The sequence below is a fragment of the Papio anubis genome, chromosome 6 (genome assembly GCF_008728515.1).
Source record: "Papio anubis isolate 15944 chromosome 6, Panubis1.0, whole genome shotgun sequence".
Taxonomy (NCBI): Eukaryota; Metazoa; Chordata; class Mammalia; order Primates; family Cercopithecidae; genus Papio; species Papio anubis.
The window spans coordinates 11,923,228-12,211,585 of NC_044981.1; the positions used below are offsets into that span (position 1 = coordinate 11,923,228).

Consider the following 288,358-nt stretch of genomic DNA (forward strand, 5'->3'; position numbering starts at 1 on the left):
ACTGAGGTTGTGATTTAAATAGTGCCACTGGCACCCAGCCTGGGCAACAGAATGAGACTGTCAAAAAGAAGAAAGAAAGAGAGAAAAGAGAAAGAAAAGAGAAAGAAAGAAAGAAAGAAAGAAAGAAAGAAAGAAAGAAAGAAAGAAAGAAAGAAAGAAAGAAAGAAAGAAAGAAAGAAGGAAGGAAAAAGAAAGAAAGAAATAAGGAAAGAAAGGAAGGAAAGAAGGACGGAAGGAAGGAAGGGAGGGAGAAAGAAAGAAAGAAGAAAAAGAAAGAAAGAACGAAGAAAAAGAAAAAGAAAGAAAGAAAGAAAGAAAGAAAGAAAGAAGGAAAGAAAGAAAGAAAAGAAGGACGGAAGGAAGGAAGGAAGGAAGGGAGGGAGGGAGAAAGAAAGAAGAAAAAGAAAGAGAAAGAAAGAAAGAAAAAGAAAGAAAGAAAGAAGCATAGTGGGTGCTCAATAAACTGAACTGGGAAATTATTGATAATCCAGACTCAGTGCAAACTGTTACATTGTTTTAAAATGTTGTGCTACTGGCAAAATCCTTAAGTGATCAAGATGCCCATCCTGGTTCTAACTACATCCTCATTTTCTGTTGTCATTTTGACTCCCCATCATCTTCTGAAATCCCCTTTTTTCTCTCTCTCTCGTCTACGGTCTACATTCATTTGAACTGAAATACTCATTTCCATGTATCTGGGCTGATAAAATAATTGCAGAGATTTTTCATGCAATTAACTCACAGAGTAGACTCTAAGTACTCTGTTGGATTTTCTATAGCACCACATACTGCTAAGTCTAATTTGCAACCATACGAATCCATGACATGCTGGAATTTAAGCAGGTTCATTAGCCTACAATGTTTACTCTGCAAAAATGTTTGCTGGAATTGAAAAAATAACCTCCCTCACTTCGCAGAAATCACTGACTCCCTTTCTGTTGCTTCAGGGCAGCCGCCAGATACACTCCCCAACTTGCAATGTAAAAATCTGGAATACGTATATTTTTTTAATGAAAGGACTTTTCTTCAAATTAGGCTTTAAAATAAAAATGGAGAAATATATACATTAACTGCAAAGATATGAAGAAGGACTAAAATTTCAAAATCTAAAAAAAAAACCTTAATTTCACTTAATATTCTAGAATACACACATTCTGATCAGTTTCTGTCTACAAGAAAGTGGATTAGTTTTTAAATGTTGACACAGGTATAATAAAAAGGTCAGCTTTTTATTACAGTTCTGTAACTGCAGAATGGTTGATGGAACCTGCATGTCTGGATATGTGTACATACACATTTACAATCAAGATGTGTTTGCTGCCAGCCCTGATTGGGGGACAGCTGTGTGCAAAGCAGAGGCCCAGGCCCTGTAGACATCCCAAGAGAAGACGCACTTCTGACATGCACTTAATACCACAATTCCCATTAAACCAGCGCACTGAACATAAAACAATCTGACCCAGAGTAACAATTTATTTTATTTTATTTTATTTTATTTTATTGAGACAGAGCCTCACTCTGCCACCCAGTTTGGAGTGCACTGGTACAATCATAGCTCACTGCAGCCTTGAACTCCTGGACTCAAGCGACCCTCCTGCCTCAGCCTCTCAAGAAGCTGGGAGTACAGGCGCCTGCTACCATGCCTGGTTAATTTTAAATTTTGTTTTATTTTATTTTGTAAAATGGGGACTCTGTTTTGTCAGGGCTGGTCTTGAACTCCTGGGTTTTCCTCTCACCTTAGCTTGCAAAGTGCTGGATTACAGGTGTGAGCCACCACGCCCAGTCGTTTTTTTTTTTTTAATTGGAAGGATGATTATACAACAAAGAACTATATACACGCGTATAGAGAGAAGAGGCAAGTTATCCATCAACAAAAGCAGAATAAATAGGCTTGCCATTGGCATGTTTCTAAGACACATTACTTTAATAGAGTAAGCTATATTTTCCCTAGAACCTTTGCACTTGTATCATAAACATGTAGGGGTCACAATACTGTGAACCACTGCATCACACCCTCCAACACACTCACAGACACACACACACACACACAGAGAGAGAGAAAGAGAGAGAGAGAGAGAGAGAGAGAAAGAGAGAGAGAGAATGAGTCTGTTCTCATATAGTCGTTATATTAGCCACAAGGTTAAAGATAGACTTCCATGATCGCATTATTCTTAATCTTCAGTGGACTGGGTAAGGGATATGCCTCCACTTCTGACATTTATTTGGCAAGCAAAATCCAGCTGCTGTTCCATGACGCACCATTCCAGCAACTCGTCCAAACTCATCTCCAGAGTGAATTATGCCCGCAGGGAGTCGAGTGAGTTACACCTTCCTCCATCATTTATTATCAACTCCTAGATTCCTTATTTAACTCCCCGAAAGTCCAGGCTTTTTGAAATAGAATGTTGCCTTGAAAGAATCAACATGAGATTAAATTCAACTCATGAAGATTGTTCAACACAGAGACATTTGCAAAAGAAGACGATTTTCACATGGCCGGGTGTGGTGGCTCATGCCTGTAATGCCAGCACTTTGGGAGGCTGAGGCAGTGGATCACTTAAGGTCAGGAGTTCCAGACCAGCCTGGCCAACATGGAGAAACCCCATTTCTACTAAGAATACAAATATTAGCCAGGCATGGTGGCGCATGCCTGTAATCCCAGCTACTCGGGAGGCTGAGGCAGGAGAATCGCTTAAACCCTGGAGTCAGAGGTTGCAGTGAGCCAGGATTGCGCCACTGCACTCCAGACTGGGTGACAGAGATAGACTCCATCTCAAAAAAAAAAAAAAAAAAAAAGTAAAAGAAAAAGAAAAAAGAAAATCATTTTCACACAGCTGGAACATGTTTCTTTTAGAACATTCATAAAAGTAGTATTAAGAACTACTATTAGTAAGCTGTGTTCACAAAGGAAAATATTCCACTATATCTGCACCTAAAGTCCTGTCTGTATGAGATGCAAAAAACAAGACAGGAAGGGGAGGATGAGCTATCCAGTGGTTCTCAAATTAGGAGTGCCAAGATGCCCATGACCTACTCAGAAACTCCTCAAGGTGAAAACTTTTTTATAAGAATGTCAACATGTTACTCTGCATTGTAAATATCATTATCCCACGAGTGTGTAGGGTTTAGTAAACATGAACTGTGACATCACAGCCAGCTCAACTGACTGAATACAGAAACAGATATGAGAATCAAGCTGTCTTCTCTTAAGCCAGATATTAAAGAGATTGGTAAAAATGTAAAACAATGCCATTCTTCTTCCTCATTATTGCTGTTTGGGAAAATAAAATTATTTTGCATAAAAATATGTTATCTACATTAAAATAATGATTTATTATTGTTATTTTAAATGAATTAAATAATGATTGAAATATTTCTCAGTTTTAGGCTGGGCACAGTGGCCTATGTCTATAATCCCAGCACTTCGGGAGGCCGAGGCAGGTGGATCACCTGAGGTCAGGAGTTCCCGACCAGCCTGGCCAACATGGTGAAACCCTGTCTCTGCTAAAAATACAAAAATTAGCTGGGCATTGTGGCGCATGCCTGTAATTCCAGCAACTTGGGAGGCTAAGGCAGGAGAATTCTTGAACCCGGGAGGTGGAGGTTGCAGTGAGTCAAGATCATACACTCCAGCCTGGGAGACAGAGTGAGACTGTCCCAAAAAAAAAAAAGGGGGAAGCAAGAAAGGAAGGGAGGGAGGAAGGGAGGGAGGGAGGGAGGGAAAGAGAGAGAGAAAGAGAAAGAAAAAGAAAGAGAGAGAGAGAAAGGAAGGAAGGAAGGAAGGAAGGAAGGAAGGAAGGAAGGAAGGAAATAATTCTGTTTTAACTTCTAATAAATAAATATTGATAGAAACAGCCTGCATGTAGCACAGCTCTCTGGGGTCATCAATTATTTTTAAGAACATAGGTTTCCTGAGACCAGAAAGTCTGAGGATGGCTGAACTCTACAAATGGTTGAGTACATTTACTGTCAACTTGGAAGCATTCTCTCCTAAAAAATAGTGTTTCAAAAAGAAAAAAATGCTTTCTGTGACTCAGAGGGGAGTTTTCCATAGAGAAGCCTTTTGCCTGGCTATCAGTTGGCTGCACCTGGGCTGGTTTCCATCTAACCTTATCTCTAACATCCTCTATAGCTCCCTTCAGGCAAACAAAGCAAAAGGACTAGGTGGGGGCTCAGACCTAACAGCATATTATTCTTGGAAAAGACTTGCCCTGGGTCCTGGGCCTCCTCAAAGCTTAATCAGTTTAAGCCAATGCTTCCCAAGAGGCCCACCTTCTCCACCTGCCTATCTAAAATTCATCATATTTGAGCTTTTCTAGGAGTACAAGCGGCCATTTGAAAATACATATCTTCTGATTGTGTCAGAATTACCTGGGACATTTTTTAAATTTGAAGGTTCCCAGGCCCCATACTAGACCTAAAGAATCAATAGCACAGAGTTGAAAGGAGCATGTCTGCTCTCTATGACAAGCCCTCTCCATGACTCCTGATGCACACTGTCCCCAGAAGGCACACTCTGTGACTGGAGATCAAAGGAAGCTCAAGACCGGGGCAGCCCCCAGCACCTACCAGTGAAGTCAGGCCTTGGAGGGGGCCCAAGCATACAGGAGCCCATGCGAGGAGAGGTGGGCCAGGTGCTCCAGGGCCTTGGAGAGTCTTTTCATTAGGAATAGTGACTAATAGAAGGTAAGAGGAAGAAAAGGGAGATCAAAATGGAAGAAATACCAGGTTAAGAGAAAGGTTCCAGACATGAGGGCCCAGGAGGGGTAAACTTTGAACATTCCACACCCCCAGTTTTGTTTAGAGGCAGCTCCAAGCCTTGATGTAGTGAAGACTCAGTTTAGACTCTGAATTCAGTCCAAAAGGCCAGCTCTGATGAAGACTCCCAGGAAACATAAGGAGAGAAAAAAAAATTTTTTTATTTTTTAATTTTTTTAAATTTTGTGGGTACATAGTAGGTGTATATATTTATGGGGTATATATTTATGAGATGTTTTGATGTAGGCATGCAATATGAAATAAGCATATCCAATTACATTCTTTAAGTTATTTTAAAATAAACAAGTAAGTTATTAGTGACTCTAGTCATCCTATTGTGCTATCAAATAGTAGGTCTTATTTGTTCTTTCTGGGTGTTTTTTTTTTTTTTTTTTTGTATGTACCCATTAACCATCCCCACCTCCCCGCAACAGAAAATTTTAAAACCAAAAAGAGTGATCCTATAAATATGATCTAGAATGTTACATAAATAAGAATGAAAGTGGCCATGGAAAAAGTCAGATAGAAGATCCAAAGTCAACCACATTTTCACTTACAAAATATGTTTGGAGGAAGAAACTCTGTGTCTGCATGTTCTCCTGGCCAGGTGGTACAGGAAGCAGGGAGACAGAGGGAGAAGGTTCTAGGCTGTAGGCCTGGCCATTCTGCCATTACCTATTGTGGGGTACCTTATAAAACAAACAAACAAACAAAAAACCTCAGCCAGAAATAGCCTAAGAGTATATATACTTTACTCACTTTCTTCGCTGTTGGTGTCATGGATTAGTCAATGATGCTTTAATGCAAAATAGTTTAAAGCAACCAGGTTCTATATGTAAACCTTTCCCAATCTTTTCAATTGTCCTTCAACTGCAAATTGTTTTCAAAGAAGGCTTTAACCCGGTAACTCTTTCCTTGGCTCCTTCTGTTCCTGAGCATCCTGTGAACATGTAGGCCATTCCCATATTGATGATTCTTAAGTTAAAAATATTGTCTTTCAGGAAAGGCCTAGTGAATTTGGGAAATATGGTAAACAAGGTAGAATCCAGTTTATTGGGATGATTTTTGGATGCCAGAATACTTTCGGCCTTCACTTATCATTGCTATTGCACAAACAAGATTGGGCTGGCCTAGCAAGTCTTACCCAGGTTTTGCAACACATTTACAAGTACAAATCTGTGTGGCAAAGAGTACTTTTTGTACTTTGGGCAGTTTTGATAACAAGCGGAGGTAGGAGGAACTCAATTTAGCCCAATCTGTAGCGCCTTCGCAAAGCTCTTGCTCTCTGCCTTAACCTTCCCCACATTCAAGATAAGATAGAAAAAGAAAAGAAAGAAATATGTACCTTCTACAGGGCTTTCAGAAGATAGACTGCAGAATTACAGAATGCCTGATGAGAAGCACAATTCTTTTCTCACTGGCTTGCTGCTAAGAATGATCCATTGTTCATTTTGTTGGAAGATATGAGATACTTTCGACTACATCAGATCTATTTAATAAATGACCTTTTCAGTGATTTCAGCAGTAGATACCCCTAAAGCATTACGAGACATCTTCGATAAACATTTTTTTCTCCCTAAATCAGTTTTTAGAGTACTTTATGTATCTGTTAGACATCACCAGTTTCATAAAAGTACGAAACATCAGTGATCCAGCTGGTTAGAACCATCATCAGTACTTCACTTTCGATGAATTATTTTTTAGTCCCTTTGTATTCTTTTTATTCCCCTCCTCAAAGGAACTTTTGCATGATAGGTACTCAGCAGATGAAGGAATGCCCTATATGGTAGCCTAGTTGAACATGGCGTGTCAATGAAGTATTTAAGATGATTCAGAGAGCTCTCTCCGGGTGGCATGCTCAAGGTAGGTGAGGTCCTTGGTATAACGGAGATCCTAACCTACATCTAATGTGGAGAGGGTAACATGGGACCATGGAGAGGGTAACATAGGACCCTGAGGCACCAAGACGTAGACCGCACTCCATGACCATGCTGCCTGTTGACACGCTGGGACAGGGAGAACCTAAAAACTCCATGTTCTCGACTGGGCACGGTGGCTCACAGCTGTAATCCCAGCACTTTGGGAGGCCGAGGCGGGCAGATCATCTGAGGTCAGGAGTTCGAGACCAGCCTGGACAACATCGTGAAATTCCTTCTGTACTAAAAATACAAAAATTAGCTAGGTGTGGTGGTGGGCGCCTGTAATCCCAGTTACTCAGGAGACTGAGGCATGAGAATGACTTGAACCTGGGAGGTGAACGTTGCAGTGAGCCACGATCATACCACTGCACTCTAACCTGAGTGACAGAGTGAGACTCTGTCTCAAAAGAAAAACAAAAACAAAAACAAAATATTCCATGTTCTTCTCTCTTGAGATCACTCTAGAATTAGTTCTATTTTTTCCTAGATTTTTAACATATAGCATTGTTTTCTCTGAAATTTTATTTATTTTATTATGTATTCATGTTTATATTTTATAGTTTTTTTCATTCAGGCATGAATGAACTCATTTATTCAACAGATAAATATATAATGTACCTACCATGCTATGAGATGGAAGATCTGTTCATAACAACTGAAGGTATATTTGATTCATGTGGTAGTCTAGACCCATGTTTTGTATCTATGCATGAGCTATTTGTTTGCATATTTATTTAGTTGCTTAGTTGTCTATATGGGAATTCATAGTTGGCTTGAGGGCAGAAGCTGTTGTTCTACTTATCTCTGTATCCTAAGATCGCGTAGATAGTAGGTGATTAATAAATGCTGAAATAATGTTGAACAAATTGCACCAACTTCCTTAATGCAATTGACACAAATTGTAATGAAAATGTATATCCCATCAGTATCGAATTCAAAGTATCAGGGAAAATCTTGCAGAAGAAATCGGGAAAGATATTAAGATGTAGTTAGTGCAAATTTAGGCTGTAAATCAGACTCTGAGCTTCCTGATAGCCAGGGTAGAAGGAAATTTTGCCAAGGTACACTGAAAACAGTGACTGTAAACTTAGAGATGTTAGGTCCTATATTTTTATTTTATTTTGTTTTATTTTATTTTGCTTCATTTTATTTTTTTTTATTTTGAGACAGAGTCTCCCTCTGTCACTTAGGCTAGAGTGCAATGGTGCAGTCTCGGCTCACTGCAGCCTCCACCTCCTGGGTTCAAGTGATTCTCCTGCCTCAGCCTCCCGATTAGCTGGGATTACAGGCACATACCACCACGCCTGGCGAATTTTTGTATTTTTAGTAGAGACAGGATTTCACCATGTTGCCCAGGCTGGTGTCGAACGCCTGACCTCATGATCAGCCCACCTCAGCCTCCCATATTAATAGATTTTTATTATTATTTTACTACATTAGAGGCCTTTTCCATTTATAATTACACATTTTTCTTGGGATAATAAATATTGATTCCACATACTACCTTTTTTTTTTTTAAACATACACTGGGTACTTGTAGTTTAAACATACACTGGGTACTTGTAGTAAAAAGGAAAGCATCGAATAATCTTATGAAAAAATAAAAGTTCATCTTTCTGAAAGTGAAACCTCCTTAGCCTTTTTTATTTAGAAATGATTAAATTCCTTCCCTGTTTGAGATTATAAACTGTACATTTAACCTGTGCCTAAAGCAAACTAAAAGCCTACCCCAAAGTCCTACCAATGAAAAATACCTAAGAACAAGATCAAAATACATGGAATGGTTGATTGACCCCTAGAGTAGATGTGGGTATTATAAGAAATTTTCCTCCAACAGTGATTGACGTACAGTAACTCCTGAGAAAATATACTTAGAACCATTTATGAATGCTCAAATGAGGAAAATATCTCAACATTTCAATGAACAAAGAGCTCTGGTTGCTAATTAAGAACTGACAGTAGAGGTTTTTGATTTTTCTTCTTTCTTTTTCTTTTTCCTTTTTTTTTTTTTTTTTGAGATGGAGTCTCGCTGTCCCCCAGGCTGGGGTGCAGTGGCGCGATCTCGGCTCACTGCAAGTTCCGCCTCCCGGGTTTACGCCATTCTCCTGCCTCAGCCTCCAGAGTAGCTGGGACTACAGGCGCCCGCCACCGCGCCCGGCTATTTTTTTTTTGCATTTTAGTAGAGACGGGGTTTCACTGTGTTAGCCAGGATGGTCTTGATCTCCTGACCTCGTGATCCGCCCGCCTCAGCCTCCCAAAGTGCTGGGATTACAGGCGTGAGCCACCGCGCCCGGCTGTGGTTTTTTATTTTTTTCTCCAAGATCATTTAATGTTCAGGTGATCCTAGGGAGGTCACAAACCCTGTGAAGCCTCAGGTTCTTAACCTGCAGAACGAGAATCATAATACCTGCCTCCTAAGAAATCAATGCAGATCAATGAGATTATGCACATGGACAAAGTTTACAAACTATAAAGTTATAATTTTGGTCCTATAGATTCTAGCATTGACAGCAGTTAAATTTGAGTTGGGAAGTAGTCGATTTTTTGCAACCATGCATACATGATTAGTCAAATTCATATAAGTGTAACTAATTTCATCTGCTGCTGAGATCCACTTAATTTTTTTGCTCCATAAATGTACACAATTTAAAAATGTATTGAGTTCAGTGGCTCAAATGAATCTGCCTTGCAATACTTACTACACAACTTGATTTTATATTTTAAAAGCTTGCCTTCTGTAAGAAGCATGAATTCACAGTGTCTCTCCGTAGATTTAATACCTATTTATGTGCAATCATCATGCGGGATAGATAGTCTTATGTGTCATGCAGTTCTACTTCTTTTTCCAGCATATTCTTTTCTTGGCTTTATTTACACTTGGTCTGAATAAGTACATTTAGATAGCTTAATGGTGCAAGTGATTACACCATGCTTTTGAGCTTTTATGAGGAAAATTGAAGTACATAATTATACTTTTGCACAAACTGGTTTGACTGTCCTCAAAACAAAACAAAAGAAAAACCCTGACTCTACTAATTTTTCAAATGGCTGCACCAGCATGTTTAGAAGCTATCAATCAGCAGCAATCACATTTCAGATAAACCTCAAGGCTAAGATGTCACCAAGGCGAATAGGAGAAAATGATCGGCTCCAGTGGACACGCAAAAACAAACTTTTTAAACGAAGACAAAGACCACAGAGTCCCCGATCCATTCCCTGGGGCTACACCGTGAAAGGATGGATGCTGGTGAGAGTTGGAGAGATACTACAAAAGGAACCAAACTGTCCCTTCCGGTCTGCCAGGCTGGCACACAGACAGGGAAAGGGAGCAGTTGCCAGCGGAGCAGAGGAACAAGCGGGGTCAGAGCATGAACGGCTTGAGAGCGTCCAGTGGCCGGAAGACAGGGAAATAAAGAACTTCCTTATCCTGACAACATCTGAACCGCCCCCACCGCTATAGGGGGAACAAGTCCAGCAGACATGGTATCTGAACACCGCGGGCTATGAACCTTGGCCAAGCCACTTTCCCTCCGGAGCACCTGCTGATCTCTTTTCTTGACAACTCCCTCTTAAAGCAGGGGGTAGATGGCCCAACACTCTCCTGAGTCCTTGTCTCATTCCTTCATTCTCTTCCAGCTAAGGAGCAACTGCTGGGATTGCAAAGGCTTATTTATTTATTTTTATTTCATTTTATTTAATTGCTTGTGTCCAGCAAAAAAAAAAAAAACCCTACTCTTCTATAAGAAAAAAAAAACCTAAATATGGCTGGGAGCAGTGGCTCACCCCTGTAATCCCAGCACCTTGGGAGGCCGAGGCGGGTAGATCATGGTGAAACCCCCTCTCTACTAAAAATACAAAAATTTCCCGGGTGTGGTGACACACGCCTGTAATCCCAGCTACTCAGGAGGCTGAGGCAGGATAATTGCTTGAACCCGGGAGGCGGAGGTTGCAGTGAACCAAGATTGCACCACTGCACTCCAGCCTGGGCAACAGAGTGAAACTCAGTCTCAAAAACAAACAAACAAACAAACAAACAAAAAAACTAAACTAAATATGGAATATCTCTTTCTGCATATACAAATAAAGTGTGTGACTTCTGGAGCCAGTTCCTTTCACGTGTATGAAGAGGGGCAGAGATTAGTAATAGTGCTTAAACATGCTTGCAGCCTAGTGCCAGGGTGTACATATTCACATTTTTTTATTTCTTAATTTGAGTAATGCCTTTTAAGCCACATGAGGTATTTCTTTGACAATAACAAAAGGGAAAAATATATGTCATTTATGATGTTTCACACAATCTCAGTCTCAGCATTTATAAAGATCAGAAGTTTACAAATGGCTAATAGAGATTCCCAAGACATTACCTGATAATAAGAGTACTTACCTGTGACTCTTCAACAATATTCACTGTTACAACAATATTCACTATTTTAAATTCCAGAAGTCATTGAAGTGCTAATTTTATAATAATACTACTCAGTTAAGGTATTAGCAGGGTAGCGATAACAGTACTCATGGATATTCTATTCGTCCTTCTATTTCTTCCAGCCTCCTTGCAGTTAGACAGGGTCGCATAACTGTTTCTGGCCAATGGATGTGAAAGGAAATGAAATGCGTCACTTCCAGGTCAAGGCATGGAAAAACCTTGAGCAATTCTCTAGTTCTTTACATCTGCGAGGTTGACAGGAGTGTATGAGATAATAGAGACTTTAGATTGAAGCAACCTCCATTGCAAATCACTGCATTGGGCAGTGTTTCTCAGACCCATAGTGGACATTACCTGAGTGAGAAATAAGCTTTTACTGTATTTAAAACACCCCTGACCATCCTGGCTAACCCGGTGAAACCCCGTCTGTACTAAAAAAATACAAAAAACTAGCCGGGCAAGATGGCGGGCGCCTGTAGTCCCAGCTACTCGGGAGGCTGAGGCAGGAGAATGGCGTGAACCCGGGAGGCGGAGCTTGCAGTGAGCTGAGATCCGGCCACTGCACTCCAGCCTGGGCGACAGAGCGAGACTCCGTCTCAAAAAATAAAAATAAAAATAAAGTAAAACACCCCTGAAATTTAGGAGCTGTTATTTACTGTAGCAAGCGTAGACTGTCCTAATACAGAGAAGAATGGGTTTCAGTTTTGAGAGCTAACCAAAAATCTAGTTAGACTCTTACACATTTCAACCTTTTAATGAAAGGCTTAGTAGCATATATCAAGAATTGGCAGACTTTTTCTACAAAGGACCAGAAAGTCAATATTTTAAGGTTTTGTAGGCCAGATAATCCCTCTCATAACTACTCCACTCTGCCATTACAGCATGCAAGCAGCCATGATAATTCATAAAGTAATGATCATGGGTGTGCTTCAATAATTTTGTATTTATGAAAACAGGTAACAAGCAGAATTAGATGCACAGGCCACAGCTCACTTTCCCCCTGTGATAGAGCATCACTGTTAAATGTAATCATCTTGGCCAGGCATGTTGGCTCAGGCTTGTAATCCCAGCACTTTGGGAGGCTGAGGCACGCAGATAAATTGAGGCCAGGAGTTCAAGACCAGTGTGGCCAACATGGTGAAACCCTGTCTCTATTAAAAATACAAAAAATTAGCTGGGCGGGGTGGCAGGTACCTGTAATCCCACTTATTAGGGAGGTTGAGGCAGGAGAATCGCTTGAAGCCGGGAGGTGGAAGTTGCAGTGAGATGAGATTGCGCCACTGCACTCCAGCCCAACAAGAGTGAAACCACGTCTCAAAAAAAAAAAAAGAAAACAGTAATCTTGAATACTTAGTGCTCTAGTTTCTCAGGGCTGCTGTAACAAAATGCCATTGGATTGCTTAAAACAACAAATATATATATAATTATACATTTATTATATTATTAATATATTATAATAATAAATTATAATGTATTCATTAAATATAATAAATGTATAATTATATAGTAAATATAATAAATTATACACAAATTATTATATTATCAATATATAACATATTAATAGCATAATAAAATATATAATACACACATATACATGTATAATATATAAATACATGTATTTACTTTTTCTCATACTTCTAGAGGCTGTAAGTTCAAAATCAAGGTGTTGGCAGAGTTGGTTCCTTCTGGGAGTTCAGGGAGGCTGTCTGTTCCATGCCGCCAGCCTCACTTCTGATTGTTGCCAGCCACCCTTGGCTTGTGGCATCATCACCCCAATCTCTGCCTTGTGTTTCCATGGCCGCCTTCTCCCTGTGTCTCTCCCTTCTTTACAAGGATACCACTCATGTTGCATTAAGGGTCCACCTTTTTCTCCAGGATGATTTCATCTTAACTCATTATATCTGCAACAACCCTATTTTGAAATAAGGTCATATTCTGAGGTACTGTGGGTTAGGAATACCCCCAGTACTCCTATCTGTTGAACAACAGATCATTTTGGGGTACACAATTCAATTCATAATGCTTGGCTTCTTAAAAAACATAAGCATATTTCATTTGGTAAATTGACAACAATGCAATTGAGTTTTATTTTTTTATTTCAATAGCTTTTGGGGTACATGTGGGTTTTTTGTTACATGGATGAATTACATAGTGGTGAATTCTGAGATTTTAATGCACCAGTCACCCAAATATTGCACATTGTATCTAATGTGCAGTTTTTATCCCTAACCCCCCTTCTAGTCTCCCCCTTCTGAATGCCTAAAGTTCATTATATCACTCTGTATGCCTTTGCGTACTCATAGCTAAGCTCCCACTTACAGGCGAGAACATACGGTTTTCGGTTTTCGACTCCTCTGTTATGCAAGTGAATTTTAAATAAGCTCATGGGCCTTGGCTTTGTTCAGAGAGGTCAATTCAATTACCTTGATGACGAGACTGAATTGTTCAGGTATCTAAGAGCAGTGAAAAGAAAAACTGAGTTCATAAATGAAATAACACATAGAACTTGGTAATGCACATTTACAATTCAGTATTATTGTTCAGTCTTCTACCTTTTCTAAATCATCGATTGCTGCTTTTGATGAGAAAATTAAATTTGATTTACATATTTTAAGTTATTTCTTAAGACTATTATTAAAGCATGGGACAGATGAAATGATTATTTCTTAGAATCTGAATGTGGGCATCTATAACAATTTTTTGAAAAAAAAAAACCCACAATTTCCTTGGCAGGTTTTGGAACCTTGAAATGTGAAAAAGCAGCACACAGGTGAGCAATCAAACAGGTGCTTTAGACAGTACACATGAGTAGTTCAGAGGAAGGAGAGAGCACTGGGCCAGCAGGGCTCCTTCCTGGAGGAGGAGGCACCTGAGCTGTCCTCAGAAGGTGGCCAGGATTTGGATAGTCTAGCCAGAGAGCTTCTGATGTGAGTAAAGGCAGGAAATGACGTATTTGTGGGGAGGATCAGAGATAGCAGGAACATGTAGGAGAAAACAGGAGTTATTATTGCAGAGTGATTGAAACTGATATGAAAGACCTTGAATGTCAGCCTAAGAAGAGTTCAGACATTACACAGGTGAACAAGAGGTTTCTGAGCAAATTGTATAATCAAAGCTGTGTGGCACCGTATTCAGGATAAAAGAGGCAATGGATTGATGAAGGCTTATTGCAATAATCTAGTCATTACAAAAAGAGGTGCTCAGCAACATGGCAGAGTGATGGGGTAGCATTAAATGAGTAGGACTGGATCAAAAGAAGTTTGATGATCTTGGTGACTGGAGTTATGAGACAGGGAAAATCATGAAGGAGAAAAAGATAACCCAGTGTAGCAACAAGAGTGAGGGAAAAGAGGAAGAAGGCAGACATAAATACAAGGAAGGATCACAGGTCAAATTCCAGCTAATTACAATTAGAGTGAAGACTAATTCATCCATTCTATTTGAATTAATCAAGATAGAATAAGGGGCCGGGCGCGGTGACTCACTCCTGAAATCCCAGCACTTTGGGAGACCAAAGCAGGCAGATCACCTAAGCTCATGAGTTCAAGACCAGGCTGGTCAACATGGTGAAACCCCATTTCTATTAAAAATACAAAACTTAGCTGAGCATGGTGTCGGGTGCTTATAATCCCAGCTACTTGGGAGGCTGGGGAGGGAGAATCTCTTGAACCCAGGAGGCGGAGTTTGCAGTGAGCTAAGATTGCGCCACTGCACTCCTGCCTAGACACGAGCAAAACTCTGTCTCGAAAGAAAAAAATAAAAGATAGAATAAGGTATCCATGTTTACAAATAAACACCCGTATTTCAATAGCTTAACACAACCAAGATTTATTATGTGTTCATGCTATGTATCCAGTGCTTATTAGACAGGAACTCTGTTCCACTGATTCATTCAGGTGGATCCAGGATAGTGAGTATTCCACCACGTTGTGATGCTGCCACCTCAACATGGAGCTGCATGAGGGCGTGTGCAACTCACATCACTCTTAACTGCATCTAGCCCATTTGCCAGAACTAGTCACATAGCCCCAGCCCAATTGCAAGAGAGGTAATTGGAAAATTGGTAATTTTAACAGGTAGGGGAAGCTCATGAACTATCTGGTCAATTAGACCTGACCTGGGGAAAGAAGAGAAATTAGAAATTGGTTGAGTAATCAGATATGAACTAAGGAAGGAGGAAAAGTTCCAAGTTGTTTGAAAGCTTGGCATTTTGACATCACATTGTCCTGGACTTTCTTCCATCTGGAAGAGACAAAGGACTCATTATTTGAGAGAGAAACCAATAGTTCTAGGGCGTGCTGATACTTTACCAAGGTGCAGGAAGACATGGACCCACATGGCAAGGTTTGCAGAAGGAGTAATGAAAAAAAAAAAAAAGTTTATTTTTCCTTGTACTCTATAAAGTCTATCTCATTCAATAAGTCTATACATGTAAATATCTCTGTGACACTAATAAATATGTCATAGGTTGGTAAATTTGATTTACATTCTAAATAAAAATTCTGATATAATATTGAATCCTTGCGAATTATTTTCATTGGTGATTGATTTGATGGGTGATTATGTTTTTAGGAATTTAAAGTGTGTGTAATCAGATATCCATTAATTAAAAACTATTTAATTGAGTGCCTATAGTTGAGTATCCACAGTACCTACAAAAAATCTTTATGCTACTTTTTCAAGGCTTTTACACATGAGAGAAAGAAGCAGACAAATAACTAATCTTAAGACAGTGTGACAAGTGCTATAAAAGGAATGTAAATGGTAATATTAGATCAGAGAGTAAGGTTACTTTACCTCCCTTCTGTGGAAAGATCCAGAAGGCCTCCCTAGAAGGTGAAACTTAATCTGATGTTTGATGTTTTTATTTAACCATTAACCAGAATGGGTTGAAAAAGGGTGAAGGTTATTCTTGGAAGCAAAGCAATTTAGCCCAAAGTCATGCAAGAGAAGAACCCAACTTCTCAGAGAGCTGTAAATATACTAGCTTGGTAAGAGTACTGGGTAATATTCAGTGGTGATGGGGAATGAGACTGGAGGTATTCAGAACATAGATTGGAAATAGACCTGTGTGTCATGTTAAGGAATCTGGAGAATCTTTTAAGCCATTGAGAGTAAAATAAAAGGATTATCGCTTTTGTGTTTATATATATATGTTTTAAAAATAGTATAGTATTTTTTAAAAGCTTTTATATTGTCACTATCTAGAGAGAATTACCAAATATATTCTGGAGTATTTTCTTCCATTATTTACATATTTATACATTTTTATCCTACTTCAATTTGCATATTCTACATTTTTTACTTACTATTATACTGTATCTTCCAGCATCATTGAATACTTTTTGCCAACATGATTTCTAATGCGTGACCAATATTACAACAAATGACTCTACTAATTTTGTTTAACCTTTCCTTTACTGCTAACAATTAGGTTGTTCCAAATGCTTTGCATAAGCATCCATGTATAAAAATCTTTTTAGCCAAAGTCCATTTTTATGCCTTTAAGACAGAGTTCAGCCTGGGTGCAGTGACTCATGTCTGTAATCATAGCACTTTGGGAGGCTAAGGTGGGAGGATCACTTGAGCCCAGAAGTTCGAGACCAGCCTGGGCAACATGGCAAACCCAATCTCTACAAAAAAAAAAAAAAAAAAAAAGGCAAAATTAGCCAGATGTGGTGGAGTTTACCTATAGTCCCAGCTACTTAGGAGGCTGAGGTGAGAGAATCACCTGAGCCCGGGGAATTTGAGGCTACAGTGAGCCGTGATCGCAGCACTGCACTCCAGCCTAAATGACAGAGTGAGACCCTGTCTAAGGAAGGAAGAAAGGAAGGGAAGGAAGGAAGGAAGGGAAGGAAGGAAGGAAGGAAGGAAGGAAGGGAATTGCTATGTCAAAATGAGTAAATTCTTTTAAAACTATGTTTTACTAATTTCTAAATGTAATTCCACAAAAATTTTGGTTATTTACACCTTTCTCTCTTGTCTCAGTAGCAGTGTAAATATTCTCTTTCTTTGTAGGCTTATCGGTGAGACAAACTATTTGCTTTTATTAAAAAAGCTTGTTAAGATTTTTTAATAAAGTAAGTTTTTAATGGACATTCTAAGAAATAATCTTTGTTAAATAAAATTTGATTTTTTAAATAAAAGTATTTTTAAATAAAAGTCCAATGAAAAATTGTTGAGGAATATATACAAATGCAAGGAAGAATTATTAAATAATTTTAATTATATTTCCTATATCTAAGGACTGGCAACATATTGGTATTTAGCCCTCCAGTCTTCAAACTCTCTCTCATTAAATACGTTTAACAAAATTGAGACCTTTATTTTGCCTTTTTCATATAATGTAGAGCAAGTGTTGTATGAGATCATTAATTAGTCTTCAAAATATCACTTGTAAGGGCTGCATAACATCTTATATGAATGGACCATTTTAAATAACCATTTCTGTATTATCGGCTAGTTGGTTTGGTTCTAATTTTTCATCTTCACATTAACATCTTTGTGCATACTTCTCATTAATTCCTTGAGATAAATTGCTAAAATGGAAATGTTGAGTAAAAAGATTTGAACATGTTTTATGACTTTTAATTCATTTTGTCAAATGGCTTTTCAAAAAAATACTCACAAGCAGAATGAGAGGTATTGTTTCACAACATTCAGATCTTATTCATATTTAAAATTTTCCTATTTGACAGGTAACAATTTTTAAATTCTAATTTTATTATATATAATATTAAATAGCATTTTAGGTCTCTCTGAGCAATGTTTATTTGGTCATATTTTGAGGATTTAGTGCCTTTTTTTTTTTTGCTGTTCAGTCTTTCTGAAAACCACTAAGATTATTAACCACTTATCTGTAATAGTTATTCACAGTGCTTGTTTACCCTGTATTTCAAACTGCTGAGTTATTGGATTTTACATGTGTCTTAGCTGGCTATCATATATCTTTGAGTAAATTTTTTAGGAAGCATTCAGGGGTACTTTCTGAGCCTTTACATATATACAATATCCCTTCTGTTGCTATCACATGTGAATAACACTTTGCAGGATACAGAATTCTTAGACTGCAATCTTTTCCCTCACAAATGTGTGACTATTGTTGTTTGATATACAGAATAATGGAGACAAAGTCTGACGCTAGCCTTTGTATGTGTGGTGGTTAATTTTATGTGTCAACTTGACTGGGCCACAGACTACCCATTTATTTGGTCAACTCTTATTCTGGGTGTTTCTGTGAGGGGGATTTTGGATGCAATTAACATTTAAATCACTAAACTGACTTGTTGCAAAATTTACACTTCCTTTTGTGGGTGAGCCTTATCCAAGCACTTGATGGCCTGATTGGAACCCCCAAAATTTCCCTGAGTGATGGAGAGAATTCCTCCTGTGTGGTGGCCTCTAAACTGAGACAGTGGTTTTTTCCTGCCTTTGTACTTGAACTAAAGTACGTCTCTTCCTGGGACTCACACCTGCCAGTCTTCAGTTCATACTGGAACTTAAACCATTGGCTCTCCTGATTCTCCAGTCCACTGACTCAATTTCTTATAATAAATCCCTTTACACCACATACACACGCACACACGCACATGCACACACACACATCCTATTGAGAAACCAAAGATAGTATGTTACCATTACCTAGGTTTTTTCTTCTGCTTTCATGCTTATAGAATTTATTTTCTCTATCTGTGAAATTTAAAAAAAAATGTGTACTATTACCTAGGAATGGATTGCTTATAATCATCATATTTGGAACTCAGAATGGTTCGAATGGGTGGGAAGTTGCAGGACCTCCTGCGTGAAAGCTATTCTGTCTGTGGAGTGCAGTGAGGGAAGTCATTCACTAGGAGAAAGGAGGTGGTAAATTTTGTGACTTGATGCTGCATCTTTAGAGTTCACATCCGTGTTCTCTGTTCCTGTTTACAATGCTACTTTTCTAGCTTAGTATTGGTCTTCCACTGCTTTGATTCAGATGTGATCTAGGTCCAGCTCTCTAATCTGAACCCCTCGCCCTTTGTGTTTAGCAATCATTTTTCGTATACATTCACGTGCTGCATAACAATGCTTTGATCAATGATGGACCACATATATGACTATTGTCTCATAAGATTACAATGGAACTAAGAAATTCCTATCACCCAGTGACATCATAGCCGTGATAATGTCATAACACAACACATGATTTCTATGTTTAGTATGTTTTGATGCACACATACTTAACACTGATTACAACTGCCTATCCTATTCAGTATAGCAACATATTGTACAACATCTTTGTAGCCCAGGAGAAATAAGCTGTACCATCTAGCCTAGGTGTGTAGTAGACTCTACCATCTAGACTTATGTAAGTACACTCTATGATGTTTGCACAATGACAGAATTGCCCAGTGGCATATTTCTTAGAACGTATTCCCTTCCGTTAAGTGACACATGACTGTTTTTATGTCTTTTGTACCCAGACTTGGATTTGAGCACAGAAATTATATTGTATGCACCTTTCACTTAGTCGGCTATTAGTTATATTTGTTCTCTGATTTAAATTAAAAATAAATTGTTATATACATATATGTATATATACATATAATACAGTATTATTCTGGCTTAAAGAAAAGATAGAAATCCTGCCATTTGGAACAACATGGATGGACATGAAGGACGTTATTACTTTAAGTGAAATAAGCCAGACACAGAAAGAAAAATACTGCACGGTTTCACTTATATATGGAATCTAAAAAAGTCAGATTCATAAAAGCAGAGTGAAATGTTGGTTACCAAGAACTGGGGGTTGGGACAAATGTGGCGATGTTGGTCAAAGGGTGTTAAGGTTTTGTTATGCACAATGAGTAAGTACTGGGAAATGTAATAATGTACAGCCTGGTGACTATAGTTAATAATAATGTATTGTATATCTGAAATTTCCTAAGAGAGTTCATCTTTAGTGTTCTCAACACACACACAAAAAAGCATAACTACGTGAGATGATGAATATGTTCATTAGTTTGATTGTCGTAATCATTTCACAATGTATGTGTACACCAAAACATCATGTTGTACATCTTAAATATACACAAATATTTTTTGTCAAGTATACTTTAATCAAGCTGGAAAAAAATAAATTTAAAAGGCTATCGAATTTTCTCTCACCGCAAAAATACACAGTACAGATTTTTAAATCTCCAACTCCTTTGGATCACTATTGATAATAATCAAATTCCTGTCTTAGGCTGGCCATCAGGCTTTGTCCTTTTAAAAAACTGTATATAAGCAAATAGGTATATAGAATTGTCATAGGCAAAGAGACAAAATTGCACAAAAATAAAAATCTTATTGAAAAATGTACCTATCTTAATGCAAATGTTTTCCAAGTGATTTTGTCAGAGATTAAGAGAGAATAATGGTGGCTCAATGCTACTAAAATTCCATAGTTGAAGATTTCTGCGTAATTGCCTACAACTTCATTCAACAATAAATATTTAGTAAGACCTATTATGTGTCAGGCATTGTGGCATAGGAGACTTGTCAGTGATCATATCCACATAGATTTTTGAATTTATGGCACCAAACCCTGCTACCTGCATAATACACAATAAAAAGCACGTATTGCTCAATGTAATTTAGTATTCTATCATTCACAATAGAATTACCGCTTTACATAGATGACATTATGCTTCATGATTACTAGAGAATTAAGTGGTTACAATCAATATAACTCTTACAGATTTAAAACACACTTTGTAGCCTATCTCTTCTCACGGTTGGGGTTGTTTTTGTAACTCATATCTCTTATGTTCTGCACAGTGTGATCCGTACATTGATATTTGCACACATCTATACATAGCCACATTCCCCAGAAAATAACCTGGAGTCCTAAATAATTCTATAGAGAATTCTGGGAGCTCCTGTTTACCCACAATGCCCTATGTTCCAGGAATGTTGGTTTTTATGGTTCTTCATATTTACTGAGCTTATTTTCTTCTGTCCAATTTCCACCTCACTGCTGAGGCTGTTAGGCAGCACCTAGCTGTTTCCCACCCATTTACTTTTATTCATGCATCAGTTACTTAACCAGTCAGTTAACAAATATTTCCCACAAGTCATGGACCACAAAACTGGATCTAGAGACACGTACAAGGCTTACTCTTCGCTCACGAGAACGTCATTGTTCAGTACCATCCAGGAAGATTATTCTCTTGTGTCCTGGACGCCATGCCTGAATGTTGGTGTCCCCCCCAAATTGCTATGCTGAAACCCAACTCCTAAGGTGATAGCATTAAGAGGTAGGGTCTTTGGGGGGGGGTGATTAGGTCATGAGGGCTCTGCCCTCATTCATGGCATCAATGCCCTTATAAAAGAGGCCTGAGAGAACCTATTTGTCTCTTCCACTATGTGAACACACATAGAGGGCACCGTCGACGAGGACTGGGCACTCGCCAGACACTGAATCTGCCAGCACCTTGATCTTGAACTTCTCAGCCTCCAGAACTGTGAGGACTACATTTCTGTTGTTTATAAATTGCTCAGCCTAAATAAAGTATTTTATTATAGCAGCCCAAACAGACCAAGAGACTGGATATCAATGGGCCTGAAGCAATGGATGATCCAATCACTGAAAAATTGCCTCTGACATCTATAGCAATAACTCCATGCTGTAAAGAGAGAGGAGACAGTAAATAATGAATTTTTAATTGCTGGAATCTGAGCCTTAGGAGGCAGAGGAAGAAAAGAGCGTAAAAGAAGACAGCTGGTCTTGGTGCTTGGGGAAAGAAAAGGAGAAAAAAAAGTCTGGCATTGCGGAAACACTTATACAAGGTAAAGCAGTCTCTTAATCCTGAGGCTGGAACTCAAAAATAAACAGACAAAACATTGAGCAATACCTCAACACTCTCGTCATTCCTGTTAATAGGCTTATAATAAATCCAGCTGGACCAGCCCAAAGATGATTATTCCAGAAAGAGCAGAGCAGAGCTGCACATGGAAATAAGCCCTCTATCTTCTGATACCTCAGTCTCCACATCACTCTAAAACAACTCATGAGAGTAGCCTTTAAGTCCTTCCTGAAAAAGTGGTATGATTTCCATGATAACAAATGGTAAAACAACCCACCTTTATAAAAACAACAACCAAAAACAATTACAACCACCATTTTGTTAGCCTTTCATTAAACATTTGAATTTAAGAGACTTAAAGCAAGAACAGTGCTGAGAGACTACTTGTCCTCAAGTGGAAACTTGTTGGTAACAGACCCTTATTTGATATTTCAGGTAAAATGTAGCTTGAAATCAAGCTGAGGTGAAACATCACGAAAGTAAAAGTCAGAAAGCTTGGAGCTTCATGGTTCCAAAAGCCAACTCAGCCTGCATCACAGTTTGGTCCTTACACTGTGAACTGTGAATTGCATATGGACATATAGAAGCTGGGTCAGAAATATTTTAAATCACAAGTTCTGGCTGCTTATTGGAAATATTGCTAAAGAAGTTACATTCATCTGCTCAAGTAGTCACACCAGAATACCGTAGACTGTGTGGCTTAAGAGAAACTTATTTCTCACTGTTCTGGAGCCTGAAAGTATAAGATTAAGGTTCTGGCTGATTCAGTTTCTAGTGAGGGCTCTCTTCCTGGCTTGCAAATGGCCACCTTCTTACTGAGCTCTCACATGGCAAAGAGAGAGAAATAACTCTTTCTATTCCTCTTCTTATAAGGCTACCAATCCTATCAGACTAGGACCCCACCCTTATAACCACATTTAACCTTCACTACATCCTAAAAGCCCTATCTCCAAATACAGTCACATTGGGGGCTAGGGCTTCAACCTATGAATTTGAGTTTGGGGGACATATATCAAGATCCACTACTCATAGATTATTTTAGCCCTGCATGTTTAATCATATTTGTAGGTAGCACTATTGTAAAATACAGAAAAATTATGATAATGAGTTACATTTTACTTGAAATATCTTAGAATCTTAGCAAGTCCTTTTTAATATAAATTGTGGAGGGGTCAGTCACTTAGGTCTGTTTCCGAGAGAAACTTTCTAAGAAATGCTCTATGTAAGATTCTTTGGTAACAAAGTAAAATGTTACCTGACTTCTCATTCCAGCATCTTGATTTTTTCCTAGGGCAAAATATTTTCCCCTTGAAGACTGGAAATATTATCCATGTTGTCTTCCTGAATATTTTCAATGACCTGTGCCCTGCCAGCTCTAGCTTTTCAAGGGTCTACACTCATCCTCAACAGGTAGACTGGTTTTTACAAATGTTTTTACCATAACTTCATTTCCTGTTTCAAATGTGAAATAGATAAAAAATGAGAAGAGTAGTGACATAGTAAAATTGATAGGACCAATTTCAGAATGTCATTTAGACACTCTAGGAACTATTCTTTTCTCACCATGAGGCCACTTGGTATTAATGTGAGTCATGGGAACAATTTAAGCATTCAAAATCCTCGTAAATTTAAAGAGAAACTTTCTCATCTTAACACATTTGAAAAGAGAAAACACATAAAATATAATCGATTTGGAGTATAATTTTTTGTTCAATTATTATTAAACATACAAGTATAAATCAGTTCTTCACAACCCTCCACAATTCCCCTTGGTGCATTCCTCAAAATAACAGCATCTGGGATTTTTGTTTTGTTTTGTTTTTGCTTTTGTTTTTGTCTCAAGCTCACTTGTTTGGTTATAAACATTTTTACTTTTTTGGACTGAAAGAAAGAAAACATCCTCTGAGAACTATTTTTGTCCTTGACAAATAAGAAAAGGGATTCAGTAAAATACCAACCATAAAAAATCAGTATATTTTCTAAAAAGGATTTATTATAATGTTTTCTGCAATATGAAGACCCCTTTTAAAGAGATTACTACTTGTTCCATGGTAAGAATTTTTATTTTGTAATTAAGCAGTAAACCCTTCAATGTTTTGTGAGGTGGCAATTTTATAGATCTCCTTTTCAATCAAACAACTCGGAAATAATTTCCAGTTCTTTAAAACACACAAAGCAAGATCATATTTTCCACATCTCTAATTTTGATGTTTATAAATATCTTGAATCAGGATAAAAATTCATGACTAACTCATATCCCCAGAGTGTAGTCTTGGTTACAATAATACCATATACTCATCTCCACTTAAATATTTCATTACAGATGACATGAAGTTAAAAATATATCAAATGCAAAATGACAGAGAAAAAATTCGGAAGGGTAACTATGCAAGTCTGAAACTGGGGAGAAGTAGTTGATTTGAAGAAGATGAGGATTATCAGTGAGACTACTGTAGACGCATGAAGTCTTTTTAACTTTCCTTGGAAATAGCTAGGCTCTTCTACCAGCTTTGCAGAGCTCCCAAAACTCAAGGCAGTGATCCAATTTACCAGTTCCTAGGTCTTGTTTTAGCCAAGACAAAAGAAAAAAAAATGTGTCTAGGATTTGAATTAAGATTTAGGAATTTGGCTGGGTGCGGTGGCTCACACCTGTAATCCCAGCACTTTGGGAGGCCAAGGTGGGTGTATCACTTGAGGTCTGAAGTTCAAGACCAGCTTGGCCAACATGGCAGAAACCCCATCTCTACTAAAAAATACAAAAATTAGCCAGGTGCAGTGTCTGGTGCCTGTAATCCCAGCTACTCAGGAGGCTGAGGCCAGAAGAATTGCTTGAACACAGGAGGTAGAAGTTGCAGTGAGCCAAGCTCATGCCACTGCACTCCATCCTGGGTGACAGTGAGATTCTATTTCCAAAAAAAAAAAAAAAAAAAAGATTTAGGAATAACAAATTATAAATATAGTAAAATAGAATTGCTGAAATTCTGTAGGGACATAAACTCAACAGGGTGTCACCAATTATGAGTTGAATTCCAAGTTGATTGTTTGGAAACATTTTCCCACAGCAATAACAATATATGTGGAATTTAAGTTTCAACCCACAAGATATATACGTTGTGTTATTAACAGTTAGTAGAGCCTGATCATCACATGTGCCATTGTTTTACGGGGAAACAAGTTTCACATTTTCAATTCCCAGATGCTTCATGAGCACCTCTTTCCATAGCCCACTTTTTAGTGAGCATACACTCTTCCTCTCCTCCAGCCTCAAAGAAAATCCGAATCCTAATGCATCATTAAAACAGGATCCCAAATCTCCATAGCAGAGGAGAGATGAGACACTGAAGGGATTTAAAGTTGAAACCCATGTTGAAGGGTTTTCAACATGACATATAACTGTCCATTTTAAGGTTGGAAAAATGGACAGTTGGAGGTTGTCCAAAAAGAGGTTGGAAAAAAGAGTATTCCAGGAGGCATACTCTTCATCTCACCTTTACAATTTTCAATTGCTGTGACTGAAATAGAGTCATGAAAGAGAAGATGTTGATAATAGTTATAAGAGAAAGAAGAAATAAAATCCCTGCTTTACATCTACTTCATGTAACCAGATCTGAAAACCTCAGTGACCTCTGTGGATTAAACTGTATTTATAATTGTGGAAATTAGACATGATAATGGAACACTGGTTCTTCCATTTTCCGGAGGCTGTTTTAACACCACGTGAGTAGGGTGTCTAATTTTTCTGACCTTTGGCTATTTTATTCATACAAGCCATGCTGACCAAATGCCTTACTGTGTTAACTAGAATGGCTTCAGTTAAATAGCAACGGTAGAGGAAAAAAATAAATTAATGCCTCTTCTCAGCAGTGACCTGACATTACACTTCCTGTCTTTTCTAAACTCTCCTGTAAAATATATACAATATTAAAATTTAAAATCCTGACATTTATAATTCTTCTGGTAATTTATTTCTTCCCTCTGGTGGCTTAATCACTGCAGGCCTGGATTTTCTCATTTGTAAAATAAAGGAATTATATCAAATAATACCCGAGGGTTTTTTAAAATAAAAAAGTCCATAATACTACTTAAGTTTATGCTGGGATTGAACAAATATGTAAATATAATGTGGACAATGATGGGTTTTTCACTTTTGGAGAAAAGAAGTTACAAATAAGGAAAGTGGGGAGAATAGAATGAACTGTGTGGTATCGTATTAAAACTAAAGGTATTAGTATGAATTCATGGTTCACGTATATATGCATATATACACATATATTTACATATGTATATATGTGTATATACCCATATATTTACATATGTGTATATGTGTATATACACATATATACACATGCGTGTATATATATATATATACACAGATAAACAAAGATATATAGATATGTGCCTATGCACAGATTAATATACAAACATATATTTCCTAGCTCTGTCTGCTGAAAAAAACCTAGAAACAATGACAACCCAGTAGCAATTAGCATACCTAGAGCCAAGATATTGGTTCTAAATATGATTCCCTGATAAAAAGAATAAAGACTTCTTGGAGAAATTATTGATTTCAGTGCTCTGGCAGGGAAGATATAAGATGAGCCCAGAACATCTTGTGGTGCCAAAAAATAAAGACACATTTGAAAAATGATAGAACCATGTCAAAAGAACAGAGGAGCCAATTTGTAAGAATTCCCAATGGCCAAAGCTGGAACAATTTGAGTGACAAAATAAACAATGATAACATCAGATTATAACCCATCAAATAAAGTAAATATCTAAAATCTATACTTATATCAATCAATCAATAGGGAAGAAAAAAATACTCTTCCTTACAATGGAACTTCATTTCACAAACATAGAAGAAATGAGGGACACACAAAATGACCATTAGGCAAACACAAGAACAACCCCAGAATGATAAAATTATTGGGCGAGACCATGAAAAGAAACTGAGATGCATATTTGCGTAGCATTAAAATATCTCCCCACAAGATATTTATTAATTAAAAAGAGAACATCCTAATTTTACTCTGGAGAAACACAGCAAACACCACCTTTATACAGTATTGAAAGTTAACATCATCAGTTATAAGACGGCAGCATCATGTATGTCTTGGTATGTTACACTGAGGACACAATATCACTCCTGCATTCATACCAGAAATGCATCATCTCAATCTAATGCTGAGAAAATAACAAACAACTGTAAAATAAGGGACAGTTTACAAAATGACCCACCAGCACTCTTCAAAAATATCAAGGCCGCGATGAAACAAGGAGAACTTGTCACAGATTAAAGGAGATTAGGAGATATGACAATTAAATACCATACAGTCCAAGATCCAAACAGACATTAGTGAAACAGACTGGTGAAGTGTGAAGGTTTGTGAAGCAATTAATTGTGTCACATCAGTGTTGATCTCCTCCTTTCCATAATTGTGTTGTGGTTATATAGGATGTCTACATAAGTGGAAGGTAGGTGAAGATAGGCAGGAACTCTCTGGAATATTTTTGCAACTGTTTTCTAAGCCTAAAATTATTTCAATTTTAAAAGCTGAAAAAAAGACTGAGTTGTAATAATTTGCAGATTTTAATCGATAATAACATTTATTTCACAAGTAATGATTGAATGACTTCTCTCTGCTAGGCACCATACTAAGAGACATCTAATGACGCACAAGACACACACACACACTTCCAGTTATTTTAAGCAATTCTTAAGCACTAATATTAAGACAAGCATTCTTATTTTTCCAGAAATGCTAATCAAACATCTCTAATTATAATGGTGGTCTTATGACCAACAAGAGTAATTAAGGTAAAACAGATGTCAAATTATCTATAAATTTGATGTAATTCCAACTTTAAAATCTTCACCAAATTATATAGGGCTTCATAAATGGATTCTGAAGTTCATATGGAAGATAAAATATGTAAGAATAGCTAAAGGAATTTTAATAACTGGCCCTAGCAAATATCAGAGCATACTTGAAATCTACAGCTATTAAAATGGTAACATAGGAGCACAAGCAGAGATCAATGGAACATGATGAAGGGCCAGAAACAGACTTATCTCTCTCTGGGAATTTAGTAGAGGATATTGAGGATAATTTTATCTAGTGAAGAAATGGTTTGCTATTCAATAAATGGTATTGGCATAATTTGAATCCTTTGGGAAAAAATTAAGTTCATTTATTTATTCAACAGATATTTAAATGCCCACATGTTTTGGAAACAGGAATCTGATCTCCAACCAACTCCATGTACAAAAATAAATATCCAATGTAATAAAGAGCTAAGGCGTTTCTTAATCTATAAAAAGTATTAAGATAAAACACGGAAGGACTTTCTTTGATAATTTCAACTTTTATTTCAGATTCTGGGGGTTCATGTGCAGATTTCTTACCTGGGTGTATTGTGTGATGCTGAGGTTTGGAGTTCAATTGATTTCATCACCCAGGTAATGAGCATAGTATCCAACAGCTAGTTTTTCACCTTTCCCCCCACCCTCCCTCCTCTATTAGTCCCCAGTGTCTCTTGTTGCCATCATTATGTCCCCAAGTACCCAATGTTTAGCTCCCTCTTATAAGTGAGAGCATGCAGTATTTTGTTTTCTTTTCCTGACTTAGCTTGCTTAGGATAATGGCCTCTAGCTGCATCCATGTGGCTACAAAGGACATTATTTCATACATTTTTCATGGCTGCATAGTATTCCATGATGTCTATTACCACATTTTCTTTATTCAGTCCACTACTGATGGGTACCTACATTGATTCCACGTCTTTGCTATTATGAATAGTGCTGTAATGAACATAAGAGTGCATATGTCTTTTTGGTAGAACAAGTTATTTTCTTTTGGATGTATACTCAGTCATGGGAATGCTGGATAGAATGAAAGTTCTGTTTCAAGTTCTTTGAGAAATCTCCAAACTGCTTTTCATGGTGGCTGAATTAATTTACATTCTCACCACCAGTGAATAAATGTCCCCTTTTCTCCGCAGCCTTTCCAGCATTGTTGTTTTCTGACTTTTTAATAATAGCTAGAGGATGGCTTTTATCATCTTAAGTTGGGAAAGAGTTTTCTACCTAGCATTAAAAAACCTGCAAGGTCTAAGGAGAAAAACTGAAAAAATGTAATTTCATAAAATTTTAAATGTTTACATGATAAAATATACAAATTAGAAGATGTGGAACAGACTGACAGCATTTTAATGTATATAAAGATCAATTAGAATATAAAATAAATAAAAAGTTTCTATAAATAAAAAGACAACTCAACAGAAAAATGGGGAAAAAATACAAATTGGCAATTTACCAAACAAAAAGGCAATGGTAAATATATATAATCAAATATATATATCCTTAATAAAGAAATAAATACAAATTAAAACAACACGGAGATGCTTTCACCAAATTGGCAAAAATGTTTCAAGATTATTCATATTCAGGGTTGACAGTTATATGAACGTGAAATCAAAAACTCACACAGATTGTTGGGGTAGATAAGATGCACATAACTTTTGATCAAAGAACTTAATTTCTATGAATCTATCAAAAATGCTCAAATGTGTACAAAAGGAGCATGTATGGGAAAGATCATTTGAGCTGTTTGTAACAGCAAGATACTGGAAACAGCATTAATATTCTTTAAAAGGAGAATGGTTACTAAAAAGCTATAGAACATCCAGACATTGAAATACTTTTCAGTTATTAAAAAAAGAATGAGATAGTATTACATGTATAGATATGGAAAGATCTTCAATATATTTTGCTGTGTGTGTAACAAACAAGTTGCATATCAGTTGATAGAGTATGATTACATGCATATATTTGCATGCATACATATATAGAGACAAAGGAGAATTTACATATTTTAATTTAGATTTGTTTCATATAATTCTTCATTTGAATTTTTACACTGGGTATATATTCATTTATGATATATGGAACTAAAAATGTAAAGTAAAAAATAAGCTTCTATATGATTTAGAGCAGCTTTATGTAAATATAGCTGTTCGGTTCAACTTTTAAGGTCAACCTTAAAAGGAGAAAAAATGGGCTAAAAGTAGAATATGCAACCAAAAATATGTATTCCTTGATTTAATCTAGGATTAAACTAATCTTAGATTTAATCTAAGATTAAATTAAGGAATAGGTTCTTCTGGTAAAGCTTTAAAATGTGAATGAACACAGTTCCTTCAGCTATAGGTCAGGTAAATTGATGGAAGGAATATCTATAAAATTTTATGTTGGAAGGCAAAGTAGGGAGGAAGAGGCCAGTGGTCCACACAGCTCCCTTTAATAGCCTAACTGTTCATATGGTGGTGTGGACTCACGCAACTACACTCCTAGAGTTCACTAAATTGCAATGGTAAAAGCAAAACAAATTTAATTATGTGAATGCATTTCTTGTACACTTGGAAGTAAATATTAGACTAGATTAAGAAGCAAGAGATCAGTTCTACAAAGCCAGGTGTAAATAAACTATTAAGTAACATGAAAATCACAGAGTAAGTCTACAGAACTAACACAAAACTAGAGGAAATACTTGAGAAGCAGAGGATGATGATGAAGCAGCGGATGATGATGAAGCTATGATCACACCATTTAAAAGCAAGTCTTTGAATTCCGTAAGAAAACCCATGTGGGAAGTCTAGAAACAGAATTCTCCAGCCATCCACCCATTGCTCAAACCAGAAACTGGGGATCATATTTTCTATTTCCCTTCCCTCTCCCTCACATCTCCATTAATTCAACTTCCAAAACATCTCTCAAATCCTTCTACAGAGTTCTACCTTCAATACCTGCTCCCACCACTGACACGTCTCACCGGGACAACCACAATGACTTCCCAACCTTCTCTCAGCCTTCACTTCTTTCCCTCCAGCCCATCCATATAACAACCACAGCGATCTTTTAAAAATTTAAATAGCCTTGTCCATTTCTGTTTCAGGGAATTGTGCTGCGCTGACCCTCAAGACAGCAGTTCTCACCCAGACACATTCATTCTCCACCTTCTTCGTAAGTTGCTCTCCTTACTTACCAAGCCAGCGCTGCTTCCTTTCTCTCTCCGCTTCCCTCCTCAGAGACTTCATGCTCACTTTCCCCAAATTTGTACTGCATTGATTCCTTCTCATCATTCATGCCTCAATTTAAATATTTACCAATGACTGCTTCCCTGATCATGCAATCTAAAAAGTAGCCCCACTTCCATCATTTTGATCTCTGATCTTTTCCTTTATAGCACTTACAGACATGTATAATCATATATTCACTTGAGTGTATGCTTGTTTAATGTAGACCCCTTCCGCAACCCCCACTTTCCCGTATAGACTGAAGGGAGGCAGGAACTGTGTCTGTCTTGTCTACTATTATATTCCCAGTGCTGAGCCTTGTACCTGGCATGTAGTAGGTGTTCAATGAATGAAAAAGTAAACAAGCCAGAATAATCGGACCCAGAAATATGCTGAAGGGATATAAATGCCTAGCAAGAAGAAGGTTAGTAGGAATAACTATTATTTGTGTGATTTCAAGATACAAATGATGATATAGGGATAGATACAGGGCCCTCTCGGGAAGCCAAATGGCTGCACAAACAGTGTGGTAGGAACACAATGTGGCCACTGTGTCTGTGCTGCTCTGATTGGATCTAATGATAATTTTGTAAATGCACCCATGGTGATTAGCAACTGGCTCATACTGAATAAACTCATGACAGATTTATGTGTGCACTGCAATGCCAACTTATTCATTCATAATACAAAATAGAACTATCAAGTCAACATGCAGCTCAATCACCCCCTATAGGAGAGAGACAGGTAGCTAAATTACATCCAAATGATTAACTGCTCAGAAAAGATTCCCGGTCACAAATCACCTGTGCAGCTGAGATACCATCACCTTAGTCTAAGCTACCGTTGTCTTATGTCTGCACTTTTGCAACAACCTCATGACTGTTCTCTGCCGTCTCTGCCTCTCAAATTCATAAGGCACCCAGCAGCAAAAGTGTTCCTTTTAAAACACAAATCCAGTTAGGTCCCTCCTCTATTCAAAACCCTTCAGTAGCTCTCCATTATATGAGAAGGAACTCCAGCCCTGACTTGTAACCAGTTTGTAAGGTTTGGTATGATGGGGCCCCTGCCTTCTCTCCAGCCTCATCAAGTGCCCCTCTCCCCAGACCTTCAGACTCCCCAACACAGAGGTGTGTGTTCAGATTTGAGAATCTGACTATACGAATGGACAATGGCCAGACCATAAATAAAAATAGAACTCTGGGCCAGGTGTGGTGGCTCACGCCTGTAATCTCAGCACTTTGGGAGGCCAAGGCGGGTGGATCACAAGGTCAGGAGATCAAAACTATCCTGGCAAACACGGTAAAACCCCGTCTCTACTAAAAATACAAAAAAAATAGCCAGGCATGGTGGCGGGCACCTGTGTCCCCGTGCCACTTGAGGCTGAGGCAGGAGAATGGTGCATGAACCCGAGGCAGAGAGCTTACAGTGAGCGGAGATCGCCACTGCACTCCAGCCTGGGTGACAGAGCGAGACTCCATCTCAAAAAAAAAAAAAAAAAACAGAACTCTGACCCACAGCCTGCAGCAAACAGGCCAGGAAGCCAGCCCACTATCCAGAGGAACCAGCCCAGGAAGCCAGTCCACTATCCAGAGGAACCATCACAGGAAGCCAGTCCACTATCCAGAGGAACCAGCCCAGGAAGCCAGTCCACTATCCAGAGGAACCAGCCCAGGAAGCCAGTCCACTATCCAGAGGAACCAGCCCAGGAAGCCAGTCCACCATCCAGAGGAACCAGCCCAGGAAGCCAGCCCATCGTCCGGAGGAAGCAGCCCAGGAAGCCAGTTCATCATCCAGAGGAACCGGCCCAGGAAACCAGCCTGCTCTCTAGAAGCTAGACTTGTAGGAAGCCAAACCACTGTCTCTAGAAACTGATACAGGAAGCCAAAAAGAACCCCTCAATAACAGGACCAAAGTGGCCAGGACTTGACTGATGAGTAACTGACAGCTTCCCTAATTGTTGTCCCTACTTCCAACAGAGGAACAACCGGAGAAAGCCAGGTGTGCAGCTGTAACCCATCCCATAGATGCCCCACTTCCAGTGAGCTGCCTCCAGCTTCCCACGCCAACAGCTTCCGATCAGCACACTTTCAGAGCCTTCCCTTTTCTCCACTATGAAAGCTTCCCCACTCCTCTGCCTGCCTTTGAGCCTCTGCCAAAACTCAAGTGATGGTAGCCGACTCCCTGCTATCGCAAGCTTGGAATAAACAGCCTTTGCTTTTCTCATTTGCTTGGTCTTCATTTATGTCCACAAGATCCTTCACAGTGAGAAGCTGCTTCTTCACTTGGAGCCTTTCTAACCCTGCACCCTCTGCCTGGAATGCTTCCTCCACCCTCCACGTGGTCAAACCTCTCCCTGTTTTCCAGATTTCAACTTGTGAATTGAAGACACCTTCTCTAACCACACTGTAACCACTCCCTTGTTGCCCTTTTTTTTTTGGTTTCCTTACAGTGCTTGCCACAACTTGCAATCATTTCGTTTGGTTTTTTGGTTTGCCTCTTTTCTACCTGTCACCCCCACTAGAATGAAAGCTTCAGAAGGGTAGGGCTTCGCTTCTGTTTACTCTGATCCTGAGGACCTAGAATAGAATCTTACAAACAGCAGGTACCGCAGAAATATGTGGAAAGATGGGCAGGGTGAATAAATGATTGCATGCCTAAGGCAAATGCAGCCTCAGTGGAAAAAATAACTGGGCCAGCAACCCATTGAAAGAACCGGATTTTGAATGAGTCCACGGTGCTGCAGATTTGCTGATCTCTTTTGTGGACCAGGCGTAGAGTTGGGAGTTGGCTCCCTCTTGATCCCTTGTGATATACAACGCTCCACATCAGAGCAGTGGATGACAAAGAGACATAGCCCCAGAATGCAGGGTTGAGTCTCAAAGTCTCACAAAGTCTCCGAACTCTGAGCATTTGGGTTACACAATTTCTCTAGCTGCCAAATATTAGCCCTCCAGGCCTTCCCAGGATCCAGGCCTCAATGTCAGCTTCATCTATCCAAGCTGCTAAGAGAAGAAGTGAAATTTCATGGCTTAATAAGCCACAGGCCTTGTCCTTGAAGGACTTATCAAATCTAATCATTGGCCACAATTTCTTTGCAGCGAAGTGCATCAGTCAGGGCTCACCAGAGAAACAGAACCAACAGGATATACCTTAAGAGATTTAATTTCAAGAATTGCCTCACACAATTGGGAGGGCTGGCAGGTTCAAAATATGCAGGGCAGGCCCAAATGTTGGAAACTCAGACAGAATTTCTATATTAGAGTCTTAGGCAGAATTCCTTCCTCTCGAGGAAGCCTCATTTTTCCTCTTCAGGCCTTCAACAAATTAGGTAAGGCCCACCCACGTTACTGAGAGCAATCTCCCTTACACAGAGTCACCTGATTGTAGATATTAACCACATCTACAAAATAATTTTCATAGGCCGGGTGCAGTGGTTCATGCCTATAATCCCAGCTCTTCGGGAGGCAGAGGAGGGCAGATCACCTGAGGTCAGTCGTTCGAGACCAGCCTGGCCAACATGGTGAAACCCTATCTCCACTAAAAGTACAAGAAAAAAAAAAAATTAGCCGGTGTAGTGGAGCACACCTGCAATCCCAGCTACTCGGGAGGGTGAGGCAGGAGAATCGCTTGAACCCAGGAGGCGAAGGTTGCAGTGAGCCGAGATTGCGCCATTGCACTCCAGCCTGGGCAACAAGAGTGAAACTCCATCTCAAAATAATAATAATTTTTGTAGAAGGATCTAGATTAGTGTTTGCCCCAAAAGCTAGGCACTACAGCCTAGCCAAGTAGACACATAAAATTGATCATCATGTCAAGGTTTCAATGTTAAATCCCTCATTTTTTTTAAGTGAGTAAGATTATGACATTCTTTATTTAACACCCTCTGGGGCTGGCCATCACTCTGTTTAAATTTCCAGTCCCCTATCATGCCTGGAAATGGCGCAGCCTGATGTGACTCAGAAGGCACCTCTCTGGCCTGATCTCCTGCTGCCCTACTTGTCACTATTCTACAGGGAGCACCTCAGCTGTCCCAGTCACCATCCTGCCTCAAAGCCTTGCAAGTTTCCTCCCTTTGCCTGGATGTCTTCTCTCTATCCCTATGGCTAACTCCTTCTAGAATTCAAGCCTCAGCTTAAATATTTCCTGCCTTGAATGAGGGTTAGCTACTATGCTGCATAAAGTGACTCTCTTAACTCTTGATCACATCACCTACTGTCTCCTTTATCACCGCGTCACTATTTATAACTGCTGTTTGTATAACTTGCCTAAAATTTATTCAGTGATTCTCAACCCGGGGCAAGTTTGGCCTCGGGTGACATTTGGCAATGTCTGGAGACTTTAAAAAAAACATACTATATTTATTCATTTATTTATTAAACATGAACTTTATTTTCTAGAGCAGTTTTAAGTTTTTAGCAAAATTGAGCAGAGGGCAAACAGAGTTCCTATAGACCCTCTGCCCCGACACATGCTCAGTGTCCACCATTTTCAGCATCCGCCACCTGAGTGGTACATTTTTTACAGTCAATGAGCCTGTGATGACACACCATTATCACCCAGAGTCAACAGTTTTCATCAAGGTTCCCTCCTGGTTTTGTACATTCTGTGTTTTTTGACAAGTTTAATGACATGTATCTAGCATTGTAGTATCATATGGAATAGTTTCACCACCCTAAGAAGAATCCTATGTGGTCCACCTATTCATCCTTTTCTCCCCCACCAACCTTTGGTAACCACAGAAGTTTTTACTGTCTCCATAGTTTTACTTTTTCAGAATGCCATGGAGTTGGAATCATACAGTATGCAGCCATTTCCAACTGGTTTCTGTGATGGTTAATTTTAGCTATCAACTCAACTGGATTAAGGGATACTCAGATAGCTGATAAAGCATTATTTCTGGGTGTGTCTGTGAAGATGTTTCCAGAAGAGGTTGGCATTTGAATCAGTAGACTAAGGAAGATCTGCCCTCACCAATGAGGGCAGTGCTTAGATAGGACAAGCAGGCAGAGGAAAGGTTAATTCTCTCTCTGTCTCTCTCTGTCTCTCCTGGAGCTGGGGCACCCTCCTCCTCCTGCCCTTGGACATCAGAACTCCAGGTTCTATAACCTTTAGACTTAGGGACTTGTACCAGCAACAAGTTTCTCAGGCCTTTGTGCTCTAACAGAGTTATGCATCAAATTCCTTGGTTCTGAGGCCTTTGGACCTGGACTGAGCCATGCTATCAGCTTCCCTGGTTCTCCAACTTATAAATGGCCTGTTGTGGGATTTCTCAGTCACCATAATTATGCAAGTCAATTTTCATAGTAAATCCCCTATTATCTATCTAGCTGTCTGTCTGTCTGTCTATCTGTCTGTCCCATTCATATAATCCATTATCTATATATTCATCCATCTATCCATCCCATCCATCGAATCTGTCTCTCTATCTCTCTCTCTAATCCATCTAATCTATTTATCTATCTATGTATCTAATCAATCTAATCTATCCATCTAATCTATCTATTCCATTCATCGAATCTATTACCTATCTATCTATCCCATCCATCAAATCTATTATCAATCTATCACCTGTCTGTGGTCTCTCTGGAGAACCCTAATACAGTTTCTTTCACTTAGTAATATGCATTTAAGTTTCTTTCATGTCTTTTACTGACTTGATGGCTTATTTCTTTTTAGCTGTGAAAATACTCCATTGTCTGGTTGTTCCACAGTTCATTTATCCTGAACCAAAGACCGTCTAAGTTGCTTCCAAGTTTTAACAATTATGAATAAAGCTGCTAGAAGCATCCTATGTAGGTTTTTGTGTTGACATGTTTTCAACTGACTTGGGTAAATATCAAGGAGTGTGATATAGTTTGGATGTTAGTCTCTCTGAATCTCATGTTGAAATGTGATCTTGAGATCAGATCTAGTGGGAGGTGTTTGGGTCATGGGGGTGGATCCCTCATGAATGGCTTGGTGCCCTCCCCAGGGTAATGAGTGTGGAGTCCTGAACAGCAGGTGAGGAATGTGTAAGAACATGGAGTGATTCGCAGAGTCAAATGAAGCCTGGGAGCCAACCAATGTATTTCACAATGTAGAGGTCACTGATGACCTCAGTAAGAGGGGACTGGGAATGAAATCCTATTTGGATGGTATCTTAGTCTGATTTGTGTTGTTACAAGAGAATACCACAGATTGACGGATTTATAAAGAAAAGAATGTATTTCTCACAGTTCTGGAGGCTGGAAAGTTCAATATCAATGTACTGGCATTTGGTGAGGGCCTTCTTGCCGCATCATCCTATGGTGGAAGGCAAGAGGGTGAGAGCAGGCGAGAGAGAGAGATTGAACTTGCAACCTCAAGCCCTTTTTATGATTGGCATTAATCCATTCATAAGAATGGAGTCCTCACAACTTACACTCTTCCCTTTAAGCCTCACCTCTCAATACAGTTGCATTGAGATTGAGTTTCCTGCACATGCTTGTTGAGAGACACATTTAAATGACAACAGATGGGCTAAAGAGGGAACTAGGGGGAGGAATGAAAGACAGAGAGTAACAATAACTCAAAGAGTTTTGCTGCCAACGGGAGCAAACAAATGGGGCAGTGATGTGAAGGGAGGTCAAGAGAAGGCTTTTGTTAGGCAACAGAAATAATGCAAAATAACCCAGAAGAAGGGGGAAATGATGGAGGAGAGAGAAGGGAGAGAACTGCAGGAGTAGATCAGAGCAGATGGGATTTAGTGTAGGAGAAGAAAGGAGCTTGGCTAGCTCAGCCATGGTAAAGGGCAGTCACAATATGAGGCAATGTGCTGTCTATGAATTCTGCATGCTCACATGACAGACTGCAAAAGAGCTGACTGCCTGCATGGGACCAGAACAGTCAGAAGCAAATATTACTGTGGACCTTGTCCCTTGATGACATCAAATGCTCCTTTGTCAATATGGTCAGTGATCCGTTCTGTAGGTGCCCTTTTCTTTCACAAGGAGGCAGAGACCACATCTCTTTCTACCTTGACTCTCTCAGACAGAGAGTGGCATTTGAAGCAATCACCTTGTCCCTGTCTGTGTTTGGCTTCTAGCTGCTCTATTCCATTTCTATGCTTCCAAGCTCCTGCCCTTTGCCTTCATCTCATATTTTGGTCCCTTTTCTAGCCTCTTAGATTCTGGATCTGGTACTTGGATTCTGGTTTCTGACTGGATTTCAGTATTCATGCTCACTTGGTTAGGACTTTCCCCCAGAGCTCCTGGCTGTCTTGAGCTGCATGCCCTGCTCTATTTCCAGCTCTTTGAGGCCCAGTCCCTGACCCTGGCTTGCCTGGCTAATGCCCTAGTCTGGATCTTCTATCAGCCATCAAAAGGAAATTGATATGTCCAGAGACAGCTCAAGTTTTGTGGTGAGACACAAATTCAAAATAGCAAAGTGAATTACCATTGACACATATTTATATATGAATTTTTGCATAATGTAGCCCAGATTCATATTTCAATAATAGCTGGAAGTATCCTGTTGATGAAACAAATCTTATGAGATGCTTTAATAGGTAGAAGTCTAAGATAGTCCCCCAAATTTCCTTTCCCTCCATCCTCCATATATACCTCTTATGTAATCCCTGGGGCTGTGAATGTGATGGAATTTACTTCTGTGATAAGGTTGGGATATATGATGCAGTTGTCTTTAAGAAGGGAAATTGTCCAAGTGGCATTGACCTAGTTACATAAGTCCTTTAGAAAAGAATGTTCTCCAGTGTCCTCTCAGAAGAAGCCAGAGATTCAAAACACAGGAAGGACTCCATGGATACGTTGCTGGTTTAGAGACGGAGGGGGTCACATTCAGGACAGCCTGTGTGTGACCACCAGCTGACAACAGCAAGGAAATGAGAACCTCAGTCCAACAACTACAAGGAACTGAATTCTGTCAACAAGAACAAGCTTGGAAGGGGATTTTCACCCAAAACCTACAGATGAGAAGACAATGTGCCTGACATCTTGATTTCAGCCTTGGGAAACCCTGAGTAAAGAATTTCATTATGCTGTGCTATACTTTCCACCTGAAGAACTGTGAGCTAATAAATGGGTGTTGTTTCATATTAGTCAGGGTTCTCCAGAGGGACAGAACTAATAGGATATATATATATATGAGAGATATAAAAGGGAGTTTATTAAGTATTAACTTACACAATCACAAGGTCCCACAATAGGCTGTCTGCAAGCTTGAGGACCAAGGAGAGCCAGTCCGAGTCTCAAAACTGAAGAACTTGGAGTCAGACGTTTGAGGGCAGGAAGTGTCTAGCGCCAGAGAAAGATGTAGGCTGGGAGGCTAGGCCAGTCTCTCTTTTTCATGTTTTTCTGCCTGCTTTATATTAGCTGGCAGCTGATTAGATGGTGCTCACCAGATTGAGGGTGGGTCTTCCTTCCCCAGCCTGCTGACTCAAATGTTAATGTCCTTTGGCAGCAGCCTCACAGACACACCCAGGATCAATACTTTGCATCCTTCAATCCAATCAAGTTGACACTCAGTATTAACCATCACATGTTTTAAGCCTCCATATTTGTGATCATATGTTACACAGCAAGAGAAAATTAATACAGATGCTCTTGGCTGATAACAATCGGTGCTTCACAATTGAGCTCTGGAACTCCCTTTCAGGCAAGGTAGATGGCCTGTAGAAGGTAGCTACAAAGTGTTCCTGCAGCCTCTTGGAAGGACAGGCTCCATCTTTTTTCCTTTACTCCAAATCTTCTGTCTTGTGGTCTTTTTTCCCTAGTTCATCTTCTACCTTCCACCTTAGCTCCTCTGACTATCAACTGGGCTGGGCGTTTTCTGTGTTTGGGCTTTGGCTCCTTACACGCACACTGCTACTCTTTAGGTCATCATCCATGACTCCTCACTTGCCACACAAAGAGCAGACTATCCCCTCACTGGAAACCACCCTCTCCCCACTTTCCTGACCCCAGGGCCAGGATGATATTTCCTGAACTCTGAATCCCAGTCCGGATCCAACACACTAGGTTCCCATTTGTCTGGACTCTGGAGAGGAGGTTGGGACTGGTCGAGGCTTACTTTTATGGAAAGAAAGAATTAAACATATGCAGTAGCCCGGCAAGGCTAGGAACTCCTGCTTCGATCTTTCAATCCTCTTCCTTTTTTTTTTTTTCAGACAGAGTCCCACTTTGTCACCTAGGCTGGAGTGAGTGTCGTGATTTCAGCTCACTGCAAACTTCACCTCCTGGGTTCAAGTGACTCTCCTGCCTCAGCCTCCCGAGTAGCTGGAATTACAGGCACCCGCCACCATGCCCAACTAATTTTTAGTATTTTCAATTGAGATGGGATTTCACCATATTAGCCAGGCTGGTCTTGAACTCCTGACCTCAGGTGATCCACCCACCTCAGCTTCCCAAAATGCTGGAATTACAGGCATGAGCCACCATGCCCGGCCACCTTTCTTTCTTTCTTTAGAGGAATTAATACTAATAACATTGGTGTGACAGCCTAAAATGGTGATGCTGAATGTTTCAAATTCATATTTTTTTCTCTTCATCTCGGGTATCTATAAAATAACATAGAAATCCTTAGAGTTCCAGATCTAAATCCAGATCTAGATCCTTGGATATTTGGAAAACCCTAAAACTACAGGGTCTTTTTCAATCTTTTGAGCTGTGGTAGAAGTTAGTTGGGGTAGAATTGGATCTACAGGCTCTAAGCTCAGCACTGGTAGTGCTGCTCTGTGACTATGGTACCCCATGATATTTGCTTCACCCAGACCCAGCAAGGTACTGAGAGGAGCAAGCAGAGGAAGAGGAAACACCCCACAGTCCCTAAGGGGTCAGGGTTCTATGACTTCAGACTTTCTTCCAGATCTGACATTCAGTGGGTAAGAGAGGTCAGGACTGGGAAGGCCAGGCAGGAGAAATGAGACTAGAAGTAACATGCCCAACTGAGATCCAATGCTAAGAGCTACTGAGTTGGCTTATTGGGATCCAACAACAAGTGGACAGGATAGCTGGGAAGATCGAGGACCACAGAACAGCTGAGGAAAACCACAGAAAGTTACAATGGGGAACTTGCATTTACTGAGTTCCTGTATCTTACCAGGTATCACCACAGGGTTCTTTGCCATGCATTTTCTTCTCAACTCCCTTGCAAAATTAGGTACTATCATCTCCATTTTACAAATGCAGAAATTGAGAAGACTCTGAATGGATAAATGACTCATCTTTTCATACCTACTGAAGTGACAGAGTTAGAATTAGAATTCAAGTGACTTCAATTGACATCACCCGCCGTGCTATTTCCTGATGGCTCCTTGCTTATTTAACAGAGGCACTGATGACTCCATGATGAGTAAACCAAGTCTATTGAATGAAAATGTCCTGAGCTCCTACTGCATACCAGGTACTATTCAGAAGTTATCTGCTTCATTTTGCCTTGTAATCCATGATCCAAGGGAACGCATTGTAGAGTAATAGTAAGGGGAAGCAGGGATTTCTATGAACTCAACTTTCTATGGTAGCAGCAATCACAACATACATATGAGGCTTACTGAATGCCTACTACGCTTCAGGCACTGTGCTAGATATCAGAAATGCCATAGGTAGCAAAACAGTCCTATTTCATGCCTATGCTAATTCCTTTGCTGTTGCTGCACAGCAGAAGCCTTTGCAAACTTCAAGAATGGTCGTAAATAGTTTGATCCTCTTAAGTGAGACATCCTAAGGAATTGTTCTCATCCAAAGTGAAAGTAGACCAGTTGACCCAAATGGAATCAGCAGAAAGAAGCCAAGAGATTTCCAGTAAATACATGGGAGAGTTTGGGCAAGATCCAAGCCCAAAAAGTCCGTCTCATTGTTATCTAAAGAAAGCAGGGAAAGAATGTGATCGTAACTAAGAAAGCTGGAGCCTAATGAGGTTATCCTGTCTGGGCAAATGTATTAAGAGAAGATGGTCTGACTGGAGCTTCAAAAGGGGATATTATAGTAGAGATTGAGAATTTATTAGTGTTAATCTAATACTGCCAACTGAAGCCATATATTAAAATCACTAGAGAGGTATAGGCTGTTGGAAGATAAGGGTGATTTTTTTTTTTTTCTGATTCATATGGGTCTTAAGATTATCCCACCCTCTTTATTTCTAATTCCACGTACATAAGCAGTCTTCCAATTAATATCTTGACATTGGGTATAAGAAATTGGGGTCTGTGACTGGCATGGTGGCTCACGCCCAGCTCTTTGGGAGGCCGAGGCAGGTGGATCACCTGAGACCGGGAGTTTGAGACAATCCTGACCAACATGTAGAAACCTCATCTCTACTAAAAATACAAAAAATCAGCCGGGTGTGGTGGCACATGCCTGTAATCCGAGCTACTCAGCAGGCTGAGGCAGGATAATCCCTTGAACCCAGGAGGCGGAGGTTGTGGTGAGCCAAGATCGTGCCACTGTACTCCAGCTAGGCAACAAGAGCAAAACTCTGAAGAAAGGACAGCAAACGGCAACACGGCAGAAACGCGGCAAACTTAAACGGCAAACCGGCAAACCGGCTTGCAGGCGGCTTGGCGCCACCACCACCCACCCACCCACCACCACCGCCACCACCACCACCCACCACCCGCAGCATCGACATCAGGCGGCGGCGGCAAGATCAGATCGGATCGGCTCGAAAATCAAATCGTCAAATTTGATTAACCTAAGTCAGTTTCAGAAAATATGTATAATCACCTAGGAAAAATCCTACAATCCTACAGTCCAATATTACTGACAACCTAGAGGATTGCATGTCATTTCTCAGAGTCTGGTCCTTAGATTTGAAAGAACTGGAAAGTAAAAAAATTGGATTTTGAAACCAAGAACCAGGCCTGGGAAATGGGGGCCACGCCCAGGCATTACCATCTCAAGGGACACTTTTGAGAGATTGTTCTGTACTTCTCTGATATCATCGTGATCTTGCTAATTGCAAAAATCCCTTGGAGAAAATTCTTTGAAAGTGAGAATACTAGTAAATAATGGGTCATGCCTACAATTTACTTCCTTCTTAGTCACTTAAGTGTTCTACAGGATTGCAGGTCTTCTCATCCTGGGACCTACAGCTAGAATACAACTCCTGGTGCTTCACTGCCCCCGGACTGCTTCGGTAGTTCTGGACTTTATTCCGATTGAATTTATATGACATCTTTTTTGGGGAGGAGGCTGAGGACAGAGTCTCTGTCACTCAGCTGGAGTGCAGTGGTGCAATCTTGGCTCACTTCAACTTCTGCCTCCCAGTTCAAGTGATTCTCAGCCTCAGCCTCCAGAGTAGCTGGGATTGCAGGCGTTCACCGTGTCCTGCTAATTTTTGTATTTTTAGTAGAGATGGGCTTTTACCATGTTGGCCAGGCTGGACTTGAACTCCTGGCCTCAAGTGATCCACCTGCCTCGGCCTCCCAAAGTGCTGGGAGTATAGGCATGAGCCACCACGCCTGGCCTGACATCATCTTTTGTACATTGATCTTTCTTTTTAAAGAATTGGCTTTCCACATTCCTGAATTTGCAGTCAGAAAATTGAATTTATCCTGAATGTGAATGCTGACTAAACGGAGAGTTAGCTGTCTCAATCTGCAAACCCTCTGAATTATGTTTGTTCGTTTGTTTTACTTTTACTGGTTTGTTATAAAGGAATTACAAAGGATGCAGAGGAAGAGATGCACAGGGTAAGGAATGCAGGAAGGGGCGCAGGGTCTCCATGCCTTCCCTGGACTTGCCATCCTCCAGGAACCTCCACACGTTCAGTTATCCAGAAGCTCCTGAATTTTGTTTTTCTTGTATCCTCCTGACTTTATTGGAACCTTACTGTTTAAGAGGCAGCATTTATATTAAAAACAACTGCTTTGACTTTCTGTGGCAGGCAGTGAAGATCTTCACTGGTTGGAGTCTTTAATTGCGTGCCCCACATGAATCATTTTAATGGCATTTTGGGGAACATGGATTCTACACACAGGGTGATCTGAAATGTCTTCCAGATTCCAGTGTCGAAGTGGATGACCACGAAATGAGAGCAATGCTCACAATAGACTACAGATTCCTTTTGATAAATATCATGTCCAAATGATGGCTGATGAAGCTTATCAACGATATGGCTTTTCTGTTTTGTTTTGTTTTGGTTTGGTTTTGAGACAGAGTCTGGCTCTGTCACCCAGGCTAGAGTGCAGTGGTACGATCTCAGCTCTCTGCAACCTGTGCCTCCTGGGCTCAAGTGATCCTTCCACCTCAGCCTCCTGAGTAGCTGGGATTACAGGCGTGCACCACCATGACCTGCTAATTTTTGTATTTTTAGTAGAGACGGGGTTTCTCCATGTTGCCCAGACTGGTCTCAAACTCCTGAGCTCAAGTCATCCATGCACCTCGACCACCCAAAGTATTAGGATTACAGGCGTGAGCCACCACACCCAGCCCCTCTACAAAATGTTATTTGAAATATTTAACCTTTTATTGTGGTTTAAAAAAATGCATAAAATCTACCTTCTTGTCTATTTTTAAATGTACAGTTTAGTAGTGTTAAGTATATTCACAAAGTTGTGAAACCAATCTCCACTACTTTTTCACCTTGCAAAATGGAAACTCTATACCTGTTAACCAATAACTATTCTCCTCTCCTCCCAGCCCCTGGTAACCACTTTCTGTTTCAATGAATGTAACTACCCTAAGTACCTCACATAAGTGGAATCATGCAGTATTTGTCTTTTGGGGGCTTATTAGCAATATGCTTTTAACAATAAAATCAGTTTCTCAACTGTACATCCCTTCAGCTGAGAAGTAGCAGCAGACGTTACTACCTCATCATGATAACAGCTCATCTTTGCTTCAGTGTGCCAGTGAGCGTGCTAAGAGCTTTATATTTAGGATCTCCATTGGTCCTCCCAACAGCTCTGAGAGACAGACACTCTAATTCTCTCTGCTTTACAGATGTGGACCTGGGACTAAGATATTCAGTAACTGACTCAATATCACACAGGTAGTAAGTGTTAAAGTCAGCATTCACACTCAGGCAGTTAGGCCCCTGAGCCTGTGTTCTTCCCTGCAAGACCATACTGCTACTCATCACTGTCGGTAATTTGCCTGGGATGCAATGCCATTCTCTTCCAGACAGGACAGACATTTCTCAGATGAGAACGCCAGTAAAGCTAACATCCAATTTGCAGTATCTTCAAAGCAGTTGCCCTAAGAACAAGGCTTACCCAGGTTTCTGCAAGGAAGCTTCATGCATTAGCATAGCAGATGCTCTATGTCCGTTGCACCTGAGCTCACTTCTACGTTGGCGGAGGTCAATTTCTGAGCACCTGGCAACTTCTCTCTCAGCGGCCCTGCCTGGGTTTTTCTCAGGTGCCCAAGATATGCCAGCTTGCCCAGCCAGCATGCTAGGCAGCTGGGACTGTTGGGGACATATAAGACCCTCAGGGTGTGGGTAGGGGGACAAATGCCCTAGCTACCCAGGGCATGACTCCTCTCTTTCCTCCTTCCCCACTGCCATCCGTCCCTTTCCCGTTGCCCTCATGTGTATTTCCTGGGTTGACTCAGCAAACTGTCTTCTATGTCTTCGTCTCAGGTGCACTAGAGAACGCCACCTGAGACAGTCAGCAAACATGAAAGTGGAACTGCAATACCGGCTACTCCTCAGATTGTTGTTGTTGTTGCTATTTTTAATAGAACTGCATCCTCAGACCAGATGTTTGTTGGAGTGTCCAGGGATGTCCAGTCTTGACAGCGGGGCATTGGGCAAACACGAATCTGAGCTAAACACCTAATTCCCCATAGCATGAAAATACTGGAATTCAAAGAAAACTGGCCAGCCTTGTTCAACAGCCCCCTGGTAAATAGAACAGATACTGTGTCATTTTTAACAACAAACGGCATAAATTAAATTTGAACCAAAGTGTATGTGTAATTGTTGGCTCTTTACAGAATAAATGAAATGCAAGCTGAGCAAATCTAAAAGGCAAATCATTTTCTCTCTTTCTGAAGAAGCCACCTGTGGGTCTCTGTTCATTGGTACTAAGCCTCACCCTCAGAGCACCATAAGTGGTTAGACAATGGGTCTCCATGTATTTCCCATTTATACTACCACTGAGATAAATGAGGCATTGAAGAGAAAACAAAGCAATAAATGCATGTTACAAATCAATTTCATCAGAGACATTTTACTTCATCAAAAAAAGAAATAACTACATTGGACTCATTAGAAAATGAGTAAAACACCATTTTGTCACAGTTTTAAGCAGCTGGTTCTGGTTTCAATGATTAAGTGGAAATTAATCAATCATAAACAATCAAGCAAATACACTGTTGGACATTTACCTTTAAATAAGCAGTTGTCTACAGCTAACCTTACAGAAAGATGGCAGCCAAAACTTGGCATAGTGTGAGAGGGAAGGTGTTTTCATGTTTCAGGAGCCCAGTGCATAAACTACACTCAACACATGAAGCCTGGCTCAAGAAACTCACAAGCAAAGATCAACCACTCAAACCAAATGCAATAAAGTGATTCTGTAATGAAAAGTAGTGGTTCCAAAAAATTTCTCAAAAAAGTTTGATTCAAGGGGACATGTGAATAGGAATGAAGACAAAGAAAATTAAAATGCAGGATGGTTCTAAGTGATAAAGAACCTTTTTATTTAAAAAAAAAAAAAGTGTCAAAATTAGATGGAAAATTACCACACCATCATTTGCATTGAGAAATTTCCCTTAATCTCCTACTGCCATGACAGTAATGAAGGAAAAAGAATGACGGAAGAATAGGATTAATCAAAAGATAAGATCAAAATAAATAATTATTTCTTTCCTTAAAAAAAAAAAGAGGGAGGAAGCTTTAAGAAAGAAGAGAGTAGAGAGCTAGAAATTTCTTAATTTAGTTTGGAATGTTTCCACTGGAATGAAGTCAGAAATACTCATTGTGTTTGTCTACATTCTTATCTATCTCTAGGTGTGTCAGTCTTTTCTATTTTTAGAATAGGAGACTCTTAAGGATGAAAATCGTGATTTATTTATGTGTAATGGAATAACATTTGGTGGATAAATCTAGAAACAATTCTCTTTGCACTAATTAGAAGAGTTATTAATTTTTTTGCCTTCAGATACATAGTGCTGTGTAATTATTGAGTGAGCCTGTTTAAGAATATGGATGGTCCGAACACCTCCCAACTAGAAAGGGCACCATCTTCAGGCCTGAATGACACTTTGAGGTGTTACTGCCAGTGAGTGAAAATATCTGACCTGTTAGTGTTGCAGGAGAGTCCAATAGAACTTTTTACACTGCATAGCCATTAGGGAACAAACCATCCTATAAAGGACAGGAGTGTTGATCTTTGACTATGAACATTTAAAATCTTTGACCTTTATAAAAGAAAAAACAACGTGAAAATGCTTGAATGCTTACATACATTATGTGGTATATAATTAAACCTTTTTGGGTGTAAAAGTATTATTTCAGCTCACAAACATGTTTTGTGTTCAAGATGGTGCATGAAGTCTTAGACATACAGAAATGGGATTAAGGGTTTTTCTCAATGAGCTTACGCTCTGATGATGGAGTAGCTATATCAATTTTTTACAGAAAAAGGTAAACAAAGACATAGATGTAAACTGTAATCTGTATGTTAAAGTAAAGACACAAAGAGATGTCTAGAATGACTTCTGGGTTTCTGGTCCAACTTACTGTGTAGACCGTGGAGCTGTTTGCTGTGATGGGAATGACAATGTACCCCCAAGAATGAGCACTAAGGGGGTGATGACGAGCTCACTTGTGAGTTCTAGAGATGATGATGAAGATGATGTGGGATGTATGGCCCCAAGAATGGCCTTAACATTGACTTATCAAGAAAGTCATTGACATGAGCATGCATTTTTGGCATCTAGCTTATTGTTATGAAAATGAAACAAGGCTGGGCATGGTGGCTTACACCTGTAATCCCAACAGTTTGGGAGGCCGAGGCTGGTGGGTTGCCTGAGGTCAGGAGTTTGAGACCAACCTGGCCAACATGGTGAAACCCTGTCTCTACTTTAAAAAAATTAAAAAATTAGCTGGTTGTGGTGGCGCAAGCTTGTAATCCCAGCTACTTGGGAGGCTGAGGCAGAAGAATTGCTTGAACCCGGGAGGCGGAGGTTGCAGTGAGCTGGGATCGCGCCATTGCACTCCAGCCTGGGTGACAGAGCAAGACTCCGTCTCAGAAAAAAAAAAAAAACAGAAAAAAGAAAAGAAACAAAATCTTTCATATGCCACACACACACGTTCACACATTACTCATGTCTCAGGGGACTTTGTATGTGTCCTTCAGTGCATGTGGCTGTTTGTCCCCTCAGAGTAGGAAGCAGCTGTTCTAACTTCCGTCTTCACCGAGGGTTGTCATCCTCTCTGTGGTGAGAGCTCTGCAGAGTCACTGCTTCTTTGACCACATTCAGATTGCTGCCAGGGCTAAAGTCACAGCTTCTTTCTTCAGCTCTCTACCGAATTGTATTTTCCTTGACCTGTTTCTTGCAAATCTTTTAACGTTTCTTGTCCTCCAAGCTAACAACGCAATAAAAATTAGTCTTTTGTTAACATGCACCACAATGCTTCTCTTCTCAGAAGCCAAAGGACCTGCCTCAGCAACAGGGCTCTCACCTGCACTTGGTATGTTTAGAGTTAGGAGTTCCCAGTCCACTGCCTTCTTGCCTCTGGAGAGGGCGAAATGGGGGGTGTTGTCCTGGCACTTCCCAATTTCAGTCATTTCACAAGTCTGAAGTGTTCAAGAGCCTCAACTTGCAAAAACTGTGGTTTTATAACATGTTAATCTTCAATTTGGTGTTTTTACTAAAGGCAAGCATCTTCAACTCTAAAAGTTTTATTTTATTTATTTATTTATTTATTTATTACCTCAGCTTCTGCCAAGAAGTTCTTGAAACGATGACTCTTGTGCCATAATAAACCTGGAAACATAGCAAATAGATACTATGCTAGTTTCATATTATGAAGAGGTTTGTATGCGCTGTTCAGGAGGCTGAACTATATTTAGAAGGCAAAGAAAAGCCCTAGCAGGTTTCAGATAGAGAACAACAGAGATCTTCCTCTTTCCCTTGCTCGCCTCTTCCCAGGAGAAAAGAAGTGAGTGTAACACATTTCCCTCTGAGAACGAAGCACTGTTTTCTGGCCTCCACTGTTTCTCTGAAAGTAGCTTCTCTGTGCCTTTAGTTTTTCTAGGAGTTGAGAGAAAGACCTCTGCAGAGGACAGTGAGATTAGCCCCGAATGGGGGCCCTTTTGCTTTGTCTACACCAAATCCATCCCTGAGTGCACTGTGATCAGCCACTTCTCTATGTTTTTCTGATATTTTCACTTCCTGCTTGCCCCCCTTCTCCTCCACAGTGGACATATGATGTCTTATTTTTTCCACTCAGCTCAAGTATGTCCCTTTGGGGAGAATCAACACTTTTCTCATCTGATTTGTCATATAATTGATTAGATATCTCCATTATAGTTCCTATCATACAGTGTTGTGATTAGTGTACGTAACTGTCACATGGCCAGGGAGACCTACTCTAGGTATCCCCAGAAACCAGCAAAGAACATGACACTTCTTGGCCTCAGCATGTACCTGTAGAATAGAAGGAACTAATTGAATTAAATAAGGATAACTTGGCTGGCATTTTTCTTCCTTTGAACATTAAAACTACTTGTGAGAAAAAGTAATATTATCAGCATCCTCAAACCAGAAGAGATGATAGACAATGAAACATGACAAAAGCATATTCCAAATACTACAATTGCAGCATTTGTTCTCCCTACAATACCAAATGATATGTAGTAAAAAGACTTAATCCAGGGAGGAATCAGGATTTACACGAAGCAAATATTTGGAAAAGGAGTGGCTTAAACAACAATGGAGAAAAAGAAAAGAATTGTCTGAATGCTACCATTCACCCCAGTTCAGGGCCTATCTTTTCCCAAAATTTGTTTTTTAGTTTTTGTATGGGGTTCTTTACCACACAGATCGCCACACTTGGTTAGGCCTGGCCCTCACTCTGATCTCAGACATGACACCTCTTGGCCACGCTGGGACCAGAGGAGTGATTAGTTTGGTTGGTGTACATCTGTTCCACTTCCTTCAATTCCCTGTGTCTGATGATTTTTTTCTGCATCTTCCTAAACTGCCTGTTTTCTTTTTTTCCGAGACAGAATCTTGCTCTTATTGCCCAGATGGGAGTGCAGTGGCGGATGTTGGCTCACTGCAACCTCCTCGTCCTGGGTTCAAGTGATTCTCCTGCCTCAGCCTCCTGAGTAGTTGGGATTACAGGTGTGCACTACGGGCTCAGCTAATTTTTGTATTTTTAGTAGAGAAGGGGTTTCACTATATTGGCCAGGCTGGTCTCAAACTCCTGACCTCAAGTGATCGTCTGCCTCAGCCTCCCAAAATACTAGAATTAGAGGTATGAGCCACTATGTCCAACCCTAAAATGCATTTCCTATCATTTATTCTCTGTGACTTTGTTTATTTCCCCTTCTCTTTTGATATGTTATTGTCTATATGACACTGGCTTAATTTCGAGATGATAATTTGGAAATGTCAGCATTATCGATACATCATTTTTGGACAATATGTTCAAACACAATTATAGTAAGGTTTATCTATTACTTTATACATGTTGCTTAGAAAAAATGCACATTGGTAATTTCTCAAGTAATTTAAAATTTTAAAGGCAACCATATCTTACCACTTCCATCTTAAAATAAATAATAGTAAATAATTGCATTTCATTGTGATACCAGATCTTCTAAAATGTTTATATATTTGCTATATATACATAGCATATATATGTCATGTATATTGATTTGCCATATATATACTAAAAAGTCATATATATTTATGTATTTGCCACAAACACGTATGTGTATGTATGTGTGTGTGTGTGTGTGTGTATTTGTCACTTCCCTCATTTGTCATTTGCCTCTTAACTATAAATGGCATACTTGGGTTACTGTTGTTTATAGTGCTTATTTAACTGATCAATATTATCTTTACCAGCTTGCCTTTATGTGTCAGAGAAAGAGTTACCACAAACTTTAGGTTCTAGGGATCCTCAGTTATATGGGCCATTTTCAAGGCTCTGAGTCATGTGTTATCCTGGTCATAAATCTTCCAAAAGTCAGATACTTTAACAACATTCAGTTTCTTTTCACTTTTACTTCCCGTCCATTACACTAAACTTCATGTTAAATGACATCAGAGATTAAAGGCAGTTAGAGGTCTAACTAAGGGAAATTGAACTTAAGATACATTTAGTTTAGTAGGATGCATGTATGTGGTTTGCTGTCATTTCTGAGTACAATTTAGTTCTTTCTAGCTATGTCTCTGTAGCAATAACTTGCAGGAATAGGTACAATATGCTGGAAATGTACAGACCTGGGAGCTAGTCTGCAAAATTGTAAGTACAGGGTTTGGTTTTCATCAATGCCTAGTCATAACAGAAATTTTCTTCCATTAATGCACAAAAATAATTCCAACTTGATAATGCAGTATGTATAATTTTGTATATGTCCATACAATAAAAGTATGTGCTATGAATTTCAATATAATAGTAGAAACAATTCTGGTATTTAGAAGCAAAATATAGCCAAAAAACCCTTACCCAATACTGAAAACAGAATTCATTAAAATAAAGAGATAAATTTCAAATATAAGTGGTGAATACACCATAGAATTCTTTGATTTTCCAGTTAATAAACAGGAGTGCAACAAACTGAAAACAAAATACATTTTTCACTAATTTGTCAGGAGATACAAACATCAAGAAAGATAAAATAGTACAAATAGCATAAAAAATACAACATTACAATACCCCCAGGACAGTTTGTTAAATTAGTGTCACCAATTCAAAGAATGCCTTAAGGTTAGACTTTATAGAGGAGAACTTGAAATGCTCCAAGGTCTTCCACTTCATATATGAAGAAACTTGCTAGAGGTTTTCCCAGTTCAGCCACAACACTAAAAATTTACCTGACATTATCTATTATGAGTTGTGAAGCTGTAAGAAAGGTTTCCAGTCTATCAGTTTAAAGAAAGTGCTTTGATTAACCACGACAAAAAGGACTGGTGGATCTTTTAATTTTTCTCTTTAGAAAATATTACAAAATCATTGCCATAGGAGGAAGCAATCAAACAGACAGCCAAAAAAACTAGAAAAAAATATTGTAGAGTATGCTAATAAAAATGCTATGTTATTTTTCTGGAATTTTGTGATGTCTGTGGTATTTATCAGCTTTTGTTTTCTCATTCTAAGCAGATATCCAGTTTTGTTTCTAATTTTGCATTTATGTTTTTACATTACTTCGTTTAATGAAAGTTCTAAAATTGATTAAGCTTGCTTCCCACAAAATCTGTATCCAACCCTTGTTTGCAGCTTAGAGAATTCTTGATTATAAACATAATTCATTTTCTGTGTTCAAAAAATTTAATCTCGAGGCCAGGTGCAGTGTCTCATGCCTGTAATCCCAGTATTTTGGGAGGTCAAGGTAGGAGGATTGCTTGAGGCTAGGAGTTCAAGACCAGCCTGGGCAGCACAGGAAGAATCGGTCTCTAAGAAAAATTTTAAAAATTAGCCAAGCATGGTGGCATTTGCCTGCAGTTCCACCTACTCAGGAGGCTGAGGAGAGACGATCGTCTGAGCCCAGGAGGTTGAGGCTGTGGCGAGCTGTGATTGTGCCACTGCACTCCAACCTGGGTGTAAAAAAAAAAAGAAAAAGAAAGAAAGAAAGAAAAAGAAATATTTAATCTATCTGGAATTTATTTTAGATTATGGTATAGGGTGGGAAATTCGTCCTATGTTTTCAAAGCAGACCAACTGTTCCAGCACCATTGTTAAGTAACATACATATTTTCTCATTGTTAATAAAGATCACTTTAGCATATATTAAAGTCTTAAGTATACTTGAAATCCTCCTAGGATTTCATTGTTGTTTCATTGTTCTATCTATTCCAGTACCGTTGTTTTAATTGGTTATATTTTGATAATATATTTTGAAAACCATTAGTGCAAATCTCTTCTCATTCTTAGTTTTCAAAAATTTAATTATTGCAATATGTTTATTTTTCTAGTCGAAATTTGGAATCACTGTTACAAGTTATTTTTTAAGAAAACTCACTAAAATTCTGACAACTTGTAATTAATTTAGCAGAACTGATATCTTAACAATACTGAGTCTTATCTGCAGCACCATTTTTTCGTAGTTGTCTATGTCCCTTGGAAAATGTTAATGCTTTCTAATGGATTTTAGGCATTCCTAATTAAGTGTATGTCTAGGCAGTTGATATTAATTGTTAGAAAACTGTTTTAAAATTAATGTCTGTATGATTTGTAAATGGTCATTTTATTGAACTTTCCTATTTAAAGAAATCAACTGCAAACATTGATACTTCTTTGTGTTTTTTGAAACTAATTTAGCTTTTCCCATTATATTGGTCAAGATTCACAAAATAGTAGTAACTGTTTACACCAAGTGTTTGTGATTTCCAATGGCATACATCTGAGAGAGAGGCAGAGATCCATTTTGATATGTATGTATTTATCTATGTATATACGAAATGTTGAAGGAATAGTCTTTCTAGTTTCCTTAAATACTCTGTCAAACTTGGTTGTTAAACTAAATTAGATACCTTTGGAGGATATCTATTGATACTATCTTTTAAAAATCATTTGTATCTATTACATTAATAGATTTCTTTATACTCCTTGATTCCAATAATAAACTCTAGTATGGGGGAAATTTGTTGCTCTTTTAATACATCTGGGTTGATGATTTTATTTAGGATTTTTAAATTCTCTATAATCATAAGTGAAATTTAGCTATAGTTTTCTTTCATTGTGATAATGTTATCAGGTTTTGGTATGAGGTTAAAATAAACTGGGAAGATTTCCATCTTTATTCTCCGGGACATTTTAAATTGCAAAAGAAATCTATAATTTCAGAGTCTAAAATAACATCCATAAAATCATCTGGTTTTGGCAAATTTGAAGGGATAATTATCATCTTTTTCAATTTTATTCATGGTAGATCTTCTACATTTTGAGCCAATTTTGGTTATTTATATATTCCAGGCAGACAATCTATTTCATCAAGATATTCTCACTCAGTTGCATAAAGTTTTATAGAGAAGTAGCTTCCAATGTTTTGTTCTTACCTCCTATCAGTTAAAAATGCTTGAGTAGGCACCCCAATTTGCTTATTTAATAATTGCATGTATTTACTACTAGACTCGTGGGTTACATAAAATATAAAACACTCTTGTAAATAGAAGAATTTTAAAGATAAGATAAAGATGAAATAAACTATTTAGGAATAATTTGTTTAGTTCAATCATGAAATAAAAAAACTTGTTGCTTCTCTAAAAATAGTCTTAATATTAATATTTTAGTAAAAATTATGTCATTAAATAGGTTTTTTTTTTAAATCTTGGTTTAATAATTTGTGACATAGTGATCAAAGATATTTTTCTAAATTCAATTTCTTTTGGTATTTGTTTTAAAAAGTTGCCCTAGCTCTAAAGATACCTCACAAATACACACAGGTCCAAACTGGAAAAAGTAAGTGCTTCATTGTCATTCTTACTAAGTCATTATATGCATTCTTTTCAGTCCCATTTACTAATCATGTAGATATTGGTTGAAATATTAGAAAATATTTGCTTTTCCTGATGTCAATCAGAAGCTGTTGAATTTTTAAATTTTTAACAAGTGAGTTTAAATACCACTGGGACTGTACACAGGTTACAAAGCAAGTTATATATTTTGTGGTCCTGTTTTTAGAGTAGGCAGATTTAAGAAATTTTGTAAATGACAAATATTGTTTTCAGCAGCAAAATCACATAATGATGGGAACATTTCCAAACAATTATTCTCAAAATGCTGTCTCCATTGCAGAAGTTTGTTTAAAAAGCCAGTTTTCTTTTCTATTTCCTTATAAAAGCATATCACTTTTACCTTTGAGTGGCAGTTTGTGCTAATATTTTTTCAGTGTTGGCTGGGTTGATACAACTGATAGCCATTTATCGTCACAGAAATGATCAGCTAATTTGGGACGCTTGTCTCTATAAAGGACACATACATAACTCACCAAAAGCTTAAATCAGTAAACAAATTAAAATAGCTGAAAATTTTTCTTCAAATTTGAATCCCAGATATCCTGCAAGAGGAAATGAAATTCTATGTATTCTTCATTGATTTTTTTTAGGTAGCCATCTCATAATTGTTATCAGAAGTTTACAAGTTTGCAAAGATGTAATTTGTGGAATTTGGTAACCACAGACATTTTAAAAAAACCTTAAATCCCATCATATTCAATGACATTCCAACACCATGGCAATTTGACACCCACACTGTCCATTCTTAAAAATATATGTATCAGATTTTATCTAACAATGGGAAATTGTACTTTATCTCTTTTTCTTCCTGGACTTTTATTCCTATCCCACTTCAAGCCCCCCTTCCCAAGAATGTATTTAGTATTATTTATTTTTGAAACTCTGTTAATCATCAATATTTTCTATGACTAAAATATGCATATAAATTGAAAGATTAATTTTTTAATTACCTGTGAACATAAGGCTCTAAGTGTTAATTGCCTCTTAGAGAGAGCTATCATTGCGACTGTTAGTAGTACATAATTAGTCAAAACAACGTAACTACATTACAGATTTTCATAGATAATCATTAAACAACAATTTTTAAATTATCAAAAAGAAAGCTCTTAATGAGATTAATGGTGTCAGGTTATTTTCATTTGCCCCTAGATAAATATTGTTCATTATTTGAATGAGACAGCACTCCCATCAATTCTGTTCATCTATTTTATGTTTCTAGATGTGAGCCCTGAGAAACCTTGGTCATATAAATAGACAGAAATGGAAGTTCTGTTGCTGCCCAAAGTATTTACCTACTTCTGGGTTATTTGCAGAGAAGTTACCAACTGATGAAATTAGTTCTAGGCCGGGCGCGGTGGGTCACACTTGTAATCCCAGCACTTTAGGAGGCCGAGGCGGGTGGATCACGAGGTCAGGAGATGGAGACCACGGTGAAACCCCGTCTCTACTAAAAATACAGAAAATTAGCCGGGCGTGGTGGCGAGCGCCTGTAGTCCCAGCTACTCGGAGAGGTTGAGGCAGGAGAATGGCGTGAACCCGGGAGGCGAGCTAATAATCTATCTTTTGACAATTCTAATTCATTCTTCAATTGTGACAAAAGCAAAGAATGAATGTGTTCCCCAGTGGTTAGAGTTTGTTCACTTAGGCTTCGTTGAGATTTATCAAGGGATTGTTACATGAGTCAGCCTTTCCTGTGTAATCAACCAACAAAATCTGAGTGGCATGTAAGAAAAAAAGCAGGTTTTTTTCTCTCTAGCAAGTATGCAGGTGAACTGGGGCAAACCTGGGTTCGGCTGCAAGTCAGTTCCAGTCTGTTCCGTGTGTCTCATTCTGGGGTCCAGGATGAAGTCGCAGTGGCTCCCTGAGGCATACACTCCTTGTGTCAGGGATCAAAGCACACGGTACATCTTTAAAGCCTACACTTCTTAGAATGAGCACATGGCCACTGGCCAAAGAAAGTCAGAGACCATGTCCAGCATCAAGAGGCTGATGAATATTCTTACCATGGATGTGTGAGATAGGGGAGTGAATGTTTGCGGAATAATCTAATCTAACACACCTATTAGCTATTATTCTTGTTGTATAAATTGTTTTGCTTTGAATCTAGTTTTCACTTAGCAATAACTTGTTCAAATCAATATATGAAAAAGAATTGGCAGATTAAGGCCAGGCGCGGTGGCTCATGCCTGTAATCCCAGCACTTTGGGAGGCCGAGGCGGGCGGATCACAAGGTCAGGAGATCGAGACCACGGTGAAACCCTGTCTCTATTAAAAATACAAAAAATTAGCCGGGCGCTGTGGCGGGCGCCTGTAGTCCCAGCTACTCGGGAGACTGAGGCAGGAGAATGGCGTGAACCCGGGAGGTGGAGCTTGCAGTGAGCCAAGATCCAAGATCGCGCCACTGCACTCCAGCCTGGGGGACAGAGCGAGACTCCGTCTCAAAAAAAAAAAAAAAAAAAAGAATTGGCAGATTAAGAGGACAGATGAGAAAGGTTTCTGAGATGCTAGTAGTGTTTCTTTTATGTTTTTATCTGTGTGGTGAATACACAGATGAGTTCACCTAGTGATAATTCGGTGAACTATACATTCATAACCTAAGGACTCTTTCTGTATGTTATAAACCAAATAAAAGCTTATTCTTAAAAAGGGGTTAAGAAAATCAAATTACTTTTTACATCAAAAATTTTCTAATGGAATATCTTTGTAATGATCCCTTTTACCTTATCAAATGCTTTAAATATGTATTTTTATATATTTAGAACTAATAATGGAAGCAATTTATTGAAAGTTATAGCTTTAGAGCATTCAATTTATGGAAAATGTCTGCTTTGAAACTTAATTAGCAAAGCTTTTTCTCATTTTGAAATCTATCAACTAATAGAGATTTAGTTCACATCAGAAAATCACTCACTGCATTTTTCAATTCAAATAAATGTCAGTGTTTATTTACACATATTATAAATAACATGTACATAAATGTGAATATTTCAAGGAATGTGATGAAAACACTGCAAAATAAATTATGGAGCACATTTTGCAATGCAGTTTACTAAAAGTGATTAAGATTTAAATTGTGTAGATTCAATATAATGAAATTATCCACTTTACAAGTTAAAAAGCAAGAGTAAATCTGTACTGTTTCTTATATCATAATTTCTAATAAAAAATGTAATATATAGATAAAGTGACGTTATTATGAAGGGAGGAGTAGCATAAAAACATGATATTTATTATATGTGTGTGCATCTTATGTATTGAATTTTGGTATTTGGCTTTTTGGAATAGTTAACTAAAAATCATATCTAAAAATCCAAAAATTGCTTCCTTAATTTTGTTTGCATTATTAGCAAACATTTTCTGTAATCAATGAATGGTGTTATACACTGCTAAAAAATAACTATTCTAGCAGCTATTACATAACATAAAATGTTTAGTAATAGGCAGAAAATGTAAACAATTTAGAGAATGAACAAAATATTTTTAAGATTTGACTTGATAAAAAAAAAACAATTACTATCATTTGAAACATTTGGACCCCAGATACTTTTTTTTTTTTTTTTTTTGAGACGGAGTCTCGCTGTGTCGCCCAGGCTGGAGTGCAGTGGCGGGATCTCGGCTCACTGCAAGCTCCGCCTCCCGGTTCACCCCATTCTCCTGCCTCAGCCTCCCAGAGTATCTGGGACTACAGACACCCACCACCTCGCCCGGCTAGTTTTTTTGTATTTTTTTAGTAGAGACGGGGTTTCACCGTGTTAGCCAGGATGGTCTCTATCTCCTGACCTCGTGATCCGCCCGTCTCGGCCTCGCAAAGTGCTGGGATTGCAGGCTTGAGCCACCGCGCCCGGCCCCCAGATACTTTTAAAGCAAATGGTATCACCAATCTGCACTGCTTGTTCCTTGAAGATGTTTTTCTTCCCAGTCAATGTCACACCCTTGGGAGGAGAACTGAAAGTAGCTGAAGAAAACAGCTTACATTTAAATGAGAAAAAAAGACGGTTATTTTTGGCATCAGTGTGTTTTACTAATGTCCCCTTTGCTTTGCGGGTGCAAACTCTCCCTCGGAGAGCAATGCACTTTCTGCCAATCGTTTTGAGAAGTAAAAGGAGAGGTTGTAAAAGACAACTGCCATTCATTCCTCTCTTGGAAATGTCAGGTTTCAGGATGATCCTCCAAGGTAAGAAGACTGCTTTGAACACATCTCTGTATCTTCAAAAAGAAATATGTATAAGAGAGTGAAATACTAGAAACTTGTGGACTTTTATTGATCCGTGGATTAATCATAAAAGGAAGGCTCCAAGAAAACAATATTCCCAGAAGGCCCTTGGTTCTCTGGAGGCACCTCACATTATGGGGCCAGATACCACTATGGTAAAATCTAGGAGCGGTGAGGGGTAAATCTTTCGTGGTGATCAGTGATGCTGTTCACTGAACCTTTCCAGGCTCTCTACCTGCCAGGCTTTGCAGGGCCAAGGGACTGCACTGTAAAGAAAAACAGTGGCATTCTGGAGTGGCTGATTTCCCACAACATCCTCACAAATTCAACTTTCTTTTTTTAAATGGGAAAAGGTTTACTTTGAAAGATGAGCTAAGGGAAAAGAGAGCCCACATTATAGAAGGGAAGAGTATATACCAAAGTTGTGTCATGTATATTGAAGCTACCCACATTGTATGCCTTTTTAAAGAGTCTCCATTTAGCCCAGCTTGAAGATCGGGGGGGGGAAAACATTCTTTTAAATTGTTTGACAAAACACAGCTAGCGAATCTCCATGGAAAATATATTCCTGCTAATTCCTCATCTCATTTCAGGGAATTGTAAACATTCTTTTTTTTTTTCTAGATGAAGTCTCGCTCTGTCACCCAGGCTGGAGTGCAGTGGTGTGATCTCAGCTCACTGCAACCTCTGCCTCCCGGGTTCAAGCGATTCTCCTGCCTCAGCTTTCCAAGTAGCTGGGATTACAGGTGTGCGGCACCATGCCTGGCTAATTTTAAACATTCTATTATTTTAAATAATCTATTCTGCATTCTATTTAGCTCAGTATATATGTCCCAACAAACTAAAGAACCAAGAGCATAAACATCAACTCCTCAGGATGGTGAAACCCCACCCTTCCCTCCTCTACCAAGGAGAACACAGGCCTGGCCTAGGAACTGAGTAGGGGGCCACTGTGAAACAGTAGTTTCAGTATCTGGACAGATTATTTTCCATTTTTAAAATAAAAAACATAAAAATAAGTGTCCCAATATTTTATTTGCATACCATTCTGGCATAGATCATCCCTTAGGATGCATCAACATCATTTCAGAAAAAAAAACTAAGAGAATATTGTCTTCTACATTCTCATTAAATTTCCTTTTAATCTGTGGTTCAACATTATTGTTCCTAATTTTAGTTATTTATGGTTTTGTTTTGGTTTTCTTAACCAAACTTGGTAGTTTTTTGTTTGTTTGTTTGTTTCTTTCTTTCTTTTTTTTTTTTTTTTGAGATGGAGTCTCACTCTGTTGCCAGGCTGGAGTGCAGTGGCACGAACTCGGCTCACTGCAATCTCCGCCTCCTGGGTTCAAGTGATTCTCCTGCCTCAGCCTCTCAAATAGCTGGGACTACAGACATGTGCCACGAAGCCCAGCTAATTTTTGTATTTTTAGTAGAGACAGGGTTTCTTCATGTTGGCCAGGATGGTCTCAATCTCGTGACCTCATGATCTGCCCACCTTGGCCTCCCAAAGTGCTGGGATTACAGGCATGAGCCACCGTACCCGGCCCTTGGTAGATATTTATTAGTTTTATTGGACTGTTTAAGTAATGGTCTTTTGTATTTATCACTTTTTCTATCCTTCTAATTTATTATTACACTTTTACATCTAATAATTATTTCCTCTTCCCTTTCTTAGATTTACTTTATTGCGATATCAGCTTCTTGAGTTAAACACTAGGGTTTTTTCTATTTTTATTTTTTAGTTTTAATCTTTCTGGTTTTTTGATTTAAAAAAATTTAAGATGCTTTTTTGGTTAAGGTACACTTGACAAATACAAATTGTATATATTATGTTTGTGGTGTACAATGTAAGTAATGTTTTGATATACATTGTAAGTAATGTTATGAAGTACATTGTGAAATGATTAAATCAAACTATTGAATATATCCATACCTCATATACTTTTTTTGTGGTGAGAATAAAGATCTACTCTCTTAACAATATTTAAATACACAATACACTTTTATTAACTATAGTCACCATATTATACAATACTAGACCTCCCAAACTTTTATTTTTTTAAGTGAAAGCCAGTTTATTAAGTAAGTAAAGGAATAAAATAATGACTACTCCATAGGCAGGGCAGCCCTGAGGGCTGCTGGTTGCCCATTTTTGTGGTTATTTCTTGAGTATATGCTAAACAAGCGGCAGATTATTCATGCCTTCCCTCTTTAGACCATATAGGAAAACTTCCTGAGGCTGCCATGGCATTTGTAAACTTAGACCTCCCAAGTTTATTCATCCTGCCTCATTGAAACTTTATATCCTTTGACCAACATCTTAAAATGATTTTTTTCTCAGAATATAGCTTTTGTTATATTGATAAGGAATGTTTTCCTTATGCCAATATCTGAATATATTAATAATGTTTAAATCCATAATGGCATATTTGATTCCTTTGTTGACTTAAGTCTTATTTAGGAGGGTGTCTTGATATTTTCAAATAGTTGGATTTGGGGGAGAAAGAACAGTTTTGGAGTTTTTTTCCAATTTAAAATCTTTGATTGCATTTATAGCGTTGTGGTCTTAAAAAACTATCTATACCACTTCCGCTGTGGGAAGTGTATTACAATTTTTCTCGGAAAAATTTTCCTCTGAAATAGGCTGTCATAGGTTCTCTGGATGGGTCCTAGTTTCCAAATTTAATCTCTAGTTCTTCCTCACTAGCCTTAAGAGTGGCATAATTCTTAACAACAACAACTCATAACCAACATCAAATTAGCTTCACTATGATTTATTGAGGCCACTCTCAAAGAAAACGTCCATTCTGGAAAGGAGTGAAGATAACAAAATTCACAGCACCACAGTCAGCAATGGCGTGGGCTCTTTTGCTTCTTGGAGCAGGACAAGTTAGCCCCTGGATTCCTTGATTCCCGCCCCGGCTGACAAACCTAGAACAACAGCCGTACAGACATCCTCCCTGTGCGTGCCCAGCTGTTCCGTTTTGCTTCACAGCCTGTGGGGGATGGAGGGGTGGTAAAATATTGGTAACTCGTGTGATAGAACTGATGGTACTAGTCAGCCGTCTCACCCACCTCCTAAAGGCGCCTGCCCAGCTGTAACCCCCGCTGAGCGACCTGGCCTTGGAGGGGGCACATTCCACAATGCGTGTTCTCAAATGAATGTTCTGGAAACATAGGCGCTCTCCAAAAACGCCTGCTCAAAAACGTTGGGAACTAATTATAAAAACAACCGTCGTTTTATTTTATTTCTATTTTGCACCCGCAGGATGGACATCTTTGAGGCCATGCCTTATCTGGTATCCAGCCGGAGGGAAAGCGCAGGCTCAGGATTTCTCTCTGACAGATCAGAGCTGGTGGCCTGATTTGCATAACTGATGTAAATAATCTGTGATTCTGCAGCTGCCAGAAAAGTAGGTCTCTCTAAGGAACAAAGTTTTTCTTCATGTCCATTAACCATCAGTACTAATTTTACTATTTGATCCTTCACATTCATGCTTCTGTTACTGTCTGCTTGATGTTTTGCTTGGCTCAACTTAAAGACTGAGTTGATGAGGATTTTATTTTAATTACTCCAGTAATAAGCTCATTGTAAAAGTTAAATAAGAGATGATAGAAAATTTTAACATCTTTGCCCAAGCGGCCCCCTCCTGTTCTTTCCTCCTGAAGTGTTAACTTAATGTTGTCTTTTAACAGATGCATACAAATGAATATTGAGGTTTAAAAAAAAAAAAAGGAATCATGCTATAGGTATGAATTCCATAATTTTCTTTGAAGGTGAATTTTTCTAATTTTTAAATGTATATATTTCAAGCAATGCTACTTAGCATATAACACTTAATGACTTCCAAAGTTTTATTATACCAGTATGAAATCATCTATTTGGGTCTCATTTTATGTTTATCACCTTAAACTGATGTTTTTAAAAACTGTTTTGTTGTGATATAATTTACATATCATCAAATTCGCCTGTGTTAAGTGTACAATTTAATAATAATTTTACTCTAAGGAGTTGTGCAACCATCAACAAAATCCAATTTTAAAACATTTCCATCATCCTAAGAAGAAACTTCACACCATCACTCTCCATTCCATCACCAGCCATAGACAGTGAGTAATGCAGTTTCTGCCTCTTATTATCTGCCTTTTTCTTTTGGACATTTCATATAAATGAGCTCATACCACATGTAAGCTTGGCTTGTTTCACTGAACACAATATTTTTGAATTATGTCCACATTGTAGCATTTATCAGTATTTCCTGCCTTTTTTCTTGCCAACTAGCATTCCTTAAATTAAGTTTCACCTGGCGTGTATTTACTCATTTTTACATTTTTGCACTTAATACATCATGATGTTTTAGGTGCCTTATAAATAGCAAAAGATTAAAATTTGTATTTAACCACTTAACCACTGAAAGTGTGAATAAAATTTCCCAGGAATTCAGAGGAGAATGGGATCAGGCAATGCTTCAACCAAGGGGCATCATCTGATCGTCAAGGAAAGGCAGAGTTTGAATGAGAAAAGACTCCGCTGAGGGGTGGAAGGAGATGGAGGCTATTTCATTTATTTATTTTTTTATTTATTTTATTTTTTTTGGCAGGGTGGGGGATGAAGTTTTGCTCTTGTTGCCCAGGCTGGAGTGCAATGATGCCATCTCAGTTCATAGTAACCTCCGCCTCTTGGGTTCAAGCGATTCTCCTGCCTCAGCCTCCCAAGTAGCTGGGATTACAGGTGTGCGCCACCATGCCTGGCTAATTTTTGTATTTTTAGTAGAGACAGGGTTTCACCACATTGTTCAGGCTGGTCTTGAACTCCTGACCTCAGGTGATCTGCCCGCCTTGGCCTCCCAAAGTGCTGGGATTACAGGCGTAAGCGACCACGCCCGACCGAAGATGGAGGCTATTTCAACATGAAACACTGGGCCAAACATTGAGTCTGAGCCAGCAGATCTTTTATTTAGGAGGCAAATGAAAATTGAAAGAAGACCAAGCTGAAAGTGGATAACTAGTTGTGTGACCCGAGAAAGTTCCCCAGTCAAGGTCTCCATTTCTCACCTGTGAAATCCAGGTGTTAAGTTCTCATCATCTCTAAGGTTCCTTCTGGTTCTAAAATTCTGTAGAGGTTGGAACAAAATATGATAGTATTTTGAGTCATTAAAGAAAGCTGTAAGCATAGTTTCATTTTCACAGCATATTGTTGGTCATAGCGCTTGCTTTATTAAACATCAAGTCTTTGGGAATGCAATAGCTAACCGTAACACTAAAACTATAAAAAACAGGATTTATTTACAGCAGTATTTTTGACAGGAGCTCTTAGAAGGCCTTGTATAATAAAACAGAAATTTTATACATTAGTAATTTGTACAGTAGAAATTTGAAAGATATCCTAGGAGGAACCAAATTGTTAGATATATCTATAAAACAAGAATTAAAGGCTCTAGGAAGCTGTACTTATAAATAGCAGAAAAAAATAAGAATTTAAAAAAATGATTCACTAAATGTAAAAATGAGAGATATTACAGAAAGAAGAATGAAGGAAAGAAATGAAACTTCCATCAAAATTTATCTAATAGTTTGGTTATACTGAAAATAAGGAAGTTTTAAAGTGTGGTAATCATCTATAGTTTTGTCTGAATAAGAATAAAATTAGAAAGATGTGAAACTTTGAACTTGCACTAAAGAACAACAGGTCTTCTTGCATGCATAATGATTGGTCTGCCCTAACTGCAGTAGTCTACAAAACCATAAATCATTATTATTTAGTACAAATAATTTTAAATCTTTAAAAGTATTTTATTGTCTGATATTTCTAAGAGTGCAATTTAAATCTACATTTATCTCTTTTTTTTTTCATTTTTAATATGAGACAGTGGTCTCACTGGGTTGCCCAGGCTTATCTCGAACTCCTAAACCCAAGGGATCCTCCCACCTTAGTCTCCCAAGTAGCTGAGATTACAGACATGCATCACCATGCTTGGCCCTAATTCTACATTTAAATTTAAATGCAGAGCATTCATGGCTTAGCTAAAGTAGCAGTCATCCCCAAGATTTTCTCCAGAGATTATATCTAGGTGTATAAAATATTGGCCAGGTGCAGTGGCTCACTCCTATAATCCCGACACTTTGGGACGCCTATGCAGGAGGATCACTTGAGACCAGGATTTGAAACCAGCCTGGGCCACATAGCCAGGTCCTGTCACTACAAAAAAATTAAAATAAAAATTAGCCAGATATAATGGCACGTGCTTGTAGTCCTGCTACTCAGGAGGCTGAAGCAGGAGGATCGCTTAAGCCCGAGAACTCAAGGCTGCAGTGAGCTATGATCACACCACTACACTCCAGCCTGGGTGACAGATCTAGACTCCATTTTTAAAAAAGAAACTAATAGATAAATAAATTTGTTAATTAAATCAATCTAAATTAAATTAAAATATTACTAAGTCCATGTGTACATTAATGGAAAAAAACACAATTACTTATGCATCAACATAATAAAAAGAATGATGTATTTTACATGTTCTCGCATTCTCTCCTGAACCATGCCTGGGAAGTCTGTAGTCAAAGTTGAACATGTCGTCATTTCACATTAAAATGTAGGTTATTGATTTTTCTTGTTTCTTCCCACATTGTCACTGGCCCATATCCTGTAAGACAGCAAAAGAGCTTTGACATCAGAAGGTGGGTAAGGATAATAGAAAATCACTAATGTTTGGAAATTCTGTGCTGAAAAAGTGGATTGACCAACATGTAATTGGTTAATGGATAAATTCCAGGACTGGATAAGCTAGCATTTTATTCCGACACAAGTAAAACATTACACAAAGGAAGTGGATTCATTTTTTAAAAATCAGACATAGTTTTCCTATCCTAAAGCATATTTGCATCCGCTAGCAGACAAGTACAGGTAATTGCCTCCAGGTGTTTGCCTGCAGGAAGTCATTGAAATTCAGTGCTAGTAATGGCAGTTTTCTGCCCAGCAAAAACTAACCTACAGGAACCTCAGAGGCACAGGTATATATTAGAATAGCAATGCCAGCCCTCTGAAAGGCCATAGATTCAGAATGACCAGTTTAACAGGATACAGATTGAATAAAACAAGAATGAAGTTATGTTTTTTAACAATAAAAAAATTTAAGATTAAGAAAAATGTTTTTCTTCTGCTTTTAAAAAAATTTAAACATTACTTGTTTTTCTTACCTTTTTACTCATTGATGGTAACCGTCTAGCAATCATTTTTCTCCCAGACAAAATAGAAATTACAAGAACAATTACATTTTTCTTAAAGTTCTGTTTTTATGAAAGCTCCTGTTCAAAAATAACTAATTATTATACAATAACCCAGGTATTTTTTCCACCGTAAATAGATACTCTAGGATATTTAAAGATGGCAGATTAACCATTAGCATTTAGCTCAATGCTACTGCTCAAATGACAATAATTTTTTTTTTTGAAAGACACAGCATACAAAGACAAAATAAACAAGAATGGAGACAACAGCAACAGAAACTTGGAAGCTGGGAGGAGATCTGAGAAAGCTGGATTCTCAGCCAACTCCAGAGAGAGCTGAGAAGCAGACTGATTTTTTGTTTTGTTTTGTTTTTAATTTCAAGTACAAATCCAAGAATGAGCATCATCAGATATCTCTGGAAGTTCTGTTGCAAGTAGGGTTGCTGAAGAAGCAGCTGGCCCTTCTCATCTCCTCCCCACTTCATGAAACAGGTCAGCTACCCATCTTAGCAGAAGATCTAAGAGATTTATTTCCTGGAGACAGACACAGAGGGTTCAAACTAAAAAGTGGGCAGTTGAGCTTACACACTAAATGCAAAAACTCTTCATATTTCTTAACCTTTTCTAGGTTGGAACACCGTTTGCTAAGTATACACACTCTTGTGAGTGCATACACAAGCATACACAGACACATATTCCCTAGGCAGACGAATAGAAGTCTTCTCTGGGGAATTTGACCAGCCCAATAGAAAAGATCTGAAAATATTGCCAATGAGGGCTCCAGTAGGTAGGCCACCATACAGTGAAGTCCCTGGTCAATAACTGGTCACACACTCCTCCTCCAGTCGGCTTTTTTTTTTCTTTATTTTTTTTTGAGACCCAGCTGGCTCTGTTGCCCAGGCTGAAGTGCAGTGGCGCGATCTCAGCTCACTGCAACCTCCGTCTCCCGGATTCAAGCAATTCTCCTGTCTCAGCCTCCTGAGTAGCTGGGACTACAGGTGTGTGCCACCACGCCTGGCTAATTCTTGTAGTTTTAGTAGAGATGGGGTTTCACCATTGGTCAGGCTGGTCTCAAACTCCTGACCCCAGGTGATCCACCCACCTCAGCCTCCCATAATGCTGGGATTACAGGCATGAGCCACCACACCTGGCCTCTAATCGGCTTTTAGTGCACGCACGCCTAGTAGGAGTAGCCACACAAGGATTACTAGGATGGGATTCTAATATGGGAGACACGGAAACAAACAGTCAGGGAAAAAAGCAATGGGAGAAAACAGAACCTGGAGGGGAGGATAACATTTGAAAATGATCCTTAATACGTTCAGATAAGATATTGCATGTAAAAGACAAGAAAAGGGTGCTATTTTAGAAAAAGAATATTTTGAGGAAGAAGAACTTTAAAATAATTTAAAATAGAATTGTGAAAGTAAAAAAAGCAATAGAAGAGTTGGAAGATAAATTAGAGGAAATCTTCTAAAAGCAGAGCAAAAATAAAAAATAAGGGATAAAAGATAAGAAAAAAATACAGGATATGTCCAGCAGGTCCAACATCTATATGATAGGAGTTCCACAAAGAGACAACTCAAGAAATAGAGAATAGGAAATCATCAGTGAAACAATCCAAAAACATTTCCCCCAAATGAAAGAACATGAGTTTTTAGATCAAAATCAACCACACAGATCCAGCACCAGAAATAATTTAAAAACCAACATTAAGGCCGGGCACAGTGGCTTATGCCTGGGAGGCCAAGGTGGGCGGATCATGAGGTCAGGAGATCGAGACCATCCCAGCTAACGAGGTGAAACCCCATCTCTTCAGAAAAATACAAAAAAAAAAAAAAAAAAATTAGCTGGGCTTGGCGGTGGGTGCCTGTAGTCCCAGCTACTTGGGAGGCTGAGTCAGGAGAATGGCATGAACCCGGGAGGCGGAGCTTGCAGTGAGCCGAGATCACACCACTGTACTCCAGCCTGGACGACAGAGCGAGACTCCGTCTCAAAAAATAAAAAACAAACAAAAAAGCCCACCAACATTAAGACACATCATTAGGACGTTTTTGAAACTCTGAGATGAAGAGAATATATTGTGAGCTTCTAGAAAGAACAGATTTTATAAGAAGAATCAAGATTCATAGTGACTTGACATTTCATAGTAGAAATATTGGAAGCTAGAAGACAATGAATTTAATGCCTTCGAAATTATGTGGAAAAATTCATTTTATTCTAGAATTCTCTATCCAGCCAATCTATAAATTAGGCATGAGGGTAGAATAAAGACATTCTCTGATTTCCAAGACCTCAAAATGTTTTGTTTGCTGTGGACCCTTTGTTAGGAAGCCCTAGAGTATGGGACCACCTAAAATGAGGGAATAATCTCAGAAAGAAGGAAGGGATGGGATCCGGGAAATTGTGACCCACTTGAGAAATGGGAGAAGTCAACCCCAGGGATGATGGTGAAAGGGATCCCATAAACACCGCTGAGTCAGGCCTAGGGTGTGACTCGAGAATACAGGTCAGAAAGCTCTAGGGGAGAGCTATTGGATAGGACCCAATTAATACTGTATTAGGTTAGTTTGAATGTGTTGAGATGACATTTACTGATCTTAGGTTGAATTACTAAGTACAGTCATGTGTTTTTTAATGACAGGAATACATTTTGAGAAATGTGTCATTAGGCCATTTTGTTCTGCTAACATCATGGAGTGTCCTTGGTAGAGCCTACTACACACCTAGGCTGTATGTGACAGCCTATGGCTCCTAGACTACAAATCTGGACAGCATGTCACTGTACTGAATACCCTAGGCAACTGGAACGCAAGGGTAAGTATTTGTGTATCTAAACCTATCTAATCAAACACAAGGTGCAGTAAGAATATGGTATAAAAGGATTTTTTGTTGTTATTGTTGTTGTTTGTATTTGTTTTTTTTAAGACGGAGTCTTGCTCTGTCGCCCAGGCCGGGGGTGCAGTGATGCGATCTCAGCTCACTGCAACCTCTGCCTCCCGGGTTCAAGTGATTCTTTTGCCTCAGCCTTCTAAGTAACTTGAATTACAGGCGTGAGCCACAATGCCCAGCTAATTTTTTATAGTTTTAGTAGAGACAGGGTTTCACCATGTTAGCCAGGATGGTCTCCATCTCCTGACCTCGTGATCCACTTACCTCCGCTTCCCAAAGTGCTGGGATCACAAGCGTGAGCCACCACGCCTGGCCAATATAAAAGGTTTTAAAAATGATACACCTAGATAGAGCTCTTCCCATGAATGGAGCTCACAGGACTGGAAGTTGCTCTGCGTGAGTCAGTGAATGATGGTGAGTGACCGTGAAGGCTTAGGACATCCCTGTACCCTACTTCAGACCTTTATAAACACTGGACATTTAGGGTATACTAAATTCATTTTTTAAAATTTTCTTTCCTCAGTAATAAATTAACCTGAGCTTACTGTAACGTTTTAACTTTATAAACCTTTTAATTTTTTTTAACTTTTTGACGCTTTTGGAGTAACACTTTGCTTAAAATCCAAACACATTGTACAGCTGTACAAAATATTTTCTTTCTTTGTATTTTATAAACTTTTTTCTATTTTTATTTTTTACTCTTTAAACTTTTTTAGTACAAACTAAGACATAAAGACACACATTGGCCTTGGCCTGCACACACACGCGATCATCAAGACATTACTAGGTGGTAGGAATTGTTTGGCTTCTTTACAATCTGATGGGACCACTGTCGTATATGCTGTCTGTTGTTGCCTAAAATGTCATTGTGTGGTGTACACAGAAAGTCAAGCAGATACACAAACTAAGCAATGATGCTCTTTATGGAAGCACAAAAAGGGAAAAATACTCACAGCGTATCGTACGACTTAGCTGTGAATAGTATTCTTAGTCTCGGTGATAATGGACCTGTAAACACCGACTGTTGCCCCAACCAAAGCAATAATTAACATGGGGCACTGGGGGACAGCAATGTAACTGTGTATGCTTGGGAACAGAGGGAGCAGCACAAAAAGAGAGCTAAAGCTCCACATTTCAGAGTGAGAAGGCAATAGATAATCTAAAATTGAAAAGTCAAAAATTACACTTTATTTAGAGATGCAAATGTAAATATTAAACAATTGGTAAAAGAGTTGAAAATATTTTTGTCTAGGGAGTGGGAAATAGTGACAGCAGAGATGGCAAGAAACAGCATTTTTTTCTTAATGTGCCATAAAACAATCTGACTCTTTAAACTCTGATGAAATATTATACATTGATGTAAATGAAAAACAAAAGAAAACATTGAGATGAAAAGATATACTCCTAAAATCTTTGGGTGAACCATTTTAGGTGATATGGCTAAGGTAGATAACTTATCTGATAATGATTATACCTTTCTACTTGTTAATTCATTCATAGGGTTGTGTGAATAAACATTTATTGAATGATTACCACATGCAAAGTTCCATGGGAAAGGTAAATATGGAAGGAATATACCATGATTTTCTTCCTTACGTTGCTTGCAAGTGAACATGACATATATTTAAAATATGTTTTGTGTGCTTATATCAATAAATAAAAAAGAACTACGGCAGAGAGAAAGGATAGTACATACATACAACAGTATAAGAGAAACAAGATCCAGAAGTCCGCTTGTTGAATATGGAAATTTGTAGACCAGATAGCTGGGACCAACATGAAGAAAACTATGAAGATAAGAAGTGTCTCAGCATGACTGGATGGTTGCAATTCATTAATTATAATGAAGAACAAAGAATAAGAATGTTAACTCCAAGAGAGCAGGCATCTTATTGCCTAGAATATGCCTTATTCACCATTCCCAATACTAGAACATTGCCTGGTATATAACAGATACTCAATAAACATTTGCCCAGTGAATGGATGGGTAAGATTGTAAAGATAGTTAGAGGTTGATAACAGAGGGCTTTGAATTCCATGTTAAATTTAGAATTTAGACTGTAAGTAAATAGGAAAATATTTGAGGAGAAGATTGTGATGGTTCTAATTTTGACAGCTGAGTTTAGGACAGGTTGGAAGCTTGTGAGTGTCGAGGGTCAGTTCTGAAAAATATAGAAAAATACATCGACCAAGTGCGGTGGCTCTGGCAAAAATCCCAGCACTTTGGGAGGCTGGCTGAGGCGGATAACAAAAGGTCAGAGTCGAGACCATCTAGCTAACACGGTGAAACGTCTCTACTAAAATAAATTAGCGGGCTTGGCGAAAAGCATCGCCTGTAGTCCCAGTTGCTGGGAGGCTGAGGCAGGAGAATGAGCTTGAACCGGAGGCTGGAGCTTGCAGTGAGCCAAGATCTCACCTGCACCTCCAGCCTGGGCGACAGAAGCGGACTTCATCTCCAAAAAAAAAAGGGAAGGCTACAGGTTGTATCGTTGTATCCATTAACCACTAAATTAGCAAGGAAGAAACAGACCACTTACTGCAGAAGCAAGCCATGATTTTATGGAAGTGTAGTAAATTTGAAGTCAGAAAAAATTGAGTTAAATCCTGTCTCTGTCATGTAATGGGTGTGGAGATCTGGACAAGTCCTAGGACATCTTCTATGAGCATCAATTTCCTCAGTAAAATCAGGAATACTTTTTGCAAATACTTCACCTGTTGTCTAAAGGGTATTGTCAAGGATATGTCAATATGTTAAGGCAGGATAAATTGATGTGAGGATAAAAGAAGAGAGAAGTGCAAGAGAGACATAACACATAGCCAGGAGTGGAGCTTAAAATCCACCATGATACACAAAGTTATGTGAAAGCATTTTGGAAAATGAAGAGTTATACAAACGTTCAATGTGGTTGACTTATGACATTTCTGATGTACTGGAAGCTTGAAAGAATGACTACTGTGCCAGAGGAAAGGGCATTACGTTGATGCAGAGAGAATGGAGGCTATTATAGATTAAGCTTTTAAGAAGTTTGGAGGTCAAGAGACAACTGAAAAGGCAACTAAAATCTAAAAAGGTGAAGTTCGTGATTACATTTTATATTCTCAAAGTATTTGATGAAAATATTCACCAATCTTTGAAGTAGAACCAACCAAACCACAGATTCTTTAACCTAGAGTGGACGTTAGTGAGCAGTTCTAATGCAGACACTTTGCAGGTAGGAAGTAAAACCCAATGAGGTGTCAATGTTAGCAGTAGAAGGTACCACTTATCAATATTTCTCAACAGGAACAAAACAAACAAACACATTTAAAAACCCTAGATACAATAATCAATAGACTATGGATCTCATTTCCCTGGAAGGACGGTTCATGGATAACATGTAGAGTTGATTAGTAATTAATGAATAAAGGAGACGTATGGGAAGGAAAGGCTGTATGTATAAGATAGAATTGTGTGTTCTAAACAATTTAGACCAGAAAATGGAAACCCAGAAAAAGTGAAACGATAGCAGTTAAAGGGACAGGCATAATTGATTAACTGGGAGTATGTCAATTTTATTTTATTTTTTATTTGTATTTTTTCGAGACAGGGTCTCACTCTGTCACCCAGGCTGGAGTACAGTGGCGTGATCACAGCTCACTGCAGCCTTGACCTCCCTGGGCTCAGGTGATTCTTTCACCTCAGCCTCCTGGGTAGCTGGCACTACAAACATCTCTGGCTAATTTTTGTATTTTTTGTAGAGATGAGGTTTCACCATGTCGCCCAGGCTGGTCTCCAACTCCTGGGCTCAAGTGATCCACTCCCCTCGGCTTCCCAAAGTGCCAGGATTACAGGTACAAGCCACCGCACCCAGCCTGCCAATTTTATTTGAGCCTCGTGGATCACTTCATGAAGTGCTCCTAGAAACGGTACAATTCACCTAGATCTTAGAGAGAGTGGCTTAGAGCATTTGGATGAGCAAAGAGGAGGAAAGCAAGCCTTCTGTGCAATGATGGTGACTGAAACAGAAATATGTAGAAAAGAAGCACGAAACTTACTGCAGGAACAGTGAGTGAAGCTGTTTAGCTGGAGTGAAGGCTTCATTTAGGGAAGCAAGTAAGCACAATGTTTTCAGGTGATTGCTTGCATCATATAGAGGTTTAAAGACCAGCTAGGGAATGTGTATCTTGTAGTCAGAGGGAAGTGACTCGGTTTCTTCAGTGCGGGAGTTACATGATGGCAGCATTCTTTTTAGGAGATAATTAGGGTGGTATGCCTGATTAAGAGAAGCTAGGAATGTTTGGACTCTAGCCCTATCTTTTCCAAGTTGATGTCATGGTAGACAACTGCATTCTCTCCCCAGACACTCTTAGATGTTAATATTGGCAACACTGGAAGAATCTGTTGAGTAGTTTTTATGAAATGTAATACAAGATATACTTGCTTTTCACCTTCAGCATTTTTTTCAAAGAAGAGTGAGGAAAAGTTTTAAAATGTGTCACATTGGACCTCTATATTTTAGAGTCATAATAATAAAATCTCACATTTTCTAAATGAAATAAAGCAATGAGTTAGAATTGAGAAAATAGGCAGGAAGGCCTTGGTTAAGGCAAAAACAGAGGGATTATAAAAATGTTTTGGGGAATGATGTCAGAATTGTAGGTAATGGGTGGTTGTAAAGAGATAATTCTGATTTTAATCAGTCAGATCATCTATATTCAAGAAGCCAGGTGTCAGGGCAATATAAACTAGAGGAAAGAGAGAGTGTGTAGTAATTTTCATCCAGTGAAATCAAAGCCACTCTAACTATCAATATTTATAGAAGTAATTGTAAGTGAATTTAGGAGGGTAGATATCCAATTCACCATCTTCATAGCATCTAGAAAAATATTGTCCTGGGTTTAACATAAGTCACTCACTTCAAATTATGAAGCAAAGAAGAAAAAAGAAAATAGAGCAGTAGAATGGCAAGTAGTTACAAGTATGTAAATAAAAGCTTGCTTAAAAAGAAATCCAGTTACTAATCAGTGAAAAACAAAAGGAAGATATAATGAAGAGACATAGAATAATAAATAAAGGAGACATTACACATAGTGGAAAGATACAAAGGAAAGGAGCTATTTAGATACTCACAGCGACAGATGCTTCCAGATTACTTAATAAGCACTCATTGCTCTTTCGCAAAGTATTCCTAAGGAGTAGGTTATTATCGCCCCATTTTACAGATGGGGACACTGTCAAATGTCATTTGGTATTTTTGCATATTAAACTTAGGTTGCTAATTAGCAATGTATCTGAGATGGAATTTTGCAGTGGTAAGAAACATTAATATTTCTTTGTTTTCAGGACCTCCAGTGTAACTTAGAAGAATCGTTCCTTTGACGTATCTGCTATGCAACTGGTCAATATTGCATAATGACTTCTCAATATTACTATTGATTTAGGCTACCAGGAAAAATCAAGCTTGCTTCAAGGAGATTTTAGTGCAAGAAATCCATATTATTTGACACTTGCTATTATTTCTGCAGCATCCCAGAATTTCTCATTTAAGTACTGCCCAATAGTATTCTGGCTTTCTTTGCATTTGTGAACACAGACACAAAATGTTTTGTTGTAATTTATTGCAGAATGGCAGTTTGGCCTTTGGGGAATATGAATCATGGGTCACTGTCATAAAACAACTTATGTTTGGAAACTTTTTTGAATAATAATTGATTTGGGACAAGACTTTTTTTTCCCTTAATAAGAAATTAGGAGCTTTCTTAATAAGAAATATCATTAGAGTTTTCCATTTTAAATTGTGTGAATTTGTTTTCATTGTATGAAACTGGATACAAGATAATCAGTTGCTCAGACTAGATACCAAAAGGAATGGTTATTAAGACAGTAGAAAAATCTTTTTGAAGAACATTCATAGGGTAGCCATCCTACTCCACCAAATCAAACCTGAGGCAATAGAAAACTACGCTTTTAGAATAATAAAAATAGCAGAAAACTCCCGTGAGAGAATGTCTGATTTACCTTTCTGGAAATCACTTTATTTTGTTCCAGACGGGTGGACTATGGAACTTTCTGAGAGAACATGGTTACAAAACTGTTGTGTGATCAAAGCTCCGGAGGGAGGGACTGTTTTGACTCTCTTGTTACTATGTGAGGGATGGAATTTTGCAACCAGAAGGTTCCACAACAGTTGGAAACGACAGTTGTATGAGTAGCGAGCCGAAGACAAATGTGTGTGTCCTGTTACTCCTGCTCTGAGAACTACACACTGCCGCCGTGCCAAGATTTCCTGCTTGCATCAATATTTTTTATAATTACCGAACCTCATGTGCATAACCCATTAGTAGCAAAAAAAAATCTTACAAGTAACATCTACACTGTCTTTAGGTTAGACAGCCATCTGGCTAGCTGATATGCACTACACACACACACACACACACACACACGCACACACACAGATAGCCTTATTTAGATGCCTTATTATAATGCTAGTTCCATTTTCAATCATCTACCATAAATCAAGCTCCACCTCCTTTGGCAGAAATTAAAACAGCTGAAATTTAAAAAGCACTTAGAACATGTTAAAGCTCACCATAGGCTATTCTCATCCTGTTATTAGTGGCTTACTCTTATCTTCCATTCTCTGGCTCATCTCTCTCACCTGTGAATTCATGTCCCTTTCATTTTCCTCAGCTTCCAGAAAGTCCGTTTTATCTATTGCCCTTTCTCCAACTTTTCCCAAGTTGGACTTTGACTCTAGACTTGTGGGTTCCTTTATATTGATGTCCACAGACATTTTGGCACAATAGGAACTGCCATGAAAAAGAGATGCCAATACATTCAAAACTGGAAATTTAATCGTGTGCTTTTACAAACGAAATAGTATGGAATAGTATAGCGGAAAGTTTAGGGAAGGGAAAAAATGAGTGGTTTAAGTGTTGTTTACCAGAAACAATTCATCTGCAAAATTTGATCCAATGAGCAGGCATTTGGAGGAAGCTTCTTATGTTGGCAACATATTTACAGAGTCAGAAGCTGGTGAGTTTGAGATCTGGTAAGGTTTGGGGAAATAGATGTTAATGTAGGAGGTAGATATTGGGAACTGAGATGTGTTTGCAAAAAAAGGGGTACTTGTAAAGCTAGTGGAGGTGAAGTTGTGGTGTTGGGAGTTTATTAACAACAAGGAAAGGTTATTTATAATTAATGATTTAGATGGGAAATTTGAAATGCTTTAGAATTGTGTGGAATGCTGTCCTGTAGTCTGGTCCAGGTGCCCAGTATACCCATCTACTGAGGCTGAAATCCCACAAATACAGACATATAAACACAACCCTTATTAAAATATATGTACATACATAAACATATAATATAGGTGTGTGCATATATGTGTGTATGTGTGTATATATACACAAAGTTTCTATATATATATATATATAAAACAGTTTCAAGTTTCATTTATAAAATATGTTTCAAGACACGCAGTGGATGCCTGAAACCTCAGATAGTACCAAAACCTCTCTCTCTCTCTCTCTCTCTCTCTCTCTCTCTCTCTATATATATATATATATATATATACTGTTTTTTGATTTCTTTTTATTTCTTGAGACAAATTCTCGCTCTGTCGCCCAGGCTGGAGTGCAGTGGCATGATCTCGGCTCACCGCAACCTCCGCCTCCTGGGTTCAAGCAATTCTCCTGCCTCAGCCTCCCGAGTAGCTGGGATTACAGGTGTGCACCACTGCATCTGGCTAATTTTTTTGTATTTTTAGTGGAGATAGGGTTTCACCATATTGGCCAGGCTGGTCTTGAACTCCTGACCTCAGGTGATCTGCCTGTTCGGCCTCCCAAAGTGCTAGGATTATAGGCATGAGCCACTGTGCCCGGCCCATATATACTGTTTTTTTCTATACATACATAGCTATGATAAAGTTTAATTTAAAAAGTAGACACAGTTATAAATTAGCAATAACTAACACTAGAACAATTGTAACAATATACTGTAATAAAAGTCATATATGAATATGGTCTCTCTCTCTCTCTCTTAAAATACTGTAATATTTTAGGACCGTGGTTAACAGTGGGTAATTGAAACTATAGAAAGGTGAATTATACATAGATGTGTGCATGTATTTTTTTCATATGTACATATATAATTTTTTTTAAACCTGAAATCAGGTTGTAGTAGACAGGCCATCAGGGTGGGAACTGAATCTGAAAGAAGAGAAAGGGAGCTTAAGGAAAAACACTATTTGTTTCATAACTGTGTTTAGGTCACACCTGCTTTTCCAGATCCCAGCCTGCCACAAATGAGAATATAAAAGAAATCTCAGACTTACTGGGTGGTGGGGTAGCCTAGGGATTTAGGATGTGGTCTTCTCTGCAGACAATCAGGGTCCCTGTGAGGCCAGCTCTAGTTGTACCTTTGGCTTGGTACTTAACCCAAGCCTGAGTTCCTTCATCAGGAAAACATGGGTAATGGTGTTTGTAGCAGCAGGTTATTGGTGCTTTTAAAAAATAAACTTCATTTTGGAATAATTTTAGCTTTACAGAAAATTTATAAAGATTGTACAGAGAGCCCTGTACATATGCGCTTACTTTTTACTTCATTGTTAACATCTTACATTACCAGGATACATTTGTCAAAAATAAGAAATTGACATTGGGACATTACTATTAACTACACTCCAGACTTTATCTGGATGTCAACAGTTTTTCCATTAATGTCTTCTCTCTATTCCAGGATCCCATCGAGGATCGTGTTAGATTTGGTTGTCAGGTCCTCTCGGGATAAGTCTCCAGAGACTTATTTCAAGGTTTAAAGCATAACACATGTAAAGCACACTTAGTCTGGTGGGAAACATGTAATAAAGCATTGGTCAACACTGAGGGATCATTGTAACTATGTGATAGGCACTGTTTCAGCACTTTCCAAACACCAATTCATCTAATATTCACAGCTATTCTGTGAAGACTCCAATTGCATTTACTTTACAGATCAGAAAACGGAGGCACAGGAAGGTCAAAAAAATAGCCCCAAATTATGCAGCTGGCAGATCTGGGCTTCAACCCAGGCTTGCTGGCTCTTAAGCCCATGCTTTTAGTCACGATGTTGCCTCTTTGTATGTGCATAATATATACTCTTTATTAGTAGGAGACTCTGGAACTGGTAAATTGTCTCTAGGGCAGAAGAATATTACTAAGCAGTTCTCTGTTAGTTACTGAAAATATGCCTGATTTTTAACCCTCTTTAAATAAAATATCATAGCAACTCAGAAAAGGTAAGGAATGCGGATTGAATAAGCCAGAAGTACATGTTTCATAGTTTTTCTTATAAATCACTTTTTTGAACCCTTACTCTGCCATATTTTTTCTTAATTTCTTTTTTTCTTTTTTTTGGAGAGAGGGTCTCGTTCTGTAGCCCAGGCTGGAGTGCAGTGGTGCGATCACAGCTCATTGCAGCCTTGATTTCCCAGGCTCAAGGGATCCTCCCAACTCAGCCTCCTAAGCAGCTGGAACTACAGGTGCACGCCACCATGCCTGGCTAATTTTTTGTATTTTTTTTAGAGACAGGGTTACCCCATGTTGCCCAGCTGGTCTCAAACTCCTGGCTCAAGCAATCGGCCCCTCTTAGACTCCCAAAGTGCAGCGATTACAGGAGTCAACTATTGTGCCTGGCGTTTTCTTAATTTTATACACATATATTCACTCTTTCCCTCTCTCCTTCCCTCCCTCCCTTCTTTCCTTCCATCCATACTACATGTTTAAGCCATGGAACCTCTATCAAAACTACAGCAGAGAAGAAACTTTTAAAAAAAATCTAGGAATGAAGATTAAGAGCAAGCAAAAGGCAATGGAGTTTCTGGTGACAATTACGAAAGGCATAAAAGGGGAAGGATTTGGGAGCAGGAAGAAAGGGAGAGGGAGGATGGACTGGGAGCTCTCTAGTCAAGCTCTGCCAGGAACCACCTGGTGATGCTGTCATTTATTTCACATGACTACTCCTTATATTGGCTTCCCAGTCTATAAAATAAGCAGATCCCCTTTAACTCTGTTATATATAATAACTTTGAGTCCAGAAATTTTAAAAAGGATGTTTAAAGAAAAATGAAAAAGCAAGAAAGCAGTTAAGTTGATATGAAAGGCTTAGCAACTAAACTGGAAGGTAAGCAGGCCTCAAACTACAACATTCATTCAACACACATTTATTTCAGCACTGTTCTAGGTGCTGGGGAGACAGAGAGGAACAAAGCGTGGCCACTACACTCACGGCCCTCATAGTCTAGTGGAGGGTTGAGAGATAATAAACATGGAAACCAATAAGATAAGTGTAGACTGTGCGATTTTATAAAGGAAATTAATGGAAGGATGAGGCGGAGACTATGGGGTAGGGGAGGAGGTATCCACACTTGAGATAGGACAGATCATGTTTAATTTACCTGTGTTCAGATTGTGATTACAATGGGGAAAATAAGACCCTTAAATCCTTCGGCAATCGACAAAATCACTTTATTTATAGCGCAATAAAGGTGTGCACCAAGACGGCTTTCCACAAGAAGTTTGACAACCATTTTACTAAAAATGTGAAAGAATATTTACACAACAAGTTATTTAGGAGTAATTCTTCATGGAAATAAGAAAGTCTAGGATGAAGTCCTTCAGCTCCTCCTCAAGCAACTGACAAGCCCCTTTCCTAGGCTGGCATCAACTCTACCTACAATTCTATGTAAATATACTCTTGGTATCTGCTACGGAACTGATTTGTTCCCCCAGCATGCCAGTTGACATGTTGAAGCCCTAACCCCCAATGTGACTGTATCTGGAGATAGAGTCTTTAGGAGGTAATTAAGGTTAAATTAGGTAATAAGGGTGGGGTCCTGATCTAATGGGATTAGCGACCTTAAAAGAAGAGACACCAAAGAGCCAGTGTGCGCATTCTCTCTCTCCCTCTCTCTCTCCTTTTTCCTCCCTCTCTCTGTACATGCACTACATCTGGGAAAGGCCATGTGAGGACACAGAGAGAAGGTGGCAGTCTACAAGCCAAGAAGAGAGGCCTCAGAGAAAGCCAACCTTGCCGATGCCTTGATCTTGAACTCCCAGCCTCTAGAACTGTGGGACACTGTATTAGCTCAGGGCCCACTGTAATAAAAATACCACCTTGTTAGATTACAGATAGGGTTGGGTCATTTTCATTGAATGCTATTCTTCTTCTAGGGTTCCTCAGTATGCCACTTGTGGACATAGCTTATGAGGAATTCTTTCAGGAACTGCAAGTATCAATCACATCTAGTTTTCTTTCCCCTCTTTACAGATAGTACACCAAATAATACCCATTAAACTGTCATTACTTGTCATTGAAAGAGAGGCTTTTCAATGAGACGTGGTTTCCTCTAATAGTATGTCTCCTACAGGTAACAGTATCAGTACTGGCATAAATGTGAATTAAATCATCTTTCTAAAAACTAGACATGGCTAAAATTGAAGACATTTTATCTGCTTTCCCCTAAGCCTCACACCATGCCAGGATGACCGTCATTTTCATGACACATTGAAATTTGAAAAACTTTTTAAAATTCCCTTTTCTTATTTGCTCCATTGATGTAGAATATTATACAGTTATTGAAATCTGGTTTTCACAAAATATAATCTTTAAACTTTGAGCATCTGAATATTTTCTTGATCCCCATCATAGCTCTATCATTTACCAGCTCTGTAGCTCCTGGAAGACTATGTAGCATTTCTAAGCCTCTGTTGCTTCATCTACAGTGTAGGTTTATGGCAGGGATTCAATGAGTTCATATAGGAAAACATGGCAAGTCGCAAGCTCTCGATAACTGTTGATTACTACCACTACCATTATTACAACTGCTAATGTTACTGCGGTTTTTGTAACCAGCCTCCGTATCGATCCTAAATCCATCAGTAACAATAACTGTCCTTAAAAAGACCATTCTCAGGCCAGATGTCTCCAAACGGCTACCAACTGTTTGTAATATCATGTCTTAATTCAGCTCTTCTCTGGTTGCCTGTTGCCTGCCCATTCTATCTTCCTAGTTCATTACCAGAGAACCCATCCTTCCCATTGGCCCTGGGGCAATCCAGGTGTACACCTCTCATCTGAGTGTGTGTGTATATATATATATATATATATTTTTTTTTTTGAGACGGAGTCTGGCTCTGTCGCCTAGGCTGGAGTGCAGTGGCGCGATCTCGGCTCACTGCAAGCTCTGCCTGCCGGGTTCACGCCATTCTCCTGCCTCAGCCTCCGAGTAGCTGGGACTACAGGCGTCCGCCACCACGCCTGGCTAATTTTTGTATTTTTAGTAGAGACGGGGTTTCACCATGTTATCCAGGATGGTCTCGATTCCTGACCTTGTGATCCGCCCGCCTCGGCCTCCCAAAGTGCTGGGATTACAGGTGTGAGCCTCCGCGCCCGGCCCTAAGTATAATTATTAATACCTTCCCTTTCACTCTCAAAAGTGTCGTGGTGTGGGTGTTACTTGTTTCCCATTTGCTTAGACGTTCTGCTCTCGGTGGAAAAACCATCACACACAAGTTCACTTGCTCTCACCTTCCAGTTATTTCCCTCCTCTAGAATGCTGTACTTCCACCACTGCCAAATCGTGAACTTTCTCTCCTTCAATATCCCACTGAGAACTCACCCTCAGGATGGGACTCTGCTCACCCTGTCCTCTACTCAAGCGGAAGCCTCTCAGCGATCATGTAAATAACTGTACAACTTTCATTGGCTCTGTTTATAAGCCTCTTATATCTTTTATTTCCCTCTAGGTATTTTTCCATGTGTTTATCCTGTCTCCATTAATTTGTAATCTCCCAGAGGGCAAGGCCTGAACACAAGCTTCTGTTGGTGTAAAGTGGAGGCACAGGTAAGCCTGCTTGCTAGACACTGCCATCCTTCTTTATGACTAATCTGTTAAAAAAAAAAAAAAATCCTTTGTAGTGCTTTGTTAGTGATGGTCCCGAGACTGCTAACCTAATGAAAAACTATATCCAGTGTCTGCTAGTGTCCAAACAAGAGAAAATCAACAGTTACAAGCTTTCCATAATGTGAGGGGAAAGGTGTGCGGATATTTTGACCCATAAGGGAATTTATGGTGTATGTGAAGCATGTTATAGAATTTGTTGCTTTTAGAGGTTTATTCTTGTCTCTTCAAGGCTGCAGGACTGTCTCAGAAGGGAGATAATATTTACCTTCCAAACTGAGATCTAAAACCCGAACAAAGCCTCAGGAAACATACTCCACCACCATCTTACAAGTTTGTGCTACGGGTGGAGGGAAAATGAATCTAATGTAGGAGGCCTCCCTCTGTGCGTCTAACAGGAAAGACCACATGGTGTAAGTCTCCAGGATCACTAGAGGGGTATTGTTCATTTCAGTCCAGGTAGCAACGGGAAGCCCGTGCAGATGTTCCTCTTTCATTGCGGGGCTAAGGAGTGTGGGTCCTTTGCCGCGACTACCTGCTTGCCTCTCTCAGAACCTGCATATGAAGTGCGGAAGATCTGTCTATCTTCTCAGCGGCGCAGAGCCCAAGGTAGAAACCGATGGAGGCGGTGCACTAGATAACATCAAAGCCCCGGGCAGGGGCCAGAAAGGGGGGCACAGGCAGCCCGGGGAATGAAGCGCCTCCCTCTAGCATTTCCTCTCACGCCCACTTGCAACCTAGGAGGCTTTTGGTTTCTGCTTTTGTTGTTTTTAAAATTAAAAGTTAAACCCAGGAAGCTTTGGATCAGACTTTTGCGTTGCAGTTCGGGTAAGTTTTTCTCTCGGTTCTTTTGTCTAACGCCTGGCTTGGGAAGAACCTGGGCGTGGGGCAGAGTTGGCAGGGCGTGCGGGGAAGGTTTTGTCGCCGGATCGTCCAGAGGAGGAGGGGATTCGGCCGGTGGACGGGAAAGCCCAGCACGCGCGGAGGGCGGAGGGCGGAGGGCCGAGGGGAGGGACGGGCGGCGTGACCCGGCGGCCGGCGGGGAGGAACCTCCGGGATCTCCGCGTGGCGGTGGCGGTGGCGGCAGCGCTGCCGGGCCGCGCGCTGGGCGGAGGGCCGGGGCCGCGGGGCCGCGCCAGGGGGGAGCCTGAGCCGGGCCAGGCCGGGCGGCCGCGTGGGAACCGGAGCCGTGGACGCAGCGGCGGGGGCGGGCAGGGTGGCGCGGGCCCAGTGGACGCGGGGCCGGGGTGGACTTTGTGCCCTCTCCAAACTGTTCGCCAAGGAAAACGTGTGTTGAGCTTTTCAGTGACACTGTCCTCCCTCGAACCCCACTTTCCCGAAGGGGGGCTCCAGAAGCATTCACGCGGCCGGTGGGGATGGAGCCATAGAGAAATGGTTCCCTTGGAGCCCCCTCTTTTTGGGGGGCAGAGAATGGTCACTCGCTCCCCCATTGTCCTAGGATTTTTGACAGTTGAAACTGCAGTTTACCATTCACATTCATCCTCTACATTCACCCTCTGCTTCATTTTTTTTTCCCACGCTCTGTTTATTTGATACATTTTGAGAAAATATATTGGATTTGCCACAAAACAAGCCTAAAGAAGCTACTTTATAGTATAGCCAGATTTCCCTGCATCCTGATATCTAGGAAGAAGTGAAGGCAGAATTAGGAAAACAACTGCATTTAGAAAATTCAAAAACTTACTAGGAAACTATTCTGTATTGTATATATTTCAAATAAAAGTTTAATATCTGTTTGCTGCTCAAGGAAATAGTTGAAATGTCAAAATTTACCTATTATAATTCAAAATTGCATGGATGTTTTGTTGGAAAGTTCGTAGTAATGCTGAATCCTACATAAACATTGTGTTGACAGTATGTTGTGCTCAACAATTCTTGGGTTAAACGTTATTCATTCAGTTAGCATTTTTCACTTCCGAAGTGATACAAACTCCACTCATTATCAAATTACCTTACTCCTGACAGATTAATAGCTATACGTTCACAGTTAAACGCATGTTTATTTTTTGATTCAAATAACCCAGTTGGGAAGTTACATTATATACTTTTTTGGTGATTGCAACCTATTGGATATCGTTTCATTTCACAAAAGAGAGATGGTTATATCACAGTGAAAATAAAAATTGCATTATTTCATTGTAGGGTTAGCATTAGTATGCTAGACATAATTGTACATGTACACAGTTGGATGATCTTTGCTTTTATAACCAAATTTACTTTGTAGTAGGCATATTTCTCCCTTTACATGATATTATTTTTGGCTACACACTCGCCATTACTGAGTATTCCATTTTTAATCATTCCCATTCTGGTGGTTTGAGCTTTTCTTAGCTCAAATGAGCCAGAGGTACGATTTCCTCAGGGGAATTTTAGGGGTCAACTCTAGCAGGAAAAACCTAGACGTCGTTATGGAAGCCCACGGGAACAAAACAATTCAAGTTTGCACAGATGGCCAGCTGTCTTAGTGGGTGTATGGTCGTTTAGCATTTTTATTCCTTAAAAGGGGAAAACAGTTTAGTTTCATCAGGGATTTTTTTTTTTTTTTTTTCATCAGTTTTGTTTCACCTTATTCCTCTCAAGTTTGAGGTGGCCCGTTAAACCAGCCACTTTTGCCTGCTTCTTGAGGTGGACGTGTTGAATTTCTGTGCCCCAAACTGCGAACGTTCTTTAGGTCCAACCCTGAAAACCTTCTTCGTAACCCCGGTTCAGCCCCTCTTCACTGCTTTGCCATGGATTTCCACTCCTTGCTTCCTCTACTGCTTTCTAGCAGCCGGGGTCACACCCTGGTTCATGCTAATTACTCCCTCTTCCCCTTTCACGCTCTCCCCTGCGTCCCTGGAGCCCACGTCCGACGACCAGCCCCGCACCCCCTTTTCTGTCCCCGAAGTCCCCTCCCGGGTCGGCCCTATAAGCTGTCAGGCTGTCAGGCAGGGGTTAATTGCGCTCGCAGCTTCGGCACTGGGAAGCACCAGCGGGGCTTTGGAGCGGCCTCTGGAATAACCTTGGCTTTCCTCGCTCTTTTAATAGAACATCCGCCACCAAAAAGTGGTTTCAGTTCAGGGTTAATAATATGTCCCCTTCCACTCTCCAAACCAACACCCCGCCCCCCTCCTTTTTTTTAAAAGTTGTTTTTCAAAGTTAATGAGTTTCAAGTTTCACAATGACTTTCCCCTTCCTTCTACGCGTTGCTGAGGAAACCCCCTTGGGGTCCCCCCCGCCCCTGAGCCTCCCCCTCCCCCATTCGGCCCGGGCGAGGGGCGGGGCCGGGAGACCCCATGACGTCAGCGGCCGGCCCACATCCTGCTGTAGAAAGTAAAGAGACGGTAAAGAGAAACTACGGCCCCGCCCGCCCCGCCCCTCTTCCCGGACCAACCGCCCCCAACTGAGCGACCCGGCCAGGCCTTCCCGGGACCGCGTGACTGGCCGGGTCCGCCCCTCCGCCCCCGCCGGGTGCTGGCTCCCCAGGCGTCGCGACCCCTGGCTCCCGCCCCCCGCGTCCCTAACCCCGCCCCCCCCCCCCCGGGCCGCGCTGCCACCTCCTCCCGCTCCCCCCTCCCGTCCCTGCGGCGGCTCGGCCGGGCGGGGCGGGGAGGGGCGAAGCGGCGGGTGGGTGGCGGGGCCGGCGCGGTCTGGGGCCCGCCCTGCCGGGGAGACCCGGGGCACTGGCTCCGGGTTCGTGCCGGGCCGGGCGCCCATCCTGCCCCTACCTCCGGGCAGAGCTGGCGGCCGCGCCGGCCCAGCTGGGCCCCGGCGCCTGGGCGTCCCCCCGCCCCTCGCCCCGGCCTCAACCCCAGCCACCACGGGGACGCCCCCTCCCCCGCCCGCGCGTCGCCGCCCGCGGCCTCCCCTCCTCCCGCCCCCGGGGATCCCCTGCCGCCCCGCCCACCCGCGGGAAAGCCTCCGACCTTCGCCCTGCCTCCCCCGCGCCGCCGGGCCAGCGTTCCTCCCGCCGGCCCCAAAGACGCTAAACGTGCCCTACTCTGCCCTGGGGGAGAGGTAAAGCCCGCGCCCGTCTTCCCGGCCCCGGGCCCCGCGGCCCCAGGGTCTGCCTGCCCGCCTTGCCGCGGCGCGCGCCCCCCAGCCCGGCTGCCCGGCTCCCTGGCGGCCGCGATCATGCCGTGGCTTGGGGCGCCGGCGAGCTTCGCCGCCTCCTCCGCCCGGCGGCTGCGGCCCCCGCCCGCGCGCCCCGCGCTCCCCCCCCGCCCCCCGGCCCGCTCCCCTGTTTAATATTTCAGCGCTGGGTGGTGTGAGCGCCAGTCGCCGGCCTTCAGCGTGGCGGCTGCTGGGCGGCGGCGGGGTGGCGGACGGAGCGGGGGACCCGGGAGCGGCGGCCGCCGGAGGAGGTTATGTTTGTGTTTGGGGTTGTCAAGTGAAGGAGGGATCCCAGGCGCCGCCGCCGCCGCCGCCGCCGCCGCGCGGGGGTCGCGGAGATCCCGAGCCGCGGCCGCCGCCATCAGCAGCGCAGCTCCAGGGCCGGCTGCAGCGGCAGCGGCTCCGCCGGGCGTCCTGGCAGCAGGTTCGGCGCGGGCTCCGCGGCGGGGGCGCTGCAGCTGGGGAGGGCGGCGGGGCGGAGCGGGGAGGGGGGCAGGAGCACATCCCCTCGGCGGGCGGGGGGCGTGCGGGCGCGCGTGTGTGTGTGTGTGTGCGTGTGTGTGCAACCGCCGACCTTGCAGAGGGGATGGCTGCGTGCGGGAGACACTTGGCACTTCTGGGCGCCCTCGCCCCGCGCGAGCCGAGCAGGTACAGAGGGACCCAGCCTCCCCAGCCGCCTTCCAGCCGCAGACGCATTTTGCAAGAGGGGTGGGGGGTGAGGGAGACCAGGCCTCGGCATCCCAACCTCCCGGCTTTGTGGCTTTCTTTCCCTTTCGTTCTTTGCTCTAAGTGCCTGTTTACTCCCGGCCACCTGGGTAGTTTCTTTCCGGGTTGGGAGTGCGCGCCTGCAGCAGTTGGGAACGGGGCGGTGGGTTGGGGCGCGGGTCGGCTCGGGCTCGCCTTGGGGTCGGGCTCGGGAAGGAGTTGCTGGCTGGAGAGGGGAGGGGGCGGCGGCGGCGCTGGCGGCGAGGAGGAGTCTCAGGGCTGCCGCGCTCGCCTCATCTCGTCCTCCTCCTCCTCCTCAGCTCTCTGCATCCACTCCAGGCTCCTTCCTGAGCTGGCACTTCCATTCCCCCCTCCTCCTGGCATGCGAAGCGCTTTGTTCAGTGCAGCGTTGCAGAGGGGTTTTCCCAGGCTCCGCCCTCCACATTCATTCATGTTTTTTCTCCTTGCAACTGTCTTTACGCTTTTTGATCGTGTCATGTTTTTGCTCCATGTAGAATTTAATTCTTTCCCTTAAAGGAACGGTTTATCACTCGTCCTAGTCGCTACAATGCTGCTGTCTTTAGAAATATCCACTTACCCCCACAAGGATTTAAACAGGGGATGGACAGCTAGGGACAGTGGGTAGGCGGTGAACGGGGTAGCAGAAAGCCTTTACGGACAGGGAATGTGCATATTTTACATTTATGCTCCGGATCCCATGGGATCACATGATTGGATTACAGTCAGAGTTCACGCTTTAAAAACTTCCAAATATCGTTACCATTTAAAAGCTTTAAGTTTAATAAGGAACGTATTAAGCATTCATACAATTTATTTGGTACAGATGCATATCAATTCTTTATTGAATCAGAACCTTCCTGAATTAGATAGTGGATGTTTCTTTGGTGCAAGGAGTTGAGAAACCATATCTTTTATAGATCACTTAGCACAATGCTAGATGAAATAGTTAGACCATCATTTTTTGTATTATTTTCCCATGTGGTTAAAAATTGCAAATAATATTGTGCTGAGCTGACATACAGCCAGATCAGGGATAAAATACTGAAGTTAATTGTAACGTTCTTTACCTTCTATTTCTTTGCTATAATGAAACCATAAATTTCTAAAACCTTATACTGGGATGTTAGATGCATTTCTTCCCATATAGGCTTTCTTAGGGAGAATTAATAGTTCAGCGTTTTTGTGTGACAGGCAAAGCGTCTACAGTGTTTAGTTTAGTCCTTATAACAACCTTCTGAGGTGGATAGTATTTCCTAGTTTTACATTTGGGAAATCTGATCTTCAGAGAGGTTAAGTAACCTGAACAAGGCCACACAGTAAGGGGTAAAGCCTGGCTTTGAACCCACTCTGGTTTGACACCAAGATAAGTAGTCATGACTTGCTGTGCCTCTTGAAAGAAATCCTGAAAGTAGATGTTATCAGCTCCACGAAAGAAATAAGCACTGGATATAACTGAGTCATGTAGTACCACATTCTTTAGTTGCTGATCTTGGACAAATTACTTATCCTCCTATTTTTTTTTTAATCTGTAAAATGAGTAAATGATAGCTACGTTCCTAGTTAACAGATTAAATTAGGGAATGTGTAGAAAGTACATAAGCACATAGTAGGTGCTCATAAGTGTTCTCTTGTACAGTGCCACATATAACAAAAGCTTTAAGCCCTACTGTTCTATTCTTGTGTCTTTGCTTAATGACTAAACATTGTTTCATGTTTAACAGTGACAGTAGGCTTTGCTTATCAGTTTTCTTGCAGTAAGTTAAAATTTCAGCTTTAAGATCCTTGAGAATCTTGTGGAAGAATCTGAGGTGGCTGATTTGGGGAGATGGGTGATCCTGTTTTGGGTCATTCTTGTCTTGGCCTATTGTATTTCAGATCACTGTGTTTTAAAATGTGTAAGTCAGGACAGGCTAGGTTATGCTGCAGTAACAAATAACTCTCAAACCTCACTTAAGCAAACAAGAAAGTGTTTCTGGCATATGCTGTGCAATCACATGGGTTAGCTAGAGCTTGACTTTGTGGTGGTGTCAGATTTGCTGTCTGGAGCAGTCCTGATCCCATGGCAGCGAGAGAAGAACTCTGGAGGATCATGCTGTGATAATAACTAAATGCTCCAGCCTGAAAGTGAAGTCTCATCCACTCACAGGTCGTTAGCTACAGTTCCACACACGTTCCTGGGAAACACAGTGAGGCAGAAAGTGTGGTCCTACCATGAACCTAGAGGTCTTGAATAACTGGAGCAGCCACAGTAGGAACCCCTTGTATTAACTGAGTTAACTAAAACAAGATGAACAAGACATTGTCCCTGCCCCTGTGAATGGGCAGATTTACTATGTATGCATAACATAATCCTTTTGTAGCCTGATGTGATACTTTACTTGTTCCTGGTATTGTCGTTTTAAAACACAAAGTGAGTTTTTCTACTCTTGTGGGATAAAGATACTGTGATTTTTTTCTGTTTTCTTAATGAGAAGTCCCAGATATTGACAAAATGATCTCTGTTTAATTAAAAGTTAGTGAGTAATCTTTTGCAGTGGTGCCCAGCTTGGTTACTTTTTCTTGAGTTTAGGTTTGTGCCCTGCTAGGCAATAACTTTTAAAGTATCTTTCTCTTCTGAGGTAGTAAAATGTGCTTCTTTGTTTTTTTTTTTTTCTTTTTCTTTTTTTAGCACATGGATTAATTGATGTATGTTGAGTTTATGGAGCTGCCTTTTGGTGACTTGCTTTATCTAGAGTTTTTAAGAAGAAAAAGAAACCCCTGATTCAAAGAAGATGCCTCGAACTAAACAGATTCATCCCAGAAATCTAAGAGGTAAGGCTTTGCATTAAGTAGAAGTAAGGCTTGCCGTAAATCTTTTAGTAAAGTATCTCTTTGTTGACGGGATTGGCAGTTTGTTAGATGTTGACCCTGCCTGGTGGCGAGCTCTGTTTCTCTTGTTCATTTCCACATGAACAATTCCACATGAAGTCCTGCACAATTCCTGTCTCTCAGGAGATACGTAATAAATATCTGTTGAATGAATTAATTGAATTTGATGAAATTACAGTCCTTCCTTCCAGACCATTAGATGGGGTATTAAAGGCTGAAAGTTGCTGTTTGTTGATGGGAACCATATTTGGGTCAAGGAATCTGAAATGAATGGTTAAATATTCTTTTCCAACTGGATCATTATGAATTTTATGTTTTTTTTCCATTCCCCCTCCATAGTTCTTTTGAGGTTTATTTTTGTACTGCTCCATCAGTTAGATTAACAAGATAAGAAGTGAAGAGAATTGTAGGCATTCACTCAGACCGTTACTTGCAGAAGCCAGAGGCAAATTAAGTTATTTTCCACAAAGAAGCAATGGCTCAGAAATGTGTATATGATAACACATTTCACATAGAGAGAGAAAAGTGTGTGTTTTCCCCCAACTGCAAATACTTTTAATAGTAGAAAAGTAAGTGTATTCTTGCTTATTGTTTAAAAAGATTTGTATTGTTCTCATGTGTTTTATCAATGGTGAATAGCAATTATCTTTTATATTAAACTTCAGGAGATAAGCAGGTAGTAGTGTTAAAAAAAGAGCTATTAAAGCAAATAATTCCAAACTGAGTATGGTATTTTATGAAATATTTATCATTACAGAAAAAAAAAATTCTGAAGTATATGTAGGGGGAAAAGTGACTTAAAAATCAAATAGATTAATTTGAAATGTTTCTTGGTAAAATCAACTTGACTAGTTACCATAAGGTGATCTTTGAAAATGTAGTCAATTTTATGGCCTCTGTGAATCTGGAAATAGTACTTGTTTCCTGTCTAGAAATCTCTGTTGCCTCAGGCGGGTGCCTCAGCCCAAGTTCAAACTGATGATTATAGTAACCAGTGTTCAATGAGGTGGAGATTTACATGAGAACATTAAGTGTAGTCTATGGAAATCAGATTTTTTACAGTCATATAGAAAACGTTGAAAATTGAATGTGTGTTTGCCTATCTCCATCACTAGAATCTGAACTCTCCAGAGACTCACTCTCATTTATTACTGTAGGAAAAGCCTCCAGACCCAAGGGTGCCAGCTGAGGTGAGCATTTGGAAACATGGGCCCTGCTTTATCTGTCCAGGGAGGGCACCCTGTTCTAGTTTGCACAAGTGCAGCATATAGGCAAGCAGCAGCCCTAGCCCAGCACAGTTTCTGGCAGCTAATGGCAGCCCAAATGTTTGTTGAAGGAAGGAGTACATGATTGATCTTAAGGTGTTATTTATTAGGTCATAAATATTAAACATTTTTCATATTTAAAATATATATTTATAACATTCTAAATAAAATGACTATCCTGAGAAATGCAGATTTGCAGGCCATAGGCCCTTTTCCTTTCTGTATCAAATAAATGTACAACTCAGCACATGTTTGTTACCACCTTCATGTACTTCATGTTCCTGTGATAGCAATAAAATGATGATAAAACACAGATCCCAAAAGGAGTGTGGAGAGGTGATAGGGAAACACATAACTATATACTGTGGCGAGAAATGAACACTAGGAAGATTCCACAGAGGTAGGGAGTCATCATTTTGTCTCCATTGTAGGGGACGCAGTTCGGAGTCAAGCAGAATGATGATTTAGGGAAGGAAAGTTAACACCTGGATTTGGTTCTTAAGGCTGGGAAATTATCTGCGAAGCTGACGAGGCAAAGTGAGTGCATTTCATCCTGGGTTAGGAGCTTGTGAAGTAACTTGGGGACTCTGAGCAACTTTAAATTGTTCTCCATTTCTACAGCACGAGAAGTTCTATTCAGGAGAGACAAGAGGGCAACAGAGAGGCAGGAGACTGGAGTCAGGAAGAATCAGGAGGAATCAGATCAGGAAAGGCCCTCAGATTTGAGCCTGCATTTCATATGTAGAGTTAAAAGTTTTCATAAGAAAACTTGCTTCTTTCCTGAAATTAAGATATTTTTAGAGTTTTCAAGGAGAACTTGAAATAAATTTGTCTAACTTGTCTGTGAGAGTCTAGAAAGTTGCTTGACTAAGGTAGTTAAGAACTCTCAGCCACTAAAGAAAAGATTGAAATAGATTAGCCCTAGTAAGCATAGTCAAGCCACTTCAGTGGGACTTCTGATGGGGAAGGGGACGACTTCAGGGAAGAGGCGGCTTCTGAGCCAGTGTAGCTCACTCAGCAGTGGGGAACGGGAGTGAAACTCGAGGTGCCCCTGGGAAACCCTGAGTAAGCAAAGTGACAGAGGGGATGGTGCTAAGCGGTGACACACAGAAACTTGGGGCTTTCCTTCTCACAATGTCTGTGAGGACCCTGGGAGTGATGTGGGGGTTAGAGTAAGCAGGTAACTGTCAGCTACTGAGATTAATTTTTGAGCGTGTCTTTAATATCTCATTGTGACAGTTTGGAATATCAGCTTTGCTGTGCCCTACCTGTGATCCACTGCTTTGCTTTACTAGAAGACATCTCTAATGCGATGAGATAAGAAATGAGGGGAGAGGAAATTGGGAGACCAGAAGAGCAGTCACAGCCCTGCTTGTCCCTGTTGTTTCTACTGTTAGCTCAGGAGTTTTCAGGAAACCCATCGCCTCTTTTTCGGCTTCCTGGGGGGACTAGTCTGAAATACTTGTCTTGTGCTTGGTAATTAAGTCAGTATTAAAAGACAGATACCTTATACTTTCTCAAATTATATTTTTCTTATGCTTCCATGGCAGTTTCACCTCTTAGAATGTAATCTTTCTTTGATTTATTCTTGGTTCTTCTGCTGGGACAGATATATCCCTAGGGATGTGCAAAGCCACAGGGTAACATGTATCTTTCAGGAATGTGAATTTTACTTGGGGGAAAAATACGTATACTTGTCTGTGTGTGCACACATATACACATATTAAAGTATTAGACAAGCGTCAAAATGTGCAATACCAGGATCTATCGTGGAAGAGTATAGAAAGTTTGCATGGATTTGAAAATTAGGCCTGCACAGACTGCTTTCATAAGGAGATAGAGTGTATACTTTTTTGCTCCTAGAGGTTCTTTCGTAGAAAAAGCATAAGAAGAATTGTTAGGTTAAGGGCAGGAAACAAATTGGGGACATAAATGAGACAGTGTCTGACTTGATGGGTGATCTGTATACTGTGTAGGACTGTGGTTTTGTTGAATTCAGTCTCTTCACCCTTGGCCCAGCGTTAAACCAGATAGAATCAGTTCTCCATGCCTGTTTCCCAACGGCCTGTGCAGTTTTCACACTGACCTATCCCTTGTGAGGTTGAAGAATTTTGAAAGAGCATGAGAGAAGCACTTGGTGTTCAGAAGAAAGGCTTAGCATGTTGTCCTAGGTTCGGTGGAGAAGGGTCACTGGACTGCACGAGGTGGCTCCTCCGCGTGGTCTTGGTGAGTTGACAGCAGGGCAGCGCTGTGTCGCCAGCCATCATTCCTTACTCATCGCCGCTCTGCGGAGGGGTTGTGGTTGTCTCCACCACCTTCTCAGGTCTTCGCTTGGACTCTTGGGTAACGTGGAATGGAGGAGTTGGTGGCTTGCAGGGGGTTCCATGCCACTTCTGTCGTGATAAAGGGCTCTGTTTGTGTTTTGCCACCCATTATCATGAATATGTTTTCAAAGCTTTGAAAAAAAGGAAAAGAGGCGTTACTTATTTTAGTTGTGTTTGGGCCTAGGGTTTCAAAGCTTCATTTCCTTTAAGATTGAAAGTCAGTGTGGAAAATACTAAGTATTAACCTTTTGCAAAACATGTTTTGAAAATTGGTGTAGCTGTTTTTCATTTTTATTGGTTGAGTTCATTTGGCTCTGAACACCCTGCAAAACATGAGAACTCTTTTCTGGTCTGAGAACCAGAATTTTTTTTTTTTTTTTTGAGACGGAGTCTCACTCTGTCACCCAGGCTGGAGTGCAGTGGTGCGATCTCGGCTCATTGCAAGCTCCACCTCCCGGGTTCACGTCCTTCTCCTGCCTCAGCCTCCTGAGCAGCTGGGACTGCAGGTGCCTGCCACCTTGCCCGGCTAATTTTTTTGTATTTTAGCAGAGACAGAGTTTCGCCATGTTGGCCAGGCTGATCTCAAAACTTCTAACCTCAGGTGATCCGCCCGCCTCAAAGTGCTGGGATTACAGGAGTGAGCCACCACACCCGGCCCAGATTCCTTAAAATGTGAGAAGTAGCACTGAGGAATGTGATCAGATGATGGCCTTGATTGACACATAGGGTCGCTTTCCACCGTTGGCCTTCTTATTCTCCACGGCATCTTGTGCATAGTCATTTGCCATTTCAGGAGCTCAGTGTGCAAATCCAGTATTTCTGTGCTTGGTCATCTTTCTGGAAGGTACCTCTTTTCCTTTTCCATTTCTACTATTTTCTTACTCTGTATGGGAGATGTCTCTGCTAAAGATTTCACCTCTTCTTTGAGTTTTTTTACTTATTTTCTGTTCTCTTGTCAGATACCCTCCTCCCCTCCACAGACGTGCCTTGGGTCTCCTTTGCTTGTGTCCACATGTGCCTTCTTGTACTTACGATATTACATCATAATCATTCTTCTCCAGGTCTCTTATCTTAGCAGGATTATAATATGTCAGAAGAGACCATTTTGGTCATCTGTGTGCAACAGAAGAATATTTGGTCGTGTTAACTTTTTGTTTTTGAGATGGAGTTTCTCTCTTGTTGTCCAGGCTAGAGTGCAATGGCACTATCTTGCCTCACTGCAACCTCCGCCTCCAGGGTTCAAGCAATTCTCCTGCCTCAGCCTCCTGAGTAGCTGTGATTACAGGCATGTGCCACCATGCCCGGCTAATTTTGTATATTTAGTAGAGACAGGGTTTCACCATGTTGGCCAGGCTGGTCTTGAACTCGTGACCTCAAGTGATCCACCCGCCTTGGCCTCCCAAAGTGCTAGGCTTATAGGCTTGAGCCACTTTGCCTGGCCTCGTTGTATTAACTTTTTAGCAAACTAGAAGGTTGAGATGATTTATACTCAGGGAGTTTGTTTACATTTTTGAACCTCAAGTAGGAAATGCTTCTTCCAATATTTGGTAGCTTCTGATTAAAAACTTGTGATAATTTTAATTGCCTGAACAGATAAACCAGGTGGTTACTGTTAACATTTCTTTTATATGAAATTTTACTTCATGTACAAGATTTTTATAGTTTATCCCTTTGGTACATTTAATTACTGTAAAGGTAAAGAGTTTGGCCTCATGCAGTCACTGACTTGCTATGTGGTTGGTTTCCTTGTGTGTCAAATGGAGATAATGTGTGAAGATGAGATGATACGGCAAATGTAAGCATTTGCCACAGTGCCTGACACAGGGTACACACTCAATCCAGAGAGCTACTGCTTTCTATGAAAAACTGGTTTATGTCAGACTCCTGGGTTACATATGCTTTATAAACACAGGAAACAGGAATATCTACATAAAATCTGTAAATGCATTTTAGGCTGCTCATGTCTTCAGTGTTGATTCCTGACATGTCCCATTCTTGTTCTGACTACTCAAAGGTTGGGATCTGGGGGAGAGAGGTCAGCGCAGAAAATAATTTGGGAATATTCTTACCCAATGTGCTGCTCCCTCCATTTTTCCACTTAAACTCATTCAAGCCTTGCCTCGTTTTTTGACAGTGTTAGATGAGGTTAAACAGAATATTTGTCTTCATTGAGTTCTCAAGAAACAGGTTCTGAGGGCTTCTATTTTACTGTAGAACTCTTTTAAAAAATGTCGGTATCACAGATCACGCGGGATTGAAGTGAAGTGCTCTCCTTAGGTTCCGAGATGGCAGCCATCTCCCTGTCCCCTACTCCGCTTCTCTGTGACACAAGAGAAGCCCAGCCGGGGTTTCAGAATTAATCTGATTAAGATGAATGTTTTCATTTGCTATCAATTGTGGGCCTACTCCAGTGGTTGTTTTACAAAGTCTACTACCATGAATAAAATCTTATGTTTACTTGTTATGTAGGGATTATGTTGTTGAGCTTATAAGTGGAGTAGGTTTAATTTTGATGATTTTCAGATGGAATTCCAGCTGTTTAAGCGTCGTTTTTCACATTTGAATGTTAGGTCAGCAGTTCCATGCTGACAGCCTTAAGATTTGAGAAATCAAAAATCTTGTAGTGGAAACAACCCCATGGCTTATTTCAAAAACAAAAACAAAAGAAATTCTCTATACTGTAGCAAGAAAGGAAGTAAGTAATAATTTAAAACATAGTTTTTGTTAATATGGGTGGAAAAGTTATTAGGAGCTATCATGTAAATGGCTGACATTATTTAGTTTGAGCAGGATAAAAATGTGAAAATGGAGTTAACATAGCAAGCCTCCTTTTTTTTTGCAGATAATTATTTTTCAGCTCATGTGGAGAGCTTATTTGATGCTTTCTGAATGCTTATTAACATTAGCCAAATGCTTGTTTCTTTTTAAAAGCAAATACAGAATGTAATAATATGATTAACCAGAGTAATGATTTTATTTTAGAATATCTTTGTACAAAATATGTTCTGATGAGGTACAATCTTATCTTACTATAGAATAGAAAAATACATAAGTTGTGTAAAATCTCCTATCATAGAAAAACATTCTTAAGCTTCACATTTAAAATGGTGATAATTTGAGCAAGTCTGGGCTAAAGTTGACTCTTGTATTATGCAGAAAAATATTTTATGAATAAATTAAGGGCTTTACTTTTTCATTTGCATATTTAACTCTTTAAAAACATTTTCGCAGTACTCTTCTGCATATTAATACTATGCTCATTACAGGTGATGCTATTATACTGTTAACCATTGTTCACTGTAGCACAAAAACTTATAAACAAATAGAGACCTTTCTTCTCAGTGCTCAAGTCATTCTTTGAGAAAGAAGCTCTTTTTGATCATGAGGCTGTAGGCTTACGTTTGGTACAAAGTTGCGCTGATTTTGATTTTGTTTTTTTTTTTTTTTTTACAATTTTAATGAGAAGTTGTCAGAAGGTTTTTAGAAATTTTCTATGATGAATTTTGTTCTAGAAAATATTCTAAGGCTGTGCTGTGATGCAAAAGTACTGAAAAACTAGAAAGTGATAACAAAATGGTTGACTACCATGTAATTAGATAGCAGTCCCTAAGTATGAAATGGAACCATATCGTTTAAGAGTTACACCTACTTGGCTGGGTGCGGTGGCTCATGCCTATAATCCCAGCATTTTGGGAGGCCAAGGCGGGTGGATCACGAGGTCAGGAGATCGAGACCATCCTGACTAACACGGTGTAACCCCGTCTCTACTAAAAAAAATACAAAAAATTAGCCGGGCGAGATGGCGGGCACCTGTAGTCCCAGCTACTCGGGAGGCTGAGGCAGGAGAATGGCGTGAACCCGGGAGGCAGAGCTTGCAGTGAGCAGAGACCGTGCGCCACTTCACTCTAACCTGGGCAACAGAGCGAGACTCCGTCTCAAAAAAAAAAGAGTTACATCTATTTAATAATACAAAGCTTGATTTTTATGGTCCTTATGTGTTTCTGTCCATAGAATTTCTGTGTGCCTGTGTGACTAGAGTATGAATTTAACCAAACATACTTATTATTTTGTACTTTGAAGTGTGCTTACGTATGTTTATCTTCAAACTCTTTCAGATTTGCCGGTGAAGAAAAAGATAGGGTGAGCATACAACTGCTTAATAGTTATAGTATCCAGATGGAAATAGGTTAAATATACAATTAGGGTGGTATTTGATAGTTTAAAGATAAAGAAAAAAATAAACTGAGCTGATACACCGGGACTTGGAAAGTGGTTGGTTAAGCCATGCCAGGAGTGAACCAAGGCGCTTCCTTATGTTGCTGGGTTCTTGTGCGCCTCTCTGAGAGAATTACACATATTTTACGGCAGGAAGGATGGACCTTGCAGGTCATTGAGTTCAGCCTCCTCATTGTGCAGATGGGAAGGCCCAGTGGCAAGGGGGAGGTGGTTTTATATGGGTCTTACGATGATAAAAAGAGCAAACCTTACCACAGGTCTCTGCTAGGCTCTGTTCAGAGGGCTTTTCATGTTTTCTCATTTGATTCCTACAGCTACCTGAGACAGGTACTTTTATGATTCCCATTTTATAGGTGTGGGAATGAGGCACAGAAAGATTGCTGTTTGCCCAGTGTCACACAGCTAGGAGTCTGGAGTGCTTTTGCTCCTAACCATCATGCTTATACTTGCTGATGTTGATAGTAGAAAGTTCTTTCCTGATTAGTAAGAGTTTGGAAATGCTCTCCATCCCAGTTAACTTGCTAAGCACAGCACACAGAGCTGAGGTTATTCAGGAGGTCAGAATTCGAAGGATTTTTTTTTTTCTTAAGCCTTTAATTGTTCAGAATCTATTTCAAGTTGTATATGTATATATTACTCCAAGTTAGATTTGGTATCACATACAGTTTAGGGAATTTCCAGGCTCTTCAAGAGAGAAAGAATAGTTGTCTCATCCAAGACGTTTGCTTACATGATTTTCTTAGTTATATGGTTAGAAGTAGAAATGTTTTACTTAAAACATTTTACTTAAAATGGAGAATGGCAGTGTGGGAATCTCCGCCTAACAGTTGAAGTTTCGGACATGAAGGCTTAGAAAATATTTCTGGGGAAACTAACGTGAAAACATTAAAATTCTAAGCAAAATATAGAAGATAACATTCTATAATTTGTCTTCATGTGGTAGGTACGGTAGAATATAGAGAAAGCATGCTATTTTAGATGTATGGGCACTCTTCTTCCACATTGCAGGCAAAGGGCAAATAACCACTTTTGGCCAAGCTCGGTGGCTCATGCCTGTAATCCCAGCACTTTGAGAGGCCAGAGCAGGTGGATCACCTGAGGTCAGGAGTTCAAGACCAGCCTGGCCAACATGGTGAAACCCTGTCCCTACTAAAAATAAAAAAATTAGCTGGGTTGGGTGGCAGGTGCCTCTCATCCCAGCTACTTGGGAGGCTTGAGCCTGGGAGGCAGACGTTGCAGTGAGCTGAGACCACACCATTGCACTCCAGCTTGGGCAACAAGAGTGAAACCCCATCTCAAAACAAAAAAAAAAAAAAAAAAAAAAAAAGGAACCATTTTTAAGGGATCAGAGTTAGAGAATTCTATTTGTCTTCTGGGAGCGGTGAAAATACTAGTAGGCTATGCCTACACAAAAAACCTTGTACCTGTTCTCTTAAGAGTTTTTAATACATTGCGTCTCCACACACAGGAAAATAAAAGATCTAAGAGCAACATAAAGGAACAAATATAATTTCAGGTTAGTATATGCAGTATGGAATTCCCCAAGGGAAAGTGGAGCAAAAAATAATTGAAGTGGAGTAAAGCAATGAGGAAATACCTCGCGGAGGAGTCAACTTTCTTCTCAACGAAAACCTGAATGAGGAGGAGTTTTGAGATGGGTTTTTAAAGACAGGAAGGATATATTGGCAGAGAAAATAAGTTGTTTTTAGACTTTGGTAGAAGAATGAACGGGGAAGAAATTATGCAGAAGTGATTGTTGGTTTAGTTTGCTTAGATAGAGTGGATTTCCCAGTGAACCTGAAGCTCTAAGGAAGCAAAGAGGAAAGGAAACTTATTAGATTTCATGTGTTTGGTTTCTGTTTATGGTATTTATAAAATTACCAGGTCAAGGTCTTTTATACTGCCAGGTGGGTCATAAGGTCATAAGTATTTAAAGAAGATGGTTCAGTGGCTTGGCAGCATCTTTTATGTTAACGTTAAAAAACAGCCTTCACCCAAGGGCAGTATGATTTGTTGACAACCAGGAAACCAGGTAACAGGTTAAAAGAATGCTTTTTCCTATTTCAGAAGATCATCGTGTATATGAATAAACCAGCAAAAGAATAATATGGCTTTGAGCAAATATCTTTAGTTTCTTCTTAGAGAACAAGGTGGGCAGGGGTTGGTAGGGGTGATGTTGGTCTACAATTTACTTTTTAGTTGTAAATGGCTGTTATTCTAGGGGTCAGTAAATCCTGACTAAATCCAATCTTCCACCTGTTTTTGTAAATACAGTTTTATTGAAACATAGCCATGTCCATTTATTTACATACTGACCATGGCTGCTTTCATGCAACAATGGCAGAGTTAAGTGGCTGCTTGTGGTCACGAAGCCTGAAATATTTACTATTTAATGCTTTACAGAAAAGTTTGCCGAATCCTGTCTGGGAAATAGAGGAGAGTTAACACATTTATTTATAAACCCTTTTCTGGTTGGGAATAAATGAGAATGCTTTGTCTTTCTGTAAAGGATTGCTGTAGGAATGAATTACTATAGGGGAACCTAGGTGTACTTAGCTTTAGTTAGTACGTGAGGGTCCGCTGCCTGCCAAGCATAAGGGAATTCACATTTGTTTGGGAAGGAGTCCATTTACTTGTGGTTTTAAAAATGAAAGGAAAGCCTTAGAGGTTGAGTTAGTCTTGCCAGAAATATTTAATTCTTGATTTTTTGATACCAAGGTCATGGGTCTCAACCCAAAAGGGTTAGATTGTTAGGGAGCCAACTGTTCAGTCAGGTAGAGTACTCTCCTTTTTTAAATTGTACTGTCTCCATCTAGTCACCTTTGTATTTAACTCAACTTGGTAGAAAACTACTGCAGGCAATCCATTTCCAATGCCGTACATCAAACGTCTTGGGAAGGACTGTTCCTCAGCAAAATAGAACTGTCTTTGAGAGGAGCGCCTTCTGACAAATGAGCCCTACAAGGAAGGTCTTCCCCTGTGAGTGGAGTGCCAGGTCTTGAGAATGGGACCAGGTCATCTGAGTGATTGATAATTGCTGCCAGCACATTAAGCATTATAATTTGTACTTCGGTTGTGGGAAACATGTTTAAACATCCAATACGTTTGAATTCTCAGTAGTCCCTACAACACTTTCTGTAATATCCTAATAATTCTTTGTTTCTGGTGGTTTTGGGGTACTGAGATGAGAGTAGGTAAATGATATTTTTGTGTTATGGTTTTGTTTTAATTTATTTTGCTTAAGTTTAAATTTAAGGATAGGCTCAGTTGAGCTCATCATAACTGTTGAGTTATTTGGGGAATACTTTGGAAAGCAATGTTAATTCTCCACAGATGAATTGGATCATTAACCTCTTTATTTTGGTCCATGCTGGTGTTAGCACGTGGCTCAAAGTAGTATGAGAAATCAGTAACTGTTAACATGTTTCCTTTCTCAGGAACAGGAAGAGCCCATAGTGGTCATGAAGTATGGGAGAATCAGAGGGCCACTTTGGTGGCTGTCACTTATAAGCCCGTCTGGACTTCTGTGGCCTGGCTCTGAGGTGTTGGACATGTTGTGGAATTCACCACCTCTGTCCCTGTCTTCCAGGAAATGTATAGTTGAAGACATAAAGGCCATAATGGCTTCACATGGAAGTCTAGACAGCTGTACAAGTATTTGATGAGTGAGCATATAAGGAAATACTCAGTTAACATATATAAGGAGACATATGACAGCATAGCCGAGGGGTTAAATGCTTTATTTATCCTTCTGTATGTTGACAGTTTAGGTTAATCTACCATGTTTTGATGGAATTAGTGCCATATGTGTGATGAGTTATATATTCAACATTCATGTTAATATCTTCTTGGAAGAGCGAGGGTTTGCAGTAAGTTGCATTTGATGGATATGCTCTTTCATGGAAAGATTATCTTTCTCAGTCTCTAGTTTACTGCCTTAGTCATACTACTTTAGAGTGTATTTGTTTTACAGCTTTATTAAGATATAATGTACATGCAATAAAATTCACCCATTTTAAGTGTACAATTCAGTGTGTTTAGTAAATTTATAGAGTTGGGAAACCTTTACCACAGTCCAGTTTTAGAACATGTCTGTCACCCCCAAAATTTCCTTGAGCTTATTTGCAACCAATCCTTGCTCCCGCTGTCAGCCACAGGCAATTGCTGGTCTGTATTCTGGCTCTTCACATTTGCCTTTTCTGGACACTTAATACGTAGAATCATACAGTATATAGTGTTTATTTATAGCGTTTTTTCATTGACTATAATGTGTTTGAGATTCATCTGTGTTGTAGCATATATCAGGATCTTCCTTACCTTTTATTGCTACATAATATTCTCTTATACGAATGCACTGATTGTATTGATTCATTCACGCGTTGATGGACATTTGTATTCAGTGTTTGGCTTGTGTGAATAATGTTGCTGTAAACAATCCTGTCCACATCTGCAGTTACATAGAGTGTTCTGTAAGTCTCAGGTCAAGCTGGCCATTAACATCTCTTTTACTTGGTATTACTATAGACACTAGGGTTTTTGTTTGCATGGCGTGTGTTTTCCTGTTCTTTCATGTTGGACTTTTTGTTTCTTTGAACCTCTGCCACTGTTGCAGGGATGTCTTTTGTGGACAGCATGTTGCTGCAATTGCTTTTTCATCCAGTCCGACAGTCTGCCTTTTGGATGGGTGTTTATTCCATCACATCGATGTAATTTATTATTATTATTATTGAATTTATATCTGTGATTTTGCCTTTTCTGTTTGCTTGATACTTTTGTTCCTCTGTACTTCCTCAATTGCCTTCTTTTGTGTTAAATTTTTTAGTGTATGATTTTGATTTCTCTTTTATTATACTTTTGACTAATTTTCTTAGTGGTTGCCCTAGAGATTATAATATGCATCTTAATGTATCACTGCCTACTTGAGAATAATACTAACTGAAAACTGGTAAAATATAGAAACTTTTCTCTGGTGTCTCCTTTTCTGTTGTAATATATCCTTGATCCCTTTGTATTATAAAGCTGGTTATACAGTGTTAAATCACTCCTTTATACAATCTTTTTAAAAAATAACTTAAGAGAAGAAATGAGAAAAATACTAATAGGTTTTACATATACCTCCATATTTATTGTTTCTAGCACTCTCCACTTCTTCCTATGGATTGAAGTTATCATCTTGTACCACTTTTATTCAACCTGCAAGATTTCATATAGCATTTCTTGAAAGTCAGGTCTTCTAGCAGCAATGCTGCTTTTTTAATATTCATGGAATATCTTTATTTTTCCTTCAGTTTTGAAGCATAATTTTCTGGATATAGAATTCTTGGTTGATAAGGTTTTGTTGTTTTTCTTTCTGAACATTCACTGTCCTCTGGCCTCTGTTACTTCTGATAAGTCAGCTGTTAATTGTGTTTAAAGATGAATTGTTTATTTCATGGTTCTTTCCATTTTTTTCTCATCTTTCTCCAATTTGAATATGATGTGCTTAGTTGTGGATTTCTTTGTGCTTATCTTATTTGGAGTTTTATTGAACTTCTTGGATATGTAGATTAGTATTTTTGTTTTCATCAAATTTGGGGAATTTTTGGCCATTATTTCTTCGTATTTTTTTTCTGTACCTTTCTTTTCTCTAATCACACATTTATTTTTATGTTTGATGTTTCACAGGTCTCTGAGGGTCTGTTAATATTTCTTTAATTTTTTTCTCTCTATTCCTCAGATTGGATACTTTTCATTGAGCTATGTTCAAATACATGAATTCTTTCTTGTATGGGTTCAGATTTGCTGTTGAGTCCCTCTAGTAAATTTTTCATTTCACTTATTGTACTTTTCAACTCTAGAATTTCTATTTGCTTCTCTGTCTCTTTTTAAAATAATTTATCTCACTTTATTGAGATTCTATTTGTTGTTATAATCATACTTTAAATATGGTTCCCTTCAGTTCTTTGAACATGTAATAGCTACTATGAAATCTCAACCTATTAAACCCAGCATTTGGGGATATTAGAGATACTTTCTATTGACTCAATTTTTCCCCTGAGTATGGGTCACACTTTCTTATTCTCTTCATGTCTCCAACTTTTTGTTGAATGTTTTACATTTAAGATAATAGACTGTAGCAACTGTGGATTCTGATCCTTGCTCCCTTGTGAGTTATTACTGTTTTTTTGTTTAGTAACTTTTCTGGACTAAATATGTGAAGGCTATTTCTCTCATGTTGTGTGGCTGTTGATGGCTCTGCCCAGGTTGGCTTTTTTTTTGTTTGTTTTTTTGTTTTCTTATGTTTTACTTTAAATCCTAGTTTCCTAGGGGGTTACCCTGTGTAGTTTTGTTTTCAAGCCAAAGGTAGATCAGAGCTTAATTGTGAGTCAGTCTGAGCCTTGACTCTTTGCCTGTGGATCTGTGTGTGGGCTGGGGAGCACACACACAGGCAGTCTCACATCTGTCCTGGCTTTAACTTTCAACTGGACCCCCTTATGTCTTCTTTGTGTGTGTATGCCAAGGCTCTGTGTCCCAGGGGTGTGTAGGTAATTAGGAGACTGCGCTAGTGTTGGTGACACATGTGCAGAGTCTCTGGTTAACCTGGGATACGTGTGGAGAGTTTACTCAGCACACTGTAGGTGGCTCACCTACCAGAAATCCATAGTAAGTCCCTGACTAGTCTCCTAGTCTCTTGCTTGCCCTGAACAGGACCTCAGCCTTGGGCGGACAGAGCCATTGATTCTCTGAGTTCTCTTGCTATTGGGATTGCTACTTTAACTGACTGTGCTCCAAATCTGGTGAACCCAGCCTGGCAAAAGCTATGAAGTTGCAGCTTTTCACAGCTTTCCCCTCTCGGTTGAACCCTGGCACTGACAGAGCTGGGATAGGGAGACAGGAACAGCCCCGGGCAAAAAATGCCACTGTGCTGGTCTTACCTGAAGTTCAGCACTTTCCACAAAGAAATGCCCCTCCACGTGTATATGGCTTTGGGTGATTTCCAGAGCGCTGAGAGTGGTTGTTCTTGACAGTTTTGTGCGGCTTTATGGTTGTGTTTTGTGGAGAGGATTTGTCACTCCTCACTTTGTCCTTGCTGCATTTCCTATGAATGTGTACCATTCTGTCCTCCTGTGGACCATGAATGTGGACCATGCTGTTCTCCTGCAGCAGGCAGTGTCCTGGGCCCTCATAACATCAAGTTGCACAGTGTGTTTTAACAGGCCTCTTGCTTAAGAGTGCGTGTAGAGACCCATCAAGCTGGCAGAAAATCTAGATGCTATTTAAAAGATGCAAGTAGTGTGATGATTGTGTTTTTAAAATACTGTTGCCGGCATTCTGGATATTTAAAATTCATACTATTGAAGTAAATGTTCATTCACTGATAACTTTTTTTTTTGAGACGGAGTCTTGCTCTGTCACCCAGGCTGGAGTACAGTGGTGTGATTTCGGCTCACTGCAAGCTCCGCCTCCCGGGTTCACGCCTTTCTCCTGCCTCAGCCTCCCTAGTAGCTGGTACTACAGGCACCCGTCACCATGCCTGGCTAATTTTTTGTATGGTTTTAAGTAGAGACGGGGTTTCACCGTGTTAGCCAGGATGGTCTCGATCTCCTGACCTCGTGATCTGCCCGCCTTGGCCTCCCAAAGTGCTGGGATTACAGGCATGAGCCACTGCTCCCGGCCATGATAACTTTTATATTTAAACTTCTATTACTGAAAGTGTGGTTTAGTGGGGAAAAAAGCAAAGAGTTTGGAATTTCGAGTTGTGGAATTGGGATTGAATCCTGGTTCTACAACTTATTAGGTCTGTGATTGACAGAATGTTACTTAGTCTCTCTGAACCTGTTTTCTCACCCCAAATTGGATATAATATTGCTGCCTTATGGGTTATTTTGAAAATTAAATATATGTAAAACTGGCATTTAGTAGCTATTCAGCAAATATGTGTTTACCCACCCAAAACATTTGTGGTTGTGGGTGTGTTTTTGGTAACTTTTTCTTCACCAGATTTATCTTCTCCTTGGTTTACCTAGCTTTGCTTCTTAACGTTTTCTCCTCTTTTTGTAGAATAATTTTGCTACTTTATATAGTAACTAAAACATACAATGTATTTCTTTCAGGGTACATTTTGGTTGAATGCTCTTTCCAGATATCCAAAAGTTCCCAACATTTCATAGTGATTTCCTTTCTAAATTATAAATTTCATGTGCTTACAAGTGATGATGAAACTTCACTGTCATTGTACAGTGAACGAACTCATATATAGATGGTCCCTGACTTAACCAATAGTTTGTCTTACGATTTTTCGACCCATACAACGGTTCTGTTTTTCACTTTCAGTATTACAGTATTCAATACGTGAGATATCTAACACTTTATTGTAAAAGAGCCTTTGTATTAGGTGATTTTGCACAACTGTAGGCTAATATAAATGTGTTAAACACGTTTAAGGTAGGTTGTTATAATGTTTGGTAGGTTATGGTGTATTAAATGCATTTGACTTAGGATATTTTTAATTTTTGATGGGTTTATCAGTTCATGACCCCATTATAAGTAGAGGAACATGTGTGTGTGTGTGTGTGTAAAAGATTATCCTATGGAACATCTGTACAATGAGAGGCAGTAGCATTGTTATGTAGACATTCTCAGGCCATGATTAGAAGGGGCAAAGCAAGGTCTCTAAGAGAGATTATCAAATAATTTACTGAGAAGCGTTCTTGGACCTTGCGGGACCACAGCCCACTCTGCTCAACCTCAGTGGTTCTCTTCTGTGACATTGAAGTTAATATGGAAGAAGTAACTTTGGTTACATCAGGTTTTAATGTCACCTTTCGTTTTGGGGTGGACACAGCTGGACTCCGATGTGTCCAAACCCTCTTCATAATACCATTTTTTCATAGGGTTTTTAGAACTGAGAATTGTATAATTTATCTTACTATTTTACTTAACTGACAAGAGTACCTTATTCTAGAATAATTTTTAAAAAAAATATTAAGTTTTTAAAAGCCACATCTCTAGACACTTCCTGTTCCTTGGAAACCTTATTGTCTCCCGAAGAGTACATTTGTTGTGGATAGTGTGTTATCAAGAGTAATTCTTAAAGTAGTTGGATAGGTTTAAATTTCACAACATAGGCGCTGCAGAATTTAGACATATAGGAAGTCAGGATTCAGGGCTCGTTTGTTGTAAGGTGAAATCAGGAAGTCTCTGGTTAAAGATTGGATGGGATTAAGCAGACGTTTTATAGGCAGTCTCCTCACCCTGAACTGCAGCGGTGTGCTGTCTGGAATGCGGTCTGACTTAATAACCCACCCATGCCAGTAACATACATGATAGAGCCAAAGTGCTGTAGTTAAATAATGGATTTTATAAACATTAAATGGTCTTTTAGCACCTGCCGTTTTTTGCAAGAGTCAAGTGAGAAATTATGTATGTATGCATTTTGGTCTGAATCTTGTACTTCTGTTAAACACTAATATAAATGTCTCTCTTGAGGCGGGTCTATAACAGATTTATAAAAATGATTACTATTTCTCAGGCTTTAAAAATCATATTTTTGGCAACAGAATCTATGAGTTTTGTTAAATAAAGTGAAAGTTTAGACCTTTTATTCTTTGCAGATTGGATAATTTTTCTTGTACACTTAGCAAATGTTTGATAAATAGCCCTGCAAGGCACTGTGCCTGCTAAGTGCTGTGGAGGATGCTAGAGTGACTCTGGCATCCATCGTAGCCTCAGGGACCCTGGACGCTGCAGTTCAATAGGAGAGATAAGACAAGCCCAAAACTATAACAAGTGCAAAGTGATAAGGGCCGTGGAACAATGAAAACTGTCAGGAGAGACTGGGGAGGGAGACAGTGTTTTCTGATTGCATGTGAAAGCTACCCCTTCAACCCCAAGAATTCTCTTTACTTTCTGTGCCCATGTTGAACTAATTCTCTAAGTCAGCAGTTTCATAAAACCTATGCATATATTTCTGATTTCCTCTCATTGTGAGTACTTGAAAGAGAGGAGAAAGGAGTTTGGGGTCAGAGACTTGGGTAAGGAGAGTAACCTGGTCAAATAGTGTGGTTTCTTGACCTGGGCATTGTACCAGGCTGTGTGTGGCATCCTGATCCGACATGCCACTGAAACAGCCTGGAAGTGCAGGATCTCAACGGAAATATAGTTGGAAAAAATAATGCGGGTAAGCTTGGGGCTGGCAGCATGTTAGAATTGGGAAAAATACCATTTGTGTAAATCAAGCCCTTGGTACCAGATGTATGAAGAGCTACTGACACCTCATGGATGTGGATGTTATTATTTCTGGTTCTGGAAAATGTGTATGTGTATGTACCAGAATCTATATATGGTGCGTATATATATGCACATGGTCTTGGCTGAAATTGATCTATGAGTTTAATCTGTGACAGAGAAAGCTGTTCAGTGTATTCCTCAGTTGCCTGAAAATAAACTTGGAGTGTATCTGTTCAGGAGTCACAGATTAGTCTTTCTAAATGTATCCTGATTTGTCTGACCGGATTCTGCAGAGAGGACTTATTGGAGGTAAAGACCAGGTGTCATTTAAATGATGCATTATCTTTTTCAAATTTAGATGCATACTGTTTTAGGAAAACACTGCAATCATGCTTTTTCTTCTTTTTTAATGAAATAAGAATAGTTCAGAGTAGTGGAGTGTCAGGACCCATTGATAGGTGGGTCTTTCTAGAAAAATCTAATTTCAGTGAAAAATTACACATAATACATTTTGCTTTCATGTATGCCTTGCCCTCTGAACCTGTGTGTGTATATCAGCAAAATTTGTTGTTTCTAAAATCTATTTCTAAAGTGAATCTTATTTTTTAACATTTAACCATTTAGAATTATTCGTATACCCACATAAGCAGACACATAAACAGGGAAGGATCTTTTAAATATGATGTTGGGATTAACTGAGTGGATATTTGGAGGGGGAACTACTGAAAGTCATTCCACAAATCAACATACATTTTTGAGTAGATATGTAGAAAATCAATATATAGAAAGTAGGAAATATAGAAAAACATTGAGATTACATTCTAGGGCTTAGAGAATTACAGCTCAGAAACAAAAAGCATGACGGCTAGAAAAATATAAAATGCTTATTTCAGAACTGGTATGAAAAAGGTAACCTTTTCTAATATGTAAGAAAAGGTACAATAGGTAAATGGACAAAGGGAATTACAAATGCTAAAGTATTATATGGAAACATCATTCTCTGTAATAAAAAGAAAATGGAAACAATGTGGAGATAATTTTTATTTACCAATGCATTTGCTGTTTTAAAGAAATGGCACCCAGGGCTGCTGAGGTTGTGTGGAACAAGTATACTCATTTATTGCTGATGACATAGTAGAGCTTCAAAGGATTTTATGTCTTGAAATTTATCCTAAGGAAATAATTCAGCTGAAGCAAAAAGATATTTGCTCAAAGATCTTGATTTTGGTGTTATCTTTAATAGCAAAGCAGTGGAAGTGCCTTAAATGCCCTTCAGTGCAGACTAGTAAATCGATCTTATGCTCTGGCAGACATTAAAAATGATAATTTTTGAAATCCTGTGGAAACATAAAAAATATTCGTTATATATAAAAATCCATATGTGTATAGAATATACAATTATATGATCTTTGTGGAAATACTTTTGTTAGGGTGACAGCAATGTGAGAATTTTAAGTAATTTCAGACATCAATCGATCATTTGCTCTGTGACTCTTCAGTTAATTCATCAGTCTATGTTCTGAGCACTGCTGTAGGCCCCAGGGATGCACAGCCCCTTACATGATCTCTGTGGTCCTGTATGTGGGCACGTAAACAGCTAACAACACAGTATGAAAGAGCAGCTTTCTGGCTGGGCGCGGTGGCTCATGCCTATAATCCCAGCCTTTTGGGAGGTCGAGGCAGGTGGATCACCTGAGCTCAGGAGTTTGAGACCAGCCTGGCTAACATGGTGAAACCCCATCTCTCTAATAATATGAAAATTAGCTGGGCGTGCGTGGTGGCGCATGCCTGTAATCCCAGCTACTCGGGAAGCTGAGGCAGGAGAATTGCTTGAACCCAGGAGGCGGAGGCTGCAGTGAGGCGAGATTGCACCACTGCACTCCAGCCTGGGCAACAGAGACTCCATCTCAAAAAGAAAAAAGGAAAAAAAAAAGCAGCCTTCCAGAGAAGAAGGTGTCAGGGCTGGGTCTTGCAGAATGAATAGGAGTGGCCAGATCATCTGGGTGGAGGATGACTGAACGGAGGCAAACATGGAAATATAGGAGTGATGTTCAAGTTTTGGAGGATGTGGATATTTACAAGGGCCAAGTTATCTCAGGGTGACTTTAACAGGAGCAGTGATGGAGGGGATGGAGTGGGTGTTGAGGCCCCGGTCTTGGAGTGGGTGTGTGTATGTCCTACTTAGGGCGGAGAGGAGTGCCTCATTTTCACTTCTTGCAGCTTTTTCGCCTTTCAAAGTTCAGTATGCGTTATTTGTTTTGTTAGTCATGCCACATTCTCATAATTTTTGAGCACCTTTTTTGGTTGCCTGGCTCTTTAGTAAACATAAGTATGTAGAATCAAAACAGATATTTGTCTCTGTCAATTTCTTTGTGTGTTTGCTACTGTGGTCATTCATATATTGATCAGCGATGATTTTCCTGAGACTGTTTAGTGCATCGGTGGCAAAAATTAGATTTTCTGACTCCTGATCTATGAAACCAGATTTCTTTCTGCATTTTATTGCTGGGCTGTAGGTTATGTTGAATATAAACATATTTGTGGATAATGTAGTTGTATGTGGCTGAGAGGTTACGCTGGGTATTGTGGAAAAAAAATTTGTATATGAGATAGTAGCAGTGACTGTTTTCCTGTTTTGTTTTTAAATGTTCTTCAACATGGAGAATGAAATCTAAATGATAATTCTACTCTTTATTGGTTTTTCCTTTTTTTTTTTTTTTGAGATAGGGTCTTGCTCTTTTGCCCGGGCTGGAGTGCAGTGGTGTAGTCATAACTCACTGCAACCCCAAACTTCTGGGGACAAGCAATCTTCCTGCCTTAGCTTCCCAGATAGCTTGGACTACAGGCACATGCCAGTGTGCCTGGCTACTTTTGTTTTTTGGTGGAGGGAAGGGGAGGTCCTCACTTTGTTGCCCGGGCTGGTGTTGAACTCCCAGCCTCAAGTGATCCTCCTGTGTTGGTCCCCCAGAGCACTGGGATTACAGGCATGAGCCACTGCACCCAGTCTGTGGTTTTTCTTTTTCTTATTTTTAAACATCCTGTGCAGGAAAAATTAAGGAACATGATATATCTGTTAGACATTAATACAATACAAATTCAGTATGTTTTAGTGTTTTGATCTATTGATGTCCTTTCTGTTGAAGGCAAGGAACAATAGTTATTAGGTGCTTTATTAGATTTTATGTAATGTTTCCATAAAGAAGCACAGATATTACTATTTTTCAACTGTGATGTTTAATATTTGAGAATGTATTTTGGTATAATTGTTTTTCTTTTTAATCCTGTGTATTTTATGCATTTAAAAACATGCTGAAAAGGGGTCCATCAATTTGACTAGACTGTGGAGGCATACAGGGTACACAGAAAAAGCTAAGAATCATCCTCCGGCTGGATGCGGTGGCTCACAATTGTAATCCCAGCACTTTGGGAGGCTGAGGCGGGGGGATCACGAGGTCAAGAGATTGAGACCATCCTGGCCAGCATGGCGAAATGCTGTCTGTACTAAAAATACAAACATTAGCTGGGCATGATGGGATGCACTTGTAGTCCCAGCTACTTGGGAGGCTGAGGCAGGATGATTGCTTGAACCCAGGAGGCGGAGGTTGCAGTAAGCCAAGATTGCACCACTGCACTCCAGCCTGGGCGACAGGGCGAGACTCCATCTCAACAACAGCAACAACAACAACAACAAAGAATCATCCTCCATTCCCCAAACCCTAAAGCCAGGAAAGGAGTAAGATTAACTTTAGAAATCAACAAATAGAGTTTTGGATCTCTACTGTGCCTTTTAGGAGCTCTGTGGATAGGACGTTTTACTTCTGAGTGTCATTCTCTATGTTATAAAGCGAGTATAATACGCCTGTCACAGACTTGTGATGGGAGTTAAAATGGACACTTTATATAATATACCTGGCAGAGTAACAGGCACATAGGATGAATGTTGTTACCCCTTTGGTCCTTACTCTTATCATGAACTAGCTATGTCCTTGGCCAAATAACTTACCACTTTTTGGTCTTTGTTACATATTTCGCTAAACTAAAAGGATTTAGATTTGTTTATTTCTACTTCAGCTAAAAAAGTCTGTGATTATATAAAAAACTAGGATTACCTTTTTTCAAATTGGAATGCTTGATCAGCTAAGCTGACTTTTATTTTGTTGATTAAAGACATGCATATATCAACAGGCATTGTCTTTTGTGTCTATGCCACCTAACTTTTCTCTACCAGTCTTGTCTCATTAAATGTTTGTCAGTCACATTTGGATTTGGTTGAAACCATGCTGTTTATCCAAGGTCATGACTTAAAGTAAAGGACAATTTACTTAATTGCCTTAAATACTAGTCAGAGCCATGTGGAAGCTATGCAGGTAAACAAGCCTCTTTTGGGGGTTGGGTTGTAGGAACCCTGCCTTAGGTCTCACGAAAGTGATATTTTTGTGTGTTTTCAGTGGTCATCCTCTGTCCTTACCTTCAGTTCCAGTAGCTCTTTAAACCTCATTTGTTCTGTTGACACCAAGTTGGTTCGAAGGTCATAGCGTTGGTTTGTGTGTAGGAGGTTAGAGGGAGGTCCTGGCAGAGGCTTATAATGAAGTAGAAGCATAAAGTCAGAGTTCTTGATTGCAAAGAGTAGAAGTAGCCTCTTTGACTCAGGGAACAACCTCATTGGAAGGGGTGTCAGGTTGCTGTCATAACCCCCAACACAGGTGGATATCTGTGTCTAAAAGACAGTGAGGAACCAGGGGAAGCTATTCCGCCATGACAGGGGAGATCACCACCCATGGACAGCCTGGATCTTGGATGCTACTTCCACAGGAAGCACCAGACCCCTGTGAGCATCTGCAGTGGTTCCCTGGCCGGAGTTCAGGCAGGGCGGGCATCTGACCTGGCTGCCCTGCTGAGCAGGACTCAACAGCGGTGGCGTCCCCCCAACTGTGGGGCGAGGATTCTGATGCTGGGCGGTCGAGGGGAAATGTAAGCCCAACGACAGATGAAGGTTTTCTATAGATGGGCTCGGCAGTTGTTGGAACCGCTTATTATCTGTGTGTGTGTGTGTGCCTGTGTGGGCGTGCATGCATATGCCTGCAGTTTGGAGAGGAAGGGATCTGGGCTTTCATCAAAGTCCTAAAAGGTCTTTTGATCCAGGAGTTAAGAAACACTCTGTAATAAAGAGATTTAACTGTGTTTGAATCTTTGCTTTTCCACCAGGTGGTGCAAATCTTTTATGATGTTCATAGAAGTTAAATCCTCAAAAGATAAGAATAATTTAAAATTGTGTCATTTTCTCTAAGAGTTTAGTTCTATCACACAACATGAAGCATTGTTGATCTGATTCTTGCTTTCCTTCTGTCTTTAATCAAGATACAGGTGGATTTACCTATTTAAATTTGTGACCATAGATCTTAATTATCTGTAGATTTTTGAGACTATACTACTGTTTTGTTTTTTGTAGAAAGAAACTTCAGTGACTGGGAAAAACAGTAATATATTCAATATACTAATTGTTTCACACACTCTTGTGGAGCTAGAAACACTCAATTCTGATAACTTTTTGCTTTATGCACAAAACATGTGTGATTTAAATTTTTGAAGATAAAAGTCATGTCAGGTTGGTCAGTGTATTAGGCCATTCTTACATTGCTATAAAGCAGTACCTGAGACTGAGTAATTTCTAAGAAAAGGGGTTTAATTGGCTTATGGTTCTACAGGGTACAGGAATCTGCCTCTGGGGAGGCCTCAGGAAGCTTCCAATCATGGTGGAAGGTGAAGAGGGAGCAGGCACATCACATGGCAAGGAGCAGGAGTGAGAGTGGTGAGGGGAGATGCCACGCGCTTGTAAATGAACAGATCTCAGGAGAACTCACTCTCACGAAGACAGTACCAAGCCATGAGGGATGTGTCCGCATGATCCAGCCCCACCTCCGGCACTGGGCATTGCAGTTCAACATGAGATTTGGGTTGGGACAAATATCCAAACTTTATCAGTCGGTCTGTTTGTCCCTTTTTCTCCTCTGAGCTATTGACAGTTTGCTCTCTCTCCTGCATCTTTCTGTTTTTAGAAATAAATAGTTGGCCGGGCGCGGTGTGGCTGATGCCTGTAATCCCCCAGCACTTTGGGAGGCTGAGGCGGGCGGATCATGAGGTCAGGAGATCGAGACCATCCTAGCTAACATGGTGAAACCCTGTCTCTGCTAAAAATACAAAAAACTTAGCTGGGCGTGGTGGCGGGCACCTGTAGTCCCAGCTACTTGGGAGGCTGAGGCAGGAGGATGGCATGAACGCGGGAGGCAGAGCTTGCAGTGAGCTGAGATCGCACCACTGCTCCAGCCCAGGCAACAGAGTGAGACTCTGTCTCAAAAAAAAAAAAAAAAAAGACATAGCTGGAGAGAGTGGGTTAGCTGCTAATATGGGCTACTGTATACATTACATTCTAGCTTACGTGTCCCCCTCCCCCGCCACTTAAGAGTTTGGTGTAGGCATCCTTCATGTCCTTCAGGTCATTACATGCAGATTTTAATTTGTTAATTTGTTATATCATCTCTAATAAGAATTTACCTAATTCAGTTATTTCTTTGACAGAACAAATTAATTGTTTGTTTATTTTGTTTTGTTTTTTTTTTTAGACAGAGTCTCGCTCTGTCTCCCAGGCTGGAGTTCAATGACTCGATCTCGGCTCACTGCAACCTCCACTTCCCAGGTTCAAGCAATTCTCCTGCCTCAGCCGACTAGCAGGGATTAAAGGCGCGTGCCACCATGCCCAGCTAATTTTTTGTATTTTTAGTGGAGGCAGGGTTTCACTGTGTTAGCCAGGATGGTCTCGATCTCCTGACCTCGTGATCTACCCGCCTTGGCCTCCCAAAGTGTTGGAATTACAGGTGTGAGTCACTGTGCCGGGCCAGTTTTGTTTATTTCTTTTCAGTTTTACTTTTTTTTTTTGCTGTTACAAACGACTGCAGTAAACATCCTTACATCCTTTGTACATAAATTCCATTTATTAATATTCGTATGCTTTTTTTTTTTTTTTTTTGAGACAGGGTCTCTTTCTGTTGCCCAGGCTGGAGTGCGGTGGCCCGATCACGGTTCACTGCAGCCTCAACCTCCCTAGCCTCAGGTCTCCCAGACTACTGAGATTGTAGGTGTGTGCCAACACAGTCTACCTTTTGCTTTTATTTTTATAATATATATTATTTACAGTGATTCTCTTAATCTGTATTTTAGTTCTATTAATGGTGCCTTCATCATACAGAATTTTAAAGCTTTTTTGTAGTTGAGTCCGTCAACATGTTTTCTATTCTAACCTGCAATTGTACAAATAGCCCTCTTAAAGTTTCTTCTAATACTTCTGATAGAAATAGGTTTAGGTTATCAAATATTTTATTGATTCCAAAATATATAGTTTTTTAAAAAAACTTTCGTATCTCTGAAGTTATTTCTTATAATAGTGTATCATGACTTAGCTAATAGTACTTCTTCTTTCAGTGATACATAAAATAATGGTTTCTGTTATAATTGATGTTTTGAATTCAGCATAATTGGTATTTCTTGCACTTAGATCTGTAATCCATTTGTACTTATTTTTGTATATGTCATGAGGTTATGGAGTTCATTTTTCCCCCTACAAATAAAGCCAATTTCTCAGTATTGTTTACTAAATGAAGAATCCTTTTCTCGCAGAATTGCCGTATGGTAACTTCTGATATATGCTTTGACACATGGCCTGATCCACTAATTTATTTGTTCCTGTGCTATACTCTTTTGACAACAGTGGCTTTTTAGTTAAGTTCTAAATTCCAAAAGGGTAAGCTTGCCTTCACTAGACTTCTTTATTTTAAACATTTCTTAATGTTTACTTGAAATATCCTAACTTTTGATTCTCAAGTCTCTGTTTTTACCTACTGTCTTTACTTACAAAATGAGTTGATCCAGGCAGGCATTTTGTATGATATTTATTTGCACATGAGTGTTCATATAATGGCATTTCTCCTATTTCCACTTTCTAAGTGAATTTTTTTTTTTTTTTTTTTGAGACGGAGTCTTGCTCTGTCGCCCGGGCTGGAGTGCAACGGCATCATCTCAGCTCACTGCAACCTTCACCTCCCATGTTCAAGTGATTCTCCTGCCTCAGCCTCCCAAGTTGCTGGGATTACAGGATAGGCTCCTGCCACCACACCTGGCTAATTTTTGTATTTTTAGTAGAGATGGGGTTTCACCATGTTGGTCAGGCTGGTCTCAAACTCCTGACCTCAGGTGATCCAGCTGCCTCGGCCTCCCGAAGTGCTGGGATTACAGGCGTGAGGCAACGTGCCCCGCCATGAAATTTGTCTTTTAAGAAGGTTCATGATTTTCCTGGGTTTGTTCTTAGCTCGGTGGGTATTAGTGGCTTCAGCATCAAGTGCAGAAGTTCTCGTTGAACAAGACGCTGATCAGCGTCGCCTTGCTGTGTTGTTAGTGGCACTTCTGTAATTTCTGTTTAGAGACTGTCTGGGTTTTGTGGGATTTCTAGCAATTTTAGTGTCTCTGTCCTCTGATGCCAGTGGCATTCCAGTCATTACGATAGAAGTTCCCACAGAGTTTTGCTTCAGAATCATCTGAGGAGTGGATCTCGGGTGTGGAGGAGTATATGGAGAATCGTTGAAGATGGGGAGCATGTGAATGTGGGATTATTCTGGGCTGTCTTTTAAAATATCCATTGGGAATGTTTATTTTTTTCAATGCCCTGCATGTGTAAATGATACTTCCTTTGGAGTGAGCCTGCCCTTGTGGAGACCACCATCTTAAAGCCCTGAATGGCACGGCGCACATGGGTTTCTGGGCTCCTGAATAAGAATTCTAAGTGAGTCTCCCCCACCCCCATAGAACACTGTTATAATCAATGATTGGGTTCTGTGTTAATATTTTACTATTTTAGGGGTCCATTTGTGGACTTTTATGGACTGGTCAAGACAGCAACCAATGTATAATTTTTCCTAAGGGGGAAAATATATTCTAATTTCTACACAATGTTTTCAGTTGAATTTTAAAACAGCCGCTTTTAAGTTAAGGACTCCATGTTGGCACCAAAGGGTACCTTGGGAAGCTTTCCTTCCCCACCCCCTCACCATCCCATTGCCCTGTTAGCGCCCCTCAAAGTAGTCAAAGCCAGCGCACCTGCGTGCAGCTGAGGGCTCACTGTCCCCCCAACCAAAAGCCAGCGCACCTGTGTGCAGCTGCGGGCTTGCTGTCCCTCACTCAAAGCCAGCGCACCTGTGTAGCTGAGGGCTCGCTGTGCCCCCCTCAAAGCCAGCGCACCTGTGTGCAGCTGCGGGCTTGCTGTGCATGTGTGTTTGCAGTGAAGTGCCTCAGCCAGTTCCTCCTTCCTTCTTGAAGCAGACTGTACCCACATCCCTCCTGTGTAGACATTTTGGAGCCTCCACTGTGATGTTTGCCTGTAACCCATCGATAGAGCTAAGTCAAATTTGCTTTTTAAGAAGGTTCATGTTTATTTTCTGGTTCTAGGGCTTCTGTGGCTATTTAGATGAGTTGTTTAGAACACTAGACTAATGAGATCACCAGGGTGATGAAACATTGTGTGGATCTTGGCTGTCTTCTAGCACATTCAGCTCTGTTCCTAACCCTCGCCATCTACTGGGCATTTTTATTCATATGCTTGATCAGAAGTTGGCTTGGGTGAATGTGTGTGTGGATCCAAATACCTCCACCGTTCATCTCAGAGAAGCAGCTCGTCACCTGGGTCCTGGGAGGGTGCCATGTGTTGCTCACTGGATGGAGAGGCAGGGCAGCTTTGTTTCACGCCAGGTATTGGCTTCTGAAACGTTAGATTCAGCTGAAAGGAGGGTGGAGCTTGGTGGGGTTTATGTTGACATGTCAGGGCAGATGTATTTGTTGGTATGTTTCCTTTAACATCTCATGAGTTGAGCACATTTTTAAAGGTGCTGTCAGGGTAGAAAGGAGGCACAGGACCACTGTGCCGCCAGCTTTAGAATACATTGTGAATGGTGTCCCCTGGGATTGTGCAGTGGGCACAGCCTTGAGATGGCCCATTAATTTCTTCAGTAAATGCATGTTGAGTTAATGCTTGGTAATGAAGCGTACCCTGCTATGTTAGGGAATGTTTGTTAGAGGCGATTGATTGTAACCCACTGGTGCCATGGAAGATTTGTTAGCATGGTGATTTTAGCACATAAACGCCTCTGATGACAAAGCTCAAACCTCATTTATTAAATGACAATTAAAATTGCCTTATAATTTTAACAATGTATGCCTGTTAAAATGTTCTCCATTACATCTGCAGTGGTGAATACGTGCCTAATAAAAATTTGATAATAATGAATAGTCCCAAGTATTGGGAAACCAATAATTATCTTTAAATTATGCTTTATAATTATCTTTAAAATTCTACCCATTTGAAATCCAGCTGTTTATATTTTTAATACTTGAAATTTTTTTTATGAATGAATGTGAGTCTCCAAAGAATGTTAAGTATCTTGTTTGAAATGTCAAGCGAAGAGATGAGATTCATGTAATTTAAATCACCCAGAATTCACTGGGAGAAAATTTTTAATAATTTTAGCAATATAGAAACTAATGAGAAACATTACACCTTGGTTGTTTTAAGTATCTGAATTACCTTTGTAGATTTTATAGACTTCGTGGTCAAAAAATAATTTTATGTGTTTGCAAACACTTTGATATTCTAAACTTGAGTAGCCATCTAAAAATTAACCATATGGTAATATTTTGTCTGTGTTATTAGGGATAATGGCCAACATTTATTGAGTTCTTATTGCATTTCTGGACCTGTTCAAATCTCATTACCACATTTAACCCTGCAAAAAAGTCTTGTGGCACATTGCTGTCTGTCCCTCAATTCAGAAAGAGGCTGCCTAGAAGTGAGAAGCTGCAGCCCCCAGGGCGGAATGTCAGAGCAGACGTTGAGTTAGAATTTGGTGGCCGTCGGGTGCAGTGGTTTCACTGTAATCCCAGCACTGCAGCTTGCAGGATGGTGAATCCAAGGTCAAGAGATCGACCATCCTGCCAACAGTGAAACCCTGTTCACCAAAATAATAAAATTAACTGGGCATGGTGCTTACCGGACCCGCCACTAGAGGCTGAGGCAGGAGAATCACTGAACCCAGGAGGCAGGTGGAGGGTTGCAGTGAGCTGGAGATTGTGCCACTGCACTCCAGCCTGGTGATAGAGTGACCCGGCCTCCAGAAAAAAAAAAAAAAAAGAATTTGGGTGGTCTATCCCAAGCTTTTTACACTTTCTTACCGCCACAAGAAATTTGTGTGTGTAAGGTGTGTGTGTGTGTGTGTGTGTGTTTTTTGAGGATCTTGAGTCTCTTCAGGTACAGACTGGAGTGCAGGAGCACTGCACCTGTAATCTTCGGCCTGGTTCAAGCAATTCCCCTGGCCTCTAGCCTCCCGAAAGTAGGTTGGGATTATGAGGCGCCACCACACCTGGCTCATTTTTGTATTTTTGGTAGAGATGGGGTTTCACCATGTTGGCCAGGCTGGTCTGGAACTCCTGACCTCGTGATCTGCAAGCCTCAGCCTCCCAAAGTGCTGGGATTACAGGCGTGAGCCACCGCGCCCAGCTGACCACATTGTTAAAGGCATAAAATACTATTGCAATACTTTTAGCAGTAATTTGTACATTAAATAAGTGACATAATTCTGAATGCCTACAAATACGTGTAAGTCTTGTAACATTTTGGGACCATGCTAATGTCAAGTGTAGCCCTTGTACAGTGATGCACATAGGCATTGAAAGACCATGCAGTTTTAAACAACTGGAGACAATTCGCCAGTGTCTTTACAGAGGAATCAGGAAGTTGGACGTTTGGCCAGTGGGTGTAATGGTGGTTTTGGAAGGCATAACTGGGTGAAGGGAGGAAGCTGATTTGCCTGCATGTGCGCCTGGTGCCAGGCACTGTGCTGTTGCATGTGCTGCTACCTCGTGATCCCCACGGTGCTGGGAGACAGGATCGTGGTAGCCCCGGGCAGCCTAGGTCTCTTATCCCGGGTCTCACAGCCACTGGGGCAGAGGTGCTACTCAGAAGCAGGGGTTCTGCCACAAACACACCTTCTTTCCATCCTGTCACACTGCTGATTGCTGTTAGAGTTTGGCCTTTCCCTCACCGTGCTTTTGGGGTGGGATTGGCCGAGGGTGCGGGTGTTTCCTTCGGTTTTCATCCTTACATTTCTTAGGCACTTCTAAGGGCACCTTTTTCCTGTGGATACACCTGGTAGAAAGCTTTTTAATTTAGTGGTATTTGCATCATGAGAGATCACTTGCAGTCATGAAACACTCTTAGTTTCCTCGGTAAGCGGCTCGGGAAAGAATTTCAGACCTTTGCTTTGGGTTCATTGCGCTTGTCTTTTCAGAGCAGTACCCCTCCTTGCTTTTCACATCTGAGTACTGAGCAGTTCGCATGGTTTTGGCATGTGCCTAGAGGCCCTCTGAATTTGTAAGTGAGCTGTATGCTTGACTCTTGCTGTTCCCATTTTGCAGTTAGAGATGCATCTAGACTCTTCTGTTTTTCACCAGCTTTCATGACCACGGGCGTTTCAACTTCTTACAAGATTTCTGTGAAGTGGGCACCTCCGTTTCAGCCAGTTCTTTGTCGCACCTTGAAAAGTCATACATTTTAGCTGCCATTGAGCCCAGTGGTAAGAGCAGGTGGGCCATGGTGAAGCATGAGGCCTTGGGAAGGCCCCTGTGTCCCGTCCGCGGCAGCAGTGTGTGACAAGGCTGGAGAGTGGACACCTTCTTGCTCCTTTAGATAAGGGAAAGAACATTTGCTGGAATAAAAAATTAGGATCTTATTTTTCTAAACTTTGTCACCTAGACATGAAATGATCATTTAGAATTGAGAAGAGATGGCATGCATTTCCAACACTCTGCTTCTCTCCAGCCGTTCTTGGCCTTCCAACCAATATGCCCATCACCCTACCCCAAAATCTTACCTTTTTTAAACTTTGTTTTTTAGTAATCAAGATTCTACTTGTGAGTCACAGGGCATTTAAAAACATGCACAATCTGTTGTTAATGATACCTGGATATACTAATTGAAAATTCAACATTTAAGGGCAAATACAGAATGCTTGTTTTTATTTTATTTTATTTTTTATTTTATTTTATTTTTTTCTTATTTATTTATTTATGATTATTATTATACTTTAAGTTCTAGGGTACATGTGCATAACGTGCAGGTTTGTTACATATGTATACTTGTGCCATGTTGGTGTGCTGCACCCATCAACTCGTCATTTACGTCAGGTATAACTCCCAATGCCATCCCTCCCCCCTCCCCCCTCCCCATGATAGGCCCTGGTGTGTGATGTTCCCCTTCCCGAGTCCAAGTGATCTCATTGTTCAGTTCCCACCAGAATGCTTGTTTTTAAAAATACCTTTCCAGTTTAAAGAACCATAGGGGCTAAAACCAGATTGTCTCCTTTTTAGTATTAGTTATATAAAATTATTCAATCTTTGTGAAACTGAAATACTGGCTTGTTTTGTGACCCTTTCCAGTTAACTGGCTCACTTTTGAGCAGAATGGTGAAGCTGTTCTTTCTGCTTGGGGACTGTTTTGTATTATTTTCTCTCCACTAGTCTGTACAATTCAAACCAAAATCAAGCCTCAGAGTGTTTATGTGGTGTCCACTGAGCACACTGGCTGCTTAATGCATTTTAATATGATGTTAGTAAAAGAAAATGTGGAGATAGTTACTCACTTGGCATTATAAGATTTTAGATTCCAAAGTGTAGCCAACTCTGGCTTATGCAAAAGAAAATAAAAGAGGTGAGAATACAGCAAAAGGTGGGCGTGGGCGGGGGGAAGTCTATGGGGTGATACTCCCAAGCCATTTATAATCATAATAACATTTATTATGGGGTGTGGGTTACCAAATAACAGGAGCACCCTTGAAACAGGTGCTAATATGTTGAAATCTTTTTGGTACACAGAAGCTTGAAATTAATGACATTTCTTATGGCAGGATTCACCTGTTTTTAAGGTGCAGGTACTGTCGGCATGCCCCCTTGTGAGCAGCCTCCCTCTGCAGGGTTCTGACCCTCTCTCTAAGATTTGGCTGCCGAGTGGGTCAGCATCTGGAGAAAGGGAATCTGAGTGGTGTTTTAGCCCCTCAGGGAGCTTGTGGGGCGACAGCACTGGCTTTCTGTGTTTGGCAGAGTGTGCGAGACCTTGCACTAGTCGGGGACCATCATGCCAGTTGCTCCGCCTGATCGGACATGTCTCTTTGAATGACTATAGGATATTAAAGTTGAAGGAGGGCTCTTCATTATTTAAATTTCGTCCAGTTCTCTGTTCACAAATAACTAAAGAAGATATTTTTCTATCTACTTGCTGAGATAATACATGCAATTTATATGTAGAAAGAAAGATGGGATGATTTACAGATGACTCAAACTTATTTAAACAAATTAAATTTGTGGATTTCCACTAATAAGCTTATACTTTGATGGCACATTTGCGTAGTTTTTATTAAACAAACTTCCTTTTTCTAGTGTGCTCTATTTGGGATTTCAGCAATTTTTATTATGTAATGAGGGAATATTTCTGTTGTGAAATTTTGCTTCCTTTTTGATGTAACTGTTAGAAAGAGTTAGAATTTGATGAACTGGTTTGTAACATTAAAATGAGGATGAAAAATTACAAGGTGTTCACCGAATGAATGTCACTTTCTGGGGTGTTGCTGGCGATGATGCGGGCTCTCTGGAGCATGTATATCCGGAGGTGCTCAGAGTCTGCCCCTCTTGCTCCTAAGAAAGTCGAAGCCTCCTATCTGATCAGCTTTGTCCTTGATTCTCTAACTTGTTCTTACACTGACACCATTACCTGCCCTAAATGCCAGGCACCTACTCCGCCAGCCCAGTGGAAACAAGCCTGTATTAGGAAGCTGCGATTGAGTTTAGAGTTGGGACTGTTCCACATGCTCTATTTGCCAGGTAAGCCTTAGCATCCTCGTCTGTAAATAACGAGAGTTCATGCCTGCCACACATGGGCACTGTAAAAATGAAACACCATCGGCCGGGCGTGGTGGCTCACGCCTGTAATCCCAGCACTTTGGGAGGCCGAGGCGGGTGGATTATGAGGCTGGGAGATAGAGACCATCCTGGCTAACATGGTGAAACCCTCTCTCTACTAAAAATTCAAAAATGTTAGCCTGGCATGGTGGCAGGCGCCCATAGTCCCAGTTACTCGGGAGGCTGAGGCAGGAGAATGGCGTGAACCCGGGAGGCTGAGCTTGCAGTGAGCCAAGATCCGGCCACTGCACTCCAACCTGGGCGACAGAGCAAGACTCCGTCTTAAATAATAATAATAATAATAATAATAATTTAAACACCATGGGGCCAGCTGGGTGACTCCCACCCTCTCCTCAAGAATCATAAACAGCTTTCTTTGCTTTCAAGATTAGCTCCTCGCAGTCGGGCCCTGCCAGGCCCCTCCAGCCAGTTTCACTGCAGATGCCCTTGCTTTCTAGCCCTTGGCCTGGTGGGCCATTTGCTCATCCTAAGTAGGCCTTTCCTGCTTCCACATCTTTGCTCCTACTTTTTCGGGGTCTTAGTCTCCACCTATTGAAATGTTGTATTGATGAAGGTAGAAGTGGCGGGAAATGGTTTTGGGGAACCACAGGCCAGGTGCTAGGCATGCTCATTGCTACTGGGTTGGCAGTTGCCCCCAGGCCTGTTCAGTGGATGCTGTGTGCACGTGTGCAGCACATACACAAGTGCATATCTAGATAGATGGATAGATAGATAGATAAATAGCAGGATGACAGGGTTTTTACTTCCCCTCTTGGATCTTATACTTCTGTCTCCTTTCTCTCACAGCGAAAAAGACTGTACTCAGTGTCTCCTGGAATGACAGAACTACTTACTTGCTTTTATATACACAGCAGTTCAGACTTCTAATGCCAGCACCACTACCACCATTTTTCTTTTGTCATTAGGGTATGTCCCACTACGGATATATGATTAATGTGTTTCACTGTCAGTCATTCTTCTCTGTGTGGTTGTGCTACCACTTAATATGTGTGAAATTCATTTGTCACATTTTATTTTTGATTTTTAGGAGTTTTTATTTAAAATTTTTGTTTTACAATCACAGAAAATATTTACATGACTCTAGCATCTAGAAAACAAGATACTGTCAAAAAAGTCCATCTTCTATCTCTGCCTTCTCCCCTCCAATAAGTAACCATTTAAGACTACTATGTTTTATCTTTCCATTTTTGCCTTTACTTTGTGTGTGTATACATAGTGTATATACGTAAATACTATATAATTTGTACATATTATTTCACCCAAATTAAACACTATATAATATATAGGTAAAATATAAATATGTAGCTATAGGTATCTTTACATGTTAACATGCAGTCTTAAACTTTTTTTTTTTCTGGGGAAGGGAGGTGGTGGGGAGGGTGGTGCGTGAATGGGTATTACTAAAATTACTTTATTAGGTGGGCTGAAGTTTTTATTTGTTTTTGTTTCTTTTTATATAAATCTTCATAAACTCTTATTCACTGTGCTTTTTACTTTTAGTTAGCTTCTCTTTCCATATTTACACTTGTCCATAATTATACTTCAGTAATCTTGGGAGAGAACCTCTGTGGCTTTCTGAAAAATTATTCTTTTATATAAACTTGCCCAGATGAGTTATAGGAGGAACTGTTCTCACCAGTTTCAAAATGAGTTCAAATACTGTGTGGGGGGACTTTCCAACTGAGGATAGCATGTCATGGTGTGTGGTTAGCCAGTACAAATCTAAGAGGCTGCAACAGCTTTTGCTAACTTGTGAAACATGCCTTTAATTTTAAAAGCAGTCTTTGGAAATTCTACTTCCATTTGTACGTGGCTTTAGATGAATAAAGACATGTCTTCTTACGGAATCAAGACCATGGCATGTATATATATACAGGCAGATTATGAATGTATTGATTCTTTTACTTTACGTTATATTTACTTAACAAGGACACATTAAATAATGAAATGCATCTTACTGGAACCACCCAAAGTAAGCCACTTAGAGGGCCACCTAGAGGTAGCTTTGTAGAGCATGAGGGTTTTTATTAATATATTTTAACTTTCTTAAACACCATTTAAAAAATTAATGTTCTAAATATACCTCCAATAGTACATGAAACTGTTACAATAGTGTCCAAACCTTATGTGTGTAAAGTTACTTGATCACTTTGAAAAATTTGTAGTATTTGTGAAAAAGGCTGTAAGAGCTAACATTGAGTATCTACTCTGTGTCTGGTATATTCCATCAGTCATCTCTTTCAGGAATTAAAACTGTCTTATGAGGTAGATAGCACTATTTAATTTTTTTGTTATGAAAGAGGCTGAGACTTGGAGAGTTGGAGTCTCTTGCCTTGTATCATGTACCTAGTAAATGGCCAAACTAGGAATTGAGCCTCAGTTTGTCTGAAAACAAACCCTTACTATTCCCAGTGTACCTTGTTACCTCAATTTACTTTCTTTTCTTGTCTTAAAATGAAGTCTAAGGTTCTAATTTCACCAGATTAAGACTAAGTAACCACCTGTAAACTAGAAATTTTAATTGATAAGACAATCTTTCCTATGCTTTAAAAATGCAGGCTAAAATGGTTAGGAAATGCTGTCTTTTGGAGACTTGTAGCACATGCTCAGAAAGTAATTTCTTGGGTTGGGAGGGGATTCTCATCACAGTTTTTAAAATAATTTGGTTGTCATTATTGCAAAGCTGTGTAGTTCCTGTAATTGGAGTATTTGCCTTTACACTTCATAGCTATAATTTTCTTCAAGATTGGAAGACTTTCTGTGCAACTGCTTTAATTTACATCTGTTTTGGGGAAAATATAACACGTGTCCATAGTATATGGTGTTCCATTATAAAGATTTGCAGTAGATAAGGTATAAAATTATTATAAACATTTCCCAATATGCTATTCCTCTGTGTGTGTGTGTGTGTGTGTGTGTGTGTGTGTAGGAATATTTTGTGGCATAGATAGCCAAATCTTATTTGCTGCTCTTTAAACATTGAGATGTCCTGACTGTCAATTTGTGGTTTGTTTAAAAGAAGAGTGGGATTTTTTTCTAGTCAAGTTACAAGATAAAGTTTACCAAGGCTAAAAATAAGAGAAGCAGTACAGAAATGTATTATAAGCCATGGAAAAATTATTATAAGAAAACACCATTAATTTAAAATTAACTAAAATTTTAGGATATAACAAAAAAACATAAATTAGGTACCTATGAGTCTGAAGGGGCAAAAGACTAATAGAAATATTCTGAGGCCCTGTGGAGATGGTGTGGGGGAGTTCTGAGTCTACAGCCCTAGGTAAGGGCAGAATTGATTCCATGTCTTGACTGAAACCAAAGTGGAGGTGGGGTAGGGGGATGCTCTGTGGGGGACTATGTACTGCTTAAGCCAGGATATATTTGGAGAGAAAAGAAAACATTAATTTTCCTTTCCCAATCATATCAAACCCCTTCCCTCACAAAACAGAAAATGACAAGAGAAATGTAGAGATAAACATGCCAAACTCTGTTATATGGTGGCTTTCAGCCGTTTTCCATAATAAATAGGATGAACATCTTGGTACATAATGTATCTTGTATTTAAGGTCATTATTGTTTTTCAATAAAGAATATGACAAATAGGATAGCAGAAAGGGAATGTACATTTGATCCTTCTCCATGTGGAAATGTGAGCTACAACTTGTTAGTATCAGTAAAATAGGTTATCTTTCCCTTCTCCACTTCAAATAGTCTGTCATACTTGAAAGCTAATTGCTTTCAGGCTCGCATAGCCCATAACTCCCAGCAACATGTAATACATGCCCGCTCTGTGTTTATTTACTTTAATCTGTCAATTGTGATGCCAACTTGAGATATTTGGGATTATTACATTTGATTCACTCATTTGCCTGATGAGTATGCAAATAATTGGATTGATACCAAGGTTTATGCTGTGGAAACTATAGTATGAAAAACAGTATATAGTCTGTAGGTATATTTACAGAAAAACATGTACTATATGTCTGTTGCAGAAAATTCGGAAGATCCACATACAGAAGTTACAGTCACTCATAGCTGTACCGTCCAGAAATAACTACTATCAGCAATTTGATATCTTTCATTTATATGTATACATATGGATATATATGCATATACCTACATATGTATCTAGACTATGTATACATGCACATTTACACACATATACATATGAATATATAACTACACATACATGAATTTTAAAACACAGTTGGCATCATACAGTGTATCTTTTGAGATGCTCCCCTTAATATTTTCTATTACTAGTATTTTTCAGTGTCGTTAAAATTCCCTGTAGACATCAGTTTCAAATGACTGCATAATACTGTATCACATGACTTCACCATAATTAACTTTTTTTTTTTTTTTTTGCTGTTGTAAGGTTAGCTTGTTTCCATTTTATTTGGTTATTGTGGAACCTCTTTTTTCACTTTTCTGATTAACATACATGATTTCATGACAGCATATTATTTGATGTTGTGCTTCTTGCTCATTACAAAATCTGAGCATTTGAGAATCTAATTCAGGGTGGTGGTATTCATTTGCATGTTTATCCTGAAATACTTTGAAGGAAAAAGTTATCTACATGTTAAATACTCATTTTAGAAAGTTACCTTTGTTAGCTTCAGTTTGATCTACTTTCATTCAGTTTCTCGTGAGATGTAGATTTCTTCTCACTAGGTAGTCAGACTTCTGTGCAGAACAAGATGGGCACGTTCCTGCTCTTGTAGAGCTTACTGCCTAGTGGGAAAGTATAACACTAAATAATAAATACATTATTATAGAATTATACTTGTAATAAACATTACAAACCTAAAGTTATAGTATGTTTTTAGAATGTATACTTGAGGAATCTAAACAGGAAAGAAAATTCTTCAGTTAAAATCATTATTTTGTCATCTTTTGTTGTTTCTATTTGAAATAGAAAACCTCGATTCCTTATCTGATGAGCTGCCACAAACCAGAGGATATAATATGGACATTGTATTTATATGTCTTTCTCTCACCAATATCCAGCTTAGAGGAGAAGAAATCTTTAATCCTTTTTGGTTGGATGTTTGATTTCTGAGCTGGAATTTTTTTCTAAGCTAGCAAATTTCAGGGTACAAATTGAGTTATTTCTGCCAGCATCCTGGATTTGAAGCACGAGATTTCATCACTGTGATTAAAAGAGCCTTTCTCTGCTCACAAAGCAAGTTAAACAAAATCAGCAAAATGATAGAGATAAACGTGCTTGGTCCATAAAGCCCAAGACAAGTGTTCTATTAAGCCAGTGCTGTTATAAAGTGAGTACAGTGAGATGTGGAAGGATAGTGTGCATCATTTTGGGGAACTGTACTATATGTAATATTCGTGGAAAAGATGAGCTGTTATTTGCTCCTTTTATTTTATATGCGCTTGCTCAGCAACTTAGGTAGCAGAAGTCATATATTGGATTAAATGGCTCGACGCACTTGTTCTAGGGGGTCCTAGTTTTATCCTTGATCTGGTAAAAGGTTGGAATAAACTAAGGTTAAAAAAAGATTAATGAAGAACCAGAAGTGAAGAGTCTGGAGCAGAAAATAAGTTTAAATGTCTTTGGGATTTATTTGGACTTGAAATAGGGTCAATAAATTACCAGTGAGTGACTGGGCAATGTGAGGTTTGAAGATGAGGGAAGTGTCTTGAATTTACTTATTACGTTGTATAGAGCCTTAGACTGAGTTAGTGTGATGTTCTTAAAGAAAAGTGGAAAGATTAATAATAGTAACCTGTGTTCCCTTCAGTTGAATTCATAGCAGTTAACATCTTGCCACATTTGCCTTATCTCCGTATATGTACTTTTTTGTTCATTTATTTGTTGTACATTGGAAAGTATATTAGAGTGATCAGTTTTTGTAAGTTGAATTTGAATATGGCCACTTTACTGAATTCTTATCAATTCAGTTGACTTTGGGGGAATTTGTCTAATTAGATTATCATATCAGCTGCAAATAAAACGATTTTGTTTCCTTCTTTACAATTTTTATGCATCTTTTAAATTTTTTCTTGTTTTATTACATTGTCCAGGACTCTAGTGAAGTAATGAATACTATCACTAGTAAAAACCTGACTTTAATGGCAATGCTACTGGTAGTTCACAGTTAAATACAAGTTAGCTTCTCATAGATATTTTTTACATGGTTTTGGAAATTATTCTAATCATAACTTTCTGAGTATTTTGGAAATAATGGTATTTTTTTTTGAAACAGGACCTTGCTCTGTTACCCAGGCTGGAGTGCAGGGGCATTATCTTGGCTCACTGCAATTTCTGCCTCCTGAGCTCAAGTGATCCTCCCATCTTAGCCTCCTGAGTAGCTGGGACTACGGGTGTGCACCACCACACCTGGCTAATTTTTTCTTCTTTTTTGGTAGAGATGGGGTTTCACCATGTGCCTAGTCTGGGTATGGAATTTTTATCAGTGTTTTGGTTTAATATCTCTGTATAATGAATTGTAAGCAGAGATTTTTCTGATAACAAGCTATCCTTATGTTCTTGAGCTCTCACTTGGTGATGATATTTCAGTCTTTTTATATACTTGAGTACAACTATATTTTAAATAACTTAATGAATATAGATGCTGTTGTGACTAATGAAATATAGGTGCATTTAGAAGTATTGCCTATATTTTGATTATTGATATGTTTGCTAAATCAACAGCTAATAAAAATATAACTACTGTCACCTGCAGGACTATAGAATTCTGTGTTGAAAAGAAGGCCTCCTGCTTGAAATGGTTGGCAGTTGGTAATCTAGATACTTAAAAAAATACATATTTTCCTCCTTACCCCTTTTTTGGTAGTTTTGCTTATGGGTATATGGTATATGGTCTAGAGATGATCTTGATATTAATCTGCAGATTCCACAATCTCAAAAATAAGAGGAACTTGAAGAGGTGACCTCCATTGTTCTGTGTTCTGTTTATCAGAGACTCTCAGAGATGATGACTGTGTTATAGTCTCATGAAGTAACTCATTCTAAAGCTTCACCATCAGTTCGTATCTCCTGACTTTGATGCGCTGGGGTATTCCAGTTAGTAGCATCTTCTGGTATGCTCAGGATTGGTTAAGAGACTTCTTTCTTGAATATTTGATATTATAACTCTTTCTAAATAGATTAGAATGATGAATATAAAATTTAATAATTATTTGGACAATGGGAGGGGAGTCGGTAGAATCCTTTCTGATAATCAGTAATCATACAGTAATTGTAAAATGTGAAGAATGTTAGGTTTAGAGTACATAAGTCCCTGAGGCCAGCATGTTGAGTTGTCACATCGCTTTAGTGTGAGAAGGAAGGCATCTAGGTAATCAGATTGATTCTGATTGTTTCAAACCAAAATGCTGCTGTCCTGTAAGGGGCCTTTGGTCTGAGAGTGTTTGTCAGTGTCAATATTGCCAGTGATTTGGAAAAAAATAATGTGTAAAATTTATATATACTGCATTTATAAAGTGCTTAGTGGTAATTCTGAAAATGTTAGTGTTTAGAAAATAGCATTCACCCAGTCATGTGTTTAGAGAAATAGAAATTGTCAAAAGAAAGTTAAAGAAAGCAGTTGATTATGTCATTTACATTTTAGTTCCACCCCCCAGTTGGCTAGCTCTTTTGAAGTTGACTCTTAAAATCCTAGAATCATTGATCTTGCAGCTGAAAGGAACCTGGAGAGCATTGGTTCAAAATGTGTTTTTTGTTGTTGTTGTTGGAACAAATATTGTGCTAGATATTAGAGATATAAAAATGAATAAAATATGGCTCTTGCCTAAAGTCTAGCCTGAAAGACAGACAACCTGAACAACTACTTTACTTTGGGGTAGTAAGTTCTGGAATGGGACCTTTAGGCAGGGGGTAGATTTTCCACGTTTCCTCAGTGTGGCTCCAGCAGCTTGGGCAAGCAGCCAGGTGCAAACAGCTCCATAATGGTGATGGTATTGCTGGAACTAGACCCCTGGTGTCTTGATACAAGTCACATGGGACTGACCTAGTAAACTTCGCAAAAGAAAATTTTACCAGGCATGCATGTATGCATGTAAATATATATGTAAGTATGTACATATGTATTGATTTAGTACCTTGCTCTGTGCAGTTAACAGCTTCTTTATGTGAGACGCATAGACATAGACATTCATGCTTATTTTTTTTTTTTTCTTTTTTGGAGACAGAGTGTCACTCTGTGTGTTGCCCAGGCTGGAGTGCAGTGACACAATCTTGGCTCACTGCAACCTCCACCTCCCAGGTTCAAGCAATTCTCCTGCCTTAGCCTCCCAAGTAGCTGGGATTACAGGTGCCCACCACTGTACCTGGCTAATTTTTGTATTTTTAGAATAAATGGGGTTTTGCCATGTTGGCCAGGCTCGTCTCCAGCTCCTGACCTCAAGTGATCTGCCCGCCTCAGCCTCCCAAAGTGCTGGAATTACAGGTGTGAGCCACCGCACCCAGCCGACATTCATACTTTCTTATCCTATGTTTTTTGGGGGGCGGGGTACAGAGGTTGGGTGGGGATTCCCGCTAAACATTTAGAACCAAAAGCAATGAATAATTTGAGTAAGTTTAAATGGGATTGTGTTCTTGTGTTATCTAAAACACTATACTCTAACCCTAAACCTCAGGATAAAGGCTTAGATTCTTTTCTTGTTACTGGGTCCATGATCTTGGCTGCTTCTCCTGCCACATCCCTCTGGTGGTGCTCCTTGCATTGCCACCTACCTGGGGTTCTCCTTGCCTACTGTGCTGTTTCTAACCATCATGCTTTGTCCTGAGTCTCTTGAGTCTTTTTCTGCTGTGGACTGAAACTTGATCTTGAGATTCACCTCCTGTCCCTCTGGGAAGCCTCCCGGAACATCAGCTGGGATGAGTTGGGACTGCTTGAGGTACAGCTCCCGCCGCCTCTGAGAGTCCCTCCATGAAAATGCCTCATGTCCGTTTGTCCCTAAACTGTAGGGTACATAGCATGTTGGTAGATACTTAGTAAATGTTTTGCTGAAGAATTCAAGTTTTTAAATTGTCCTTTTCATCAGACAACTAAAAAATGTGTATGCATATACATATATACATGTATATGTAGTTTTTAATGTTCTAATTATTCTCTTACATTGTTTTTCATGTAAACATAACTGTTTTGGATTTCAGTTTATTTTTCCTTGGGAGAATACATGTTTTGGGGGATATTCAACCCACCACATTTATATTGTTCACCAGTAGTATCTTGTTCCAGGCTATTTCAATTGGAATTCTTATTATTAGACCATCACATGTTTATAACCACTTACAGAATTTGATACTTTGGTGCATCCCATGGATTAAAACACACTTTAAAATCTGACATCTATATATTAAACAGTTATTGTAATCATGATTTGGTTAATGGGGATTGACATCTGCTTTCCAATCTCTGTAGCCACATGAAGTGTAAGCTAGCCATTGTATTTGCTTCTTTAAATGTATATCTAGGAAATAAAACTTTAGACAATTACAGTATAAACTAAACCTGATGACAGGTGAATAGTGAATGATAATCTGTTCAGTTTTTCCCTCCTGTAGAACTATTAATAGATAGTTGACTATTTCGTTTAAAAGTAAAAATATTTTTTTAAAACCTTGACTTTTCTAAATAAATGAGAATCTGCAAAAGTAACCAGGCATATTAAGCACTGATTGTTTCTTGAGCGTCATAATGAATGGCCTCTCTCTGTTGTTTTTAAGAAAGCCAAATTACAGGATGGTTAATACCTTAAAGGACTCATATCTCAAATACTAGGATGCCCAGACATAAAGGGGGCTTGCTGAGATACTGTGTCGGTAAATGAAGCTCAGCAAATCATAATCGTCTTTGAATTCTCAGTCATGTTATGTAAGTGGTCACACAGATGGATTTTTAACTCTGATTTTCCTAAGTTGCTTTCCTAGCCATTAAATGGTTGCGAAGGTGCTCTCAGATGCAGAATAAGAAGAATGCATTACTGTGACTTTAAGAAGGAAATTAAGTAGGGAGGGAAAATGGGGATGTTGTGACTGCTGACATTTGTGGCCTCCTTTCATTTGCGTAAGAGGTGGACCGGCTTCTCTGTGGCTGCGGTTGCCATGGAGAGGTAGTGGGGGAGGACTTCCAGGAGGCAGCCCATGAGCGAGAGTCTGTTTTAGAGCTGCTCCTAAATGTGATGTGAAGGGGCAGGGAGCTCAGGTGTGCCGCGGCGGCACAGATAATGGGGATGGCCGACCTGTCATGGCTGGTAACGTGACTGTGCACATACCCCTGGGTGTGACGGATATGTTTGTGCAAGTGCCTGTGGATTCTCTATGTGAAATGAAAGGATTGTAATGTTGTATGTGTTCCCACCCTTTGATGTGATTTCCTACACTTGATGTGATTTGATGAAAAGAGTTTAAACAATTAAACCAGTGTACACCCTGGTTATAAAAAGAGACTAACTTCAATCGGCATGTTTGCATATAAGTAAATGACATCAACAGCAGGTCAAATAAATTATTGTGGAACTAATACACTTGGAAAAATCTAATATGGTAGGTTAAACTGTAACCAGAAATGACTGTGTTACTAACCTGGTATTATTATATAGATATTATAGAGTAGTGTAAATGGCTAATAGAAGAAAAACGAATCAATGAAAGTTATAAGATTTTTTCCTGCATAAAATGTAGAAGAAAATCACTTGCATGTTTTGTAGATAAAATGCTTATATCTGAAGAGATACATTTTGAGAATTTTAATCATTGTTATTAGTATATTTTATTGGAAATACTTTTACATCAAATAGAGAATTGCTAACGAGTTTATAGTATGATCATTTTATGGCTTTTGTTGACATAAGTGGTAAATTGAATATGATGATTATATTTGTCTTTTGTTTTCTTGTGGATATCATTGTGGATATTGCCTTTGTTTAAAAATTAATGTGATTGGTAATTTTAACTTACACATCAAGCTACTGTCGAAAGAAATTTTTTAAGTAAAAATCTGTTTCTCATGAGGAAATCATATCATGTATTAAATTTACCAAATATAAAGAAACTTATTTGACTTCTTAGTTTTCTGATGAAATTTGAATGAGAGCCAAATATTAATATTTTTTTATAGTAGAGAAAAAAATAGTTCAGGTGAAATAATACATTGTAAAGTTGTTAGTCATTGACTACTTAATGCATATTACAACTTAAAGAATAACTAGTTGCTTAAGTCTGTGAAATAAATGCCAGATCTTTTCTTTTTAAAAATATAGTGTTAGGTAAAATCTAGGTGATAGTGTTACATAGTGCCACTGAACAAATTTGTAGAATGTGCAAATTTATTATGGAATTTACTTAGAAATTATTACATTAAGTTAAAGTATTTCAGAAATTACTTAACACATATTAGAGATTATACATATAAAACTATTCCTTTAATGTTAACCTTATTCGGCTTCCTAAAAGCTTCCATTTCTTTTTTATTTGGAATGTTGTATATTAAGACTAAATTTCTTTACTCTTTGAGTATGATATTTAAATGTATAAACATTTATGAGTTATTAGGTACAGATATTGATGTAATTAAACATTTCATTATTTTTCTTAATTTTTAAATTAATTCTAAGTTACATCTTTTCAGCAAGGAAGCCAAAATTGGGTTTTTTTTTTTCAATTACTCATGCACGTCAAAAGGCTATGGGGAATAAAATATTTGAGTATTTATTAGATAATAATAAGTAATCATTAATGAGTGCCAACTACATGTCGAGTGCTACTCTAAATATTCTTGTTTTTTCTGAATCTCATGCAACTTTGTGAGGTAGGTACTATTTTCTAACCCATTACAGATGAGGTAACTTAGATTTGGATTGTAAAGTAACTTGCTCAATGTCATAAAGATAAGAAAGGGATAGACCAGGATTTGAACTGAGAGAAATTTTTAAGACCCACGCATTACTGTTTTTTTGCATATTAAAAGTATAGTGTAATCTGGCACAGTGGGAAAAGCTTTCTGTTCAGGTGTCCTGGGATGGAATCCCAGCTTTCCGTGTCTTAGCTGAGTGACCAAAGTTACACCTCTTCATGACTTAGTTTTCTCATAGGTACTTAACTAGAAGAATACATATGAGTACTTTTATTCTAGAGCTAAATGTGAAGATTCCCCCTTTAGTAGTAGTTATTGCTAACTTGTATCATTATTCATGATTTTAAAACATGCTAATCTAAATTATGTTTTACTCTCTTTGGAAACAGTTAATAGAATAAAAGGAGGAATAAAGAGGATATGATTAAAGTAATATTGAATGCTTTTTCAGTTATCATTAAAATATTTATTGATTTCTAGCAGAGTTTCTCAGTCTGAGCTCCATTTATGATTGGGCCTGGATAATTCTTTGTCTTGGGTGCTGTCCTGTGTGTCACAGGATATTGGACAGACTCCCTGACCTGTACCCACTAGATGCCAATTGCAATCTTTCTCCCTCAGTTGTAACCCAAGATACCTCCAGGCATTGCCACATGCGGGGGGCAAAATCACCCCAACCTAAAAACCACTAGTGGAGTTATATGGCATTAAACAAGATTGGGGTGAGGACATTGGTGGAAAGGGCTAAGATGAAGATGCTCTAAGATAGGGAGGGAGGAGCTGGCTCTTGTTGGCAGGTGTGGCTGCACACGGAATGTGGGTTGGAAGGCAGGGAAGGGCAGGAGCAGGTGCGATGCAGAAGACTGAAAAGAGGCAGAGGCGGAAGTCTTGAGGAGAGGAGGGGCTTGGATCTGGGTGGCTGAAGTGGGCAGCTTGAAGAGGTTTTTGAAGGAAGAATCAGAGGACTTGGGGATTGCCAGAGTATTACACATTTGCCGGCATGGAATAAAGAACAGTGAAGGTTTTGAGAGGTGGTCACTGGACAATCTGTAAGACTGACTCTCCAACCAAGTGGAACCTCCTGTGTGCCAGCTTCACCATGCATGAGATTCACATATGTTTCTTAGCAGTGGTAAAAATCATTGCATGTCCTAGACCTTCCTGAGCACTGCAAACCTTGGGTCTTAAGTCTGGGACTGCCAAGTGACTCCCATATTTAAAACTTCCATGATTTGCCTTGGTTTGAAGATTAGGTGTGATCTTGGGAAAGGAGAGATCTCAGATTTTGGCGAGGAGCATGCCTTGGTACAATATATAATATTCCCTCTTCCTGGATTCTTGCCCCGCTGCTGGCTCCTACCCAGGTTTCTGGCCTTGACCCTGGAGCTTTCTTCTCTAATGCATCTACTTGTAAAGTAAATAATTCATTGGACACCAAATAATTTTTTTTCTATAAATTGATTGTGACTCAATGTTTTTGAGTCACAATTTTGAGGTTCACAGATTTCTGGAAGCAGTGCATCCCTATAGTGGGAACAGCCTATGTACCATAAATTTTGTAAATGGTAATGACTAAAGTATTCCAGACTCTTTCTGTGGTACAACATTCAGGGAAACCAGATGAAATTACTTTCTGTCTCAGCAAATAACCTCGGCAGGCTGTTTTGGGAGCTATTTCAATAAGGTCATCGTAAGCAAAACTTAATGATCGTTTGTTAACAGCCGTGGGTGACATCACCACGAATTGTCATTGCAACTTAAATGATAGTATTATAAGGCACTTTTAGTGTTCATTATTTCAGTAGTGGTGATAAAACCTTTTTTTATTCTGCAAAATTATGTTGGTGAAATTGTATGTATCTGCATGTATGTGTCTGTCTGTGATTTCTACCATAGTAAAATGAAACTTCAGTTTTGAGCCTGAACTGAGAACTCTTGGTTCTTAGGTCTAGCATAGGAGAAGACAAAAGGGAAGAGAAGGGAGAGGCTACCTTTCCTGACAGCTTCTTGGAGTTTTCATTTTTTGTGTGTCCACTCCCCACCCCATATACACGCACGTTCCCAGTACACTTCTGTTGATCAGTTATTGGCTGCTCTGTTTTTCCGTGCAAAAGGAATTTTTCAATTTGATTTTCCATCCCGACTTCCCAGTGGGCCTTCATGAAGCAGTGAAGACATTTTCAGTATGTTCTTTCCCTCCCACAGATGTGAATCCAGCCATATTGAGTACATCCTGTGTTTCTAGGGCTGTACAAATCCTGTGGGTTGGCTCTTCCATCTTCAGGTAGCTGAAACATCTCAGATGGAAAAGAGATTCACACATAATAGATCATTTAAGGCCCAAATAAGACCTAAATCATGTTGGACAAATTGGATACAACTAAAGGCCAAATCGTATGAACTAGATAAAGGTCGGTGCAATGTATAGGGAGGCAAGAAACTGTTACTTTCCTGGAATCATTAGTAGGTGTTTCTGAGAGCCGGGATTAAAGCGTGTCATGAAAAACTGGTGAGTTGTGGATAAATGTTGGGACCTCGGATAGCAGAATAACTATGATAGATTCTGATCATGGCGTTTGATTTTAGAGGATGATGCAGACATGAAACAAGCAACGTCACACACATACATTTAACGCAAGAGGAGGTGGGGTGCTGTTGGTGCACACTGTACTGCTCCCAGTTAGTGTCAGGAGAGAGCTTCAAGAGCACGTGACATTGATGCCCACACATGAAAGATGCGAAGTTGCCAGGTCAGGCAGGACACCGTTTTGTTGCACACACAGAATACAGGGAGGTGGCATAGAGTAGCACTGTACTAACAACTTCACGTTCTGGAGGCAGTCTGCCTGGGTTCAAGCCGGTTCTTCCCAACGGGCTCTGTGAATTCGCTTCTGTGTGCCACTGTTTGCTCCTCTGGAAAATGGAGGTGAAGGGTGGTCTCCTTCTCCCAGGTAGGTTTTTGTGTGTGTGTGTGTGTGTGTGTGTGTGTGTGGGAGGATTGAGTGGTTGTTACAATATAATAACTGAAAAGAGCTCGAAGTCTTTCTAAGTCCAGTTTTATTTTAGTGTGTTTTTGCCATGATTTTCCTAACTTGGTTTCTATGATGCAGTTAGCTTCTGCAAATGGCAGCAGCTGATAAACGATTAGAAAGCTATTTTTGGTTTGACTGGTTCACATGTAGATGTGAAGTCCTCAGAACAGCGCTCAGCACACAGGAAGCTGTTGCTGTTGGATTTCCCCCAGTAGGGCCTGAAATGCGAGGGTGCGGCTGTGAGTGAGGAGAATGAGGGCTTCCCAAGCAGGTGTGAAGGAACATTGGGGAGGTGATTCTCATGAGAAGGAACACCATGAGCTTGAGGCAGCAGTGGGGGAAGGCAAGCTGTGTGCTGTGGGCATCCCTAAAAGGCAGTGTTGTTCATTCAAGAGGAGGATTTTCAAGGGGAGGGATTCTTATGCTGGATCGGAACAGATAACTTGTGCTGTCTCCATTGGTTTTAAGAGCTGTGTGCATGTGTGTGAATTCTGTGTTTTGCTGTGTATTTTACGTATATCTTAGGGAGTTCAAGAAATAGTTAATCTCGTTAAGTATCCAAATAATTGCTTGATGGCCATCCCTCTTGTGCTACCATATAATAACTGAAAAGAGCTTTAAGTCTTAAGTTCTGTTATATTTCTGTGTGTTTTCACCATGATTTGTCTTAGTCTCTGTGTTGCAGTTAGCTTCTTAGGCAAATGGCAGCAGCTGATAAATGATCAGGAAGCTATTTTTGGTTTGACTAGTTCAGATCCATACATATGAAGTTACAAGCTTAATTACTGTTATTTTTGGCCAGAGTCCTTGGAAGTGTTGGACTTAGCCAAGTATTTCCTTTGTGAAAGAAATGACACTTGTTCATTGTTTGAATTGTGATGATTTCTCAAAGCATATGAATTTTTTTGATTGCTTAGATTATGAAGATTTAGATTGGGAATTTTGTGCATTACAAATGTTATCATAAATAAATATTTGTTCAGAACCACTTAAATGTACGAAGGGCCCAATATTGTCATTGTCTTCTCTGAGCTATTTCTTCAAAGTACCAGTGAAAACAAATAACTAGAAGGCATATACATGTTTATATATAATGGGATGGTAGATATAGTTCAAACAAAGACAGACACACTGGGGGTGTGTGTGTATATATACACATACACTTACATTTATTATGTATACATACACACATACAAAATGTATGTACTGTTATTTATTTAGGCTAATGGCTTTGGACAACAACAATAATAATAGTAATGTGGATTCCAGATAATTTATTTTCCGGAAATATAATTTAGTGTATTTTCATCAGCAGACTTGGTGATACATTTTCTAAGTGTTAGTCATTGGAAAATCAGTTTAGGGAATATATCTCTGAATATGTTGGCTGGTTAGGGTTAGTGTTAGGGATAGGGTTAGGGTTTAAGTTTAATTAAAAAACTAACGTTTAAATAATGATTAATTATTAGTATTATGGATCATGCAGTTGGCTACCTATAAATTTCTATATTTTTTAACCATTTTCTATTTTTATTGAAGTGTATCACTTAGTAGTTACTACCATTTACATTTAAAATTATAGCATGGAAAATTAATAATTGGAATGTTACATATTTCATCTATTTCTGTGAAACTATGAACAATTTGTGAACTTTTCTCATGAATTCTTTAAAGGAAGTTGACTCTAGCTGTTTAGCCATTTATTTTACAGAAATAATAATAAGGACTATTTAAACAATGTAGTTAATTTTAAAGTTTTTGAGCTTGGATTTTTTTTTTAAGGTGTATTTTTCTTGTGGTTATAAAATGTTAATTCTTCCCTGCTTTTGAGTAGGCGCCAATGGCGTAGAATGGTTAGGATTTATTGCATTTATCTGATGCCTAGCTGGAGATTAGTGGGTGCCCTGCCTGCTGTGTGTCCACCTCTGTGCTGAGGACGTGGTGAGCAAATCCTGCCTGTGTCCCCAATTCCCGCCTGTCCTCCCCAGACCATGCACTCCAAGGTCTGGGGAGGGGCTGTTATGATGAAAGGAAACAACTACTTTGGTAGGGACAGGAAGGGAAGTATTAGGTGATGTGGGATACACATCAGTGGCCCCCAGTGTAGTCTTGAGGAATTGTAAAATGTTAGGGTGTTTGTTGGTTTATTTTGATTATAATTTCCAAATAAAGATCGTATCTGTAGATGATGACTAAAGCTGTTAGATTTTATCCATTGTGTTCATTTTATTTTTCTCCCCTCCACAACCTATTTTTATTTTTCATATCCTTTTTAATTTCTGATTCTTGCTGGTGAGGGGGCTGTGCTTTAGAAGAGATGCAGATTTTGAGATGAAAGAGCAGACTTCTTAACTGACCTCAGAATACTTTTTTTGTTTTTTGAGATGGAGTTTCGCCGTTGTTGCCCAGGCTGGAGTACAGTGGCACGATCTCAGCTCACTGCAATCTCCCCCTCCCCCGTTCAAGTGATTCTCTTGCCTCAGCCTCCCAAATAGCTGGGAGTACAGATGCACACCACCCTGCCTGTCTAATTTTGTATTTTTAGTAGGGGCGGGGTTTCACCATATTGGCCAGGCTAGTCTCGAACTCCTGACCTCAGGTGATCCGCCCACCTTGGCCTCCCAAAGTGCTGGGATTACAGGCACGAGCCACCATGCCCAGCCTGACCTTAGAATACTTTGACTAACACTTTTAACTAAATTAAAGGAATGTAAAGGGTAAAGAATCATGTTTTGTAATACTTAAACAGTAGTAGTATTGTCAGTTAGTAGATGTTAAAATATTCTTAATTTGGAAGGAGGAAACAGGCATCAAATAAATTGGAAGTATGGAATAATGTATTGAGTTTAAGGGAGAATACTTAAGAATCTGACAGTATGCGTATATATTCGTATGTGTACACACATTTGTGAAGATATATGTGTAAATCTTCACACATATATGTAATATGTGTATTAAGCATATAAGCAAGCAGGCACTTACATACTTTCAGGGAATTGAGACACCCACGTTTGTTTTTATTTGGCTGTCCATATTTACACATATGTTTGTGTATATTATATATACCTGTGGATTTAAATGAGTAATATATCTTTTATATGAGTAATATATGAACTTAAATCAACTAGTACAGAATCATATATAATAAAAATTGGATGTTTTCTTCCTTTACTTGCCTCTGCTCTTTATCCTTATTATCAGCCATATCAATTTCTTGTCACTTTCCCCAGAAATGCAGCTATGACAGCATTATTCTTTAAAACATGTATGCACATACACAAAAATTGACTTATGTAATGTATACAAAGTCATTAATCATTTAACAATGGGATACATTCTGAGAAATGTGTCATTATGTGATTTCGTCATTGGTCACTGTGCAAACACTATGGGGTGTACTTACACAAACCTAGACTGTACAACTGGCTACACACATAGCCTATATGGTATAGCCTATTGCTCCTAGGTTACAAACCTGCACAGCATGTTTGTGTACTGAATACTGTAGGCAATTACAGCACAATGGTATTTGTGTATCTAAACAGAAAAGGTATAGTAGAAAAGGTAAAAAATTCATACAACCTGTATAGGACACTTATCATGAATAGAGCTTGAAGGACTGGAAGTTTCTCTGGGTTGAGTCAGTGAGTGGGTGGTGAGTGGATGGGGAGGCCTAGGACATTACTGCACACTACTGTAGACTTTATAAATGCTGTATACTTAGGATATACTCAATTTTTTTTTTTTGAGATGGAGTCTTGCTCTTTCACCCAGGCTGGAGTGCAGTGGTGCAATCTCGACTCACTGCAACCTCCGCCTCCCTCATGCCATTCTCCTGCCTCAGCCTCCTGAGTAGCTGGGCCTACAGGCGCCCACCACCGCGCCCGGCTAATTTTTTGTATTTTTAGTAGAGACAGGGTTTCACCGTGTTAGCCAGGATGATCTCGATCTCCTGACCTTGTGATCCGCCTGCCTCAGCCTCCCAAAGTGCTCGGATTACAGGCGTGAGCCACCGCACCTGGCCAGGATATACTCAATTTTTAAAAAAATTGTGTTAGTAATAAATTAACTGTGGATTACTGTAACTTTTTTACTTATAACTTTTTAATTTTTAACTTTTTGACTCTTCTATGATAACATGTAGCTTAAAGCAAACACATTGTGTAGCTGTACAAAAATATTTTTATATTTTTATTCTATAAGTTTTTTTCTATTTTTAGAATTATTATATTTTACTTTTTTTACTTTGTTGTTAAGAACTAAGACACAGACACACACATTAGCCTAGCCCTGCACTGGATCAGGCTCATCAGTATCACTGTCTTCCATCTCTACGTCTTGTCCCACGGAAGGTCTTCAGGGGCAGTGACACATATGGAGCTGTCATCTCCCATGAGAACAGTGCTGCTTCTGCAATCCCTCCTGAAAGATCTGCCGGAGGCTGTTTTACTATTAACTTTTTAAAAAAATAAGTAGAAGGAGTACAGTCTAAAATAACAATAAAGTATAGTAAATACATAAACCAGTCATATAGTCATTTACTATCATTGTCAAGCGTTATGTATTGTACATAATTGCATGTGCTGTACTTGTATATGACTGGCAGTGCAGCGGGTGTGTTTACACCAGCATCACCACAAATACGTGAAGAATGTGTTGCATTATGACGTAGAAGGCCCAAATGTCACTAGGCAATATGGGTTTTTCAGCCGGGTGTGGTGGCTCATGCCTGTAATCCCAGCACTTTGGGAGGCCGAGGTGGGTAGATCACTTGGGGTTAGGAGTTCGAGACCAGTGTGGCCAACATGGTGCAACCCTGCCTCTACTAAAAAGAATTTTTCAACTCTATTTATAAACTTGTGAGACCACCATCGTACATCTAGTCTGTTGTTAACTGAAATGTCGTTATGGAGTACATGACTGGACACTAATATGAAAGTCTGTTATTAAAAAAAATTAGGATTCTCATACTCTAAAAAGTCACCACCCTTTGGGAGGCCGAGGCGGGCGGATCACGAGGTCAGGAGATGGAGACCATCCTGGCTAACACGGTGAAACCCCGTCTCTACTAAAAATACCAAAAATTAGCCGGGCGTGATGGCGGGCGCCTGTAGTCCCAGCTACTCTGGAGGCTGAGGCAGGAGAATAGCATAAACCTGGGAGGCGGAGCTTGCAGTGAGCTGAGATCGCGCCACTGCACTCCAACCTGGGTGACAGAGCGAGAGTGTCTCAAAAAAAAAAAAAAAGTCGCTGCCCAAATTTCTATAGTTTGAACTTAAATTGAAAGTAAAAGCTCTACCAGTAGGAAAACACCTGCTGGTGACCTGACCATTTATAAAATTTGGCTCCACTCAACCGCCTCCATGATTATAGGTTACCATTTATTTCCCATCCATCTGGTCAGTATCTTTGTCAGTTTCTTGCTGATTTTTAATTTTCTCACTCATAATAGTTTTATTTACATAGTATGCCTTTGAAATAGAATGAGAACAAAGCGCTCCCAATTTTCTCTAGTGACCAAACATGATAAAACACAAACCAGGGTCTATTAAAGTAAATGAGAACTCGAGACTCTGAATTACGAATCAGAATCAGTAGGTCCTGACTTGATCAGTCTATAGTGTTATATTCCAGCGTTCTTTTGAAGCATCCCTCTTGGAATAAGTCCCCACCCCTTATTCTCATGTTCCAAATTCATTGTTATGTGTACACATTGACTTCTCATCTCTAATAGACCATTTCTGGTTCTTCATTTGTTCATGTAGTCGTTAACCTATTGATTCTAGACACTTCCCTCGGTTATGTGTGTAAATTGTGCAAGCTGCTGCATGTACAGCATTGAAAGTGGGTCACCTCCTTGACACTGGGGGGTTGGCATTGCCATCCCTCCAGCCCCCCAGCCAGAACCCTCTGTGCCTTGTGAGACTCTGATCACTCTCCTGATATACTAACTCTTCACCATTCTCCTCTTACCTTGTGTATTTACTTTCTGCCTCACACCATTGTTGCACAAATATTGTCTGTCTTTTCCTGTTTATACCCTTCTTCATGTTCTTTCCTCAAAGAAGCGTTTCCTGTCAACCCTCACACTTTGCCAATATTCAACAGGTTGAAAGAGAACAAATTATTAATTTTTTAAGAAGCACTTTAAGCAGAGAACGTGCTTTCAGTTTTTCAAAAGATTTTCATATCTGATAACATACTTGCTATTTGCTGTGTGTGTTAGAAAACAGATTGGGAGCAAACCATCTATTTTATTTCAGTTTTGTGTTATTAAAAAATAATCATTTCAGCCTAGTGTTTTAAGGCTTTTGAGAAATAATTTGAAATAATTTAATATTACTACGATTTAGGGTTGTATGAGTTCGTTATTTGTGGGATGACCTTGGGCTTGATCAAGGGCATTTTTAGAGGAGTTATTTTTTTGTAATGTTTTATTTATACATATACTGTAAATGCTTTCATTCATTGTTATTTTTGCTTTAAACAATTATCTTTTGAAGAACTAAAGAAAAATATATAGTTTTTCTTATAAGTTGGGATTTGGCAACCTTTTTTTTAAGGGACAAGATAGTAAATATTACAGATTTTGTGAGCCTTATAGTCTGCCGTCTTTGTCACATATTCTTTTTTTTTTTTCAAGTTAAAGTAATAATGCATGGGCACTACAGAAACAGCGATAGGCTGGAGTTGGCCTGTGGACTATGTGCTGTGTCCCCTGCTATGGTGCTTATTTCCATCTGTTGTCATTTCCCATTAGCCTGAATCAGCCCCTTTTAGCATTGCTTATAATATTGGCAAGAAATTTTCTCAACTTTTTTCTGAAAATATCATCACTTTGTTTTACTTTCAAAGGGTAATTTGGCTAGATATAGAATTCTGGTTAGGCATTTTTAAATTCTGTTGCCTCGCTGCTTCTCCCTCCCCTTCCGCTCTCCCACTTCGTGCCCCTCCCTTTCCTCATCTCTATTCCTGTTTTAATCTGCTGGTTTGCTGTGACATGTCTATGTGTAGTATCCTTTAGAGTCATCTTCCCTGGGTTCACTAAGCCTCCTGGATCTGCAGGCTGATGTTTTCAGTCAAGTTTGGGGAAAATTCTTCTATTCCCTTTCTCCAGCTCCCTCTTCTGGGGCTTTCGTTACATCTATGTTAGATTATGTGGTATGATTCCGCAGTTTGTTCATTTTTTTTAGGCTTTTCTCTCTGTGCTTTGGTTGGATAATTTTTGTTGACCTGTCTTCAAGTTTGTGACTCCTTTCCTAATAGCAGTGCCCTGTCTCCTGTTATTCTCATCCAGTGAATTTTTATTTCAGCTATTGTACTTTTCTGTTCTAATATTTCCATTCTTTTTAGAGTTTCTATATCTCTTCGGAAATTCTTCTACTCTTCATTCATTCTTTACACATCTTTTTTCTGTAAATTATTTCCTATATATTATAGTTATTTTACATCCCTTGTCTGCTGGTTCCAACATCTTTGTCTTGTGTAGGTCTTATTCTTTCTACTGCTTTCTTTGTGTGTCACATTTTTGTGATTTGCGTGCCTAGTAATTTTTAATCACATAGAGAACAGTATGGATATGTTTTAGAGGCTCTCTATTGTCATCTTCATCTGAAGATTATCGTGTGTTTTCTCGCAGGCGGTTAAATTACTATCAGATTATTTTATAGACTGGTGGAGGCTTGGTTTGAGGCTTTTTAGGGTAGGTCTGTTGATTTGCCCATAGTCTGAAGTTTCAGTGGAAATACAAGATGTTAGCTTGGCTACTGTATCTGGGCAGGACTTGAGTTCCTGGCTCCTTGTCCCCCATATTGAGTCACTGCTGATATTTTGCTCAGTTCTTCCAGTCTTGCTTTGGGTAGCTTTCCTTTGGGTTCCTTGTCTTCTACACAAGCAGTTCAAAAGACAGCCAAGAATTTGAGGGTTTGTTCATGGATTCTAGACTCCCTCCTCAGAGTCTCCCTCTTTTCTGGGATTTCTGCTTACTGTACCTACCTCCTCCCAATTTCCAGCTGTCCCAGACCCCATCTCTGTGTCCTCCAGCTCAGTAATACTGCTTCCTGCCTCACTGTTCCTAGGGGACTGGCCGTTACCCTGGCGGAAAGACCATTTAAATGTGACCTCACCTCCTTTGCATCTCAGCCTTTAAGGGTCAACACATCTAGTTTCTGTCAACTCTCGGTTACTTTCTGGCACTTTCATTAAAAGAAATATATATTTTCTCTACATTTTATTGTTATTAGAAGGAGGGTTAGTCTCATATAGGCTATTCTGCCATTACCAGAAGCCTGAGTCCTAAGTGAGTAGATATTAAATTCTTGGGGAACCTTTACCATCCAGATTTTCATCATGTTAAAGGATTAAGACACTCTGGGAAGCCTCCAGAGCTGGCAGGCGGAAGAATAAGATGGCGCTGGGATCCTTTCGGTTGCTGAATTTGGGTGCCCCCGGTTGGCTGGCAGGGTTTGTAGGTGAGCTGGTGAGAGGTCCCTGCACCACACACTCCTTACCTCACTGCTGCTGGGAACAAAAGTAGATTGATCGGAGTGGGTGTGCACCATGAGAGCTGTACTTCACTGTTCTTCCTTCCTTGTGCATTTGTAGAAATTGCATTGTTTACTGTATGTTATAGGTACTTATGTGTGAAAACATTTTATTTGATTAAAATATTTTCATCTCCACTGAAGCCTAGGTTCTAAAATGGGGGATACTGCCTTACTCAAAGGTTGGCACCTGGCTGATTCTAAGGATGAAGTGAGCGTCCTATGCCAACAAGCACAATGCCTGATGCACCGACATCGGTGATTTCTTTCTTTCCTGTCTACTGTCTTTCACTCTATGAAAGTTGTTAAAAATAATTGGATTAGGGGCCAGGCACAGTGGCTCACGCCTGTAATCCTAGCACTTTGTGAGGCCAAGGCCAGCAGATCACAAGGTCAGGAGTTCGAGACCAGCCTGGCCAATATAGTGAAACCCCGTCTCTACTAAAAATGTGAAAAATTAGCCAGGTGTGGTGGCACATGCCTGTAATCCTAGCTACTTGGGAGGCTGAGGCAGGAGAATCACTTGAACTCGGGAGGTGGAGGTTGCAGTGAGCTGAGATCACGCCACTGCACTCTAGCCTGGGTGACAGAGTGAGACTCTGTCTTAAAAAAAAAAAAAAATTGGATTGGGAAATTAAGAAAAGGAAAGATTATATGTTTCAATTACCTACTTTTTAAACTTATTTTTTCCATACGTTAAAATAAGAATAGTGTGTGCTAGTAAGAGCTATATTATTATATTATTTGGGGAGAAATTTAACAACTGAAAAAAATGAAAATGAGCAGAAAAGTTAGTGTTCAATAGCACCATAAAAATGTACCTTTGAATCCTCGTTCACAGTGCAAGAATAGTGTTAGTGTAGTGTGGGTCTGTATCAGAGGTTCCCAAGCTGTGTTTAGGGGTCTCCATAGATTGCTGCAGTTCTTAATTGTATGAAAAAGTGTGTGTGTGTGTGTGTGTGTGTACGTGCATGCATGCGCGTGTCCGTGTCTCTCCTCCTGAGAGGCTCTACACTGGTCATATTTTTTTTTTGTAGAGATCTTTTGAAGTTTTATTCTTTTAAAAAAATTATCACTTTTTTGCACGGAGTTCCCTGCTTCAGGCTGAGTGAGTGGCCGGATCTCAGCCTGTTGGTGCAAAGCTCTGGCCTCCGGTTCACTGCCATTCTCCTGCCCTTCAGCCTCCCAGGCTTGGGACTCACAGAACCTCACCACCCCTCTTCACCGGCCAGTTTTTTTGTATTTTTAGTAGAGACTGGTTTCACCCTGTTAGCCATAGTAGGATGGTCTCTATCTCCCTAACTCTGTATCCAATCTACTTAGCCTCCCAAAGTGCTGGGATTACAGGCTTGAGCCACCGCGCCCAGCCCACTTTTTTAATAGAAAAAGTGATGGATCAATATTGGACTAGGATGATGAAGATGTTGTAATTTATAAAGATAAAAAGAATGTATCCATATTTTCTTGTGTCTTTTTATTTTTTTCTGGTATGTGGGTATACGCACACACACATGAAAAATAACCGGGAAACTAACGTGGTAATGTGTTAACAGTGGCAAACTGGGATAGTTGAAATACTTCCTTCTTGTATTATATATCGTTTAAAACTAAAGTGAAATCTCACTAAGTTAACTCGTTCAAACAGAAAAGATATTTAAAAATATGACAGTGAAACCTGTGTCTTTCTCACACTGTCCCTTTCCTCAGGGCTGACTGCTGCAGTGACTCGTGTATCCTTTCATGCGTACGCATAGGCACGGAGACACGCGCATGACACAAGTGGAAATATACCATGTACATTGCTCTGCTCCTTGGGTTTGGCTTTTTAGATTTTGTATCTTGAAGGCTTTCCAATCTTCAGATTCTTAAAGGGGAGGTCTTTGACCCCCTCCCCCAATCCCATCGAAAGGAATGAAGAACATTGGGTGTCATATTTCTAGAAATTTTGTTTTCTATTCTGTTACCCTTTTCAGCTTTGGTGTGTGCAAACCTGACTCCTAGTGGTAGTTCAGAAATTGTTTCCTTTCCTTTGGGCTCAGATGAGTTTTAGGGGCAGTGACCTTTTTGAATGCCCACACTGCGCTGGCCTTTCGATGCTTCGCCTCACTCATCTTGCACTGTCACATGTCATTTCTTGTTTGTTATTACTAACACTACAACAACATGTGATAAGACTTTGGTAATCTTTCAGTTTTTAAAAAATTTCAGATTGGGCTTTTTTTTTTCTTGATTATGGAAGTTTTAAAATGATTACAAAATAGAATAGTGTAATAAACCTCCATTTACCTATCATTCAGCTTCAGTAATTAACAGTTGGTGTCCAGTCTGGTTGTGTTTACTACTCTGGCTACTTCCACCCTCCCGTATTGCTTTAAAGCTAACCTCGGGGATATCATTTTGTTCTTAGGTTTTCATGATATAAGCTCCAAAAGATAAGGGATATCTTGTCACGTCATCACAATACCTTTATGAAACAAATAAAAATAAAGAAGAGTAATTCCCTTAATAATATGGTCAAATATCCTGTCAGCATTTGAATTTCCAGTTGTCCCCAGTATTGTAATTTTTTAAACATTTCCTTAGAATGAGGGCAAGTAAGTTCCACCTATTTTGTAAGTTGATGTATCTTTTGTGTTCTTTTGATCTATGGGTACCCTTTCCGGTTCTCTTCTTGCTTTTTTTGCAGGTTATTTGTGAAAGGAACTGAGCTGTTTGTCTTACAGCTTTTTTACCATTGGTCTTTTTTTTTCAAATGGTCAAATATAGAAATATGTTTTATCAAATAATTTTAACTGATTGCTTTTAAGTTTTTAGATATTCTTTCAATATCATCAGATTATATTTGAATATATATTTGTTGCCCAGCATATCTCTGTTCATGGCTTTGACTTGTATGGGTTACTAATTAAGCACATGTTTGTTGAAGTATGGTATACTTTTTGAAATAAAAATTCACAAGGAAAAATAATTCAAAATCAGATAAAATTACTTTGAAAACAACTTAGAGAGAGATGCTGTTTTAGTCTGTTTGTGCTTGGTATATAACACAACACCTGAGACTGGGTAATTTATAAAGGAACAGAAATTTCTTTTTCACAGTTCTGAGGGCCCTCTTGCTGTGTGTTCACATGGAGGAAGGCAGAAGGTTAAGAGAAGGACAAACCCTGTGTCCTCACATGGCAGAAGAGCAGAAGGGAGTAAACCCACTCCCGCAAGCCTTTTTTATATCAGCATAGGTCCATCATGAGGGTGGAGCCCACATGACCTAAACACCTCCCAGTAGGCCCTGCCTCCCGTGCTGTTGCATTATGGGTTAAGTTTCCAACACCTGCATTTTGGAGGGGACAAAAACGTCCAGACCACAGCAGATAGCCATACTGGTTCAATAGGTAGTGAGTGAATGTGTCTGCCAAATTTGTGATTGAGGCTGAAGGAAAGAGAATCCTTGTTTCATTTTTAATTAGAATATAGTCAGCTACTTAACGTTACATGAGAGAGGCCTTTTCAGAGTCTCTGTGATGTGAGCATAGATTACCTAGAGTAAGTTTTAAGTTTTCAGCATAGCCTGCAAAAGGTATTTAATTTGAGATGTGCCTAACTTTATTATCAGTGGCAATATAGAACTCATCCTGCTAACATCATCCCTGGTGGCAAAGCCATTGTGTCCAGAGGGATGCTTTATTCAGGGTTACATGCAAGACTCTAGGAGGGTGCTTTCGTGCCATGGGAGCCCGGACAGGACCTCTGAAGTCCTTGGCGTCCTTGTCATAAGTCATCCGCACTTGTCACCTTTCATAGCAGGTGATGGGGAAGTGAGAGCTTCCTGAAGTAAGGCGCCTTCTCAGGGAATGTGCGAAACTTACAAGGGAAAGATGGGGCTGGAGATCCACCAGTTCAAGGTGCCTACACAGTGATGATAAATCCAGCGGCTGGGGCTGGAAGGTCTTAAGTCTTAGCTGTTTGTTGGGTCTATAGTAGAAAACTGAAGTATCGGTGTTATTATTTATCTCAAATTGACATTTCATTCTGTTGAGAGTTCTAGAAGAAATGTAATGGCATTCTTCCCTTTCTCATCTTCTATGCTTCTAAGTCTCCCTCTTCTTACTCACGAGGGGGTTGGAGAATTATTTTCACTGCTTCTTTTCTGCAACTCCCACATTTTAAATCTTCATCCTTTTCTTTTTCTCTTAGAGAATATGAATGTGTTTGTATCTGTAGTAATTTGAGATCACAGAATGTGATGGAGTACCATTTTGAAAAAGAGGCTCTATCTTGCTTGCTGTTGTATTTCCCCCACAGAGAATTACTGATTCTGGAAAGGATTACAAAAGAAGAGGACATTGTTTAGGTAAGAAGATGGTGAAGAAGAATGCATATGGCAAGTTAATGGGACAGTTGTGAATATTGACTGTAGGATTAATCTCTGACAGGCAGGTCTGTTGATCTCAATACTCCTAGAGAAGGGATGTGAAAGATGCCAAGCAAAGCATTGACTCAGCTATAATAGCTAAAAAACATAGTCACTAATTGACAACTTAGCATTTAAGAACGTCTGAAAGAATAGTCTGGGTGGTGTGTGTTTCTGTTTGACTTGGTCTGCATTGTCAGGCTTGGTGCTGCCCTGTCTTTGTTGCTCAAATCCTCTGTCCCAGTACCGGTAGACCAAGCTTTTTTCAGACTGCGTCTTGTTCCAACAGAACCAGAAATCTGAAATATCAAAAAGGATTTGCCCCAACCCATAATACGGTTCTCACAGTTCCTGGCCTGCAGTGAGCTAAGTGCACGAGACCCAGAAAGAGGAGTGACTCGGATTTGGAGAGGCGGTCAGAGTTCACTACACTTAGTGGCTTAGTTTCTGTGTTTTTTCCCCAGGTAATAGCAGCACCTTGTATCTGAGTCCTTCTTAAAACAACAACAACAACAAACATATGTATGTTTACACACACACACATACACACACACATATATATGTAAACATATATATATAGCCTTTTAACATTTATTATAGGGGAAAATGGATGTAATTATTTGCTGACAAGGGATGGGGCAGTGGCCTGCCTGAAAAGCTGGAGGAGCATGCTGGTGAGTTTGTTTTGTTTTGTTTTGTTTTTAAGTCTTTGAGATCCTGGGTCTCTCCCAACCATCTGTAAATCTGCATCCTTAGCCCCAAATTCAGGGTGTGGGTGCCTGTGCCCTGCGCGTGTGCGTGTGCATCTGTGAATCCATACTGGATTAGTAGCCCAGGTTCAGTGGATGCTGGCATGTAGCCTCTCAGGGTGAGAACGCTGTCTTGTTCTTTGTCTCCCACCATGGTTACGATGACTACCTCCTTCCATTCGCTACATCAGAAATCATCCAGTGGAAAGAGGAAACCAGTGTTGCCATACTCTAATTCCATCCCACAGTGGGTAACATATTTTGTTGTGATTATTAGAAAACTATATTATTAGAATATGTATTGGAAAGCTTGTCAATTTTCAACATCTTTATAACAATAGTTTGTATATTTAAATAGTTTTTGTATCTTCAAGCATTAAATTTTCAGCTGGAAAATTATGTTCTAGTTTAGGGCTGATCGTAATCGTTGTTAGATCTATTTTCGGTTTAATACCTATTAAGAATATAGGCTTTGGCTTTGGATTTTAGAGGTATAATTTAATTAGACATCCTTAGCCATGAAGTACACATTGAACTTTTCCTTCCTTATCTTCCTCAGTATCCACTAACATCAGCAGCAGCTTTGATAAGGCAGACAGATGCTGCTGCTGCTGCTGCCGCCCCTGGTATTTGATAAAACATGCTTCAAAGAGCTGGCTAATAAGAATTTTCTCCCTTAACTACTTGCATTTTATACAATTTTGAATCTTGACCAGATACTATCTGTAATTTAGAGAACATTGATTCGCAGGGTTGGCTGCATGTTGGAATCACCTGGGAAACTTCTTAAAATGCTGATTTAATTGGTGTGAGGGCAGCCTGAGTATCAAGATTTTTAAGTGACTCATTAAGTGACTCAAATATGCAGCAATTATTTAACAACTCTGTATGTTATAGAAATTAATACAACAGATTTGATTCTTGTCTATAGAAATGCAAATTGTGCCTGGTGAAGATACAATTGATTGTTGCCCTGTGGATGTTGCTTATTTTCACATAATTAAGCAAATTTATTTTGACATTCCTGATGGCATCCATCTATCTAATCTGTCCATCCATCCATCCATCCATCCATCCATCCATCCATCTATCTCTGTCTGTCTCTGGTCTTTGAATTCTCCTTTGAGTTGTAATGTCTTGTTTTTTCATTAATAAATGAGTTAAATCTTTTAAAAAGTATGAAAAAGTATGCAGCAAAAGTTGGGTTTTACTGTTTTAGGGGATGTTTAAAGGGCCACCAAAAAAGGAGCTAAAAGAGTGGCGCTAAGGGGATCATTCTTGGGCTAAGCTGATTTGACCCCTGTCTAAAGAAGGTGCTTTTGGACTTTTAGCTTGGCCCCTCACCTGGGCTCCTGTGGGCTCTGAAATAGTGTGAGGTTTTGGGAAGGAGTCTTTGACTTTGGGAGTTTGCTTTTATTTTTCCTTCTTAGGGAATGTGTGGTCAACCATAAAAGACAGTGGTCTTCCTAGCATCCTCTATGGGTAAAAAGATATTTAATGTAAGGGGGAACTTCTTTCCCCCACTATTAAAAGTGCAGTTTAAGGGCAGTGGTCTCACACTGTTCTCAGATCAAGGCTGCCAAATGAAACCAGGTGATTGATACATACTGTATGTATAAATAATTAGATATGCTAAGAGACAAAATAATGTAAAATCCTTAGAAGGCTCAGTGTAACACATTTGTTGTGTGTCTATTTACATTTTGTTATTTTCATGGTCTGTTTTGATATCAAGATGGTTTTCATAATGAAGAAACGACGTTTAGTTGATATATGATTTTAAAAGCATAGTGGACCTCCTATCTACTTTTCTCTTTTAAAAGTTTTTTCAGTATCACGATGGAAACATGCTTTCTGAAAAGGATAAGTGAACAATTTTGCAAAGGGCAGACCATAAAAGTGTAGCAAGATGAGGCATTTCACATTTTACATTTTATTATAGAATGTTTTGTTCCTAATCATCTTTGCTATTCCACAGCTCATTATCACACTAGGGTAGACATTGTTCATGTCCATTTAACTTTTATCTCTACTCTATTTTATCCATTACCACTCTGGATCTTCTAAAAACCCTTGAAACATTACCTAGAAATTAATTAAAAACTGCAGCTCCCTCTATCTCTGGGCGCTCCAACTTCCAGTTCCCCCCTCCTATTCAGCCATCTGCTCCTGGTACCTGTGTCACTCTTCACACTGCCTTTCTAGCCTCTATCCCTCCTGTATATTTGGTCCATCAGATGAACTCCTCTCTAGCACCATCATCTCACTGAATTTTCTGTCTTTCCTCCTGGAAATACCCAAACGTGGCATCCCTTCTGCACTTCTTCATCCGAGTTGCCAAGGTTTGTAAGAGTAGATGAAACCACTGTGCAGATTGGAGACACCAAAAATGCATGGATTTCCACATTCACAGATTGCCTAGTTCCTGTTCAGCAATGCTTTTGTCCTCACACTTGGTTGGCTCCTGTGTTCCCATCAGTCACTTTGCCATGTTTTCACTAGTCTCTGTGGCCTCTTACACACTCACTAAACTCCTTTTTCTTTGTAGACAACCATGTCTCTTACCTCAATACAGTGGAGGCAGTTGGATACGAATTGCCTCAAATTCATCCTTTCCACTAGCAGACTTTTCCTTTTACCTCCTTCTATCCTCTTTTCCTTCCCTCTGGCCTTAGAAAACAGCCTTAGGTCTTCCCCTGTTTTAAACTAATGCTCGGCCTGGACTCTTGATGCTCTGCTCTGCTTTCTCCAAAACCTTGCCGTTCCACACCTCTTACTCCTCCTTGTCTTTTCACTCTTCTTTTATTGGCTCCTCCCACTGGGCCTATGAACATCTTGGAAGAACAAAACAGATCAGATAGTCAAAACTACGTTCCTTTGACCCTGTGTTTCTCTATCCCCCACTCCTTTGCAGTTCACTGTCTTTATTTTAAGCTCAGGAGTTTGTAAGGCAGTTCCACTTTGCTTTCTTCTCTCCCCTCTCCCCTCTGTCCTGTCCTGTCACTTCCTCAGCCCACTTCCCTCCAGGCTTCCCCAAACCCTGCATGCTTCGGGAAACACCACCAGTGGCCTCTAATCGCTCCATTCATAGAAGCTTTTTCAGTCCTTACCTTTTGCGTCCTCTACTGATTTTGACATCGAAACGCTGTTCTCTTGACTTCTGTGGCCAAAATACTTTGTTCTCCTAATTTTTTTTAACCATTCCTTTTTTGCCTTTTTTTGGGGGTTTCTTTTCCTCTACTTGCTCCTTAAAAGTTGGAACTACCTCCTATTCTGCCTTAATTGGAGAGTAATTAACCCAACAGAACCACTTGTCAAAGCTTAAACAAATGTCTACAGTCTGGGGTGTCATTCCTGGAGTATCTGATTCAGCATGTCCTTCTAGAAACCTGCAGTATCATGGCTCTGTTATATTCTGTCATATGCAGGTACCATAATTATATGTAACCATTTCTTAAATATTCATTCATTCAACAAACATTCATTGAGCACCTTCTATATCCCAGGTGCTGTTGCTTATTCAGTTTTTGTCTATCATGAGAAGCACTCTGGTAGGTAGCATTTCGTTTACTTTTTTTCATAGTCTCAGTATAGGCCGAATTACTCTATTAAAAGATAGGGTTTTCGAAGATCTTGATACCTGTGGTCAAATTTTTTCATAGAAAGCCCTATTTTTGCTTCTACCAACTCTAGGCTATGGTTTTAACTACAAGTCATGTAAGAAAGTGGCTCCCGAACTCTTTACTGCTAGACTCTGCTCTCTCTAGATTCGTGTATCCAACTGCTTGGAGTTCTCAGTGAACTTGCCTCTTTGCCTTTCCAAACCCTAATGCCCCGCTACCTGAGTGCCCTTTACTGTTTGGATATAGTCACACCATTACTGCATGCCTCAGAATTGCTTATTTACTTCCCTAAGTTCCTGCATGCAGGGTTGTTTATCTTTGAGTATCCTTAGTGCTGGCGCACAGGAGCTAATGAATATATGCTGAGCGCAGCGGACTCTGTGTATGAATGTTCCCGTGTTTTAGGAGTTATTCTGTAGTTTTCCGTATGATTGGACCTTTGCAATTTAGAATCTATAGCCAACATTTTTTAAAAAAAGTAATTGAGCACATTGTTAGGTTTTATTGAATTTAAATAATACAGTTCATATATATTAAGATATTTATTCATTATAGGTACTTCAGTAATTGGAGAGGATACAAACGGTAAAATGAAAACTGTCTGTTAATGTACTACCCTCAGATATCCAGTTGGGCCTTCTTTGTAGACATATGAATGTATATGTCTGTCAAGTGTGTGTGTGTGTCTGTACATTTCTACACATTCATCTTCATGGCACAAAATGTTTAGAATTGTGTCTTTTTAACATAATATATGTTGAGCATTTTCCATCAATGAATATTTTGTAAAAAATACATTTATTGGCTAAACAATATTCTCCTGTATAGAAATATTTAAGTATTTGTTTAACCAACTCCATACTGCTTTGTATATAGAATTCCTGCCACGTTATTATTAACAAAAATGCTGTAGTAATGTCACAATAGCAATTAATTTATTAGACAACTATGTGTCAAGGGTCTAGTGACCCTCGCACCTATGCACTATGTTGAGTAAGATACAGTTTAATGTGGAAAGCAAGCAAACAGACTCTAGGAGTTTCGGGGAGATGTCAGGGAAGGCTCCCTGCCAGAGCTCAGGGGGACAGACAACATGGCTATTGGCTGGTTTCTTTGCTCAGGATATTTGTTAGGATAACACTTGATTAGTATGAAGAAGAATATCCTTCTCTATGTAATACTGAGGGTTTTTTGAAACATTAAAGATAGATACGATTTAATCAAGTACATTTGGGACAGTATTTAATTTATCTTTACTCCCCTTCCTTGTCCTATTGCTGTGACAAATGATAATATGTTGCTTCTGAATATTGAAATAGCTTTGCTTCCTCTTTTCTGTGAATGTGCATCTTGATATAGATTGTTAAAGCTGTGTTCGTATGTGGTGTTGGTTTTTCTGCCCCTTTGGCTGGGTTTGGTATCTGAAGTGTGCTAGCTGTATACAATGATGTAGTATGCCTTCTGTGTTATCCTGGGCTCCGGAGCAGTTTAGGACAGGCTTTATTCTTTAAAATTGGAAAGAAGTTGGTAATAAAATTCTTGGGCCTGGAACCTTTTTAAAAAGCAAATTCTGTGTAATTCTGTGGCAACGTTCTCAGCTTTATCAGTGCTGGTTATTCTGGTCAAGCTTTCCTCATTCTGGATCAGTTTGGATAGCTGTAGGTTTTTCTAGGATTTTACTAGTTCATCACAATTTTCAAATTCATTAGCACAAAGTTGAGTCTTTGATTTCTTTTTCACTTACTGCAGGCAGTGTTTTTGTTTGAAATACTGCTAGTCTAGACTGTGATTTTCAGCATTATAACAACGTGTCGTCTTCCTCAAAGACAGGTAAGTCCAGAAGTATTTGAGATGTGAAACTTGTAGGTTAAAATGGGTTGATTGTAAAGGTGGGTTTACTCAGTTTACTTAGTAGTGAAGACTAGGAATAATCTTCACGTACAAGAGCATGTATAAATGATTGTGTGTGCTGGATACAATTTTAATTTTATGCCATTGTCATTTATTTAGTGCTATTGAAATAGCACAGTTCACAGTAAGAGTAAGGCACTTGCACTGGCATATAATGAGAGGAAGTAGGAATTATGTTTTATTCAGTAATAAAAATAGTACAGTTACATATGGTGATCTTTTTTCAATCAGATGGTACCTCTTTCAGTAAACAGAGGTGCCTTTTACAGTTCATTAGGATTTACTTCATAAAATGTTACCAGTGTGGGTTTTGAAGGCTAAATGAAGAGGGAGGATGCACGGGTGCTAGTGCAAAGGCTACATGGTGCCCAGCAGAACAGCATGAGAGAAGGATGAGCTGATAGAAGTAGGTGAGACATGACTTAAATCTCTTACAGATCTAAGGGAGTAATAGTTGACTCGAGTGCTTTCAGTGTACTGATACAGCTTCCCAAATGTTGACATCATTTATAATGTTAAAGATGATAAAATGGTAAATTCTTAAGTGAAACCACCCAGTGCCAGTTTTCAGTTTGTGTGTAGGTGCTTTTTTCTCTTTTTCTTTCCAGAATGCAGATTCTGTGTCACTTGGCAGGTTATTGTCTTATCAGTGTTTATATGATCAGTAAACCACTCAGCTCCATCTAATTGCCATTATTACTAACGATCATGAGCTAGGCAGCTCTAGAGAAACAGGGTTCTGTGCACGACGTTCACTGGTGGTACAGAGGAGACAGTGATGGGCTCTGGACAAGGGTGTTAGGGAAGTTTGCCCAGAGAAGCCCCATCTTGAAAGGATGCCCCACAGAGAAGAGACTGTGTGGGAGGCGCCTTCAGGGAAGAGGACAGAGTGGCTGTTAAGTCCTAGGGTCTGGTTGAGCCTGGACTTCACTGTGCCTGATCTTGAAGAGAGAACGGAAGTGGCAAAGGGCAAAGAGGTAACTAGATCACAAAGAACCTCGTTAACCACACAGGGGAGTTTGAGCCTTATTTACCATCGAATTGATATTAAAATCATAGTTAGGATACACTAAAGTAGGAGCCCCTCTGTGGGAGAGCTTTCGTCCCTGTAACTCTTCACATTAGACCTGATACAGAGCAGGTGTTCAATACAGTAAAAACACAGCATTCATGGAACCAAATCCTAACAACTTAGTGGGCTGGTCCTCCAACCTGTGATGCATTAGAACCCAAGGCTCTTGGGGAATGAGAGTCAGGCTTCTGAGATGCTGAGGAAGACCCTCCCCACACACACTTTAGCATAGACTGAAGAATGGTCAGAGAGCAAGGGGTTACTATAAATTCTCATTTGAAGGTTGTTTAATTTTTAGAAGTGATTTGTTTTTAATTCAGTCTTCTTCTAGAACCCCTAAAGAAAGATTATTATTTCTTAAGGGCTCTAGGACTTTTTCCTTTTGTTCAGCGGTTTCAGATTATGTTTCGCTAATAAAGAGACTTCTTTTATGATTATTTGGGAATGATGAAAATGAGATATTTTTGGAATCACTTTCTTACACAAAATTTTTAATTTAAGGTGTCATACAAGATAGTTCTTATAGCCTTTATCATTAACAGTTTCTGTGTTTTAAAGAAGAAAGAAAAACTTTAAAAATGTATACATTTTTAGTAGTTGCAGAACAAAAATGTAGTCTATACTGTTAGTTACTTCTCTTCTAGCCTATTGCTGTTTTAGCCACTGGCCTTTCTGGATCTTAGAGATTACGGATCCATTCATGTGTTTGCTGGGATCTTTTTTCCAAGTTATGGCTCCTCCAAGTATATTTAATGTAAAAATTGAATGAATTAACATTACATGTTAATTTAAATACAGTAATAACTCATTATAGTAAGAATGCATATTATTGACTTCAGGTATGAGTATTCTTTTTGTCTGTATATCTACTTTTGTTTTTAGGTAACAGCAACAGAGAAACTATTGTTTATTTCTCAATGTGTAGTTCTTTGTGAAATCGTTAACCCAGATCCCAGTGATGGTGGGGAGGGCATGTTGGGGGATGTCTCAGAATCTAAGGTACCATTTTTTTCCCTTTGCTCCCCTCCCCCAAATCAAGACTTACGGTGAGAGATGTGATTGCTGGCAAGTGTTACCCTTGGTAAAGGTTTGGCAAAATGGATGTGTTGAAAACTGCCTCTTACATTGATGAACTTAAAGCTGTAGATTTACAGTCTAGCAGGGAGCCCTGAAATTAATGTAGTTGTGAAAGGAGCAGGATTTTTCATTTTTAATAGTGAATTACATGTATGCGTAATATGTATGCATGTATGATATTAGTTGAAACGTAAAACCATATTTTTTCTCTGTCATGGTGAAAAAATATAAGTAACGCTTTATATATCAGTAAACTGTCTTGTATGAATCAATTAAGAGCGTGTAGTAAATGACTGCTTTCTTTGTAATTTTGGAGTCTTTTTTAAAACACATCATATTTACCAGGAGAATTATAAACACACACTAAATATAAACAGGAATTTTAATAAAACTTGCCCAAAGCAAAAGCTTTTATAATGGCTGTTACAAGCTAATTGGAGATTGTTTACCTGTTGATCTGGAGCTATAGGTAGAAGCATTTGAGGAGATACTTATTATATTTATTGTAGTAGATGTCCTAAATTAGTAGTCTGAATTTATATACTATTATTATCAAGGTAAAAGGTAACTTGATTAAAAATTTTAAAAATGGAGGCTAGTATTTTGTAAGCAAATATAAACTGGTTATTTTTGTAAGAGTTTTGTTATGTTGGGCCGGGCGCGGTGGCTCAAGCCTGTAATCCCAGCACTTTGGGAGGCCGAGACGGGCGGATCACGAGGTCAGGAGATCGAGACCATCCTGGCTGACACGGTGAAACCCCGTCTCTACTAAAAAATACAAAAACTTAGCCGGGCGAGGTGGCGGGCGCCTGTAGTCCCAGCTACTCGGGAGGCTGAGGCAGGAGAATGGCGTAAACCCAGGAGGTGGAGCTTGCAGTGAGCTGAGATCCGGCCACTGCACTCCAGCCTGGGCGACAGAGCGAGACTCCGTCTCAAAAAAAAAAAAAAGAGTTTTGTTATGTTGAAGTGCAAACAGAAAGTGGCCAAACTTCAATTACTTAATAACAGCTATTCTGTAAGTATTTGTTAATCATGAGTTTTTGTTGCTTTAGGCCACAACTGATTCTATTAAGAAGAGTTTTTATTATATAATGCAAAATTATGTGCACATAAACTATTAAGCACAGTTGTTACTACTGTGAATATATAATACATACATATTATTTATGATTCTTAAGTTTGGGTGAATTACTGGCATAGAAATAATAGTGCTTTGGTAATAAAAGTCCTTTTACGTGTTTTTCAAGTACTATATATTATGTGATTTGTCTATTATTTATAGTTTGAAAATCTACAGGTAATTCATGTATTTCATTTTTTAAAAGTGGGCCTTAGCCTTTTGTTACTTATACTGTGTTAATATAGATTTCATGCAAGCATTCCATATTTTTCTCTTTGAAGCAAAACTACCACTGAACGCAGGATCCAGTTTCTGTGTTTAACGTGTGTTTTTTTCCAGGACTATTTTCAACTTTGCTCATCGTTTCATGAACAGTAACTTTAAGTTTGTAAATCAGAAAAATTGTCTTATTCCAAAAATTGCCTGTACTACTCTCAAATTATATTCTGGATCTGATAATTCGCAGGAAGCAAATAAGACATTGCTGTGGGCGAAACATTTATCAGGATGAAAATTTAGTTTTTTTTGACTATTGTTGAGATGTAATGTCTCATATTTCAAACTAGCTTGCTTCCTTCGTTCTTTTCTCCCACTTTGCCTTGGCAGGTTGGATCAATATGCAATCGAAGGACGTTTCATCTGTAAATAGAAGGTTCTCTGAATTTCCTGGCCTTTCTGGCAAGATAGGGAGAGAGGCAGGTAGATCGGAGTTTGAAGGGCCCATGGTGTGCGGTGTCTGCCTTTTATTTATTTGGGGTAGGATACCATATTGGAGGTTACATCTTCCATGGCCAGTGAGCAGTGGTAGGGTCAGCATTGGAGACAATTTCTGAGGCTGATGCATTTATCTAAATTGTGCTTACACATTTGGGATATCTGGAATGTTACATAATTATCAGTGTTGTCTTCAGTTCAGTACAATATAGTACCCTGGGAATTTGTTCCTTTTACCATTTTAATAAGTACCTAGACCAGTGTGTTAAATTTGGAATCGATTACTGCCCATGGCATGAAGTATGTATATCCTTATAAAATTTAAATTAATTATTATTGAAATAGAACATGCACATATTTAGAAAATCCAGTTGTGCCCAGAGCCCCAGGTCAAAGAACAGCAGGAGCGAGGCGCTGCTCCCAACTCTCTTAGTTATTGCTCCTGGATTCCATCTGTCTGACAAAACTGTGCACATGTGTAGCAGTTCTGCAGTCAGTTGTATATAGTACCTCTTTAATGCAGTACTCTGCCCTCATACTTCATAGATGCTGTCAGCTCTGTGCTGCCAGCAAGGGATAGACACTTCCTGCCATGCCACATTTCAGCTCGTCCTCGCCTCTGTTTTTCCATCCTTTTCTGTCTTCTGCCTTAGGTCTTAGCTTTGCTCAGTCTGGTCGTTTCTAAGCTAGTAGGCATTTGTCATATCTCTAAAATCCCTGTTAGGTACTTTGAATGTAAAGGTAGTATTATTTTTAGATACTTTTATTAGATGACTAAACTTTTAAAGCTGTAGTTCAGTATCTAAAGTGCACTAATTATTTGCATTATGAAAACATTTTTTAATTGGAAATAGTCCTTGTGACTAAGAAATTATTAAAATTATAAATTTAAAAGGGAATATATTCTTCAACAGTTTATACACGTCTGTATCGTAATTTATTCAACACATATTTATTACTGTATATCCGACACTGTTTAAAAGTAGTGTGTTTGTTTTACTGTATTCTTATTTATCTCAGGTAAATTGATTTATAAATTTTTCTCTGTTTTTCTTAGACAAAATTGAAGAAGCACAAAAAGAACTTAATGGGGCAGAAGTTTCAAAAAAAGGTAAATTAAAATCAGCTTGAATGTAAACTTTATTCTTGCAGTGATGCCTATACATATACCTCATAAATATAGCCTTATGAAATAAATCAATGTAGACATATCACAAAATTAGAAATCCCCTTGAAATTATTGATACTTAACATTTTGTGGACTTTGCTTTATGAAACATTTTGGCCACATAGCACATTCTATAACTGTTTCCCACATATTAATGTATGGCTGGTAGAAGTGTGAAAGGTTATTGCAACTCTGTTGAAAGTCCTGTTTGTGAGACCGTCCTGTAGCAATGAAAGTGCCATTATAAGGAACACAGTTGGCTGTGTCCATGCATGTGTGTTCATGTGTGTATTCGTGTGATGCAGTTTTTGTTTTTGTAGTGACAAAAACCTAAGACAACTAAAACAGCCTGAATACCAGTCAGTGGAAGAATAGTTGAATAATTTGTAGTATACTCATATTTTGGGATATCATGCAGCTTTGAAAAAATGTTAATTACTTTAGTTGATGGTGATGACTTATCAAATAAGAAAACAACATTGCAATGTAGCATGTAAAATATCTTATTTTTTGGTGAAAACTAACAAAGTCAAGTGTGTATACAACTATCTATGTGTATATATGTATACATACACACACAGAGGCTTCTATGAGATTGGACAATGTTGGAAAGGATTTATACACAGAACTGTGTGTAATAGTGGGAAGAGGAGCAAGGGAAGATGCCCCACTCATTTATATGCCTTTGTATTATTTCACTAGTTACAATGTGTATAATTTTATATTAAAATTAAAAACTTGAAAAAATTGGTTTTCACCATAGAAAACACTGATTATCTTTCCAAGTAATATAAGAAAATAGATGTGATGCAGAAGATCACGTAGGGATGGTCACATAGTGAGGTGCATAGTGTTTAAACACTATCTGTTAATGAGCAGAATTGATTATATGCTTTTAATATTGTGGGAGAATTAAGTTTTCTTTATGACATTTGTATTCCATGATTTATTATTTATTTTGCCTTGTTTATATCTTCGAGTTACAGCCGACTATTTTGACAGAGTAATTTAGCTAAATAGGATTCCAATTGAAAGCCTTTTTACAAAAAATAGCTTTTAAATCTAGTTAGACTACTGAGTAGGTGTCTGTAGGGGAAATAATTTCTTGCCATGCCAGTTCTCCATCTCTTGGACCAGGCTGTGAAGCCTCCAAGATGGTTTGGGGTTGGTCTTACATTTATGGGGTACTGGGTAGCACCCCTCGTGTCTTCCTTCTCCTCACCCCACACTCCTTCCATGGACACTCTGGAAGGGCCATGTAGTTCTGACCCTCTAATGACGTTCTTGCAGAAAAGCAAGGATAGAAAGAGTACAGATGTCTCCATGGCCACGTTGTCCCTTTGAAGGGCTGACTGACTTTAACGCATAAGGCGTTTAAGGCACTCGGGTTGTAAGAGGCTGTACTTTTAAAGTTTTGTCTATAGCCAGCTTTTTTTTTTTTTAATTTTTATTTTTTTTACATCTAGTCATAGTTTAGAGCTGCTTCAATTAGCAAAGTAAATGTGAGCTTGTCTTCCTTTTCCTTGTTACTTCTTTGGCAAGAGTTTTCAGAGCAGTGAACTAAATGCCTGATAGGAAGGAGGAAATGAAACAAAGGTTCTAGAAAGAGAAATTGGATAATGAGGTTCAGAATAATGGATTGGGCTACAGTTGGCAGGCTACACTTATTTAAGAGCTAGGATGAATACCAAGTGAGCATTGTTCTGTGCAGTTCACTGCATAGAATTACTACTTGGCTTTCATTTTTATACAGAAATTAAAAATAAAATAGTTTTCCCTTTCAAATATAAGTAAGAAATAATATCAGTTTCTCTTTAACAACATGAAAAGTCTGAGTAACAGTGGTGTTGAGATTTTTCAAACCTTTTCTTGCTGTTACCTATTTTATTTTAAAGGATATTCATTTCTTTCATCAAAGAATATGCTTTAAAATATAGTCATTCGTTTTAGATTATGGTAAGTCATCTATAATAGATCTCTTTTTCATTGTTTTTCTGATGTACTTTGGGTTTTTTCCCCCTGTAAGTTTAGCCACATTCGCTTTTTAAAAAAATTATTTTTAAACACTGCTTGTAGTTCTAATGCTTTGTCTCCATTGAAGGTTCTGTGGTCTTTAACTTATTCAAGGCTCTTTCTCCCTTTCTCTCTTTTTTGTAATTATTAGGACAAGTAACTAATTTATTTTCAGAAGCATCTAGCATAGTAGTAGGCTCTTAAAAGCAACTTCCTCATTAATAGATTAAAAAAGACGTTTCCTCCTGTATTTTAATAATTTAAGGAGGATTAAATCTGTTTACTGTAATATGGAAATAAAGAAACTGACTTTGCCTATCATACACCAATAGAATAAAGCAATGCACTGAATTATGTTAATGTACTTATTTTATTCTTTTTCTCTTTTGAATGAAAATCAGATGACTTTAATTTGATTTATTTTTATTTTAATCAATTTGGGGGTAGATACAAGGATGCAACATTCACACAAGTCTCCATAATGTCATTATGTTTTTCCTTACAGTGCTATCTCCAGATTCATAACACGCATTGTGCTTGACACTATTTTTAAAATTATTGAGTGGGATTTAAATGAAATAGTGACTGTCACAGATGTGGTAATGGAATATGAATAAAATTAACTGAGAAGAAATAAATAGATCGATTAGGAGAGATTTTATGGCTTTCTCAAGCTTTAATTTTAATACTCTGTTTTAAGTTTTTGTCTTATAATATTTGACACATATACATTAATATGTAATATATGTAGCATATTAAATTACAAAGCATAAGAAAGACATGGTAGTCTTTGATTCTCACACCCAATTTAAGAATGGAAATGTTACCAGTGCCATTGTATCCACCCACATGCTGATGGGCAATTCATCCCATTGTCTCTTCTGTAGAGGTTTTACTGTCCTTAGTTTTGTGTTACTCATTTCAGTCCTTTTAAAAAGCAATTATGTCGTATGAATATGTATCTCCAAACAATATATTTTCTAGTTGTGCCTGAATTTGAACTTTTAAATGAAACGATAATTGTACATAGTCTTCTGCAGCTTTTTTCACTTACCGTTGTTCCTAAGGTTCACGAAACCATGCTGTTGCACATAGCTGTTACTTTTCATTATTGTAATAATATTGCATTGTATGAAATTGTTGGCCCATTCTTCTGTTGATAGATTTAAGTTATTTCCACCTTTTTTGCTATCATAAACAATGCAGGTATGAATATTTTTGTATCCTGGTGCCTATGTGTGAGTTTTCTAGAGCATATATAGGGAATGTGGATGCTCAGCTCTGCAAAATGATGCTATGTTGTTTTCCAGAGTTTTTTGGGGGAATCTTTTTGCATTCCCACCATCAGTGTCCAAGAATTGATTTTGTACTATCAAGTGCAAGGTATTTTTAGTCTTTTATTCTTTTTCTAATTGAATAGATGTTAAATACTCTTTTATTCTGCTTTGGTTTTTGTTTCCCTGATTACTAATGTTAAAAGAAAAACTTAAGACACAAAAGTTTAACGGATTTTATTTAAACAAAGAATTATTCATGAATCAGGCATCATTCAGAAGCAGAAGAGGTTCAGAGAGCTCTGCTGAGCGGTGTGAGCAGCAAGCTTGTATAGGCTGAACACGGAAGCAAAGTGAGAAGTCACCTGTTTGGCTGCAACTAGGCATCTGCCTTCTTTGGATAGGGCGTGATGAAGTGTTTGCTGTATTTGGGCATGATCTGATCAGTTGACTGCCTGCAAAGTAGCGATTTGTTACAAAAAAATACTCTAAATTAGGTTTCTGTTTGTGTGCACACTAAATTAGGTTGCAGTTTGTTAGGTCATAACTCAAGGTAAGGAGACAGCCTCAGGCAAATGGCCTCCTGCTTATTTAGTTTAAGAATGTCAAACATGTCTTCATTTGTATTCCCCTTTACTGAAATGCTTGCTAGTATCATTTTTCCCTTTTGTAAAAATTGAGTTGTCTTTTTCTTAATATATTTTGAATAACTATCTTTATTCATTTTATGTGCTTTATTTTTCAGATTTATTTTTTACTTTGTTTAAAGTGCCTTCTATTCACTAAAGCGAATGGAAGCTCTTGATTTTAATATTGTCAACCTATTAATTTCTTGCTTTTGTGATTCATTTTTTTGTATTTTTATTTGTCTTAAATTATTCTCTACCACAAGGTCTTAAGTGTATATATATTTTTCTATATTTTCTTCTAAAAGACTTCCACATTTCAGATTAAAAAGCCGTCTGGAGTTTGTTTTTTTAAAAAAATATACTTAGTTTTTTATTGTAGTGTAAGTTAGGATTCAAGCTTCTTTTTTTTCTCAAGTGGATAACCATTGCTAATATTGTTAAATGTCCCTGAAACATTTAGTATGTTTTCTTTTTACTGTTTCATGTTAATTTTTCATTTTTGTGTTGGTTTGTTTCTTAGCTCTCTGTTCTGTTCTATGAATTTGTGTGCCCATGTTTTAATATCACAATATGTTAATTATTTACCACTTTATTGTCTTGATATACAGTGTGCAGTAACCAGTATACACTGTATACAGGACGGGTTATTTGCCTGCAGAACTGTTTTGCCTATAGTTCTTTGCCCATCTATTTGAATTTTACAGTCAGGTTTTTAAAAAGCTTGTTGGAATTTTGTTTGGGTTTGATTGAATTCGGGGCAAACTGAATTCAAATTTGATTGAATTCAAATTTGATTGAATTCAGAGTTTTCAGGCCTCCTATTCAAAAAAGATTGTATATTTCTGATACTTGTGTTTTCTTTAGTGTTTTATCATTTTTCTCCATATGAATCTTTAATTTTTTTTGCTCTCTTTCTTAGAATTTAGTGTTTTCCTCATTTTAATATTTTTTTCTTTTGTAAAATTGTTTTCTAGCTCCTGGCAAATAAAAATGCAATATATTTTTGAATATTTATTTTATATCCAGCTATTTGGCTGGATTCTCATTCATTATGAAAATTGCTGGTGTTTTCAGATTTTCTTGTCATATCAACTGGGAATAATGAAAGTGTGTTTCTTAATTTTGAAATCATTGTTTCTTTATTTTTTTTATCTTGCTCAGTCGGCTCCAGTAAAACTGGTCTCTTAGACTTGTTCCTGATTGTAAAGAAAATGCTTCTAATTTTTCACCATTAAAATGTTCGCTATCTTTTTTTGTGGGAAGAGATTCTGTATATTTTTTAATTGCTTAAAGGTGTTATCTTCTATTTTTTATTTGTTGAAATTATTTTTAAAAAATCATAAATTGATTTTTATTTTTATCACGTTTTGTTTCTATGTAAAGATGATCTTACTATGTCCTTCATTCTTTCATTCTGATGTTTAAAAGTGACTTACATGTCTTTAAACCAATGTGGTCATGATGTTTAATCTTAATCACTGCTAGATTTGATTTGTTAATATTTTATTGAAGAATTTTGAATCCATGTTCAAGGCATTGGTTTATATTTTTATTATTTTTTATAATTTTCTCTGGCTGATTTTGTTTTAAGGTTATGCTAGTCTGATTGGATGATTCGAGGGCTATATGCTTCTGATTCCCATGGAGCTGTTTGTTTGATATTGGAATTGTACCTTTGTAGGCAAGTCTTACAACATATTTTGACTTTTGGGAAGGACTGCAGAGTAGACTTTTAACTCCCAATTCAGTGTACTTAACAGTAAGGATTATCCAAACATTCTATTTTCTCTTCAGTTTTAGGAAGTTGTGTTTTTCTTATAATTTATCCATCTTAACAGTTACATCTATTGGCAAAAAATCATTCATAGTATTTTCTTGCTCTCTTTCATTTCTGCTGTGTGTGTAGTTATGTCTATTTTTTATTGCTTCTGTCATTCATTTGTGCCTCTCCTTGCTTTCTTGGTAAGAGTTGCCAGTTTTCTGTTTCACTTTATTTTTATTTTGCCAACATCTGGTTTTCATGATACTTTCTTGCTTCATCCTTTTTAGTTTCATTAAATTTTGTTCTTGTTTATCTTTTCCTGTCTTTTTTTTTAGGTTTGTTTTGTTACTCAAATTTCTTAACTTGGAATGCTCATTCATTTTTAAGCCTTTATTCTGCTCTATTGGCATCACTTAAAGCTGTTAATTTCCTTGTAAGTATTGCTTAGATGTATCATACACAATTTTGTATTTGTTAGTTTCATTCTTTTCTATGCTGGTTTCTTCTCTGACCCCCACCCACCCCAAATCATGTTTGATTTTTTTTCCTCCACATAGATGAGGATCTTACTATTTTTTAGTAATTTCTCACTTAATTGCATTGTGTTGTTAATTGTTTTATAAAACCATTTAGGATATCCAAAATTATTTCTTCTCTGTTTCTGAATAGCGTGTAATCAACATTTTCTGAGAATGTGATATAAAAGTACTCATAGATTTTATGTTAGAAACTAAGCATTTCTTAAGTAAATTAATCATTTTGCCGTGATGAAAAAGCTGAAGTTGAAAAATGTTAAATAACTTAATCCAAGGGAGTGCAACCAGAAAGTACATGAGGAAAATGAAGCCCATGGCTTGGACTGTGCTATTCTGATACTATTCCCTGGTATAACTAGATAAGATCTGTGTTAAAGTGATAGTTGAATTTCTGGTACAGTTTTATTTCTGTTCTAACTTACCCTTGTGAATGATGGAATTATGATAGTAGTCACCTACGGAAACGTTATGATCCAGGATAAAATAGTTAGGATTCAGACAATGGCCATAGAGAAAGGTGGAGACTTTAGGTCAGCTTGCATTATGATTTTTTTAACATTATTTTCTGTCTCACAATAAGAACCTACAATTGCCACTATCATTACCAGTAATTTCTTTTCAGCAGCAGTGGTATCACTCTTACATTATATACTTCAGCCCCAGAACATTTTTATTTTTTAAATAATTTCTGTATCACCATCTATGTAAGAGTAAGAGGGCCTAAATATATATAGGTAGTTTATATGGGTTAAGAAATATAGTAAGGAAATCTGTTCTAGTATGAATGATATTCATATTTGCTCTGAAAAATCAGTTGATACGTGGGATTTTTGTTAACATAGGCATGATTTATTTCCTGAAATATGCTTCGCTTATCTGGGGAAGCTTGAGGGAAGTTAAGTTCCTGTGTAAAACGAGACTAAGTCAGAAGTGAGAGTGGCACTCCACTGGATCATGAACTCTATAATGTGTCAGTAAAGATGCCAGTTTCTTACCTACATTTCTACATTAGAAAATGAATATTTGTATTCATTTTATAATGATATTATTACAAAATTTTAATTTTTTGGAAGATAATGTGAATGAGTTTCTAAGGGGTGAAAAATGGTGACTCTCATTAAAAAAATTTTTTTAATTACCACATATAACTTTTTTTAAGACAAAGGCTAATTTCAAATAAATATTTTATGTTAATAAGGGCATGCTTTATTGCCAGTGACGCTCTTCCTTAAACATTCTGCTGAGTATAATTAAGAAAATACAAGAGCATATTCTTGTAATTAGGGATGACAAAGTCCTTCCTATGTAATAGCGAAATTTAGGTAGTATAGTAGAAAAGTTGGACAGATTTTATTAAATTAAAATGAAGAATGTCAGTACCATAAAAGATAAGATGAAAATGTTTTAAAACTGGGAGAACATTTGTACAATAAAACAAAACTTGATAGGCTTACCTTAGAAGGGTATTGACAGTTTACAAAATGAAAGCTCATGTAGATATGGCTAGAGGAAAGACTAGTGTAGTTTTTTTGTGAGATGTCTGAATGATAAGAGTATTTTTAAAGGAATGCAGTTTTATTATTTTGATATTATATTGATATTAACTAGTTTATTTTTTATCCAGTTGTGGTCCTTGGGTTTCTTAATTATTAGGAAATAATATATTTTCATGAAAATGTTTAATAGAGGTTTATTTTAAATAACAATATTTGTAGATCCTAGTCTCTTAATGTTAAATGCCCTAATGTTAAATGCCCTATCATGTTTTTTCCTTGTACCTCTCGTTGATTTATTTAGTGAATTGTTGTGATGCACCAGCCTTTTTTTTTTTTCCGCCCTGAGAAATAGATAGGAAAGAAAGTCTAAACCTTAAAGGAGCCCGCAAGCTTTAATCCAGCTCTTTCCCAAATCATCGTAAATCCTGAACTGGTAGAGCAAAAATTCATGAGGTAGACTGGCAGCAGTGCCTAACAAATTTCCCTTGGGAAAACAGCAACAGATTTTTTTATTTTTTAGAAAAGAAAGTCATCTCCTTTTTTTACTATTAAAATTTCAAATTTAAATATTCATATCTTATGAAGTATTCTCTTAGTGTAACAGACAGTGAATGCTGTGAGCTTAACTTACAGGGAAATTAGTATTGTTTTAATAATTTGTGTCATTTATATAAGTTAAAGGTATCATGTGTTAACCATGTCAATATTTTGAGAAATTTAAAAATCCCAAATCCCAAGAGATCATTGCCTTTCAGATAGACTGCCAACTTCATGAAAGATGATTTGCATAATGACATAAACAAAGCATTTTGTAGTACATTAATGTAAAATAAATGTCTTCAAATATCCTGTCCTTACTGTGTTTAAGTTCAAACATTGCTCCTTTTGAAATATGAAAGCAAAAATTCTCAATATTTCCTAACAGTGTTACTCATCACGGTCTATTGAGCCATTTATTAGAGACTTAAATAGCTAACCTGATTTTAATTTTATAGGATGATTCATAGAAAGACTCACATTCTTGTGCATACTTAATAGCATATTTCATTGACTTCAAAATGCTATTGATTGCAAGATGCACAATGATTTTATGCATCCTTTAGCAAGGAGAAAAGTCACTGCCAATTAAGTTATGACACAGTGCTCTTATAATTGATTAGAAGATGCATCCTGATTTTAGAGGGATTAAAGTGTTTTTTAAAATTTGTCTTACATTATATTAAATACATATTTATCTCCACTGGTACATTTTTTGACAAGAAAGATAAAGTAATTAAGATAATGGCATATGGATTTGAGCTGCTTTGACAGCATCCCTGAGGACTGTGAAAAACAAAGGATTGAAATTATCCTAGAGGCTCATTTGCGGATTCATGGAAGAGTGGTATGGGGAGAAAAACCCAGGTTTTGTTTGTTTCACTTTGCTTCTTAGGTGATTGACTTCATGCCGTATGTCTCAGTATTTTCTATATAAATAATGCCACAGGGTGACTTATAAGGATAATATGTGTTGCTGTTCATCTATTTAGGCTTTTCCCCAGGTTTGCTACTGTATTCTCTATATAAGACCAAAAAGAAAGAAAGAGGTAAGCTTGTATATATTTTGCCTACATAGAGATTTATTCTTTTTCTCATGTTTCCTCAGAGAAGAGGGCAGACATGTTGTGTAAACCTAAAGAATATAATTTGAGGGCAGAAATAGTAAAAAATAAAAGTGAGAGAAGGCAGATAAATTGAAGGCAGATAAAGAACTAGGAGGAAGTCTAGAAAATGAATTTTAAAAAATGAAAAAACAAAGCATGGAAATAACAAAGTATCATTTAACCAAAAATATGGGGTTCTTTTATTGCTTCACTATGCAAAGGGTATTTTGTGGAGCTATGCTACACGCAGGAAATTTATCAGACTTTGAAGGATGTAGCTTAGAATTTTTCCCTGACCACCAAGCAATGGGGTGTAAAATTATTTTATTTAAGAAAAGAGTTGGAAGTAGCAAATGAGATTCTGTGGATGAGTGGGGAAGGGCAAGAAGAGGACTTAAAAGCATCGCAATGAAAACAAATGTATGTAATAACATTTATGCATGGCCTGATCTGCAGTGGGAGGTGGACTACGGGAGCCCGAGGGACGCTTTGGGAGTCCAGCCCACTTTGAAGGAGCAGGAGCCGGAGGGAAATGTCACTGAGTTTTTGGCCTGGAGGAGTGTGTTTATTTCAGCAGGCCCACCCCACATCATGTAGTTAGCCATTTAGTCACTGTTTAGCATGACCCTCATATGTGAAGAAAAAACATGGTAACGTAGATACAACTCACTGCTCCGCACCCTCACCCTCTCACCTCTGCCTGGGGTCTCCTCACATTTTCCCCTGTACAGTTTTGACCACAGTCATAGTGCAGCGCTTACTACAATTCTTAGTGCATGCAGTAGGCATTTGACAAACATTTATTGCATCAACGATGATGGATGGTAGAGGTGTCAGAAAGGATGGATTCCTTTACTTAACAGGCAGGATTTGTAAACAATGTGTTATTATTGCTTTCTTTGATTTCTTAAGTGTAGTTAGATATGTAATCTAGATTGCTTTTCTGAAGTAAATTATTTCTTTCCTCATACTAAATTATCTAATGCAGTGATGTATACAGTTTGTGTATGTCACTGTCACAAAAATAAAAGCTTCCTTCTTTAACAGCTCCTAATGAATCCTTTCTTATGACTTCATTGAATCAGGAAGACTGAGACTATTCTGAGTGTAGTTACTTTGTAATATCATAACATCTTTGTAAACCTGGTGGGAGGCTGTGATAGCGTGAAGACCTGAGGATTCCAGGTTTCTGGTGTTAACACTACAACCTACAACTCAAACGTCCTGGTGGTAGAAATGTTAATCAAGGGGAGTTCACATTTCCCTGTTCTGGTAATAGACAGTATTGCCTGGGATTTAACCCTTTCTTGCTGATGTAGGGTCAGTTGGAGTGCTAGTGAACTAGCTGGGACAGGCTTAGAGGGGTTGGCTAGGGAGAGAGTTAACAATTTATAGCATTTTTTAAAGTGGTAAAAATACTCCCCACCGTGGATGATTTCAACCTACCAAATGGTTGTGGCTTGCAAAATTCCTGAATGAATATTTAGTAGTGGAGTGGTCCACAGCACACATTGCTTGGAGAAATCATTATCATACTATATTCTTGTGGATTCAACTATTGTATACTGTCGTAAGAGACAGACATAACACTGACTGGACACTAATCCTAAGTTTAAAGATCCTAGAACTTTCTTAGAAAAATCACTGAAGTCTTTGGAATCTTTCTCGTGAAAGTGAGGCAAGAGGATATAAACCCCAAAGACTCAGGGGAGAGAAATGTGACTACTGTTCTGTAAACCTAGTGTTTTAGTTGAAGGCTGAATCAACCTTCTACTAAGTGATTTTCTTAAACCTGTAAAAATAGCATCAGAATACAGGGTGAGTATCCCTAATCTGAAAATCTGAAATCTAAAATGCTTCAAAATTTGAAACTTTTTGAGCACTAGTATGATGCTCAAAAGAAATGCTCATTGGAGCATTTCGGATTTCAGATTTTCAGAGTAGGGATGCTCAGCCAGCAAGTAAATGCAAATATTCCAAAATCTGAAAAAAAATCAGAAATCCAAAACACTTCTGGTCCCAAGCATTTTGGATGAGAGATAGTATGTATTTGGTTTTCTCATCAGCGTCAGTTATCTTGTTAGCAACATTCAGGTTTGTCTTTCAGCTCTCTGCTACTTTTGTACAAACCATGCTATACAACATTAGAGCAAGTTATAAAAATAGAAAATGTATTTATTTCATGACACTACACATCAGTTGTCACTTTTCTATTACCTTTTGTGCTAACCCAGCTATATCATAGCCAAAGAGGACCTGTGTTGAGTTACAAAATTGTTCTTACCACTTTCTGTGAAGTGCTTGTCAGGAGTCAGGCAAAGTGCTTATTGAAAAGACAAATAAGAAGGTTAATACAACAAATACTCTAAGTATATACTTGGTTTTCTTCTCTTAGTGGCTTGTTTAAAAGACATAGTTATGTTAAGTAATGATAACAGTGTATTTTTGAACTGTAACATTTATAAGTATAATATGTATATAACAGTAATAACACAAAAGGAGGAAAAAGGAAAATAGAGCTATGTAGGCATAATGTTGCCACATCTCACTGGAATTAAGTTAATATAAATCTAAAGAGACTCTGAAGATGTGAGGTAAGTCCTAGAGCTACTACAAAGGAAATAATCGAAAATCTCTATAAGTGAAAAAATCATTAAAGAAATTAAATATTACATGTGAAAATATTCACTTAATGTAAAAGAAGACATTAAAGGAGAAGTAGAGGAACAAAAAAAAAAAAGACACAAGACATACAGAAACAAAAAGTGAAATTGCAGGCATAAATTCAGCTATGTCAATAATATCAATAATGTGAATGGATTAAACAGTCCAATCAAAGGCAGAGATTGTCAGACCAGATTAAAGAAACAAGATCTGACTATACACTGTCTGCACTGGCACTCACTTTAGATCCAAGACACAAATATATTGGAAGTGAAAGGATAGGAAAAGCTATATCATGCAAATAGCAAGCATAAGAAAGCTGGAGTGGCTATGTTAATATCAAAAGGGACTTTAAAATAAAAAAATGTTACTAGAGGTAAAGAGACATTTTCTAATGATGAAAGTGTCAATTCATCAGGAAGGTATAACAGTTACAAACATGTATCCACCTGACAACAGAGCCTCAAAATACATGAAGCAAAAACTCATAAAAATGAAGGGAGAAACAGACAATTCAACGATAACAGTTGGAGACTTCATTACCCCACTTTTAATAATGGATGGAATCTTCTAGACAGAACGTCAGCAAGGAAATAGAAGACTTGACTGCCAACACTGTAAGCCAAGTAGACCTAAATACTCCACCCAAGAACAACAGAATACACATTATTCTTCAGATACATGGAATATTCTTCAGGATAGACCATCACCTAGGCCATAAAACAGTTGATCATTAAATCAAACAGGATTGAAATAATATAGTTTGCTCCAACTGCCATGGAATGAAATTAGAAATCAATAAGAGAAGTGTACTGATGTGAAAAAATTCTTCCAGTCCCACATTGTTCCTAAGAGGAGGAGAAATGTCAGTCAGCAAAGCAGAACTTCTGTTGTACAAACGACACCAAGGCTTTCCAGACAAGTAGACTAGGAACATTGCTGTCATACTGATAACAGGTAATTCTGCATTTGAATCCCTCTACATGAGGAAACTAGCAAAGAGAACTGCCTCTGGAAATATTTTCTTTGAAACAAAAATACAGCTTGACATACAACTAGAATTCCTCCAAAAAAAACCTCAAAGTAAAAAGCATCTTTGTAAGTATCAAGCAAGAAGCAGATTATTTGAAGATAGAGAAATACATTTGATCTCATTTTCTTAAGGTAGAATCAGAGCATGTTAAGAGCTGAAACTTGGCCGGGCGCGGTGGCTCAAGCCTGTAATCCCAGCACTTTGGGAGGCCGAGACGGGCGGATCACGAGGTCAGGAGATCGAGACCATCCTGGCTAACACTGTGAAACCCCGTCTCTACTAAAAAATACAAAAAAAAACCCAAAAAAACAAAAAAAACTAGCCGGGTGAGGTGGCGGGCGCCTGTAGTCCCAGCTACTCGGGAGGCTGAGGCAGGAGAATGGCATAAACCCGGGAGGCGGAGCTTGCAGTGACCTGAGATCCGGCCACTGCACTCCAGCCTGGGCGACAGAGTGAGACTCCGTCTCAAAAAAAAAAAAGAGCTGAAACTTTTAGTACAGAAATATACTTTTGACTCAGTGTTTTTATGTTGTCAGTTCTTAAGGACATACTTATAAAATGATTATTTTGGTTTTTTATGTTCATTTTATTTTAATAGTGTTCAGTATACTTGAAATATTTTGTATTTTAATAATTAGAATAATAGCTTTTTAAAGAAAGTTATTGTAAAACATCAAATAAAATGTATGTTTATGAGTTTTTTTTATCAGAAGGGTATTAAACGTTTGGTTTCACTGAAGCTAAAATACCAGTGTTAATCCTGGCGCTTTAGTATGATAGAAATATACATGCTGAAAAAGTGGTGTAGCCATTTTGTCCTAGTATTGCAATTGCACCCAGCGATGGTGTTGATGATGTAATAATGATAATAATAATCATATCAACAGAAAAAATAATGATGAACTAAAATGGAAGTTCTGGGCACAATGCCAATCTGTCTGCATGCATTATCTCAAATAATTCTCACAACCCCGTGAGGTGCCAGTATCTGTGTTTTGCAGATAATGAAGGCTCAATAATAGAACTTACCCAAGGTCACATAGCTAAAGCGGCAGAGCCAGAACCTAGACCCTGGCTTCCCTGTCTTCAGAGTTCACCAGAGGACATGCGTGAACAGTGATGATTTGGAGAAAAAGTGAGCGAAAGTGGGAACTCGCTGCGAAAGTCCAGGATAGTTTCTAGTTTAGACAGCTGCATGAATGACTGTGTCACACATGGAGACTTACCATTTTTTTTTTTTTTATCTATCTGGACTTAACTGTATTAGGCAGCTGTTGTTATATTTAATATTCTGGAACATTTAATATATGTTACTTGAAAGTTTTGAGTGTTTTTGAGGGAAGGAGAAAGTATCGTGTAGGTCCTTAATAGTGTATTCTTACTTTCTTCCTCAGAGACCTGTTCAAGTTTTTGCTTTCTTGGGCCAATTTTATTTACAATTTAAGTTAAATTTTATGTGTTATTCAAGTTGTCTAAAATTAAAATAGAATACAATATTCTCATAATTTTAAAGAGTTTCTTTTAGCTTTCCATTTGTGCAAGTTTGTTGTGACAGATTCTTTCAAGTGTCATTTACTAGAAAAGGTGTATTTCACTTTCATTCTTGGAAAATATTCTTGCTGGGTTTGGAAGCATAGAAGTCTAGCGTGGCATTTTATTTTCTTGAGTACATTGTTGGTGTAGAGGTGTCAGTCTATTGCTTCTTTGAAGGTAATCTGGCTTTTAAAAATTACCAGTAATTTTTTAAATTATTTTTAAGATTTTGGGCCTTGTCTTTGACTTTTACAGTTTTAAAGTGATGTATGCAGGTATGATTTCTCTATATTTATCTTGCGTGTGGTTTAGAGTGCTCTTGAATCTGTAGATTCATGCATTTCATTCATTTTTAACAATTTTTAGACTTTATCTCCTTACTTATTGCCTCTGCCCCATTGTTTATCTTTCCACCTTCTTTGTTTTGTTACTTTCTGGATGTTGTATCCTTTGGTCTCCTGATACTTTATTGTGTGTTGTTTTCATCTGACTTATTCTCTCTCTCTCTCTCTCTCTCTCTCCCCCTCCCCTTTTCTTTCCTTCCCCCACCCACCCCGAGACAGGGTCTTGCTCAGTCATTCAGGCTGATAATAGCTCACTATAGCCTCAAACACCTGGGCTCAAGCCAGTCCTCTTGCCTCAGCCTCCCAGGTAACTGAAACTACAGGCATGCACCACTGCACCCAGATTATATTTCTGGGGTTTTTTGTTTGTTTGTTTTATTTTTTTAGAGACAAAGTCTTGCTATATTGTTCAGCCTGGTCTTGAACTTCTGGCCTCAAGCAATCTTCCTGCCTCAACCTCCTGAGTAGCTGAGAGTGGCAACCTCTGTGAGCCACTACACCCAGCAACTGTCTTTTTCAGTTGTTCTAATCCAAACTTAAATCTATCTTAGTTCTATTATGGTACTTTTTTCAATTCTATAATTTATATTTGGCTGTTCAAATCTGCTATGTCTCTTTATACTTCCAGTTTTCTGAAATTTCCAGTATTCTTGTCCTTAAGTAAGCACATTTATTCTAAAGTCTTTGTGTATTCATTCCAATATATTGGACCCCTGGAAATCTGTTCATAATGTTGGTTCTTTCATGTTGAATTATTTTCTCAGATGCCTGGTTATCTTTGAGTAGATGATGGACATTTTATTTTTAAAATTATAGAAATGTTTTAAACCTAAGTTAACAGTATCTTCCTTCAAAGATTTCAGTTTTCTTCTGCCAGGCTTCTAGGAGAACTAACAATCTAAGATTCATCTTAATTGAGTTTTGGAGTATGAGATTTTTGGGGCCATTGAAAGTGAGTTGCAGTTTACGTGAAGCTTGATCTTTATGCAATTCTCCCTTATTCCTAGAATGAAGCCCTTTAGGTTCTCAGCTGAAAACAGGCAGGTTTTAATGTGGACTCCATGTGTGGCATGTCCTGGATTCTGTCATTTGTACCTTTAGCTCCTTTAGATTGTCAGAACTGCCCAGCCTTTTAGCTGCTCTTTTGAATAGGCAAACCCTCCCTAATCAAAATGAGCCCCAAATACTGATCTGCCCTGTTTGGACTTTTATCCTCTCCTGGAACTTGGCTCAGTAACTTTTCATTATCTTTTTGTTGCTTAATTGCCTTCAAGCTGATCATGTTTATATTTTGTCTAGGTAATCTGTTGTCCTGAGAGGAGGATCATCTGAATTACTTAATTACTTGATTCTTAATTACTATAAGTCTCTTATAAAAGTTTATACATTATCATATTAACCCTTGCCTTACACGTTGCAGATACTTTCTCAGTTTCTCACTTGCTTTTTAAAATGAAAATCACACACACACACACACAGACACTCTCAAACACACTCCTTAGTTTTTATGTATTCAAATTGCTTTGCTTGCTTTTTTGCTTAGAAAGTGTAATACCAGCCCAAGGTGAGCTAAATATTTATCCCTGTTTTTCTTGTTCTTTTTGTGATTTTATTTCTTACATTGAATTATTGAACTTATTTTGGTACATGGTGTTTGCTTAAGATCTGCTTCTACTTTATCATCCAGTGTATGAGACTTGAATCTCTTTTCCCAAAAATTTTGAAATATGGCACCTTTTTCATTGACTAAGTATGTAAACATATGTATATATATGATAGGGCCTTTTTATGGGTTTTTGGTTTAACCATTGATCTGATTTTGAGAAAATATTGTCTTAATCATTTAATATCTTTTCCATGAAGTTGTCTTTACATTATTTGCTTTCAGAATTTTATTGTTCAATTTAGAATGATTATTTTCTCAAATGAAGATGGGAGCATGTTACATTTCTTAAAAGAGTAAAATTTTTTATTGTTTGAAATTTTATAAAACTTGGATATTTGCAAATTAACGTATTCAAAATATGATTTTTTTTCCAGGGGGATGGTGTGTTTCTTTATTATGTAAGTCACTTTTAAACAAAAACTCATACTAAAAACTTCAAAATTTTCTGTGCAAAATTATTTCATGGCATTTCAACATTTTAATATTAATAAAAGAATATTTTCCATTGTATTTTCTAACTAATCATTTATGGCGTAAGGAAAAAGACTGATATTTGTGTGTTCCTGTACTGAACTCTTTTGTTGGGTTCAAAAGATTTTCGGTGATTTCTTATGGGTTCTCTAGGAGACCATTTTATTATCAGGAAATAATGCTGTTTTCTTTCTTACCATCATTTATATTTCATTTATTTTTATTCTTTCACTGTGTTAGCTGGACAGTCTGCAGAAGTGATTAAAAATAAGTGGCTATTGCAGGCATCCTCTTATTATCCCAGACCGCAGGAGGAGATTTTTCTAGGATCTAGTTTCGATTATTGCGTATCATTGGCATGAGAGATATTCTTTATCATATTTTCCTAGTTTGCTAGTTTTATTTTGATTTTTCTAATTTCTCTTGTGACTTTCTGTTTGACCCCTGGGCTGTTCAGAATTGTATTGATAACTTTCTAAATATTTGCAGGTTTTTCAGGTATCTTTCTGCTATTTGTTTCTAGTTTAATTTTATGGTGTTCAGGGAACATACTTTCTATGTCCTCTTAACTTTTTTGAACTGCATACTTTGTTTTAAAATTTAAATAGCCAATAGGCAGTGTACCTAGTGGCTCCTTGAATATGTATACCTTGGAGATGCCATGGATTTAGTTCTAGACCACTGCAGTAAAGCAAATACTGCAATAAAGCAGGATACATGATTTTTTTTAAATTTCCCAATGCATATCAAAGTTATGTTTACACTATACTGTAGTCTTCGTAAGTGTGCAGATGAGCATTGGCTTTCATAGCATTATGACTAATAAAACAACGTGAATACCTTAATTTAAAAAATGTTGCCCAAAATGTGAATGATCATCTGAGTCTTTATCCAGTCATAATCTTTTTGCTGGTAGAGGTGTTGCCTCGATGCAGATTGCTGCTAACTGATTAGGGTAGTGGTGGCTAAAGGTTGGGTGGCTGTTGCCATTTCTTAAAATAAAGCAATGAAGTTTGCCACACTGACTTTTACTTTCATGAAAGATTTCTCTGTAGCATACGGTGGTGTTTGATAGCATTTCACCCAGAGTGAAACTTCTTTCAAAATTGGAGTCAGCCCTCTCAAACTCTGCCACGGCTTTATCAGTTGAGTTTATGTAGTACTCTAAATCCTTTGTTGTCATTTCAGCAGCATTTACAGCATCTTCACCAGAAATAGATTTCATCTCAAGAAACTGCTTTCTTTGCTCATCCGTAGAAGCATCTCCTTATCCATTCAAGCCTTATCATGAGATTGCAGCAATTAAGTCACATCTTCAAGCTCCACTTCAATAATGGTTGTCTTACTGTTTCCACCACATCTGTGGGGACTTCCTCCATTGAAGTCTTGAATCCCTCAGAGTCATCCTTGAGGACTGGAATCTGCTTCTTCCAAACTCCTGTTAATGTTGCTATTTTGACCTCCTCTCATCAATCATGAATGCTTTAATGGCATTTAGAATGGTGAATCCTTTGAAGAAGGCTTTCAATTTACTTTGCCCAGCTCCATCAGAGGAATCACTGTCTATGACAACTATCACCTTATGAAATGAATTTCTTAAATAGTAAAGCTTGAAAGTAAAAATTACTCCTTGATCCATGGGCTGAAAAATGGACATTGTTGTATTACCAGGCATGAAAACAACATTTGTCTTCTTGTACATCTCCATCAGAGCTCTTGGATGACAAGATTTATTGTCATTGAGCAGTGATATTTTAAAATAAATCTTTTTTTTCTGAGTAGTGACTCTCAATGTTGGACTTAAAATATTCAGTAAACCATACTATAAACAGATGTGCTGTCATCCAGGCTTTATTGTTCCATCTTTACAGCACAGGCAGAGTAGATTTTGCATGATTCTTAAGGGTCTTAAGGATTTTCGGAATAGTTGATGAGCGTTTGCTTCAACTTAAAGCCACCAACTGTATTAACCCTTAAGAAGAGAGTCATCCTGTCCTTTGAAGCTTTGAAGCCAGGCATTGACTTCTCCTCTCCAGCCATGAAAGCCCTGGATGGCATCTTCTTCCAATAGAAGGCTGGTTTATCTACATAGAAAATCTGTTGTTTTCTGTAGCTACCTTCCTCCGTTATCTCTGCGAAATCTAGATAACTTGCTGCAGCTTCTACATTAGCACCTGCTGCTTCACCTTACCCTTTTATGTCATGGAGATGGCTTCTTTCCTTACATCTCTTGAGCCAACCTCTGCTAGCTGTCAGCCTTCCTTCTGCAGCTTCCTCACTTGTTTCAGCCTTCATAGCATTGAAGAGAGTTAGGGCCTTTCTCTGGATTAGGCTTTGGCTTAAGGGATGTTGTGGCTGGTTTCATCTTCTGTCCAAACCACTAAAATTTTCTTCATATCAGCAGTAAGACTGTTGTGCTTTCTTATCGTTCAGGTGTTCACTGGAGTCGCACTTTTAATTTCCTTCAATAACTTTTCCTTTGCATTCACAACTTGGCTTACTGGCACAAGCAGCCTATCCTTCAGCCTGTCTCAGCTTTCAACATGCCTTCTTCAGTAAGCTTAATCATTTCTAGCTTTTGGCTTAAAGCTAGAGACATGCAACTCTTCCTTTCACTTGAACACTTAGAGGCCCTTGTAGGCTTATTAACTTGTAGGCATCATTTTAACATTGTTGTGTCTTGGGTAATAGGCGGGTCCAAGGAGAGGCAGAGAGACTGGGGAATGGCCAGTTGATGGAGCAGTGAGAACATACACACAACGTTTATTAAGTTCACTGTGTTACATGGGCACAATTAATGCAGCCCCAAAACAATTACAGCAGTAAACACAAAGATCACTGATCGAAGATCACCATGACAGATATAATAATAATGCAAAAGTTTGAAATATTGCAAGAATGACAAAAAAATGCGTCAGACACAAGAAGTGAGTGCATGTGTTTGGAGAAATGGTGCCAAGATAGACTTGCTCCATGCAGAGTTGCCACAAACCCTTCATGTAAAAAGCACAGTATCTTTGAAGCTCGACAAAGCAAGGTTATACCTGTATTCATTTTCTGTTGCTGCATAACAAATTGCTACAAACTTAGCAGTTGACACAGTACTTACTGTGTTGTGGTTCTGTAGGTCAGAAGCCTGACACAGGTCTTACCTGGCTGTAATGACGACGTCAGCAGGTCTGTCTTCTGGAGGCTCCAGGGGAAAGTCTGTTTTCCTGCTTATTCAGGTGACTGGCAGAATTTAGTCCTATAGTTGTAAGCATCATGTTCTTGTGAGCTGTCAGCTGAAGGCCATTCCCAGCTTTCAGAGGCCACCATGTTCTTTGGATAGGAGCTCTCTTTCTCCGTCTTGAAAGCCAGCAGGGGCAGGTCTGGTCTCATTTCCTGTCTCTCTCCTGCCTCTTCGGTTGTTCAGTACCTCTGAATTCAGCCAGAAGAGAGTCTCCATTGTTATGGGATTGTGTAATTAAATTCGAAAGAATCCTGCAGTAACCGAGGATAATCTCCCCATCTCAAAATACATAACCTTATCACATTTGCAGCATCCCCTTTGCCACACACAGAAACATGTACAGGTTCCAGAGGTTGGGGTGTGGCCATTTTACAGGGCCATTATTTCACCTGCCGTGCTGCCATCTTGGATAATTCAACTTTACACTGTATCGTCTTTTAAACTGGTGAAATTTTGAAGTGATAAAATTCTTAAAGTTCTTTTTAAAATTATTTTATTATCATTTTCAGAGCTCTTCATTTGTATGTATAGATCCACTTTTAAGTTTTAACATTTCAGTATGGGTCTGAAGACAATGAATTCTCTCGGCTTTTGTTTTTCTGAAAAAAAAACTTTCTATGGCCTTCATTTTTGAAAGCTAAATTATTTCTCAATACGAAATTCTGGGTTGCACAGTTTTTTTTTTCTTTCAGTAGTGTAAAAATATCACTCCATGGTTTCTGTTGAGAAGTTCTGCTTTAATTTTTATCTTTTATTCTCTGTGTGTAATGTTTTTCTACCCTCTGGCTGCTTTCAGGATTTTCTCTTTATCTTTGGTTTTCAGCAGTTTGAACATAATGTCTAAATTCTTTTTCTCCCTTTTCTTCTTTTTCTCAATATTTTATTTCTTCATGCTTATTCTTTCGTATCCGTATTCTTAATCATCCTAGATGAGTACTTTAGGCTTTTTGGATGTATGGTTTGTTGTTTTCATTATTTGGGGAAAATTCTTAACCTTTATTTTTTTCATGTATTTCTACTACCATGTTTATTCTTCCTTTTTCTTCTGCAATGCCAATTATATGTCACACTATTTGATACTGTCCTGTGGCTCCCAAATGCATTTGTCTGTTTTCATTCATTCTTTCTTTTCTCTTTCCCTTACCTTTCTCCCTTCCCTCTGCTTCCTTCCCCTCACTTTCCTTTTCTTACCTCTTTTTTTCTTTCCTCTGCTTTTCTCCTCTTTGTGTTTTTGATTGGATAATTCGTATTGTGCTATCTGTAAGTTTCCTACAGATCGCTTAGTTTTCTCAAGTCTCCTAATAAGTCTGTCACAGGCTTTCTTTATCTCTCTTGCACTGATTTTTATTTCTAGCATTTTATTTGACCCTCTCTCTGCCTAAGTTCCCATTTGTGAATGCATGTTATCCACCTTTTCGTCTGGATCCTTTAGCATATTAAACACAGTCATTTTAAAGCCTCTGTCTGAGACTTCCAACGCCTGGGTCATCTCAGAGTCTGGCTGAGGTGATTGCTTTGACAGTGAAAGCATGTGCCTCGTGTGTGTGTGTGTGTGTGTGTGTGTGTGTGTGTGTGTGTGTGTGTATTAACTTTAATTTTTGTTATTAACAGTAGGAACTATTGACCTAAAGAAAGAAATTGAGGCAAAATTAATATAGTGAGTTTATTTGAGCCAAGGTTGAAGACAGCTGCCCAGGACACACTTTGAAGTTGCCTTGCAGAGTGCGCTATCTGGCCGTTGTTACAAGCAGATTTTATAAGGCAAAATGGGACGAGGGGAAAAGGGGTGGACTGATAGAAAGTTGTTTGACAGGAATTGTCATTGGTTTACAGAGAACATTGGTTAGTGATTGGCTGTGCAGTTTTGAACTATAGGGTATGAGTTAGGGTGTCTGGCGTGTGGCATTTTATGGCACTTGGCTTGGTTAGTGTAGAGCCCACATAGCAGGTGGCTTCAGAAGGTAGTTATTTAGCTCAAGGGGGAGAGTAAGACAGGGCTGCTGTCACACACTACAACATCTCAGTCCTCCTCTGGGCCTGCTAATTAAAGAGGACTTGCATTCCTCAGAGAAAAAGTGTCTTTTCTTTCTCACTACTGAAGTGGGTAGCTTCTGGTGGCTGGCAGTGGGCACTGTTCTGTCAGGTCATCAGAAGGGCAGTTGAGCCTGCCCATCCAGGGTTGAACTGGGCTTGGATGTTCAGTGTAGCACTTCAGCTTTTAATTCTTCCGGCGATGGCCTGCCGGTTCCTTGTGCTTATGGCGGGAACTGGGACGCTGGGGGCTTTTCTCAGTGCTAGTGCCCCTGCTCAGCTTGCAGCCTCCTGCGCCGTGGGCTGGGGGAGTCCCTGCCCACCTCCTCACCGCCCCCCCAGCAGTGGGCTGCTGCTGCTTCCCCCGCAGGGCTAGGCTTCTGGATGGGGAGGGGAGGGTCACTCCATCTTCTGGTCCAGCCTCAGTCTTGGCGGTCCCTGTGTTTCTAGCCCCTCCCCCATGGTAAGGGACTGAAATTTTATTGGTGTGGGATTTTGGTCTCAGGACAATTTCCTGCCTCCCCTGGGGTAGAGGGTGTCCTCCTCTGTTCTTCCCCCAGCTGCACGGTGTTTCTGTCTGTCCCCTTGGTGACATCTGCTGCCCTTTCCCTATCAGCTTAAAGCCCAGGGCTTTCTTCAGAGGGTGGAAGCGCTCAGGGAGGGTTGGCTTCATGCCTGTTCACTCTGCCTGCACGCTCGGGGCACTTCTCTGGCCTCATGTCCTGCCCCTCATGTGAGCACCTGGTGCAGGCCCATGTTAGAGAGCCTATAAGTGGGTGTGGACTCTCTCAGCCCATCCTGATTTAAAGGCAGAAGAACACATGTAAACAGGCAAACAGGGCATTCTAGATTATGACTGTAAAGAGGAAAGAATTGAGGAACGGCGGGGTAGGCAGGACAGGGGCACCGACTTTAGGTAGAGTGGAGGAACAGCCCGGAGGTAACACTGGTGCGGTGAGTTGAAGGTTGAAAATGACCCTGTCATCTTAAGAGTTGGGTGTAGGGAGGGCTTTTCATGCTGAGGAGATGGCAAGTACAAATCCCAGGGGCAGCAACGAGATGGGCCACTTCGAGGAGGAGAAAGTGTACCGCAGGCTGAAGCAGAGTGAGTCAGGGGAGATGGTGGAGAGGGAGGTTGGAGAGTTGCGAGTCAGGTGAGCCTGCAGTCTTTTGGCCATGTTATGATGCTTGAATTACATTCCATGAGGAATGGGAAGAACCTGGTGATGATCTGAATGTAGCTTCCTTTTGCTTGCTAAGTGAATTCCAGTCTCTTCTGCTTTGTGTTCAAGGCCCAGAGTAACCAGGTTCCAGAACACCTTTTCCATCCTATCTCCCACTCTACTAATAGGGGAACAATAAGGTTGGCTTCCTGCTCTTAGGTGAGTCTTACGCATTTTCCTGCTCACCTTGTTCACGCCGTTCCCTAACTGGAAAGTACTTGTCCCTCTCCGCCTGTCACTGTAGGCTCCAGTCAGATGTGCTGCTGCCACGAAACTTCTCCTAGGCATTTCCTCACCTCCATCTTCATCGATTGTTCCCACATCTATGTGGTAGCTTCTTGAGTATACCTGTTTCTCACACATTATTTGTTTAATTTGTTAATTAATTTTAAAATTTGTTTTATTTAATTACATTTTCTGTCTTGTATCTTTAGTCTGGTTCTCTCTGCCAACTTTCACTACCTGTTTATAATCACACTCAACCCTCCCATATCCTAAAGAAGCCTTCCCTTACCCTCCTTTCCCCTGACTCTGACGTCTTGTCTTTCTCTTTTCCTTTACAGCCGCATCCCCAGAAGAGCGCCTTTATTTGCAGGCCCTGTGCGTCCTCATGCCCTCCCTCACCCCTTACTAGTGTATGATAGGGTTTGTACCTCCAGACCCCCGCGGACACTACTTTCAGAGATAATGATGTCTTCCTAATCCCAGTGACCACCAAGCCCAGGGACCTCTTGTTAATTTTCATCTGGGTATCTGAATGTGATATTCAGTACTATTGGCCACATCTTCCTTTTTAAAAGTTTCTAAACCCCCACTTCCTGGCCATTTTGCTGTCACATGTTTTGTCCCATCTTTCTGATTTCCCCTTGTTTCTTTTTGTTTCTAGCTCACCCCTAAGTGTAGGGATTACCCATCCTTCTCATGTCAGACCTCCTGTCTCCACAGCGTATTCTCTTTGGCTTCTCATTTATGTCCTTTTAGAAAAACAACTGTCACTGCGTATTCCCAGATCTGTGCCTCTAGCCCAGACCTCTCTCTGGTGGGAAGAAAAGAGAATGTGCACGTATACTTAATGTATCATAATTTTCATATTGCTATGTAATCTTTGTAATTATTTTAAATGGATGTATAATGTTATGTTAAGTGGCTGTGCCATAATTAGCCGAACCATTTTCCTATTGAAAATATCTTGTCCTGAATTTCCAGCTACAGTTTACAATTCTATGCATGTATGTTGAGTTTGAGATTCAGTGGAATGGAAAGTGAATGGATTGTTTTCTCTTCCAAGCTAGCTCAGTGCTCAGAGGAGAAACCTCAGCAGAATCTTTGGCAAACCTTTCTCAGGCTTTCTTGTTTTGAATCAGTTAAGAGGCCCACTGTCACTGCCTGAGTTCAGGGTAACATTTTAACTCTTGCACAAACTACTGAAAAAAGCCTTCTGAATGGTCTTCCTGTCTGACCTCTTGACCTTCTGACCGAGCATGATCTCAACTGTTAGAAAACAGGTACTACTTGTGTTCCTAACGCCCGAAAGGGATCTGAAGTTTTTCACACTGACATGTCTCTGAGTAAATCTGAAAAGAGATTTATTTGGAGGTTCACCTTCAATCAAGACAGGATTTTAAACACACTCTGAGTTGTGGTTTATCATCCCTACTACTTACCATAAGAATATTCTTTGTCACACCTTATTGACAACTAAGACGCACTCTTGAGCCTTTGAATCTGTTTGCTTTTAATCTGTTACTCTCTGGAAGTAATCCTGAAAAACAGCTGACAGTGATATTTCAAACTCCTTGGTGCTCTTCTTCAAAGAAACATAGAAGCCCTAATAAATAGATTTGTGCCTCGGAAAATAAAGTGTCAGTGACTTCACACAGAACCCGGGAATCTTAACTTATACTTCCCCAACTAGTCCACTTTTTCAATGAAGTGGCCCTTGTGGTCTTTCTAAGCTGTTCTTGACTACCTAACTGATGGAGAGCACTGGCTTTTCTTTCGAAGCCCAGGTCAGTGGTCTGACAGGGACAGTGCTGCTGATTTTGGTCCCTCTCCTGAGTGTGCTTTGTATCTGTTAAATGAAGTCGTGTTTGGATTTTTGATGTGTTGATATCTCAAGAGTTTCTACCTGATTTTCAGTCATTACCAGTCGCACCCTGACAAGTGGAGAATACAGTTTTCAGTGGCTGGCTGACTCGTATTTTGAATCTTTCTCCTCCCTTCCCAATCTGACTGTAAGTCCTCCCTGTGTAAGGAGAGAGGGTTGTGCTTCAATGCTGGTGTGCGCCAAGTATGTCCAAACTTGGTAAGAACAAACAAACATACAAAATGACAGCATTTCTGGAATCAGGATGGTGAATAGAAAGCAGTGTCCTTCCCCTGAGGCAGAGGGTCGGCAGGGGCACTGGTTGGTGGGGTTGGTGGGGAGTGATCACATTACGGAGGCTCCATGTGAGTCCTTGGGCTGCCTTCCACGGCTTGGTCTTTCTCTTTGTTTCCTCTAATGTATTTTATATTTAGTTCACCTTAACAACAAATTGCCTTTCAAATGACGGAAAAGCACAAGTGCTGATGGTGAACAGCTGTCTCCTCCTCTCATACCAGTTTTATTTCTGCTTTGAAGCACTATGGTCTGTGCATCCTCTTAACTATGTGGTAGATCTAGCCACAAGGTTTGATGATTGTGCTCTTTTGTATAGATAAGAGGACAAGAGAAAATAACTCCAGTCACTCTTTAATAGATAGATTTTTTGTTTGTTTGTTTGTTTTTTGGTTTTTTTTTGGTTTTTTTTTTTTTTTTTGAGACGGAGTCTCGCTCTGTCGCCCAGGCTGGAGTGCAGTGGCCGGATCTCAGCTCACTGCGAGCTCCGCCTCCCGGGTTTACGCCATTGTCCTGCCTCAGCCTCCTGAGTAGCTGGGACTACAGGCGCCCGCCACCTCGCCCGGCTAATTTTTTATATTTTTTAGTAGAGACGGAGTTTCACCGTGTTAGCCAGGATGGTCTCGATCTCCTGACCTCGTGATCCGCCCGTCTTGGCCTCCCAAAGTGCTGGGATTACAGGCTTGAGCCACCGCGCCCGGCCTAATAGATAGATTTAAAACTAATCAAGATGAGGCTAAGTTTAAAAAACTATTCCAGGTGTTTCATTCTTTAAAAACCCAAGGGTCTGCTGCCTTCTACTCTAGGGCCTTGGCTCTCAAGGGAAGATATTTGTCTATAATTCCTAGCCTCATGGCTTAGCTGCCCACTCTGAGCCATTCAACCCCAGATCTTGAGAATCAAGGGGTGGAGAGTGAAAACCTGTGAGAAGGCAGGCACCTTGCTTTCACTTCCACCTCTAAAATGATAGTGCAGTATTCTTCTTACATACGCCTGCTATCGTTCCTCTCTTTGCATCTCTCTCATCCCCTCCACTAGCCTCTCCCCTCCTTACAATCACAAAAAAAGTCCTTGAATTTAGACTGATCCGAGGTCCAGGGTCATCTCACTACCTCCTCCCCTCCCAAGCACCAGTGGTAGAGTGGGCTTTATCCCTTGAACAAGGACAGTGAACCTGTTAAAGAAAGAAGATCCAACAAAATCCCGAAGAATGAACACAACTCAAAAAAGACTGTCAGGAGTATGTTCTCAGCTGAGTGCTGAGTGAGATCACCATTCCCCATAATCTCAGGCAGTGGAAGAGCCTTGAGAATGTGCAAGACAGGTTGAATTCTGCCGTAAAGGAAATATTACTCCAGAAACAGAAGTGTTTTTAAGTGCAGATCTAAAGATCATAAATGTATTTAAGCAAGAGCTCAAACTTAATATGAGACAATAAAATGAGATGAAATGGGAAATATGGAACTAAGGGAACAAAATGAGAACAAAATACTGTCGGTTGAAAACTAATGAATAAATACGAAACAGTAAAGAACTTAATGATGTGACAATTTAGTTATCAACATAAGAGAAAAGCTTTAGAAAACTGTAGAAAAAACAAAAGGTAAAAACCCGAAGAGAGGAAGGCAATTTAAATTATCGTTAGGGTGATCCAGAAAAAACATAATTGATGTCCGTAAAGAAAATAACCTTATTCCAAAAAAAAGTTGACCAGAAAACATATATGAAGATATCATAGAAGAAAAGTTTCTGAGGTGTAAACCAAATTGCCAGAAAGCAAAGGAGTATGCAAAGTGTTGAAGGTGATAGCACCACTCAAGTGTTAAGAATAAATAGAGAACTAAGTGTAAACAATGATACAGGTAGAATGTAAGTGTTACAAGCTTTGACAAATGAGAGAGGAGTCTATCTATATCTAAAATCAAAACATGTAGTTCAAAAGTTCCATTTAACATACCTGTTTTTCCAATTCTTAACACTCAGTAGTTTTTAGGAAATAGTTTCTCTTATAAAGAAATACGGATCTTAGGTTTAGCAGTTCCTTTATCTTAACTTCAATGTCATTTTCTTTTAAGTGCAAGGTTAAATTTTTTGTTGTTGTTGTTTAAATCATATATAGTATTTCTGGGTTGAATTTTTGCATTTTTCTTTGAAGTATAAGACATTGTTTAATTTTAAATAACATAACTCTATCTAAAAATAAAAGTTTCTCTTAAAATGTTTGTGAAACAGAGCAAAATAGGCATACCTACCTTGGCCAAGACTCCGGTTGAATAGGTCCTGAATGGGGTCTGACATGGGTAGATTATCTTTAAGTCCATGGTGTTTCAGCTCTGCCAGCTTCTCATCCAAGGGGTTTCTCATCTCTGTTTTTGTATTTACTTTAATAGCCTACTGGCTTTCACCTTTATGACACCCACATCTAGCTTTTGGAAGTGGGTGGAGAGAGACTACTCACCCCAGGTTGATGAGCATCATTTTTCACTTTGCCAACTTGCCTGATAGAGTTAATGAGAGTCAGAAAGTATATCATTGACTTTCTTACATTCATCTCAATAAGGGAAAACCAGTAGGAAAACGCTATTTCATGAGTGAGCGGATTGGAGAATAAAAAAAGATTTGTTAAAACATTTTGTAAAAGTGAATAATACTGATACTTTTTTCTATTATTCTTTAGCTCAAATATTTTAGTTATGAGACCCCCCTTTTGTTTTTTTTATTATGGAGGGTAAATATATCTTTAATGGAATAGTATGCTTTTTTTCCCATTAAACTCTGATATGAGAGCATATAAACTGAGGTCAGAATATGACTAGAATATTTCTAATGTAAATTTTATCCTCAATAAGTAGTTATTACAGTATAGACATTTTGGTCTAACATGAATTTCAAATATGTACATTGCAACAGCTATTTGAAAATAGTGGAGAATTAAGTAGTTGGCTTTCTACAAATAGAGTAATATATGGTTGAATAATTTTTATTCATATGCCCAACAATCCAACAAATGGAAACCAAACTAAATCATGGCAAGTAATTGTTGCTCAAAAATACAGTAGTTGATAGATTGTGGGCATTGTCACTTAAATACTGATTTATTTCCAACACAGCTAGAAATGAAGGTGATTTCATTTCTCTTGCAATAAGTTTTACCTTCTTTCTGCCTATCTCCCTACCTGCCTACCTGCCTTACCTTTGCTAATGACAAAGACACATAGCCATTGAATATTTTGTTGAGTTACAATGGTGATTTTTTTAAACCAAGGCCCGTTACAACCTTATGACTTTTAAATTTTGTTGGTAAGAAACCAAAAATAAGTGAATTATTTTAGTTTCATAATTTTCTGTTCATTGATACAATTGCTATATCAGCAATACTTCATGGCTGTCCTGACTATGGTCTGCTCTAGAAATTATATTAGCAGCCCCTTTTCTAATGAAAAGATCAGTTTTGCATACTTAGAAATTTGCTGAAAAGTTTGTTTTAAAAGATCCTTAATGAGATAAGACCGTCAAATACTCAGCATTAAAGGGTTGACTTTTCTTCTGTTTTTTTGTTTTGTTTTGTTTTTTTGTTTTTTGAGATGGAGTCTCACTCTGTCACCCAGGCTGGAGTGCAGTGGCACTTTCTAGGCTCACTGCAAGCTCCACCTTCTGGGTTCATGCCATTCTCCCGCCTCAGCCTCCCGAGCAGCTGGGACTACAGGTGCCCACCATCACGCCCGGCTAATTTTGTTTTTGTGTTTTTAGTAGAGACGGGGTTTCACTAAGTTAGCCAGGATGGTCTGGATCTCCTGACCTCGTGATCCACCTGTCTCAGCCTCCCAAAGTGCTGGGATTACCGGCATGAGCCACCGCACCCAGCCGAATTTTCTTCTTTTTGGCCAGCCTTCTCAGACTGTTGTGTAGACAGAGTCCTCAGGTATTGTTACCAAGCCAGTCTAGGTCCATTTGCCTGCACGCAATGAAAAACCAAACACCGAATCACTGGATTTTTATAGAGAGAAAGGCAAGGCAGCCATGCAGGAGATGGGCTCAATTCTGTCTTCCCTTACCAGCTCAAAGCAGTATCTAAAAGGAAGAGATGCTGGAGGAGGGGTTTCGGGGTTGGTTAATGATTGTTGGAAAGGGAGGGGAAGTTTGGAAAGTCCCTTGAGCAGGCACAGTTATCTCTTCGTGCTTCTTCATGGGTTGCCTTTGCAAATTCGGAGGGAGTTGGTGTGAAACCTGTGGTGAAAATACTGGCTGTGATGTCAGGAAGTCCCTCATCTGTCAAGAAGTCTATTCTGTGCAGATCCCCATCAACCATACTAGTTCCAACCGGCTTCAACCAGTCAACCAGTTTTGTTACAAGCAGAGGGAATTCTAACAAGCTGTTTTCCTTATCTGCAGTGCTGTAAGACAAGCTCAAAACTTCTTGTTAGTTACCAGTTTCTTTAACCCTGTGGAGCACTGTTTAAGCGTGAGAGTGAAAAGGGGAAAGATAATTGAGTTTTGAAAGCTCTGGTTCCAGGATGTTGATTTCTCAAGAAAGGAACATAAGCATTCTAGAAATGCACACTTAGGTCTTTGCATGAGTGTTTCAGTAGATTTTGATTGGCAACATTGTTCAATTTCTGGAACACAGAAATGCAGTTTTATTTAAAAAATAGACTTTCCTTAAACTACTTTCTTCACTTGTCATAATGTCCTTATGATAATAATCTTAATTTTCAAAAAAGTATAGTTGGTGTATGTACAATGTTACCAATTGTTTGTTGTTGTTTTTTTTAACAGAAATCTTAGAGGCTGGTGTTAAAGGAACTTCGGAATCCCTTAAAGGTGTGAAACGCAAAAAGGTCGTAACTGAGAATCACCTGAAAAAAATACCAAAATCCCCACTGAGAAATCCTCTTCAGGCAAAACATAAACAAAATACAGAAGAGTCATCTTTCGCCGTTCTTCATAGTGCTTCGGAGTCTCACAAGAAACAGAATTATATTCCTGTAAAAAATGGGAAGCAGTTTACCAAACAAAATGGAGAAACACCTGGAATAATTGCCGAAGCCTCAAAATCCGAAGTATCTGTCTCCCCAAAGAAGCCCTTGTTTCTGCAGCATCCATCTGAACTGCGCAGATGGAGATCCGAAGGCACTGACCCTGCCAAATTCAGTGTCCTCGATGAACAATGTGACTCAAGTTCCTTGTCAAGTAAAACCAGGACTGACAATAGCGAATGCATCTCTTCTCATTGTGGCACTACGTCCCCCTCCTATACAAACACCGCATTCGATGTCTTACTGAAAGCAATGGAGCCAGAACTGAGCACCTTGTCACAAAAGGGCTCATCTTGTGCAATTAAGACAGAAAAACTGAGGCCAAATAAAACTGCACGTTCCCCTTCCAAATTAAAAAACAGTTCAATGGATGCCTCAAATCAGACTTCACAGGAATTGGTTGCTGAATCACAGTCTTCTTGTACCTCATACACAGTCCATGTGTCTGCTGCTCAGAAGAATGAGCAAGGGGCAGTGCAGTCAGCTTCTCATTTGTATCATCAACATGAACACTTTGTTCCCAAATCCAACCAACATAATCAACAGCTTCCAGGGTGTTCAGGTTTCACAGGATCCCTGACAAATCTGCAAAATCAAGAGAATGCCAAACTTGAACAGGTTTATAATATAGCAGTGACATCATCTGTAGGCCTAACTTCACCTTCCAGTAGATCTCAGGTTACTCCTCAAAACCAGCAAATGGATTCTGCTTCACCTTTGTCAATAAGTCCAGCTAATTCTACACAGTCGCCCCCCACGCCAATCTATAATTCAACTCATGTTGCCTCTGTTGTTAATCAAAGCGTAGAGCAAATGTGCAATCTTCTTCTGAAAGATCAGAAGCCAAAAAAACAAGGAAAATATATTTGTGAGTATTGCAATAGAGCATGTGCAAAGCCTAGTGTGCTTTTAAAGCATATCCGCTCCCACACTGGAGAGCGACCCTATCCCTGTGTGACTTGTGGATTTTCATTTAAGACTAAAAGTAATCTGTATAAGCACAAGAAATCCCACGCACATACTATCAAACTGGGTCTTGTCTTGCAGCCAGATGCTGGTGGCTTGTTCTTGTCCCACGAGTCCCCCAAAGCACTTAGTATTCATTCAGACGTAGAAGACAGTGGGGAGAGCGAGGAGGAAGGCACCACTGATGAGAGACAGCATGACCTGGGTGCCATGGAGCTGCAGCCTGTGCACATAATAAAGAGGATGTCAAATGCTGAAACTTTACTAAAATCAAGCTTCACTCCAAGCAATCCAGAAAATGTGGTAGGTGACTTTTTGCTACAGGACAAATCTGCAAAATCACAGGCTGTGACAGAGTTACCAAAAGTTGTGGTCCACCATGTCACCGTGTCCCCCTTAAGAACTGACAGTCCAAAGGCCGTGGATCCCAAGCCTGAACTTCCTAGTGCACAAAAGCAGAAGGACCTTCAGGTGACAAACGTACAGCCACTTTCAGCCAACGTGTCCCAGGGTGGAGTCTCCAGGTTGGAGACTAATGAGAAGTCCCACCAGAAAGGTGACATGAATCCACTGGAAGGAAAGCAAGACTCTCATATAGGAACGATACACGCCCAGCTACAAAGGCAGCAGGCTACTGATTACTCCCAAGAGCAGCAAGGAAAGCTCCTGAGTCCTCGAAGTTTAGGAAGTACAGATTCTGGTTACTTTTCACGTTCTGAAAGTGCCGATCAAACAGTGAGTCCACCAACACCCTTTGCCAGAACATTACCCAGCACAGAACAAGACTCTGTAAGGAGTAACGGACCCTCTGCAGCTCTTGTCACCCCGTCAACACCCTCTGCTTTGCCCACAGGGGAAAAGGCATTGCTTTTACCAGGTCAGATGCGCCCACCTTTGGCCACAAAAACACTCGAGGAGCGGATATCGAAGCTTATCTCAGACAATGAAGCTTTGGTAGATGACAAGCAACTGGATAGTGTGAAGCCGCGGAGAACCTCACTGTCAAGACGAGGAAGCATTGATTCCCCCAAATCATACATATTTAAAGATTCTTTCCAGTTTGATTTAAAACCAGTGGGACGGAGAACAAGTTCAAGCTCTGATATACCGAAGTCCCCTTTCACCCCTACTGAAAAATCAAAGCAAGTGTTTCTTCTGTCCGTACCTTCACTTGACTGTTTACCTATCACAAGAAGTAATTCCATGCCGACCACAGGTTATTCAGCAGTACCTGCAAATATAATACCTCCTCCTCATCCACTAAGAGGAAGTCAGTCATTTGATGACAAAATTGGCGCTTTCTATGACGATGTCTTTGTATCAGGACCTAACACTCCTGTGCCCCAGAGTGGACATCCCCGTACACTTGTGAGACAAGCAGCCATAGAAGATTCTTCAGCAAATGAAAGTCATGTTCTTGGTACTGGACAGTCCCTGGATGAGAGCCACCAAGGATGCCATGCTGCTGGTGAAGCCATGTCAGCGCGGAGCAAGGCATTGGCACAAGGCCCACATATAGAAAAAAAGAAGTCTCATCAAGGGCGAGGGACAATGTTTGAGTGTGAAACTTGTAGAAACAGGTATAGGAAACTGGAAAATTTTGAAAATCATAAGAAATTTTACTGTTCTGAGTTACACGGACCAAAAACAAAGGTAGCCATGAGAGAACCTGAGCACAGCCCTGTGCCCGGCGGTCCGCAGCCGCAGATTCTACACTACAGAGTTGCTGGGTCCTCTGGCGTCTGGGAACAGACGCCCCAGATAAGAAAAAGGAGGAAAATGAAAAGTGTTGGGGATGATGATGAACTTCAGCAAAATGAAAGTGGAACTTCTCCAAAAAGTTCCGAAGGCCTTCAGTTTCAGAATGCTCTGGGCTCTAATCCCAGTTTGCCTAAACATAATGTTACCATAAGAAGTGACCAGCAGCATAAAAATATACAGTTGCAAAACTCCCAAATTCACCTTGTTGCCAGGGGCCCTGAACAGACCATGGATCCCAAGCTGTCGACCATCATGGAGCAACAGTTAAGTTCAGCAGCCCAGGACAAGATAGAACTGCAGAGACACGGGACTGGAATCTCCGTCATCCAGCACACCAACTCCCTGAGCAGGCCCAGCTCATTTGACAAGTCTGAGCCCTTTGAAAGAGCCTCCCCAGTTTCCTTCCAGGAGCTGAACAGAACAGGGAAGCCTGGGTCTCTGAAAGTGATAGGAATCTCCCAAGAGGAAAGTCACCCTTCTCGGGACGGGTCTCATCCTCACCAGCTTGCACTATCAGACGCTCTCAAAGGAGAACTTCAGGAAAGCTCCAGAAAGAGTCCAAACGAACGACATGTGTTAGGACAGCCCTCAAGACTTGTCCGGCAGCACAACATCCAAGTTCCAGAGATTTTGGTCACAGAAGAACCAGATCGGGACCTGGAAGCTCAATGCCATGATCAAGAAAAGTCAGAGAAGTTCAGTTGGCCCCAGCGTAGTGAAACCTTGTCAAAATTGCCAACAGAGAAGCTGCCACCCAAAAAGAAAAGGCTCCGTCTGGCTGAGATAGAACATTCCTCAACAGAATCGAGCTTTGATTCCACTCTCTCCAGGAGTCTAAGTAGGGAGAGCAGTTTATCTCACACTTCAAGTTTCTCAGCCTCTTTAGACATAGAGGACATTTCGAAAACAGAGGCTTCCCCCAAAATCGATTTTCTAAATAAAGCCGAGTTTCTTATGATTCCAGCTGGCTTGAACATGCTGAATGTTCCTGGAAGTCACCGGGAAATGAGGCGTGCTGCATCAGAACAGATTAATTGCACGCAAACATCAATGGAGGTGTCTGATCTCAGAAGCAAATCATTTGATTGTGGAAGCATCACCCCACCCCAGACAACACCACTTATTGAATTGCAGCCTCCATCTTCACCTTCTCGAGGGGGAGTGACTGGGCACGTGCCTCTCTTAGAAAGAAGGAGAGGCCCACTGGTACGGCAGATATCTTTAAACATAGCCCCAGATAGTCATCTGTCTCCTGTAAACCCAACATCTTTCCAAAATATTGCTCTTCCCAGTGTGAACGCAGTGCCATATCAGGGGCCTCAGCTCACTAGTACATCTTTAGCTGAGTTTTCTGCAAATACTTTGCACTGTCAGACTCAGGTTAAGGATCTACAGGCAGAAATGTCAAACTCCAGCTCTACCAGCATCTTTCCTGTTCAACAGCTCTGTGACATCAATTTGTTAAATCAAATCCATGCACCCCCTAGCCACCAGAGCACACAGCTATCTCTGCAAGTGTCTACGCAGGGTAGCAAACCAGATAAAAATTCTGTTTTATCTGGGCCTTCTAAAAGTGAGGATTGCTTTGCTCCCAAATACCAATTGCATTGTCAGGTTTTCACTTCAGGCCCGTCTTGCTCTTCTAATCCTGTGCATTCTTTGCCAAATCAAGTTATTTCAGATCCAGTTGGACCAGATCGTTGTGTGACATCAGCAGCGTTACCAACCAAATTGATTGATAGCATGTCTAATTCGCATCCTCTGCCACCACCAGAGCTCAGGCCGCTTGGAAGTCAGGTGCAGAAGGTGCCATCGTCATTCATGCTGCCCGTACGCCTGCAGAGTAATGTTCCTGCTTACTGTTTTGCTACGCTCACATCCCTGCCACAAATACTAGTGACCCAAGATCTGCCCAATCAGCCAATTTGCCAGACTAATCACAGTGTAGTGCCAGTCAGTGAAGAACAAAATTCTGTGCCAATATTGCAAAAAGGTCATCAGAATGCTTTGCCAAACCCAGAGAAGGAATTTGTTTGTGAAAATGTTTTTTCAGAGATGGGCCAAAATTCTTCTCTATCAGAATCCTTGCCCATAACTCAGAAAATATCTGTTGGTCGACTTTCACCTCAACAAGAATCTTCAGCTTCGAGTAAAAGGATGCTTTCCCCAGCAAATAGTTTAGACATCGCCATGGAAAAGCACCAGAAGCGGGCCAAAGATGAAAATGGAGCTGTTTGTGCAACAGACGTGAGCCCTTTAGAGCCTTTGAGTCCGAGAGCTAATGAAGCTAGTAAACAGAAGAAGCCTGTTTTAGTGAGGCAGGTTTGTACTACAGAGCCCCTGGACGGTGTGACGTTGGAAAAGGATGTTTTTTCTCAACCTGAAATTAGTAGTGAGGCTGTTAATTTGACAAATGTTTTGCCAGCTGATAATTCGTCAACAGGATGCTCTGAATTTGTCGTTATAGAACCTATAAGTGAATTGCAGGAATTTGAAAACATCACGTCATCCACATCATTAACTCTTACGGTTCGAAATTCACCTGTCCCTTCAGAAAATACTCATATTTCTCCTTTGAAGGGTACAGACAATAACCAAGAAAGAAAGTCTCCAGGGATTAAAAATCAAGGTGACAAAGTAAACATCCAAGAGCAAAGTCAACGGCCAGTCACTTCTCTTTCATTGTTTAGCATCAGGGACACCCAGCAGCTGGCTTTCCCTAGCCTGAAAACCACAACCAACTTTACATGGTGTTATCTCTTAAGGCAGAAGTCGTTGCATTTACCTCAGAAGGACCAGAAAACTTCAGCCTATACTGATTGGACAGTAAGCTCCAGTAATCCAAATCCACTCGGTTTGCCCACAAAAGTTGCACTTTCTCTCCTTAATTCAAAACAGAACACTGGAAAATCACTATATTGTCAAGCAATAACTACCCATTCCAAGTCAGATTTATTGGTCTATTCAAGCAAGTGGAAAAGCAACTTAAGCAAGGTACTTGAAATATAATTTATCTTCAGATATGGTTTGTGCAAATTTGTTTTAATGTGTCTTGATACCTTTAAATATTTTAACTGGAAATATTTTAATTTTGAGTGACAAATTGTGCTTTAAGTGTCTTATTTGAAAGACAGGGTGATATATTTACCCCAGGAGTTACATCGATAAAAGTTACCGGGAGTCTTTCTGTGATTCTATCTTGAAAGATTTTAGAAATAATTTACCCTGAGCACTTTTTTTTTCTCAGCTAACTGTGTAAGTCTTTATTTAGTAGTACAGATGATCATGGTTTTACTTTAATGTGTTACTTATATTAAGGTTTTGTTTTTCTTGTTAAGTGAAAGGAAATCATGGTTATGCTTTGTTCCTGCTAATGCAGGGAAACAGGTGTAGATAATCAAAGATAGCTGCATTTCATGCTGAAATATAAGCAGAAAGCCATTTAGACTTGTCTTGAGCTTATTAACTACATGCCCCTGCCATGCCCATTCCAACTCTCTTCCATTGTTGCTGTGAGAGCCATTAGCACTAGAGAGAAGTTTCACAAAATAATTCAAATCAACTTGATAAGTTGATTTGGTCAAGATTTATAAAGTAATTTAAGGTCATGAAACTATAATTTGGGGTAATTTGTGGAATTGGTCTCATTAGAATTATCAGCTTTATAAAATGGGGGAAAGTCATTTACGTGATTAGAATAATAGGTAAGGATATCACGTTGGACTCTGGATATTCAGAAGTATTTGGCCTCAGCAGATTCATAAGCATGCAACACAGGTTAATAAACATTTACAGATCTGTCAGTAGGAAAATATTGCAGTATGAGTATTACCATAGAAGTGTGAACAATTATAAAGAAGGAAGTTTCTAACATTGCTAGTAGGTGGAAGAGATAAGAATTCAGCAAAGATACTCCAAAGGTGGTGATACTTTAGCTAAGTGTTCAAAATTTTTTCAAAAAAAGATAGGGATTTTTTCAGGCAAAAAGAATAATTTTTTTTTTTTTAAAGACAGAATCTCACTCTGTCGCCCAGGCTGGAGTGCAATGGTGCGATCTTGGCTCGTTGCATACTCCACCTCCAGGGTTCAAGTAATCATCCTGTCTCAGCCTCCCGAGTAGCTGGGATTACAGGGGCCCACCACCATGCCTTGCTAACTTTTTATATTTTTGGTAGAGACACGTTTCGCCATGTTGGCCAGGCTGGTCTCGAACTCCTGACCTCAGGTGATTCACCCACCTCGGCCTCTCAAAGTGCTGGGATTACAGGTGTGAGCCACCGCACCCAGCAAGAATAAAAAAAATTAATAATACACGAAATGACATGGAAATGAGAATAAACTTGGTTCATTTAAAGAACTCTGAAGAGTCTGGTCTGGTTAAAAAGTGCTGTAAAGTTGGAAACATAGGTAAAAACCAAAGCATGTGTATGGTGGTGGAGAACCAATGATACTTTCTCAGTGAAGGAAAGTGCATCCAAACCACCTGTGGAATTTAAGTTCTCAAGCTCTAAATCTACTAAATCCTGGAAGATAAGACCTAATCGTTAGAATTTAAACAAATCTCCATGTATGTTCCTGAAGTGCTTGTGAGAAGTGGCTCTCCTTGAGTACCAAATGCCTCGGAAGAAATGTCTGGAAATGCATATCTAGATTTGGAGCTTAGGAGAGAGCTCTGGGTGGAAGTGTGTAGAGTAGAGATTCTTTAGCGCATAGTTGTGATTAATGAGATTGCTCAGGATATAAAGAAGAGGAGAGAGCCTAGACTGGATCCTGGGGATCATTACTATTTAAAAAGTTGAATGGATGAAGAAAGTCCACACTCCGGTGTGGAAACTGAAAGAGATTGATCATAGAGGAAGGAGAAGAATGAGCAGAAAGTGGCATCACACAAAACATGGAAGAAGATATTCAAGGAGAGTTGTTAGGTCAAATAAAGTTGAAGGCAAATGGGTATATCTGGACTGTGCAGATCACTGGAGAGTTGAGTCTATGAGCAAGTGGCTATGGAGGATGGATTACTGGACTTTTATCCACAACCCAAATGTTAATGCATTTATGATTCACAGTGGGAAAGAACAGATATATGCTATGAAGTAAAAGGATTTCTAGGTGAAACATGGCATCTTCAACATATAATCCATAGAGTACTAAAGCATGTAAAGACTAAGATTTTGGCATTTAGCTCATTGATAACTTTGGCAAGTAGAAGCCAGATTTAATAGTGCGAAAGTGAGCAAAAGATAAAGGGGAATTTGATATTGAAAATAAAGAGGATTACTGTTGAAGGGATAAAGTCAAAGGAAGGTGTGTGCATATATTCCAAGTTATGCGGAAGCCAATCTGTTTGCCAGGAAAAGAGAAGGAAAGGTTGCATCAGTAGCTCTTCCCACTGCCTTTTTGAGGAATGTGGAGCAGCAACTTTTCTTTACTCCTGCCTGTGTAAGGATGGGCCTCCCAAGGTACTATTCTGAGACCACACAGACCCCTCTCCATATTGAATAGACTCTTATCTCTTAGTATTATTAAGTCATTTCAGCACCACAACTGTCTGCTTGACCATATAATTTCTTTAAAGAGGTTTGCATAAAAGAAGCCCTCGGTAGGAAAAGTTGTGCATTGCATTGGATTCAGCCAGATGATTAGAGTTTGAGTGTTTGCTTAACACTCGCCCTGGGACAAGGAACTTCACCCTGAGAGTGCCGTTCCTCACTGGGATGTATAGTCCACCTGTGCTGCCTGCCTCACAGGGACCCGAGAAAATAGAATGGCACCATAAGTGAGACAACGTACTGTCAAAGGGGTGGTAGCATAAAATCTTACATAAAATCACAAGGTGATATTATTATATTGTTCCTATAGGAAAACCACACATTTTTTTATCATTTTGATTTTGATGTTCATTACCTTTTTTTCCAAAGACTTAATTGTTACCAAGCCAAAACCTAACTTTTTGGCTAGACCTGGATGTCACATTTAACAGTATTGAGTAAACTTTTGAGAAGATAGAAATAATTACGGTTTTAGCTGGGCATGGTGACTCATGCCTATAATCCCAGCACTTTGGGTGGCTGAGGCGGGAGGATCACTTGAGGTCAGGAGTATAAAACTAGTCTGTGCAACAGAGCAAGACCCCCATTTCTACAAAATTTTAAAAGTAGTCAGGTGTGGTGGCTCACGCCTGTGGTCCTAGCTACTCAGGAGGCTGAGGTGGGAGGACCTCTTGAGCCCAGGAGTTTGAGGCTGCAGTGAGCTATGGTTGTACTACTGCACTCAAGCCTGGGCAATAATGAGACCCCATCTCAAAAAAGATTTATGATTTAAAATAGTGGAGGAAGAAAAAGTAAAATAATGGGAAATGGGGCTTATGCTTTACTTTATACTGCACTGAAGCTGAAGGAGACTTAGTGATGTTTTTAAGGGGTATGAGGCATTATTTTACCAAAAGGGGTAACTAGCTCTTTTCCATCTCCAAAAGTAAACTCTTTTAAGAAATGTATTTAAACGGTAGTATGAGTGGTTGGTTAAATGGAAGAAAAAATATTTAGTCTACTAAAAAAAGTTTCTGGTAAACTTATGAAATACCATGGTGTAGGAGGTTGTAAAGCCTTTAGTTGGGGGTGTCAGTGACCTGTGGTGGAATTTTAAAGTAACATAAGATTTATCATTTTGCTGTGATTGAGACAGATTCATAAGGGAGGAGATAAAGCAAATGCCCTTTGAACCTATTACTACTTTGAAATGCATTTCGTTGACCATATGCTCTGTACTCTGCCGTGTTTTAATTTCCGGTGAAAGATTAGCATGTTTGTGTTTTCAGTTTTATTAAATTAGTTTCTCTCTTTTTTCCTTTCAGAGAGCATTAGGTAATCAAAAGTCCACAGTAGTTGAATTCAGCAATAAAGATGCCTCTGAAATTAACAGTGAGCAAGATAAAGAAAATTCCTTAATCAAAAGTGAACCAAGAAGAATTAAAATATTTGATGGAGGGCAAGTACAAATTTTACTTCTTAAATGTACATTTAAACTTACTTTTTAAATGTACATTTGCTTTCATGTGAATGAAGACTTAGCGCCAATTTAATATCAATGTTGCAAGGTTTCTTAGCATATTAACAGAATCTCCATAGCAAAATATGTTAGCATTATGTTAAATAATTTTATTTTGATGGAGAAATGATGACTATTTGGGAAGTACTATACAACCTTGAAGGCAGCTGAAAACTAAATTATTAGAGTGAACCTTGGTTTTCACATTGATTTACAATAAGGAATGACCTAGAGAATCTGCTCTCAGATGAATTCATTGCCCATTTGATATCTTTGTGTATTTCGTTGTGAGCAAAAACATCATAAAAGCCAATTATAGTTATAGTAAAGCTCCAAAATATTTCAGTACTTAAAAATTATTGTGATTGAATCTAGCAATGAAGAAAAAAATTTAACCAATGACTTAGAAACAGGAAAGTATTTTAAAATTACATACAGTAGTGGAGTGCAGTGGTGTGCGCCTGTAGTCCCAGCTGTTCAGGAGGCTGAGGCGGGAGGATCATGTGTGCCCGGGAGGTTGAGGTTTCAGTGAGCTACGATTGCACCACTGTGCTCCAGCCTGGGCATCGGAGCAAGACTGTCTCTAAAAACAAAACAAAACAAAGTATAATATTGCAAAAGTTTGTTTGATTGGAATTAGCTGTATTAAGTATTGATGTAAAAAGTTGGAATATTCTGTTACTTACACATGCATAAAATTGTTATTGGTTGAGTATAAAAGTTGTGCCTTGTTTTATTTTTGGTTTGAATTTTAATCATCATTATTTTCTTAAAGACATAGTGTCCAATCTCCCTATTCATTTTTTTTTCTTTAAATTAGATATAAGTCAAATGAAGAGTATGTATATGTCCGAGGCAGGGGAAGAGGAAAATACATTTGTGAAGAATGTGGAATACGTTGTAAGAAACCTAGCATGTTAAAGAAACACATACGAACTCATACAGATGTCCGCCCCTACCACTGCACTTACTGTAACTTCTCCTTTAAGACTAAAGGTATGAGATGCACATTGCTTCAAGGTCCTTTTTGTGTGTATTTAGGTGCTAGAGCTAAAACCCAACTATGCGTTTTCTTTGACCAATGAAATAGTAGCTTAAATAGACTAATGTAAATTACATTTTGTCAATGTTGTAGTCTTATTGCTTTATATAATTTTAGAACCATTGGAAAATTTTTAATTGTACACTTTTAGAATAAATATATAATAAATATAATATTTTTAAAAGAGCAACTGCCCTTTTTAAAAAATTTAACTCCTTAAATTGCAGTTGTACAACATGATTAATATACCTTTTCAAAAATATTTAATTTGGGGCTGAAGAAGAAAAAGAAATTTTCATGATCACAAGTAAATTCACTGGGTGTTAAAAGATTGAAGAAAGATTTAAAATAATAACTATAGTAAACTTCTATAATAATTACACTTCTGTTTTATTGTCTAATTTTAGGCATACATAGCCATTTTTTTCATGATGCTTTTTTTTACACTAATACTGTTAAATTTTAGCTTCAAACATTTTCTATAGTTTCTATTAATGTTTATAAAGAAGTCTCAGAACTAATCATTAAAATTATATTTAGGACCCTTTCTGGTTTTTTAAATATGTTTTTATTTATAAGCCTTACTCATAGTTAATTTTACCCTGTACAAGTTTCTTGATACATGTAATAGATATACTACTTTAAATGTTTGCTTCTTCCGTTAGGCTCCTTTTTCAGGAACAATTTGTTACTTGAGATTTTGATTTTTATGCCACTCTGTAAAAACCAAGGATCTTAACAAAGCAAGGTAATTGTGAAAACATGTCTGAGAAAACAGTATCTGTAAAAAAAGAAAAAAAATTTAATTGATTTTTAAAAATAGAAACAACTTTTGTCCTTGGAGTTAACATTTACTTTTTTCGTATGTTGATTGTCTTTGCAGTTTTTGTTTTAAAGATTGATCAACTCCTTGGCAAAATTTATTACATTTTTTGGCTAGTATTTATGGGCATTTAAAGAGAGTTATAACTTGTAACAACTACATGCTTCAAAGTAGTGCTCTTTTAGTGCCAATGGTGTCTGAAACAAGAATGAGGGACAAACAAAATATTCTTCAGATGGCTTTGAATATTTCAGAAAAGTTTCAAGCAATGAGAGAGGCTGGGAGGGATACTCAGGATGCAGTTCTTTAGTTGTGATGTAGAACCTCCCTCTGTAGTTGGAGGTTGAGTTTAAAGATGATTTTCCTTCCTGGTCCTGAGGGAGGACTCTGATAGGGTAAAGTACTTTGGTCTTTTAACTGAATTTATTGCTTTTTCACCTGTTTTGATCCTATGATTAAGAAACATCTATTAACTTCCTTTAAGACAAGAAGTATATTTAGAAAGCTAATAATACTAATAAAAGATTATCATGTACAAGAGGTTGTTATCAAATACAAGAAGAGCAACATACAATGGGAAATGGGTATTTCTCAATAGAAAGAAGAAAAGGAATCAGAGTATTTAAAAAATATTTATGAAATAAGGGCAAAAAAGGAAGGACAACCTAGATGTGGTAAACCAAATGAAACTACAGAGATTTCTTGGCAAGGAAAAATATGATGAGTCACAGAGTGTTAATCTTAGTGAAATAACTCAAAGATTTTAGATAAATGTTAACTAAATGGTGGACAGTTTATAACGACCCTTGAAGAGTGAGCATTGCCTGTTAGCACTTTTCGTGTCTTACATATCTCTAATATGCTGTATATCTGAATTTGCATTAAATTTTTTGTTTTGTAAGATGTCATGTGGAATTACATGATAAATATGTATTTGAAGGAGGCTATCCTTGCTGAGGAGACTGGTGAAAAAATATTAGAAATTCAGGATTTCCTTATTCTTGGCATGACACTTCTCATTTTTTATGGTCAGCTTCCTTTTTGAAGACTACTTTTTATGAATCTATGTAAAACAGATTCCACAGCACCTTTTAAAGGTTGTTAAATAATAGTAGGCCTTTTTTTCAGTTAGGCCCCAGATTTTCACCTTCTCTGATTTACTTTATATCCTCCACTTATTATTGAACGTGTCTGGTTACTAACAGAAGGAAATAGTGATGTGATGGCATGCTGTATAAATACGGTATGCAAAGACAGCAAAACGCTATCCGACAAATAATCTGTAGAGCTAAAACTTGATGCTTCTGATGGTAATGCTTACAAATCCATAATTCATTATTTGCCCTCTGAGTTTATTTTCTGAGTACATTTTCAAAGTAATTTTAATTGATTTGTTTTCATGATTCTGCTTTAAAGGTCAGTCAGCAGAAAATACATAGAGAGCTTGTATCTCTTCAAGATTTAGTCTCATTTATATCACAGAAAGCTAGACTGTGTGTAGCTATAGGAATCCAGAGACAAAACCTCTCATGCTTTCCAGAGGATTCAGATAAATGTTTATTAAATCTATCAGAAAAATTATTCATTAAATTAACACACAAGATTTATAAAATTGCTAGGAGATAATTTGCATTTCAAGCACACTTTAAATATTTTGTATATTGAAATGCAGATTTTTGTTTATTTTACATTATTTAGGAAGTTGATTCATAATAAGTAATAAAGTTATGAGAAAATATGGTTACTAAAAACTTGTATTTCCAAATTTGTCTAGTTATAATTATACATTAGCTTCTTAAAAAGTAAATAACCTGCAATGGCTGTCTATCTAGGGAGCAAAAACATTTTGAAGAGGGCCAGGTGTGGTGGCTCACACCTGTAATTCTAGCACTTTGGGAGGCCAAGGCAGGCAGATTGCCTGAGGTCAGGAGTTTGAGACCACCCTGGGCAACATGATGAAACCCCATCTTTACTAAAATACAAAAAATTAGCCTGGCACAGTGGCAGGTGCCTGTAATCCCAGCTACCCAGGAGGCTGAGGCAGGAGAATTGCTTGAACCCGGGAGGTGGAGGTTGCAGTGAGCCAAGATCTTGCCACTATACTCCAGCCTGGGCGACAGAGCAAGACTCCCATCTCAACAACAACAACAAAAAAAGGACTATTAGTGGACCTTATAATTTGGTTTGTAATATTATTAGTATTAACACACAAAACATTTTGACTTACAAGTGGAAATTTCAACCATAGTAAGATGTCTAAACCATTTTTATAATTTCTTAATGTGAAAACTTTAAAGCTCTCAAATAAAAGTAGAGATCTGTATAATGAACACCATTGTGCCCATAATCTTTTAATAATTGCTAAGATTTTGCCATATTTGCTTCGTATTTTTTTCAGTATATTTAACATAAATATCAGAGATAGCCAAGTGTTAATCTAGGTGTTATCTCCAGAATCACAGAAGTCAGGGTTTGATGGACCTTAGTCATCATCTGGTGTTGGCAGCCTCTTAAGCCTGACCTCCTTAAGTACCAAACTCTGGGTTCCTGCGCGGTTGGCCCAGACAAGAATGTACTATGTAGTGCAAAAATCAGCTTTACAGGGATGACCAGTTTCACAGGCTTAGTGCATTCATCAAGAAATTGAATAAATATGGCTATTTTCCATGTGCTTCAGCTACTGCAAGCCTGAAATTTGGACCAATGTTTCAGACATTTTGAGCTCTTCTAAAGACTTATTCTCAAATACTGCTTTGCCCTTGCCCACTAAATTCAACATTTAGAGTTGTTTCTGTTTCTCAAAAAAGATGACTTGCCCTTGTTGGCAATGTTTTTGTGTGTGGCATTATCCACTGGAGATGCTTGTTATCCTGAGAAGAATCTGAGCTGTCCCTGCTGGGTTCAATGATCACTTGAGGCAGGTGTGGCTAGTGGTTCTCAGCTAGCATGGTCATACTTAAAGAGGTCGATAGAACAGCTGCCAGAGGAAAACACTCCTTTACTGGTACTATTTTGAGACTTATCCTCTATATGTGAAGTGAAATGAATACAGGAAATGCTTTTTCTTACTCCAGAAATACTGTTTATAAAATTACAATGACCCAAAATAGTTTTTCATAGATAGTCAAGCTTGAAACATTGAAAGGTGAATTCCAAGGTGCCAGAAATAAGAAACTCAAAGCTAACATGGTGAACAGATACTAACAAAAATAATTAGAAGGCCTTATGGGAATCGAGGCCAGATATATGCCTACAGGCATGCCTGTCCTGAGATAGCATCTGAGGTTCCTGAAATAAGCCTAGTCCTCCTGTCCAGTGACTTTGGGCCATGTGGGAAAAACCCCATCCACTTAAAAGTAAAACCCTGTATCTATACCATGCAAAAACAAATGAAAAAAATGGTCCAGAGTCCCTTGTCTGAAACCAATGAAACTGTTAAGGTTCCAGGCAGAAGCAATTGGAAAACTGCTTTATAGAGATGTTTCTGCAACCCAGAGTACTTAGGATTCCATGGAAAACAATCTTGCTGAGGATAAACCCAAAAGTAAAAAGCAAGCAAGGAAACAAATGAGAAAACGCCAGCAGACATAACAAGTGGAGAATTCACACTCCAAGAACTACAGATCACAGTGTAGTCTGAAAGAGACTTTAAGTTTGTATAAAATGTCCCAGAAAGAAATAAGGACTGGAGAGTAGCAAACATAAGGTAAAGGAAATGTTATCAAAGTAGAGGAGGCAGATTTTAAAAAGAAAATATAAACTGATAAATAACAAGGTATTACAACATATAGATACCAAATTTTCTTTTGTTCACATTTTAGTCGTTGGAATTGTATGACCACAATCTGTACTTTGGCTTGAATAGGAATGAAATTTGCCAGTGTTTACAAATGCAATAGCAAAATCATACTATGTAAGCTTAGTAAACATTCTTTTCCCTTAAGGAAATCTGACAAAACACATGAAGTCCAAGGCACATAGCAAGAAATGTGTGGATTTAGGCGTCTCAGTAGGTTTAATAGATGAACAGGATACAGAAGAATCAGGTAAGGCTTTATACCATATTTTTCATAAATGCTATTTATAATGTACAATTTTTTTTTTTGCTTCCATACCCTTTCCATTCCCACTGACACTGCCTAATTCCTGTTTTCATTACCTCTTATTTATATGCAGTGGACTCCTAATTAGTTTTTCCATGTCTAGATTGTCCTCCTTCCTATTCACCTATCCCCCATGATGTTCATCTTTCTGAAGCATGTGTCTGATCATACCTCTCCTCTGCTCAGAGTTTCTCATCGGTTCCCATTTGTCTAGAAAATAAAATGTGAACACTTGACCTTGATCAAAATCCTTTGTAATCTGCTGCTTACCTACTCCTCTGTCCTTCTCATTTCTTTCTTTTACCTACCCTCATGCTTGAATTTCCTGCCTACTTGACATTGATCACTCTTCATCTTTACACTCCTCACTTAAAATCCCAGCCCTCACTACGCACACAAACGTGGCTCCCAGTGCCCTGATCAAAATCTCACTTTCCTTCAAGATCCAGCCAAGTCCACTGCTGTCATGAAGCCTTTTCTGATTTTCCTTTTCCATACCTCTTTCAGGAAACAATTCTTCCCTTCTCTGGACTCCTCTAGTATTTTACAATTTCCTCCCTGAAAGCATTTAATCCCCCTCTACCTTGTTCTGAAATTATTCACGCTCTCACCTGAGCTCCCACCACAATGATTCAGCATGTCATGAGCAGATCCAGTGAGTGCGTAACATGTGCTCACCCACAGCACTTAGCGCAGTGCCTTGCGCTGCGCAGCAGCTCCATATTTGTGGAATAAAACGTTTGTTTACTTCTCCAAAGTGTTTATTATTCTGAAAAAGTTAAATGGCTGTTTTTTCAAAAACATTGTTAACAAACTTAAGTATTTATCTCTGACGAATTTTGAGGAAGAATAAACCTGTTCATCTGTTCTAACTCATGAGAGAATCGAAATATCTTTTTGTGAAACTTGTTTTTAACCCAAGGATTTATCGACAAAAGGAAAAAAAAAATTGAAAAAGTATTCTGCTTTTTAAAATGCCCTGAATTAAACATTTACCTGCTTGCTATATTTTTCTTAACAAGTATTAGTTTGATCTAGAGAAAATTTCCAAAGAGAAAGTGATGAGGACATCATTGAATATATAGGTAAAAATTCAAAAGCATTTAATCCCTGTAACACACGAAATGAATCAGCCTGGATTTACTTCTAAATATACAAGAGAAATTACTCACATTTTCAGTGGTACAGAGCAATTCAGTTGTAAAAAGTTAGGAAAAATGTGTAAGAGTTTCAGCAAGTATACTTATTACCCACTGACTAGAAAAGGGACAAGATAAAGGTATCATTATAGTATATACTCATGTATACCTTCTTCAAGAAGATGAATCTTATAAAAATTAATGTGTCTATAGAATTATCTAAATTGTTAAGGGGAGGTAGTACTTATATCTTAAATTTGCATATTTAAGAGAATTAGTTATAGTTTCTATTAATTATCATGGATTGTTTACATTTGCTGACTGATTGATTGACCTACCTATGTATTTATTCATTGTTGTATTTTCATCTAATTCCAAAAACATTTGAACCTGGTCTTAGATTATTGCTCAACGTTGATGTCCTAATTCCCTATTTAGATTAGAACTTCTGATAAACAATGTAGTTTTACCTTTTTCCTTTCAGTTTACTTTTTTTTTAAACGACCGTATTTGTGGGTAATGTGCTCAAAGTTGTTTTTACAGTGTTTGTCAAATAATAGTGAAGCAGAACATAGAGGTGGAGTTTTGCCAAGTGCTGTGTCATGCTGTGCTAGAGACCTAACATTCTGCGTTGCTACACCAGCAGAATTTATTCCTCTCCTTTTGCTTTATTACAGGCTTGCAGCGTAGGTATAATTAGAGTAAACAGTTGTTGTTTTAAACAGATGATCTTGTTTTATTGTGCTTTTAAAACATATTTGGAGATTTTTTTAATACAAAAAAATACAAAGTATTTTATTGTGTGTACTCATGTATTCACAGCAGAGTTGATTATAAATATTTTCTCATATTTGTTTCAAGTTCTTTTCACAAATTCAATATAGTTTTTAAAAACCAGTTATTGCTGCTGAGGGGCAGCTTCCCTTACTCCCCACTCCTCGCCACTCTCCTCTCCCTCTCAGAGGAACTCTCGCTGCACTGGGGGTTTTCCTTTCAGTTCATTTTACGTACATGTATATATCTATGAATAGTATGTGATTTTATGTTTGTATTTTAAATTTGCATAAACAGTACCACTTTGTATGCAGATACCTAGATGTTGTGCTTTATAATTTTACATTGTTCTCCAGAAGAGACTTTCCATTTCCTTATCTCTTTAACTATACCTAATATTGTTAGAGTTTAAATTTTTGGCCAATTTGATGGATTTGTTTGTTGTCTTTCTGGTTTATTGATTACTATACTAAGATTGGGTCTCATTATTCTTTAAAACAAACTTTTACTCCATTAAACTGATGATAGCTGGAGATGCGATTTTGCTTAGCAATTCTGGCCATGTCCCTGTTTGAGGGGGCAAGCCAGAAGCCTGCGGCATGATGCTGTGTCTGGAGGGTGCAGTTTCTAGCCTTCCACTAGCCCAGAGTGGTACCAGCTGTTCCTTTTCAGTCTTCTGTGCTGCCTCCTCCTCACCTCCCCAGCCTCTCACATAGGCCCCAGGGCTGTGGCCTTTGATTTCTTCTCTTCCTGTCTGTGCTCACTTTGTAGATAGTCTCTTCCGCTCACTTTGTAGATAGTCTCGTCCGGTCTCCTGACTTCAGATACCATCTCTGTGCTGATAATGCCCCAGTTCATTCCAGACGTGGGTATCCTTCTGACTTACCCCACCTGTCTCTGCTGGGGTGTCTAATCAGTATCTCAGGTCTGATGTGTCCCAGATCCCTGGTTTACCCCTTACCTCTAAGCACACTTCCCCTGTAGTCTTCCGCCATCCTTCCAGCTGCTTGGCCAAAAATCTTGAGGTCATCCTTGATGCCCATCTTTCTCACAGGTTGCCTCTAATCTACCAGTAAAACCTTTTGGCTCTATACTTCAAAATATCTTCAGAATCCATCCACTTTTAATCACCTCCACCACCCCACCCCAGCCACATCCTCTCTACTACATTGCTTCTGGATTAGCTCCTGATTGGTCTCTGTGGTTCTGCCCTGCTCCTTTACAGACTGTCTTCCACCGAGCAGCCAAAGTGGCCTTATAACAATTGTGTCATTCCTTTGTTTAAAAGCCCCAGGGGTTTCCTGGCTCATTTGGAGCACTGGTCAGGCACCCACCAGGAGCTCTGTCTTCTTCCTTTCCATCTCCCTGAGGCTCAACTCCCCCTCCTTCCTCCCTCGCGTGCTCAGCTGCAACCACACGGGTCTCCTGCCTCTTTGTTGAACACCCACAGCAGGACCCTGTCTCAGGGACTTTGCACTCCTTTCTTCTGTTAAAAATGCCCTCTAGGAGGATTCTGTTCCAAGATGGCCGAATAGGAACAGCTCCAGTCTGCAGTTCCCAGCGTGATCGACACAGATGATGGATGATTTCTGCATTTCCAACTGAGGTACCTGGTTCATCTCATTGGGACTGGTTGGACAGTGGGTGCAGCCTACGGAGGGCGAGCCAAAGCAGAACTGAGCATCGCCTCACCCAGGAATCGCAAGGGGTTGGGGGATTTCCTTTTCCTAGCCAAGGGAAGCTGTGACAGATGGTACCTGGAAAGACGGGACACTCCCATCCAAATACTGCACTTTTCCAATGGTCTTAGCAAATGGCACACCAGAAGATTATATCCTGCATCCGGCTCAGCGGATTCCATGCCCACGGAGCCTTGCTCACTGCTAGCGCAGCAGTCTGAGATCCACCTGCAAGGCAGCAGCCTGGCAGCGGGAGGGGCGTCCGCCATTGCTAAGGCTTGAGTAGGTAGACAGAGAGGCAGGGGAAGCTCACACTGGGCAGAGCCCAACGCAGCTCAGCAAGGCAGGCTGCCTCTGTAGTTTCCACCTCTGGGGGCAGGACATAGCTGAGCAAAAGACAGCAGAAACTTCTGCAGACTTAAATGTCCCTGTCTGACAGCTCTGAAGAGAGCAGTGGTTCTCCAAACACGGTGTTTGAGCTCAGAGAATGGACAGACTGCCTCCTGAAGTGGGTACCTGATCCCTGTGTAGCCTAACTGGGAGACATCTCCCAGTAGGGGCCGACTGACACCTCATACAGGTGGGTGCCCCTCAGGGACGAAGCTTCCAGAGGAAGGATCAGGCACCAATATTTGCCTTTCTGCAATATTTGCTGTTCTGCAGCTTCCGCTGGTGATACCCAGGCAAACAGGGCCTGGAGTGGACCTCCAGCAAACTCCAACAGACATGCAGCTGAGGGACCTGATTTTGAGACAGAAAACTAACAAACAGAAAGGATTAGCATCAACATCAACAAAAAGGACATCCACACCAAAACCCCATCTGTAGGTCACCAACATCAAAGACCAAAGGTAGATAAAACCACAAAGATGGGGAGAAACTAGACCAGAAAAGCTGAAAATTCTAAAAACCAGAGAGCATCTTCTCCTCCAAAGGACTGCAGCTCCTCGCCAGCAACAGAACAAAGCTGGATGGAGAATGACTTTGATGAGCTGACAGAAGTAGGCTTCAGAAGGTCGGTAATAACAAACTTTTCTGAGCTAAAGGAAGATGTTTGAACCCATTGCAAGGAAGCTAAAATCCATGAAAAAAGATTAGACAAATGGTTAACTAAAATAAACAGTGTAGAGAAGACCTTAAATGACCTGATGAAGCTGAAAACCACAGGACGAGAACTACGTGATGCATGCACAAGCTTCAATAGCTGACTCGATCAAGTGGAAGAAAGGGTATCAGTGAATGAAGATCAAATTAATGAAGTAAAGCTAGAAGACAAGGTTAGAGAAAAAAGTAAAAAGAAACAAACAAAGCCTCCAAGAAATATGTGACTATGTGAATAAAACAAATCTACGTTTGATTGGTGTACCTGAAAGTGACGGGGAGAATGGAACCAAGTTGGAAAACACCCTTAAGGATATTATCCAGGAGAACTTCCCCAACCTAGCAAGGCAGGCCAACATTCAAATTCAGGAAATACAGAGAACACCACAAAGAAACTCCTCGAGAAGAGCAACCGCAAGACACGTAATTGTCAGATTCAGCAAGGTTGAAATGAAAGGAAAAATTTTTAGGGCAGCCAGAGAGAAAGGTGGGGTTACCCACAAAGGGAAGCCCATCAGACTAACAGCAGATCTCTTGGCAGAAACTCTACAAGCCAGAAGAGAGTGGGGGCCAATACTCAACATTCTTAAAGAAAAGAATTTTCAACCCAGAATTTCATATCCAGCCAAACTAAGACTCGTAAGTGAAGGAGAAAAAAAATCCTTTATAGACAAGCAAATGCTGAGAGATTTTGTCACCACCAGACCTGCCTTACAAGAGTTCCTGAAGGAAGCACTAAACATGGAAATGAACTAGTACCAGCTACTGCAAAAACTTGCCAAATTGTAAAGAGCATCAATGCTAGGAAGAAACTGCATCAACTAATGGGCAAAATAACTAGCTAACATCTTAATGACAGGATCAAATTGACACATAACAATATTAACCTTAAATGTAAATGGGCTAAATGCCTCAATTAAAAGACACAGACAAGCAAATTGGATAAAGAGTCAAGACCTATCAGTGTGCTGTATTCAGGAGACCCATCTCACATGCAGAGATACACATAGAGTCAAAATAAAGGGATGGAGGAAGATCTACCAAGCAAATGGAAAGCAAAAAAAAAAGCAGGAGTTGCAATCCTAGTCTCTGATAAAACAGACTTTAAACCAACAAAGATCAGAAGAGACAAAGAAGGCCATTACATAATGGTAAAGGGATCAATTCAACAAGAAGAGCTAACTATCCTAAATGCACCCAATATAGGAGCACCCAGATTCATAAAGCAAGTCCTTAGAGACCTACAAAGAAACTTAAGACTCCCACACAATAATAATGGGAGATGTTAATACCCTACTGTCAATATTAGATCAAAGAGACAGAAAGTTAACAAGGATATCCAAGACTTGAACTCAGCTCTGCACCAAGCAGACCTAATAGACATCCACAGAACTCTCCACCCCAAATCAACAGAATATACATTCTTCCCAGCACCACATCACCCTTATTCTAAAACTGACCACATAGTTGGAAGTAAAGCACTCCTCAGCAAATGTAAAAGAACAGAAATCACAACAAACTATCTCTCAGACCACAGTGCAATCAAATTAGAACTCAGGATTTAAAACCTCACTCAAAACTGAACAACTACATGGAAACTGAACAACTACATGTGCTCCTGAATGACTACTGGGTACATAATGAAATGAAGGCAGAAATAAAGATGTTCTTTGAAACCAGTGAGGACAAAGACACAACATACCACAATCTCTGGGACACACTCAAAGCAGTGTGTAGAGGGAAATTGATAGCACTAAATTCCCACAAGAGAAAGCGGGAAAGATCTAAAATTGACACCCTAACATCAAAATTAGAAGAACTAGAGAAGCAAGAGCAAACACATTCAAAAGCTAGCAGAAGGCAGGAAATAACTAAGATCAGAGCAGAACTGAAGGAGATAGAGACACAAAAAAACCCTTGAAAAAAATCAATGAATCCAGGAGCTGGTGTTTTGAAAAGATCAGCAAAATTGATAGACTGCTAGCAAGACTAATAAGAAAAGAGAGAAGAATCAAATGGATGCAATAAAAAATTATAAAGAGGGTATCACCACTGATCCCACAGAATACAAACTATCATCAGAGAATACTATAAACACCTCTATGCAAATAAACTAGAGAATCTAGAAGAAATGGATAAATTCCTGGACACATACACCCTCCCAAGACTAAACTAGGAAGAAGTTGAATCTCTGAATAGACCAATAACAGTCTCTGAAATTGAGGCAATAATTAATAGGCTACCAACCAAAAAAAGTTCAGGACTAGACGGATTTATAGCCGAATTCTACCAGAGGTATAAAGAGGAGCTGGTACACTCCTTCTGAAACTATTCCAATCAATGGGAAAAGAAGGAATCCTCCCTAACTCATTTTATGAGGCCGGTATCATCCTGATATCAAAGCCTGGCAGAGACATAACAAAAAAAGAGAATTTTATACCAATATCCCTGATGAACATCAAAGTGAAATTCCTCAATAAAATACTGGCAAACCAAATCCAGCAGCACATCAAAAAGCTTATCCACTACGATCAAGTTGGCTTCATCCCTGGGATGCAAGGCTGGTTCAACATACACAAGTCAATAAACAATCCATCACATAAACAGACCCAATGACAAAAACCACATGATCATCTCAATACATGGAGAAAAGGCTTTCAGCAAAATTTAACAGCCCTTCATGCTAAAAATTCTCAATAAACTAGGTATTGATGGAACGTATCTCAAAATAATAAGAGCTATTTATGACAAACCCACAGCCAATATCATACTGATTGGAAAAGCTGAAAGCAGTCCCTTTGAAAACTGGCACAAGATAGGGATGCCCTCTGTCACCACTCCTATTCAACAGAGTGTTGGAAGTTCTGGCTAGGGCAATCAGGCAAGAGAAAGAAATAAAGGGTATTCAATTAGGAAAAGAAGAAGTCAAATTGTCCCTGTTTGCAGATGACATGATTGTATATTTAGAAAACCCCATCATCTCAGGCCAAAGTCTCCTTAAGCTGATCAGCAATTTCAGCAAAGTCTCAGGATACAAAATCAATGTGCAAAAATTACAAGCATTCCTATACACCAATAACAGACAAACAGAGAGCCAAATCATGAGTGAACTCCCATTCACAATTGCTAAAAAGAGATTAAAATACCTAGGAATCCAACTTACAAGGGATGCAAAGGACCTCTTCAAAAAGAACTACAAACCACTGCTCAACAAAATAAAAGAGGACACAAACAAATGGAAGAACATTCCATGTTCATGGATAGGAAGAATCAATATCGTGAAAATGGCCATACTGCCCAAGGTAATTTATAGATTCAATGCCCTCCCCATCAGGCTACCAGTGACTTCCTTCACAGAGTTGGAAAAAAAGAGCCCACATTGCCAAGACAGTCCTAAGCAAAAGAATAAAGCTGGAGGCATCATGCTACCTGACTTCAAACTACAAGGCTACAGTAACCAAACAGCATGGTACTGGTACCAAAACAGATATATAGACCAGTGGAACAGAACGGAGGCCTCAGAAATAACACCACACATCTACAACCATCTGATCTTTGACAAATCTGACCAAAACAAGAAAGGGGGAAACAATCCCCTATTTAATAAACAGTGCTGGGAAAACTGGCTAGCCATATGTAGAAAGCTGAAACTGGATCCCTTCCTTACACCTTATACAAAAATTAATTCAAGATGGATTAAAGACTTAAATGTTAGACCTAAAACCATAAAAACCCTAGAAGAAAACCTAGGCAGTACCATTCAGGACCTAGGCATGGGCAAGGATTTCATGACTAAAACACTGAAAGCAATGGCAACGGAAGCCAAAATAGACAAATAGAATCTAATTAAACTAAAGAGCTTCTGCACAGCAAAAAAAACTACCATCAGAGTGAACAGGCAACCTACAGAATGGGAGAAAATTTTTGCAATCTACTCATCTGACAAAGGGCTAATAATATTCAGAATCTACAGAGAACTTAACCAAATATACAAGAAAAAAACACCCCATCCAAAAGTGGGCAAAGGATATGAACAGCCACCTCTCAAAAGAAGACATTATGCAGCCAACAGACACATGAAAAAATGCTCATCATCACTGGTCATCAGAGAAATGCAAATCAAAACCACAGTGAGATACCATCTCACACCAGTTACAATGGCGATCATTAAAAAGTTGGAAACAACAGATGCTGGAGAGAATGTGGAGAAACCGGAACGCTTTTACACTGTTGGTGGGAGTGTAAACTGGTTCAACCATTGTGGAAGACAGTGTGACAATTCCTCAAGGATCTAGAACTAGAAATACCATTTGACCCAGCAATCCCATCACTGGGTATATACCGAAAGGATTATAAATCATGCTACTATAAAGACATATGCACACGTATGTTTATTGCAGCACTATTCACAATAGCGGAACCTTGGAACCAACCCAAATGTCCTTCTATGATAGACTGGATTAAGAAAATATGGCACATATATACCATGGAATACTATGCAGCGATAAAAAAGGATGAGTTCGTGTCCTTTGCAGGGACTTGGATGCAGCTAGAAATCATCATTCTGAGCAAACTGTCACAAGGACAGAAAACCAAACACCACATGTTCTCACTCATAGGTGGGAATTGAACAATGAGAACACTTGGACACAGGAAGGGGAACATCACACCCCGGGGCCTGTCATGGGGTAGGGGACCTGGGGGAGGGATAGCATTAGGAGAAATACCTAATGTAAATGATGAGTTAATGGGTGCAGCAAGCCAACATGGCACGTGTATACCTATGTAACAAACCTGCACGTCGTGCACTTGTACCCTAGAACTTAAAGTATTAAAAAAAAAAAAAAAACAGAAAAGAATGCCCTCTACCAGATACTGTGAGACTTACGCCACCCTGCCTTCAGCTCTCTAGCAGATGTCCCTTGATTAGTGGGGCCTTCCTGAATATAAATATATGTAAATATAAATATATAGAGAAACAAAAGGCACCTCACCCTCTTACTGCTAGCACACTTATGCCCTTTTTTCTGTTTTCTTTTTCCTCGTAGCACTTACCACCACCAGAGACGTGTGTGTGTGTTCATTATCTATTTATTCCAACTAGAAAATAAATTATATAAGGGCAAAGATGATGTTTTGCTTGCTGCTGTATCTTCAGCTCCTTAGGATTGTGCCTGGCAAATAGTAGGTAATAAATAGTTGTTTATTGAATTAATAGGAAAAAATCTCTAAAATCTGTAGTCCTGCGCATGTGAAGAAGGAATATTAGACTCAGCATGATTTTCTGAAAGTGACATATACTTAAGTGATGCTAATAGAACATGCTTCATATGTTTGAGTCTTGATGATCTCTGACATGGGAAATGGGGTAAACCTTTTTTTAAAAAGGACAGTATAATCTGTTCTTGGCAGCAGCTTTCTATAATCTAGGAAATAATTCAATATTATTAATTTTAGAATTAGATATAGTCGACTGGGCGCATTGGCTCACACCTGTAATCCCAGCACTTTGGGAGGCCAAGGCAGGTGGATCACCTGAGGTCGGGAGTTCAAGACCAGCCTGACCAACATGGAGAAATGTCATAGAAATGACCAACATAGAAATGTCAACTAAAAATACAAAAATTAGCTGGGCATGATGGCGTATGCCTGTAATCCCAGCTACTCAGGAGGCTGAGGCAGGAGAATCGCTTGAACCCAGGAGGCGGAGGTTGCAGTGAGCCGTGATCGCGCCATTGCACTCCAGCCTGGGCAACAAGAACTAAACTCCATCTCAAAAAAATAATAATGATAGTAATTAGATATAATCGTTTTTCATTAAATACCTTCACTAAAATCAAATGGTAGCTGTGCTACTTGATACCTTTACTTATAAATAGTGTTTATGTTATATGGCCAAAGTCAGTATAGGCATTGTTAACATGATAATGGCATTTGTTTGTTAATTTGTTATTTATTGGTTGTTGGGTCAGATGACTAGAAGATAACCCAAGTTTTTTCACTATTCTGTGTTCTCATCCTCAGTAATGATCTTTCCAGGTTGATAAAGATCTGTTCTGTTTTTTAATAGCTGCAGAGGAGAAAAGTTTATTCTCTTTTTGATTGATTTTTTTTTTTTTTTATGTATCACTTCGGCACCTATTCAGTGTGTGCACAATTACTATCGTCCAGGAGCTCCTGGCCGATGGTTATGATGTGGCATGAGCCCACATTTGGCAAGGTTCATTTCCCAAGGCTAGAATCAGGGAAAGACCAGTGATGGCCAAAGTGGTCCCAGAAGGAAGGGAAGGCATTTATTTATCCCTACACTGCTTCATTTGGAAGACTGTTGGTGAGGGGGAAAGGAAGGGCAAGCATTCTAGACCAAGGAGTTGCTTGGCCAAAGACACACAAAGGTTGGGGAAAAGGGATAGGGTATAAGTGTGTGAATGGGACAGAAAAACAAGAGAGTTCCACAGGGCCCAAGGCTGGGAAGCGGGCTAGTGGACAAGTAATAGATGCTGTGCAGGGGAGTTTCAGCGTGAGAACTGCCATTGCAGGTTTAAACTCTACTCACTGGGCCTGGATACAATGAACACCCCTGTCATGTCAGTTTATACCCATTTCTTCATGTTCTGACACTTGAAAACTATTATTTTTTAGATAGGATTCTTGAGTATTTTAATTTTTCTAAATAGTCAGTGACACATAACAGTGTTTCTTTGATTACAAAAGTCTGAACTGAAGTTGTTTAAAGCCATTGCCCCTTTAGGGCCACATATATCTGACTTTTATCTTGGGTTATGTTCTCAAATGTTCTGGAGACAAGATAAAAGATACTAGGGCTTTTAATCTGTGACCCTTGAATTTTCCTTGTTGAGGTTTGTCGTTTGTTTTTTGCTGTTGCTGCAGTTTTGTTTTGTAGTGGGAATTTAGACAGTAATGACAGAAAGAACCATGTTTCCTTAAGTGGGTGATCCCATTCAGCAACAATAGTATTAATATTCTCACAGAGCAGAAGCCTTTTTTCTGGGTAGATGAGTGTTTTATAAAAGAAGTACCTCAGGACTCAGGACTTCAGCCTCTCTCATTCTCCACCAGATGGAGTTTAACATTTTGGATGGAAAGTCTGAAATGATTTTCCCTTGTGATACCCTGTTTTTTATGTCTGTGTATAAATGTATAATGACTAATTTGGAAATATCACTATCAATTTGTTAAACTAGGAAGCATTATTTCCCCTGGAATTAGTTTTTGCTCTGGCCCAGGATCACTGTGGTATAGAACTTTCACCACAGAATAGCCTCTGGTAAAAGATAAGGCCTCGACTTGTCCTGCTTTAACGCTTCTGTATATGTTTTAAAACCTTGCCCCAGTCAACTCTCTAAGGATGTTATAAAGAGAGCAATGTATTATAAAGTGTTTCACTTTACTATTTTCCAAGGGAAAATGCAAATGATTACTATATTAGACATACAGTAGGAGTAGAAGAAGTGGCTGACTTAAAACATGGTGAAGGAGAATAAATGTTTCTGGTACTACAGTTTCAAGTTTTGAAGTGGACAGCCCAGCAAAACAAAGCTAGGGAGGCCTGGAGGCCACTGTCAAGTGAACTCATGTTCCTGGTTCTCCCCCATGTGCTCTTCACACCCCGACGCATCTCCACCTCCCTCATCATAGGAGGCACCTGCCCCTCTTGGGGATCAGGCTCTTGGCAGCAGCTCCTTTTGAGAAGTGAGGCGCTATGTAGAGCCTCTGCCATTCTTGAGAGTCCTGCCTGACAGTGTATTCTCCATTTTCTTAGCCCAGTAAATGAGGATAAGGATAAGTGAGGACACTGTATCGTGTAATGTGGGATCTTTTAACACATAAATTTGCTGTCTTTTCCTTTTAATGGTGAACAACCTTTTATGGTATCTTGGGGTCTTGATACCATCTCTCATCTTCTTAATCTAACATAATTCGAATATTAGTCCTGCTACACAAATAGACTGCTAGAAACCACACTGGGATTTCATTCGCTGTGTGTCAACAGTAGAAATTCAGGAAAATCCTCTGGTTTTGCCAGCAGTAAGGTGCCGCAGCAGGTATCAAAGTCAGCCTCTTTTATTCCAAACCTAGTGATTTTGGTGGCTTTTCAGACACCTTTCATTATGTCTTCACACCTGCAGTTATCAAGGGATGTCTGGTCTAGCTATATGAAAACTGAAAGTCCAAAATAACCCAGGAAACTCCTTTATTCCTTTGGTTCTAACAAACACAGTCGAAGTATGTTGTTTCATCATGCTAACAGATTATAGTTGACTGTTAGATTTAGTGCTGAAAGAAAGATGGCCCACATCAGGAGCCACGTGTCTTTTCAGGAACCAGTGCTGTGAAACATCACGTCTTGATCAATATGGAAGTTGTCTTCTCTGTTTTGGTAGGCACACTTCCTGTTTCCTAACAACAGGGTGGTGGTGACATCATAGTGGGGTCCTGCAGCATGTGAAGAGGGAATATCAGACTCGGCATGCTTTTCTGAAAGTGACGTGTACTTAATTGATACTAATAGGATATGTAAGAACATGCCTTGTATGTTTGAGTCTTGATGATCTCTGACATGGGAAATGGAGTAAACCTTTTTTATAAAGGACAAAATTTGGGAGACCTGATGGTAAATCTAAAAAGTCACAACCCCTGCCAGAGTTTGCAGAACGGCACCCAGAAACCTAAGGATTGTGGTTTTAGGTTTATAGAACACATTTGGGGGCTTAGTCATTTAATAGATATTTTCTGTAGCATAAATGTAATCATCACCAGGAAATGTCTCTGAGCTTTCATTCATTAAACAAAATGTGCTAAACACTTAGAGGCAGTCAGACAGTGTTACTACAAAGCACCCCAGTATAGTATTTATTTTTTAAACATCATTACCACTTGGTAATATCTTGGTCAGCTCATAGCGTTCTGGAAAAAGCCCAGATCTTACGCTGTGCTTGTGCTGAGTTACTCCCTTAGGTGTGCATTGTTTTGTTTTTCACTAAAGGTTTTCCTCCAGATTTCTTTCTAATTAATGTCAGTGTTTTCCAGGCATTATCTTCAGTCTTTTCCCTTTAAGGATCCTAGACCTGTTTTCTACTCTGCCAACCACACCATACCCAGGTTATCATTCACCATCATATTGTGCCTGGTCCCTGGTTGATAAAGAGTGTTCATTAAAGGGCGATGTGAAAATGATGTGATGAAAGGCCACAGACCCCTTCTGAATTCTTTACCACCCTTAGCAACAGCAGGCTGTGTGGCTACCTGTCTTATCTTTTAGCAGATGGAATTCATGTTCTAATTCTCAGTGGAATAAATTAGGGGATGTTGGGAAACGTTTGCTTTTAATGAAGCAGGAGGAATTATACATTTTTGTAAGCCAGCCATTAAAATGTGGACATTAGGCATTTAAAAGAAGTTTCTATTTAGTTTAAAACTAGCAACTTGAGCTGCAATGATAAGAAATGCCCATGGGAAGCCTAATCCCTCAGCTCCACTGCACATTCTCTTGTTTTCTTGCCATAAAACATGATATAGCCTCAGGAATTTTGTTCTTGTGTTCTTGGAGTATTAGTGACTACATTTTAGTTTTCACCTTTTGTGTCAAAAATCATGCCGCCAGCAATTTGCTTTTCATCCTTTGATCCGAAGAATGTTTTCGTCAACAAATGCCGGACTTCAATGCAAGGAATGTTAATGTGTACCCTCAGCTGCCAGCTAGGAGAACCATTTAATATGATGAAGTGCAGTGAGAAACATTATTCTTGTTGGAGTTTCAGTTCTTACAGTAAAGAATGATGTTTGATCACAGGTTTTAAAACCTATATCACATTTACTCTTAAAAATAATTTAAGTGAATTCTTAAAAATTACTAGCAAAGCTTTTTTTCGAAATGAAACCTGTAGAATATATTATCCTCGGGATTTTTATAGAATACATTATTACTCTTTTTAAGAAACACTTCCATGTGTAGAATATGAAACCATAATAGGCTTTAGGATTTATACTTAAAGCAGTGCTAATATTATTTTGAATGACACACATACGACACAGTCTTTTGCTTTACTTCCTAAAGTGAACAAACATTAAACTCTGCCCCGTTATGTTTTTAATGTGTTTTTATCTTTAAAATATATATATTATTGTATTCACGTTCTTTAAAAAAAATTTTTCCCTAGGTTGCCATTGTTTATCTGGCTTTCAGAGTAATATTTCTAAACATATGTGAAGAACAAAAACAGGCAAACTTCAACAACAAAAGAAGGTTGCTACTGAGTGTAGGTGGGCCGGGTTGCTACTACCCTCGGGGCCCATTCTCTCAGGGAGCCCCTCCTGCTTTTGCGACTCTGACTCTTCCAGCAGGTGTCACTCTCTGGCAGCAATGGGCGGGCAGGTTGCAGTTCACCTGACTCATCTTCAAATGATAACTTTTAAGATATATCTTTAGGGAAGTTGTTTGACATAAATTTATCAAAACCTTTACTTTTGACAAAAATGTTGCTACATTATATGCCTGCTTTTTCCCTCATGAATTGAAATTCACAGAAAATAAAGGAATTAATGTTGTGCTGATATAAAATTTTATTGAGTATTGGAAACATTTGTTTATAATGAGAGGGGAATGTGTCTGGAGGACATAATGAAATGGAACTTTTTGGACCATTTATGAATTTGCTAAGCAAATATCGATTCTTTAGGTCTGTTCTAGAGTCTCTGATGGCTGCAAAGGGGTAAGCCACAGTGCTTACACTCCTGAAGTATTAGTCCGTATTATACACACCAGGAAAGGAACAATTGTAATAGAAAGGCAGAAAAGCAGTATATCTTATTGGCATAATGACAGGGCTCTTAAGTTCCTAGAAACCTGTTTTCGAATTCTGGCTTTGATGCATTCTAATCATTTATAGTACAGGCGTCTTAACTTCCTTGTGGACGATGGGTGTGGTATCAACTCTGTCATGGGGTGGTAGTTAGGTTTAAACATGGAGGGTGGTGTGGCATAGATGTTGGCAAACTTTTATGTCAGGGGCTGGATAGTGAATATTTTAGGCTTTATTTAAGCCGCATATTCTCTGTCATGAATACTATAACTGTGATTGTTGCACAAAAGCAGCCATAGACAGTATGTAAACAAATGAGCCTGGCTGTGTTCCAATAAAACTTTATTCACAAGAACCCGTGGAGAGCCACATTTAGCTGGTGATCATAGTTTGCCAATCCCTGATATAACAGTTAATCAGGCCGGGCACAGTGGCTCACACCTGTAATCCCAGCATTTTGGGAGGCCGAGGCAGGTGGATCACCTGAGGTCAGGAGCTCAAGACCAGCCTGGACAACACGTGAAACCCCATCTCTACTAAAAATACCAAAATTAGCCAGGCGTGGTGATGGGTATCTGTAATCCCAGCTACTCGGGAGGCTGAGGCAGGAGTATAGCTTGAACCTGGGAGGCAGAGGTTGCAGCGAGCCGAGATTATGCCACTGTACTCAAGCCTGGGTGACAGAGCAAGACTCTGAGACATCTCAAAAAAAACAAAAAAAAAAAAACAAAACAAAACAAAAAAGACAACGAAAAAACCAGTTACTCAACATAGTATCATAGTTATTACATTAAGTAACATGCAGCAGCAGCAGCAAAGTGAGCAGTATCACAGAGTCATATGTGACAAGTGTTTTGAGTCCATGACAAGTCCTTGTTCTTGTCCTCACAAGCTTGCTGTTCACAGGCAAGACACTTTTCCTTTCTGGGTCTTTTATCAGTACGACTTTTGATTTGGCAGCAGTAGTCTTGTTTGGGGGTCAGGGGCAGAGGTTAAGGGGGACAGGGAAGTATATAAAGGACTTTTATTTGTATGAATCCAAACAGAGAGCAGAGTTGTCTGTGCTTTGTTTTGGTGCCATGGATATTTAAAAGGATACCATTGTCTTCTGTTCACTTAAGCTACCCATTTTATCTTTTCTCTGTTACCCAGAATATCAGTCCTGTTTAACAAATATGTAATGATTCAAAATTCATTTGCAGGTTTTTAAACTTTGACAGTGGTCTCCTCTAGCAGAGATTTCAGATACTATGTATTCAGAGACAGAAACATCATTCTGTGCTTATCTCAGTGAAAGAAACCCAGAAAAGCCATCCCAGCCCCTCCTACATCCTCTCCAAGCTACAGGCGTGTGGCTTGCCCAGGAGGGGAGAAGGGTGCAGAGAAGCCACCCTGTGTGTCTTCTCACCCATCCTGCTAATCCTGACCTGAAACTTGATATAATCAAGGCAAAATTAGATTAAAATGGAGCCACATAGTTTTACACTCCAAATAGTTTTTACATACATCAAAAAATATGGTGTTTGTTTTAAATTATTCATATTATTTGCATATACTAAAAAAGAAATCAGCATGCTTCTTGAAAAATATATATGTTAATAACAATTTGAAATATATAACTGATTCTTAAACTTTTATATAATGCAGTATATTTGAAATTTTAAAAGTTCAATTATTTACGTTCTCCTTGGGGACTACATTTTATACATTCTGTTACTTGTAATCAAATAATCATATGACGCTTTTCATGTCGGTACCTACAAAGACTGAATTCATGCATATTTATAAGGTAGCTTATTGACTATAATTCATTGTTGACCTTTCTGATGATTCTGTGGTTAGATTTTTAAAATGTGATTGAATGGAATGTCTAGGTGTAGACTAACATAGGTTTGAATCTCAGCTCTGACATTTATGAGCTGTGGGCTCAACACTTTAAAAGAAATTAACTGCATTTTTCATGTTTTAAATCGTTGTCTGAGAAAAAGTCAACTCCTTAATTAGTCCTTGTTTTAATTATGATCAAATAGTATTGGTTTGTACAGAGTGGCGCTGAGGATCCAGGCTATGGATGGCTGCAACTGGAATAGAGCCATTTAGTCAGCATATGTACAATAGAATAAAAAATGCAAAAAAAAAAAAAAAAAAAAAAGATATAAGAGCACTTTTAGGTACTAAGAATTTAAAATGTGTATATAGGTTAGAGTGCATTGGGGTGAAATTTCCTGTGCTTCCAAGTTAACCAATAGAAGTGTTGAAATTGATTTCAAGAATTGATAGTGTCCTATTAAACAATAGGAAGACAGAAGGTACTTGTGAGAAGTCTTGATTTGACTATGAGGCTAATAGGGAGGTGCTTGTTGTACAAGCTTATCTGAGAGAATAGTGGTATCAGTAGAGTAAAAGACCCTAAAGCGGGCCGGACGCAGTGGCTCATGCCTGTAATCACAGCACTTTGGGAGGCCGAGGCTGGTAGATCACTTGAGGTCAGGTGTTCGAGACTAGTCTGACCAACATGGTGAAACCCCGTCTCTACTAAAAGTACAAAAATTAGCCACGCATGGTGGTGGGCGCCTGTGATCCCAGCTACTCAGGAGGCTGAGGTAAGAGAATCACTCGAACCTGGGAGGTAGAGGTTGCAGTGTACATGTGTATTCCATATATACAAGTGAAGACATGAATCCATACCAATAACTTCCAGTCCAGCACCACTAAATTTATTCTAGTCTTCTCCATTTCCTTCTCTTCTTCACCCCCAGTGAGAAACCTGGTTCGCACCTACAGTATGTTTACGTATTTGCTCAGTTCTAGTATACAAATAAACTAGTTTGAAAAATCCTTACCTTTACTCCTGTAAGAAACAGATTTAAAATTACAGTGCAGTGTGTGCCATTCTTGTCTCTAGCCTTCGCTGTGTCCACTCAAAACCCTCTTTGCCAAGGTTACCTGGGACAGGACCTTACTTTCCATGCCCTTAGCGTGGCTGTGCCATTCATGCAGCTGCAGTCAGAGCCATCTGTCTCAGCTTGCATTCCTCTTAGGTTCACCCCACATCCTAATGGATTCTGTTTTTATTTACTTACAACAAAATTTACTTTATGGTGTATAGTATGTGGTTTTTGGCAAATGCATAGAATTGTATGTTTATCACATGGACACAGGGAGGGGAACATCACACACCGGGGTCTGTCGGGGGGTGGGGGACAAGGATAGGGAGAGCATTAGGACAAATACCTAATGCATGCAGGGCTTAAAACCTGGATGATGGGTTGATGGGTGCAGCAAACCACCATGGCTCATATATACCTATGTAACAAACCTGCACGTTCTGTACATGTATCCCTGGACTTAAGGTATAATAGTTTTTTTTAAAAAAGTGTATGTTTATCCCCCCTTTCTTTTCTAATGTTGGTCATTTGTATCTTCTCTCTTTCTTTCTTGGCTAGTGTTACCAGAGAATTTTTTCAACAACCCAGCTTTTGGTTTCATTGCCTTTCTCTATTTCTTTTTTCAATTTCATCGTTTCGGTTCTCATTTTTATTATTTTCTTCCCTCGCCTTGCTTTGAGTTTAGTTTGATCTTCTTTTTCTGATTTCTAAAACTGAAAAATTTAGATTTATCTGAGAGCCTTCTTCTTTTCTAATGAAAGTGTTGAATATGATAAATTTCCCACTGACTACTGCATTAGTTACGTCCCACAAAGTTTGAATGTTTAATTTTCATCCAGTTGAAAATATTTGACATTTTTGAGACTTTCTCATTAACCCAATGAATATTTAGAGATGTGTTCTTTTTTTTTCCTTCAACTTCTAAGTTCAGGGGTACATGTGCAGGATGTGCAGGTTTGTTACATAGGTAAACGTGTGCCATGGTGGTTTGCTGCACAGATCATCTCATCATCTAGGTATTAAGCCCAGCATTTCTTCCTGATGTTCTCCCAGCACATTCCTATCACCCCCCAACAGACAGGCCCCAGTGAGTATTGTTCCCCCCAAAGTGTCCATGTGTTTTCATCGTTCAGTTCCCACTTATAAGTGAAAACATGCAGTATTTGGTTTTCTCTTCCTGCATTAGTTTGCTGAGGATGACGGCTTCCAAATCCATCCATGTGCCTGCAAAGGATATGATCTCATTCGTTTTTATGGCTGCATAGTATTCCATAGTGTACATGTACCACATTTTCTTTATCCATTCTATCATTGATGGGCATTCAGATTGATTCCATGTCTTTGCTATTATGAATGAACATGCATACAAGTATCTTTATAATAAAATGATTTCTGTTCCTTTGGGTATATACCCAGTAGTGGGATTGCTGGGTCAGATGGTATTTCTTCAGAGTTCTAGGTCTTTGAGAAATTTCCACACTGTCTTGCACAATGGTTGAGCTAATTTACACTCCCACCAACAATGTCAAAGCATTCCTTTTTCTCTGCAACCTCTCCAGCATCTGTTATTTTTTGACTCTTTAGTAATAGCCATTCTGACTGGCCTGAGATGGTATCTCATTGTGGTTTTGATTTGCATTTCTCTAATGATCAGGAATGTTGAGCTTTTCCTCATGTTTGTTGGCTGCAACATGTATGTGTTATTTTGAGAAGTGTCTGTTCATGTCATTTGCCCATTTTTTAATCAGGTTATTTTTTTGTCTTATAAATTTGTTTAAGTTCCTTGTAGACTCTGGATATTAGACCTTTGTCAGATGGATAGATTGTGAAAACTTTCTCCCATTCTGTAGGTTGTGTGTTCACTCTGATAGTTTATTTTGTTGCGCAGAAGCTCTGCAGTTTAAGTAGACCCCATTTGTCAATTTTTGCTTTTGTTGCAATTGCTTTTGGCGTTTTCGTCATAAAATCTTTGCCCGTGCCTATATCCTGAATGATATTGCCTAGATTTTCTTCAAGGGTTTTCATAGTTTTGCATTTTACATTTAAGTCTTTAATCCATCTTGAGTTAATTTTTTTATATGTATTGTAAAGAAGGGGTCCAGTTTCAGTTTTCTGCATACAACTAGTCAGTTTTCCCAGCATCATTTATTAAATAGGGACTCTTCCCCATCGCTTCTTTTTGTCAGGTTTGTTGAAGATCAGATGGTTGCTGGTGTGCGGTCTTATTTCTGGGTTCTCTGTTCTGTTCCATTGATCTATGTGTCTGTTCTTGTACCAGTATCATGCACATGTTCTTTAATTCTGCAATAATTTGATGGTTTTTCAGATATCTTCCAATTAGTTGATTTCTGGTTTAATTCTGTTTTCATGTAAAAACACACTCTGTATGGTTTCTACTGATTTAAAATAGTTGAGGTTTATTTTGTAGCTCAGAATATGGTATATACTGGTGAATGTTCCACATACACTGACATGAAAGGTATGTTCTGCTCTTCAGTGGAACATTTCTGTAAGTGTCTGTTAGGTCTTGATAGTGTTTTACACGTCTCTTATGTGCTTTCTGATTTTCTTATTACATGTTCCATCAGTTACCGAAAGTGGATTATTGAAGTCTTCAGCTCTGATTATGGATTTATTTATTTTTGTTCAGTTTCCATTCATTTATTTTGAAGCTCTGTTGCGTACACACTTAGGATTGTTATGTCCATGGGATGACCGGTATCATTATGTAATGCTCCTGTTTATCCTCCAAATATTCTTGGCTCTGAAGTCCGCTTCATCTGATATTAGTATAGTTTATGCAGCTGTATTTTAGTTATTGATTTATAGTATATCTTTCTCCAAACTTTTATTTTCAACCTATTTGTCTTTATATCAATATTTTTAAATGCATTTCTTATATACAGTATATACATGGGACTTGCATTTTATTCAATCCTAGTCATTTCTGTCTTTTAATTTATGTGTTAGACCACCCCTTTTAATGTTGTTATTTGTGTAATTGGATTAAAATGTACCATATTGGCAGCTGTTTTCTGTTTGTTTCATTTTTGGGTTTCAGTTTTCTTTTGATGCCTTCTCTAGTATTAATCGAGTGTTTTTTATGATTCTGCTCTATTTCCTCAACTGACTTACTATTTATACCTTTAAAAACTGTAGTTATCTACCTCAGATAATATTACATTGCTTTACATGGAGCCTGTAGACTTTACTGCAGTATATACACAGCTCCTCCTTTCCGTCCTTTATGCTATTGTGGCCATACCTTTTTACATTTACATCTACTATGAACGCACAGGACATTGTTTTAGACATTCAGGTATCTTTTAGAGTAATTAAAAAATAAGAAAAAAAAATGGGGACAATTTATTCTGTTTTCACTGTTCTTTGTTTCTTTGTGTAGATCCGGGCCTCCATCTGATGTTATGTTCCTTCTGCCTGAGGAACTTCCTTTTAACATTTATTGTCCACTAGGTCAAGCAGCTGGCAATGAATCCCCTCAGGTTTTGTTTTTCTAAGAAAGTCTGTGTTTCTCTTTCATCTTTGAAAATTATTTTCAATGGGCATAGAATTCTGGATTGGACAGTTTTCTTGGTATTGTGACTGTGTTTTTTATTTGCACCATTTTCATTGAATTCTTTGTAGTAGTTTTCATCACTCAGCTGAAAGTCCCATCTGTTATTGCCTACCTTTCCCTTTAGAGCCTTCAGCATATTAACCATCGTTATTTCAAATTCTCAGTCATTTCTAACATAGGTGTCATATCTCACTGTGGTTCTGATGGTTGCTTTGTCTCTCTGAAGCATGTTTTTTTCTTGCCTTCTTGTATGCCTTGTAATTTTGTGTTGAGAGCTGTACATCTTGTGTAAGACAGTAGAGACCCATGGAAATTGTTTGTATGCCTAGAAATGGGCATGCCTCTCCTTCCTAGAGGCCTTTAGCGTGGGAGTTACAGTTTATCTAGTTAGGAGTGGGCTGGGATTGAGCGATTTGTTGTCACTACAGCCATCCTCACTGCAGCAAAGGCTTCATGTTCCTGTAGAGATACCTTGTGTTTTGGTTGGGAGTTGGATCACAAGAACGTCACCTGTTCAGTTCTAGTTTTAGGTCTTCCTTTTGCACTGTACCTCAGAAAGGGTCTCTCTGCACGTTCTTGTTCTCCTGTTTCTCTCCAAGCACTATTTTGTTACCTGTAATTCTAAGCTCCTTAGCTTGGCACTGGGGGGTGAGGAGGAGGATGGGGTGCTGTCTCTGCTCCGATTGAGATTCAGTCTTGTACCTGCACCATTTTCTTAGGTTTCTGGGCTGTGGCCTTCTCAGTTCTCCTCCCCGTCCCCCAAGTGTTATAGGGGTTTCTGTGTAATCCTGTCCCTCCCCAGGGAGACAGGTTATGTGTGTATGGTTTTCCTGTTCCCTATCCACACTGCAGTGAGTTTTCACCAGTGTCCTAAGGACAACAGTGCGTGCCGCCCTTGTCCTCACAGGGTAAGTCTTTTGTTTTCCTGGTGGAGACAGGGGAGACGGTTCCAGGTGTAGTTCCTTGCCACTCCTGTTGGGTTACTGCTTCTCTCCCCAGTATCTGGAACGCAGTGGCCACTTTGTACCGCACCTTCCTGTGAGCACCTGAGTGATGATCATGGCATGGATCCTGTGTGAGAGTGTAACCGCCAGAGGTTTCACACAATCTTGGCAGCCCACTCTTGACTCTAACCAGATACTTGAGCAGGACCCTCCTGACTGGGGTTCTGTTGTGTCTGCCCTCGGTGACGCAAGCTTGTGTTTCCTTAGATTTTGGGCTGTTGATTATCTCGGACCTTGGCTTATTGATGGGTTTGGAAAAAGTTGTAAGTTTAAAGTTAGGCCATGCATGTGTGTGTGTGTGTGTGTATGCACATGCACGCGTGTGTGTGTTTAACGCAGTCACATCCTTGTTAGACTTTACGGCAAGATCAGCCTTGAATGAAATCATCCTTTCTCTCCAGTAACTTATTCTCCCAGTCATTCCGTTCTCTCTAGTCTTTTTACAAATTTTACTTCTTTAAAGAAGACGCGTCTCCACACACACAAAAAAATACCTAATTTGCTACTGATGTGGCGAATTCAAGTCAAATTGAGGATGACTCGAATTTTACAATGCCAAACATCAGACAAGGTAGAGAGGTAGCTGAGGCACAGGAGTCTGGGCATTTACCCGGAAATCACACATTCTGTCTCCAGCATAGGCCCCTAGAGCCATTCAATATTTTGGTATTATTTTATTTCATTACTTATTTTACAGCATAACAGTAGAACCCTAAAAGCAAAAGGCTTATGAAATCACATGCTAACGGAACCTAAATGCATGTTTCATCTTTGAGTTTTTTAATTATAAAAGTAACACACATTTGTGATAAATAATGTAAAATGTCAAGTTCTTTTCATCCCCTAGAAATAATCACCCTCAAATCTTTTGTATGGATCTTCTAAGACTTTTCTCTAAGAACTTATTTTTGTCATATACAAAGAAAAAGTAGTAAAAAATTAACGTCTAGGCCATTTGGGAAAGGCAGCCTATTGCTTGTTGCTCTGTTTACATGTTTTTCTCTCTTCAAAAAATACCTGTAAGTGCAGAATATATCACAGCTAAACTGTACATTGTCTAATGTCATCTTTATTATATCTCAGTGACGTTCCTCCCCCATAACTAAATTTTATTAAACTTTCTGTGTGAAAGAACCTCTAATTTGCAAGATTTTGAAAATGTGAAGAGTCTAAAAGTTCCACATGAGCTTATGAGATTTCTGAAACTATTTCCTGGGTCATCTTGAAGATTCCTTGTTAAACTCAGTTTCACATGATGTTATGAGGCTGATACTAACGACTTTTAGATAATATCCCCCTTTCTATGAGGAATGGGTTGAATCATATCACAGAAATTGACAGCAAATGTTAGCATCTCTCAGCAAATAAGAAGGCTTACACATTAGGTGAATATGACGACACGGAGGACCATTGAAACATGCCTGTGTCAACCAAAAGAAGAAACTAAAGCACAAAGTGTGGTTGAAAGAGTTGACTTGAGCCAGAATAAGGACAGCTGCCCAGATGACTCACCCAAACTGCTTGCTTGGCCTTTGTTACACGCAGATTTTTAAAGGCAAAAAGAAAAAAAAAACCACAAAAACAAAAAAACAGGGCGGGGGAGGAGGGCGGTGTTACCGAGTAGACTGTTAGACAGTTCTGTCAGGAATTCTCATTGATATACAGGAGTAACAGTGATTAGTGACTGCCTGTCCGTGGTTAAGCTATAAAGTGTGGGATATGGTGTCCGATGCCACATTACTAGGTTAATTCGCAGCTACCTGTGGCAATGGGAAGCAGCTCCAGTAAAGTGGGGGGTAGGATGTGATTGCTGTGTCATCTTAATGCCTCTCTGAGGCCTAGTAATTTGAAAGGGCCCACATTCCTCAAATAAAAGTCCTTTTCTTTCCTCATCTGTGATACTATTCAGATCTAAAGAAAATGTATTTTGCTCACAGATACCAACAGCCATCAGCTTTTTGTGTTTGATTTAATTTGTTCAGGAAAAGGAAGATACAAAATAGAGAAAAAGCTCAGGAAAAGAGTTGCTTTGAACTCTTTATTAATTTTATATGTAGTTCAGTTGTGTTTTAAAGATTTTCTAAAGATTTTCAAGGCCTTCATTTCCTTGTTTCTTGATTACCCTCCGCCTGCCTCATTCGCCTTCTGAGAGTCATTTCCCATTCCTCATCCCTGACCCGGCCCTCCCACAGAGCTGCCCTCCTCTGAATCCTGATGGCCACCTGTCTTGTTCTTCCCCAGGGCCTTCTCCTCAGCCAGGGCGGAGGCTCGTTGTGGGCAGGGTCCTTGTCTTTTATAATCCTCACAGAGTTACCAAACCTATAAAAAACATTAAAAATAGCCTCTGTGCACTTGCAAAGCATTCCATCACATACTCTCTTGGTTGTTTTTATTAGATGAAAAACAGAGATTCAGTTATGAGCGATCTGGATATGATCTTGAAGAATCTGATGGCCCAGATGAGGATGACAATGAAAATGAAGACGATGATGACGACAGCCAGGCGGAATCAGTCCTGTCAGCCGCGCCCTCGGTCACAGCCAGCCCGCAGCACCTTCCATCTAGGAGTAGCCTTCAGGACTCTGTGAGTGCTGATGAGGACGTCAGGATCACCGATTGCTTTTCTGGGGTACACACGGACCCAATGGACGTTCTGCCCAGGGCATTGCTCACCAAAATGACCATCCTAAGCACAGCACAGTCTGAGTACAGTAGGAAGACACTGTCCCCGGGGAAGGCCAGGCAGCGTGCCGCGAGAGATGAAAACGACACAACTCTGTCTGTAGACGCTTCCAGGTCCCCGTGTCATCAGATGTCTGTGGACTACCCTGAGTCAGAAGAAATTCTGAGAAGCTCTGTGGCAGGAAAAGCTATTGCTATAACACAGGTAAATGATTGGCCGTTGTTCTTTTATTTCCTTTTTCGATTTAACCTATTAAATATGGAGAACTTAATGGCTTAAGAAGAGAATGCACCCGAGTGATTTATTTAGTTCAAATCAGTCTGTTTGGCTTTATTTTTTTCTTGTATTTAAGGGTAGAGGACATTTTTGTCCTTTGGAATCATGTTGAGTATTTTAAGCGGTTCAGATATTTTATTATAACGCTGTGAAAGAACCAAATGGTTCTTGAAAAATATACCCCCTTATTTATATTTGCTTTTTGAAAAATTTTTGAAATTTAAAAAAAGAAAAAAGTGACAGTGGTGAACACAAGTCCCGCAACTGATTTATCTGCTGGCCCCTTCTGAGCTGTTTTTCCACTGGTGCTAATGTGATGATGGGTTGTCACTGACTTATCCAAACATTTCGCACTTTGCCCCCATTGGCAAGACAGCCACCAGTTTCTATGGCAAAGTTAATGTGACCCGAAAACACATCAAGAAGTTCACTTTGCTTGAATGATCACATTGCTACCGCAGCTCGGGAGAGCTTTCTGCCCGGGAACTAGCTCAAGGCAGACACAGGCCTCTGAAAAGTCACGCTCCATGTGCTGCGAGTGAGTCCCTGCTCTACCTCTGGCTGTTTCGTGACAAATGATTAATTCTTGGAGGAATACATTCTTCTCTCATTGACAGTTCTCTTACCTCAGTACGTATGGAATATTGCAATAGGATTTATTTCTAACTGTGACAGATTGTGCTATAAGCGTCTCTATCCGAAAACCTCTCAGACACTTACCAGTGCCTGGAAATCTGGTTTTCAGTAGACATTTCATAAACTTGCAAATGAATAGACAAACAGCCAGAGACCTTTTTCTCAGTAACATCTTTTCACAAATAATTCTTTACTTCATTTTTCCCCATTGAGTTGTCACAGCCAACTTATATCTCAATTTCTCAATAACTCTTAATCTCTAAAATAAGATGGAGCTAGTGGTGCCAGAAACAGAAATAACGACAAAAATAACAGCTTAAGAATATAGCTGTGTCCACTTCTCAGAGTTATTCTCTGTATACAATATGACAAAATCCAGGAGATTTGCTTGAGACATGCAAAAGACTATACAAGATGTATCGCCATTATTTCTACCGGGAAAGAAAGAAATTAAAGATGTAATAATTTTTTAATTGGAAACTTATTTTTAAAAATCGAAAAATAATTTCATTGCAGCAAACTTCATTTTTATCAATGCAAATATGTTTACTTTTATCTCATTGTGAAGAAATAGATTTAGCACTAGCTTGATAGCTCGGGGATTATGGAAAAGCGGTCATAAAAGGATTGTTCTATCTTGTCATTTAGAGCCCGTCACCTGTAAGACTTCCTCCTGCTGCAGCTGAGCACAGCCCCCAGACAGCGGCGGGGATGCCTTCTGTGGCCTCACCACATCCTGACCCTCAAGAACAGAAGCAGCAAATAACTCTACAGCCGACTCCAGGCCTGCCTTCTCCCCACACTCATTTGTTTAGCCACCTTCCTTTGCATTCCCAGCAGCAATCAAGGACACCTTATAATATGGTTCCAGTTGGGGGGATCCACGTGGTACCTGCTGGCCTCACATACTCCACGTTTGTGCCCCTTCAGGCTGGACCAGTGCAGCTCACGATCCCTGCTGTCAGTGTCGTTCACAGAACTTTGGGTACTCCCGGGGATACGGTCAAAGAAGTGTCTGGCCCTACAAACCCCGCTGGAGTGGCTGAATTAAGCAGTGTTGTGCCATGTATTCCTATTGGCCAAATCCGCGTGCCAGGCCTTCAGAACCTAAGTACCCCAGGCTTGCAGTCACTCCCCTCGTTAAGCATGGAAACTGTCAATATTGTAGGCCTAGCCAATGCAAATATGGCCCCACAAGTCCATCCACCAGGACTGGCTCTCAATGCTGTCGGACTGCAGGTTCTGACTGCAAACCCTTCCTCACAAAGCAGCCCCGCCCCTCAGGCACACATTCCAGGTCTCCAGATCTTGAACATAGCATTGCCTACCTTAATCCCCTCAGTCAGTCAAGTAACCGTCGATGCACAGGGAGCTCCTGAAATGCCAGCTTCCCAAAGCAAAGCATGCGAGACACAACCCAAGCAGACTTCTGTAGCCAGTGAAAACCAGGTCAGCAGGACTGAGTCTCCTCAGGGGTCACCCAAAGTCCAGCGGGAAAACGCAAAAAAAGTTCTGAATCCACCTGCCCCTGCAGGTGACCATGCAAGGCTTGATAGCCTGAGTAAAATGGACACAGAGAAGGCTGCCTCGGCAAATCACGTGAAGCCCAAGCCTGAACCCACTTCCGTACAGGGCCAACCAGTGTCCACGTCACAACCTCTGCTGAAGGCACATTCTGACGTTTTTACAAAGCCCTCAGGCCAGCAGACTCTCTCTCCAGACAGACAGGTGCCCAGGCCCACAGTACTGCCGCGGAGGCAGCCCACTGTGCAGTTCAGCGACGTGAGCAGTGATGATGACGAGGACAGGCTTGTGATAGCAACCTAATGGGTTTTATTTTTTATTGCTTTTTTTTTTTTTTTTATAACACTTACAGGTTTCTTTGAAAACCCTCCTTTCCTTAAAGCACATTTTTCTGACATAAACTCATGACTAATCTTTGTGCAATCATGAACTTTTGACCAATAATTGTTGTTTTGTGTCAGCTCCAGCCATTTTTGTACATGTTGTATAGACAATTGTGCCTTTTAGGAGCTTTATGTTTAGAAACTGTACAGATTGTTGAATATCTATATACATAAAAATATATTATATATGTATATGAAAACCAGGTAGTTATTTGTGTTTAGTAAGGAAGACCTGTCAAATAAATCAAATGATTAAATTATATGTTCCACTGTTAAATATAAATTTTATGGCTATGGGGCAGAGTTTCTGTGTATAAATTAGTATGTAAACTCCATATTTATTGTATTCATATTAGTCTTTGAAAATGGGTCTGTTCTCCTTATGTAAGACAGTAACTTTACACTTCAGACAGATTTTCTGTGTTATGAAATGTTTCAGTAAAATATTGTTTACTGACTTTACCATTGCTTCAGTTGTGCCTTCTTTATATCATCCAGTGATCAGTGATCTGCATTTGGAAAATAGCTCTGGGTTCCATTCTTTCCACATTCCCCTCAACCCTTAGTTTTTTTTGTAAACAGAGACTTGAGTCGCCTTTCTACCATGCGAAACTGTAACCAAAATCCATACAACTGCGAGACCTATTTTTCTTACTTGTGAGAAGTCATTTCATTGTTATTATTAGAAGACTAAATATATAAGAATACTTTCTGTACGTACATAAAGCATATAGCCTCAAATGGGCAACGTTCCTCAATGAGGGTATGGAAATTTCTGGGGAACATGAGTTAAAACCCATTGTCCTTAGAATTTGGCTCAGATGAGACCCGTATAACCCCATTTCCAGGTTCCAACACCAGATTTGTTCGTGAGCGATGGGCTCTTCTTTCCCTTGATCCTGTTACAATCACAGAGCTCTGTCCAGCACTGAACTGCAGAGGGCCCGAGATGACGGAAAAGCCAAATCCAGACTTCTAAATTACTTAAGTGACTCTCTTTAGACATTACTGTTTCCTGTCCTGGAACGTTAAACCATCCTTCTTCAGAAAAATATGGGGGCATGGGGAGCCCCCAATTACCACTGCAGTGATTTGCATTAGTAATGATTACAGATGCTAGGTTTGTGAGAAAAGTGTTTTAATGTTGGAATTTGAATACTTACTACATCAGTAAGTCAATGTATTCACATTTTTAAAGGCTTGTTTAAAAGATTGCAGAGACATAAAATAGGTAAGACAACAGCGTGATTTGCGGAGTGAGAGGTAGGGGACAGCCTATCAACTAAGGGGTTTGGAGACCTGCTGCTAGCCAACCCCAGCTTCACGTCTGTGACTTTGCAAAGACCTGGCATTTCAACTTGCTTATCCTTATCTCAATTAGGATCTCCAAGGTGTGCTGCAGTCCCAGCACGCTCTGGTGGATCTGTGATGCTTTAAATGCATGCTTCAATTTGCATTTACATATTTCCATAGATTAAGTAACAAAATTCTCCCAAAAAAGATAAAAGTACATTTTATATTCTGAGATAGCTTTGGAAAGAATTCTGGAAATACCTGCTCTAGGGATGGCATTGCCCTATCAGTAATAGTAGTTGAAAATGAGGTCTGTTATCCGTCCAATTTCTCAAAATTAATGTTGAACTGTGTCATGAACTTAACTTTTTATTGCCTAAAATTTTAAAGCAGTATGATAAGCATATTCCTAACTCCATAATGAAGTACAGATGACTTCTCTAAATTCAAAATTTATGCTTGGAGTTTTTAGCATTGAGGTTTTTTTAGTTTCTATAGATTTTTCTTAATTTAAAAAATTTCTGTACTTAAAAACAAGTGTTGTGATGTGAGTGGATGTTTCCTTGAAACTTTCATAATGCTGTAATGTACCTTACTCTTATTTTGTACTTTTCACGATTCTTATTTTGGGCTTTTTCAAAATTCAATGCATCATGCCCATACCTTTAATATTAGCAACTTTCAAACTTTACTGTGACCTTTCAAGTATTTTGCTAGTATTTACAATATGCAGCTCTATAAAGAATATTACCAAAATCCAACCCATTATACTTTGAAATCACATGCACAAAATAGACAAGGGAATAATAATTTTGTGCTATTTCTTCAAAGTCGTCTTTTCCCAAGGGGCAGTGTCCACTTGATATTCCCAAGTATAAACGACTTGCAAATAAGGTAATTCAGAGAACTGGTGGAACTACATTTGACTTTTATTCTGTTGCACCGTCATGTGTGGAGACCCAGGCCCGTAGAGAACTAGGGTGCAATGACATAGTAAATCTCTTTGATAATTTATCAGCAAAACAGGTGAAAGTTTTAATGTGTAACAATTTCAATACCTTGTGTGAATCCACTGCAATGTCATCATCAGAAGTACTGGAAAAAACAGCTGAAGAACCAAAGGTCGTTTTTCTAGTTAAAGATTATTATATCTGGCTTATGAAAATGTATTATAAAGTAAATCAAGGGCATTCAAATAACTTATTTTCATTCCCTAAAGTTTAAGCCAAAATGATAATTATTTCTTTCGAAATGATAATTAACTGATGGTATTTAATGTACAAATTTTCTCAGTTATTTTTTTATATATAGACCTGATTTTCCTTTCACAGAAACAGTATAAGTAACACGTTTCTTACTAGTTAATCCCTGACCTGAATTTTAAGTGATAGCACTTAACAAGGATTATGGAAAATAATCGTTTTTGTTGGAAGACTGTCAAGATAGTTAATAGATCTTGATGCATGCTCAGTTCAAATTATAACATCAGGGTTCTTTTTGACTTTTCTGGTTTTCACCTTACATTTTGCAGTCAACTTCAAATAGTACCAGAGAGATGATTTTCATTAATTTTGTTTCAAAACCATCTATAAGTTCTAAATACAGGATGTATATCACCTAAAGAACCTTCTCTCAAAGTGACTTCCCATGACTTAAAATATTAAATTTCCCATTTGATATTCAAAATATATTTTGTAATATATATATATTTATAGACATATATTATACATATATAATATTTTAGTGGCAATAACTCCCTGCTCTCATTACCAAGTGGGGAAAAAGGAGAAAGAAGGTTTAAAGCAAGAATAGCAAAATGTTTTTCTCTACGAATTATATACAGACTCTTCACAGCTTACTATGGTTCAATTTAATGATTTTTCAACTTTACACTGGTGTGGAAATGATAAGCATTCAGTAGAAACCACACTCTGAATTTTGAATTTTGACATCTTTCTGTGCTTGCAATATGTGGTTTGATCTCTTATGATGCTGGGCAGCAGCAGGGAGCCAAAGCTCCCAGCCAGCCACATGATTGTAACCACAAACGCACTACAGTGCACTGTATTCAGTACATTACACAAGATATTCTAGACTTTATTTTTAAATAAATAAATAATTGTTAGATGATGTTGTCCAACTGTACGCTAATGTAAGCGAGCATGTTTCAAGTAGGGTAGGCTAAGCTATGATGTTCAGTAGGTTAGATATATTAAATGCTTTTTTGTTGTTGTTGAAACAGAGTCTTGCTCTGTTGCCCAGGCTGTAGTGCAGTGGCGTGATCTTGGCTCAGTACAACCTCTGCCTCCCAGGTTCAAGTGATTCTCCCGCCTGAACCACCCGAATAGCAGGAATTGCAGGCACATACCACCACACTGGCGAATTTTTGTATTTTTAGTAGAGATGGGCTTTCCCTGTGTTGGCCAGGCTGGTCTCGAACTCCTGACCTCCAGTGATCCGCCTGCCTCGGCCTCCCAAAGTGCTAGGATTACAGGCCTGAGCCACTGTGCCCGGCCTAAATGCATTTTTGACTTAGGATATTTTCAATTTACAATAGATTCATTGGGATGTAACCCATGGTAAATCAAGGAACATCTGTTATCTCAAAGTCATGATGCATTTACTTAAATATATTGGATTCCTAGTCTTTGCATACACAGGTTTATCTGGAACCTTGCATATAAAGGTTCTGTGGAAGGCACTGTAGGCATAAAAGAAACATTATCTGCACCTAGGTGTTCACTGTCTTCTGAATCAGGCTTGGGTTTGAAGAAAACGCCCAGACATCCAAAATCCAATAATAATTTAATACCAACCAACTCCAAAATAAATTAGAAGATATAGTTTCTGCCCCAGAGGAGGATGCCTGCTTACGAGAGATCATGTAAACTAGGACATGACAATAGACCACATCATAGAAACCACAGACTTTAAAAATGTATGAGAGTTAAGAAAGTGATTGTCTTAAGAAGTTAAAGAATGATTTGTGTATACTAGGGATTGCTGTATTTTGAAGGAGGTATAGGATTTGGGACTTTAGAATAGACATGATGCTAAGGAGTAGAACAACAATAGCAGTCATGAAGTCTAAGACGAACATGTGCCAGGGACCAGTCTAAGTGGAAGAAGAGGATTCACTCAGATGTTCAATAATATTTAGCACCAACAGTGTAGAAACACTTTGGGACCTGTAATCCCAGCACTTTGGGAGGCCAAGGCGGGCAGATCATGAGGTAAAGAGATCGAGACCATCCTGGCTAACACGGTGAAATCCCGTCTCTACTAAAAATACAAAAAATGTAGCCAGGTGTGGTGATGGGCATCTGTAGTCCCAGCTACTCGGGAGGCTGAGGCAGGAGAATGGCATGAACCTGGGAGGCGGAGCTTTCAGTGAGCTGAGATCACGCCACTGCACTCCAGCCTGGGCGACAGAGTGAGACTGTCTCCAAAAAAAAAAAACTTTGGGAATGCAAATTTGATGCAAATTAAATGATGCCTGTCCCTCAGGAGCTTCAGTTCTAGTAGAAGAGTAAGTCAGCAAGATGCAAGGTATCCTGAACGGCAAAAGAAGGTACCACCAAGTGCAGCAGGAGTACGAATGAAGAAGAATTCCTGGCTGAGTTGATGAGGGGGTGCTTCAAAGAGAATGAGATATTTAAATATGGCCTTGAAGGGACTTGGTTAAGCAGAGATAGTGGATGAGACAGAACAGACAGAAGCACTGTGGAGGACAATCTATATTTATCCCTACGGCATGCCATCTATAATCTTACGTAATTCCGAGCAGGAAGGATTATCTCTTCGTTTTATAGGTGAAGAGGCTGCAACTCACAGATGTGACGAAACCTTGCCATGCAGATGCTGGGATTTGAAACCAGGATGGTGTGACGTAACAGCACAAAACAGAAGCAAATGGCAGGGAACATGAAAGAGCATTGAGACCAAGGGAATAAACCACATTTTGGGAATTAGCAAGGCATCTGACAAAGCTGCAGTAATATTATGGATTTGATTTAAGGATGATTAGTATGGTGGGCTTATCAAGTGAAAAGAGCACTCGGTGGGTCACAGCACTATAGGGAAAGGAGCACGGGCTTTGGATCTCAAAGACCATCATCGTCACTTTTCTAATGTATTAATAACTTATGGGAGGGTGAGGCAGTCACGGGACACAAAAGTAAGGAGGAAAGGGAAGTAATGCAGAGGAGGGTGGAAGCAATCACGAGTGACCCAGTGCCACAGTATCCTTTCTTTTTAGTTGGCGGACTCAATATAATAGAGGAGACATTGGCTGATGACCCAAATAGATCAGGATCAGTGTCCAGAAGATTCAACCAAGTGGAGAGATGGGCTGAATATGAATAAGACAATTTAACAAGAAAGCAAAAGCCCTGGCACTTGGATTGAAAATTTAAGGGTACTAAAAAACAGCAGTTTGCTTCGTACAAATTTAAGTATGTGCCACCCTCATCCCTCCGTCTCCCAATAAAAAGCATAATCTGGGGGATAGTAGAAATACGTTATTTATTTTTTATTTTATGTTTTGTAGAGATGGGATTTTGCTATGTTGCCCAGGCTGATCTTGAACTCCTGACCACAAGCAATCCTACCGCCTCAGCCTCCCAAAGTGCTGGGATTACAGGCATGAGCCACCACGCCCAGCCAGAAATCCATGATTTCATAATACACTAAGTAAAACCACACTCTGTACCCTCATGATCAGAGCATTCCAGGAGCATCCTCAATAATCGGACTCCAGGCTTGAAGAAGATATGGACAAAAGAGCACATTTTGAGGCCATCAGGCTCTGAGGCCAAGCTCACAGTGGCCCCTGTGAGAGGGGCTGGAAATAGGATAATCTAAAGGGTTCCTCACAATAGCTAAGGACACACCTAGGGAGAGCCACAGAGCAGAAATAATAAAAGAAGTTGTCTTTCTGGTGGAAGGAGAGAGAGTTCAGGGATTATGAAAGAAGAGAAAGTGGGCTATCGTGAGGGAAATACCATGTCCCCATTCATTTTTGTGTAAAACTAAGATTAACCTCACAGCAAGAAGCTAGTGGAAATTCATGGCTCACAGCTAAAGCTCATATTTGCATAATAATCAGACATAAATATGGAAGAACATAGTGATTTCCCTTCAAGGAAGACTGTAAGTTTAAACATTCTAGTATGATTCATGCCAATCCTTTAAGATGTATTGGGATCACTGGGGAGGCAAGGCTCAGCTGTTCACCCCTCCGCTTGATTCTCTGAATGGACACCACCTCCAAGAGCTTGGACTCTGACAACTAGATCTGCTCTGAGAGAGTAGATAGAGGCAGCTGAGAAGAACCTGGGACTCAAACCCATGACCCACCCACAGTCCATCATCAGAGAGATAGATTAGGCAGACATTTCTCTAAGTCGAGAATCGAGTTTTGTTCATTTTGTAGATTTGGCCTTTCAGATGTAATTAAAATTAAAAGTCCCCATGACATTTAACAAAGTTTTCTAATTACTTTGCTTTTGTTCTCTGAGAAGCTAGGCCTGTCTCATTTCATCATACCTGAGGTGTACATTAGATGCTGTATTAAGAGTCTATTTCAGCACACTGAACAAATATTCTTTTGAGGTGCCAGATTGTTACTGGGAACTAGACTGTTACTGAGGACAGCATGCTAAGGTAAGGATGGAAAAGTGGAAATTAAGGATCCAGATAAGTTTTATTTCCCCATCACCTAGACCATAAACCTAATTCTGAAAAAAAAAAAAAAAAAAAAATGTAGCTGATTTAGGTAATTATTAAGACACCTCAAATTAAACAGGAAATTTTCCTGGCTCAAAGATATATTGATAAATGACTTTTCAAAGATAGGTAAATCTTCTTACTTAAACTAACAAGATATTCTTATTAGATTTAAATTTTGAGATTGTAGGTCGTGCTCTGTTGGTATGATAGTATTTTATTAAAAACTCACATTTTATATAGTGCAGTATTTTTAATTTTAACAGTTACAACAGATATTGCATTATATGAAGTCAGCCTCACATTGTGGTTGAGAAAATTGCTCAGGGTTGCAAAGCTAGTTATGTAGTGAGGCTGGGAGTTGAAACGGAGTCCTTTTTTTTTTTTTTCCTACTGTTCCATGCTGCATTTTCAGTAATGATTTATGGTAATTGGGTTGTACTGTATTCATTTCTAGGTGAAAGTCTATTTAGTATTCATAAAACATCCCATTTAAATTTTCTACAAAAATGAGTATGTCCAGTGCCATGCATATTTGTACAAATAATAGATTTTGTAACCTTTTTCTTTGCCCTTTCTCACAACTGATGTAATAGGAGCCATAAAAATATTTAGTGAAGAAACATTTAACTTAAATAGCAGGAGATAAAAGAGCCATCCAAAGTGACAATTCTAATCAAGCATAAAACATGTAAACTTCCAAGTATATTAGGTTTCAGTTCTTAATCATTATTCAGAAAAATGTCTTTGTTACGTGTCTTATGCTAAAAGATTGGAGGGAAGACAGTGGAGCATGGATTCACATTGTTTTGAGTATTGACATGGTTGGAATACAGCATAACATATTATAAAGTTCCTGAGTTTGATCTTTTCAGAAATATTTCCAAAAAGAAATGGAGCAATTTTCCTTTATATTTTATAAAGAAAATAATAATTTAAGCATATTTCTCCTATGAAGGGGACAGCAAATTGCACTGCTTTTTACGTGCAGACTTTATGAGGGAAAGAAGGCAATGACAGGAACTTGGAAATGAAGGTATTTATACATTTTAGCTATAAAAGGTGTAAGAGAGAAAAATAAATATTTGTTCTGTTTAGCAGATGATTCCATCTTTCAGTATAAGGCAATAGAGGTCCCTATATATAACGTAACTTTTTTCTTTGTCTGATTCTTACTTTTGGTTCTGAAATGCAGAAGTGAATAATTAGATAACTTTTATGATGTCCATATATTTGTGGGTTTGAAAACGATATTTCACGAAGACCAATAGGCATTTGTTATGTTGTTGAATTTGCTTGAGACATCTTTCATTCATTTGTTTTCAGTCACTTGAAAGACAGTATGTTTAGTTAGCTACCTATGAATGTTGCCAAATGAGATCTAAGGAAACCATGATAGGTGAAAGACGTCAGAGCTCTACATTCCTGGAGATCAGTCATGGAAAGAAAAGCCAGCTCGGAGATCAGTCAATTAGCCAGGCATGCTTAGTTTTCTCTGCTAATAGCAAGGCTTATTTTTGCCCAGTCGGGTCAAATGTTAAGAACAGTTTTGATTCAGCAGTAGTGCCCTTTAATACATTTGAATTTAGTTATTTTGGAATATCTCTATACATTCACTACACAGCAAGACATTTTCTGTTCCTTCAACATTTTTATTTGCCAGAAGTAGTTTACGACTTCATGCAGTCTACTTATTATTTATACTCAACCACGTGCAATCATAATAATTACTGATTGAACAATCTAGTCTTCATTCAAAGTATGTTAACTATTCTAATGAAATAATATGCATCATTTCTAATCTATAAGGGTTGGAAACTTTTGAATTCATAATATCGATTATGAGAAACCAAATTTCGAAAAATAGTCTATGAGGAGAAAAATAAAATAATTTCTAAAATTTATTATTTAAAAATCAGACCCAAATTATTAAAAACTTCACTTAACTACTGAAGTTAAATGCTTAATGAAAGCATTAAGCCTCTGTTGGAAATAGTTGTAAAATATTTAGTATACGGTACATCAACCCTCTTTGATACTTAAGCAACCCTAGTGCCCCCAGGTCAGTGCCCTGAAGGTCCTTTAAATGCAGATAAAGATCAGAACTGACACAGGGACCCCAGGGACCAATCCTGGAAAAATGTTTTGTTTGTTTTGTTTTGTAACTAAACAAATTCCTGTGAACCCTTTGTTGTCGTTTTTTCTAAATCCTTCAAAAAAAGAAGCAGCATTTGGAAGACACAACGGATTCAGGCGACAAAACATGTCAAGTTTCTTTCTGCTACAGGTAGAGTCATATGATCTTTAGAATTTCAGTTGAAATAGATAAAATAGTTCCATGACGGACTTGTATTGTCTCTTAGAGGCACTTACAACTTGTACTGTTGTTGTTGTCTTTGTCGTTGCTATTTAAATAACTTTCTTCAGCATGTAGAATACATGCCAAATGTATTTGTAAATGATTTGTAATGTAATTTAAATGATTTGTAAATGAACGATTTGTAAAATCTGTACATCGCATTACTTCGGTCCAGAGTTAGGGGCCATTTAGATCTGGTGCCTGGTGCAAATGAACGTAAGTTCAATCTCTGTTCAAGGTTTATTTCAATGACCATACATTGTATCTCTGTTATGAGTCATCTCATGAATTTACGACTAAATGGGGTGTGGGCAAGAGAGAATAGATTTGCAAAAACTATCTCAAGGCTTATAATCTACACATTGCAACAATACTATTAATATTGAATTAATAATTAATTGGTATCTGATGAATATTAATATTAGTATCTAATTACCATTAAATAGTGATGATGTTTTCTAGTTTATCTGTCAAATCAAAACCTTAGCTTAATTTTTTTTTAAGTATTGCATATGGAAACAATTTACCAGCTAATTGTCAAATTATTTATTTTCTGCGCTTCAATTTTCTCATCTTTAAGTTAGGGCAAAAGTGCTGACATGAGATGGCCTTTGGGAAGATAAAAACAGATAGTATGCAAAGTATTTAACAAATCCTAGTGTATAGTAATATCCGAATAAATGTTAGCACTAGTTATTTGAATTTTTCAATAATTTTAAATGCTTTCCAATAGAAGAGATACTAACATTCATTCAACAAATACTTATGAATCACTTACCACATGCAAGTCCACGCTCAGATCTGTATCTGTGACTACGTTCAAAACCACTTACACCCTATTTTTAAATACTGTGCTATGTTTAAAACGTTTCCTAAGTGCTTTGCAGAAAAACCAGAAAAGGCAGAAATAAAACAATTAAACCAAACAGGTCATCTCTGACAGCTTATGTGAAGTCTTCTTTCTAAAAGTTCGAAAACGTGGAGTCTTTCTGTGCATTCTCAAAGGGAAGATGGGCTGTCAGCTGGCGGAACAGTGTGTGAGATCTTTGTAGATGACGCGACACCATCCGGAAGGGAGGGTACGCATTGCCTGGGCTCTTCTGGGGTCAACTTTATTCTTGGTGCAACCTAACAGGGAATGGGCACGGAGAGGAGTGAGCTTTGCAGATGATCGCTGCTGGGCCCTCCACAGAGCCCAGGCCTGTCCGGAGACCAGCATTAGACAACGAAGAAGCCTCCTGAGGCTGCGAGGAGCCCGTCAGCCGCTTAGTGAGCTGCCTCTGCATCTCCAGTTCTGCTGGGATCAGGGATGGTTATCATGGCCTGGCAACCTACAGGTTACTCACAAATGGCACAAGAGGGTATCTGAGTGACATTGTTAAGCAGTGATTAGAAGCAGTTGATTAGTCAGAGTGGTATTTGGTTTGACTCTGGGTAATTTTTGTTTTTGTAAGTCTTGGGTTTTGTTTTGTTTTGTTTTGTTTTTGAGAGAGTCTCACTCTGTCGTCCAGGCTGGAGTGCGATGGTGCGATCTCGGCTCACTGCAACCTCTACCTCCGGATTCGAGCAATTCTCTTGCTTAGCCTCCCAAGTAGCTGGGATTACAGGTGCCTGCCACCACGCCTGGCTAATTTTTGTATTTTTAGTGGAGACAGGGTTTCACCATCTTGGCCAGGCTGATCTCGAACTCCTGACCTCAGGTGATCCACCCGCCTCAGCCTCCTAAAGTGCTGGGATTACAGGCGTGAGCCACCACGCCCAACCAGTCTTGGGTATGTTTTTAAGAGCTGTTGGACTTCAGATGTAAAAAGCAAGCTTGAGCTAACTCCTCCAGTCTCCCCATTTAGTAAATGCAGAAAGCGATGTCCAAAGAGGGTACATATTCTCCATCTTTTAAAAAGGATACAAAGGGTTGTTTTTTTTCTTGAAAATTTGTTTAAGTGCCTTACAGATGCTGGATATTAGACTTTTTTCAGATGCATAGTTTGCAAATATTTTCTCCCATTCTGTAGATTGTCTGTTTACTCTGTTAATATATTCTTTTGCTGTGCAGAAGCTCTTGTTTAATTAGATCCCATTTGTCAATTTTTGCTTTTGTTGTCATTGCTTTTGGCTATTCACAATAGCAAAGATATGGAATCAACCTAAATGCCCATCAATGACAGATTGTATAAAGCAAATGTGGTACATATACACCATGGAAAACTATGCAGCCATAAAAAAGAACGAGATCATATCTTCTGCAGGAACATGGATGGAGCTGGAGGCCATTATCTTCAGCAAACTAACGCAGGGACAGAAAAGCAAACACTGCATGTTCTCACTTATAAGTGGGAGCTAAATGATGAGAACTCAGGGACACAAAAAAGGGAGCAGCAGACACTGGGGCCTGCTTGAGGGTGGAGGGTGGGTGGAGGGAGAGGAGCAGAAAAAACAACTATTGAGTACTAGGCCCAATACCTGGGGGATGAAATACTCTGTACAACAAATCCCTGTGACATGAGTTGATCCATATAACAAACCTGCACATGTGCCCCCAAACCTAAACTACAAATTAAAAAAATAAAATGATACAAAGGGGCTATGTCCATGGTAGCTACCAGCACAGGCTTTGGAGACTGTGCTTGGGATTTTATTCTTCCTCCTCTACCTACAAGTTTTCTAAACTTGAGAAAGTCATTATATCTTCCTGTACCTCAATTTCTTCATCTATAAAATGGGCCTATTGATACTATCAACCTCAGAAATCGCTGTGAATAAATGAGATCCTATGTAGGTGTTTAGTAAAGGAGCTGTGTAGCCTGTATTACATGTTCAAAGTTCCCTCATTATTATTATCATTGCACTGATTGTTATTAATTTGGGGAGACCAAAGTTAGAAATTTGAAACCAGAAGACAATAACTGACAATCAAATGTCCTTTCTTGCTGTGAAATTCTGACTCTAAACCACAATGTGTCTTTCTAATAAGCTAGATAAATGATAGGGGGAATTTTTGTGTTTAGTAACGTTTGTTTTTTGTGTTATTAATTTGTATGTCTCCCACGTCAATATTCAAAGTACTTCAGATAATCAGATCTTAACATATAAAATTTATACATGTAATATAAAATATTTAAAAGAATTTGAGTAATTTATAAAGAATATTTGAAAGTGTTTGTGTTGGGTTTATGTTGTGACTTTAATCTGAAATGTTTAAGATAACATTTCAAAGTATAAGTATAAAAAGGGAAGCTATAAGTTTACTAGGGAAAATATATAGTGCTATCTTTATACATTGAGATAGGAAAAGGCTTGCAGGTAAGAAACAAAACCCCAAAATCATGAAGGCTCATAAATTCAAGTTCATCAAGAGGCAAAACTTTGGTACTACCCTCAAAACTGTTTAAAATAAAAACTAAATTGGAAGAAAATATTTGCTTTACATATCTGACAGAGGATTCTCATCCAAAACATATTTAAATTATTTTACAAGTTGGTCGAGAAAAGTCAACACACTAGGAAAATGTTCAAACTGTGAGAATAAGAGCCGGGCATGGTGGTGCCCGCCTGTAATCCCAGCACTTTGAGAGGCCGTGGTGGGAGGATTACATGGGACTAGGAGTTTGAGACCAGCCTGGGCAACACAGCGAGACCCCATCTCTACAAAAACATTTGTTTAAATGTAAAAATATGCAACTCATAGTAGAAAAACATATACATGGACAACAGGCACATGGGAAATAAAGTACATCTTTAATAAAAATGGGGGGAATGCAAATTAAAACAAGATATGGTTTTTATAACAAGGTAGGCAAATATTAAGAACCTAAGCTCATCTGGTGTGGTGGGGCTGTGGAGGAAGTAGTGTCTTCAGACACAACTAGCAGAGGGAGGTCTGAGTTGATGGAGCCACTTGGAAGAACAATCTGGTAGTATTTATTAGAGCTATACGTGCAGGTTCTATGCTCCAGCAATCCCCACTTCCCTACATCAACCCTAGAGGAACACTTGCCAAGGGGACATGAATGAAAACAATTCATTGTGTGGTGTTTTTCTCTGTTGAAAAATTGTGAACAACCCAAATGCCTTTCAATAGAGTAATGTCTGAATAAATGATAGCATTTTCCTTTTTCTAGAATACTAAGCAGAACTAAAAAGAAAGCGTTAGCTAGATGAATGGATCTCCAAGACATGTTTTGAGATAAAATAACCAGTTGCAGAAAAATTTATACAATGGGATTCAATTTATTTTAAAAATATAGAAAGACATAAACAATGAAGTATAGAATGATGGAGTCAGTCATATATCTCTATGTAAAAGCACAGGAAAAGGCATGGAATGATACATGTAGCTCGTAGCTCTGGATGTCCCTGGAAAGACGCTGAAGGTTGTGGGACAGGCATTGAGGAGGTGATGGGGTTTTCTGAGGCAAATGAGTAATACAGTTGTTTTCTACCTGAGTTGAGAACAGATTAATATATAGAGAGAGACCCAAATGTCAGCTTTGTGACTGATGAAAGTGATAATGGAACAGGTGGCTTACATTCATAATCAAGTGGGCTTGCAGTGGTCTGTTCCTCATCTCCTATCATTTTTTGCTCCCCTACATTCCCTCCACACCATCTGCCAGCAGGCTAAGCTTTGGGGCAGTCCATAAGAAAGGGAGCTTAGTTCTGCATAACCTCACATTGATTGGAGCCAGAAAATAAAGAGACCGATAGCTCAGTCTTACAGCATTTTCATAGATTGGCTCCACCCTCCTTAAAAATATGAGCCAGTGGTCACCACCAACAATTAGGTAATGAGCTGCTCCTTCTCATCCCCAGGAGCAGGGAGGATGGAAGTCATGGAACACAAGGAGCTCAAGGCCAAGGTTGCTCTCCTGCTTTTATCATTATGACTACTATTGTTCCATGAAGGTGAGTATCACCTACATGTAACAGTATCACCTACAAGTAATGTTTTAATGTTTTTTAAAAAAGAAATGTATCCATGTAATACACATAAGCAAAACCAAAAGTTTAATAGAAATCTACAGTGATGTTAGGCATTTTTCCCAACAGTAGTTACTTATAAATAATTTTTTATTATTTATATTTAATTATTTATTATTTATAAATAATGCTGCCAAAAATGAGCCTGTCAATATAAAACAAAAATTAAGATGTAAAACATGAGAAACTAAACAGCTATGACATGAATTTTCTTTTGAAAGACTGGAAAGTATTTATCTTGTAGAAATTTTAAATAGGCTTTATATCAATATGCACTTGTATGCATGTTATATCAATATGCACTCAAGATATTGAATAGCATTTGCAAAATAAAAAAATTATTAAAATGTCTGACCATTTACTGTGTGCCAGGTATTCTGCTAAACACTTTACTTTTTTTTTCATTTAATCCTTCTATTAATACTATGCGGTTGGCACTCTTTTTCAGTTAGGGAAACTGAGGCTGAGAATGGATAAATATTTGCCTGAGGCCCCGGAAAATGTGGGCCCACATCTACTGTGTATTTATCTTACTTTTTCTTCATGCATATTCTTTTCCAACTACAGGCCCATATTTGCTAAGCTGAGATATGAGCATTTTAAATTAAAATAAATTCAGTTGTTTTCTTGGCATATACATTTGCAGAGATTCACAAACTTCAATCGTCATCTACTGGGGAGAAAGAGTTCTTTATTCCTATAAACTATAATTATAAGCATTCAATATTTTTAGAGGAAGAAAATGTATCTGTTTATACTAAGTATTTAAAAATCACCTACAGATTTGCTCTAATTGTCAGTTTCTGCAAAATTATTATTGTTTCTAAATCTCTTAACAAGTAATGATAAATAGATGTGTTGTTATGAAAAACAAGAAAGATATTCAGTGTTTCCTGTATTTCATAAACACCACATCATTTTCTTTCATCAAAATTTCCATTGAAAGATTGTGATAGTGTTAAGCCACCTTCTGGGCTTAAGTATGTATGAGAAGAAGCCACAACTTCTTTTCTTTGTGGATCACCTCAGGTCTTACTCTACAGTGTTATAAATCCACACGAGATTAATATTCAAATCCATGAACATATCTTTGTTTTCATTTGTGGCAAAGGATCTTTTATTGTAGATGCTGCTTAATGCTGAATAGGCTTGAAAAGATATATCAAGTACAGGTGTAAACAGCATGTGATTTCATTAAGATAGACATAGCTATATTGCAATGATGGCAGTTTGATCAGATTCATAGGTCAACGAAGATCTGTCAGGGTAAGACCTCATGCTCTGAATATGCAGACAGTCTTATAATTCTGACTATACGTATGTTTATTTTTTTGTAACTTAAGGAAAATTTTTTTTAGAGCCAGGCACGATGTCTCACGCCTGTAATCCCAGCACTTTGGGAGGCTGAGGAGGGAGGATCACGAGGTCAGGAGATTGAGACCACCCTGGCTAACACGGTGAAACCCCGTCTCTACTAAAATACAAAAAATTAGCCGGCCGTGGTGGCGTCGTCTGTAGTCCCAGCTACTCGGGAGGCTGAGGCAGGAGAATGGCGGGAACCTGGGAGGTGGAGCTTGCAGTGAGCTGAGATCGCGCCACTGCACTCCAGCCTGGGCGACAGAGTGAGACTACATCTCAAAAAAATAATAATAATAAAAATAAATAAATAAATGAATAAATAAATAAATAAAAATTTTGTTTTAGAGACAGGGTCTCACTCTATTGCCCAGGATGGAGCAACAGAGTGAGACCCTGGAGTGCAGTGGCACAATCATAGCTCACTCCAGCCTCAACCTCCTGGCCTCAAACAATCCTCCCACCTAAGCCTCCCAAGTAGCTGGCACTACAGGCGCATGCCACCATGCCAGGTGTTTTAACTTGGCTCATAAACTCTATCAGATCTGTTATTACAGAGACCTGAAGTAATCCAAAAGAAAAGTATCTGGAGACTTTGAGTAGATTCTCAAAACAACAGACACCCAAATGCTGAAACATTGGCGCCCTCGCTATGGTCAGTACAGGAAAATGTGAATATTATCCTGGATGCCATTATACTGATACAAGTTGCAAAGGTGAGGGCTTGTATTTGTCAAAGTGTAGAGGTAGTTCTTCTAACATAAAACATGGAAGCTAACATCTCGATGACTTATCTTAAAATCCCATTTTTTCTCTTTTGATCATAATAATGCATTTTATGGTACAAATAAGAGAAGCTATTTTCTTTGCCAAAATAGCTTGAGAGTATGATCAGAGTCGAGATATAGAAACTATGGAATACTTCATATTTCTTCTCCTGAAAGCTGATTACCCAGATATCAAAATTCATTATTCTATAGTTTATTCTCAGTATGTTTTCCTAAGATTTGAAAATTAGACAAGTTCATACATGGGGCCCAAAGTTTCAAGCACTTCCTGTATTAACAGTAGATTACAAAGATAGCAAGAGAAATAGGAAAGGAATTGAAGATGCCAACTAACGCACCTAAAAATCAATTTCATGAACTTGTCATGTTGAGAAGTCAAATAGAAAATAATTTATATGTGGTATCAGTACCATCTTTTCCTTCTTTTTTCTTAAAACAAAAATTTCCTTTTTATTTAAAGAAAAGAAAAAATAAAAGAAAATAAAGTATATGAAGAATCACACTCAGAAATTGCTTCTTCCCGTCATGCCTCAGGGACGTGAAGCAAAAAGATAACAGGTGTATTGATCATAAAGCTGACAGGTTATTGGTGACTCTAAGAGATCTATTGCCCCATTCCCCAACTAGCAGCAAAAGTTCTGATGACATGTGAATTGATATGAAACCAGGTTTCATAGTGATTTCAAAGAAGGTTTTCAGCTTAGTTCAGGGCTAAACTGAACTGTTTCTTTGGAGAGGAAAGATGATGTGACGTAGTGACTGAGTCTTGAACCAGGGTCCAGAGTACGTGGGTTCTTCCCTCAATCCCCCCTCTTGGGTCTTTTGTGACTTGCTATCTCTGATCTTCCATTCCTTCCTTCTTAAAGAATAGTGCGTGCCATGCCTGCATCAAAAGAGTCTTGTGAGGAAGATCCAGTGAGGAAATGCAGTAGAATTACCTAATAATATATAAACACTACTGTGCAAGATGTCATTAATAACATGAGAATGCCTTTGTGATTACAAATGCGGGTGACACTGTGTGCATGACTACTACAGGATGTGCTGTCCAGTCACACGGTGGCCCTCCCCAGTGACTCAAGAAAGGATGCACATCTCAGCACTGAAGGAGACCTGATTTTCCTAAAGTGAAGAAGTAAAAATGATGCCAGAGACTAAACTGCAATATAACATTATTTATGGAGGAGTCTGTATCACAGGACATTTAAAGGGAGAAAACTTATGTATAAGAAAAGAAAATGTACTTTCAACTAGAACAGCTAAGAAAAATGAATTTTTTTTTAATTCCAGGAAAAATTTAAGCCAAAATGAAACAAGAGAAACTTTTTTTTTATTTTTTTTTGTGAGACGGAGTCTCGCTGTCGCCCAGGCTGGAGTGCAGTGGCCGGATCTCAGCTCACTGCAAGCTCCGCCTCCCGGGTTCACGCCATTCTCCTGCCTCAGCCTCCCGAGTAGCTGGGACTACAGGCGCCCGCCACCTCGCCCGGCTGGTTTTTTGAATTTTTTAGTAGAGACGGGGTTTCACTGTGTTAGCCAGGATGGTCTCGATCTCCTGACCTCGTGATCCGCCCGTCTCGGCCTCCCAAAGTGCTGGGATTACAGGCTTGAGCCACCGCGCCCGGCCTAAGAGAAACTTTAGGAATCTACCAATCCTAGTTGTAATCCTTTTGAAAAGCATGAAAACTTGAGAACGAGAGAATTCCTAAACAAGGTAGAACAAAGCTGTTGTTTTTACTGTTCTAACATCCTCTGTAGTGTTAATTAGATACATGAAACATTCAGAAGGAGAACTGAGCGAGAGAAAGAGAAGGAAAGGCAAATTTAAGGGATATGACTCCTGTTCCACGGAGCAGACTCACTTTAGCATCCTCTTGTGTTTATTAAATATTCTGTGCAAATGTCTGGGGTACCAGCTACATTATGGAGTTTTTGGAGATATGTTCTACAGTGATCTTTCAGATAAAAGCCCTTCTTTTTTAGACGAAAAGTTTAACTGAGATAACAAAGGTTTAATCACTTAATTTAATCTTGTCCTACTTGGACTAGAATTTAGATGTCCTGAGTTTTCATCTTTCTGCCACCTTTCATGGTTTTCCACATTTATAAGATAAGATCATTTAATTATGGGACGGTGATTTCAACTCATTTTTGGATTCTGTATAGCCATCTACACTACAATCATAGTGTAGCACATACCTCTAATATTCATATATAAACCCAAATTAACTATATCATAATAATTTTGTTATATCCCTTGAGATACAAGATACAAAAACAAGGGATAGAATTTATGCTTGTATTTGCCCGTGTGAAGTTACTAAAGTTTGAACAATAAATAGCTAACAAAAATAAATTTAAAAGAATTTCAGATAATTAAACTCAACGTTATTTTAAGGAACTACAGTGGTAGGGATTCCAAGCCAAATCACATTGTAAATATAGGTAGATGACAGATAGATAGATAGATAGATAGATAGATAGATAGATAGATAGATAGACAGACAGACAGACAGACAGACAGACTGACTCTGGGGGAAGTGGGAGCAATTTGTCAGAATGTAAAAGAGAACTATTTGAATTCTGTCAAATCATTTTACCTGGGGAACACTTAGATGATGAGGATTGCCTTTTCCTTTGGCTTCAAGAGACAGTAAGCAGTGTTTTCAGCAAATATGATGATTTTTGATCTCTCCAAGCCTTCGTATTGAGAATACAGATGATATATTAGTCTCTATTTTGTGCTCAGATCTGGAATTTCCTAGAATGTTACCTACAAAAGATTTAGATATTAATATCTTGAAGAACTTTTAGCGCAAATGTCAAAAGTTTTTCTTTGTCACCTATTTAACAATTATAGTATCATCACACTCAAACTTCTCTTCATTCCAGTATTCCAGAATGGAACACAAAAATGGTATATTTTGATCTATATTTATTGCCATTGATTAATGCGGCATTCGCAAACAGTCCCTTTTGGGCAGACCATGTTTGCATTTTAATTTCATTACAATCAACATAATGAAGCTATTGATGGTTTCTTCCGTTTTCCCTTTTGTTTGCCTCTTAAATTTGAACTGCATGCAGCCCTTTGTGCCTCAATCTGTTGTCACAGATGGAACTTTTTAGAATGCATTTTCTGTTTCTCTGAAGCAGTTAGAATAGAAAAAAATCACTTCATACCATACGTTTAAATTCCACCAATAAAATCAAAACTTTTATGAGCCATTATGCAATTGTCCTATAGAGTAAAAGGTTCACCTGAAAAGTGATATGTATTATTATTTCATTGCAACTTTATAAAATTTTCCTAGGATAAGTCATTATTAATTTAAAAATAAAAAGCAGTAGATGTCTTTAAAATATTTTTTACACATTTCAGGCTAAGGTTTAATATTCATACATGTGTACACACACAATGAATATATATATTTAGAGGTAAAATTTCTGAGAGAAACATTTTTATATTAAAAAGGAAGGGACTTCTGATTATGAACATGACTAAATAACAGGTTTTGTATTTAGCTACTGAAAAGCAATGAACTCTCAAACTGGACAAATATGATGAAGTAACTGTTTTCAGACATTGGACAATTTACCACAAAGGGCTGTAGCCGTTTAAGATGGAATCACAGGCAGGTAGACACACTTTGCCTTTAGCTTTCTGCCTGGGGCACTTTCCACACTGTGGTACAAGGAGTGCACCCAGATTGACAGCAATGGTCTTGCGGGGTGGAGGGAACAGTAAAGTTCAGGGCCACTGAAGCAGCCATCATTTTTGAACAGGCATATCCAGAGAGGAAAAAGCTGCACAGAAACGAAGCTCTAGAAATCTGCATATAGGTTCGAGTCATTGGCATGCACATGTGAAACTCCATGATTTCTGGCAGAGAAGAGCTGTAAGAGGCTCTGAGTTGAACTGGGACACTGCAGGTTCCACAGTGCTGAGGGCATTGGTGTTCTGACCAGGCACAGTGAAGTCATTTCACGTAATACCTCAGGCATTCTGTTTTGAAATCACAGAAAAGCCACACCTTAAAAGTAGGTCTGACAACCAAATTAAAAAGTGAGCAAAAGACTTGAATTAGAGAGTTCATTTTAAAAAGGTGTACATATATGAACGGTTAAGCACATGACAATTTGCTCAATACCAGTAGTTATTAGAGAAATGTGACTTGAAACAACAGTGGCCTATCTGCCACTATACACCCATTGGAGCGCCTGTAATAAGAAACAAGAATACCAAGTGTTGGCAAGGGTGTGGAGAAATGGGAACCATCATGCATTCTGATGGAAATGAACATGGTATATCCACTTCGAAAAACATGTTGCTGGTTTATTGAAATGTTAAACAAAAATTTATCATTCAACCTAGCAAATTCACTCCTAGAAATCTACTCAAGAGAATTAAAAACATATCTACACAAAGATATGTACACGAATGTTCACCACAGCATTATTTATAATAGCCAAAAGCAAGTAAAAATCTAAATTTTCATCAACTAGTGATCAGATAAACAAAATCTGTGTATCCATACAATGAAATTATATATTCAGCAAGTAAGTAGAATGATTACTGGTATATGCTATAAGATGTATTAAGCTAAAAAAAATGCTAAGTGAAAGAAGCCATACACAAAAATCTATTAAATATATATGCAATGTCTAGAAAAGGCAAACTTAGGAAGTCAGAAGGCAGATCAGTGGTTGTCTGGGCTGAAGATAAGAATTGGAATTGACTGGAAATAGCGTGAAGGAACTTTTTGGGATGATGGAAATGTTCTTACACAGGATTGTGGTGATGGTGACACAATTCTATAATTTCACTAAAACCATCAAATTGTTAAAAAATGGTGGTTTACTAACCATACGGTAAATGCTACCTAATAAAGCCTAAAGTCTGTTGATTCACAAGTAAATTAACTGCTGCCAGAATAAAACTCAACACTAAAGAAAGGCAACAAAATCCAAACTCTCAGCAACATAGCAGCTGCAATATCCCATATGCGATGAAAGTTACTAGACATGCAAAGAAGTAAGAAAATGTGACCAATACCCAGGAGAAAATAAAGTTGAAATAAACAGACCTGAGATAACCCAGATGATGAAATTATGAAATAGAAATTTTTCAAGAGTATTATAAATTTATTTGAGGATTAAAAGAATAGCATGAGCATTTTTTTTAGTGAAAAGATGAATTTCAGCAGAGAAATCAAAACTGTAAAAATTAAATACATGGAAAATCTGGAACTAAAAAAAGTCAGAAATGAAAAATTCACTGGATGGGCTGAATAGCAGATTGAAACATGCAGAAGGAAGTATCAGAAAACTTAAATATAGAGCAACAGAAAATCTAAATTTAAATACAGAGAAGAGAGATTTCTTAAAAATGAAGAATTGCAGTGGTTGGTTGAAATATTATCAAGTGGTAACTGGAGTCCTAGAAGGAGAGTAGAGTTCAGAGCAGAGGACACATTTGAAAAAAAAAAAATTCCTGAACATTTTCCAAAGGTAAAAATTACTGCTATAGTTTGGATGTTTGTCCCACTCAAACCTCATGTTGAAATTTGATGCCAATACTACAGGTGGGGATCTAGTGGGAGGTGTTTGGGCCATGGGGGCAGACCCCTCATGAATGGATTAATGCCCTCTCTGTGGGGTGGTGAGTGAGTTCTCCCTCTGTTAGTTGCATAAGAATTGATTGTTAAAGAGAGCCTGGCACCTCAACCACCCCTTGCGTCCTCTCTTGCCATGTTATCTCTGCACACACGAGCTCCCCTTTGCCTTCCGTCCACCATTACTGGAACCAGCTTGTGGCCCTTGCTGGATATAGATCGCCAATCTTGAACTTTTCCAGCTATCAGAATCATGAGCAAAATAAATTTTTTTTTTTTTTTTTTAAACGGAGTCTCACTCTGTTGCCTAGGCTGGAGTGCAGTGGCACAATCCTGGCTCACTACAACCTCTGTCTCCAGGATTCAAGTGTTTTTCATGCCTCAGTCTCCCGAGTAGCTGAGATTGCAGGTGTGCACCACCACACCTTGCTAATTTTTTTGTGGAGATGAGTTTTCACCATATCGGCCAGGCTGGTCTTGAACCCCTGACATCAAGTGATCTGCCTGCCTTGGCTTCCCAAAGTGTTGGGATTACAGGTGTAAGCCACCGTGCCTGGCCATAAATCTTTCTTCCTTTATAAATAACCCTGTCTTAGGTATTTCTTTACAGCAGCACAAACAGACTAAGAAAATGACTACTAACGTGTCATTAAAAACAATACAAGACAGCCTATCAGAGACTAGCATCTTTAAAGAGTTGAATTATCAGCCTAAAATCTTATTTCTAGAAAATTATCCTTTAAAAATAAAGTCTGAGAGATTTTCAGTTAATAAAAGTTAAGATCATCTATCACTTATGGAAATATAAATGTCATAAATAAGATATTGGTTAATCAAACCAAAGTGCATCTTTAAAAAATGACAGGCACAACCAAGTGGGGTTCATACCAGTGGTGCAATGATAGCTCCATGCTAGACAATCTGTTGTTTTACAATATTAATGTTACAAAGATGAAAATTCATCATGTCATCTTCATAGATGCTGTAGAGGTTTTAGATATGTTCCTTGAGCTTTCAAAAATCTTAACAAATCATGAATAGATGGATACTTTCTTAACAAACATACACAAGTTTCTAGGGCTACCACCATGTATAAGACAGCCAGGGGAAAAAAAGAGAAATGAAAAGTAGGAAAGGAAGAAGCAACTATATTGATATTTGTAGATTCTATGATTGTACACATGAAAAACATGAAAATAGTAAGTGAATTTGATAAGATACAAAGTAATATCAAAATTCAGTTAATTACTTATATCAAAATCAGAACATTAAATGACACCACTTATAGCAGCTATAAGATTACAAGAAATAAATAGAAGAAATATGTAAGATTTGTATAAGGTTTTCAAATGCTACTAAGTAACATAAAAATATTATCCAAATAGAATGGTATGCCTTATTCCTGAGTTGATAGATTCAATATTGTAAAGTTCAATTTTCTTAACATTAAATCACAAGTTTAATGTGATCTCAGTAAAAATACCAGAGAAAAAAATTGTTTTTGGAATTAAGTGAACTAATTCTAAGTTCAATGGAAAAATAAATAAGCCAGAAAAAAACAAATAAATTCTGAAGAAAGATTAATAAATTGTTCCTGTCCATACTCCAAATATTATAGGAAATAATTAAACAGTTTATTATTGACAAATATATACCCCTGCAAATGGGCAAGACTACAGAGTATAAAAATAGAGAAATATATGTTGAATGTATACTTTGTATAGAATAATATTTGAATTTCACATCACTAGAGAAATGATGATTATATTTAGTAGATAACAGTGGAGTGTTTTAATAGCCAATCAAGAGAAAAATTAATTTGAACCCCCACCTTACTCCTTTCACCAAAATAAATTTCAGATTGATTGAATATTTAATATTTTTTAAATGTTTAATAAATCATGAAAATAATAGTAAAAAGACAGGATAATTATTTTTAATAATATGAGAGTTTAAAAAAACACGTTCTAAACACTACACAAAATTCAGCAACTATAAAAAAAGACTAATAAATTTGATGACATAGAAATTTTTTAAAAATTGCATGGATAAAAAATACAACATGCAAAATGAGTTCTAAATGGCTAAAATACCTACATATCATTTAGAAAAGGCCAATAATTCAAAGAAAAAAATGAACAAAAACATGAAATAGTTCATAGGAAGAGACATGTGAATGAATTTGGCATCTTTGAAAAATGTTCTACCTCTTTCATAAGTGAAATGCCAACTAAAACTTCTGCACAATATCCATTTTCCACAAATGATTAACAACAACAAAAATGTTTGTGCACTATTTGAAGGACCATATTGAGTAATAATTAATTTCATATACTATTAATGACAGTAAAATAATTAGTCTGACCGATTTGGAGAGCAATTTGGCACTTTCTATCAAACATGAAAAATGCATATTTCTGAGAATTTATTCTATTTCTAGGAATTTATTCTTATTGACATATTCACATGTGGGAAAAATTTGAACAATGATATTTATGTCATTATGTGGAACAGCAAAAGTTGGAGGCAAACTAAATGGCTAAATAAGGAAGAGATTCAATAAACTGTAAGATATGCCTTCAATGGGACACTATGGAGTCACTGAAAGAAAAAATAGTAAGGCTGCTCACATTGTATTGTTGTGTTGTGTTGTGTTGTATTGTATTGATATGTTGCTAAAATATACTAAATAAAAAGGAAAGCAAATTGTAGAACAATGTGTGTATTATGCTACCTTTTGAGAAAAACTATAAATATGTATGCACACATCTCTACTCTTATCCTTTACACAGATTTATGCTGCCAACATTTGTACCTGCTGGATACAGGACTTGGGAGTAGTAGGAACGGGAAGAAATGGGACAGGCTAAATCTTCACTCTATAACCTTTAGTTCCTTTTGAATTATTTATGGTTCATATGTATTATTTTTAAAAATACAAAACAAAAGTGTTCAAAGTTGAATAAGCAGGGTAGAAATATTTCGGTGGCGTTCCATTGAATCCAGAACAAAAGTTTCTTTCCAGAGGTTCAGGCCCTCCTTGAACTGGCTCATTCCCATTTCTTAAATCCCACCTTGTTCCTCCCACCTCCTCCCACTCTGCAGTTTCCAACTCTATTGACCTTCTCTCAGTTCCTTGCACAAGTCAGTTTTGCCCCTTTGGAGCCTGTGCACTGCTTGCTTTCTGCCCGCAACTCTTTTGTCCTAACTCTGCATTATTCGGCTCCCTCTCTTTCTTATTCTTTTGGCTTTGGTGGTCACCCATGCAGACAGACCCTCCTTAGGCATCCACTCTAACATAGAGCCCGTTTTTCTTAGTCTTTTCTTGTGGCACCTAATTCCTTACATTCATACTTAATTTCTTTATCTCTTGGCTCTTGTAGTGTTTTTCCACACCCCTCCCCAGGATGGTAAACTGCTTGAGTTATCATTTCTATTTTATTCTCTTGTCAACACCTATAAGAGTATCCGACACATTGCAACTGGGTTGGAATGCTAACGTCTCTGGAATAAATTAATTCACCCATTTAAGACCAAAAGTTTGTATTACAAGTTTGCAGGAATAAAGGTCTTACTGATTGGTATATAGGTGTAAAAATATGGCCCTTATTTTCAGTATTTAAAACTCTCAAGATGCCAAATATTTTCTACTGCTTTCTAAGCTGAACTTCCAGGCACAGCTGGTATATGCGTATTTCTTGACAGTCTCCAAGCTTTGATAACCAAATAAGAAAAAAAAAAAAAAAAAAGCACAGAAAAATGTAATTTTAGCTGTTACTAAATGGCCTAATAATACCAGTAATAGTTTTCTAAAAATTCTCAGAAATGTCTAATTCTCACAATAGCATTCTAACAGTAAACTAAGAGGTAAGCTAATATATTCAAGATACAGAGCAACCACACTTCTTTAGGAGCACTGTTATTTGTCTACATTGATTTGTTAAAACATTGTCCATTGTCAACCAATCTAAAAAGGACACAATAGGCTAGGGGCGGCAGCTGACACCTCTAATCTCAGCACTTTGGGAGGCCTAGGTGGGAGGATGGCTTGAGCCCAGGAGTTCAAGATCAGCCTGGTCAACATAGGGAGACCCCAGCTCTACAAAAACTTTTTAAAGAAATTAGCCAGGTGTCGTGGTGTGTGCCTGTAGTCCCAACTACTCGGGAGGCTGAGGTGGGAGGATTGCTTGAGCCCAGAAGTTCAAGGCTGCAGCAAGCCTGATTGTGCCACTGCACTCCAGCCTGGGCAGCAGAGTGAGACTTTGTCTAAAGAAAAAAATAAACAAATAAAAATAAGTGAATACAATTTTTAAAATAAATAAATAAAAAGGACATAATGAAATATGTTCAGAAGTCAGTGGTCAATATTGTTTGATTAATTTTGCCAAAATCCAATACGTAGTGTAGTTACAGAGCTGAACTTTAATAATAGAACCAATGTAACATGGTAATGCTTTTCATATTTTAAACTGCTTTCCTAAGTGTTATCTCACTTAATGCTCACTACGAAAACACAATAGAGATCATTTTGGCCTGTGCTTTTGTGAAATTATAGAATATTAGACCTGGAAAATGTATAATATCATTGACTTCTATTCTTCATTTTATAGATGAGGGAACTGAGGCCAAAAACATGATAAAGTATGTTCAGGTCTCACAGCTAAGTAGGGGCTAGAACCAGGATCTCAGTCCTCTCTTGGGCAACTAGACAATGGCTAAATATGCTTCTGCAACACCTTCATATCATGCGACTGACTTCTTAAGTGTACGGATTAATTTTAGAATTTAAATCAATTATAATACTTCTTTTTAAAACATGGAATATGGCTCTATCCAGAAGATAATCGACATTCCACTACCCAAATAGAACCATTATTTTTATTTTTGGATATTTTCTTCAGCATTTTTCTTTGATTTGTATGTTTCATGGAAATGTGTGTGTGTGTGTAATTTTTTTACCTCTCTTAAGTACATATTTTTAAATTTTAAAATGGATACACAGTATTTGTACATATTTATGCAGTACATGTGATTATTTCGTTACATGCATAGAATGCGTAATGATAAAGCTGGGGTATTTGGATATTTCCATCACCTCAAGCATTTATAACTTTTTTGTATTGGGAGCTGATATGGTTTGGCTCTGTGTCCTCACCCAAATCTCATGTTGAATTGTAATTCCCAATGTTGTAGGAGGGACCTGGTGGGAGGTGATTGGATCATGGGGGCAGATTTCCCCTTTGCTGTTGTCATGATAGTGAGTGAGTTCTCATGAGATCTGACGGTTTAAAAGTGTGTAGCACTTCCCTCTTTGCTCTCTCTTCTGCCACCGTGTGAAGACGTGCTTGCTTTCCCTTTGCCCTTCCGCTATGATTGTAAGTTTCCTGAGGCCTCCCAGCCATGCTTCCAGTACAGCCTGTGGAACCATGAATAAATTAAACCTCTTTTCTTCATAAATTACTCAGTCTCAGGTAGTTCTTTATAGCAATGTGAGAATGGACTAATACAGGAATATTTTAAGTTCTAGTTTAAACATACATTTTTTTTTTACAATACAGCTAAATGTTTTGTAAAACATTTAAAAAATGTTAGTCCCACACAGTCATGTAACTTCAAACAGTAAGCTCATCACCTAATATTACTGCATCTGCCACTTAGAAGCTGTGTGACTAGAAGCTCCCTGGGCCTCAGTTTTCTCATGTATAAAATGGGGATAATAATAGTGGTAATTTTATAGGGCTGTTATGAGGATTACATTAGTTAATATTTGTAAAGAGCTTAGAATGAATTCAGTAACATGGTCAGCACCATGTAAGTGTTTATTACTTGGGAGGCTGAGGCAGGAGAATTGCTTGAACCTGGGAGGCAGAGGTTGCAGTGAGCTGGGATCGCGCCACTGCACTCCAGCCTGGGCAGCAGATGGAGACTCTGTCTCAAAAAAAAAAAGTTACAATTAAATTCAAACTATTCTTTCTTTCCAATCTTCAATTCAGACCTTTATTTAATTGGGAAAGACCCTTGGAAACTTTCAAATTTTTACTTGAGTCGATTTGTTGCTGCCTCATTAGAACTCATAAAAATGCTGGTTATTACTCCTGTTAAAGTAAAATGGGAAAAATATACCTTTGTTCATTTTATTTCCACCAGTGGTCATATTCTTACCAAATAAATGTTTTCTCTGTGGACTGGAGCTGTCACAATGTTTTTTATTTATTTATTTTATTTTAACTTTTATTTTAGGATCAGGGATACACATGCAGGTTTCTTGTATAGCTAAATTGCATGTCATGGGGGTTTGGTGTACAGATTATCTTGTTATCCAGGTAAAAAGCATAGTACCCAATAGATGGGTTTTTGATCCTCATTCTCCTTTCACCCTCAATAGGCCCCGGTGTCTGTTGTTTTCTTCTTTGTGTCCATCTGTAGTCAAAGTTTAGCTACCACTTAAAAGTGAAAACGTGGTATTTGGTTCTGATGTTCTTGTGTTCGTTTACTTAGGATAATGGCCTCCAACTCCATCCATGTTACTACAAAGTACATGATCGCATTCATTTTTATGGCTGCATAGTGTGCCATTGTGTATATGTACCATATTTTTTGAAATCCATCCTGCAGTTGATGGGCATTCAGGTTGATGCCACGTCTTTGCTATTGTGAATAGTACTGCGATGAACATACGAGTGCATGTGCCTTTATGGTAGAATGATTTTATATTTCTTTGGGTATATATCCAATATTGGGATTGCCGGGTCGAATGGTAATTCTAAGTTATTTGAGAAATCACTAAACTGCTTTCCACGATGGCTGAACTAATTTGCATTTTCACCAGCAGTGTGTAAACATTCCCTTTTCCCCACAACATTGCCAGCATCTGTTATTTTTTGACCTCTAAATTATAGTCATTCTGACTGGTATCTCATTGTGGTTTTGATTTACATTTCTCTAATGATTCAGTGATGCTGAGCACTTTTTCGTATGCATGTTGGCCATATGTATGTCTTCTTCTGAAAGGTGTCTCTCCATGTCGTTTGCCCAGTTTTTAATGGAGTTGTTTTTTGCTTGTAAATTTCTTTAAGTTCCTTATAGATTCTGGATATTAGACCTTTGTTGGATGCATAGTTTGCAAATATTTTCTCAAGCGATCATCCCCCATCAGCCTCCCAAAGTGTTGGGATTACAGGTGTGAGCCACAGCAGCTGGCCTGTGTAATTTAATTATATGCTTTTCGCTTAACATATTATTCTTATATTTTTATTATTCCTGAAAGTTTTTCATTATTATAATTTTAATACATAGTCAATATGCTGCCTAATGAACAGTGTAATTTACTTATCCTATTTTCCATTTTGGACAGTGAGGTTGTTTTCACTTTTTGCTTTTATAAATAATTCTGAAGAAAGCATTCCATATGAATATCATTGTCAATATCACTGATAATTTCTATAGGATAAATTCCATGAAGGATGATTACGGAATCAATGGGATAAATATTTTTAACATTACTGACTCATATTGTCAAAATGTTTTCTTAAAATGTTGTGACAAAATCATTAACGGTGTGCAGAAAAACAGTTTTCAAGGTCTTATCCTCATTAGATGTAGTCATTTAAAAGTAAATTGCTAAATTAATAGGCTAAAATGGCTCCCAATTGTTCTTTCATTTTGCATTTATTTGCTTATTAATGCGATCAAACATCTTGCAATTTGTTTGTTTGTGGAATATCGTTTAAAGCTCAATTAATCTGCTATGTTTTTTAATGACAAGCTAAGACACTACAGATGAAAAGCAATGGAAAGCAGAGATGTTTAGTGACCCCCTACTAAGATGCTAAGTATTTCAAATGATATTGTTAGGTGCATTAACATGCAAGTTATGAGAAAGAGACGAGGAAAAAGTCACAGACTTGAGCACATAATACGACAAATACTACTTCAGACTGGCTCAGTTTTAGAACTTAAGGGATTTTAATGCTTTGTCATGGTTTTTACTAACCAAATGCTTTAACAAGAAATAATTAATTCAGTATTAAAGGAAATAATGGGTAGCATGAATAGCTTTTGCATGATGGGTCTAGAGATGTGTTAAGTAGGTGCATGTGGCAATTGAATCCTTGAAATGGGGCTGGTCTAAATTGAGATGTGCTGTAAGTTCAAAAATACATATGTGATTTTGAGGACTCAGAACAAAAAGAAAAGAATTCAAAATATATCATTAATGATGTTTATTGATTATATGTTGAAATGTAAATATTTTAAAATAGTAGATTGAATTAAACCTATTAAAATTAATGTTACCTATTTTATTTACTTTTATAATGTGACTTCTAGAAAATTTATAATTGTATATGTGGCTACCATTGGCCAGCATGGGTCTAGAGAATTATTTTGATATCAGATTTTAGGAAGGAAGTTATAAAATTTTAGTTCTTCAGGCAGAGATCTAAAGGAGAAGAGAGGAGAGAGAGAGAGACAGAGAGAGACAGAGACAGAGAGAATCTACCACATAACTAAATTAAGTAAAGGGAGTGCTACAGCACTGACCATTATGACCAGCCAGGAGGTCTCTGATAAACTCAGATATTTATTCATAAATTCAGATTACAAAGAGCCTACCACAAAGGACAAACAAGCCTGGAGCAGTGGCTCATCCCTGTAATCCCAGCACTTTGGGAGGCCGAGGTGGGTGGGTCACTTGAGGTCAGGAGTTTGAGACCAACCTGGCCAACATGATGAAACCCTATCTCTACTAAAAATACAAAAATTAACCAGGCATGATGGCAGGTGCCTGTAATCCCAGCTACTTGGGAGGCTGAGGTGGGAGAATCGCTTGAACCTAGGAGGCGGAGGTTTCAGTGAGCAGAGATCGTGCCACTGCACTCCAGCCTGGGCGACAGAGCGAGACTGTGTCTCAAAAACAAACAAACAACAACGAAAAAACATAACTAGCTGTTGTCAGGACTCTTACAACAGAACGAGGTAGAGGAAGCCAAAGGGCTTTGAAAACTATATTCAGAGCACAAAGAAGAGCCAAAAAGGACAGACACTGCCAAGGGAAGCTGGGAAAATATTAATATAAAGAAAATCAAATTACGCAATTCTTATTTTGTCTTTGTTCTCTATAAAGAAGAATGATCTTCAAACTGGAAAAGAGAGATGAAATTTCCTCACAAGAAAAACTGAATTCAAGAAAGAAAAGGATACTTAAGAGAATATCAAGGTGTTAGAAATACGTTTTCATCTCTGACCGCAGATAAATTACATTTCTCGGTGATGAAATCATTGATAGTCTTTGGCATTTGACTTGTTCCAAAGTGGAACTAATCTATCTACTGGACGAGCCCCCTGAGAGCACAGGCCTGGTCTCTTTCATTCACTGCTGTATTCCAGCTTCTAGAACACTGCCTGATATAGAGCAAGTGCCCAGTAAATATATGCAGATAAATAAATGAACAGAGAACACAGAGTGGCCAGATGATTAAAACAGGGAAATTTTCTGATTTCAAAACGGGGGAAATGAGGATTCTGACTTGTATAGATACCCAGGCATCATGCAGGCAAGATGTGAGCAGTTAAAAAAATTTTAGAGTGGATTAATTTTAAAAAAACCTTCCAATATGCCAGGATTCCTCTACAATTTTACATCTAGTTTAATCCACACAATAATACAATTAACTGGTGCTATACACATTTTACAGATAAAACTGAGGCCCAAGAGGAATTTAAGGAACTTGCCTGGGGGTGATATAGCTTGTAAGCAGAAAAGTTGGCACACAGAATACATCTATTTGACTCCAAATTCAACTACTGGTTGTCCTCAGAAAGGAAATCATGATGACTCTGAACCAACCTGTGTACGATAATCATGAGTATGCTAAACTCTCCTAGTTTCCTTTTTAAATCAAATTGCTAAATTGGTTGATGTCATAGATAACTGGTTTATGTACTTTAAAAAAAAATTGAGATGTTTACCCGTATCTGAATATATAAAGAAGTTTCTAGTAGAGCTACTCTATTGGATAAGACAGAATTTCAGAGATCTACCAGAATAGGTATCAATTCACCTTTGCGGAACTTCATAAAGCCCACTGCCATAAACACAGGGTAAGGGGAGTTCAGCTAGGCATTTGATAAGGTCTCTTGTAATAATCTTGCAACTAAGGCTGGATGACAATCAGACCAATTAGTAGTATGTGGAACCACTGGTCCCTATTGATGACAAACTAAAAGGAAGCCTCAGTCTTGTGGCAAAGGGCCCTGTCCTTGACTTTTTCTATTCAAATATGTGACCAGTGACTTGGAGAAAATAATAACATTCCCATGTTTAGCTGATCACACAATTTTATACCAGTTCCTACACTTAGACAGTTGCATACATCCTCTTCTACTTTGTGGTTGAGAAGCTTCCTCTAGTACAAGTGATGTCAATGGAATTCCAATAAGAGGTATGTTCTGTTTAGACATTTAATCCATGAACTTGTATGTATACATTACAAGTCACCTTTGGCAGTTCAGCCCTCAGCCAGCAGAATCTCAGTTTCTCCATTTCTATCATTACTCCAGAAGGGTTCTTGGGTGTGGACTAGGCATTCTCCTTGACATGCATTCAAGTTCTCCTCTGTAGCCACTGATCCTGTTGTCTCTATCCCACAGCTTTGGAATATCTCCAAATAACTACTCTTTTATTTTCCCTGCAAATGAAAACTTTCATTAGGGTGATGTGAGCTTCGTTGTTGACATAACTTCCTGCTTCAAAAATCCTTCCTTCCTTCCCATCATCATTTGCGACCTCAGTCACTGCTCTGAATTGCAATTTTCATTTCTGCCACATTGCCCCCGCAGAGACAGAAGAGGAGCCTTCATCCGCCATCCCCATGTTAGAACCCTCTTCCTAGGCTCTCAGTGAAGTCACCTCCCTTGATCTCAAGCTGCCTGACATGTCACATTCCATTTATTTCATTTAACTAAGATTTATTTAGCTTTATGCTATGCTAGGAACTGACAAGAAAATCATTATTACAATTAAATGAGATTTATTGAGTACTTACTTTATGCCAGGAACTGAGCTAAGAATGAGGAATAAAAAATGTATAAAGACATATTCCTTGCTCTCAAAAAATGTGAAGTTTAGAAAGATGGAGGTAGTAAGTAAATCAACTTCAATGCAGGGTAATAGAAGCTAGTAGAGGCATCATGTGTGTGATGCTGTGAGACCTCAAAGAAAGAGTCTCTAAATCATCCTAAAGAGGAAGTCACATGAGGAGTGTCTTTAAGAATAAGTACGTCTGGCCTTGCCAATTAAAAGAGAGTTGGGAGTTCCAGGCAGAGTGTCAGCATGAATGAAAGCAAGAACGACTACTGGGATGAAGTGGGTGGGGACCTGCGTTCATTTTGACATGGGAAAAGTATAGAAGCTGAGCGCAGCGGCTCATACCTGTAATCCCAGCACTTTGGGAGGCTGAGGCAGGCAGATCACCTGAGCTCAGGAGTTTGAGACCAGCCTGGCTAACATAGCGAAACCCCGTCTCTACTAAAAACTACAAAAATTAGCCAGGTGTGGTGGCATGTGCCTGTAATCCCAGCTACTCAGAAGGCTAAGGCAGGAGAATCACTTGAACCTGGGAGGCAGAGGTTGAAGTGAGCCGAGGTCAAGCCACTGCGCTCCAGCCTGGACAACAGAGTGAGACTCTGTCTCAAAAAAAAAAAGTAAAGAAAAGAAAACTGTAGAGCAGAAGGGAGATGGCAGGAAACAAGGTGGGAAGGGTAGGTTGGATTTGGATCATAGAAGATTTTAGACTGTCTTCTGAATTATGTGGGATCCAAGGAAAGGTTTTAAGCTGAGGTATGGCAGGACCTGATTTGCATTTCAGAGGGATCACTTGTGGCAGCCATAATGGATTAAGATGGTAGGGAACAGACAAGAGGGAAGATGGACTGTTAAAATGATGGGTAGTCATAGAAACAAAAAGTGGTGAGGGTCTGAGCTGGCCCTTGAAAACAGATGGGTTTGAAAGCTATTTAGGAAGTAAAATGGAAAGAATGTCATAGAAATTTAGATTTTGGAGTGAAGAAGAGGGAGGAGGTATAAGGGAACCTGGGTTTCTGACTTGGACCAGTTGGCTGGACATGGGTGTCATATACAGGCTACTGCCTAAAAGCATAGGTGATTAGGGGAATGCTATTGGCCTCAATGTTGGAAAGGTTGAGTTTGAGATGCTTGTGAAGCACACAGAGGATGCATATTAGTCAGTTGCCTGAACTTACAACTCCAGAAGAGCGGGCTGGGCTAGAGACCATAGTCTCTATATGGTCATTATATACGGACGTCTTTATACGGATGTCATCAGCATATCATGGCTGAAAACCAGGGTCTTGATGAAGTCACCCAGGGAGATGGTATAAGATGAACAGCGTAGAGAACTGACAATAAAACCATAGAAAAAATTCATTGTTGGTCTTTGTTGTCTTATTTTGTTTTGTTAAAATGGGGAATCCTGCAGATTTTTAAAATGCTGACAGAAAAGAGTTAAAGGAGAAAATTTGAAGATGCAAAGAGAATATATAAGTGGTAATTTTCCTGGGAGCAGAAGGTATTTATTTATTCATTCATTCAATAAGTACTGAGTGCCTCTAGCAGGCTGGGAATAAAAGGCCCCTTCCCTCATGCAGCTTCCATTGTAGTGGTGAGGAGAGCCCCGTAGGAAATAAATAAATGATAGCGTATGTGAGAAGGTGACAGGTGCTACAGGGAAAAATAAGGCTGCATAATAAGGATGAGAGTGCTGGTTGAGAGCACAGTACATGTGAGATTTAACTAGTGATTAAGGAAGAATTTCCTGGGGAGGCAAGAACAGTCCAAAGGCAATGAAAGAGAGCCATACAGATCTCAGGGAAAAGAACGCTTCTGGGGCAATCTGCTTCATCCAGAATCTACTGCTTAAATGTTCACCTCATCTAAAAAATACCTTCAAGGAAGTATCTAGAATAAGGTTTGACCAACTATCTGGGCCTAGTTAAGTTGACAAATACAATTAACCATCACAGAGGCCAACGACAGAAGCAAGAAGACCAATTAAGAAGCTCTTGTGTTAACACAGTGGAGAGGTGTTGGTGGCTTGAACCAGGATGTCACAATGGAGGTGGTCAGAAATGGTCAAGGCCTGGATGTCTCTGCAGGCAGCAGTCACTGTGCCAGGAGTCCAAAGATGACAAGAAATGATTCCTGTGGTCAAGGTCCTTACAGTCTGTCACAGTTATTAAAACCGTAATTGCTTATTTGTTCATGGCATCTTCATTACCTTGATTATACCTTCCTGGTTCAAATCATATTTAACATCTATTACAACAGAATGGCATTGGAACCTACCAGAAGAGAGGACGCCAGTCACTACACAGGACTGATGCATACTTACTATCATTCTTGCTCATAATTCCCAGCAATCACAATGAATACTACTAACTCATTAAATCCCACATAGAGTGCCTTGGCTACTAAACAAAGTTTAACTCCGAGGATAACATAGGGTGCGTTATTAGGACATAGCTAGAGTGCTGTCTCAGGTCTCCTTTAAATGAGATAACAAGAAACTAGAGCTAATTTAAGGATAGATAGTTTAGGTAGTGGCGATAGGGAGTTGAGGGATGGTCTGAAAATCAGGTTTCACAAATAAATTGGAACAGTTAATTTAGTGAATAGAAAATTTATTTATTCATTTGACAAAATGTTTTGGTCCTTTCTAACTGTCTTACAGGGATAGGTCTTAGAGAGAAAGAAGAAATCAAATTCAACTTTTGTCTCAAAGAATCTAACAGTAAAGTAGAATACGGATAAAGAATAGAAATGGCCGATTTCCACGTGGTGTGCTATGAGCTGTGATGGGGGCAGGCCTATGATACTCCGGAAGCACATTAAGGAGACCCCAAACCTAGTCTTGGGGGATCTGAGAAGCCATCTTAAGGTTGTCAAAATTTCAGGAGGATAGAATTTAGTTATTTAATGGGCAACTTTATTAAAAATATCTATTTAAAATTCAGAATTCTCTACTCAACTGTAAACAGAAGAAAAGTATACCCTCTTATTTATCTTTTTTTCCTAAGCATTTACCAAAATCCTGGCACTTAATGGATCTGCACAAACATCGACTGAAATGAACTCATCAGAACAATCAGAAAATTACTTTGGGAGAGGTGATACAGTGTAGAAAGATCATATATCTGGACTGTGGAGCCAGAGAGATCTGGAAATGAATCTTCAGTTTACTCATCTGTGAGATGGTGCCACAAATAACTTTTTGTTGTTACTATACTATGTTAGATGCAAACCACTGCTTAGTTCTTAGTGCAGTGCACGTGTAGAGAGACCTCCCCAGCCATGCTTCTTATATACCCTGTGGAATCATGAACCAGTTAAATCTCTTTTCCCTATAAATTACTCAGTCTTAGGTATGTCTTGATAGCAGTGTGAAAACGGACTAATCCCTGCCTTTTTGTTGTAATGACTGTCAATCCTTTTTTTCTCTTTTTTTTGAGATGGTGTTTTGCTCTTGTTGCCCAGGCCTCAGTGTAATGGCTTGATTTCGGCTCACCACAACCTCCGCTTCCCAGGTTCAAGTGATTCTCCTACCTCAGCCTCCCGAGTAGCTGGGATTACAGGCATGCGCCACCACGCCTGGCTAATTTTGTGTTTTTAGTAGAGATGGGTTTTCTCCATGTTGGCTGGGCTGGTCTCAAACTCCCGACCTCAGGTGATCTGCCCGACTCAGCCTCCCAAAATCTGGGATTACAGGCATGAGCCACTGTCAATCAATTTTTACAAGCAAACGTTTTCTTCTCTTTACCTATTATGAGACAATTTGAGTGTACTATGTCAGGTTATTTGAGAGGAAAATATAAAAGCTATATGTTGTACGAGTGGAAAACATAAAAGCTATATGTTGTACACATCTAGCCCTTCTGGTAGAAGTTCTGGTGCAGAGCCCAACCTTTGCTTGCCTAAATCAGGGTTGTGCTGGTCTCATCACCATGCCCGGGAAGCTGGCTGCTGTCCTGGCTGTGGTGGGGCATGGAAACCCATTTACCTTCAATATTCAGATAATAGAGAGGATGGACTAAGTTGGACTTGGGAATCCCCACTCTGATTTTGAAGCCTGGACTTGAGATGGGGCCTAAGAGATGAGACATGTTGTAAAGATGGAGGCCAAGACTGCTGGAGAATTGGGTCAAACTGAGGTAGGAGGCAGGACTTGACTCTAGAGGCTGGGCTCAGACATGGGACCAGATCGAGGACCAGCAAATACAGGGCCGGGGGCAGAAGCAGCTTTCCATCAGACAGCCCACAAGTGTGCCGTGTCAATTTACTATTGCCATGGCAGCACCTGGGAGTTACTTCCCCTTTCCATGGCAAGACTCCAAAGTTACTACCCCTTCCCTAGAAATTTCTGCATAAACTGCCCCTTAATCTGTATGTAATTAAAATTGGGCATGAATATGACTGTAAGACTGCCCTGAACTGCTACCCTCTGCCTACGGGGTAGCCCTGCTCTTCAGGAGCAGTCATGGAGCCATAACACTGCTGCTTCAATAAAGTTGTTTTCTTCTACCTCCAGCTTGCCCTTGAATTCTTTCCTGGGCAAAGCTAAGAACCCGCGTGGCCTAAGCTCCACTTCTGGGGCTCGCCTGTCCTGCATCAGAACCATGCACATGTGGGGCAGGCTTTGAAAAACCCTGGAGACTGGAGTCTAGAAGGCTATTATTTGAGGTAGCTCTCTTTTACGCATCCTGCAAGCACTTCCACTGGGCATTCCAGATTCATTTAAAGGGACTCAGAGATATGCTTCTTAGACTTTCCACCAAAGCATCTCTCAAGCCAAAGGGAATAAACAGGTAGCTTCAAACAGTCTGCCTCATGCCTGGAATATATTTGAAATCTTCTCATTTTATTTTAAAAATTACATGACTTTTGCATTCTACTTTATAGTATCACCATTGTGTTAATAACCCTTCCCCAAAAATTCTCGTCATAAAATGTGCACTGCAGAGAAATGTTTCATATTCATTTTTTGGCCTTGTGTAATCCTTGGTACACAACTTGACCTAAGCCATGCCTAGCCCAGATTGAGAAGCATGAACCTAGAGATGAATACTGAGCCATTGATTGAATGCGTCATCATTCTTTTGAGACCTGGTAGCTTACAAGCCTAGAGCAGAGAAGGGAAGTTAGTAGACGGCCAATAAATCATGGTTGAATGATATAGGTCTTCTCATGTTCTGTTCTTAATCTAGGCATTTTCAAACACATGCTTTTCTTTCTCTAGAAGCTTATTTCTCTTTATTTAAAATCAAACAAGACTGGTTGCAGTGGCTCACACCTATAATCTCAGCACTTTGGGAGGCTGAAGTGGGCAAGTTGTTTGAGCCCAGGAGTTTGAGACGAGCCTGGGCAACATGGGGAAACTCCGTTTCTATAAAAAAATGCAAAAATCAGCTGAGTGTGGTGGCACACACCTGTAATCCCAGCTACTTGGGAGGCTGAGGTAAGAGGATCACTTGAGCCTGGGAGGTGGAGACTGCAGTGATCCATGATTGTGCCACTGCACGCCAGCCTGGATGACAAAGGGAGACCCGTCTAAAACAAACAAACAAAAAAACAAACAAACATTTTTTGAACGTGTATAAAGCATGGTCCATAGTATTGGAGAATCCCAAGATGAATTCCATACTTACAATTTCAACTTTTACTAATGACTTGAGAAGTTGCTAATAGGCTTCTGTGAAAACCTATTTTATCTTCTCTTTTGATCCTAATACTGTTCTATGGACTGTATACTCTCAGACTTATTTTCATCTTATTTTGTTTTCATTAAGGGGTACTTGCAAAAAGCTTAGTTGGGGAGTGAAAAAAATAACTCTTACATATATCCAATATTAAAAATTTCTTTTGAAAAAGTTTTTTCTAACATTGAAAACATTATAGGTTGGTTTTATGGCTTTATATGGGGATCTCATGAGAATGCTATCAAAATAAGCTTTTGCTGAGCTGGAGGATAAAAGGAAATGGGAAAAAATCCAAATGCATCCCATTATTAAAAGAATGGTTCCCTCTACATTTAAGAAATTATTCTTCTGCAGCTCAGTGATTTGGAAAAACACGTATTTTTTAGTTTCCTAAGAATAAAAAAATTAAAACAACTTTAGATACTATATGGGACAAATTTTAATTTTCTACTACCTTCTATCATAAACTCTTTTCTTCTATATTTTATTTTATTTGTATATTTTTTGAGACAGGGTCTCATTCTGTTGCCAGGCTGGAGTGCAGTGGTGCGATCACAGCTCACTGCAGCCTTGACCTCGCGGGGCTCAGGTGATCCTCCTACCTTAGCCTCCCAAGTAGCTGGGACTATAGGCTAATTTTTTTTTTTTTTCTTTTGGTAGAGATGGGGTTTCGTCATGTTGCTTAGGCTGGCCTCAAACTCCTGGGCTCAAGTGATTCTCCTGTCTTGGCCTCTCAAAGTGCTAAAATTATAGGCAGGAGTCACTGCGCCCAACCCGTATTTTATTATTTTGAGAGATTTATTCTACTTCATAATTTGGAGTGCATTTCTCATTTTCTTGTTGGACATGGAAAAATGACTATTTTAGGTTGAATCTATTCTTTTTTTTTTTTGAGACGGAGTCTCGCTCTGTCGCCCAGGCTGGAGTGCAGTGGTGCGAGCTCCACTCACTGCAAGCTCTGCCTCCCGGGTTCACGCCATTCTCCTGCCTCAGCCTCCCGTGTAGCTGGGACTACAGGTGCCCGCCACTGCGCCCGGCTAATTTTTGTATTTTTAGTAGAGACGGGGTTTCACTGTGTTAGCCAGGATGGTCTCGATCTCCTGACCTCGTGATCCGCCCGTCTCGGCCTCCCAAAGTGCTGGGATTACAGGCGTGAGCCACTACGCCCAGCCGAATCCATTCTTAATTATGCCTTGATACTTCATTTAGGACATTTCTGGATGACTTTTTCTCTTCCTGTTCCTTTTCTCTTTCCTTCCAATCCTTTCATGTCAGATAAATGTTGGTTGGATAAACCAAGGAGTTGGTACATATCCCGAGAATGCAAATTCATTTTAGTATTAAATTTAAAAACATATTCCAAGGAAGGTAAATTCAACCCACCCACCCCCTACCTCAAATACTATGGGTGCTGGTTCCCGTTCTCTCTTCTCTTGACCCATCTTCTGTAGCATGAGCATTAGCCAAGTGTCCGAAGAGTTACAGTCACTAGAAAGCTACTTAGAAATCAGAATTCCCTCTTCTTTCAATTTTTTTGAGAGTTAAGTCATCATAGGACACACCTTCTGAAATCCACAGTCCGTAATGAATGTAAACATAGAATGTGCATTTGTGAACTGTGCCCCAAAGGGTTGGCTTTCTAGATTCCAAAAAAGGACACACATTTTCAGATGTTGAATGCACAGTGATGTCAGACATCATTAGTGACAACTCATTTCTGCATTTTGTGGTCGGACTCTAAACTATGTCATCCCAGAAGAAGTCTCTCCATTTTGCCCTGGATTTGGTGGGAGAAGGGTCTGACACAGGGAGCTTTGTCCCTGAAAACAGCACTGTGGCAGCTGGAAATGACCTTATATGGTAGCTTCGCTTTACACTCTCTGTCCCAGAAAGATTCGTATGGAATGTGGTGACTTTTGATGCTGATAAGCACATTCCACAGGAGAATGCTGGGGTCGGGTAGACGAAGGATCCCTGTGAACAGTTACCAGTTAACACTGGCTCTGCTTTCAGACCAGTGAAGAGTAGCAGTCGGCATAGTTTTCATTAGTCAGACATTATAACCTGAGTTTGGCCTATTTTTCTTTGAAACATCTGGAATTGTCAAGCCAAAATGAATTTCCTATGGAGTGAGTGAGTTTGCCTCTGCCAGCCTTTCCATGTGATAGTTTATTATTATAGAGGTGACATGGGCACCCAGAGTCCCTGGCAAGCTATTGTTTTTCTTTGCTGAGAACAGCAGGAAGAGACAAAAAAAAGTGCTTCAGAAAATAATTTATCTAGACTTTTGCAAGGCAATGAGAAAACGAATTGCCATTAGACTGAGCAATCTACCATGTATCACTGAGGATAGAAAATGTCTCTGAAGGTCACTCATGTCTAAGAAGTTTCACGTGGATCTTGGTACAATTGTGGCTTAAAATGTGAAGTTCAGGCCAGGTGCAGTGGCTCATGTCTGTAATCCCAGCATTTTGGGGGGCCAAGGTGGGTGGATCACCTGAGGTCAGGAGTTCGAGACCAGCCTGACCAACATGAAGAAATCCTGTCTTTACTAAAAATACAAAAATTAGCTGGGCGTAGTGGCAGGCATCTGTAATCCCAGCTACTCAGGAGGCTGAGGCAGGAGAATCACTTCAACCTGGGAGGCAGAGGTTGCAGTGAGCTGAGATTGCACCACTGCACTCCAGCCTGGGCAATAGAGTGAAACTCTGTCTAAAAAAAAAAGTAGCTAAGTTGTGAAGTTCAGGGGTTCAGATCCCTTCCCCTCATAAGTAAGGCATGAAGAACAGAAGCACTCTGAGGACACTTCCATGCAGACAGTCAGATGGACACACCCAGTAGAGTGGCTTTGTCATATTGTACTCTATCATGGGACACTTCCCAGCTACCAGACACAGAGTTTCTCTTGAGCTCAACCCAGTTTTTCGTCTTTGTGTTGCCAGCACCACAGCACCCTGCACAGCACATAGCAGGTGTTCAAACTTCCTCCCTTCCCTGTCTTCCTCTTTTACCTCCCCTTCCCCATCTATCCTCTCCTTTCTCCCTCCCTTTCCCCCGCTTTCCTCACCCTTATCTACGGAGTGCTTCTTACATCCCAGGCACTGTGCCCGAACCTGATGCATGGTGAATTTCAGCAACATGCATCATCCTAAACATTAAGACAAAAAATTCCCCGACCAAGAACCTTTGGTTTTTAACCTCATTCTGTGCTATTTTCAGTAACTTCTGGTTTCCTCACTAAAAAAAAATCGCAGTCATTATTTATTGAGCATGATCTACAGACCAGGCCTAGTAATAGTCACCTAATTCATTAATTCACGTATCCATTCACAAATATTTATTGAGTAACTACTGCATGCTAAGTGTTGGAATTACAGCAGTGAACAAACATGCAAAGACTCGTGAAGCTCATGAGTGTCCAATTACTTGCATTACTTGTATTAAAACTTGTATATTCATGACCCTCATGAAGGTTCTGGTGGGGTGAAGGGAGAGCAGCAATATGCAAGCAAACAATAAACATGTATGACCTCAGGAGGTAATCAGTGACGCAAAAATGTAACGACACGGGGGCACTGGAGAGAACTAGAGCAGGTCTTATGAAAGCTGGTGGAAAAGCATGATAGCCAGAGGGAACAACAAGTGCAAAGGCACCGGGGCAGAGAGCGCCTGTGTATTCAGGATTGTGTTTTGGCTGGAGCAGAGGTGATGAGGGGGAAGTGATCAGAGATGAGATCACACAGCTGGCAGGGGTGATGTCTCCTACAGTTTCATAAGCCACTCTAAGGACCTGGCTCTCCCTCTGAGTCAAATGGGAAGCCAGTAAAAAAAATGTGAACAAAGCTACATGGGGCATGATGTACCACATGGTACAGTGGTTAAGTCCTCGGATCTTGGGCAAGGCTACTATTTTGGGATTGTGCCTCTGTTTCTTGCTGGTTGTGTGACTGAGGTTAAGGTACTCAACTTCTGTGCACCTTCTGTGTGACAACCATACCTACCCCTTGGGTTGTCATAAGGATTATATAAATTAATATTTGTAAAGTACATATTTGTTAAGTGTATAAAATGAATGGATTTTAAAAAATCACTTAAAATGCACTAGATGATTATGAACTGCTTTTGGACAATTAATCAAGTGACTTCCCTAAGGGCACAGATCATAGGTGAACAGGTCAGGATCCATATCCAGGTCTATGTGATGCTGAAACCCGTAGTTTTAGCACACAGCATGGCGCCTGCCTCTTTCCTCTGCAACTTCAGCTGCTGGAGCCATCATTCATTGGATAGTGACAGGGTGTATTATGGGTTGTCTTGTGTCCCCCCCCAAAATTCATGTGTTGAAGTCCTAATACCAGGTACCTCAAAATGTGACCTTATATGGAGACAGGGAAATGTAATCAAGTTAACATGAGGTTGTCATTAGGATGGGTCCTAATCCAATCTAACTGGTGTCTTTGTACAAAGAAGAAATTTATTTTTGTTTTTGTTTTTTCTTGGAGACAGAGTCTCGCTCTGTCATCCAGGCTGGAGTGCAGTCATGCGATCTAAGCTCACTGCAACCTCCACCTCCTAGGTTTAAGCGATTCTCCTGCCTCAGCCTCCTGAGGTAGCCGGGATTACAGGTGCCTGCCACCACGCCTGGCTAATTTTTTTGCATTTTAGTAGAGACGGGGTTTCATCATGTTGTCCAGGCCAGTCTTGAACTCCTGAGCTCAGGTGATCCTCCCTCCTCAGCCTCCCAAAGTGCTGGGATTACAGGCATCTGCTACCACGCCCATCCAAAAGGGGAAATTTGAACACACATACACACACACACGCACACACACAGAGAGACAGAGAGAGAGAGAGAGAGAGAGAATGCACATGAAGACTGGAGTTATGTTGCCACAAGCCAAGTAATTTTGAGAAGCTTGGAAAGAGGCCTGGAATAGCTCCTTCCCTGGCATCTTTAGAGGAAACGTGGCCTTGCAAACACCTTGAGTTTGGATTTCCAGCCTCCAGAACTGTGAAATAATACATTTATATTGTTTAAGCCAACCAGTCTGTGGTGCTTTGGTATGGCAGTCCTAGGGAACCGGAACGCTGTGTTTAGTTATCCTCAATATTTCATGCACTCAAAGAAGCCTCTGCCAAATGTCTAGTGAGGACACAGCTCCTTCCCTAGGGAAGGGAGCTGGGTTTTGTGCAGTTTCTGTGTTGTCCAAACCCTTTGTCCCAGGCGTGGGTGAGAAGCTGCAGCAAGTCACTTACAATGAAAGGCGATTGTGAGTAGGAGTGATCACCTAGATCTCTGATGTGTGCTAATTTCCTCCTGTAATTAACCTGTCAACACCGCCTGTTAATAAACCTAGGGGGTTGCCAACGTTGATCAAATACAACACGAGGAAATTGGATCCTATGGAAAAAATGTCACATCAAAGTTTCAGAAGCATTTAAAAAAATCTGTTCTGATTCTGCTGAGTTTTTAAGTAAGACAAATCATTCCTGATGAGTTAAGATTGCTGGCACCTGGGTCGTCTGGCGAGGCACCTCATTTTGATTGCCCGTTGCATAGTTTCATTTCAGCCTAAGATCTTAATTCCTGCAAATGATTTCCCAAGCATATATGATGAAAAGTAATGTGCCTGCTGAAGATGGATTTAACCATATTTAGCTATTGGAAAGACCTTGTCAGAAACTGTCTTTACTCATTTTTTAAATGTTTGCATAGTGGCATATGAATGTTCAATAAATACAATTTTCATGATCACACAATATTTTCTCTTAACCTTGATCTCTTCCCCCAGATTATTTAAATTCCCTATGTTAATAATAGAAAAAAAGGACCTATAATTGCCACTGAATTCCTGCAGTTTACATACTGTGCTAGAAATACCTGGCAAATTTCCCTGTAACTGCTGTGAAATAGCCTTAGAAGCTGGCGGGGCCACCAGCAGACGGTCTGATACATTGTTCAGCAACCTCATAACTACCCCACAATTAATCTAGATTTGGCAGGGCATAGTGGCTCACAACTGTAAGTCCCAGAACTTTGGAAGTCCGAGATGAGGGGCTTACTTTAGTCCAGGAGTTCTAGACCAGACTGGGCAACAAAGCGAGAACAGTCGCTACAATAAATAAATACATAAATAAAAATTTAAAAAAATTAGCTAGGTGTGGTGGTACATGTCTGTGGTCTCAGCTTCTCTGGAGGCTGAGGTGGGAGGACTGTTTGAGCCCCGGGGGGTCAAGGCTGCAGTGAGCTGTGATCGCACCACTGTACTCCTGACTGGCTGACAGGGCGAGACTCTGTCTCAAAAAAAAAAAAAAATCTAGATTTATGGATCATGGATGTGGAAGACTACAGACCTTGTTTTGAATTCAGCTCTGTCACTCACTATACCAGTTTCAGAAATACCTTCTGAGGGCCATGCTCCCTAAAAATAATTTTAATTGTAGACAGTTTACTTCTTATAAAGCAATTGAATATCTGAAAGAAGGAAAGTTCACAGTGATTATTCTGGTCAATGCTTCATTCATGTTGATATTTCCATAGATAATAGTAGTTAATTTTTACTAGTTCTTGATTTACAAGTTTCATTAACTTGGCTAGATGCCTTGTAGCACCTAACACCTCACCCTTTCTGAGCAATTTCTCAGGAAAATATTTGTGATGACTTCGTTTTGTATAGCTGACTCATCACCCAAAACTGATCCTGTGATGAGCCCTGGTAACCCCGGCAACCTTGATAACAGCAGTCAGAAAGTATACGCTGTTAAGCAATTCCCACAGAACGGAAGTGAGGCAGTGGGTCACCTGATACTGGAGTTTCGTAACCAGACTCACAAAGTAAGAAGGAAGCCGCATTGCAGGGCAGTTCCACCACAGTATGAGTGGCCACAGGAAAAGTTAGCATGAGTGTTCCGTGGTGCACCGTGTCACCCAGCCCCAAATTCCTATGTCGAAGTCCCAAACCCTAGTGCTTCAGATGATGATCGTATTTGGAGATGTGTCTTTAAAGAGATAATTCAGTTAAAATGGGATCCTGGGAGTGGGCTCTAATCCAGTCTAAATGGCGTCCTTAGAAGAAGAGGAGAGGGGGACGCAGACACACACACAGGGAATCCCATGTGAGGACACCGGGAGAAGGTGCCATCTACCAGCCAAGGAGAGAGGCTTCAGAATGAACCAGCTCTGCTGACACCTGATCTCAGACTCCTCCAGAACAGTGAGAAAATAAACTTCTGTGGTCTAAGCCGCGCCATCTGTGGCATTTGTTATTGAAGCCCTATCTGACTAATACAGTGGGTGTTGCATTTATACAACCTTTTCCTTCATAGAATGCAGAGGAATTACTCTCCTACTTCTTGCCTGTTTTCCCTCAGCATTAGCCACTTTGGCCTCCTTGCTGTTCCGGATACGTGCTCTTCCCTCTGCCTGGAACATATTTCTTCCAGATACCTTCCTGGCTCCTTCCTTTGGTTCCTTTAGGTCTGCTGGCATCTTGCCTTCTTAGCAGGTCTCCTCTGGCCACTTATTCAAAATTACAAACCAACCACCTCTTACCGTCCCCCAGTACTCTTTATCCTCCTTGGTTTTAACATTTTTCTCCATAGGGCTTATCGCCCCCGAGCACCCTATATCATGTACTTATTTAATCATTTAACTTCTTCATTACAATATAACCTCCATGAAGGCAGAAATTTTTGTCTGTTTTATTCACTGATAAAACCCCACAGTAGGATAGCGCAGGACATGTAGTAGGAACTCAAGAAATATTTGTTGAATGAAAAATTAATCATCATCATCATCTTCATCATCATCATCATTCTTAATGCAAATTGAGCAATATGTGCTTTACATGTATTGGTTCATTATATATGCATAGATACACTTAATATATTATAGCTTAATTATTATGTTAATTCATATATTAATCACTTCATGGGTATAATAAAAATATTCCTGTGTGGCTAAAAAATTATTGATTTCTTTCGTCTTTGTTATATATTGTGGGAATTAAGGAATTCATCTAAAAGCCGAGTAGGCAATGATAAAGCTTGTAGCGAAACTTTGATTCAGGACAAAGAAAGATTTGTCTTTGCAGACAGGTGGTTATATAGCCGGGTGTAGTGGTGGGCGCTTGTAATCCCAGCTACTCAGAGAATCGCTTGAACCTGGGAGATGGTGATTGCAGTGAACCAAGATGGTGCCACTGCACTCCAGTCTGGGCAACAGACCCAGACTCTGTCTCAAAGGAGGTTACGTACGTGGGAACTAGTATGCACTAGTTACCAATGATTCAGTCCTTACCCTGTGAGAAGCACAATCGCTCCCTCAGCTGACAAGGGAAGGAATGGATAAAACAATCTGCAAGATAGAAAGTGCAGAAATGAAATGCAAAGACTGGATTACAAAGCACAACGTTGTGCCTCCGTCCAAACACTCCCTACCTTTCTCACCATAGCCTTCAAAGTAAGAAACAGCTTTTGATTGGCTGGTATAATTTTGAAGCAGATAATTTCTTGGAAATACTACATTTTAATCTTCGTTGCTCTTGTGTTTTGTGATCCTTATTGATTACCTATTTCAGCACAGTTAGAGTAGTTTAAAGTTGCTAGGGTCAATTATAATGTAAAAGACGTCAATAATGCTGTTAGATTTTTTTTAAAAAGAAAAAAATCTAGTGAAAAGCTCTAATTTGAAAATATAACAGCTGTGAAATTGCTACCTTTCCTCCTTCTGCTCATTCATCATCTCCTGGCTTGCAGTACGTTGGAGACAGCGTCTGGGGACTGAATTGAATAATTTGAAGGGGGTAAATGATACACCTTTGTAAATTAAACACAACTGCCAGGAAGATTGATTAAATACAACTTAAATGAAACCTCATTATAGATTCAGATGGAGCTCCTCATCAGTCTTTCTACAGGAAAAAAGAAGAAACAGCTCCCAAACCTGGATGTGGTTTCCCCTGGAATAGATCTCACTTTTTAAGAAGTTTTCCTTCTGTGGTATTAAAAAAAAGAAATCATTTGTTTTCCTGCTGCCGTTGTAGAAATCCTGAAAAGTCATAATGCCTGATAAATGAATGCTCCATTTATGAGTCACATTTACTTTTACATATACATGTGGGAGACTCCCTAGAGCTGTATTTGAAGATTACGAATGGAAAATCTCGATCTATTAACTCAGGGGAAGGTACATAGACTGTCTCCAAGGGTTCTGTGCTCCTCTCTCTTATAAGAATACTTTGCATAATTTTCCCTCACCACTTTCCATCATATATATATATGTGTGTATGTGTATATATACACACATAAACATGGACATTTATGTATGCACATATGTATATTTATATAAACACATCTATATATTCATACATACAGGTATGTGTGTGTATATATATTTAATATTGCCCTATTTTGAAAACTAAAAATGATGCATTTTCACCATAAAGAAAAATCATGAAATGCAGGAAAGAGCAAAGAAGAAACTAACAACTCCCACAAAATCACATCTCCCCAAGGAAAAAAAATTGGATTGATCCTTGGTGAACATCATTCTAGATGTCACTGTAAGCCTGTATTGCAAACTAAAGTGCCTTCAGGAATCAAGAGGAACTTCCATGGTTGACACTGATGTAAGGAAACTCACTGAATCCTTTCAGTCTACCTTGAGCTTTTCCACATGGTATGGAGAAATATTTCCCTACTCCAACAAAAATTTTTTTAAACTACAGTGCAAGCAAGATGATATATAGCAACCAATGCTTTCCTTGCTGGGAGAACAAGAAGAGTGATGGCAACTGTGGTGAACTGAAGAAGACATGCCCCATCCGGAGGGCACAGGTATTTCTCAGGTAAAGCAGGCGATTGCCAAGAGGCAAAGTGGTCCCAGTGTTGTCAGAACTTCTGTTCTGCTAGAAGAAGTGAGACATTTGCCTTCGTACTAGAAACTTTCTAATTTAAAAATATGTTCTCAAAATTGTTTAAAAGCTCCGTGTGGTGGCTCATGCCTGTAATTCCAGCACTTTGGGAGGCCAAGGCAAGAGGACTGCATGAGTTCGGGAGCTCGAGACCAGCCTGGGCAACATAGTGAGATTGCATCTCCACAAAAAATACAAAACTTACCCGGTGGTGGTGGTGCAGTAGCCTATATCCAGCTACTCAGGAGGCCACGGTGGGAGGATGACTTGAGCCCAAGGGGTGGAGGTTGCAGTGAGCAGAGATTGTGCCACTGCACTCCAGCCTGGGTTACACAGCCAGACTCTCTTTCTCAAAAAAAAAAAAAATTGTTTAAAAGTGCTGCAGTGTAGCCTACTCACTGCTATTTGTTATGGACAGTTAGATAAATGGATGGATAGAAAGATCTATAGATAAATAACCAGCAAGTCAAATGATTGTTTAAAAATGAAATAATTCTACAGAAGCTACTTACTTTTTAAAAATCACAATTTTACTTAAACTTGAAAGAAGAAAAATAGGCAAGGTGCAGTGGCTCAGGCCTGTAATCCCAACACACTGGGAGGCTGAGGTGGGCAGATCACGAGGGCAGGAGATCGAGACCATCCTGGCTAACATGATGAAACCCCATCTCTACTAAAAATACAAAAAATTAGCCGGGTGTGGTGGCACGTGCCTATAGTCCCAGCTACTCCAGAGGCTGAGGCAGGAGAATCACTTGAACCTGGGAGGCAGAGGTTGCAGTGAGCTGAGATCGTACCACTGCACTCCTGCCTGGGTGACAGACAGAGACTCTGTCTCAAAAAAAAAAAAAAAAAAAAGAGAAGAAAAGAAAAGAAAAGAAAAATAAACTGACATTAAACTGAAAGAATTGCTAAACATTATGAGATTGGAGATGTAATTATTATAATAAATGATCACTGTATTTTTAACTACAGGTGTATGCTTTAGTTTAAGACTATATGGATTGACTTCCTACTTTTAGAAGATTTCTACTCCTTAAGTAATTTTTCCTTGGTTTGTCCTAAGACTATCTTATCAGCCTTAGTCCATTTTTCTCAGAATGGTAGGGAATTATGAGAATCTCATAACGTGGAGTGGTCTTCCTTCCTTAGTACTTCTTCCAGAGGCGGAACCATAGCACTTCCGAATCTTCTGTTTCTTTTTATAGCCACCATTCTTTGATGTTTATGGAATAATGCTATGCCCTTTCCTTATTTGGTTGTTGCTAGAGAATTTTTTGCATTCTTAAAAGTCACTTTTCAACCAGGTGCAGTGGCTTATGCCTCTAATCCCAGCACTTTGGGAGACTGAGGCGGGAGGATCGCTTGCCCTCAGGAGTTTGAGACCAGCCTAGGCATCATAGCAGAACCTCGTCTCTACAAAAAATACAAAAATTAGCCAGGTGTGGCGGTGTGTACCTGTAACCCCAGCTACTTGGGAGGTTGAGGTGGGAGGATTGCTTGGGCCCAGGGTGTCAAGGCTGCAGTGAGCTGTGATTGTGCCACTGCACTCCAGCCTGGGTGTCAGAGTGAGAACCTGTCTCAAAGAAAGAAATTAAATAAAACAATTTTTCATGTAGAGGTGTCAGAAGAAGTGGTTTTTATAATCCTACAAGATTTTGCTGTATTTATCTAGAAACTTTTCTCAACCATCTTTAAAGCTAGTATAATATTTACCAAGAAACTGTTATATGCAATCAATATTTATCATACCAGATAGTCTGACTCATAAAGTTTATTTTCCAGCACTTCTGGGAGTATCATTAATTTAGCAATCACATGCTATCCTATATCATGTGGTTGTAATTGCTTGTCTGTGTAGCCGTATATACTATATATCAATTTCCTGAGTTATTCAACAATGGTGTCCCCAGCTACATTTTTAAAATTTAATGTATTTTATGACTAAAATAGATCTTATAGATCATTCGACTCTCATCTTACAGATGATGCAATTGAAGCCCAGAGATCAATTTGAAAAGCTTTTAAGTCCTTCAAGGGACTGGAAATCACTCAAGCTTTTTGTACCCTCACTCCTTTTTTCATCTGTGATGTGTAGAACCGCACCTTGTATGATTACAGATAGACCAAACCCAACAAGAAATCTGCTGCCCTAAGCTCCAGTATTGAGAGGCTGCTGGTGGTAAGTGAAGAGTCTTTCCACATTTTCAAAGCAACCTTCCTGCCCATGACTTCATAAGCCCATGGACTCTGCTTACCTGTGTGTTAAGGTGTGATAGGTGCCGGGCTTCATGGTCGGTGAAAATGTATCTGTATTAGTCTGTTTTCACGCTGCTGACAAAGACAAATCTGAGACTGGGCAATTTACAAAAGAAAGAAGTTTAATTGGAAAATTATACTTTTCCAATTATGGCGGGGAAGCCTCACAATCA

At 39.1% G+C, this 288,358-nt stretch overlaps 1 protein-coding gene and 1 long non-coding RNA gene across 8 annotated transcripts; one reads left to right on the forward strand and one right to left on the reverse strand.

Moving 5' to 3' along the window:
- Window positions 1-16,014: 16,014 nt before the first annotated feature.
- HIVEP1 (HIVEP zinc finger 1) lies at window positions 16,015-237,595 on the forward strand. Of its 7 annotated transcripts, XM_031666913.1 has the most exons (17): window positions 16,015-16,094; window positions 28,309-28,392; window positions 30,887-30,954; window positions 41,311-41,384; window positions 62,104-62,248; window positions 62,845-62,945; window positions 66,290-66,554; window positions 68,707-68,879; window positions 74,278-75,969; window positions 81,717-82,699; window positions 161,828-161,881; window positions 192,645-198,625; window positions 202,485-202,618; window positions 203,499-203,674; window positions 208,488-208,589; window positions 234,028-234,518; window positions 235,875-237,595. In XM_031666913.1, the coding sequence occupies exons 10-17, from the start codon at window positions 82,564-82,566 to the stop codon at window positions 237,051-237,053; spliced, it is 8,253 nt and encodes a 2,750-aa protein (XP_031522773.1). In that variant the 5' UTR covers window positions 16,015-16,094; window positions 28,309-28,392; window positions 30,887-30,954; window positions 41,311-41,384; window positions 62,104-62,248; window positions 62,845-62,945; window positions 66,290-66,554; window positions 68,707-68,879; window positions 74,278-75,969; window positions 81,717-82,563; the 3' UTR covers window positions 237,054-237,595. The 7 variants fall into 7 exon arrangements, with proteins under 7 accessions (XP_031522773.1, XP_031522774.1, XP_021792694.2 ...); XM_031666914.1 differs by lacking the exons at window positions 16,015-16,094; window positions 28,309-28,392; window positions 30,887-30,954; ... (1 more) ...; window positions 62,104-62,248; window positions 74,278-75,969 and having other exon boundaries at window positions 62,824-62,945; XM_021937002.2 differs by lacking the exons at window positions 16,015-16,094; window positions 28,309-28,392; window positions 30,887-30,954; ... (4 more) ...; window positions 68,707-68,879; window positions 74,278-75,969 and adding an exon at window positions 89,379-89,521 and having other exon boundaries at window positions 82,585-82,699.
- LOC103883468 lies at window positions 61,594-75,040 on the reverse strand. Its single transcript, XR_645699.4, has 4 exons — window positions 74,953-75,040; window positions 65,350-65,479; window positions 63,891-63,949; window positions 61,594-61,831 (listed from the first exon to the last, which is right to left on the reverse strand). It is a non-coding gene; the product is annotated as an uncharacterized LOC103883468 (long non-coding RNA).
- Window positions 237,596-288,358: the final 50,763 nt, after the last annotated feature.

Excerpts from the sequence above, each read along its gene's own strand:
- HIVEP1 (XM_031666913.1), top strand. The coding sequence starts at position 82,564 with ATGAAGCGCCTCCCTCTAGCATTTCCTCTCACGCCCACTTGCAACCTA. Across the intron at positions 203,675-208,487 it reads CTTCTCCTTTAAGACTAAAG|GAAATCTGACAAAACACATG; the intron begins GTATGAGATGCA and ends TTTTCCCTTAAG. Across the intron at positions 234,519-235,874 it reads AAGCTATTGCTATAACACAG|AGCCCGTCACCTGTAAGACT; the intron begins GTAAATGATTGG and ends CTTGTCATTTAG.